Consider the following 280,249-nt stretch of genomic DNA (forward strand, 5'->3'; position numbering starts at 1 on the left):
GGCGCACAACAGAGCGAAAAAATGGATTCAAATGTGTCGGGGGGGGGGGGGGGGGGGGGGAGTAAAAGTGATGGAGGGAAAGATGACGGAGGGAGGAGAGGAGGTGAAAAGTGGACGTGACGACGTGGGAAAGGAAAATAAAGAAGTGGGGAAACAAAAAAATGACTAACTGGTGAAAGAGGGAAGGGAGACTTATCTGTGAAACAGTAAAACAGTGCCTTCAGGCAGCTGTCAGCAGAGCTTCATCGAAGCATCTTTCTCGCCTCTCCGTCTCTTACTCACTCGCTCTGCCTTTCCCCATCAAAATGCAGCAAATCAATCACCCTCCTGCAGCTACGACTCCTCCTGTTTAATACCCATCTATGACGTGACATCTGCAGATACCTTTTGATTAACGGGACGCTGATAAATACAACAAGCTATAGTTGACAAATTGTTGCCCGGGGGTGAATTCCAGCACTCGCAGCCGCTCAGTCTGGATGCTTCCCGGTGGTGGATAGGTGTAGGGATGCATCGGTATGGGCTCCTAATACGTGAGGGTGTTCATTTGCATGTGTGTTTCTACGTGTGAGAGTCGGGTCTATAAATACAAGGTGTTGATGATGGCAGTTAAGCAATTAAAGGAAGGCAGGGGAAGACGAGCAGAGAGTGTGAGAGGAAGAAGGGATGGAGCCATTTTGCAACAAAGTGGAGAAAAAAGGTAGAGATTAAGAATCCGTCTGCCGTCATCAATCTCCTCTTTACAATCTCACTACACAGCTCGCTGCTCTCCATCTCCATTCATCAGTGAGATACATGCTAAATCATAGCAAGGAAAAACCTGCTGCTCTTCAACTACGCAGGGATGATTGATTGAGGCGCAGATCGCCCGTAGCCACTTGTCTCCCCTCGAAAAAAAAGTTTCCCTTCCCATAACTCTTCCCAGCCAGGGATTAGAGGAGCTGATGAGGGTCGATGGCTGCAGTCAACACTTATAATTCACCCATCTGTATTGCTCATATCCAAATATTTGCATGCAGAGAGTTGCTTGCCAAAGTAGGTTTCACCGCTCTGACCTACTTAAGTTGTTTTAAGCTGAATGACGCCGGTGTGGAAGAGTTCTGACTAAGACAGGAGGCTGTGAGGAGCGGCTGCTGCTGCTGCTGCTGCTGCTGCTGCTGCTGCTGCTGCTGCTGCTGCTGACAGGGTTTACATTACAGGTCGGCGTTCATCGTATTACTACAACCTTTTCTTCTCGCTTAGATAATTGTTCATTATACTGTTTTTGACAAATGTTATATCAACACCTCTGGGACTCTTTTTTGTGTGTGTGTCATCTCTGCAGCAGATTATTCCAGCCCTGGTTCAGGCTCCAGGTTTGGTTGAAGGCCCGTGCTGACACGGTCGGTTCATTATTTTGACAGTACCTTGTACGGGATGACAACTGCAGAGCCGCCACTGATGCCCACGATGGGCAGAGAGGTCTGAGTGGAGAGGAAGTCCAGGATCTGTGCCACTTCTGCCACCTGAAGACGAAGCAGAGAGAGTCAGGGGAAAGTTGTCATGGGTCGGACCAACTTCATGCTTCACAAAATAATCCCACCACAAGATCCACTCGAATGTTTTCTGGAGATCTGATCATTTACAAAATGACTGTACTTTTTGTAATTTTTGACATTTCCAAAACAGGCTCGTTACTTTAATTTTAAACGCATTTTAAAAGGACTTCATCATCGTGGGAAAAAGAAATGATGTTCATTGTGAGATATGATCCAAAAGCTCCAGAACAACAAAGATTCACCAAAAGAAAAAACTGATACGTTTTTCAGTCCTGGCAATTTTTGCATTAAAGGGGCACTATGTAGTTTTGGAGAAGAAATTCAAACTTAGAATTTTAATATTTAAAATATTAATGAGGTAATAATACAAACTCTGAAATATTTATTATCTCCATCAATGAATAAACGAGCTGTTCTCAGAGGAAAATAAGGTCCCAGAACACTGTTTGAAGCTAGAAAGGTGGCAGGGTCCGCCACATATAAACAAAGTAAAATTGTGTTGTCCTTTTAAACTCAGTTTGTTTATTCAGTTTATTCAGTCATGAAAACAATGAAAATCTCATTTAAATTTCTTCCCCAAAACTACAAAGTGCACCTTTTTAAAAAAGAAAAAATAGAAAAAAAAAAGTTTTTATTAGGAGCCAAGGGCGGAAATAATAAACTTAATATGTTAAACTTGTTCCTGCAAAAACATTTCAAATAAATAAGTGAATTTGTTTCAAGCATCATACTTAGAAGAGTAAATTAAAGGTCAAGTGTGTTGGATTTAGTGGCATCTAGCAGTGTTATCGCACCTGTTCCTCTGGTGGCTGCTGAAAATCAAATCCTAACACTGGACCTTTCACTTTTTCCAATGAGTAATGTTACAATAAAGCAACGCTGCTGTTTATGGGACTGGGAATCACCCTTTATGATCTGAAACCAAACCAACACCATAATTTAATTTGAGCAAAGATAGTACATGCTTGGCATCTCAATTACTTCTCTTTCTTTTTTTTTTTTTTCTAGCCCCACTTTGTGATTTAAGCCGACAGGACCGCTGCTTTTTCTTTTTTTTTTTTTACATTAAAATGTTTTTCTCGCGCAGCTTTAGGAGACACGACGGTGGGTGACTGAGCACCGTGACTCTGGAGAGGATGTTTTATCAGAAAACATGAAACTGCATGAATCATTTTTACCTGAGCCCCGGAACCCGAGCCCACATCGTCCTCGAAGACAACGCCGTGCAGTTTCTCTGTTGCCATGGTATCACAGAGGTGTGTCAGAAGGTCGCGGGGGTTGGTGTCGTTGACCAGCACGGTCACCGGGCTGACCACCACGGGCAGGTCGACAAAGTTCTCCCCGCTGAGGCGACCTCTGACCTCGGTTTGGTAGCTGGAGCCGCTGAACACCACCGCCACGTTGATGGACGGGTGGAGGAGGAGCGGCCGGGCCTGCAGGGGGAGCGGGGAGGAGATGAGGAGGAGGAGGAAGAGGAGGAGGAGGAAGAGAGGAGGCCAAGGGGAGGGAGGAGGATGTCCCCTGGGAATGGCCATGTTGGCAGCCTACTGCCTGGAAAGGAGGGGTGGAAAACGAGTGGAAGGGAGGAGGAGGAGGAGGAGGAGGAGGAAACGAAAGGAAAGAGAGCAACAGTCAAACATACAAGCTGCTTTACTTTTATGATATTTTTGACATAATTCACGATAATCCGTCAGTACACATCCATCCCCCTATTCCCCTCTCCTGGCCTGTCTCTCTCGTCGACCCTTTTGTATGACAGTATTAGCCCTGCATTTAGACTCTTGTGTCATGAGGAAAACTGTGTGTGTGTGTGTGTGTGTGTGCGTGTCAGTTTGTGCAAGTATGCGTGCATGTAATCCTCCGTAATCCAGCCCCCAGTGTCATGACTGTAATCACCTCTCCATCTCTACACATCTCTGATTCAGCACACACATACACACAGTGAACACAGGATGCCAAAACTGTCTCACAGGTCCTCAACCCTCACGACCGGGATTACATTACATTACTTCAGCCCGCCTCACTCCACATGGCGTGACGTCATCGACCCAGTCACGGATACACAACGAGCGGAAAAGCTGCATCACTAATGAAGCTCAAATCTGTAAACACGCAGTAACGTCTTCATAAATCTACATACAGCCGGTGCATACTGTACGAAAAAAAGTTTGGGTGACTTTTATTTGAACCTGATCACGTGTGCACATATTGTTAAAAACCAATTTGAAAACTATTTCGTAGTTACTTAACTGAAAATCAGTTTTTACAGTCGTGATACCTTCCTCACATGAGTAGGCTGCTAGTAAATGTTACTTTCTGTCACGACAACACTGCAACATAAAAGACCCAGATATTTACATGAATTTACATTTGAGTCTGTCGTCCTCTTTTATGGAAATGGTAAATGGACTTGCATTTTAAAAAGCACTTTTCTAGTCTACTCAAGCACTCTGCGACACTTATCACATTCACCCATTCACACACACATTCATACACTAATGTCAGAGGCTGCTGAGCGATACAACGCTTCCAATCAGAAGCGCACAATATTTCTATGCTGAGCCTTTCACACACTCTCACACACAACTGGAACAGCCATCCAGAGCAATAAGGGGTTCAGTATCTTGCCCGAGGATACTCTGACGTGCAGCCAGGGGATCGAACCACGGCTGTCTTTATTAACTCGTAGTTCGTAGTTGGTAGAAGTGCAATATCAAATTTAAAGTTCAAGTTAAATGAACGAATATGTTTTGCCATTTAGAACGGCACATGAAGCCATTTTCTGATATGACTGATAGCGAGTGATATTATGGTTCAGAGCTACAGTATGTGTTTTTATATCAGTTGGCAAAAACTGACAAAAACAGAAATTGTATGGACTGTAAGACGCTATATAGCAGGATGAATTCCACTCCAAAACCGTTATAACACTGAAAGTGTGCCCTCTTTTTAATAATAAAGTCAACTCCCTGACCAAATCCCCCTAATTATTACACGCCACATGTGTTTTGTAGTCGTAAATTAGAAATGCATACTATAAAAGCTCTATTTATTTCAGTGGGACATTATTACCTTTTATACAACAAGAGACATAACATGAAATCCATACTGCTGTAAAATGTCACCCAACTTGAAGAAGGTAAGGATAAAAATCTTAGAAACATTGGTCATACAATAAAATGATTATAATTTATAATGGGTCACTATTATAATCAGCACCTATTTTTTAATGTGCATTCAACATATAACTCACATCCATGAGTTTACCTTCCACATTTGCATCTGCAGCAAAACACTTCAAATAAATGTTCGCTGTTTGAAGACCTTTCCTTATTGATCGATACCTTTTGAAGCTTTCATGAAGGCAGGTGGGCTTTCTTATAGAAGATAAAGATCTCCACATACACACATATTTGGTTTTTATTAAGCGTGTTGTTCACATCTGTGGCCATCAGAGACGCCCTGATAATTAACAACACCTCCCAGCTTTGATTCAAGCCTCCTTTCAAAGCAACACTGGGTTAAATGTGTCCCGCCTCTTCTCCCTGTTCGTGCTCATATCAATCACTCATCTTAATAAGGTTTTAAGCTCCGGGGCTTTAGGTGCCCATAGCAATAAATATACAGTCCCTGTTATTAGATGTTGCCGATAGATCAACCTTTAGTCGATGTAAGGTTAGAGCTGGATGACGGTTTACTTCATATTACTTCATAGATCTGTGTGTTTTTGTTTAGGTTGTGTGAGTGTTGTTTGGTTAAACAATTAAACTACATTTTGACGGTTTTCTTGATATTGATATTGCACAATCTCTTTTGAAAAACTAATTTATTCATTAGAAGGTGAATTGAACTGTGTCATCTGCATATAGTGACATTTTGAACACTCTCCAGGGAGTTCCTGCCGATTTTTACACACTGCAGAAGGCTGTCTTACATGTTTTCTCCTGTAAATCCTGGGATTGCTTGTTATGACTCACTCAGATCCCTTTATTTGTCTCCAATGAATGATTATATCTTGATGTAAGCACAGAGCAGCCATTAACCCACCACCCACTTGTGCTAGATAAAGATTCAGAACAAACCAAAACGCCCACGCAGCAAAACTCTGAAAGGAACATATTCTGTGGCAGATATAAGACAAACAGCATCCAATGGTACGTAACACATTAAAACTTAACAGAATTGTACTTATAGGTCAATTTTATAAAATGTTTGTGGCTGTGTTCTGTTGTTTTTATCGTTATCATTTTTGTGTGTATTTATAGAGTTTAAAGAGTACTCTTGACCTCACTGAAACTCAGGGGAATGCTCTCAATGATTCTTCAATCAAAACAAAGTAACCTAAGTAGTGTGGGATCATGGGAGTTGGTGTCTTCATTGTTAAACAACTACAATTACTGATAAAAATCCATTTCACAATTCAGGCAGCAATGTTCATAGATGAGGTAATGTTCAATCTACATAATCTACATTTCACCAATAAAACCCTTTGTTTCAGCTGATGTCCAGGTCAAAGTGAGAGAAAACCTTTTCAATTTGGTCTCACAGCATCAAATACTGTATAACAAACTCCACAACGAGTACCTCAACAGCCAAGTCAAGGACAATGTACTGTACGTTCTGATAATTTGCACCGAACCCGGGTTGCATAGTTCTCATGTGAGAAAACTGCATGCAGATTTTTCGTATTGCCGCACCACATTTTCGCATCACACTGGTGGGACATGGCTCTCAGAGTGTGTGTAGACGGAGACATCTTGATATCCTGCGGGTTGTGAGATGTTGCTGCATCATTATAATCTGAGGATCGGAATATGTTGATATTCTGAGACAGATGATAACCAAGCTGCAAATATACTATTTGTCTGCTATCTGGAGGATCTAAAAAATAATATCATGTGGCGATTCTTGGATATTCACTGGTTTGTGTAAAATCACACTTTTCACTGCTGCACCACCTCAAATCCTTCATGAACTGTAATTTGTTGACTTGAATCCATTAAAGTAGTATAGAAATGTACAAACGTTGAATCGATGCTTGTTACGTGTTTCTTGTTGTTAAGAATTCAAGCTCACAGTACAGTACCGCGGGAAAAGCGACAAGTTTCATGTATGGAGGGAAAAGTAATATTTTAAAGTAACTAAAAACATAAAACTTGAAGGATGAGTGGTGGAGGGAAAGGGTAAAAGGTGGAGGATGACTGCAAAAGACAGAAACAGTGACAGAGAGAGAAACGAAGAACTGACGAACGCTGACTGGGTGGATGATATGAGTGGAGAGCAGGTCAAGTGTTCGGTTAACAGTGTAATCTCTGGAAAAAGGCAGCATAATGGGACCTCAGATTAGCAGTGTGTGTGTGTCTGTGTGTGTGTGTGCGTGTGTGTGTGGTGAGGATGCTGACTGAGTGGGTGTGTCTGCTCCAGATTAGCAGCGATATCACAGAGTGTGATTACAACATGGAAAGGATGTGACTACGGGGGATGGAGCACAATGTGTTGTGTTCAATCACACACAAACAACGATCAGCTGACAATCCTCTTATCTATCAGAGATAAACAGGAAAACATCACACGTAAACAAATCCTTAAACACACAGCCCATTATGACATCGGTTAACTGATCGACCGACTTGATTGTCTTGCTTTTGCGATTGTTTGAAGCGGAGGGTTTGTGTGTATCTGTGTTTTGTGCATGCAGCGAGTGGAATGGGGTCCAGGAAAAAATATTTGCACTGGGGCCAATCACAATTATGTTACGCTGCAGGTGAGCGTGGTAGTGCATGAACCCCGGTTTTCTATTATTATGGAGATTTCCAGATGGAGAGCAGCTCTGCCATGTGGGATAAACTCTCTCAGTGGGACCCACGTCAGACCGTACCTGCGTCACACAGCCGAATGCATCCTACAGCCGACTGAAAACTAACCACAGCTGCAGAGATATATTTCATAAACGACATGACAGAACATGAGAGGAAAGAACAAAGACCTGTAACATCAGATACCGTTTACAGGGTGTTTCCTCCCAAAAGTCTGAACCTTCACGGTCATTTAACAGTTCCTAAAAGGTCTATAGATGATTTACTGAATGATAAAAATAAACATTTACACAATACAGGATGCTATACAAATACCTGAATAATAAAACTTCTCAGCACATTCATATGTCTCACTTACAGGCGTCTAAACACTGAAACACACTCAGCATGCAATTGTTTCCACTGAGTATCGATCTTTAGAAAACAAAATCCCCAAGCTCTCCATTCATCGTCGTAAATGACAAAGAAAAAGCAGCAAATCCACATTTGACGATTTTACCAACCAAATAAATCAATAAATCAACAAATCATTGCAGCTCTACCACAAAGAAAGAAACAAGCATTTACCAAGAACAATGTCAGAATACGTCACGTTCAGGAGAGGACGTCCTCTGGTTTAATTATGACTCTTGTCTGTGAGGAGCAAAGAAGGAAGTCAGGTGGAGTAAAGTGCACATAGAGAGGAGGTCAGCAGGGACAGATGATTCACTGAAACATCAGTCTTCAACACAGGAGACCATCCAACCATCAGTCAACATTGTTTATTATAAAGCGTGATCATGGGGTCGATTCATAACCTCAACCAAACGTTATCATCATAAGCTCCCTTGACCGAAGTGTAAAAGTATTTTAAACCCAAACCATGATCTTTCTCTAAACACAACCAGACCTGAACTACGACCTGAACTACGACCTGAACTACAGACCTGAACTACAGACCTGAACCACAGCGTTCTCATGTCATAAAACAGATTTATTTAACAATGAAGTGTAACCAACCCAGTGGCCATTACTTACAACCTCACTCGGGACCTCGGGACAATTTCCAGCTGTGTTTGTCGCTACAAAAAACACATTTTGTTTTAGACAAGAAGTCGGGACATCTACAGTCATGAGTGTGGTGACCAAAACAGACATTTTAAGCCAAAATATGTGGTTGAACCTCACCAGATCGTAACCACAGTGCTGTTACAACATAAAATTGAAAGCAATCTTGCAACTGTACATTGCCAACATGTATTCATTCATTCTGCTGTCATATCAGTAAAACACATCCTGTGTACAGTACATGTCAGTACAGTTTTACCATTTCAATTTCGAATCTAACGTCGTTTTTTTACTTTTCTCGAGCAATACTAAATATCCCGAGCACCTCAGCCTCCTAGAAATGTGTTTAAAACCTCAAAAAGAGTTTATTTTAGCTTATTTGATCATCAGCCAATTCATATGTGGGACTTTCAGGTGTCTCAAAAGAGAGAGAAGAAAGAATCAAAGTATGATTTTGTTCTTATAATTTCATCACAACACTGAGAAAAATTAAAATTTGTGTTATGCAGCACAAAGTGGGACAGGTTTTTTTATATTTTGAGCAAACCTGTTTGACCACATGTTCAGCTGATGCTTAAGTCTGTCCTTCTCCCCCGGGACGTACAGTTTATATACAGAAGGGAAGATTCAGTCATTTAACTACTTAGCCGGGATATGATGGAGTCCTGTGCTGAGTCCCCAGGGGGTGGAGAGGAAATGAGCAGAGAGGATCTAGTTGATGGGATGAGCATCACCACCAGAGACTTATCAACATGTCTGCCTTGAACCTTATTTTTTTTTTCCACTGCACCTTTGAAACTGATTTGATTGCATTAATTAGGGCGCTTGAATTAGTGGCCTAGCATTAATGTAGAAGACGGCCTTCCTCTCATCAACATACTGCAGGCGCGGCGCGCTGACAGCTGCATGAAACATCAGGATTCTCCAGAGCCTCATTTATGCAGACTTGAGATCAGTCCAAGAAAATCCCAGAGTGAAAACTTATTCTGCAGCAGTGATTTCGTTTCCAGATTATTGCCGTTGTAACTGATGCCGGAAAATTCCTACTTAGTGTTTTGATTTCAAGAATATTTCATGTGCAGGGATGACTTTGTATTATTAATCTGAATCTGCAAAGTGGAATATCATTTATTTCATAACTTAATCATCAAATGTAAAATAAATATGACTGAGAAAAATGTACAGTATTTACAGTATGAAGTAGCTTAAAATGGGAATACTCAAGTTAAGTACAATTATCAAATGACTACATGTTTCAGTTCACTCTCAGCTCTCGTATTAGCATCATGAAAGCACTTTACACTTCCTGGTCAGCGCCAAACAGCAGTAATACTGCTTTTCCACCAACATTAGCAGGTCTACACAGGTTTTTTAAACTCAGGTACACCCACTAAAAATCACTCACTGACCCCATTCCGACTTCCCATTCGGTCCAATAACATTTGGAAAGTCTAGAAGAGCCGCACGATTCAATTATTTTATCCCCCTTCAAGTAAGCCGGGCGCTAAACTGGAAGTTAAATTTCAATTTCAATTTATTTGATTTTGCCTGATATTCTGTGAAGTTACTCCTGCGTATATTACAATGTTGATACTGAAACGATATATTGTGCAGCCCTGCCAGAGGGAGTGAACAAAGACTTCACCGCTGCTAACATCATCCATCCCTCTCTGCTGTGTTTTAAAGGATCATAATATGTTAGTGCTTGTTTCCGCTGCCCCCCGGTGGTCAGAAAATCAAGTACAGAGAGAGACGGAGTGAAGCATTGCTGTTTTCGCTGCTTAGAAAATAAGCACCATGTTTTTTTTTCCTTCTGATAGGTAGCTGAGGAGTTCACTTCCAGTTCTCTGAAACACACCTTAAGTCTGATCATCAGGCCTCACCGTCTTTATCAAGGAGTTTCAACATCCTGTCAATAACAAACTTGTAATGGATATGAGAAATGGGTATGAAATGGGTAATAAACACAATTATTGGCATGTGACGGGGCTACAGCGTCTCGTGCTTGTGGACACGTGGTTCGACTGAACTTACACAGCCGTCATGTGAGTACACTGGGAGGAAAAGTCATGACTTCAATCATACTTTGGATTAATGAGACTCCCAATCAATGAAGCACCTCCATCAGCCTTTCCTGAAGTCATCATTAAAACAGTCACATTGACGGTAACGTATGGACACGACAGTAAACACACCACAGAGCCTGAACCAGCAGCAGCCGCTCCATCAACGCTCCACCCTCCTTATCCCCCCATCAATCCATCTATTCTCCTCACAGATTAAATGTGGAGGACGAGCTGATGTGTGTCCATACTCATGTTATCACACACACACACACACACAGCTAATAAACATACAAATTAAACCCTCAATATGAATAAATGAGTGTGTCATGCTTAACCCCAGAGCTTATTATGAAACATATCACACCACATCTGCAACATAAATTTATCATAATTAGGGTTTTAAACAGCTAACACCGCAGCTCCGTCTCTCCGCGGGTTCCTGCTCTCGCACGTAAAGACTTGACAGCTTTACAGGAAATCGTTGCAGGCCGGACGTATCAGCCGACATGAGCGACGTTGACGGGGGGCATTTGGAGATCGGCTCGGCCCCCCTGCCAATCCTAACGTAAAGCAATCAGAGTCTCTGACACTGAAGCTGCTGCCACACCTGCTTAAAGCACACGTGGATGAACGTGCTGCTACATGAAGCGGTGCATGCATTCACATGATCACACACATATTATTCATATTTCAGTGGTTCTCACCCCTGTGAACACAAATCAATGTCTACTTTCAACCCGTTATCGCAGGTGTGGGATGTAGTTTCTGTCCGATATTCACAAAAAAGACAAAAATAATATACAAAAAAAGAAAAATAGATACATTTTGTGGGAGAAATATGTTTGTTTTTTTCTTTTAAAATCCCATCGCCCTGCCATCTTGATTAATTTATTTAGAGACCCAACATTTTCCCAATGAGCGAGCACAAAAAGCTGCCTTTTAACAGGCAGAAACCTCGAGCAGAACCGGACTCAATGGTCCATCTGCCTCGACCGGGTGGGTTGAGCGAGATAACTAAATAACTACTTGGTCTAAATAACTACGATATTGTAACACATTACTGTGTATTAAAACCGGAGCAGTTTGTAGCCTCAGGCAGCGTTTCAGAGGTGGTGACAGTAAAAGCAAAGAAAGATTAGAGCTCCGTGTTGAGCACCTCAGCTCTGAAACAACCTGATACATGTAAACTGGAGGGGTTTGGAAAGCATCCAATACTTCCCCCAAAAACAATCACAAAAATACTAAAACTAAAATAAATCCATGTTGCAGTCTCAGAGGTTGTTATGTAGACGCCTTTAAAGGTGTAAGTAGCTGGTATTTCACAAAAAATGCAAGAATTTGACAAAAATCTGAAAAAATAAATATAGTTTTGTGCACGATCAGTGTTTTTTTTCTTCTTTTGTCCCTTCAATCAGCCCTGCGGAGTAACAGAATACATGTACGGGGTTTATCAGTTATCTAGTAAAGTTACAGTAAAAGGATGTAATTAGATTACAGTACACGTGTTTTTTTCCTTCTGTTATCCCTTCAAACATCTGTAGTGCCCTTCTATAAATCCCAGGACCTCTTCTAACTCTGAACTTTGCAGCTGAGAGAAACTATAGTGATAGTAAATTGCATCCTGAGAGAGGACGTTCACAGCCTGAACAGGTCAAAGTAAACCCACTCGTCAGAATAAATGTTGGCGACGTTCGTTTCTGAAAAACCAGGGATGTGTTGAAACTTTACATTTCTTTATGTTGCAGCTTTACGTTTCTTCAGCTTCAGAAAGAAGCTCGTTACATCACAAGATAACTGACATTTACATTTACAGCGTTACCTGCTGAAAACTCAAAAAAGTGAAAACCGCTTTTGCAATTCCTTGCGAGCGTTGCTGCGACTGACGGTTAAATAGGTCAACGCTCACAAAATATAAATGTGGACGACATAAAGGCTGCGTCCCGTCCGCTCTGCCATGTCGTTAGCTGAGTTACACAGTGAAATTCATACAGTAATGGATTACTTAATTGAAAATGGAACTAGATAACGTGTTACTTGAATTTCAAAACTAACGTGTTATGTTTCACAATCCAACAAGAAAGTAATCTGATTATTATAACGCTGTGTCTAAGTGGGCTAATGGGCGCACGTAAAACCCCCAACACTGCTGACACATGTGTTTATGCTTTAGTTAGGTACAGGCACAAAAAACAACTCAGTCAGGGTTCAGAAAACATCGTGTTTTGTCTTAAAATTCCTGCTTCGGTTGCCACACACATGGCTGAAGATGTCCAAAGGTCTGTCACTCTTACAAATGTTGAACTCAGTCTCAAACTGAACGGCTGCTGGCTGGGCTGTAACTCCACCACCGTCCCCTCCTCCTCCCAACGTGAAAATCAGGTCATACACGTGTGCCAAAGTGAACGTATCACTGGTTTGCAGAAACGTGTTAACTGCCAACAAATCCCGCTGGCGACCAGGCCGGTAAAAGTGTGTTTCTCTACTATTATTGTCCCTTTAATCTTCTTGGGCCCCTTCAGATTTAGTTTGTGGGCCCTTGAAGGCCCCCTGAACCCCAGGTTGGGAACCAGCGGTCTACATCACTGTGAACTACACCCCTCTAAAGGTAAACTGTGGTGCACGATGCTGCGACGTGATACATGTAGACCGGAGCAGAAAGCTGGTGCCACTAATGGAGAAACAAACGAGCCGCTTCGCTCGGCTTCTGGGACAGATCAATGAGCACCAGCCAGGTAACTGACAGGACAGTAAAACACTGCAGCTGCAGCATCCATAACCTGTGAGTGAGAGTACATGAGTCATATTGAGTGCAGGTGTGGAGGGACTGTGCACACACACACACACACACACACACACACACACACACACACACACACACACACACACACATCCAAACCTCACACTGACAAATGCTCTGACAGTTACTTCCTGTGATAGTAACGACAGGCTGCTCTGTTTTCTGGGAGCTTTCTCTCGAGGAAACTCGTCACTTATGAAAGTATGACGGGTCTCATACTGTGCGTCTTCACTCACACACACACACACACACACACACACACACACACACACACACACACACACACTGAGCTTCTCATACCAGTCTCTATCTATTGCTCCATATCTGTCTGCACCCCCTCACTTATATATATATATAAAGAAATGACAGATTAGTGTCACAATCAGGAGTGTGTGTGTGTGTGTGTGTGTGTGTGTGTGTGTGTGTGTGACAGACTTACCTGCGCGTCCTGCCGTCATCCAACTTGAACTCCCGCTGCTCCATCGTCCCTCTCCGGCTGCTTCCCTCCAAAAAAAAAAAAAAAAAAAAAAATTGTCTCTCTTTCCCCTTTTTCTCTCACAGTTCTCACCTGCCTCCCTCTCCCCTCTCGGCACCTGTAGGAGTCCGCATTTAGACCGAGTGATCCGTGTGGTGAGAGCTCGCGAGTTATCAGTGACTCTGTTTTGGCAGCTTTTCGGGGATGTGCGCGCGCTCCCCTGGAGGACTTCACAACGTGACAGCGGGCGTATGTGATCTCCCCTCCAAAAAAACTCCTCGCTGTCTTCACCCTCTCTCTCTCTCGTGTGTCTGTCTCTCACAGTGAGATTTTACAGGTGGTCATGGAGGTGAAGACAGGACATGGAGATGAGGGGAGGAGAGGGGAGGAGAGGGAGAAGTGAGGGAGAAGGAGGGTGACAGAAGAGGAGAGGTGCGGGAGCCCCCGAGACGCGCAGCCAGCCTTGTGTTGTGTGTCTGTTTGTGTGCATGTAGTGTGCATGGACCCACTGTGTTTAGCTCTCTGTCTGTATCCCTCAGGCTCCCCGCTGGTCGGATGAGGAGAGGAGGAGGAGGAGGAGGAGGAGGAGGGGAAGGAAGAGTGATAAAAATGCCTCTTCAGCGGAGGGGAGCCGGTAACACTTCAGCAGCAGCGGCGGCGGCGGCGGCAGTGACGCTTCCCCGCCGTCTCCTCTTTTCTCCCCCTCTCCACCTCCTCTGTCTCCTTTTCCCTCCTCTCCCTAGTCGGGGCCAAGAGACACAACAGATCCATTTGGGGGGGGGGGAGTTTTTTTTTTTTTTCAGAAAAATCTCACAGGCAGATGAGGACAGGCTCCCCGTGCGCGCCTCTGCATCTTTTTTTTTTTTTGGAGTATAAAAAAGTTTTTCCAGTTAATCAGATCGTGATGGTACTCCTGGAGGAGGGATCCCCCCCCTCTCTCTGGTGATGTGATGCCTCCTCAGCTCCTGTGTGTGATCACAAAAATAAAAAAGGATGAGAGGAGGACAAGAGTCTTTCCCATATGGATGTCGAGGTGATCCAGATGTTGTGGCAGCGCCAGGACGCGGAGAGAACAGCGGGACAGATGGCAGGTCTGCGGGGTCGGGCCGGCTGTGCACTAGCAGGTCCTCATCCTGTTGCACTGATTTGCTTTCTCTCTCTCTCTCTCTTCTCCCCCACCGGAGTTTCTCTCCCTCCCTTCCTCCCTCTCTCTCCCTCACCGTTCATCTGCCGGTGCTGTCACACCAGTTAATCCTGCTTTCCATTTCCTCTTTAACTCCATCTTTTCTTTATCTCTTTCTATCTCCTCTCACTCCATCACAGGAGGGGCTGCATGTGAGTCCTGATAATAATGGTGTGAGGATTTAGCCTGCCTCCCTTCCTCTCCTCCCTCTCGCTCACTTCCAGCACCTCCTCCTCCTCCTCCTCCTCCTCCTCCTCCTCTTCTTCTCCCAGCCCACTTTTGCTCCCGTTTTCTCGGTATTATTCACCTTCATCCTGTCACGTATCCTGCCTTCTTTTCCCTTAAATCACCTCACTGTAGTGCTCTGCTGGTTCATTTTCTTTCCCTTTTAAACATGAACTGTTCCAGTCTGAATCCTGCTAATAGGATTGTTTTCACACTCAGGGCTCTGTGCTTTGTTTATCAGTGTGAAGAAGGGTCAATAACAAGCAGGCAAACATTAAATTCACCCTGTGAGTGTTGACAGGAAACAGTTATTCCACATCGTTAGAATAAATGTTGTTCCTGCGTACGACGATGATGTTGAACTTTACTTCTCTTTAGCTTCAGGCCAAAAAAAAAACATAATTAAGAGTTTGGAAAATATCTCATTTTTTGGTTTTGTCGCCACAAACACGTCTTGAAATGTCCACGCGGTCGCTATAATTAACAGTCGAAACAGGAAGCAAAAACGGTGGTCTCTCGCTCGGCAGCCATCTTGCCTATAGGTGTCACCTCACCGCCCCCTCACCTCCTGATTGGAAAAAAAGTCAGATTAGTATTGTAGAAAATGTTGCATACGACGCACGACATTTGCAGAGATTAGAAACATTTTTTATTCTGGCGACGGCGGCCGGTGCTGCTCAGCCTGTCGAATCAAACTGTCAGGAAATAAGATTTATCTCAGCTTTGCCTCCCAGAGTTCGAGCCTGCGTCACAAACCTGAGTCATGATATTTCAAAGACGCGAGTTTAGCAGGAGGAGGACACAACACGGGACAAAGTTCTGCCACGGGACCGTTTGTATCGTCGGTGTTTGGTCAACCATTGTACGAATCACACAGATATTAGCGATGGCTAGCGAGCAGCGTACGTGTGTGTGTGTTGACCTTGAGATGAGTCGGCGCCATCTAATGATGCATTAATGAATGATGCTGTCAGTTTGCATTGTGGGAAATGTAGGAATGTTTTCCAACTTTGTGAAGCTGAAAAAACTCTGATTTATATCAATTAATAGAAAATCAACAGCAAGAATTTTGATAATTAATTATTGTTTAAGTTGTTTTTCTTCATTGAATATCATCATTGTAATATTTTTGGGTTTGATGATGCAAACTGTATGTAACACATAAAATTAATAATTATCAATATTACAACACGTCAGGGCCGCTGCAAATACAGAAACTATGCAAGTCAGACACAAATGCAGAATCTTTGACTCTGTTTGACTGATATTAAAGGATAAGTTCACCCAAAAATGAAAATTCATGCGGAAAAATCGGCTCCACTCTGTTTAAAAGACTGAAAATAAATGAAATATATGCAGATGTGGGCATTTTCCAGGAGAGACTTAATATTTATGAACATGCTAATAATTAGGCTACCTTGAAGCTAATGCTAAACCTGTAAATATCTGCAGGTCTACACCAAACTCCTGGATTCATTTATTCACAGACACCAAACAAAAAGCCCCGAGACAGAAAAATGTGCTTTTAACAGGAAGAAACATCAGCAGGACCAGAGTCAGTGGTGGGCGAGAGAGAGGGAGAGAGAGGAGAGAGAGAGAGGGGGGTGAGGGAGGGAGAGAGAGAGGGAGAGGAAGAGAGAGAGAGAGGAGGGAGGGAGAGAGAGGGAGGGAGTGAGGGAGAGAGAGAGGGGGGTGAGGGAGGGAGAGAGAGAGAAGGATGGAGGGAGAGAGAGGAAGGGAGAGAGGAGAAAGGGAGGGAGGGGGTGATGGAGGGAGAGAGGGAGAGAGAGGGAGGGAGGGGGTGAGGGAGAGAGAGAGAGGGAGGGGTGAGGGAGGGAGAGAGAAGGAGGGAGAGAGAAAGGGAGAGAGGGGTGAGGGAGGGAAAGGGAGAGAGGAAGAGGGAGGGAGGGAGTGAGGGAGAGAGAGAGGAGAGAGGGAGGGGTGAGGGAGGGAGGGAGAGGGAGGGAGAGGGAGGGAGAGAGAGGAGAGAGGGAGGGAGAGAGAGGGAGGGGTGAGGGAGGGAGGGAGAGGGAGGGAGAGAGAGGAGAGAGAGGGAGGGGGTGAGGGAGGGAGGGAGAGGAGAGAGGGAGGAGAGAGAGGGAGGGAGAGGAGGGAGGGGGTGAGGGAGGAGGGGGAGAAAGCAGTAATAACAGTTTTACTAGTTGCAGCAGGTCGTTAATAACTTTCGAGCTGAATGGAGCCAGTTTGTTTTAAATCAAGTACGAGAAACTACGAGACTTCACCCGACTGTCACCAGCACGGAGGAGGAGATGGTGACTGAAATATCATTTTTGGTGAACTGTTCCTTTAATGGAGATATTTGGGGATATTTACTATAAGATTGGCATTAGCTTCAAACTAGCCTAATTATTAGCATGTTCATAAATATTTAGCACCCCTTGAAACAGCCTCCATTTGCATTTATTTCATTTATCTGCAGCCTTTTTTTATTTTCATGAATCAATAAAGAAAATAGTCCTTTGCCGCAGACGCAAAGTCAAGCGGCCCGCGAGCTCCACATTTACCTTGATTATCGACAGGGCAAACACACGAGCCGGTCAAACCCGAAGGCACAAAGCAAACATGACGATGAACTCGGCGGCGCTGCGCCCATACAAATGTGTCTGCGGGTGTTGTACGCTGCCCGACTCATTCACGGATCAAAGTGTTTCATTTTGAAGACAATCATCCGCTCGAAAAGCAGCAGAGAGAGAGAAAAAGAACAAAACCCAGTCCGTCGTCAGGCTCACCCCCCGTTCGCTCTGCGGAGAGGACACACGGGTTTTAAGTAATGTTGACTGGAATCGTGTTGACATGCATGGGCCTAAGTGTGTGTCTGTGCAGAGAGAGAGAAAATGTCTGATTGCCTCTCACTTCACCCCTCCTCCTCCTCCTCCTCCTCTCTCTTCATGGCTTACTTGTGACAGTAATTTCGCGGCGGACAGACAAACAATTTCGCTTTGCTCTCCTCCCCGTTCCCTCACTCACATTGTCGGACAGGCGTTTCATAGTTTTTTAAAGAGCGCTGTCGCTTCGCAGGTTAGCATCGCTCCTAATAAAAGCTGTTTTTCTTCTTTTTTTCCCTCACTATGCAGCTCGGTCAGGCGACAGGCCTTTTAACACAGCGCTATAAATACAGACGGGTGTTAAAATAGAGTGTTTGAGATGCGAGACGCGTGACTGAGGCGTCTATATCTGTAAGGGGATGTGTGTAGTAGATACAGTGATACCTGTGATGAATGGAGACAGACAATAGGGGACAGATGTTACAAAAGGATCTCAGCAGCTGTAAAGCAGCCAGCAGAGGACATATGTTCTCCGGCCAGCAGCCCCGATCCGATCCACAGATTAACTCAGTGGAAACAAAATTATGTTTACTGACGAGAAGCTCGGCAAATAATTAATTCTACAATTTTTGAGCGTTGTCGAGGAGGATTTACGTTACATATGTCAGCGAGGTTTGGATTTGTTGAGAAATAATAGTGTGTGTGCTGATTGTCACAGGTCTGCCGTATGTGCTGCCGGGAACATCTGTGCAAACTATTAATATCTGAGGCTGACGTGTGTGTAGAAATGAAACAGTTAGTTTGTCGACAAAACGTGGATTATTAATCATTGAAGTCGCTTTTTTAAGAAAACACTTTACAGGTTCCAGCTCAACCCGATCCCCAGAATAACTGTTAGTTTCTTTATGTTGCAACTTAACGTTTGTTAAATTGCTGTCTTTATGCTTTGGTTAGGTTTAGGCACAAAAACCACTCGGTTAGGGTTCGGAGAGCATCACCGTTTGGCTTAAAATACCTGTTTTGGTCGCCACGATCACGGATGGAGATGGTACGACTTTCCCGTGGAAGACAGGTGGACTCCAGGTGTCCTTAAAAAACACTGCCTTGCCTGCGGGAAGTGGGAATGGGGTCAATACGCAATTTTTAGCGGGTGTTGTGTTTAAAAAACCTGTGTCGGTTTTATTTATAAAGGGTCTAGAAGACACTGAAAAATGTTGTTGTCCTGCCATTAAATCAGAGAATGTGTATATTCATTCTGAATGGCAACTACAAACAATGTATGTAAAGGTCCAGTGTGTTGGATTTAGTGGCATCTAGTGGTGAGGTTGCAGATTGCAACCAACTGAACACCCCTCACCTCAGCCTCCCCTACAGTGACTGCTAAAAAGAAACACAAAAAAAACCCCGAGGCCCGTCTTGAGCTCTAGTGTTTGGTTTGTCCAGTCATTCACACTGTTGCCGCTCAACAGATCGTTCCTCGAGGTCTTGGCATGTTCGGTGAGTCATCCTCCGAGTTGACAACTCTGTCACTGCAGCGGAGGTCAAGCTATTTTTGAGGGTTAGTTGTGCAAGTTGTTTTTTCGACAGCTCTTTTTGGTTAACAGAGCCAAGCCTGCGAGCCCGTTCAGGCAGTCGTCTCAAGTTGTGCGGTGACGCTCAGAAGTGACATCCTTCACTCTCTACAGAAACATACCTCCAGGCACACTTGAGCATATGTGGCTCTATTTAAAGAAGTGCCTTTTAGGAAATTAATAACACTCTTATATCTGTGCATCCAGCAGCTGGTTAGCTTAGTTTAGCATAAAGAGTGGAAGCAGCTCTGGCTCTTGACATACTAGCACCTCTAAAGTCCTATATGCTGGACTATTTTCTGTTTGTGACCAACACAGATGATCATTTTTACATGTTGGGTTTTGTTCTAAACAAAGAAAGTGTTATTTAACGAAACTGGACAGAGCCAAACCAGCTGTTAATGCTAACCTAAGCTACCCAGCAACCCAACCCAGATGCAGAGCTGAGCATGCTCAATCGACCCCGACTGACACGTGTCACTCTTGCTCAGTTTGCAGCTGAAAATGGATGAAACAGGTCCGAAGAAGAAGAAATACGCTTCCGAATTTCACTCAACTTAGTGCAAGACTTCGCTCTTTATTGACATCTGCCCCGTCTCACTCGCTCGTCCTCTGCAGACTTTAGTCCTGCATGATTTTATCCTTCCTCTTGTTCTTTTTGCAGGTCTACCTAAAAAAAAAATAAGAAAAAAGGATTTTGATTTAGGTAGAAATTCAATTTTCATGCTACCGCCAGTTACAGCTGTTCCCAGGATGTTGGCAAGAATAGGCTGATATTATTACTAATTGAAGGTAGCTTGCTAACATTAGCTTTAAGTTAACCACTGTGTAGGATCATCAAAATATGTATGTGTAAGCTGATGCCTTGTTAGGTAAATTCAGTGTCGTAGAGAGAGGATGAACTGTAACCATCTCTCTACATGACTCTGGGTGCAACACCATCACGGCCTGTTGTGTGACTTGTGCATGCAGGGCGATGTTTCTCTTTTTGTCTCTAGAGAAGAGCTCATTCAAACTACTTCACACTCAACTCTGCACTTCCTTCCTTCCTTCCTACAACACCTGCCAAGTGGGAAGTCAAGTGTCGGAAAAATCGAAGGAGATCCCCTCCATTTTAGACAGATTTGAACAATCAGCTGATGCCGTTGTTTTTTCTTGAAAGGAAAGTCTCCAACATGCTGTTCTCATTCTGCTCTGCAGCTGCTTCATTGCTCTCTGCAAGTATCTGCTGCCTCTTAGCTTTTTAATCAGCCCCACCTCCACCCGGCATCCACCTGTACACTCTGACTCTGGCCTTCTGGGGGAATCTGTCTGCTATCATCACTCCCCAATCTCTCTCTGTGTAGGTTTACGTCCACGCTGCAGGGAGTGATGAGGTCAGAGCCGAGACGCCCAACATGAACTATACTGCTGTGCTGTACTCTCATATCAATAATCTTTCCTGACTGAACAGTGTATTCACAGACAGAAATAACCCTACAAATTGAGTTGGAGCGTGGGAGCTGCAGACCACAATTTTTACGATTAAAAAGTTGCAACTATAAACTGAGTGAAGTGGGGCAAAGTGATTCAGTGATCACACCACGTCACTGAAATAAAGGACTCTGGCGAAAATAAAGAAGAAACAAGTAAAAAGATCAAAATAAGAGAACTAAGAGATGAAGAATAAATTGTCTTTTAAGTTAAATTTTTTTAAAAAGACACTGACCTTATTATAATACTTTAAAACCCCTGACTGCTAAAACTTGGTCTCTATTGGACCTTGAAGTACAAATGAAACAGTTAGTGCAGTGCTATTTTCTTCGGCGTAGTTACGTGGCATTGATTTGCACTAAATGTGCATCACATCGCTCGTGATGGCGCTCGCCTCCGAGAAGACAGACGGCAGATTGACGACACGGAAAACAGAACCGAGATGGTTTTCTTGCCGGGTTTGGCTGCTGGTACTTCGGGGCTGAGTCGGCAAATAGTAGCGCTCACTAGCTAACGTCAGCCACATTTAGCAGCGGTTAGTGATTAGCAACAGAGCTAGAGGTTCAAGTCCATCAAGAAACTCCATAAATCAACTTGGTACTATTACTGGCCTCCATCATTCTCGGGGGCTGCTGAGCACTAGCCTAACATTAGTTCACGGTTACTTTAGCAACAAATAAAGCTAACGTTATATACAGTATGTAATAAAAACACTTAAAACATTTTGACTTCATGTGAACTTGAAATGCAGAAGCTCTAAAACTGGCTGCCAGTGAAGACAGATAATGATGCAGATCCATCTATGACTCAGATAAAAGCCTTGTGACGATGAAATGGTCTCGATTATATGGCGTGCAGGGAGCGAGACCAGGCTCCTTTTGTAAAATAAAATCATAGATAACCTTCTGAAGTGGAGCCGAAGAGTGAAACCTTTCAATTTAATGACGTTCTACAGCTGAAAGAAGACTGAACAATCATGAGCTGACTTTTGAAATAGAGCTCCAAGCTAAAATATGACAAGTCTCTTAACCATTGTGGCAGTTGTAAGTAACAATAGCGATAAAGCTGACAAACGAAACAATCTTTGATTCATCGTCACTGAGCTGGATGAAGTTCTGAGACATCCAACCTTTAATATCAGACAAACAACAAGTCACAGTGCAGGAGAGCTTATCAGCATCACTGGGTTTCTGTGAGACACAAAGTTGTGTCATCTGCATAACAATTAGAAACAATTTCACGCTCACAAACGATCATGTTTACAAATGATGTGCCCTGAAGGAAGGATTCAAATTTAAAACAGTGTGTTGATAAATGCAGCCCCCGGGATCAGAAACAGATAAAGAGAGCTTGAGATGTTGCCAGCATTCCCAAAACTAACTCTGTTTATTATAGGAGCTCAAGAAGTCACAGTCTGTGGTGCCACCCCATTTTTTCAGACGGTTGATTGGGACTGTAAGGTCATCTGTGTCGAAAAGCAGAATATTCAACAGCGTCAGCAGCCACCAGGAGATCACTTGAAGCCTTAATGAGTGTAGTTTCAGCAGTGTGGAGAGCTTGTCTGAGTGGAAATCACCAGTCATTTTTATTCATAAAGAGAAATTGGGGTAGACTTTTGAGTCCAGCAGTTGTAAAATCCTGTCTGCTGTCATCAGTCTGGTTCACCACTTCATCTGTCACTCCCAAACCCACAAAGGAAATTACTTATGTGTCTTTTAGCTAACTTATTGGCGTTTTAGCTTACTTGTTGGCTGACATATCGCCAAATGTTGGCTATATAGCTAGAGGCTTGATATTGATTGCGGCAACAACAGTTTCTGTTTATCTTTCATGACCACTGTCCTTCAACTGATTCTAATGTGTTGAATTATCAGAAACTAATGAGACTTGATTAGTGACTTCTTTGACCGGAGTGATAACTTGACTTGCTTGATTCCCACGACAGTTACTTTGGACTCGAGTTAAGGTTAAGATTTTGGATCCGGCTCACGTACATACATGTAATCTGAATGTGATATAAAACACGTTGCACAAATGTTGATATGATACGTGTTAAATGTGCGAAACGTACAATCCCAACATTTTATTCTGGCGACCAGGCTGCCCTCTCTGTTTTTATTAGTTTGTATGATAGTCAGGTCATTTTTGAGACAATACGTCGTTTGTAGAAGTTTAAGCCTTCCGCTGGATATTTTTAAGGAGACCTTGGGACAATTTCTAACGGTGTTTGTGGCAACAAAAACAAGTCTTTTAAGCCACAATATGCTCTTTTCTAACCTTAACCAAGTGGAACCAGAGCATAAGAACAGCTTTGTCACAACATAACAGAAAAATGGACTCAAAGAAAAGTAAAGTTTCAAAATATCTGGTTTGCAGAAATGTACTTTGCCAACATTTATTCTGGGGTTTGCTTTGGGACTCAATGCTGTAAAAAAAATCAGCAAAACGTCCACACTACATCAGCCTATGATGTGCTTATGGCTGCTGTGTAACCAAACAATGGCCTGCTAACTCATCCAGCAATAAACAACTACACACTCATCAAATTACAGATTAGACTTGGGTGGAATCCAATATTTACTCTGGTTTTGGCTCTGATTTGGTCGACCAGCTCCTGAGAAAATTGTCAGGGTCTCTCTGGGTTGCTAAATGTATAGGCTGTGAATTATTTTGGCTCTGTGTTATTTCACACAGAGGAGCTGCAAATCAGGTGTTGATTATCAGTGGGACTGGCAGCACGAACAACTCTTCACATTAGTGGGAGTCTTAACCTCAGGACTGAATGAAATGGTAAATGGACTGCATTTACAAAGCGCTCATTTACCCATTCACAAACACACTCACACAACAGTCCCACGGTGGCTCTTTTGCACGGCAGAGTGAATTTATTGATTATATTTTCTAAGCCTGGTCGTCAGGAAACAATTGATTTGTTCACCCAAAAAGAATATTTGGACCTTTGGGAAATGTTCATAATGATCCTTTCAGACTGAGTGTTTACAAGAAGACTGTGGCTGGACAACATGATGATGTGGCATTTACAGCCCAGTCGCCAGGATATAGTGTTAGTTAACGTTTCTAACCACAGATACGTCCAAGGTTACAGGTTTGAGTCACACCACTGGATATTTTTAAGGATACCTGAGGATATTTCTCACCATTTTTGTGGCGATAAAACCAGGTGTGTTATCAGGAGACCTGGAGACATTTTTCAGCCGTTTTATTTTATTTTATTTTATTTTTTGGACAACCAAAACGAGCAAAATCAGTTATTTTTCATGGGAAGTCGAACCATCTCCATCCATGATCGTGGCGACTAAAACAGGTTATGCAGAAACATACTTGTTCTGGCGATTGGTTTCAGGGTCCATGGCTTTAAAAAGTTACAGGATTATGATTTACACTGAACATTTGAAAAATGTTTTGCCCATAAAAATATCTTGTTTTCTCTTGCTTCAGGTGCTTCACTATGTTCACTAGCTCATCGCTAACGTTGACTGCTGTTTGACGTATAGTGGATTTATCTTGGCTTTTTCACTGAAAACAGCTGACTGTGGCAGCTTGAGATTACAATGAACCCAAAACAATGAAGTCGCAGGCCGGAAACAATAAACAGAAAAGCACTAAAAGGCTCCAGCTGTGGGGAACTTCAGAGTCGGGTCATAATTTAATATGGGATTGTCACTACAAGCGACCCCTTTTACATTACAGACAGTCATTTAACCAATTGTGGATATAAAAATATGGATTAGTGCGGCTTTGAATTCTGTTTGTTGTTGTCGTCTGGTTTTTAGTCAGGGCTTTTCTTTCTGTTGTGGTTATATGTAATTCCAAAAATGACTCTGAATATAATTGTGGAAGTGGCAACAATTTTCCTTTGGCTTTGTCCCTGCGCTTCCAAACGCATAATGAAGTTATGACAAACAACATTACAAGTTCAATTTGAAGGCAGCATAAAACCAGAACCAGCTCATTTGGTTCAGAATAAATTAAGACATGCAGTTTATGTTTGTAGGACACAAACCTACAATACAATTCCAGTATTATAGTACTTTATTATCAGGCTAACTGTAAATGTGTCTGGTGTTTCTAGATGCCAAAGCCAGACGCTGATGTTACCGCCTGTCTGGGACACAATCAGACATGGCACGTGTGTGTGTGTGTGTGTGTGTGATTGTGTGCGATGCTGTGTACACCGGTGTGGACAGATGTTTAAACAGGCAATCATCACTCAATGAGTAAACAGCTCTGGAGATTGGACTAATGTGTGTGTGACTGTGGAGGTGAATACTAAGAAGGGGAGAAGGAAAAAGACAAAGGAAGAAGATGGAACGGAGAGTAAATAAACTCCATCAGCTCATATTAGAAAGCAGCCATCAGGGCTGAATGCAGATTTGTGATTAGCCCACATTTGTGTTATTTTTATCGCCGAATGCAACTCTTTGATCGCAGCCACGCGTCAGGAACGGAAAGAATCACTCCGAGGGACATTTTACCCCAAGTGTGGGTTAAAATACCAGCTCCCCCGGGGCGTCGCTGGCCGATCTTGTTTAGCCGCTGGCCCACACACCTTTCCCAGCAGTCGGTCAGTCTGTCTGTCCACATCTTCATCTCCGTCCCCTCCTCCTCCTCCTCCTCGTCCTCCTCCTCGCTCTAAAGACACACTTTGAAAAGCGAAAATAGCTCAAGAGCAGAAAGACATGAGAAGTGTCAGATCCGTAAATAAATTGGGTCTTTGTGCACCTTGTTTGAGACCGGCTGACATTTTAAAGCCTGCCAGGTATTAATACCATTTCTCAGGAGACAAAGATTGTATGCGTGGGCGTGCATAAATGTGTGTGTGTCTGTCTGTGTGTGTGTGCATGCGTGCGTGCGTATATGTACAACGCATGTGCATGTCCGTGCATATCTTGGTGTGTGTGTGTGTGACAGGAGACACAGTGGTTGGTTGGTTTGTTATTGTTGGGAAACTTTGCCCCGAGGCTCAGCTGACGGAGACTTTACAGTTTTATTCTGTCTGAAATCCACCTGACATCCTGACTGCTCATGGCCACGCTGTCTCGCCTCTCTCTCGCCGACATTTCAAATTCAAACAAGCTTTATTAGCACGATTGTTCAGGTTACATTATTGACAAAACTGAAAACGTATTGTTAAATGATCACAGTTTACACAAGAAAACATAATACATTATCACGAGATGAAAAAAAGCACTTTGAATAGACACGCTGTCTCTCTTCGTGTGCATTTACTGGTTCGTAACTAAGCTAGAATGGGACTCAGTAGAGTGCATACCTCCGCCAGGCCGTAACAGTCCCCTTTAATTCAGTCGAGCCTAATCCAATATCAATTAAGCAGTTATGGGTGGTGATACATGGCTACCTATTGTTTTCAAATCACGTATTTATAAGATAATATAGCCGCTGCCCGTGTTAGCATAAAAACAAAACACGTTGAATTTTGATGATTTTCATTGAATATCTTAGAAACAGTGGTATAGGCTTATATAAGCAGGCTCCTGTGGTGCTCAGTGACACAGAGAAACCTCTCTGGGTTTCTGGCTCAGTAACCCGGGCGGCGTCTAGCAGGAATTGTAGGATGCCCTTGAGTAAAACCTCCACCGGACAGACGTCTCCGTGTCTTTGATGCTAGAATGATGGAAGTCCTCTGGGATACGGAGGAAGGGAGGAAGGATATAAAGGGGGTCAAGAGCATATCAGCAGGTTAAAGGCTAAAGCGGGAGGAAATGGAAAAAGTGTGGAGAGCATGTCAAATTCACTCATCTTATGCATAAATGCTTACATTACCACGCTCCGGAGGTGCTGCGTGACAAGAGACCTCTCCAGGTTTCCTGCTCAATAACTTGAGGAGCATTTATGAAGAACTGTGAAGCATCTTTTTGTAGTTCTTGATGGAAAACTGTTGACTTAAACGGCTAAAAGACTATTTATTAAACACCGTTCAGTCGGCTAGCTGCTAATGATTCTGCTTTTTTGGATTCGTAGAGTTGATGTGTTGAAGTATCCTGGACAAACATTTCATACATTATATGTATATGTATACGGGTGTCTATTTTGTATGTTGTAAGCATGAAAACCTTTTGTGCCGTCTCATCTCATTGTTTCATTACCTTGAATTTGTTTCACCTGGTATGTCATTATCTGGGTCACATGAATGCCTCCTGTTGGCTGTGGCTACTATATACTAGAGGTGGGGCCACATGGTGTCGTTTGTTCAGAGCCCATTTTTTCATCAGGGCTGTCCTTGCAAAATAATCACTCTCCTTCTTCACGTTATACATGTGAGCAGATGACACATCCGCTCACGTTTTCACAACATCCGGTGTCTTTTACATTTGTACACAGAAAGACACACACAAAAGAACGAAGGAAACCGGATCAACGGTGTTCATGCGCCAAATAAAACTGAATATTTGGCAAAGAGCTAGGTGTTTATCAGATTTCTTACAATCCGATAACGAGCACTGAGCACGTTTACATGCACACTAATAAACCGATCTTAATCTGATTTAAGGAGTCACCCGTTTTGCTTTCTACTGTTCCGTGTTTTCCGGCACATTTCCCAGAACCAAAACTGTATTTTTTTTAAAAAACAGCATTTACGCTATTATTTTGATGTAAAAACAGCATTAATAACTTTGTGGGGTTGCATCAACCTTGTGCTTTCTCTGCCTTTGCTTTTAAGAAACAGCACTTCATACTTGCATGACTACGAGAGGACACGTGTGTGTAACGTCTACAACGTAAACACAGGTCATTTTAGCCACGCCTGTCCTTCTCTGCTGTATCTGTGTGTGTGGGTCGGGCCTTACACACTTGCTGAGGCTGTAAATGTTGAGGTGTGTGCCACTGGTCGATTAGAAGACATAAAACTTTATATTTGTATGTCCTCAAGATTCAATAAACCTCACTGATCGAGAGTAATACTGTCGTGTGTGCCAGTATTCACAGTCTCGGGCCGATGACAGGTTTACTGATCATGATAATAATGTCCGAAGTCCCCGAGGTACCGGAGAAGGGAAGAGGAATTAAAGGAGGTCAAGAAGGTGTGTTGAGGTTAAAGGCTAACACAGAGGAGGAGAAGTAAGGAGGTGTGAAGAGACGGTAACTTAAATTTAGCTGAAGCTTCAAGGTCTCTCTCGTCTAATCTCACTTCCACTCCTTGGTTGATTTTACGAGGTGGGGGGGTCACTGGTAATTATCTGCTCTTGTCAAACCTAGGAGGCCCAGCGAGACACCGGGTCGCCTGTGATTCTGATTGAGGTCCTGGGCACACACACATACACACACACATACACACACACACACACACACACATACACACACACATACACATGCATACATGGAGAAGCAGCAGCAGGCGAATGTGCGGCGTTTCATTACGCGTCTGATTTGGTCATTCATCATGTCACAGCGAGGTCACACACAGCGGCCGACACATGTTTACGTCTGTGGGACACTGTGTCTGTGTGTGTGTCTGTGTGTGTGTGTGTGTGTGTGTGTGTGTGTGTGTGTGTGTGTGTGTGTGTGTTGGCATGAAAGTGTGCATTGCTTTGTTTTCCTGTTTGTCCTGATCCGTTCTACTCGGGCAAACAGGAAGTAGATCAACATTTGTTCCAGTTTAGCAAATACGTTGTACGCCTGCAATCTGAAGAGTCAGATATATTTCTGAGGAGCAAACCAAGAGCTAAAAGATGAGTAAATATTGAGCTTTAATCAGGTCGCCTGAAACAAAACTCCAACAGGATGATAATGTTGCTCTCCCCGGCTAAGCTAACACATTAGGCGCAGCAAGTAGCCTCGTGATATGTCGGTGTTATTGCAGCATTAAACACCGAGCATGTTGTGCTCTTGGCTTACAAAGTTGTGTTACGACTGGATGACTGGATCGATACCATTCTCATGCAAGCGAGACACGGCAAGACTTCAAGCCTCTGCGATTGCTTAATCTGACACGGTGACCGTCGTAAACGACATAAATATCTAGTCTGATCCATAAAAGTGTGTTGCATTCACTTCAATGTCTGTGTCGTTAATTAGGAAGCTTTGGGGATGCCGGTAGACGAGGCTAGCAGTTTCCCCCTGCTTCCAGTGTTTATGCTAAGCTAATTGCCTCAAAGCTTTAACTCGTTATCACATTATTACCACTAAGACACATGAGTGGTGTCGATCTTCTCATCTAATACTCAACAAGAAGATCAATAAGTGTATTTTCCAAAGTCTTGAACTATCCCTTTAAAAGACTATCAGGGGGACTTTAAACATATTTGACACTTTTTGTGTCTAAGCAGCAATTTAGGTCAAATACTGTATATAGAATCAGATATTTTTAAGTTGTGGCTGCAGTTTCCTGCTTTAAAAAAATGCTGATTTGTTCTCTTTTTCTGTCGTGCACTCGCAGTCTAATAAGTCCAGCCACAGATAACTGGGAAATCAAAGAGTGGAAGGAAGAAGACAGATAACGGGTGAAAAATGTTCTCGTACTGAGGCGTTGTGACAGGAAGGAAACCACACAACATTAAAGCCACGATACTCAATCAGGTGTTACAGCAAACACCAAGGGTTTCATTAAAAGATGCTTCCACACAAATGTATTTTAATATATGCACACCTCAGATGAATGTTAAATGTGTTGCATAAATTTTCCCGCCTCCTTGGTAAGCTAATGTATGACTGTTCTGTGTGTGGACGTCCCTGTGTGGGTATTGTGAGATAGAGATCGGACCGTTCTGTTCAGAGACACCAACAACACACAGATCAAAGCTGCGCTCCGGCCCGAGTTCACTAACCTCAGCGATCGGCGTGTTTTCTCCATGTTGACTACAAACACACACGCTTGTTGTTGTGTGCACGCTGTAACTCTGCAGTCTGTGTGGACACGATGCTGTTTATACCAAATAACTTGACCTTATTTAGGGTTTATGTGGGAAAATGAGATATCAGGGGAGAGCTGAGGGAAATGAACTCAAAGCTGCTTTAATAGCATCTGTTAGATAATATTTCACAAAATCAAAATAATAATGAGGGAAAATATATAAAACATTTTAATAAAAGGTAAACTCAGGTTGTTTCTGTCAATATTCCTGATTTTGGAGATAAACTACATCCAGCAGCTGTGTCACATCCTGTCAATCATGTCTTGATCTGATTGCCTTTGCTGCATCGCCACCCAGTGGTTAATCACGGTCAGCACCACTTACTGAGGAACATTGGGTCGGTCCTACAAGTTGGTTATCAGCTGATTGAGCAGCTTGTGATCAGTTCAACAAGCTGATTAAATGTGAGCTGGCTTCAAGATACAGAGGACAAACGTCTACTCATAAACATCAGTGCACAGGTGGTTTCTGTAGTTTAACTGTCAACAGAGGCGGCAACACTGAGAAGTACAGATACTTGTGTATAGAGAGAGAACTTATTCAACTTATTTACTCAAGTAAAAGTAGGAAAGTACAGGCTCCCAAATGTACTTATAGTGTTAAAGTAAGGAGTACCAGCCAGTACTCCTCTGGACCTCGAGTACCTCCTTCCCTCTGAGGGATCCTGCGGTCTCTCTGTCACTCGCCTCCAAAACAAATATCTGTCTACCACAAGTGATACGTTCAGACTTTGGAGACTTCTGCCTCCACTCTTCACAAATGACTTTAACAGCAACATGTCTTTCCAAAATAAGTGTCCTTGATGCTGAGGATCATTTACAGACTTCACTGTGAGCAAGAGGAGAACCAGAACTACCTGAATGTGCACATGTGTGATAAAATACATTTATGGACATGATCTGTTCCTGACAGCTGGAAGATCGAAGTCACTGGAGGGCTTTGTCGATCCAGTCTGGATCAGTTGCTGCACAGAAAATCACCCTGAAGGTCCAGAACAAAAAGATATCCCTGTTTTTGGGGAGGGGGGTCGGACGAGAGGGCTAACATTTCTGTTTAATAATTGTCTGCATGTCTTTTTCTATACCTGAAAAATCAACAAATAAAATATTGATACATCGATCGAAGACTCGTGTCGTTAAGACGGTCATTTATTGAGGCACTTGACACAAGCCATGGAATGTACAAATCAAATACAACAAAGTTTAAGGTATAATTTTTCACATTCTTGCATCTGTAAACATGGTAGAGATTATACATTCAGACAGTTAGTTCACATTGGACTGCTCCCAACTCTCGGGGTTGGTGTTCAGCACACGACCGCTACACAAGAGTGTACAAAACAGCAGTGGAGCCAAATACAAAACTATTTCCTGACTCCTGGTTTACAGCAACACGTAGGCAAACTGTTCATGTGCCCTCATCTCACCTGCACTGCATCCATTCTGTCGTTTCACATGGATAAAGAGGTCAGTAAATCGGGATGAGGCATCTAAGTCTATTTAGCAGCACAAGAACACTTCTCTACTCCAGAAAACTCAATCAATAAATATATAAATACATCATCTATATTTATAGCAGGCGTGTGCACAGGCAGAGTCTGTTAGCTTTGGTTTATCTCTCTACAGGATGTAAACGTTTATTTTTTTGAATGATCTCGAGTTTTGTTTTTGCTCCTCAACAATAAAAATACGTCTATCTTTATATTTATGTTCCTTTAATAGTTTTCTTTCATTTGTGGCTCCAGTTGTTGGACGATGTCTGTGCACACGCCTGCTGAGGCCAGAACAAACACAAAGTATTCAGCGTGTCAGTGTAAGGCTGCTGCTCGTTAATAGATACAGAATGAGGTTTTAAATGTGAAAAGCTACAGCTCAGGTCTGGATGTCCGTACACCCTGTACAGCCGGCTCAGCTGGTGCTCACATCAGTAAGGGTTGGTGTCCATAAGGCTGAAGTTAAAGGAATGCTCCACCAAAAAAACATGTGTCATGAGTATCAAATACTTATATTTATACAAAATATCGCTGAATACAGCGTCTGTGTGTCTCAGCTGCAGAGCCACAAACATCGAGTCCTCTGTCATTTGTACGTTATAGAAATTTCATAGAAATCTTCTCAGACATTCCCAGGTTGTCAAATATGGATGTTTTTTTTAGACGCAACTGACTCAGATGAAAATGTTTCTGTGACAATATCAGACATTCAAAACGAGCAGTGGCGGATACGTAAGAATTCTGCATTAAATCTCTAAAACCGACAAGTACTTTGTATATATTTTGTTGAGTTGTGTACTTATATTATCCCAAATGTTTCCAAAGATGTTCAAACCCAAGTTTACTTTTTTTTAACCCAAACTCTGCTGTTTTCCAAAATCTCATCAAGCAGTTTTGTTGCCTAAACTGAACCAAACTGCAGCTGTTTTACAAAGTTACCCACGTTTTATACAGACTTTCATTTAGACGCTCAGGGGCGCAACAAAACATCTGATATTTGACAACCTGGGAGTGAAAACAGGTTGTTTTTTCTTTACCAGAATTATATCCCAAAAGAACTGAAATAATCAGAAGCTTTTACAGGCTGTTTTGAGCATTTCTTAGAGAGGAAATGTTGAATGAGGACTCATGACCTCAGTAGCTCTGAAATCCTGTCTGGTAACGAAGGTAAACAGCTGTGAACAACACCGTGTATTCAGCCATATTTTGGAGAAACTGCGATAGCGTAAAGCACTGAGTGTGGACGGTGGAGAAGAGGATTATGCTGCAGCAGACATGAAACTGGGTCGGTGTTTGTTTCCTATAAGAAGTTAAAACTTTGAGACATTGATGCTCAGTCTACTGTGGACCAGCAGGCATCTCCAGAGTGTCCCAGCTGGACTGTTTGGTGTCAGTCCTGATATTGTTTGGTATCGTAGTTGGTGAGAGATTCGACCTCTTCATGAGATCTTTAATCTCTGCAGAAGATGCAACAATCTGCCTGCTCAGATGAGGAAACCTGTGTGACTGCAGCCTGTTAGCCTGTCCCATTCTGTGGACTGAGGCTCTCCCAGGGACAGATGATCTCTTTGGTTCCCACTCCTCCCCGAGAGGCGGCCCTGGTCTCCTCGTCCTCATCCTCGGACTCTATGGGGTAGATACGGCACTCTGGAGGAATATCAACTTTAATCTGGAAAAAACTGGGCAGAGAGAACTTGGTAAGATACACGACTGATAGCCTGTTAAAACAGGACGCTGAGACGTTTCTTCTCTTGGTTTTTACTCACTTGGCGATCCGTCTCGGTGGAGCCTGACTGGGCTGATCCGGACTGATCGGCTGGATGCGGCTACTCGTCCCAGCAGCTGAGTGGCACTTGGGCGACAAGCTGGCGAACATGGTGGAGGGAGTGCAGCCACGCCTCAGCAGGCGACGCAGGGACAGAGCCATGCGAGACTTGGATGCGTTCCCACCAACGGAGGCCGGAGCCGCGGGGTTCCCCTCTCCTTCTCCTTCACTGGCCTCCACTCGCCGCTCAGAGGCCGATGTGCTGTCCAAGGCCACGCTGATGGGGGACGGACAGGCTGGGGTTTGGGCCAGGAAGGGGAGAGAGGGGGAGGCGTTGGCAGAGGGGAAGTCGGAGATGCCAGAGTAGACGGCGAGGTGGGGGACAGGAGTGGTGAAGCGGCACAGCTGTGAGGTCAAAGGTCACAAAGAGAAGGTTTTCACTCCAAAAGCACGTTGGAAGATTATCAGCAGATGATTTCCTCCATAAATAACAATCAACAAGACAACACGTGCATAATGAAGCCTAATGTAGCTAATCGTAGAGCTAAACCGAAAAAGTTCCCTGAAAAGTAACCAGTAACTAATCCTGACAGACAAACATAAAGAGGAGGAGTAAAAAGTGGAATATTTGCCTCTAAGATGTGAAGGAGTAAAAGTATAAAGGTGCATAAAATGGGAGGAGTAAGAAACTGTCTCTTAATAGATTTTCACAGTGTTTTTGACAGATTCATGACTGATAATCATCGACAGTCCAGCAGGGTTCCCGCTCTTTGCTAGAGATCATTTTCCAGGACATTTTCAGAGACAGTCTAGCCGGTACGACAGACAGGAAGCGCGCCCAAACGCTAATATGTTCCTTAACTAATCAATTTATAACCCCAATGCCTTTTTCTCTTGTGAGTTACAGGACATTATCCATGGGTGCATGAACACAGCCGAGGGTTGCTGGAAGTCTGTCACAGAAGCTGAGAGCAGGTCAGTCGTCAACTTCTGATTATTTTAGCAATTATTCCATCGATTAATCGAGTAATCGGATAAATAATACTTTTGCTTTAATCAGGAGTGATAGTAAATATACAAAAGAAAAATAAGACTCTTAAAACGAACAACTAACTGATTTCCTTCTATGTTTTTATAACACTATACAGTGAACTACTAATACTGTACTGTATCGTGTAGTTTTGGGGAGTTTAAGTAATGTTCCAGGACATTCTGCTTTTTCCATGTGTTTTCCATGACAGCAACACGACAACATGAAACAGTGAATGAACGACAACTCAGGACAAACACATAAACATGAGGTGGTTTGTGGGTGTTTTTATTAGTTCATGACTGATGACAGAGAAAACATACAGTGGTTTAATGATACTAATATTAATAAAACATACAGTTAATGAGTGAAGATGGACAAGAAACATGACAGAAACAACAGCTTGTATGGACAGACGATAACAGATGTGCAGAGTTTGTGTTTAAAGGCTCAGTTCATCCACTTTCCTTCAATATAGGGAAGTATATTACTCTTTAGCCGCTACGTGATCCACTTGTACAATAATGTACAGTTGGTTTTCGCTTCAACACTATAGGAGCAGCGAGAGTGCACCGACATAGCGAAGGTGTCGGCTGTAAAACCAAAACAATGAGCTTAAAGTTGCTATAAAGCTAAAAAACAAAAACTGCAGTGGAGGTAAAGTTTTCTTTCTTTTCACATTAAACATCAATTGATCCTTCGTTATTATAAAAATATTAATTATAGCACCTTTAAACTTCATTTTCTATTTAAATGTTTCCACTAAATAATCCGATAAAATAAAAAGAGAAGATCCTGATCCTGACAAACGAGGAGATAAAACTCCTCCTGTCTGTTCAGGTCTTAGCAGCCTCCCTGCCCTGCTTGCTGAGTTTGCTCATGACCTGTGTGATGTCAACATTGGCGGCCATCTTGGCCTTCTGCTCCTGCTCCTGCTGCCGGAGGATGATGGGGCTGAGACTGGGCCGCCGGTTCTTTGCGTTCTGCTCCAACTGGGAATCACTGGGGGAAAAAAAACAAGAATAATGAAGAAAGATGAGGAGAAAATTTAGTTTTGGAGAGTGATGGACGCTACAGCGACGCTAATATCAGCCGGTTAGGTGAGGAACGTCCACTTTGCTGCCACGTACCTGAACTTGTGTTCATCAGGAGAGATTGCCTTCTGCAGCGTGTCCTTGAACACTGGAGACTTCATGTAGCGGCCGTACGAGTCCTGAAAAACAAACACGCGTCCCATCGTGAATGAGTTCAAGCACGTGGGAAATATATAACACCACCTCTGTTACGGTGTGTTTACTGACCTTCTTCATGAGCATGTAGATGTGAGTTTGAGCTGCGTCCAGGACGTATCTGTGAGGGTGCTTCAGGCCTTTCACTGTGATTTCCATCGTCTTTCCATCGATGTTGATCCACCGCGGCGCTCCACGAGCCAGGAACGTCCTGAGAGAGGAGGACAGACAAAAATACATTAACTCAGCTGCAAATTTGAGGGTTAGGGTTACGGATGAGAATACTTCTTCCTCCGCTGACTATCATGCACATATTAAATTAAAACAGCATCATCCCAACTCACAACTTCCTAAGAAATGTAAAATGACTTAATCATCAATACATTTCCAAAAACAGTTCACTATGGACAAAATCTTGATTTAAACTGTGATCGATAGGCTAAATGATTTCTGCCTCCGGCTGCAACTAACGATCGCCTCATAATGAATTCATTTGCAGCAATTTAATGTATTAATAATTAATTGTTTAGTCAATTAATTGTTAAAAAAACGTTAAAAAAATGCAGATCACAACTTTCCGGATGTCTTATTTTATCTGAGCGACAGTCAACGGAGAAAAACACACCGAAGAAACCGAGAGAATTAATTGATTACAAAAAGACGTCGCTAATCATTTCTCGGCCAGTAAATCGTTTCACTAATTAACTTATTATTTCTGCTCCGTCTCCAGTTTCTACTGCTGTCAACGTTCATCAGAGGAGACTGATACGGTGTTTTGTACAAAGAGAAAAGAAATCGAGACGTTACTTGTAGATCTGCTCGGCTTTCTCTCTCATCGTCGCTGCAGTGCCCCACTTCAGATCCTCACAGCTCTCCCAGAACGCCAAGTTCTCACCTGAGACGGTTCAGAATAGAAAAGAAAACAACAGAAAAAAGAAAACTTCACTATTCTGATGGCTGAACATTGTTTTTGTACGTGACTTCGTTAAAATAAACCTCCATCGTACCGCTGAATTCTTTCTTCAGGAAGAGTCTGAAATCATTTCGTCCTCGGGGGTCCGACAGCAGCTCCCCGAAGCTGAACGTCCACCTCTCCACTCGCATTTTAGTTGGGATTTCCACACTGTAACACACACAGAGGATAAAATGTACACTTCAAAAGTTAAATCTCAATGGAAACGATATAAATTATGTGTCGTCCTCTGCTGACCCACTTGGGCATGTTTAACGTCCAGTATGTGACGTCATCGGTGAGCCAGGGGTTGCTGGGAAGACACTTGGAGAGGAAAGGATCATGGCTACTGTAGGTGGCGCAGTACTTCACCAAACTGCAAGAACGAGGGGAGAAAGAGTTTAACTGAAGATGAGCAGCATGACTTTCACTCGTTCAGCTCTGGAGATACACTGAGACGAGCGATTGCCATTTTCAGACATTCACTACATGATTCAACCGGTCTCAGGTGACTGGGTTTGTCGTATTTAGGCAGACTGGGAATATGATGGACTAGCTTACGCGCCAATGGACACAGACGACTTCACTCTGGGCCTCATGATGGACTGCTGGGTGAAGATCATCTACAGGAAGCGGAGGAGAGACGACAGCTATAAAAACGTCAGGAAAAACAGATCTGTGTCTGTGGATCACCGCCGAGGCTCAGAAAGAAAGAAATGTCACTCACGATTCTCTCGTAGTCGTCGGGTGTTTTTACCTGCAGAAGAAAATATATTAAATGTTGCATTACAGGCGTCATCACAGAATCTGTGAAGCTGTGTGTGTTTGTGTGTTTGGTCTTTTGTGTGTGTGTGGGTTGTTTGTAACCGGTTTAAAAGTCTGAATACAAAAAGAGAGCCGTGGGAAAGGCCTGCAGAAGAGAAGAGAAAAAGAGAAGAAGAGAAAAGAAGATTAATTGTAGTAAAAGATAAAAGTTAAATGAAACAGCAGACAGAGAAAGGAAAGAGAAGATAAGTTGCCTTTACTGCACCTGGATTCATGCATGAAAGCCTCTTATTGAATATAATCTGATTGACAGGAATTATGTTCCCTCGGGTCACGCGCCGACTCACCTGTTACCTCGTCTGCGTTAGGATCTATCCGTCGATCCAGCCCGTAGTCCATGGCACTCACTGTCCCCGGCTACACACACACACACACACACACACACACACACACACACACACACACACACACACACACACATACACACACCAACGACAGAAATGATGTGTGTGTTCACCAAATGACTAATTAATGAGACGACTGTTTTCTGATGCTAATCATAAGCCGATAATGTGTCACACTTTTCTCGGCCATCTGAGGTGACAGCAGGCCGGGCTCCGGTCACGTTGTTCACTGCTGAACTTTACAAAAAATACGAATCAAAGTGATTCGTGTGTTTTCCTGCAGAGGCTTTAAAAAGCAAATAAACTTGAAAGCACATTTTACAAGAGCGCAGGATAAGCGTGTCTCTGATTTATGATATTATCTGGGATATTAAGCTGACTTTGACTTCTGGGAATCAAAGGACGAGTCTGTGTGGGAAACGTAAATCTGATTTTATTGCGTTTAAATGCAAACGGCATCTGTGCTTTACCTTCTCCTACCCTCAGCAACAAAAGTTATAAATAGTGTCTTTCTCTAATGAAACATATCATGAACATTATCTGTGGAAGAGGAAGAGAAACAATAAAAAGCTGTTTCTGTATTTTTTCTTACAGATAGGCAGAAGTGATGCATTTTGGAAAATATGCTTATTCACTGTCTTGCTATGAGTTAGCTGAGCAGATCGATACCCCCTCATGTTTGTATGCTTAGTGTAGAGAAAGAGCCACAGGGTGTTAGCTTAGCTTAGCATCAAAAACTTGAAGCAAGTTCAAGCTCAGGAGAGGAAGAATGACACACAGCTGTTGCTGGATTAACCTGCTACGGAGCAAAAACTAGCTTTGGGTACCCGTTGACCCGTGTTCCTCTGACTCTCTAAGCACTATGTGACTCCTAAAAGAAGAAATAGCACAATCTTCCTCTTACAAATGAAAAGTTAAACTCCTTACCAATAAGAAACTGTCTTTTTTAGTTTAGTAAGCTCAGCGGTTTTGCTGCATTAATTGGCCTGGTACGACCAGTTAGCTTAGGGTGGCTAATGTTTTCTAGCTGCTTAAAGAGGTCATATTAAGATAAATTTCAGGTTCATGCTTTTATTTGGGGGTCCTGGTAGAATAACTTTACATACTTTCATTTTCAAAAAACACATTTTTTGTCCTCATATATAATCGTTCTCGTATATAATATATATATTTATATAACGCTTTGCCTACAGGAAGTGGGAATATGGTCAATACGCGATTTTTAGCGGGTACCCGTGTCTAAAAAACCCGCTAATTTTGGTAGAAAAGTGGTGTTATTACTGAGCGAGGACTCCGACCTGGTGGCAGTCATTAAGAAAAACTATATAACTATATATATATATATCTCGTTGTTGGTTTTGTTTGCTTAAGTAGGTCATCAGTATTAAATGGTTTCGTTTTAAGTTTACTCAAATTACCAAAAAAACAAATGACACATGGTGAACCGGAGGCGTTCAGGGACCCTGGAGGGTCTCACAAACACAAGCTGAAACACAAGGTGCAAACCACCGCAGTACATTCTCCTACGCAGTGTGAAATATTAATCAGTTGTGCCCTTTTTCCTCTGACTGGACATGTAATGGTAATGAGGCATCATGGGTGGAGATAATTAGATACCCTGGGAAGTAAAGAGGTGGAGTGCAATTTATTTTCAGACCTCTCTGTGAGCTGGAAAACCCACTCTTATCTACAAGAGGCTGGAGCCTGATAACCATCTGTGTGTGTGTGTGTGTGTGTGTGTGTGTGTGTGTGTGTGTATTCTCACCGGAGGTCTGTGAACCACCCAGTAGGCTCTCTCCTGGCACTCAAACACCACACGGTCTGGCTTCTTCCTCTCCTTCGCCGCCCTACAAAACACACACACAAAAATCGTAACACCTCCTCGATCTTAAAATGGAGCCGCGTCTCTTTGCGTTTCCTCACACACCTACCTGTACTGCTCTTTAGCCTGCATCACAATGAAATCCCATTTATGATTCATCCACTTGTGCAGGCGGTTATACTGCTCCTGAGGACATGAAATAACACCTCAGCAAATGCCAGCGAGCGAAAAACATGAATCACTCGCAGGTCTCGGTCTCGTTCTCACCTGCTCGTGCAGCTCCAGGATTCCTTTCTTGCGTATGTTTCTTTTTGCCAGATAGATTGCTGCAATAACGACACAGAGAGGAGTGTTGACGGAGGGAGACATGTAATAAAAATGTGTAAAAAAATAAAGTCACACTAACCAAAATCTGTATCCTCGACGGGCCACTGCTGCGTGGGCCAGAAATACGGCGTCTGGAGAGGACGAAAACAGAATTGACATGAAGACAGAAACATTATTGTGAGCCGGATTTGTTTGCTGCAGACAGGAACCGAGATTAAGTGAAATTATTTTTGCTCAGGAAACCAAAACCAGGGCAGTTTGAGGTTTTTACACCACAAAATTGTCTCCTTCCTGCTGCTGTTTTTGTCCTCTAATGGGAAACTATTTAACAGGAAGTTGCACATTAAGTCTATGAGGCTGCATCCATTCGTCTTTTATTTTGCAAACCACGGGACTCTTTGGACAAATCATCATGAATGGCTCTCTTCATTATTTATTGACATCTTATGGACTCCAGGGTTAATCCACTAATCAAAAAACGATCAGCACAACAATGAATAATACAAATAATCATCAGTTGCAGCCTTAATTATCCCCTTAGAAGCTGCTGTGTCCTTGAGCCAAGAAGGCAGCAATGAAAAATGCATTGGTTGTTATCACAGTACCATTGTTAAAGCTTCTTAATGGGATAGTTGGGCTTGTATGAGGTACTTATCTATAGTCGGTGTAATACCAGCAGCAGAAGGCGTCTGCACTCCCCCAGATCGGAGATGAAGCAGGAGCACCTGTGTGGGAAGCTGAGCAATGCACTGCTGTAGACGGGGTCAGCAGCCAACTAAAAACAATTTCAGTTTGAGTGTACGCTATGTTTTTTACTGTTTATCTCGCCGTCAGACAGCCCGTTTAATGTTATATCACTCTCTGCAAAGCCACCAGACTCCTTTGACAAAAACAAGTCTTTTACCTCTGAAAACATCAGAGTCGTCGGTCTGCTGCCGCCTCGATCGGTACGTTAGTTTGTGTTATTGTGTGACTTCTGTGAATCTGAACTAACACTTAAGTTTTGTATCAACATCCAGCTGTGATTCGACTCTCGTGAAAAAATCTTTTAGGAGGGAGGGAGGGGATTGGACAGGAAGTGACCTAAATCGACGATTAAGCTTACAGCAGCTTTCCTCCATGTTTTTCGCCACCAAACAACATTTCTCTGTTGTCCTAATTGTGGTTAAAAACTGAAACTGAGACCTGAGACTGTTAAACTGTGGTGTGTTTACCTGGAAACGATAGAGGGATGCATCCGGTTTGATCACTAAGCGTTTGTGGTCTCGTAGAGGGTAGATGTATCCTAACGCCACCAGCATCGAGCCGAAGCTCCTCGCCTCTGAAGACAACAAACAGAGAGAGCGGCCGGAGGTTTAAACTGTGGCATTTCTGCTCATATATTCAGATGGAGGTGATTTTATTTTTACAAACCTTGTGCGTCTACTTGGAATCTGTCTGCTAACCAGGTGATTATGTCTTCACCTGAGGAGAAAAGGTGGACGTCAGAGGCAACAAAATGTCAGCAGTTACAAAAGCAGCTCTGACAGGAAACCACAAGGAATAAGTGAACGTGGGTGTGAGCCTCTAAATGCCAGACCCCTCTGTGATCCACCACCACCGGCTGTCCACGGCCTGGAAGACCTCTACAGCTGATGGGGGGAGACAAGAGGAGAGACAAGAGGAGAGGAGAGGAGGAGAGGAGAGGAGAGGAGAGGAGAGGAGAGGAGAGGAGAGGAGAGGAGAAAGGAAAGGAAAAGCAAACGATAGGAAAGAGGAGGAGAAAGGAAAGGATGGATAGGAGGAAGAGAGGGTAGGAAAGGAAAGGAGCTTAGAGGAAAGGTTTGGAGAGGAGAGGAAAGGAAAGAAAAATAAAGCTGAGGAAAGGAAAGGAAAGGATGGAAAGGAGGAAGACAGGGGAGGAAAGGAGCTTAGAAGAGAGGAGAGAATAAAAGGAGGGAAAGGAAAGTAGACAAGAAGGGGAAAGGAAAGGAAAGGAAAGGAAAGGAAAGGAGATGAGGAAAGAGTTAAAAGGAAAGGAAAGTAAAGGTAAGGATAGGAAGGAGGAAGACAGAAGGAAAGCAGAGGAGACAAGGAATGAGGAGCAAAGGAAAGGAAAGGAAAGGATGTTAAGGAGGAGAGAAGGGGACAGAAGCCGTCTCAGCTGTTTGAATCTGCCTGAATTCAAAGCTACAGCTGACGTAGCGGTCTGGGTTCCCTCTCCTCCTCCTCTCTCCTCCTGCTCGCTGTCTCGCTCTGGTTTTTCCCTTCTTTCTGTCTCTGTTACTTGCTCTTTTCCTCTCCCCCGCTCAGTCTTCCTCCTCCTCCTCCTCCTCCTCCTCCTTCACCTCCTACTTTCTCCCTCTCTGACTCCGAGACCGCAGGGGTTGTCATGGAGATTAAATCTGTAGCTCTGGTATCCTCCAGTGAGACTATGCAGGCACAATCACTCAGCCAGCTGCTGAATAACATCAAGTGTGTACCGCTGGCTCTGTGTGTGTGTGTGTGTGTGTGTGTGTGTGCAGCCATCAGTGTTTGTTCATGTGTGTGTGTGTGTGTTTGTGTGTGTGTGTTACCTGTAATAGCGTGCGGTATTGTTGTGATAACCAGTCTCTGAGGCTGTGACTTCACTCCTGTTTTGGGGTCCTGCATCTCCAGCATCAGCTTCTCCGCCTGCAGAGAAACATCATGAGGAGTGAGACGAGGTTTCCACGACAACTGATTGTGAAGAGTGGGGGGTGGGGGCAGAGGTCACCATGCCGACAGATTGATCCGACAACAAGTTGTTGGGGTGGAAATACGGCAGAAAACGCTGTAATTTATGGATTAAATAGCAGCTTTGATGGATGCGTGAAGTAAATCTCCTCTAAATTAATTCTCTGTTAACCTTTTTCAGATAAAATTGTCTATAATTAGAGCTGCAACAATTAATTTTGATGATCGATTAATTGTTTCAAGCATTTTCGAGGAAAAACGTCACATTAAATGTAAGAATTTGCTGCTTCTCTTGATCATTTATGACAGTTAATGAAGAGTCTTCGGATTTTGACCTGCCTGAAGACGTCACTTTGGGCTCTGGGAAATTGTGACGAACATTTTTCACAGATTTTTTCAACAGGAGGTCGGTGACCCTTAGGGGGTGCACCAAGTTATAATTTCATAATATTTTCAAACATTAGCTGGTTCCAGCTTCTTAAAGGATACGTTCACCCAAAAATGTAAATTCAGTCATCTCCTCCCTCCATGCTGATGGAAAGTCAGGTGAAGTCTCGTAGTCCACAAAACATTTCTGGAGCTTCACAGCAAAACAGAGTTGCAGCGTTCTGCTAAACAACTGAAGTAGCTGGAGACTTGATTAAAATGTTAAAATAATAAACATAAAATGTCCATACAGCTCGTACGGCACAATCCAAGTCAGCTATTTACATACTTTTGAAGCAGAAATCTAAACTGTAGCTGCAAACTCAAAGTGTTTGCTTGCACCCCGTCTAAAGTGGGTTCACAAGCTTGACTGCCTCAAGGGTGTAAATAATGTCTTTTCACATCAACTTGTGGGATCTGCAGACTTGGATCATCCCGGACGAGCTGCATGGAGAGTTATTCTTTATGTTTTTAAGTCTCCAGCTACTTCAGTTGATAAGGAGAAAACGCTGTTTTGCTGTGACTTTCCGTTGATATGAGGGAGAGTAATGATTCAATTTTAATTTTTGGGTGAACTCATCCTTTAAATGTAAGGCTTCACTTCTGTGTTTTTGGTCATTTCTGACAGTAAATGAAGAGTCTTTGGATTTTTAGATTGATGGTTGGACTAAAGAAGCGACGTCACTTTGGACTTTAGGAATATTACGATGAGCATTTTTCACAATATTTTGACATTTTATAAACTAAACAATAATCGAGTTACCATGAAAATAACCGTTAGCTGCAGCCTCAGCTCTCATAGGTTTGAAAACTCTGATGCAAATTGTCCCTGTAGGATATTAAGGCTCCCTAGCAAAGCTCATAATTAATACTTCCTATTAGACAAATGCTGATTTATTTAGTGCCTGTGATTAGACGCCTCTCTCAACATTACCGAGTCCAAATCCTACATCACAATGAACCTTAACGCTGCATTTTAACGTGGCGAGAGGTGAGATGAGAGGTTGCTTTCCTGCCCTGATGTCATGGCTTCTGTTTGGCTCGTGTGGGAGGGCTGCGGTGAGTCACTGCCCCTCTAAACAGTTTTTTAGTTATCGTATCATCTGATCCCACAGCTCAGGTGTGCGCCGGAAAACAGGAATTCGTTCAATGCATTGATTTAGTTTGTGTGTGTGAAAGTGTGTGTGTGTGTGTGTGTGTGTGTGTGTGAGAGAGAGAGAGAGTGGATGACTCCAGGGCCTGTTTGAAGTGGCTTTGTGCTTTGAAGTCATCCTGGAGAGGCTGTGAGCTCCAGGCTGAGCCCGACCAAAGTGGGCTTTCATGGACCAAAACACAAAGTTCTCCTGAATGGCGAGCATTCCCCTGGAGAGCGGGACCTCGTCAGCGCTCTGGAAATGAGCTTCTGTCTTAATTATTTCCCGCACAATTTTTTCTGATGCCAAAAGTCATTTCGCTGTGATAAATGTCCACCTCCTGACACTCCAGGAGCGAATGAATTTTAAATGTGAGGGGATGAATTGAGCCTCAGTCAATGCACAGTGCCTGGATTAACTTCCCTCCGGCTGCTGGTTGGTGTAGATGGAGGCACTGATACTGATCCAGGCTTAATGCTTATTAAACTGAATGACCTTATCACTGTGGAAAGGTTGCAACAAAACACAGTCTAACATTTAGGGTGACAGACAGACACTGAAACCAACATGACATTTGTTTTGTTATTTTGACATCTTGTCATTCTGTTGCGTGTATTTCTGAATGATTGGCACTTATGAGTTATGTTTTTCCCTCCAAATTCTAATCAATTGGGTGCCTAAAAATTCAGATTTGCATGCATAATTAAAAACATGGCACAATTTCTGTCTGCTTGTTGCATTTCCTGGAGTCTAAATGGCACCTGTGAGCTTTGCTGCTGTCCAAAAATATAATTAAAAGCATCAGGAAATCTTCTGAGGAAGTGTTCATAAGAGCAAATGCAAACAGAGCCGGGGTTTGTGAGGTTACAGCAGACCACAACAGCTGGAGCATTGCATTAGAGGATCCATGTAAGTGATCTATCTATAGGTGCGTCTGCAGGTATATAGTCTGGAAGCCTGTGGTCATCAAGTCTGATGTAAAAGGATAGCCTACCTTCTTGAGACAAGCCATCCGTGGTCGATACCTCTGCCCATGATCCCGGAGAGTGTTTCTGATGGTCATGATGCTTTTCACCCTCTCTCACACACACGCACAGTTGCGGTGCTCCTGTCGCCTGTGAGCCGCTGTGTGTCGTGTGGGGATGCGGGAAGGGAAGTGCAATGATAAATGCCGGTGCTGCCTTCACGTGTTTGCCCGTAAGCTCTTACCTAGTTAGTTGGAATTCGGGAAAATGCAGTTACATTCTCATTTTTTTTTTTTTTTGCATTCAAGTGAACGTTAAAATTTAATTCGTTTTATGATAATGCGGATATGTAATAAAAACCCAAATACACACATGCACAACATGAACGGCATAAAATAATAAAGAAAAGTAAGACATTATAGAAATAAAACACTTTATTGATAAAAAAATAAAAAGCTTTTCTGTGATGGTCGCCTGATAAGCACATTAAAGAGTCAGAGAAAGGTCTGCTCACAGAATATCGATGCTTTCTCCTGTAAATGCACATTTTTATCGATCTTTTTAAGTGCGTTCAAGTGTGAATGCTCATATTTCCGATTGCCCCTGAAGGCAGCATATCGAGGCGAGAGGGGAATCAACCAATCAGAGCGCGGCTTTCTCTATCAGGGAAACGCTGCTATGCAACGACCGGAGTGAACCAGCAGAGGGCGCCAACAACCCGGCTAACAGTCAAAAGTTCCGATTTATTTGAATTAATTCAGATATAATTCATAGTTTGCTTAGTTTGTGACACAACTGAGCGTTTAAACGTGATTATAAGCGTCCTTAAACTCGGCGTTTTTAGTTGTAAATTGTGTAATCGCGTCGTTAATTTTCTTGCTAGCTAACTTGTCCATGTACGAGCCTCGTGCGGGTAAAATGCGTGCGTGTCGAGACGCATAAAGCTAAAGATGAAATGTTCTGCTCGTGTGACCCAACGGGACTCAAATAGCTCAACACAAAGTCAACTTAAGATTGATGGTAAACAGTCGGCGACGCTACTTCCTGAGTTTAGGGAAGGGGCTTGGTCGCGTGCCCGCGCCCCCGCGAACGCGCATCAAATTAGCATCGATGAAGTTTGTGCGAACATGGCGGATTTCCTGCCGACCAGGTCCGTGTTAAAAGTTTGTCTGCCCGTCTGCCTGCTCAACAACGGCGAGGTCGAACAAATTAGGAAGTCCAAGGAGATCGACCGATGTCTCTCCCGGGAGAAAACCTACGTGAAGCGGCTGGTGAAGATCCTGCTGCTCGGCGCGGGCGAGAGCGGCAAGTCGACTTTCCTCAAACAAATGCGGATCATCCACGGCGAGGACTTCGACCAGCAAGCCCGAGAGGACTTCAGGGGCACGATCTACAGCAACGTCATCAAAGGTGAGAAGAAAAAAAGCCTCTCAGGTACATTAGAAGAGAAGTGGGTTTTATTAAAAAAACTGGGGATGGGGAAAGTTTCCACATCTGTTCAGGGTGAGAGGACATAAACAGTCTGCATCTGCTGTCGGCAACACCCATACGACCCGTGCGTGTCTCTCTGTCTCTGCGCCTCTTTATGCGTGAATCCACCGCGTATTTAACGCGGTGTGTTCCCACCACAGCCATTAACTTACACGCCAGCGGTATCAGATAGCCACAGGCGAGTTTTGTTGCTCAACAACTGAGCAGGGATGCAGCTAATGGAGGGTGAACCCACCAGGCGCTGTGATGTGAGGTGTTCCTGTTTGTCCACTCTTTGTATGTGGAGGAGATCTTCACATGCAGTGTGGTGTTGACAGAGACCCAGCAAAGACCTGGTGACACTTCTAACCTCTCTCTGACAGTTTAAACACTCATAATTGTGATATAAAATATCATATGCTTCATAAATGTACTTATTTGCCTGCACACAGGGTGTAAATCAAGGATAAAATGGCATAATTGCAATATATTGTGTGGCTTCCTCTTGCGATAAGAGCCTGACTGATATATCGATCGGCCGATGATATTATCAGCCGATATCGATACATCAGTATCGGCATATGTAAGATAAAATAAGAAAAGATATTAGTCCAACAGCGGGGGAGTTTTGCAATATATGTGCCTCGTTATGCACCGATATGAAAACCCTTTTATTTTAGAAATTATAATGTGAAAAAAGATGCTTATGCTAACAATTAGTTAGGGGTATTGGGATGTGGGCGCATATATGTGTGTCCATGGATATGCAAGTAAAGTCAAATGAAATGTGTCACATTATGTTTAGGGACCAAAAATATTCACAAAACAAGAATAAAAGTTCAGATATGAAACACTAAAATATCCCTAACTAATTTTGAGTTGTGAAATTATAAACCCCAGGTGAAGTTTAATGTCTCAAATTGGCCGATACACTTTTTACTTATAAATATTAATATCGACGTAGGCCCTGAATACCAAGTATCGGTCAGGCTCTACTTGCGATACAGTTTTTGATAGTCTGGCACCAAATATTGATATTTTTTATTAAAAACGTGGCGTCAATCTCAACAGATGTCCGTGACATTTTGACTTCACTTTTCTTTGTGGTTTAAACTTATGTACATTTAATTAACACAGATTGAGAAGACTATAATGAGCCATATTGGTATCCTGCCTTTTAAAGATTTTAACTCCAGGCCCGTTCTGCTTTTTGTCACTTTATGGCTACGTCACATTAAAATGATGGTACATGTGGGTTTGGACAAGTTGCAGTCAGTGTGTGAGTCACAAACTGACACCACAATGTGGTGGATTAATACATGAGGCCTGCACTTTGCCTTTTTAAAAATAGTTTCTTTGATGGACCAAAACTGAAACCTAATACTGGACCACATGCCAAAAACAAGCACCTCTTGCCTTGTATTGTATTGTTGTGTACGGAAGCCCGGAGAGGCCAACATTCGGTTTCTACATGGTTTTCTCTCCTGTTTATGACTTAAAGGTGCAATATGTCACAATTTACCACCTGTCAAATTCAAATCAAAGTGTTGCAGCGTACAGCTAGAGTAAACGCCAACTGTTGCTAACTGTTTGCTGCTAGATAGTTAGCTCAGTTAGCTGTGCAGCTAGCAGTCCAGACTGGGAGTTCGGAGAATCAGGGACAGGAGCTTTAGACTGCGACGGCTCAGGGCTAGCTGGTTAGCATGCTACATTCAGTAGATATGTTTGCAACACCGTTGTTAAAATTCTTTATCTAATAATCTTTTAAAATTCCTTATTTTTTAATTTATTTTCATGTTATGTGCTCAGATTATGAAAAATAATTACTAATCAGGAAACATTTATATATAAAGAGCAGTTATAACAGTGATTCATATTACACATCAACACATTTTAATCATTCCTTTTACAGAAATACTTGAAAAACAGGATTGTGTTTGTCTTGTAAAGTCATCTCAACCTGCTCCATCACTCAGACAAACTAGAATGGTAGAGTGCATACCTCCACCAAGGCCCAACAGTCAGCTTTACCTGCATCATAGATACCAGCTACCTAAATACTCCTGATGTTGATCCATTATTCTCTGAGAAATTAGTGGAAATGTTGGAAATCACCGTATCGTGCGATGTTAAAGGAAGTGAGAATAAAATTCCTGGACCTGCACCAAAAGTTAACGGGTCTTTTCTGGGAAGAGACCCATCGTTCGTCCACGTTTCGTGGAAATCTGTTGAGTAGTTTTTGTGTAATCCAGCTGACAAACCAACAAACCACTCATCTAGTCTCTCTTCCACTTTGAGTTTCATTCATGTCTGACCTTATACATTTCAACACACTACTAGCGGGCCTCTCTCTCACACTCCGACCTTTTTTCACTTCCTCTCCAGGTGTGCGTGTGTTGGTGGATGCCCGGGAGAAGCTGCACATCCCGTGGGGTGACCAGGACAACCAGCGGCACGGCGACAGCCTGATGGCGTTCGACACCCGGTCGGCTAAGATGGCCACGGGGCAGCTGGAGGCGTCCGTCTTCCAGCAGTACCTGCCGGCCATCACCGCTCTGTGGGCCGACTCGGGCATACAGAACGCCTACGACCGTCGCAGGGAGTTTCAGCTGGTAGGTGGATTGAAATGGCCCAGTTTTTGTTTTTGTCCCATCGATCACCAAACCCAGTAAGAGTGTTCTGGTGTTTCCAGTTGGTCTTTCTCGAGAATTGAAAACGACAGTGAAAACAGAAAGTGAAACAGTTTATTTCATCTCGATTCATCCTCCCTTCCCTCGCTCCCTGTTTGTCTCTTTCTCTGTTGAATGGTCAGACATGTGATTGAGTCAGCTTCCTGTTTACACCTCTCCCCGCTCCTTATGTCTTGACTGTCAGCACATGCGTTTCAGCACGCTGACGTTTCCCCCAGAATAACAGCTGTGGACGAGAGCACGTTCACATGTCCTCACTGGGGCTTTTTTTTTTACTGCGCTCCCGTTCTGTCCTGGTATCACTTTCACAACCTGCTGCCGTCGTAAAATACATTAATGATTGAGGAGAGGGGGGACGCACGTCTCCAAGTTTCTTTCAGCAATCAGACAAAAGCAGTAAATTCAAATGTGTTTGTCAGTTGCATAAGGCTGAACTGTTCTCAATACCCTCTTGTTAGCCTCACACACACACACACACACACACACACACACACAATCGGCGAGCTGGTTGTGCAGACAAAAAGGGGAATAAGAGCTGGAATGTTGATCTGTAGTTAAACAGCTTTATGCTTACAAACAGAGCTCCCTCACTCAGCGTTATTGGCACACAAACACTCACACCTCAAGTTACACAAGTACAAGGACACACACACACAAACACACAAATACACCATTATTTACATGTGTATGAAAAATGCTCCATACAGTTTCCCACAGGGTGAGTTTTGTTGGACAAACGATACAAAACCTAAAGATATTCAAATTATTATCAGAGGAAACAAAAGAAGCAGATTTTAGCATTTCAGAAGCTTGAACAGGTGATTTTTTTTGTTGTTGTTGTTATTTTTGCTTGAAAATTGACAATCAATCAATAATCAATAATCAATAAGTTGAGGACAAATTGATTTGACATTTTAAAGATATTTAGTAATTTTGTGGACTAAACTTCAGGTCAGAAACATGTTTCAGACTTTACTCTGACATTTACAAGTCTGTGTATTTTATGTATAAATCTTATTTCTTATTCACAGTTAAAGTTGCAACGATTAGTTAACTGAAAGAAAACTATTTGGACGATTGATTAATCCATTTCAGTCATTTTCAAGCAACAGTTGCTCGTTCCAGCTTCTGAAACGTAAGGATTCGTTGCCTCTCTTTGTCATGTTATTATTTATTTATTATTGTGGCTTTTTAATGCCTTTATCTGAGAGGATAGCTTGAAAAGTTGCCCACAAAAAGAGGGCCACAGGTCGGATTCGAACCCTGCGAGGACACGGCCTCTGTTCACGCTGCGACTGTAGCTGATGTCCACAGACGAGTTGTAAAGTAAAGCTAACGCCCAGTAAAAAGGGTTTAATGTTAACTCTGTCAAGACTCAAGGCTCCGTGTCAAATTAGAGTTTTTATGATTTGATAAACGTGCGCTGCTACGTGAAATTTAAGTATATGGGTGTGGGTGTGTATTAATTGGTGTGTGATCAGTATATATGCCCTGTAAGATCAGTAAGACTGACAGAGAACCAAACATACGTATTGAATACTGCTGCTTACAACTGAAATGATTAAACAACTAATTAGTTATTCTTTGTTGGTAATTGTTTGTCATTTATCAGGCGAAAATACCAAATATTTCATGGTTCCTTCTTCTAAAATGTGACGATTGGCTGCTTCTCCTGAACATTCAGGGGTTTTTGACATTTGCAACTATTTTCTGATTTTATGCAAACTAAACAATAAAACGCATAACTAAAAAAATGATCAGATAGTGAAAACAATCCTTAGTTGCAGCCCGTCGTTATGTATAAAACTTTGATATTCAGTCTGAATGAGACTCGGATAGAAACACATAAAAACCAGCCGCGGCAGCTGAAGAGTTGCTGCTCTGGGAGCTGTTTCTCTGTTCCCAGCTCTTGTTAGCGAGGTCTAATTTGTTTTTCTGCCAGCAGATACAACCCATTGTGTTTTGAACATGCCCTTTACGTATTTGCATCACAAATCACAAGTGCCTTCAGGCTGGCTTGTAATTATCATTAAAAACACATGTACAGAATGAAAGCACACAAGGATCCTCTCTGTCTCGCTCTGCGTGGTACAAAGTTCACGCTTGGCCTTGAAAATCGGTCGTAAACATTTTCCCTCTCCTCTCTTCTCACTTGAGTTTGTGTATTTTAATCAGTGTAGATCCAGATACTGATAATGAGCCCAAAAATAGTAGTAGTGGTAATAAATCGTCCTGAATTTGAAGTGTCGTGGCGACAGTTCAGACGACACGCTGACGTTATGTAATGTTATGTTTCAGTTTTGCTTCTTCAGCAGATGAGCTGCAGGCGTCGTCATGCTTGATAATGAACAGAAAGAGCTCAGAGTGATCGCTCTTCTCGTTTCTCTTCTCCTTTTTTGTTTTTTTTCTTCATCTGCCTGATTTTTTTGACTATTACAAAACCACCACCGCCCTCAGATTTGAGCTCCTTCACTCGAGCAAAGCCAGAATTGAAAATCAGAGGTATCTCCTCTTTTCTCTGGCTTCAGCGCAGTGCCACGCCACTCTACCCCTCCCATGTGTAATCTTAGCCTTGCACACACTTTGCACACACACACGCACACACGCACGCACAGGTTTTTCAGGTCAGGTTAGTTTTTTAAAAGATCAAAAGGTGAGCACAGAAGCACACTGTGAGGGGGAAATGGCGCTAACAGTCAGAAACACGATCCGAACTATCACTACGACTGTTAAAATTTGAATTTTACGGCACGGGTGGAGTCATTAATGCAAAATAGATGCAGAATATTCTCCTGATAAAGGCGTGGTGTGTCACAGGAAAGACACGGTCGGCCGCAGGAAAATCTGCTTTGCTTTTTTTTCAGTCAGTTTTCGCTTTATGTCGAGAACAGACACACACACACACACACAGATACAGGAATGCATCTCGGTCTTGGCAGCCTCATGTCTGGGCTTGCACTAATTGTGCATGAACAGTGTCAGAACGGTCTAGAAAACTCCCCTACACACACACACACACACACACACACACACACACACACACACACGCACACACACACACACACAGATGTAGCCACACTTCTGTGTACATCAAAGACACACTTACAAACACGTGTCTCCTGTCGTACCAAATACTTTGCATCCTGCTTCAGATACTCAGAAGAAGAGAAAACAGAGTGTGTGTGTGTGTGTGTGTGTGTGTGTGTGTGTGTGTGTGTGTGTGGCAGCTAACGAGAGATTTTGTCCTGCGCCTAAACAACAGCGACGACTGTATCTTCAGTAAAAAGTGTTTTGCGTTATAAACTGTGCTGTTGAAAATCTAATAAATTGTGCAGAATTAACAGAAATTCCTCCTCTGTCCTGTCGCAGGGTGAGTCAGTGAAGTATTTCTTGGATAATCTGGATAAGCTTGGCGAGCCGGTAAGTTGTTTCTGCCTGCTCTGATTGTAATAATCAGATGTGTGCATGTTATAGTTCATATTGCAACATGTCTGGACAGTTTAAGGTTGGCTGACAAGCGACCGAGACGGTTGTTTGTCAGAGATAATGCTGAGGTTTTGGTAAAAAAAGGCTGCTATGAGCCGGCAGCTATGAGGAAACTGGCATCACCTCAGTCTGGAAGCTCTGGGAGGGTGTCTGCAGATCTAAATATTTTCCTTTGCCTGTCCAAGGCAGTAATATTCATTATCAACAATATTTATATCTGCTTGCTGGCTGTAGGGACACAAAATATTCAAAAAGTATGATTTTTTTTGTGACTGTTTGTTCTTAGTAAAGCAGAGTTTGAGTCAGCAACATCAGACCAGCAGCAAACTGTGTCACTACTGCAAGCTGACACAGCCAGGAAAGTCATGGTGACATATTGAGAAAGTGCTCATATAAGCAGAACAGAAATGAATTACATAAGTAGGAATTATTGTTATATACTGCTGAGAAGTACTGAAAGAATTTGGTTTAATAAGTAATGCATTGCATGCATCATATGTGGCAATAAAAAGTTCTTAAATTTAACGTGGTGAACCTGCAGAAACACTGTTAACATGTCAGCAGAATTAATTTTACAAGAGCAGATCATGTTTTGAAAATGTAATAAATTACCTCCAGATGATCCGCCTTCTTCTGAGGAATCAAAAGTCCCAGAATCATTTTTTTCCAACAAAGCTACCTGCCTCCTCCCATCATGTGTGTTTAACTGAATGTTAAGCAGAAGAAAAAGATAGAAAACAACATTGACATGTACAAAATAATATCATTATCATTTATACTGAAATATGAGCCAATTCATTCCACTCATGAGAAGTAAATCACCAGACACACAAGATTAAATGGTTTCTGTGATTTCATAAAACAGTTTATCTCTCAAGTGAATGTATATTTTACAATCTTATAAATTTGCCACACACAGTGTGTCTCAGGAGTCTTGTCATTATATTTATTTAGTTTAACAGGAGTTAATCTTGTTGTAATGAGGCAGTCCTAACTTCGTGTTAACTGTTTGTGTCTGAGCCTTAACACAAGCTTCCCTGACACATTCAGTATCTGTATATGTATTTTTTAATCAATATCCACCAAAATAGCATAAAAAAAGTTTGCACTAAAGAACACTGTTCTGGAGAAAACAGATCACCAGATTATACAAAACAAACTCTTCCTTTAGCTGTGATGTTTTCGTCGGTGTGTTGTTCAATGTCTCTCTTCACCTTGTGATCGCTCAGGCAGGCAGGCAGGCAGGCAGACAGACAGACAGACAGACAGACAGACAGCTTTATTTAACCCCGAGGGGGAAATTAGGTCATCATAGCGGCGGTACAAGTGCAAATACAATCAGAATGTAAGGGCAAATATAGATAAAAAATTAACAAATTGTATCTTGTCTTATAATAATCTCCTGTTCGTGTAGACGCTCATTCGTTGTGTCTTTCCGTCTCTCCTCCAGAGTTACCTCCCCACTCAGCAGGACATCCTGCTGGCCCGTAAACCCACCAAGGGCATCCACGAGTATGACTTCGAGATCAAGAACGTTCCCTTCAAGATGGTGGACGTGGGAGGGCAGCGGTCGGAGCGGAGGCGCTGGTTCGAGTGTTTCGACTCGGTCACCTCCATCCTCTTCCTCGTCTCCTCCTCTGAATACGACCAGGTAAGAACATGGCATCTCATTTCCTCTCTCTCTCACACACACAAGCGAGCAGCACACACTCATGTGATAGCCTGATAAGTGGCACATTAATCTGTTGGTTGAAGCAGATAGTGTTTGGTGACTTGTTGATAAGTTGTCGTTGCTGTGTCTATATGCTCACTCTTGATGTGTGGGAGTTGTTGTGTTTTGTCTCACAGCATGTGTAGATTTCCTCAAATAAAACTCAGTTTGTGCACATGTGCAGGTTGTACTGTGTGGTTCAATTAAAAAGGCTTACTTCCTGAAAAGACATGAGCAAAAATCTTGGCCGTAAGTCTGATTCAGTATATTATATATCTTTAGGTAGAGAAATGCACACAGATTAACAGATTCACCGTTTATTTTATTTATTTTTTTATTTTTTTATACATTAAAGATAAAGGATTGACTCAGACTAGGTATTTAAGGGTGATACCTGTAACAATATTTCACAGTTAAAAGAAATAGAGAGATGTACTGAACAGGACATTTTTCACGTTTGAAAACTAAACCTGTCAGTGCTCTCTGGTTGGAGAACTATGTAATGGTGACAACTTCCTAAATCATATCTTTGGCATTTCTGTGCCGCAACATCTCGTTATTTATCAGCCAACATAAACACCGACGCAGAATACAGCACAGTACTGAGCAATCCCCTATTCTCTACAGTAGAGCGTGCATGGTCCTCCCTAGGTTTGGGGAAGACTCAGGGTCCACTGGGGATCAACTACCATCATTAAATCTGGGAACAGTCAAGCAGTTTGTTTTGATGCTCTCCACATTGATTTTAACCTCATTTGGTTTATGTGGTGCCCAAAACGGCCTGGGAGCTGCGCCTGAGCCGTGTAACGATAGGAAAACCCCTGATCTGGTTGCATGTCTGTAGTGTCTCCTGGAGAAAAACTCTGCTTTGAGCCGGTTTTCCTCGTTCCTCACTAAAGCTTTGTGTATTTGCATAATTGGTGTGTTTAAAGAGACACACAGGACTTCTGCTGATCAATGTTGGCTCATAGTTTTCCACCAATGCACCACGCTTATTCCCCTGTTGCTGTAACCCGACTGGGAAATACTTTCGAGCAGCAAATGTTAATGACATGGGAGAGTACTGAGCTCTCCCAGCTCTCAATCAAAAAGGGACACGTACCAATCTGAATATCCTACTAAATGATTTTGAATAGAAAAAGAGGTTTGAGTAGGTGTCACTTGTTGCTACGGCTCAGTTAATTTCTGTCTCAACATTAGTGATTGTACTTCATCCCTCCCAATGTCTTCCACAGGTGCTGATGGAAGACAGGCTGACCAACCGGCTGCGCGAATCACTCAACATCTTCGAGACCATCGTCAACAACCGCGTCTTCATCAACGTTTCGATCATCCTCTTCCTGAACAAGACGGACCTGCTGGAGGAGAAGGTGAAGAGCGTTCCGCTCAAGGACTACTTTCCTGAATACACCGGGACGGAGCACAGCCTACCGGAAATCCAGGCGTTCATGGTGGAGTGCTTCCGGGCCAAGAGACGCGACGGCACCCAGAAGCCCCTGTACCACCACTTCACCACGGCCATCAACACGGAGAACATCAGGCTGGTGTTCCGGGACGTCAAGGACACCATCCTCCACGACAACCTCAAACAGCTCATGCTCCAATGACCCCTGTCGACCTGTGAAAGTAGAGGACCTGAATGGGGACGAACCACCCCCTCGCTCCTGACGAGGACTTGGGAGAGACCAGCCTCAGAAGAATCTGATAGATGTTCTTCTTCGCCCGTTTTTATATTAGTTTTTACTCTCCTCTTTGAAGAGTTGGCCTTCTTGTTAGTTCAGGGTTTGGTAGGTGAACGAGTCAGTAGGAAAGACTGTGTGTGGGTTTAAAGAAAGAGGAGCAGGCAGTTCGGATGTTAGCATCTGAACTTAGCTGCTTCGTCTTCAGACATGTCCTCTGGCCTGACTCTCGGGAGGCTTTTCAACTCACAAGGTGTCGGTGCTGGCGTTCATGCCAGCGCCTGTCTGTGGAGTTTTACACATTTTGCAAACCAGGCTGATACACTTGGCGAGCAACAAACACAGGCAAGGTGAAAAAAGTTTAAACAACACGTTAGGTGGTCAGAATCATCTGTGCCAGAGTTGATTTGCCAGCACTGAATTAATTTACTCCAAAATCACTCCATTATTTCTGTCACACTCTCCAGTGCTGCTTTGTGAACGTGGTTTCGAAGCCCCTGTAGTTTATAGAGGGTTTGTTAAATTGCTGATTATCTGGAGACTGAACAATCCTCGTTTTCCTTCTCTTATTGCAGCACCATTCCTCCGCTCTTCACTTCTTGTTTCAACTCGATGAGCGGGTTGAAAGTGCCAGCACAGAGTCGATTTACCGAGACGAGTACCAGTTCATTGATGATGAAAGAGCTCCGAACGGTTTAAGATTTGTTGTGGAAAAAGGCTCCAGCACTGGCACCTTGTCTCTGGAAAACATGCTAGAAAAGAAAAGGGCACAACGGCGAGATATAAGATGTCTTAAGGAGACCTAATCACTGTTTAAATCCTGCATTTGTGCCTGTTTGTCTCTATAGAATTTAAGTCAATCTAACAGATAATTAAGATGCCAGTTCTCCCTTTATTGTTTGGTTGTTTAGAGGGTAAAATGACCTTCGGTGGCACATGAGGCAGGCGTGCCAGCAAGTGAACATGCAGTCCACTGTATTCTCAGGGTTGAATCAAAAGCAGCGTTAATGCTGATGTCATTGTTGGTGAACTAACTGAATAATCTAATCTTAATCTGGGCGGCAGAGCAGCGAGACTCAGCCAGGCCACAGTACAGTTAGCTGGGTGGTGTTTGGTACTGGATGCTCCTGGCTTTGAACCCTGACCTTTGACCCAGACTCCCCCTCTCTTCCTCTCTCTCTCATTATGTTCTCATCTCTGATTAGATGCCTTGTAAAGGGACAGACCTCCCCTGTTTGCCTGAATGATGAATGTCTGTTAATATGTACAGAGATTTGCTGTAGATTGTCTGAATATACTGTATCCAACATTGTTACGGTTTAAGATGTGACCTGTCGTGAGAATATCTGTGTTGGCACTGAACCTACCGCAATCTTGTGCCGTTTAGGAGTTCCCTTTAATACACATTTTGAATTTGTAGACAAAAAAAAAAAATCTACTCGAGTTGAATACTTTTGTCAGCGACTGTATTCTGTAGGACGCCAATCTTTGTTCGAGGACGACTTCCAGGCACTGCTAAAAATCTGTGTTTCTGCCAAATCACCCCGATGCTTCCTTGGGACTGTTCACATGGACAGTGTGTAGTTTTTCTCCTGTGAGCTTCAGTTTGCTTCCAGTTTTTTTTTTTTTTGCTTTGTACATACTGTAATCTGTTGCCATGTAAATAATATTCAGGTTTATCTCCGTATATGTAAATGGTTGTAGAAATGGCGTTATTTTTCCCCCCCCCCAAATCTGAATGTGTTACAAATCACTGCTTTTTTCCAATGAAGATGATCTTTTGATGTAGATGTTTATGTGTAATTTTTTTTCATCACCCTCTTGAAATTCATTCCTGTGCCAAGTCTCATGCCACTCTAACCCTATCAATAAAATACACTTTTCTAATGAAAGCAGGCTCTTCTCTCTTTATTATACATATTATTTAGTGTATACAGCCCTCATCCAAAAGGGAAATACATTTTTTGGGTAAGCTAAGGGACATGTTTTTTCTACATTAAATGGATGGATGCATTTTCAAATAAAAGTTAAATAAACAGGGTCAGCTGTTTTAAATTAAGTTATTAAAATACAAATGTAAATACTGTGACTGTTCAACCATGTCCTCTCTTAAACCTGTGTATTAAATCCATCATTTCTTTGCATGTTATTGTTCATACAGATATATTTCTTCTTTATTTAACTTGTTTATTATTTTTCAAACATGGTAAGACACGAGATAAGTCAAACATGACAGCTGAGCAGCTACATCCTCCAGAGAAGGCCCTGACATGTGGCTGTGAGCCTGAGAAACCTCATGTAGGTTGATCTGTTAGCTAGCTCTAGCTAGTTAGCTTGTGTGAGAGAAAGTCAAACGAAGAGCTTGTATTGTCTGTAGACAACGTCTGGAAACCGCTTTAAATCATTTAAATAGCTTGTTCTGACAGTATTAACATCGTAAATACAGACGTAGACAACTGAATTCCCCCCTCCGACGGAAGTATCTGAGGTTTTAGTGGGAACTTTGCCAGAATACATCCAGAAAACGTAGCGGTTTGTTCGGGGATCCACGCGAAGGCGGAAGAGGGCAGGAGTGAATCATCTCAATTTACAACGAACAGGAAGTGGACGCACCACGCCCACTGAACAGATCACTACATGATCACACAGGTTAATAACCGCTATTATTATTAACTGTACCGGACAGTTACATTATAACCCGCTAATTAGCCATCAAGTTTAAATTAAACGGCGATAATTCAGCTAGCTAAAGCTAAAGCTAACTCATTTACACTCAGGCTCCCGAGGCGCCACCCAAAGGGTCCTTCCCCCGCACAGCAACAGTTACAGCAACACTTCTGACCCTGAATGCAACAACGTGTCTGACAAAGTGTTTTAAAGTTTAATGTTTGAACTGAAGTCACGTCGCGTTGCTGTCGCTGCTTCTGTGACGCTCCTCTTCCACCTTTGGGATCATGCTTCACCCTGATTGGCTGTTTTTACACGCGCGTGCAAAATGAGCTCAGGTAAGTGAAGTGTCACAATGTTGTTCATCACGTAAACATCACGTGACCTAAATACAGTCAGTGTTATATGTCTGTAGTATTATTATTATTTATTATAATACATCTGTCTGTGTTATTATTTAATTGTGACTGTTTTGATCATTTGGGTTATTAGAGCAAACATTTCAGATATTGTCTGGTTTGATGCTTTTTATTTGTCATTGCATCATAATAATAAACTGATTATAGTTTTTTTTAGGGCTGCAGCTAATCATTATTTTCATTGCCCAGTGACCTGTTGATTATTTGGGCTGTGGGTCATCCAGTGGTTGGCACCGCCTCCTAAAACTTAAATAAACAGAAGTGATCAACACAATGTAAAGAAATAAGTGTTTTGACGTAACGTGAAAGATGTGTTGTGTAGGAGAGACGTCTACTGAAGTTAGCATGCTAACCAGCTAGCCCCGGCACGTCCTTTCTCGCAATACCACTCTGAGCTCCCAGTCCGGATCACTAGCTGCACGGCTAACTGAGCTAACTAGCTAACGATATGCGCTATATTTGTTTCGGGTATTTTTCTCTTTTTTCTTAAAAAAAAAATACTCCGATTAATTGAATATCAAAATAGTTGGCGATTCATTTAATTGTTGTGAATGAATCAACTTATCGCTGCAGCTCTACAGTTTTAAATGTCGCTCAGACAATACAGGCAATTTGAAATTAGGCTCTTGGAAATTGCAACAGGCATTTTTCACTATTTTATAACATGTCATGGAAGGAAATGATCTGCAGATTAACCGATAGTGTAAATAAATGGAAACTACATCCCTGTAGATTGTTTTAACCACATGAGAGCTGCTCTGTCACTGTCTTCCCACAGAGGTGTGCCCATTCTGCGGGAAAACCTACAAAAGGTTGAAGACCCACCTGCCACATTGCAAGGCAGCAGCGAGCTCCAAAACACCTCCAACCAAACATGACGTCACGGTAAATCAGACGTCATCATCACGGCTGGTCACACCCTCGACCGAGCCTACAGCAGAGGAGACGCTGTCCACACAGAGGCTGTCAGTGGCTGCAAAGAAGAGTAAAAAGATGTCATCGTCACCAGAAACACCCTCACAGAGTGCAGATACATCATCTTCATTGTCCCTGAGTTCTGAATCACTTCCACCATCAACTAAGAAGAAGAAACAGAAGCTGTCCAAACAAATCAAGACAGCCACCATTCCCCCCGTCCCCACCCAGTCACATTCACCGTCTCTACCTCCCACCATCTCTAAGCCCAAAAAGCAGAGTCTACGTGCTTTGATAGAAGCTGCAAAGTCCAAACAGGTTTCTGCCACAGAGGACCTGCCCTCAGGTTCAGCTCCCTTTGTAACAGATCCTCAAACAGAGACCAAAACTAATCCCGACACAGACTTGGTAAAAGACGACGCCCATCCTGCCTTTTTGTCCTCAGACACCAAACCCAAAAGTGCCTCTAAAATTAAAGCGACAAAGATGAAGAAAGTGGCACAAACCCATTCCACAACCAAAGACACCTCGAGCTCTCTGGACTCTAAAGAAAATCAAAGTAGCGCAAAACCTCGTGGAAGAAACGACTTCTTGGACGACAACAAGGAAGAATTTGATGATTTATCTGTGAATAAGTTGTTCTTGAAATCAGGAAGTGCTCACCAGGCCAGGATTACCCTCCAGGATGTTAAAGCCACGTTAGGCCGAGCTCACAGCAGCCGTCAGTCCAGCATCTTGAACCAGATTAGAACTACTGATGATCCCAGACCTGGTACTGGTCTCAGGTCTCAGTCTCAAGATGCTGATAGTTGCTTGGTTACGACTAAATCTCCGTCCAGCAGCAGCTCACAACATACTGAGCTGCAATCAGTTAAGCCCAAACAAACATCTTTAATCTCTCTGCGACACGATGGTTCCCCTCAGTCTGAGCCAGCCTCCCCTACAAGTCCCCACCTGTTGTCTCAGGTGAGCCAAGCAAAGTTTCCTCCACAAACAGTCAGCACGACCGAGGGGCTGAAGGTGGCAGGACTCCCCACAATATCACCACCACTCAGCCAGCTTTCCAGCCCCCATCTTTTCCCTCTGGCACCACAAACTTCACTGCCGAGGGTGGAGACTCTGAGAGCTGATGATGGGCTGATGAGGGAGAAGTCACAGCTCGGGATCAGGAACCACAACACTGCCGATCACGGATCTAAAGGTCAGTATTTGCCAGTAAAAAGACGGGCAGGGTGTCGAACTTCTGAACTTTGAGTGATACAGATGAGGGTTGCAGCGATAAGCAAGTTTCGAGGTGAACTGTGGTGTGAAAACTGATGTATGTTCCTGATAACTCGCCCATAAGTCTGAGCTACATGAGTCAGGAGCTAAATCAGAGACAGTATGAGAACACTGACTAAAGCATGTAAACCTATTCTAGCAGTAACACAAGATACAATGATGAACCTGAAAATGAGCAGAATGTCTCCATTAAAAATTAAAAAGGGTTTCAAAGAAAAACATGTTTTTAATCTTCAGACTGAGTTACTGAGAGCTGGTTTCTGTACCGAAACTCAGGTGTCACATCAGCTCTAGTACAGAAAATTACAGTGAAATTAGAGAGGAAAGTGTTTTTGATTTGCACTGATTCTCGTCATTAATTAACTTACAGGTGTTCTGACACAGCGGAGTCTCGGACAGGTGAGGCTGAGGGAGTTACCTGAGTGGCTGGCCTGCAAAACTCCCAGCCATCCGAGAGACGTGGTGGAGATGGTGCAAAGAGGTGAATATCACACACAAATACAGATGTACAGTATGTATCACTCATAAAACACTCCACTGTGGTACCTGTCTGTTAAATATGAAGTTACAACCAGCAACCGACTAGCTTAGCTTAGCGTAAAGACCAGAAACAGGGGAAACACCTGTCAGCACCTGTAAAGCTCACACACACATACACGTCATATATTGTTTCTTTAACAAGTGCAACAACTACATGTACAAATTACAAGTTGTCAAGTTGGTTGATAGCAAAATCCGGCTAACCCTCGAGGAAATCACCGGTCCCAACCGAGAGACAGTCTGACATGTAACAGCCGTGTAAAACTACAACATGTCTGTTTTACAGGTATCTTTGAATAAACTACTTACAACACGTTAATAACTGAGCTTTAAACGTCTCAGTAGGTGGGTTTTGTTACCTCAGGGCAGAGCTATGCTAGCTGTTTTACCTATTTCGAGGCTTTGTGCTATGCTACGCTAAACTAACCAGCAGTAATATCAATCTTCTCTTTGCAAGAAAGTGAATAACTTTACGGCTGAAAAGTCAAACTATGATTTTAATAATGTCGCTGCTCTCCTGTGCCCCCCTCAGGCTGGCAGTGGTATTACAGGAGGTACATCAACGTGAAGAAAGGTGGTGTAGGCGGTCTGGGCATGTTGTTAGCAGGATACTGTGTGCTCAGCTACACCTGGAGTTACCCTCACATCAGTAAGTGTGTGGATTACTCACAGTGTTGATTCATGTCGAGCCGAGTAGATCTGGAGATAACGAGCACGTCGATGGTTTTTGTTTCTGCAGAGCATGACCGCTGGAGGAAGCACCACTGAGGCACAGAGAAGATGACTGAGCTGCTGCTTCTGCAGAGCAAGGAGTCACAACTTGTTGGCATCTTTTCTATTAATAATATAAAATGAGCACAAAGACTAGAAACAGGGGGGAGATCGGTAGCCTGGCTCTGTTAAATGGTAACAAACTCCACCACAACCTTTTATTTAGAGTATTAACGTACTTATAACTTGTTTGTTCAGTCCAAACAGAAACTGAGGTGAAGAAGTGTCGATATGATTTTTCACTTCACTTCCTGGAGTCTGCTTGTTGCCTGGCAACTGCTTAGAGCCAAGAAATACAGGAGAAGCTCACATATAACGTCACGTTAATTCAAAGTTTATGCATCTTATTCATCTAAAAATGCATATTTGATGCTTTCATATAGTAACAACTCTTCCACTAACGACCTTATTTAGATGCTTGACTAACCACCTGACCAAAAACTATGAGTCAAGTGGTGAAATGTCTCTTGGATAGAGACTTCAGATGTTAAATTTTACCATTTGTCAGAGCCAGGCTAGCTGTTTCCCCCTGGTTCCAGTCATTATGCTAAGCTAAAGCTAACCAGATGCTGGCCGTCGCTTCATATTTACATTTACATGAAACTGACAAAGCAAATTTTCCAGAACTATTCCTGCACAGCTGCACAGAGCATCTCACATGAACTCCTCTGGACACTGTGACTCGTATCAAATACGTTATTTTATTTCAGATTATTTATATACGTATCTATGTTTATCTTATTTAGTTTGCTGTGTGTCTGATTTTAGTTTGAGAAGAGGAACTGCTTGTAATTCCTCTTGTTGTGATTTTTTTGTGTTCATCATGTGCGTCCCACAGGCTCCACTAGGTGTCATTGTTGTGCCGCGTTACTGAACCCACGGAGGCTCAAATGTTTGCTATGCAGAGTTTTCTTTGCTCCTTTGTGCAGAGGCATTGGTGCTGAGGTCCGTGAGAGGATTAAAGGGAACCAACAGATTTTTTTAACTCGATAAAATCTTACTCTGGCGGCCCAGATGTAGAGGAACATGAAATTCAAAATGTCCTGACACCAGTATCCGTGAAGAGATCTTATCTGTGTAGCAGAGGGTTACAAATCTGTTTTTCTTTCTCGAATGCTTCCCCCCGTCACATGATGTTATTATGCATGCTGAGCTCGTCAGTGCCAGCGTGTGAACACTCACAGAATAGTAATGGAGGGACACTGAAGGAGGCTCTGAGCTGGACCGGACCAGTTTGTTGTTGTATTCAAAATGAATTTATTGTTGACTCTCCTCGCCGCTGTAGTGAACACACATTAGCTACAAATGAAGAAATGACAGTATTTTTGTAACGTTTGTTTTTTTTTTTCCTGACGTCGCTTCTCAGCCAACACAATAAAAAATAATTTCCATTTTCTCACTTTTTTTGTGTGTGTTTTACATTCTTCTTTTTTTTTTCTCCATACAAAAATTATAAATATTTTGTGTTTCACTTTTCATTTTTATACAAAACGACAAACTATACAAATCAAGTGAGACAAAATAACAGTGAAAATGGAGGCAGAAAAAAAAAAACACATCTCTGCACTTAAACAGGGGAGAAAAAAGCACAGTATGTTCCTACCAGGCCCTCAGACACTGATATGCATCAAGATAACACAATGTTTCACCAAAACACCGGACACGTCCCTACTTTGTGCGGGTCTAAAACTTGGATTAAGTGCTATAGAGGCACAAAGTCTTGCAGCAACCGCTAGCAAATCTCACGTGGACCGTACATGTCGCTAGAGATTTGTGTTCAAAGCAGAAAGTTTTCTCAGTGTGCATTGGTAGATATAAGAGGTCTATAGGCAGAGATACAGGCGGGCTGCGATGGCCACTGGCACTCAAACACAAAACCCACATAGAAGGCCTTCAGTCTGCTCCAGTAGCCTATTGGCAAGCATATTTCACAGACACGTTTACAGGAGGGAGGGCGACGCTATCCAGAATCAACCCCAAGAGCGTTTAACACGATGAGCTTTGGTCCTGTTGTTGGGTTTGGCAGAAGTCAGTCTTTCATGCTTAGTGCAGATTTTTTTTAAAGAAGGTAAAAACAAAAGTACAAAGCCAAAATTCAGGATTTTACAGAAGAAGATAAGGACCACTGAGCATTTCATTCAGGAATTCAGACTCAGACTCAGAATCCTGAGAAAAAAAGTCTGAATTTAGAAAAGAAAAGTCAGAGTGGCCCTCATCCTCTTCGGTAGGATTGAACTAGTTCTTAACTCTAAAAACGAAGTGAAAACAAAACTAAAACACAGTGGGAGCTGGGGTCAGCTTCAGAGGAAAACACTACAGCTTTGAGATCTGACAGTGATTCTGGATAAGACCGCTCTCTCTCCTGTTATGAATTTTGGTTGCGCTGCTGAAAGAGGAAATGTTTGAAAGGAAACACTGGAGAGGGAAACATCGTGGGGGGGGACAATGAGCGAACAATGGGAATAAAGTCAAGAGTGTGGCAATCAAACAACCAAACTACATGAAACATAGTCATACACCAGTGTGTGTGTGTGTGTGTGTGTGTGCGCAGACTAACACACACACACACACACTAGACAGACGTGAAGGTAGTAAAGCATAGATAGATATGATCAATATATCATTATACTGTATGCAGAAGGCAGACAAATATACATACAATCAATGCTCGGGGGAACACGTCACAACAAACAAAAAAAACAGTCGTCTTTTTTTTTAAAATGTCATTTCTAAAAATGAGGAAATAAAAATTGAAATAAAAAAACATATTGTAACATATCCTCCTCAATCTGAGGACTCAGCTCCCCGGACACAAACACACCGCGAAATGATAAAAAGTGGTTGAGAATTGTCCTTGTGTCTGTGTCTGTGTCGGGGCTCGCATACCTTTAAGGTACAAACAAAACAAATGCCAAAGAAAATGTGATTCAAGCACAGTAAGAGTACAGTAACACTACTATATGTGAATAATGTGACTAGCTTGACTGGTTTTCTAGTGTGATTACGAGGTTATCCTTGTTGCAGGCAGCTGAAAGCAGGCGGGTAGATTTTGGTTCAGTTCCAAATGTTCACATTCTGTTTAGCCTAGCGTACGCTGTAAATCAACAAGAGCCTCATACTCATATCGTTCCTGAAATAAGCAACAGTACGTTTAGTGCAATTTGTGTCTCTAAAGGAAAATCTACCCCTCTGAACCATAAACCTACCGAACACATTGTACCTAAGCATGTGGTGAACTGGGTGCATGGATGTTTTCTTCATGTAAACACTTCAAAATAAAAACCTAGAATTAGGCACAAAGTCCCTCCTCTTCATCCCTGTTTTCAGCATAGGTAGTGGGGGAAATAAACTGGCACAAAATATTAAATGACGTGTGTGTGTATGTGTGTGTGAAGAGAGGGACACTCTTATCTTCAAGCTACTTTAAGATAAGGTTCAAATAAACAAAACGCTTCCGTCTGCGAGTCCGTTGCATTGCACACATTCCCGGATCTTTATAGGTGATTTTTAAGTGCCTGCGTCCACCGGGCACCTCGGCGGAGTCGCTGACTCCTACGTCATGCCTCAAAAAACAAAAACATAAAGAACAAATTATATGCTACATGGCCGGAGATGGTATCACAAAAGATAACAGACCTGGAAGAAGAGTTGACCTTTCTTCACACAGGGTTACAACAAGGAGACGGACAGAACAAAACATACCCACACACATAAACAAATTCGAAACTGAACATCAGGGATGATTTGGAGCATCAGTCTTAACATTCCAAGATGCTGTTGACTGCAGCCTCGAGAGCAGAGTCTGTGTCGGGGTGAGGGGGTGATGTGAGCTGCGGGGGGAACTGGGGCTGGGTCAGGTGGGGAGACACCTGGTAGTGCGTCTGTCCGCCCGGCGTTGCTGCAAAAGGTGAGCGGTTACCTTGGGGGTGACTGCTGCTGTTGTTGTTGCTGGTGCTGCTGGGCCCCAAGTGTTGCTGCGATCTCTTCAGTTCCAGGACGCTCTTGTTGTCTAAGTGTGGAGGGTGGAGTTTATCTACCGCACCTGTACCTGTACCTGCACCTGCAGCCCCGCCCCCTCCCGGGTCTCCATACCCGGGTTGGGAGTCTGTCCTGTACGGCGGCTCCGTAGAGCCTCTGTCTGACTGAGTCAAACTACAGCTGGACAACGACTGGGAGGGGACGGGTTCCTGGAAACGTTTGGATTTCATCCCACAACAGAAGTCTTCCAGGAAGGCGTCTGTAAGACAAAGAACAGAGGAATAATTAACAGATATCAACATCAAACTTCCACAGTTGCTTGCTAGAATAAATGCCTAAATGTGCATTTTGAACATTTTCCTTCTCCTGGTCTGAAAGAAGACAAGAAAAATAGATGAAATCTCCTTGACCAGTGCATGAAAAAAAACGTTCACCTCTTGTGTCTCAAAAATGGCAATGATTTGCTCCAAATGTCTTTACTCTTCTCTTTGTTTTTACCTGGATCCACGAGTACCATGCGTTTGTCTTGTGTCAGGTTGCTGCGCTCCTCTTGGTTGAAGGTCCTGTCGATCATCACCATCTCTGATGACGGACTGGAACGCTGCAGGAAAGGGAGAGGCAACCTGTTCAGCCTGTGCTTGTCACAACATGAAAAACATACAACCAGTTGCTCATGCGTGTTTTCTTACCTCGGCCTCCACCATCAGTAGCCGTCTGTATTTGTTGACCATGGACTGGGTCCTCATTAGCACCTGAGTTGCAACTGCCTCAAATTCTTCATCCACTGCAGAAAAACCCACAGATAAAGATGCTTAAATTTCACAAATACAGGCATAAACATGCTGAAAAATGAGGATGCAGTTTCTCAGATTTAGGGTAAAGGTAATGAATTCAAGGCCGTACCCTGTGAGAACTCATCCTGGCTGGGTGGAGCTCCCTGAAACACGTGGTAAGGGAGGAGTCTTTGCAGCGAATCCTCGATTGAAGCAAATCGACGCCGATCTGGGGTCTGAACTCCAGCATGATCCTTCCTCAACTGTTGTAAAATCCTACAGAGACGACAGGGGGAAAAAAAACACAAGCTCCTTTAATGGCTGAATGCAAACATAAGACAACATCAAACCTGACAAATGAAAAAAGAGAGAAGATCTAAATAATATCAGATGGGTCAAAAAACTCACATTCCTCCTCTTGTAAGTGGTGGAAGGGCAGGTCTCTTCTGAGCACTGACCTATAGAAAGACAGTTTAAATATCAAAGTTGTCATAATACCACCCATATTGTCTCTATCAGTATAATTCACCTTAAAATAAAGACCGACATGAGGGCAAAACAAATGAGAATGAGAGATATACCTGAGAGTTTAGCGTTGAATCTTGATTCATGGTCGTCATGGCTGAGAGAGATCGTACAGACAACAAAGCAACCTCATTAGGTCAAAGTGCAGAAGATTACATTTCAATATGTACGTGACAAAAATCAATCAGCCTTCGTTACCATGAATGCTGCCGAGCTGCGCCTGTTTGAGAGCAGGTGATGAAGAGTTCTGAAAAATAAGTGATCTCAGTCAGACACCAGTTTTCAGGAAATAATAAAATTAAAGCGAATGTAATACAACTTTCTACCTGTCTGAAGTCTTGTTCCTGTGTCACAGTACCAGGTATAGGCGACAGAGAAGTGCAATTCTGAGACTGAGTCACTAGAAGGCGCTGAACAGGGCTCGCCGTCACCTGCCCTTGACCGCTGATCCCCGCCGTCGCCGGGCCAACCAGAGTCAGCCGCCCAGGAGCGCACGATGTCTGCACAGCGGCGGAGCTCGCACAGGAAACTCCTGTCCATGTTTGAGTCACTCCAACCTGACCCCCACCGACTACTCCCTGATTCAAAATTAGCTGGCCTCCTGTCGGTGCAGCGAAGTTCTGCCCCGCAACAATCTGCACCGCATTCTGACCGGTAAGTAGGGCGTTTGCGTTGGGGTCGGCGGGGCCGTTGTGGATGGTGTTGGCCGGAGTGAGCGCCAAAGAGCCGGGCAGCAAGAACTGTCCAGGTGGTATGTTTGATTGGGCCTGCTGCTGCTCCAGGGGCGGCTGCACGACTATGGAGCCGTTGGCTGTGTACTGTCCAGGAGCAGCAGTGTTAGCGTTAACTACGTTAGCCATGGTGGCGGGAGTGGGCTGGAGACCCAGGCTGTAGACAGTCTGAGCCCCAGCTTGAAGGGGTTTAGGCTGGATAGGTCTTACAAGAGTCTGGGTCCCTCCCGGGCCTCTCTGGATGATGATATTTTGAACGGGGATGTTTTTGAAAGGTAAACCCACTTGGCCTACCTGCCCTTGTGTCGGGGCAAACACCTGCCCCCCTGCCGGGGGCCCTGCTGCAGACACAGGCGCCCCCTGCCTCAGCACAATCTGAGGAGATCTCTCCAAGCTGCTCAGAGTCATCACACCACCACCCGTCCCAAACGAGCCCAACACCTGGATGTGCTGGGCGGAGCCATTTGGCAGCTGGGACACCCCTTGAAGGAACTGGCCAGCAGGGAACGCAGCTGTCGCCGTGGTTACCATGCCCACTCCCCCTCCATAACCCCCAGAGACCAGCTGGGACTGGAAGGGAACAGGAGCCTGCACCAGAGTGGGAGCAGGCTGGGAGTCCAGTAAGGCCTCCTGAGCCAACGTCTGCTCCGTGATATCGGCCTCCATGAGGGACTTCTGGAGGATGTCGAAGGGCTGGTCCTCTCCCCCGAGATCCACCCCTCCGGGGGACGTCTCCGGCCCCAATTCATCCTCGATAAATGAAAGGCTGCTGGAGAGCTGGAGGCCTGCCCCTGCCGAATCCTCGCCGAATTCACCCATTGAAGAAGAGCCATCCTTGAGGCCGGTGTTGGAGCCAGTCTGAATGAAGCATTTAGAAGAAATGAGCAGAAAGCGCAAAACTATTTGCATGTGAACTGCATGTTAGACAGCATTCCTCTAGCTCTGTGTCATACGTCTGTAAAACTTTAGAAAACCAGAAACTTTTTATAATTTTTAACATTTTCGTCTCATAAAAAACAACATCCACGGTGTAATACAAGTCTCAAGAAGCCTCAAGATCAAAAATTGATTTGAAAATACATTATTTACACCCTTTTCAGAGCTAAAATATTCACTGTAGCTTCTAAGCTGAAGGTGTAAGCGAGCTTTTGTTAATATAAACAGTTACACTCACCGTGTCACTCGCGAAGAAGGAGCCATCCGACCCGTAAGCTGCATTTGTTACATCGTCCTCCTCAATCTGCAGAAACAAAACACATGAGAGTTAAACGGAGACTGAGCGGTTTGTTTGTGCATCAAAGTGAAGTAGTGACTGAGACAGACTTTGTGAGGAATGACTGTGAACGCATCACTCACAGACTTGCTGTTGCTGCCGTGGAGATAATCATTCAGTGCATCCACATCTCTGAAAACGGGGCACAGAAAAGATCGTTAGGCACCTCGAACGAACCTAATACACATTGTGTGACTTTCACTTGTGTGTGGTGTGAAAATTGAGAAATAGAGTGTTAACACATGCTTAAAAATAGATCCCCATTAGATTATTAACTTCCTTTATTCAACAAAAGAGGAAAAAACTGAGTTTGCAGATACTTTAATGTCAAAGAGGAGCCTTAGTCAGATGTAAACATGTGTGGCTCCAGACTAACTTTCATACTTGTTGCACTGGTGCGCCTAACTTTATCATTTAGGTTCACCAGCACATCATTTTTAATACATCTTGTAAATGATTGTAAACAGAAATAAAAGTAAAAATACATGTTTTTCCTCCTTTAAATCTGGGTACACACAACAAGAAATCAAAATAACCTCATAATACTGCTCAATTTCAGGCGCACTAGTGCTGCCAATGAAAATACTTGATAGTTTTTGGCTCATGTGCGACGCCACGCCCCGGTGCCCTGTGTGGCCACACTGTGAACTGCCAAACGTCAGTGCATCTACTTATAAAGCGATTGTATGTGTATAATGTAAATGTCATGTTTCATAGAGCGTTTTTTTACCCTAAAATATCCAGAAGATGGCGATCGTCCTCATCATCCATGACACCTGAAATCACGGAGGAGAGGGGGGGGGTAGAAATGTAATATTTGCACGGACCAATGGCTGATATGGCAATGAAACCTCAACTGGTGACTTGTGTTTGTGTTTTTTATTCTGAGGTAGCAGTGTTTAAACTGTAAGAGCTCAGCGTCTGTATCAGTATGTCAGTAGTAAGGACTGCTCACTCACAGATTTCCTGCAGGAAGCATGGATTCAGTCATTTAACACCCTTTGTTTCCTGGGCTGCAGGGTGAGAAACTGCATTTAGTAAGATTACACAGTTACAAGTGTGAGAAACAGGCTGTGGGAGTGTTGGAGACACACAAAAAAAGAGATAGGTGTGTGAAATTAAAGGGGGGGGGGACAGATATGTTACTCAGTGCTGTGGGAGGTTTGTATGTAGGCAAAACAGGATGGCCTTCCTCCCCACCTACAGATGTTTACTCCCACCCATCACCCTCCTCTGCTGTCCCACATTGGTTGTCTTTCCAGTCTGCACAAAGTGTAAAGGGGCATCTGAGTGTAAATAACTCCACCCTTCTCCATTTATACCAGGAATAGTTGTTTGACTTTCAACATATAAAGACGTGTTGGCTTTATGTTGTGTCAGCCAGCACTAATATGCAGCTATCCTGGCGCAAATAAATAAGCAAAAAGGGGGGGACCAAAAACAAGCCCATGAGCGGAGTAATGGGGTTGTTAAGTGTTTGGATGTGAAGATATTTTACCCATTTTTTTGATGTTGATAGTTGTACTGAAGCAAATGTGGAGCACATGGTAAGATAATGAGAAAATGCATTCAGTCACTCATTCAGCATTTTTTTTTTTGAAGAAGAAGTGGTCTGTAAGTGATCAGAGGTTGTTTTTTGGTGCGGCTGTGAGGAAGTGGAGACGTGTTGTGAGTCCCTGAGGCTGCACGACGTTTTCAGCTGCAATGCAACAAAATGGCTGCTGCCATGACACAAGCTGTTCTTCACGGCCGCGCTCAGCCTCCATCTTTGGTCGAGGGGGGGAAACAAAGAGCGGCGGTTTGTGGGCACATTACGGTGTTTCAGCTGACTGCACGCTGACTATTCAAACACTAAAAAACCTGCCAAAGCGAGTTATAATCACAGAATATCGATTTGTTTGTTTAGTATCCACACCGACGACGTTTTCCTCAACAACGCGTGAAAGGCTGCTGCAGCCCCGTGAGGCTCCTTTGTCCTTCATGGGGACGCAGCTTAGCGAGGGAGAAAAGACGGAAACCGAAAGATTAACACTGATATTTTAATTTAACAAGAAGCTCCAACTGTGGACGGGTTGTTTGGGAATAACTGACTAAATGTGCTGAACTCCATTATCATTAAAAAACCACCTAAAAAAAAACAACCCGTCTCTAGTTTAGCATTCAACAAAAACAACCAGCGTTAGCTTCGTTTAAAAAAGGGGGTAAAACAGCGCTTATGTTGACAAAACGAGCTTTTTTAATGGCCCAAAAGCGCCGAATTTGCAGCCGAATTGTCAGTTTGGATCAGGGCTTTCATAATAAAGCCGCCTAATCCAAGAAGTTTGAACATTTTCTGTCATTTAGAGCCCAAATTCAGCCTCCGAAATCCGCCCGGGCGTGCGTGTTTTCCGACGCAGCCCTCAAGCTAGTCTGCCGGCGCTGCGGCGGCGGGTTTGGCGGACCCGCGAACGCACACAGCTCGCAAGTTTTATTTCCAAAAATAGACTGAATCGACAGAAAGATAATCGCATTCAAGCAGCACAAAAACCGCCCGTCGTCGTCGTCGTCCAGCCCGCAGCCGGTCGTCGCTGACGTGATGTTTTCTGCCTCTGCTGGGGAGGCTTTCATTTGTCCTCCATGCGGCTCATCACGTCACATTTGTTCTGGATATGTCGACCCGACGCGTTTCAACCGTGTGTGGGGCGGGTCGGGGAGAACCGCGAAGAAGCAGCCCCGTCTCCCGGTTCGGGCGGCTCTCCGGACCGGACGCTCCGCGGCATCTTTGTTTAACGATTAAAACAACAACACCGGCCTGTTGTCGGTTAGCTAGCCGCGGCGGCGACGGCGGCTCGGGGGGGGGGAGAGAAACGTCGGCGGGAATCCGGCGGAGAGAAAAAAAAAACTGCGGGACGGAACCGCGTCGCGCCGCACATATTAATCCCGATTAGCAAAACATAAAGACGAGTCGAAGAGGCGAACCCTTCACTCCCGTCTCACTCCTCTTGAAACCCAATATCTCCATTTGGCAACTTTTAATTTGCTCCCCCCTCCTTCTCCTCCTCCTCCTTCTCCCTCTCCCACTCATGTATTTTCTCTCGCCGTCTCCTCGTTCTGCCTCGGATGGATTTTTCTCTCCGCTCAAACTCTCTTCCCTCCCTGAAGGAAAGGGAGGAAGGAGGCTGTGTGTGTTTTTTCCTTGAAATTTTTATCACAAAATTATAATACACTCAAAGGGAAACTCACCGTCATGAAAAAGCAGTGCCTTGTCAACGGGGTTTCCTCGCCATCGCCGCACGGGTTGGTTGGGGCAGCGCACGGAACGAGCGACCCAGATCATCAGTGCCCGGCGGCGGCACGCGACCGTCTCAACACAACACAACACACAAACAATTAATAAACACGCGTTTTTTATAGGTTTGTCACAGTGAGTTAAACTAATAACGGGGTCTTTGCACTTGCCCGCGTGAATTGTACGTAAATGTTATTGGAGTTAATCATCGCCGTCGGTAGAGGGCGGGCCTCTGTGGTGTGTGTGTGTGTGTCTGACACACCTTGACGTAGCTCAGGTACGACCGTGGTTACTGCTGCTCAAAGTCAACTCTCAGCCGGTGTTTACTTTGTAATCTTCACATTTTAATGCTTAGAGGATCATCAGAAACGTGGAAAACATTAAAGAAACCAAAAGTTTAAATAGCACATGACACAAAATGGCAGCTTTGCACAAAATGTGTTATAAATAAGATTAAATCACGATTTGTGATCGAATAAAACTCAGCCCATAGTTACCTTGTAATCTTCACATTTTAATGCTTAGAGGATCATCAGAAACGTGGAAAACATCAAAGAAACCAAAAGTTTAAATAGCACATGACACAAAATGGCAGCTTTGCACAAAATGTGTTATAAATAAGATTAAATCACGATTTGTGATCGAATAAAACTCAGCCCATAGTTACCTTGTAATCCTCAAATTTTAATGCTTAGATGATAATCAAAAACATGGAAAACATTAAAGAAACCAAAAGTTTAAATAGCACATGACACAAAATGGCAGCTTTGCACGAAATGTGTTATAAATAAGATTAAATCACGATTTGTGATCGAATAAAACTCAGCCCATAGTTACCTTGTAATCCTCAAATTTTAATGCTTAGATGATCATCAAAAACATGGAAAACATTAAAGAAACCAAAAGTTTAAATAGCACATGACACAAAATGGCAGCTTTGCATGAAATGTGTTATAAATAAGATTAAAACTCAGCCCATAGTTACCTTGTAATCCTCAAATTTTAATGCTTAGATGATAATCAAAAGTTTAATTTTATACTGTAGGTACTCATTTTGTTGTTGTGTGTCAAAGATTTAAATATTAGCCTTATTATCCCATCTCACTTTGTCTTTCTTCCTGTGATATGCCTCTGCAGACTGTATAAAAGTATTATAAATATATATATAGCCTACTGTAATGTATAGAAAGGGAGAATTTAACTTTTTTTTTAAAATTAAAAAAAAATAGAGCTTGACAAGGTTATTTGGATGATGGTAAATGTTAATTAGCTGTTTTATAGACAGGTTGAGATTTTTTTATTATTTGATTTGATTTTTTTTATATGGTGTTTGCTATAAACCAAGATACACATAACAAATGTGTCCACATATATACAATATAAGGAAAACATAAAAGTAAATAGCACATGAGTATGGAAGTTGTGTCATGTCCACTTATTGTAGCTCATGTATGACACAAAATACAAGTAGTACATACTCAAAATATATAGGTACTGGTCTTTTGTATATACGTTTTTAAAAACAGGTAGAAAAGAGATGAGTGTGTGTATTTAATATTTTAAACTGTAACACCTGTAGATATGTCAACATGCCTGGCCATATTGACATTTATACACATGTCCTGGCTGGCTTACTTAACCCTTACTGGCAACACCAATTTTAATAATTCAAAATATTCTTTTTTTGGCATTATTTTCGTACCAAAATATATTTTGTCAAAGCTCCAGGCCTTATTGTTACTTATAAAGAGAATGATTATATATAGTCAACTCTTGGTTATATATTTTTTGCCACTAACAGTTAAAAATAATAATTTTAGACAGGCACCTCAGCAATTACCTAATATATTTGATGAAGTATTTAATCTGGGGGTTTAAAGGTGTGTTATTATTAATAAATATTAGGTTTTTATATGATTTTTACTTGTAATTTACAGTCATTATCCAGATGATGTCCTGCAGTGACGCCCTCCAGAACACTAGGTGGCGGTGTGCGCCTCTAAGTCTGGCTTACAAGAACCGCGAAGAAGAAAGTGTGACGCCATCACTTCCGCATACACTGACGCTGCAACAACAACAACATGGAGGCTGAGATGATCCGGGAGACCGGGCTCGCCGGCGAAAGCGGTGCCGCTAAAATACATGAGCGGCTTCAGAAACGGCACCAGACGAGGGTGGAGGACGCCGAGCGGAGGAAGGAAGCTAAAGAGAGCCAGTCTGTCGCGGAGGAGAAGGGCGAGTACTTCTTCAGCGCCTTCAACACGGAGCGGGCGTCTGTCGAGGAGCTGCTGTCCAGCTGCTCCGGAGCGGACCGGGCCGTGGTGACCCAAAGGCTGGAGGAGGCGACGGCCAAAACACTCCAGCTACAGAAGTTTCTGAACGACAGCATGATGTTTCTAACGCAGTACGACCTGAGACAAGCCCAGGCTGCTCTCCAGAAGCTCCAGACCTCCATCACTGAGACCAGAGAGGAGGCCATGCCCAAGAAGAAGTTTGCCTTCCGGTCTCGCACTAAAGCAGCAGATAAAGTCTCTACACCAGACACACCATCACCTGATGCCGAGTCTGAGTCTGGTAACACCAAGGTGGATGGAGCTGCAGCTTCTGAGCAGACCTGCTTCTCCAACATGGAGAACGAGCGCCTGACAAAGACAGCAGAGGAGATCCAGAAACGAGATGTCCTGTTGACTCACCTGACAAACTGCAAGGTTCGCCTGTTCGGATCCCCCAGCACGCTGCACCTGAAGCACATCGACAGCTGTGAGATCCTGTGCGGGCCCGTGTCCAGCTCGGTGTTCATCGATCAGTGTAGGAACAGCACCCTGGCCTTCCCCTGTCAGCAGCTGCGGACCCACAACACCACGGACACACAGGTGTATCTGCACGTCACCAGCCGAGCCATCATAGAGGACTGTCGCGGGGTGAGCTTCGCCCCATTCTCCTGGTCTTACCCCACCCTGGACGAGGACTTCACCGTGTCTGGCTTGGACCAGGACCGGAACAACTGGAGCCAGGTGGACGACTTCAACTGGCTCGCTGCAGGGACGCCGTCCCCTAACTGGACTGTCATCCCAGAGGAAGACAGGAAAACCAGCTGGGACCCCTAAAAATGAGACATTTAAAACCTGTGTTTGCCAAAATACACATCAATGAAACGATCAAATCAAATGTTTTTCTTTTGAAGCACTGACTGTAAAGTTTGGTTGTACTTGACGCTGCTGTTGTCAACAGATACCATCCACTGAATGTGTTGCACTGTTACATCTCTACAGAGCTGAGAAATGGGCTGTTTGTATGTTAAAGCACTAAGATATTTAAATACAAATCCAGATATACACACAAGCAGTATCACAGCAGTTAACGAAGTATAATCTATAGGATTTGTATACGTGGGCACAATATTGTCCATGGCACAGAAAATTCCATGTCCATGTACGCATTTTGTAAGATTTCATTAATATTTCACCAACTGGTTTTAATTAACATTCAATATAGAGTACAGCTTTTGCACACCTTAGGATTGTCAGGCGCGTAGGAGAAGACGGAGGGCCGACAAAATCAAGAAGAAAAAACTCCTGCACACTGTCCACTCCACTTTCAATGAAGTTTAATTACATTACTTGTCCTTCATCAGGTTATCTTCACATAGATATCCTGATGATGGTCTAAGTACCGAAACATTGTTTTCATTAAACTTGATTTGCATGTGAAGTGGACAGTGCGAGGGAGTTTTTTTCCTACTTAACATTTAAGAGAAATTATGATCTTTCATCGACTTCAACCAAAGTGAATCTTACAGATTAGCATTCCCAAACTTAGAATATCTTTTCCTAACCGTAACCAAAGTATTTGTGTCGCCTAAATCTCATCACAGACTGGATGCAGTCCTGGTGGACTGGACTTCAACACCTGCCATCCACCAACTCAGCTCCATGGGGAGGACATGTTTATGTGTCTCACATCATAATAGATCAACAGTGACATGTTTCAGCACAGTGCCTTCTCCAGAGCGTTTACATGTGACTATTTTGGCCTTAACTTGAGATGTGTTGCTCTGTTATGTTTTTTGGAATATGCTCAGTAGATGTTTGAAATTCCATTGTTGGAGCACAAAATCAATTCAGTTCAGCTTAAAATCGACGGCCACGCACATGAATCCTGTCAATTATATTTCCAGACGATTCACAAACTGCTGTGACACTATGTTGGTGTAAATCACAGGCCTGAATTCCTCTGCTAACGTGTGGCGAACAGTTGAAACTAAAATACAAAATAAAAATGTGATTCATGTGAAAAAAACATGTTGAAGTTACTTGTTTACACCCCCAGTTTCTATTATTTTGTCCATACAGTTTGAGGGCCGGCTACATAACAGAAACACCTCACACACAATCCATCCTCCAAAAGGTCAATAAAGTTAACATCAAGACTTCTCTGAGACAGCGTAAACAAAACTGAACGTTATAGCATTATTGCAGGAATGTATAATACGGTATTATCTAAGGTAAGGTGTACTTAATAAACTGGCAACTGAGTGTAGTTAACTAGGGCTGCAACTAACATTGATTTTCAATTTTGAGCAATTTGGTGAATATTTTCTTTATCAAACAAAAATAGTTAAAAATGCCAATCATAATTTTCTTAAGCCCTTGCTGACATCTCCAGAACACTTGCTTCATCTAACGGTCGGTCCAAAACCTTTAGACATTTACTTTACCGTCACATTAAAAAGGAAAATAAAAAATTCTCAGTTGCGAAGCTGAAATAAGGGGCTGATTGGTACTTTTACTTTAACATTGACAGACATGCCTGGTATAAACTGGTCTGTACTTTCTGCGCACTCAAACTTTTTAAAACAGTTTACCCCCTGCTGATTTACTTTTACAGAGAATTTACATGTCACAAAACTTTATTTTAAGTTGTGGTATGAATAAGGTGGAAATTGCTGCCAGCAGTCTTCCTGTACCAACAAAACGTGTTCTCAAAATGTGTGAATTGTTAGTCGAGGGTCATTTATTAGCGTTCCAGGAGTCGTGGTGGATATTTAGGCATAATGAGTCTATCACCCGAACACCTGAATGGACTTAATGATGTCAGCAATGCAAATCATTTTTAACTTTTCACAAAGTACTTATTGTAATTTTCGGCTTCCTGTTCCCCAGATGTGTTATTAATGACTAAACCCCTGAACCTCTTACAGTGGGACTTGAATAAGGCCTGATAGAAAGCCTTTTCCTTCAGTGCTGTGCCTTTATGCTGCTGGACACCACCGGCTGTGAATAACTCCTCTGTGCTGCCTCGACCTCACAGAATGTAACTAAATCCAGTCCCTACTTTGTATTTTAAAATGATAACCTATTGAAATGAGATGCAATTACGGAGTTCCTGCTCAACAACACTAGAAAAACATGAAAGGAGTTACAAAAAGTGGATGAAAGATGTAATGAAAGAGGCATCGGGAAGCTGTGCAGTGACTACTCTGAATAGCATTTTGCGGGAACAACAACCGTTCAGCTGTGACGTGTCGTTAAGCGTCGCTGCAACCCTCATGTGAGGTCAAAGTGATGTTTTGAAGGAGTCGGAACAGAAGTCGTTCAGGGAAAGGCTCCACTTTGATCTGCATAAGCATCTGGCTCATGTTTGTGCCAGACATAGTGTTGATTCTTACTGCCAAGATAGAAAGTGACAATAAGACATTAAGATCATTTGGAGCGCTTAAACCCCATGTATTAGCTCGCAAGATTAACGTCCATATTTATTGTTGTGTGACCGTCCAGCCAAGTAGCCTCAGGTTTGTGCTTTTTGTGCAGTTATAATCACATATTCAGTTTTAATAGAGGGGTCGAGATGTGATCCTGAACGCTCTTTTCTTTTAATGAATGGGCTACTGAGGCTTGAGCAGCACGGCCTAAATGCCCCAAGGTGAAGACATCCTGTTTGTGTTGAACTTGTGGACCCTATACCTGTGAATGGGTACGCTCCGTTATTAGCTCCATTTCCATGTCCATGGTCTTTGGCAGCCTTCAGCTCGGTGCCATTGGTGTGTTCGATCAAGGCGACCATGACCACGTGAACGCTCAAACCAATTATGGCCCCTGGCAGTGGCTTACGACCAGGCTCATCTTGTGTAGAGGGATTTTGGCAAATTGGATCAGGCTACTTACAGGGGCTTAGCATGACGTACTGCAACTTTGAGTTTAATCATGAGGATCCTCGGCAATCCTCCACCTCTCCAGGAGAAACGAACACAACTATTAGCTTCACCTGTGTGTTAAAGAAGGAAAAAAAGGTAAAAGTTGGGGGAAATAACGCTTCAAGAAAGTTCAAGTGTCTGTCACAATGGGAGAGGAGTTAGCTTCGGAGAAATAACACTTCTTGGCTGTTCCCGGGTCATCCTGGGTTCTTCATCTCTGCTCCCTTGCTGTGGGATGGATTACAGGCTGAGCTGACTCTCCTGCCCCGTTGGAACATCCAGATAGCGAAGAGACTGGAAAACAGGAGCTGCAGGTTGGCGCATTCAAGAACATTTCCCTGAACTAAGGGGCTAACTGGAAATTTTATAGCTCCTGCTGTTCTAGATTATCATCGACTCTCTTCTTCACAGGCGAGGACGCGTCACAGCTTGAAAAATGGCTTTGATGTTGGTCAAGTTCGACCTGAAGAAGCGAGTGAAGCTCGCTCAGACGGTCTGGTTCATGTACTGGTTCGCCGTAATGGCCGGCGTGCTGGTCTTCAGCATGGGCCTGTTCTTTAAGATCGAGCTGCGAAAGCGCTCAGAACTCATGGACAACAACGAGAGCCACTTCTTGCCCAACCTGCTCATAATCATGGGTCTAATAGCCTGCGGCATCAACGCCTTGGGAGGCAAAATCTGCTACGACTCGCTGGATCCTACCAAGTTCGTGAAGTGGAAGCCCATTTTGAAGAACTTCCTGGTGCTCTGCGTTGTGTTCAACTGCCTGCTGATCGTGACGGCCGTGCTGTGCTTCTTGATGAGGATCCCCCTGCAGTTCACCCTGGCCGAGGGGCTGAGGAACGGCATGAAGTTCTACAAGGACACGGACACGCCGGGTCGCTGCTACATGAAGAGGACCCTGGACCTGATGCAGATGGAGTTTCGCTGCTGCGGAAATGACAACTTCAGAGATTGGTTCGAGATTCAGTGGGTTAGCAACCGCTACCTTGATTTCAGCGCAAAGGAAGTGAAAGAGTAAGTGAGAAGGATTCATGATTATCTTTTTAAATGTTAGAGATCATTAATGTTTGATGTGACAGAGATCATCAGTGAGTGTTTCAAGGTGGATCGGTACTTTAGGTACAGAGGCAGAGTTCAGTCTAAGTGGATTTGAAGGTAGGTCAGAGAAGGTGTATTACTCACTTTCGTCCATGAAGGATTACCGTCAAAGAAATGGTGACAGAAATAGGTTGCAAAAGGGGTCGTGGCATTGGGGGCTGCAAGGACGGAAGAGGTTACTAGGCAGTTTTATGGATAAAGGTGGGAGGAGGGACTTTGGTGATTAGGTCCAGAAAAAGATACACAAGTTCAAAAAGGCATGAGAGGGATTAAAGGTTCATGAATCCAATCTATTGTCAGTGATATGAGGTCTCTGTGTGAGAACTTGTTAATATCGACACTGATTTTGGGCAACAAGCGGCAGTTTCAACTTTGTAAAGACAGTTGTGACCAGGACATTTCTGAGCGTTAATTAGAGTTTAATCTGAAGGATTACAGTGTGGATGTCCTTCAGGAATCAGTGTCCTGTCCAATCAGCAGAGGACCTGGCAACACTCCAGGGACAGCACTGTCCAACAAAACAAAGTGTAGCTATGATTTTAAAATCATTATAAAGATTGGCTGCCTGATTACAATAAAAGTAAACAGTAACACATTGAAAACTTGACAAGTGTAGAGCGATAAGGTATCTATGAACGACCCATTTAAAAATTCTGTCATTTTCAACCAAGTCCTTCAAATCCTCACTTAATGATCCTAAATGTCAGCACATCTAGAACTCTCCTGTATAGTGTGGTACTTCCTGTTTGTTCTGTGACGTTATTTTGATGGTTCTAGAAATCGCTGATCCATATCCAACCTCCTTAGTTCTTAATGATCTAATTGTACGTTTCCACTGACCAACCACAATCAATCACATGTGAGCACTGACACAGTTATGCTCCTGTGCGCCAGAAAACGTTTTTTTTTATCTATTTATATGAAGACGTTTAGACATTTTGAAAAAGAAGATTTGGGGTCGAACCCTTTAGGTAAAATCTGATTGTACGAAACGATTGTAATTGAACATAATATAAGAGATGATGAAGTGGTTCTGATTATTTTTGCCAATGACAATACTGGTCAACTTCTACAGGTGATAAACTGAGCAGAATTTGATTAAATTAGTTTGATCCAGTAACTGAAAAGATAAAAATAATCTGTATCAACAATCATCACACCTTATAGTTATTTTGGTAGAAGTCTGACATTGCTACTTTTAGCCCCCACACACACTACAGGTGTAGTATGGCCAGTTCCTGACCTTTAATCTCACTCACCTTTCCCTTCATCCTCTCATAACATGACACCAACATGACACTTTGCCTCATCCTCTTAGCCGCATTGGGAGCAACGTGGACGGCCAGTATCTGATGGATGGAGTCCCGTTCAGCTGCTGTAACCCCAGCTCCCCCAGACCCTGCATCCAGGGCCAGATGACCAACAACACCGCCCACTACAGCTACGACCACTACACGGAGGAGCTCAACGTGTGGAAGCGCGGCTGCAGCGAGGCCATGCTGTCCTACTACGGAGGCATGATGAACACCATCGGAGCCCTGGTGGTGCTGGTCACGATGCTGGAGGTCAGGGCCAGCGATGCATCGGACACAAACACACAAACATTCACACAAATGTGGTATCTTCCACGTCACTTCAGATAGTTTCAATTAAAAATGATGATTGCTCCACCGTGGGTAGTTCACATGAAATATGGTGCGTTACATCAACCTTGGAAGTTGGAGATTACACATACAAACACATACAAACACTGAAGCAACACGTCCACAAATAGAAGTTGGACAGTGCTGTGCGTGACACCGACTTAATGAGACATTAATAAGACAGAAGTGCTGATAAACAGTATAATCTACAGCTTACACAGCTGTTGGTGCACAGAGCGGCCATCTTTGAGGTTTGGTAAGTGGATCTGACTTTACAAGTTGGTTATCCAACTTCAGGGAGTGTTTCAGTTGAAATAACCAGCTGGAAACACAGTAATTGTGACTTCCAGTTCAAATGCAGCGCAACATTAGCCTTCTTTAGTACTGCAGTCCTTTAATGGAGGTGGGGAAGTCAACCAGACCGACATTTTCCAAAACAACCAGTTAGTCTTAATCGTTCAAGTCTTTTCTCCTGTAAAACCAGAACATACGGTTTGAAAATAAAACATTAAGCTCCCATTAATGTCACTTGGCCGAAGTTACTGCCCCCTGAGGCCGGATTGTGGAAAACACCCTCTGGTACATGAAGGTCAGCTGTAGAGGGTGTTTTTTCAAGGGGCAACGATGAGCCCATTCTTCACTGGATATCATATCTGAAAAGGGACACAAAGGTGACATTTATGTTTTCTTCGAGGGGTTTCAAAACATTATCTTTTGGTTTTACAAGAGAGAAGCTTTTAAGGATGAAGAATAACTGGTGGAAAAATGTTAAATGCTTCCATAAGGTTGTTGAAACTGCAGTGGAGGAGACAATCCTCACTTTGCATTGATAAACTTTGTTTATAAAGGGCATGTTTTAAGACATATAAGACACAAGGAAAAACTCTCAGATCAATAATTATGTTAATATTTTTTCATTTCAAAAGTTATCTGCTGTGCAGTTTCTTTCTTTCTTTCTTTCTTTCCTTCTTTCTTTCTTTCTTTCACCAGGATGTCCCTTAAGATTTAAATCTCCAAGATAGCACACCATTATAAAATTAAAGAAACCATAGTCCATTAAAGAGAGAGTCAAAAAGGAGCACGATATACACAAGGGACAACAAAAACATAATACCAAGTCCGACCAGAAATAACAAAATCATTAAGCTGTCGTCTGTTCTGAAGATTTTTCTACTATTAGCTCCCAAACAAGGTCACAAAAACATCTCGCTCGTATACTTTTGAAAACAGTCATCGGAGGTAAAGTAACTATAAAAAATACACATTTTTTCGTGGAGGATTTCTTTGGTGATTCAATAAAACATTCAGATGCCTTACTTTAAACTCACAGAGGGCTCAGTACGATTGTTTAAGGCCTCCTAACGAGAAGTGAGGTGAGCATGCGAAGCTGTGACCCAGTTGGCGCTTCCTCTCCTCACTCCTCCCCCATCTTAAATTCACTTATTGCATCTCCTTCCAAAACAACTCTATCCTCTTTACCTAAATATCACTCCTCCTCCTGCCCCCACTGTGAGGTTACCCTGCACCACCTCTGGCAAATGCACGCACCTGCAGCTTACCTTCAGCATCTCACCTGCTACTTTCTACCAAAATCCTATCGCTGCCACATGGCACCTCACCTCTCCTCAACTTTCTCCTCCCTGAGCCTCCAATGCCGACATCTGCTGTTGTTTCCGTTAAGGTCCGAGAATCTGAACAGCAACGGACAGATGCACTCTCAGTCCAACAGAGAGACCCGTGCTCTAAAAAAAACTTGGATCTGGATTGTCCCAGAAGCTGATCAGACGCACAGTCGGAGGAATCCCAGATTTAGGAGCAGTTATGTAAGCGTCTCTGTGCTGACACAGATATCGGGTTCAGAGATGGAGTAATGGGTTAATCTCGGGGAGGTGACGGGGACGGACCCACTTCCTGGAGCTTGAGCTCTCTGAAGATCTGATCTGATGTCACTGTTTACAGTCCTTAAATTAAATTACACCTTAACACGTCTAATGATAGAGTACACCTCCAGGCTGTTGACTAGTTCAATATGTGTTTATTTTTATACTTTTTTATTTTTGTTTCCACACATACCCACACACTTCCCTTTTTAAAAAGTCACACGTACACACCAAACACCTGACGTTACACAGTTTCACACATGCACCGACGCATGAAAAAATAACTCATGACCTCATTTTGTTGATATTAGTACGACTTGTTGTCGTCTAATTTATCTCGTCTCTTTGTGTTATGTCGCATTAAACTAATCAAAAAGAAGAGGAAGAGTTTAAAGATATTTAAAGGACATTTAAAGTAGGACTGCAACTCAGTTATTTACATTATCGATGAATTTGCTGATTGTTGTCTTGATTTACTTGATTAAATAGAATAGTGAAAACGGCCGTCACAATTTAATTAAGTGCCTTGTTTTGTCAAATTCATTAACTTTACCATAATGTAAGACAATTTAAAGCACATTTGAGAAGCTGGATCAATAACATGTTTGGCATTTTTGCATGTAAAGTGACTAAAGAGATGACTAATCGATTAATAAACTGATTGTTGCAGCTCTAATTCTTAAAAGTTATTAAATTTTGATGAAAAGTTATCAAGTTATGATGATAATACACATTTTTAACTACTTTTCCTTTATAAACAATCTCAATCTTGATGATAGTGAGTTTCTTAGGTCAAATATTTTTGACTTATTTGAAATATTTCTCCATATAAAGTTATTTTTCCATGTGTCTTTTGCAATTTGGAGACGAGCCACTTCATTCTGTACAATGACAATGAGCTTTATCAGCAATTATGGTTACATACAAGAAGATATTGTGATATCTGAGTGGCTCAGGTTCAGGTCGATCTGATATGTGTCCCTCTCAACTTCAGTTCGCGGTGACCATCGGCCTGCAGTACGTGAACAGCTCCCTGTCCACCCTGGTCAACCCAGAGGACCCGGAGAGCGAGAGCGAGGGCTGGATCCTGGAGAAGACGGTGAAGGAGACGTTCACTGACATCATGGACAAAATGAAGGCCATGGGCAAAGGCAGCAAAGTGGAGGAGGGGGACGAGGCAGCGGTGGCCACGGTGAGCTGAGCGAACCCCCTCCTGCAAAAACTGACACCACTCCCACCTGAAGAGGAGCTGAGGGGGACGTGTGAGATTACAACGTTTTTCTACCAACATTTATTACGTAGACGCTACCTACACACACAGATTTGGCTATGAACTCCTTTCCAAATGGACTCCTTGCATGAATAAATTATAAACTGTATGTCCAGACATAGAGAGAGATGAACAGTAAGAGTTATGGTAGGGGTTTCTTTTTTCATTTTCACCGAATGAATCCATCTCAGGCTCCAACTTTTGCTTCACAACTTACTTTTAAAAGAAATTTCCCGTTTTCATTCCAAGTCAGGTAAATGTGATGTGTGTTGATAATTGTCAGACTCAAGATTGTATAACAAAAATGATAGTTTTGAAGTCCCTTTATGTCGCTTTTAAAAAGCAAATTTCTAGAAAAAAGGATGACGAAATAATGAATCATAAAAATGTCACAGAAGCTGCTCTGTAGTCCGGTGGTACGGCAGCAGATACTCCTGTATCGCCTGTCAGACAGCAGCAGGGTAAACAGGCTGATAGAGATAAAAAGCTTGGTAAGTGTGAAAAGTTTTGGGGGATTGTCAGACGCAAGATTCAGCATCATTCAACAACCAGCTGCTCTGTAGTCTGGTGGCACGGCAGGTGATGCTCCTGTATCACCTGTCAGACAGCAGCAGGGTTTTTTTGTGACCTGTTTAGCACTTTGGCTTGTAGCTCATACTGTATATAGACAAATCAAACTAAGTAAGACCTTTTTTTATACTCCAGTCCACCTTTGGATCCTCTGGATGAGCTCCTGAGATGGAGTAAAATGATGATTTGAATGAATCGGTATGAGTTATGTATGAATGTTGCAGCACGTGGTCGAAGAGTGAGGCACGAGAACTGGGACGTGAGCCCCGGGAGAGAAGCAAGGGCCAACTCCTCGAACCTGCGGAGGACGACTGAAATTGGCAGCTAAATCTTGGCTCCCGACCGCTGTACTGTAATCTCAGATCCTCGTTGGTGTTTTCCCTTTTGTGCATTCAGTATCTGTATATTGACACGTATGTATGTATATTCTAACAACCGGGTTTCTTTGTACATAGTGTAGAAAAAACGATGAAAGAATTTAACTTTTTTAAAAAAGATTGTATTTAAGCTAAATCTTTTATTTAAATCCATGTAAAGTTTGTTTTTTCCATATGATTATTTTTTTTTCTTTCTGGCTTCGTGTGTCTGTGTAGAAGAAGAATTACTGATGATTGTATACACGAATAAAGGATTTTAGAGATGTGATCTGACACTGGAACGAGCGCGTCGTGTTGTCTCGACCTTGAGTCACACAAACCTGAGATCAAGAGGCGAGGCACGCTGTGAGCGGCGCAGGGTTCCCGATTAAGTCAATAGGATGAGGGCAATTATGGCATTACTGCTTTCACATGGACATGGGATGACTCTTCACATGTCCAATACAAGCACGAGTGTGTGTGTGTGTGTGTGTGTGTGTGTGAGGGGGTTACGCACTGGATGCATTCACAAACAGATGTGTATTTGAAAGTGACTTTTCCAGGTGGAACTTCTCTGTTTTTCTGTTGATCTTGTCCACAATGTGATATTTTTGTGCCTTAAATCAGCTCCAGGATGAGCTTTGACTCCATAGGAAGCCAGCAACAAATCCTCCAGTCAGGCCCTTTGTTGATAAAAAGAAAACCAGAAAGGTGCAGTCACAACCCGCTGCATCTGAACTGAGATCCACATATATTCTGCAAACCCAATAAATGAGGAATCGGGAGCCGTGATATCAAAGCCAGTGCAGTTGGGCAGATTGTGGAGGGAGTGGGTGGGAGCTGTGAAGAGTCAGCAGGAACGGTAAAGAGGCCAACTCTTCCCGGTATTTTTGTTGGACCAAAGCACATAACAGAAGCTGAGTAGATAAGAAGCCCTAATCGGCTTTAGATTAGCATGAGCCCCTCAGCCAGGTGAGCAGGTGACGTCCTACCGCCGGACTCACGTCACACAGTCAGAGACGCCGAGGGCAGAAAACAAACAGGAGAAAGTAAAGATCTGAGCAGGAGGAAAGTATGGCTCCTGACTTTTGTAATCTTCAAAGTAAATACTAACTGGTAGCTATTGTAATCCAATAGTATAAATGTTAATAATGAGTTAAAAGGAAGTAGTGGCATAAAATGGAAATACTCAAGTACAGAGAAGAGTTTCTATCCACAGTTTTTGAGTAAATGTACTTACCTGCATCCCTCAGTGTTTCTGAATCCAATTACTGGTGTCATGAGTACTTAAGTATTATCCACCAGTACTGATGCACTAGTGAGGAAAACATGTCAAAGATATCCACAGATATTAATTATCAGCTCAAAATGTCGTCTACCGGCAGTTTCAATCAGTGATGGAAGAAGTATTTAAATCATTTCCATAAGTAAAAGTACAGGAGTATTACCATTAAAATATACTTAAAGAATAAGTACTGATTTTGCAGAATGGCGCATTTCAGACATGTAATTATTCATTATAATCACTGATAGTTAACGTGTTCGTCACTTTGATGTTGAAGCTGGTAAAAGTGGAGCTCATTTTAATGACTTTAAATATTCTATCAGCTGGGTGGCTTTATCAATTAAGTTTTAAATTAAGTTAAGTTTGATCTTAACCTCCAATAGAATGTATTTATTGATTACAATATGTATTATTAATCTGCAAAATAACGAGTAGCTGGTGGTGGAAAGAATACTGAGAAAGTATTCTTCTCAAACACTAGAGTATTAGTTACTTTTTAAGCATTGCTGTATAATTCATGATCAATCAAAGGAGTTTCTGTTTCACCTGCTGCTCAGTTTTGGGTTTTTGTCCCTCTATCAGGGTTTTGCGATCGACTGGCTATGAAACTGAAAAGTTTGGATATTAATTCAAATTGTACTCGGTACTCAATTCTGATTTTTATAAGTAACTAAGTAGATTAAACGGTGTAAAGCATACTTAAGAACGGGTAAAATTACACACTTGAAAAAGTACAACTCACCCCAAAAAATGACTTAACTACAGTAATTTGAGTAGATGTAATTAGTTACTTCTAAAGTTATCAACTAAATGTAGTGGAATACAAAGTACAATATTTGGAGTGGAAGTATGAAGTAGCAGAGTACAAGAGTAAAGTACAAGTACCTCAAAATAGTAGTACAGCGGTGGAAGAAGTTTTTTAATCATCCATTACAAGTACAAGCCTTGCATTCACTATTTCACTTAAGTAGAAGTACACAAATACTGTATATTTAAAGTACCACAAATAAAAGTACTCATATTATTGATGTATTGATATGTAAAGTCGTCTCATCCATAACAACGTTTTATAAACTTATAGTATGTTTTGCATGTTAATTAAGTTTAAAAAGTAACTGTAGCTGTCAAAAAAATGTGGTGGAGTGGAAATATGAAGTAGCAGAACGTGGAAATACTCAAGTACAGGTACCTCAAAATAGTAGTACAGTACTCTACTCGAGTAAATGTACTTACTTTCCACCATTGGCTGCTTTTAATGGGTGGAAGAAGTATTTAAATCATCCATTACGAGTACAAGCCTTGCATTCACTATTTCACTTAATTAAAATTATCACAAATAAGTAATAGTAGTGGAGTAAAAGTATAAAGTAGTTTAAGATGGAAGTACTTGTGTAAATATACTTAGTTTCTTTCCACCCGTGGCTTCAGTGTTGGTTTTGCTTCTATTCTTCATGCCACTTCTATTAAATGACAAAACAGCCTCTCAGCTACTGGACGAGCTCCTTTGCTTCATACATTTGTAGAAGAAACCCGATGAAACTTTCCTCTGGTGTCTCTTTGTCAGCAACACTTCCTCGAGCAGAAACCAGCAGACTGCAGCAGCTCGCACAGAGACATCATCCATCAGGGATCCTGTGTGGCGTCTGTATTCTGCTGCTCTCTGTTGGTGACTGAAGGTAAAAAAATAAAATCAGCCTGACTGTGAATCTAATCTCCAACAGTAATCTGAAATACAGTCAAGTTTCCAGCTGATTCACCGACACGCACACTGTTTCTGCTCAGAGCCAACTTTCATGTTGTCTCTTTAATTCAATCTGATGCCAAATGTCTCCAAACTTCCTCCCCGTCAGCGATAAATCTGCTGGCCTGCATCAACACGTCACGTACAGTTAAAATCCACAAGAGGGCGTCTTCCCATCAGTGATCATGTCACAGGGGCGACCTCCCCACTGCTGGGAAAACCTTTAAAGTGAAGAAAATGTGTTATTTCAGCTTGATGTTTGTTGCAAAGAAAAACACAGGAAGCACCTGCAGTAAAGTCCCTTCATATATGATGATGTAGTGCTGACAGTGATGGTGGGTCGCCTGAGACAGAACCAGTATCCTGCTCCCTCCAAACAAGATGGATTAAGATGGCAAAAAAATCATTTCGATCTGATTTGTTGACTTTTCTGATTAATCCATTAGCAGTTTGGTGCATGAAAAATCAGAAATGAGAGATTCCTCAAGTCGAGCTCTTGAGTTTGGTGGTTTTGTGCGACCGACAGACCAAAGTTCAAAGGTTTTTAACGAAGATAACGCATTTATTAATATTTTTCTGACTGTGTGAAGTCATAGGTTTTAATCCATCATGAACATTACAGCAGATTGAGATGTTAGCGACTAGAGTTTTGGATGAATTAAACATATTAACATCAGGACCAACACTGACAATTGTTTTCATTATTAATGTATCTGCTGATTGTTTTCTGACAATCATTTTTATTCTACAGGAAGTCAGAAAGTAGTGAAAATGATGTAGTGAAAGAAAAGCAGCACATCCTCGAATTCAAGAAGCTGAAATCAGGAATGTATTTGCCTTTTTTTGCTTGATAAGTGACTCTAAATTAATCATTGATTATCAAAATTGTTGCTGATTACAAGTTTAAATGATTTTCTTTGGCCTGTCGACACTTCAAAAACCCAAAATATTAAATAAAAAATCATGTAAAGCAGGAATAAAGCATCAAGCTCTCACGTTTAAGAAGCTAAAACCAGACGCTGTTTGACTTTTCTGCTTAATAAATGACACAATTACAATTAATCAGCTATCAAAATACTTGCAGATCATTCTCTGTTGATCGTAATCATCTAATCACACTCAACAAAAGAGTAAATTAACAATTATTCTTGCATTTGAGAAGCTGATTGAAATGATTCATCGTTTATCATAATTGTTGCTGATCACTTTTCTGTCCATGGACTCATCATCAATCATTGCAGCTCTTAAAATGACTATCACAGGCTTCAAATGTCAGCTTATTTGATTGTTATCTCGTCCAACTAACACTCTGAAACCCCAAAACATTAAATATACAATGATTTTAACAGGAAAAAGCATCAAATCCTCACGTTATAGAAGTGAAAAGCAGAGAACTTTTGACATTTCTGCTTAATAAATGATGATAAACACATATTATTATAACTATTACAATAGCTGTTGATCATTTTCTGCTGATCGACTAATAGATTAATGAACTAATGATTGCGGCTCTAACAATGACTATCATTAAAACGTTCAGCAAATTAAAAACTATTTAATGTTGCTGATTACTTTTCAGTCAATTGACTAATCAATGCAGCAAAATTATATTTCAAATTACTTGTTTTTTGTCCAAACAACACCTGAAACCCCAAAATATTATATATCCAATGATTTAAGACAAGGAAAAGAATAAAATCCTTGCATTTGAAAAGCTAAAACAAAGAATGTTAATAAATGACACTTTACAGCTCATCGAAAATAGTTGTTGATCATTTTCAACAAAGATTCACATCTGACAAGCTGAAGTCAGAGATTTTTTTGCCATTGTTGCTTCATAAGTGACTCAAAATCATTCAAAACTGTTGCTGATTACTTTTCTCTCAAAGGACCAATTGTTGCATCCAAGGTGACGTCTTCAAATGACTCGTTTCATCCAGCCGACGCAAATATGAAACGTACAAAGCACCAAATCCTCAAATTTGAGAAGCTAAAATCAGAGAATGTTTGACATTTCTATTGAACGGATTCATGTGAGACGACTAATCAAATAAAAAACTCAGAGCTAGATGATTTACAGGATATAGGAGTGAACAGACTCATGAACATGTACAGTAGATCATGCAGGAGATTAAAATAAACCCAGCTATGCATCCAGAATGTGAGTAATTAATTGATGTGAGTGATTATTAATGCATAAAAGGAGCTGCAGTGATTAATTCATGATTTAAACATGTGAGATGTGATGTCTTTATAGGGCGACGGCGACTGACACGTGCTGTAATATTAACCGAGGTTACGGGTTGACCTTGATGTTTGAGGCAAAGGTCAGGGCCGGTGCTACGTATCACGTCTCACTCTGCACTTCACTACGGGCTGAATAAATATGGCAGACAGAAAGAAAAGCAGAGACAGGGGCAGAGAGAGGCCCGTGACTGGTAGATGTGTGGCCTGCTCAGAGGGGCATTGTTGGAGCTATGAGAGGACAATGCACTGCCCCCGCCCTGAATACTCGCCATACCAGCTGACCAGCCATTACCAACACTGCTGCTGCCGCTGCTGCTGCCCCATTACAATTCCTGCTGCTCGGACACACACACATGCACACACACACGGACACACACACACACACACAGCTTCCCACCCAACCTCAATCATAAGTTTAGTCTCACAAGGCGAAAAAACTCTAACAGTAGACAGAGGAGAGAAACCAGGTGGGAGGCCAGCAGCGCCTGACAAAAGGCTTAAGTCAAGGCATGCATGGGCACACATATTGTGTCGCCTCCTGCATGTGTGTGTGTGTGTGTGATTTACAGCGAGTTAAGTTTAGACCCTCACACCTATCTGTTCCTTCAGCAATAACATTTGAGCAGTAGCAGCCACCCAGAGAGAAACCAGCGCACACATCACACCTTCTTATTATTTCAGGATCCTCGACAGAAGACGAGTCCTGAGTGTAGCCGAGGGTGTGACAAAGTGTTCAGGTCAGTTACTTGAGCAAAAGTACCAATAAAGACCATCACAAGTAAAAGTCCTGCACTAGAAATCTTATGTAAAAGTATAGAAGTAGACATTATAACAAATGAGAAATATTTAAATCTGCTAGATCTTTTATTTTTTCATCAAGACCCCTGAGAAATGACCAGAAAGTGAGAAAAAAGTCCCAGATCTGAACCAAAAGTTAATGGGCTCTATTCTGGGCCGAGACCCGTCCCCCATCCAAGTTTCATGGAAATCTGTTGAGCAGTTTTTGTGTAATCCTGCTGACAAACCAACACACCAACAGACTCACACTGTGTAATTAGAATGTAAAGATTAAAGGGGCACTCTGTAATTCTGGATAAGAAAATCAAACTACAACATTAATGAGGTAATAATACAAACTCAGAAAATATGTATTATCTCCTTAAGCGAATAAACGAGGAAAATAACAGTGTCCCCCAGACAGTGTTTGAAGCTAGAAAGGTGGCAGGGTCCACCACAGATAAACAAAGTGAAACAGTATGTAACAGTGTTGTGCTTTAAGGTCAGTTTGTTTATTCAGTTTACTCGGTCATGAAGACAAAGAGAGTTTGTTTATTGAGACTGTTCAGCAGATTTCCTCCACGTCTCAGACGTCTTTGAGACGTCAGCAGTTTCACAAAAGAGTCGATTCCCCTTTAAACTTCTCACAAAGTTGAACTCAAACTGTTTTTGAGGCCCAAAGAGGCGCGATCGTCCAACGTTTCAGAATAAATGCATATCACAGAGAAGTCTACATAGATGAATACACGTGTGCAGCAGAGCTTCATGTTTCCTTCTTTCCTGTTCTATGAATCGAATCACGACCTCTTCGGAGGGACCACAGGAACAAACTACCTGACTGTGGACCAACATGCTGTAACATCTGCTATAAAGTTTCTGCTTATACTTGAGTAAATGTACTTTGAGCAGGACTTTTACTTGTAACTGGATACTTCTACAGTGTTGTGACAATGATACTTCCTCCATCAGTGATAATATGCAGCCGAGTTGTTGTCAAACAAATGTAGTGGAGTAAAAAGTACATTATTTACTTGTCAGCAGAAGAAGCATTAATACGCTTAAGTTGCATTAATATTCAAGTAAAGTGAAATGTAAAGATATCGTGTTATCTTTACATTTTTACACACTTTTACACACTTGTTCTAATTACAAGTAATTATAATAATAAATTATACATGTATTTAAATGTATGTAATCTGGAAGGTAACTAGTAACTGAAGTTATCAAATAAATGCAGCGGAGTAAAAGTACAATATTTACCACAAAATGTAGTGAAGTGGAAGTATATAGTAGCAATAAAAGGGAAATACTCAAGTACTTAGTCACATGCCATCACTGATTAAAAACATACGAATATGAGTAAAAGTATCTGATTGTACTTAGGTATCAAAAGTACAAGTAAAAGTAAACTATATGTATGTAATCTGAAAAGTAACAGGTAGCTGATGTTATTAAATAAGTGTAATGGCGTAAAAGTACAATATGTGCCTCCAAACTGTAGTGAAGTGGAAGTATTAGGTGGCAAAAATACTCAAGTAAAGTAACTCAAAATTGTACTTAAGCAGCACTTGAGCAAATGTACTTAGTTACAAGACATCCCTGATTATAAACAGATGAATATGAGTAAAAGTTCCTGATTATATATATACTTAAATGTAATCTAATTTGGAAAGTAACTAGTAACTGCAGTAATCATATAACTGTAGTGGAGTAAAAGTACAACATTTGCCTCCAAATTGTAGTGCAGTGGAAGTACTTTGGTATCAAAAGTACAAATAAAGTAAACTATATGTTTGTAATCTGAAAAGTAACAGGTAACTAGTAGTGGAGTGGAAGTATCAGGTGGCGTTCCATCAGTGAGTAAAGTACCTGAATATTGTCTTCAGGCAGTACTTGAGTAAAAGTACTCAGTTACATTCCATCAGTGAGTAAAGTACCTGAATATTGTCTCCAGGCAGTACTTGAGTAAAAGTACTCAGTTACATTCCATCAGTGAGTAAAGTACCTGAATATTGTCTTCAGGCAGTACTTGAGTAAAAGTACTCAGTTACATTCCATCAGTGAGTAAAGTACCTGAATATTGTCTTCAGGCAGTAATTCAGTAAAAGTACTCAGTTACATTCCATCAGTGAGTAAAGTACTTGAATATTGTCTCCAGGCAGTACTTGAGTAAAAGTACTCAGTTACATTCCATCAGTGAGTAAAGTACTTGAATATTGTCTTCAGGCAGTACTTGAGTAAAAGTACTCAGTTACATTCCATCAGTGAGTAAAGTACCTGAATATTGTCTTCAGGCAGTACTTGAGTAAAAGTACTCAGTTACATTCCATCAGTGAGTAAAGTACTTGAATATTGTCTCCAGGCAGTACTTGAGTAAAAGTACTCGGTTACATTCCATCAGTGAGTAAAGTGCTTGAATATTGTCTTCAAGCAGTGCTTGAGTAAAAGTACTCGGTTACATTCCATCAGTGAGTAAAGTACCTGAATATTGTCTCCAGGCAGTACTTGAGTAAAAGTACTCGGTTACATTCCATCAGTGAGTAAAGTACCTGAATATTGTCTTCAGGCAGTACTTGAGTGAAAGTACTCAGTTACATTCCATCAGTGAGTAAAGTACCTGAATATTGTCTTCAGGCAGTACTTGAGTAAAAGTACTCGGTTACATTCCATCAGTGAGTAAAGTACTTGAATATTGTCTTCAGGCAGTACTTGAGTAAAAGTACTCAGTTACATTCCATCAGTGAGTGAAGTACCTGCGCTCTTGGCGGCACCTGGCCACACACCGCGGTGGACCGCAGCTGGTCGGAACAGGTGTCAGAACAGGTGTACGAACCTCCACGAGCTCTTTTATTGTCGCACCGTGGGCGTGGGGCGTGTGCGCGTGACGGACAAGGCAAGAGGGGACGAGCACGAGCCTCCTCCTCCTCCCCTGTGAGAGCGGGCACGCGCGGCGCTCTCCCGACAGCCCTCTCGTGCCGCCGCGGTACTGTAATCATATGATAGGGAGGCGATCCGCCGCAGACAGCGACACACCGGGCGGACACAGCGCAGCAGCCGGGCCGCAGGACGCCAGTAGCCGCTGAACAAGTGCGAGGAGTCGGTCAGAGTGTCGCACGGAGCCGCGGTGCCTCTTTAGAGGAACTTTTCTGAAACTCCGGAGAGAGTCGGACCAGAGGAGGGGGGAGAAGAAGAAGAAGAAGCAGAAGAAGAAGAAGAAGAAGAAGAAGAAGAAGCAGAAGAAGAAGCAGAAGAAGAAGAAGAAGAAGAAGAAGCAGAAGAAGAAGAAGAGAGGGGCGCACACACGAAACCTTTGGCCGAAGAGGAGTCGCGCTAACCGGGGTCCACTTTGAGTAGCGAGCCGAGAGGCGGTCAGCGGGTCGCGGCCGGTGCTGTCCCCTGCGGTCCTCGCATCGCTTGCCGGGGCGTGTCTTTTTTTTTTTTTAAAATCCCCCCCCCTCTCTCCTCTCTCTCTCTCTCCCGTAAGTTAAGTTTTTTCGACTAAGCCAGGTCACTTTATCGCCGGAGCATAGTGCGCCATGGTCGGCGAGACAGAGGTGAAGGAGCGACCCAAGTCCAACCCGGACTACCTGATGCAGCTGATGAACGACAGGAAGGTGATGAGCTCGCTGCCCAACTTCAGCGGCATCTTCACGCATCTGGAGCGGCTGCTGGATGAAGGTAAACTCAGCTTGTCACATCCACATTTGAGTTTTTTTTTTTTTAAAATGGTGAGTTTTAATTAAAAATAAGCAGCTTTATTGAGTGGGTCGGTAACTGCGGGAGTTCCTCTCCGGCTCCTTGGAAACGTGACAGTCGTGTCATCCATCCAGAGAGAGATGCTAATTAAACACACAACTCACTCACACACAACTCTGCTTTTAAACTCACAATGGCATGAATCAAAAGTTTCTGTTGATTGGCTGTTAAATCACATTTTTAATTTGTTGAGGGCAGCAGATGAGCTCTCTCTCTCTCTCTCTCTCTCTCTCTCTCTCTCTCACACACACACTCTCACACACACACACACACACACACACACTGGGCAGTTGGTGATGGGAACAAACAGACAGTTGTTAGTCTTTCCCAGTGACCTAATGCGCAGGCTTATGTGAACGCTGCAGCCCATCCCTGAGCAGGAGAGCATGTCACTGTGCAAAATGTGTGATTTGAGGCCGCGTCTGCACAACCGGCCACTTGCACTTAAACTTGTTGCCATCTCACATTTGCAACAAAAGTCCACAATCTTAAATTCGCGTCACTTGTTTTCAGCGTGATCCTCGCCACTGTTGTTGCACATCAGGATCACCGAGGTCCCGACTTGCTGCTCTGTGACAAGTCTCATGACGCAGCAAGGTTGCACTCATACCAGACGACCTCCAGAGCCTGACAAATAGGTCAACTTAACACGTCTAGTGGCGTGCGTTCACGTTGAAGACTGACGGCCGAGCACATTCATCCCTCGCACACGATAATGTGACACCCGTGGTCAGAATGAAAGGCATTGTACCGTGCTCATTTCCAGCCTGGCTGTGTCTCCTGCCTGAGTAATGTGGACAAGGACACAGCACCAAAAAGTTTGTGCGGGGGTAATAAGAAAGCCTGCCAGTCACACATATTGTCAGGGTGCATGTTTGTTGCACATTTGGAAACACTGCGGTCGCGTCCGCTCTATATATAAACCCATGACAGGTTGAAGTGTTCAGATAAGGCCTGCTACAGCTCCCCCCCCACTTCATCTTGCACTCTTTTAACTCTGTTGTCTTCTACTTCTCGTTTTTCTTTCAGCAAGTTGCAACTGAAGTGTGACACAAGAGCTGCTTGTCTGTGCAGATTTGTTTGTGTATGCGTGTGTGTTTTAATAGTCACTTTTGGTCTTTAACAGGTCAGAATGGGTTATTAGAGGATCATCATTGTCACTGTAGCTGTGGCTGTAATTATGGCGTCCTACTGTAGTTATTACGGTCAGACTTATCGCTCGGAGAGCAGGCAGACGTGCCTGTCAGGCTGCTTAGGTCAGATGATATTTGTGACTCAAGGCAGTTATTCTGTACGTGTGTGTGTGTGTGTGCGTGTGTGTGAGTTCAAGCCAGGGGTCTGTGTGTATCTGCTGCGTATGTGTTTGTGTGATGCAGTAGTCAGTTATTATTGTGCTAGCGTGTCATTACAAAGGCATCAGAGGTTAGCGTCGGTCATTGAGACGACACCAAACAAGCAGACAGGCAGACAAACACAGTCTCACTCATGATGGTGTCTCGGCACCAAACCTAAGACAAAAAACTGACCGTTTAACAGTCGGTTTTTAAGCAGAAATAATGAAAAGTCTCAGATATAATGGACATTTTGCCACTTTTCGGTGTTTTGTAAACTACGTTTCTTTGGGTATGGACTTAGGGGCAATACTGATATTCATTATTGATAATCAAGGAGACTGATCAGCGATATTTGGAACTGATATAGATTCGCAGTTCAAATGAAAATCTTAGTGTCAAAATTTAGAAATTTAGAAAAAACAGAAATGGAAAGTAACTAAAGTTCAATTTACTCAAGTCCTCGACTTAGGTACAAATTTGAGGTACTTGTACTTTACTCGAGTATTTACATTACACTTATACTTGTACTTTTTACTCCACTTTATTTATATAACTTTAGCTACTAGTTACTTTGACAATTCAGATTGTTCAGTGTTGATAGGATGTTTCTCGTGACGTGTAACCAGTCAGATAGTGTTGTGGGCGTGACGTTGACTGAAACCACAGACTCAAAACTACAGACAGGAAGGCGGCTACGTGGGAGCCAAAGTAGCACATTTTGAAATCAATTTATTTGATTGGCAGTCTGATGTAAAAAAAACCCAGACTTCAAAAATCAGAATATGCTGAATGTCAGATCTGATTAGTGACCAGGCCTGTTGCCCTGATTAAAAAAAAAAAAATGGAAGAAGCCAAAAAGGCATTTATTAAAATTGTTTGCATTTTATAGACTGGAAGATTTATTGAATAATCACAAAATGAATCAAAATGAAAAAATAATAATCCTGCAGCCGTGTTACCTTTTTAATAATTGTCCTTGTCTGTGTGGTTGTTGAATAACTAGTGACATGAACACAGGTGGGTAGAGGAGGTCACTGTGACCCCACTAACATGCATGTTTTTTCATTACATTATTTACACAGTGAACGGGGGGAACAGTGTGTGTGTGTGTGTGTGTGTGTGTGTGTGTGTGTGTGTGTGTGTGTGTGTTGGAGAAACAGAAAGAGAGAAATTGCCTGTAATAATTGCAAAGCAGTCGGTGGTTAGATTCTACATTGTGGTGCAGAATACTTGTGACTGTCTCGCTGCCTCGCTGTCTGTCTGCCCGTCTCACTGTCACGCTCAGACCGTGCTGTAATTCTGGTGACAGTGAGTCATCGTCCTAAGAAACGGACGTGTGAAGAAACGTGACACTCGTCGTCCCCTCATTGACGCTCTCCCGTATGTCCACGGTTAATTTTACTCAACTTTACTCCCGTCTCTCTCTTCCTCTGTCTCGCAGAAATCGGCAGGGTACGCAAGGACATGTACAACGACACGGTGAACGGCGGCATGTTCAACGGACGGGACATGGAGGAGCTTCCTGAAGCCATCGGCCCGGTGGCTCAGCTGCAGGAGAAGCTCTACGTTCCTGTCAAAGAGTACCCCGACGTGAGTGGACAAACACACGACCTTTGACCTTTCAGAGGAGTTTGTTTACTTTTTGCTGTTGTCACTTTATCTCCTCTTAGTGACAGAGAGGCTGCCAGAAAGTCAGCGAGGCTTTTAATCAAGGCTCAATCAATAATGACCCAGAAAATTGTTCTCCAACAAGATTAAATGAATATTTCCGAATGATTAGTGTTAAATACTCAAAAAAAGCGAGTAACTGATGCGCATTCCTTCTCTGCGACACAGTTTTTAGCCATAAGTTTACACTATAAATATTTACAAGAGCTTAAAAGGCTGGATTAAGTCTTTCCCCCCAAATATAAAGACAAGTGCAGTGCAGTTGAAGACACTTCACCATCCAGTACATCCCCGCTCTCGCCAAGTACAGTTAAGCACTTCAATATGAGTTGCGTTGATCCAGATTGAATGGCTCACATGACTTTCTCCGTGCATCAGCTCGCCAATCACCGAATACAATGACAGGCTGTCCTCACTCACATGACAGAAGACTAACAGGACACACACACACACACACACACACACACACACACACACACACACACACAGGAGGGCACTAGAAACGGTTGAAGTCAAGGTTAAATTTAGAGAGCAGTTCCTCTATCTGAATCTGTGTGTGTCTGTGTGTGTGTGTGTGTGTGTGTGTGTGTGTGTGTGTGTGAGAGAGAGAGAGAGTCGACGGTCATCTTAGAGCGAATGTGTTGCAACCAAAGTGAACTTTAGGTTAAACTCGGTTAGAAAGAATAGGAAGAGGCTGCACAAATGTCATGAGCAAAGCAGAGACAGTGGCAAAGAAACAAACACACAGACACACACACACACACACACACACACACTCACAGAGGCAGCTGTCTAGTTAATCACTCAGTCATAGTGACAGATAAGGTTAAGAGAACGCCGCTGTCCTGTCATGCCACCAGCACCAGCCAGCACCCATATAATGAGCTATTTTTGTCCCTCTTAGTAACACAAACACATCACAGATGCACAAACTTCAAAGGCACACTGTGGGGTTAGGGTGACACACACATGTATGCAAATACACACACATTGTAAAAGGGCAGCTCGAGTGTGTGCAGTCAAATGTGCCTTGTTTCATTTCCACATCATTGTTTCTTGCTCTTTTTGTGTAGTTCAACTTCGTGGGGAGGATCCTCGGCCCGCGTGGACTTACAGCCAAACAACTGGAGGCCGAGACCGGCTGCAAGATTATGGTGCGAGGAAAGGGCTCCATGAGGGACAAGAAGAAGGTACACACACTCATACACAAAACAGGAGACAGTTAGCTTAGCTTAGCATAAAGACTGAAGACGGGGGGAAACAGCTAGCCTGACTCTGTCCAAAGGTAACAAAATTCCTCTCGTCTAATCTGGTTATAACCGAAGACTCTAAGAGGTCACGACGTCCGGCCAACAAATAGTGAAGTGAATGCAGAAGTGCCTTTTAAGATGCAAGATGTAGGAGAACAAGAAAGAAAGAAATGACAGTTTTGACATCTATGCATTGTGTTGCAGAGATATCTACTGAAGTTAGCATGCTAACCAGCTAACCCTGTCCTGGTCCGAAGCTCTTGTGCTAGCGGAATAAACATCAGCACCTCTCCAGTGCAGCACTTACTCTCGTGGTATGCTGCCCCCTATTTGCTTAACTACTCGTTTCACATTTGGCCAATTTTCACATATTGCACCTTTAAAACCTGAACTCTTACGAATGGCCAGCAGGGGGCGACTCCACTGGTTTCAAAAAGGAAGTATCGTTGTATGTAAGCTTATGAGAAAATGACCGTACTTCTCACTTGATTGATTACTTCAGTGAACAGTTTCCTCATGAGTTCATGATCTCGATCGCTGAGTTGACGTCTTCTTCAACTCAGCGTGATGTTCATTTAGTAAATTAAGGTCCCATTTGGAGTAAAATAGACGATAAAAGCAGGATGCTCTTTATGGCGTGGCTATCTTGTGATTTCAGTCGCTACCATGACTTGTGCTCAGGTTCTCAGTCAGATCCAATCAGGATATCCTCTCCAGCTCCACCCTCTCGTCCAAATATGGTTATAATGCCAAACTCTAGTCTACAAACCAATGGGTGACATCACAGTTTGTTTACACCCCAACTTATCTGCAGAGCAGTATTTGTAAAGATTTAACAAAGGAGATATAACTTACAATTAGTGAGTAATTAGTGAGCTTTAGAGGTGCTGGAAGGCAGATTTTGTTACCTTCAAACGAAGCCAAGCTAGCTTTTTCCCCTGTTTTTAGTCTTATGCTAAGCTAAGCTAAATGGCTGCTTTATCCTTATATAAACAGTAAAGACATAGGAATGGTCACAAACTTCTCATCTAAATCAATTCAAGAAAGAAAATGTGTATTTCACAAACTTCTTTCTTTTTTTCCAAGACTTGGTCTCAAAGTTGATTATGGTTGAGACAAGTATCCCGTCAAAGTGATCATTATTTGTACTTAAGTTATTGTGAAAGTTACATGCTGTGCTTCAATCTGACCTCATTTGGGGGGTGGACGAACACTCGGCAATAACAAAACGGACAAAAACAAACAAGAACACGATGTTCGAATGCGTCTGAGCAGCTTAAACGTGAACTGAATCCAAATGGGTGGAAATAGATTTCTGCTCAGATGTAAGAATAAGTTTAAACAGACAAACAACAAGCATGTAACACAAAGATAGTAATGGATTTTGATCCAAATGTTTCCCACTGATTGAGTTTCACTTAAGAGTTGGCTGCAAACACTCCCACAACACTCTTCTATCTATCTATCTATCTATCTATCTATCTATCTATCTATCTATCTATCTATCTATCTATCTATCTATCTGTCCATCCTTCTCTCACAATGAGAGTTTGGAGCTCAGTTTCCCTCTCCTGTCCTGGTGTTCGGTCCATCTGTTCTCCCTTCCTCTCCCCTGGTGTGTGCTGTTGGACGGAGTCGGCTCAAGCTTTCCAAACGGCAGGTGGAGCAAGTCCAGCATTCCAACCCACCCTCTCTCTCCAGAACATTCCCTACCCCGCACGCCCCTCAGAGAGAAAGAGAGAGAGACACACACAAACACACAGACACACACAGAGAGACAGAGAGGAAGGAAAACAGAGACACAGTGGGAGGCAACAGGGGGAGAGGAGAGAAAGATGTTGACTTTTGGTGTTTTTCAGAGTGATACATCTCACTTGACAAAACATCCACAGAGGATTGAATGTCCGAGCACACAATGCTGAGAGAGAAGACTTCATGATTTCAGTTTTTAACAAGGCTGCAACTCGCACTTATTTTCATTGTAGAGTAATCAGAGGTTTTTGTGATTAACTGATAGTTCAGGCTGTCAAAAGCTGTGAATGGTTTGGAATTATGGGTTAAGATAAGAAGATCGATACCACTCTCAGACCCGTCCGTTAAATATGAGTAGCAGGAGGAAAAACAGGCGGCCTGGCGAGGAAAGTCTGCGTTCCCGGCTAAGAAATAAAGAAATATAGTTTCAGGACATAAAGGTCGAAAAAGATCTAGTTCGCACGACTTCTTGTCCGACCACGACATAAATTAAAAGTACGTTTTAGAGGGCGAAATTAAACCGGCAGTAGACCTTAAAGTTTCGAAGTAAATGTTGATTGCACAGTGCAGTGGCTATAAAATAATGTAACCATCGGCATTTAGATCGGTTCTCTATTAACTTCACTTTTGCTATAATTTGTCTGCCGTCGGGCACAAAAATGAAGCCTGACTGAAAATCAAATTCATGTCTCCATTAAAAACTAAATCAATGAATAAGCTCACGTCTTGTCCTGTGTTGTTGGTTCTTGTTACACGATCCAGTTGTCCTTGAGACAGTGGCGCTAACAATACCATTTGGGAACACTAGGGGGGGTAAAGTTGTCTGTTTCGTCTGAAGGCTGGCCGTCATAGAGAGGAGAGAGAAGCGATAGCCTTCACATGCAGGGACGGCGCACATATTCGGACAATCTCTCCTGGAGGACGTTGGTTTAGTTTTGCTCTCAGTTGTTCACATGAAAACTGACATCAAGAATAACAAAAGAAAGCAAGAGAGTTCAAGGTCAAACACGGCTTACTTTATTACCTCCCCCGCAGCTAGTGGGCAGGTGTAGGTGTAAATCATGTACCGTATACAACATGGACGTAGTCTCCATGAATGTTTTTGAAGAGCCATTGTGAAACTCAGTGTGGTGGCTCCTGCGTTCGCCACTTGGCAGCGTCTGACTTCATCTAACTCCCAACTAATCTAAAAATAGGCTAAGAAGTGGAGCGTGGTGGAGCTCAGGTTGAGTGAAGCGTTAAGCCTGAATATAATTTTGAACAAGTGAGTTGATTAGCTATAGAGACCAAAACTGTTTTTTGGAAAAGGGCTGTTAACATTTGCACACATGCAGTTTTTGGCACTTTCGAGTTGACTTAATTTTTCAGCCCTGCTTGACGTGATTGTCAGATTGTTGGATTCAGAAAAGCTATTTGAGCAAACAACTTGTCGTTTTGACTCTAAAAAATGATTTAGTGAGCTTTACAGATGTGAGTAGGTGGGTTTTGTGACCACTGGACAGAGCTTGGCTAGCTGTTTCCAGTTGTTATGCAAAGCTAAGCTAACTGTCTGCCTGTAGCTTCGCATGTAACGAATATAATGATGGAGAAGAGGGACATGAACCAAATTTTATGGCGATCCATCCAAGAGAAAGTTTGTTGAGAAAGTTAAGTCAGGAACAAATCGATCTTAGGGTGGCACTAAAGGAAAATTCCTTGCATCACCAAATTCACGGTTCATCCATGACTGTTTAAACACAATTTCATGACAATAAAGATGTATTAAGATATTTCAGTCTGGATGTAATGACCGATTGAACCACCACCAACTCATTAGTGTCCCGAGAGTTCGTGTCACTAAAAATAAAACCTAACGTCTAATGATCTGAAACAGAGAAAAGCAGCGAGTCCAGCTTGTGTTCGGCACACAAGGTTATCCAAAATAGACACTTGCATGAGTAAACATGTGCACCTGTTCTGTTTATGAATAACACTAACAAATACAACCAGCATCAGTGTGACTCATTAAATGAGTCATTAATGCTGTTATTGTCGTTGAATCAACATCTAAATAACAATTAAAGTTGAAATTTCTATGAATTTTGGTTTAAAACATCCAAAAATGAACCAAAAAAGTGTGAAAAAAACAACAGATTTGACGTTATATCGTATTATAACGTCTTTGTGCTGTGTTGCAAAGTTGTCTACTGATGTTAACACGTTAACCAGCCAGTCCAACCTCGTAATACTACTGGATCGCTAGCTGCACGGCTAACTGAGCCACCTACAGTTAGCAGCAATTAGTGGTTACTCACTTACTTACCTATTTGTTTGGAGTGACCTTTGACAGGAGGCCAATTCTTACATACTGCACCTTTAATCGATGAGTCATTTTATATAGAGATAAACCTGTGACAAAGAACGATGTGATTTGGGGAAATGTTCCAGAAAGAATCAATAAACTGTAACACCAAACTTCTGTAGCGACCGAAGTGCAACAGGAGTTTGATAACGTTTCCAAAGCTGCATCACAAGGACCTTGAGCCTTGTGTGCGTTTGTGCGTAGTTGAGGCCAAGCTACAAAACCGAGCCAAACAAGAAGAAAAGTGAAATCCTGTTCCTTCTCTGCAGCAGCGGACCGAGCCTGTGCTGTGCATTCAAACGGGGCTTTTAAAACCTTTTTTGTGTTTCAGGAGGAGATGAACCGAGGGAAGCCCAACTGGGAGCACCTCAGCGAGGACCTCCACGTCCTGATCACGGTGGAGGACACACACAACCGGGCCAAGATCAAACTCCAGCGAGCCATCAACGAGGTCAAGAAACTCCTGGTGCCCGCTGTGAGTACGAGTCCGAACCCCTCAGCGTCAAATATTACGGACTGGACTGATGGAAAAGCTGTGTGTGACTGGATGAGGGTTCACTGTGTTGGTATGCATGGAAGGGGGAAGGGGATTGTCAGTCCAAAAAGTGTGTGTGTTTGTGTCTTTTTTGTGTTTTTGTGTGCGTCTCTGTGTGTATGAGAGAGTATGTGTAAGGGGTTAGGGTAATTAGGGAACACGCATAAAGGGGTTTCCATGGTAACCCCGGGTTGTTTGAAAGGCTGAGGGAATGAATGGAGAGTCTGTTCACTTGTTCTCCCCACTCCATCACTCCTTTCACTCGTTCACAACTCACTTCATTCCCAAACTACTGGCTACAGTATTCCTCTTTTCTCCCCCCTTTTTTTTTTGTTGTTGTCCACACAAGAGGACATTTTGATTGCACTCCTCAACATTTCTCACATTCTCCAGCCCACCTATTTGCCCCCCACCCCCCACTCGCATACATGCATACATGCATACATGCATACATGTGTGCAAACATGATGAAAATGAGAGAAACACATGGGAACAGCGACACACACTCACTTAATTATCTCCTCTTTGACACACAATCACAAAGGCACATATTTTGAAATCACAAGGCTCCTTCCTTTCCCCCCTCTGTAATACTTGCAACAATGGAAACAGACTGAAAAGACCAGCAGGGGGATTTCTATTGCAGCAATCAGCCGTCACTTCCGCTCCAATCACAGCCGAGCATCAGCCAGTGCTAAAAGTAAGAAGTGTCTATAGGCAATCAGGAGCTGAACACCTGTTAATCTACGCTTGTGGCTGTGCGAGTGTGGCGGGTGAAGTTAATGATATGTTAGTTTAACCCAGCCAACCTTGCCATCTGACTGTAAATCAGCCGAGCTTTTCACCGAGCTGTAACTGGAGCTAAGAAGGTATGACGTCTGACACTGAATATATTCTGGGGGATGCAGTGGCTGCGTTCAAGGTCCGGTCAACTTCGTTTGAGACTTTAAAGTTTTTCTCTTCAGAAAAACATTCAAACTGAATCATAATTACTTTCAGCGTACTGCAATGTTTGCTGACTTGTTGACCGGACTCCCACAACAGTGAATTCATTCACTTGTCAAGCGGCTGAATGACAATCCTCTTCACTATGTGCGCTGATTGTGCTGCTCTGCTTGTGTGTGTGTGTGGTGGTGCAGGCTGAGGGGGAAGACAACCTGAAGAAAATGCAGTTGATGGAGCTGGCCATTCTCAACGGGACCTACAGAGACGCCAATGTCAAGACGCGTAAGGATGACATCATAATTAACATGTGGAGGAGGGTTGGTGGGAGACAAAGGAGGGGTCTCGGTACAGGAGTCCACTGTATATATGAACAATGCCTCTGTTTCTCCCGTTAAATAGTCTGTTTGTCCTCTCCTCTTCTTCCCTGTCTATTGTATGTGTGTGCACTTTGTGTGCTTGCGTGTGGGTGTGCGCATACTTGCATTATTGTATGTTTGTGTGCTGCGCAGCCACCGCCGCCTTCCCTCTAGGGACCCCTCAGGCGCCTCGGATCATCACAGGCCCGACGCCCGTCCTGCCTCCGAACATGCGCAACCCTGCCCCCGTCACCACGCCGACCATCATGCCTCTGATTCGTCAGATCCAGAGCTCAGCCCTCGTACAGGGAGGGAATCCACACCCGGCGCTGGTGCAGCAAGGGCCCGAATCTGGAATCATCTACACGCCGTACGAGTATCCCTACACACTCACGCCCTCCATATTGGAATACCCGATCGACTCAACTGGAGTATTAGGTATTGTAATCAAAAGTTCATCACTTTCATACATGGTCAATGGATGTATTATGAGAACTGGATACTGGACTCCAATCACACGCGGAAATAACCCTTTTCCATTCGGGTCTCCGTCCCCGGCCCCGCCCACTTGAGATGACAGCACGCACAGAAAATAAATTGCATTTCTAGTCTTTGAACATTAAAACCCACTTGGTTAAAAATTCACCCAGTGTGAGGTCGATGTAGCACTGATGCAATACTGGGTTATGTTGACCCAGTAGCAATAGGGTGCTGTGACCCGGTGTTGATTTTCTGATTACTGGATCAAAACACTTGTAGCTACATCTATAAAGATGTGATCAGATAGAAATCAAATTACATTTTTGTCCTGCGTCGTTTCACCGCTCGTCCCCAACAGTTCTGTACCAGCTGGACAGACGATAGCACGATGCACAACGACCGTTTGTATGATACGGTGCAACTTTATCGTCAGTTTACACCGAAATTCATTTTGCATCCTCAGCCAGCGCCGCTCAAGAAGTCTACACACACATTAGACATACAGTTACACGTATGGCACATATTCATAAAGGCACATTCTCAGCTCTCACCTCTGACTGAACTCAGAACTCAGCAGAAGCTTCAGGTCTTTCTTCGTTTCCCTCTCGTCTCTGTATTTTTATGAAGCAGATTCGTAAAGCACTTCTGCCGCTCAAGTTTAAACATCTTTACATGACTTTGATCATATTCTGTAGACTGCGAACTGCAAACTTGAGAGCCAAATCTCATCCATTTCCACAACTGCATATCCAAAACACAAATTCAAAAAAGCACAAATGAAAATGTCACAATGACACAGTGTTGACATTTGCATTAATGCTTTATTGTTATTCAGATTTGTAAAGCGTTTGGATATCCTGTTCGTTCAGCACTTCTCAGCCACTGTACATTACTGTTAGTTAGAAATGGGACAAGACCAAGTCACCAGCTGTCGACGATGGTGTTTAGCCACCTGTGGTCCTACCCTTTCAGTCCAAACTCATATTAGAGGAGCGGTACAAAGTGAAGCAACTTTGCTGCTCGAGTTTAGTTAAATTTCAGGCATCATAAGCCGTCAAAGGAAGGTAATGCAACACTGAAATACGTCAAAATGCCGGACTGTCATCGACAAATCAGCAATGTAAAATTAGCTAGCAAGGTAGTTAGCCACCGAGAAATCAGCAAAGTAGTAGCGATCGTTTTATGGTTGTTATACAGAAAAGGACCAAAATACGATGAAACAACAAAGTTCTCTGAACACCTCAGAACAACACTCCACCTGACCGCTCTATTCCAACAAGAGTCAGGACATCGTACCTCCAGGTGTGAACGCGCAAAACGGAGGGTGGAAGGCCTGTTTCCCCCCAATGTAACGAAAAACCTGATTATTTTTGTGTTAATGTCGCGTTGGGTAGCAGGTGTTTTTGTGTAGCAGTACTACGGTTTGACACTGGGAACTATTGGCAGCAGTATCCAGCTCTTGTAATACATCTACGGCACATACACGTGAATTCTGAAGCTCATTGCTGGGCTAACAGTCCCTTCTCCCTGTGTTTTTGCAGGTATGGCTTTCCCAACCAAAGGCTAAGCAATAGCAACCCTTGCTAGCACACACATGGACTGGCTTGCAGAGACCCCCCTCCTCCCCCTTTCTCCCCCTCCTCCCCTACATACTTGTCCCGCAGAGCAAACACTCAAAGTTTGCTCATACTTTAGGATGACAGATTCCTCGACAGTCATTCTGTAGTCAAGTGTCCATTCCTGTTAATTTCCTCCTTGTATTAGCAGACTAGTGTTGTGGTGTGACAGCTATTTAACATTTTTTTAATAGTTCAGCTTCCGCTTGTAATTTTAACACGTTTTAGTGAACCCATAGATATTTTAGCGCCGCTGTTTGTGATTTAATATATGTTAAAGCTTATTTTAATCACAGAGCTCTAGAGTGACTTTGCTTACAGCTGATGTTGAATCTACTAGTGAAGCTTAGTGAGAAATTAGTGGTTTGGATTAATATTTTCTTTAGAGAGCAGAAGACCACAAAACAACAAAACATTCTGTCTCTTAGAAGCGTTTTGACTGATTTTCACCCTCAGCCTTGAACACTTTTTTTTTTTTTTTGTAAAAATTCCTGGTTTCACTGATGTTGGTGCCATGGGTGGACTGTTTGATGTCTTTCTGATGAGTAACCTTCTGTGTTCTGTTTTGGCGATGTCAATGGCTGTTAGCAGGTGCCATGACCGCTAAGGTACGACGCCACGACAAGAGAATCCATCCTTACCAAAGGGTAGTGACCCCAGACAGAGGTTAGTTAGCTCACCAGCCACTTTATGTGTATGTGTATATGTGTGTGTGTGTGCGTGCATGCAGACCAATGGACCAATTTCAGTTTACATGTGTCTGTAATACGGCATGCCTAAAAAGAGAAATTACTGTATCAGGCGAAGAGGTCACACGCTGAAGCAGTGTAAAATGTGAAACAGTGTTTGTTGCAGTGAAAGTGAAATAAGTGAGCAGATTGGGAGGAACCATGTGAGGGGTGACAGCTGCAGCGGTTATCTTTGCTCGCCTGTTAGATAAACTGGACGGCTCGCAGTGCCGGGACCCTCTCAATTAGAATGGATCGCTCCGTTCATGTGACTCGGTCCTTGTGACTCTGGATTTGGAGTCCTCTCTCAGAAACTTTTCTCTTTTTTTGTCGTCGTTTTTATCTCTTCACTACTACTCTTGACCCTAAACTGTGGGAATTTTTATTTATACCCAACTTCATTCCAGTAGATTTCCACAAATGTTTTTTTTTTTATGATTAATTAAATCCTGTGTTGTGCCCAATGACTATATGACATTTAAAGTAACAGTGATTGTCTTTTTTCCTGAAGGTCATTTCAATTCAATATGATCTTTGGTCTTTACTACTAAAACACAGCGTGTGATGACTACTGAGGTCTGTGTTACAAGCTCTTTTGTATGAAATACTGTTGTTTGTGGTCTTATCAGTCGCCCACTGGACTTTATCATTGGGGCTGTTTACATCTTTCATATATTTCCTAGCCAGAGTGGTGCTGTTACCATGTATTTAGCTGCAAAATAAATTTGTATATAGGGATTTTAAGGATTTAAGTGCTTATATGAAGCTTATGGAACAAGATCGCTTGGAAATACTTGTAGTATTTTTCTTTTTTTTTTCTTTTTTTTTTTTAGTTTTTTTAGTTTGTAAATTTTTATTTTTGTTTTTACGACATGCTTTTTATAGATGAAGTGTCTCCATGTAAACTTCAAACTTTATTCAAGGTGTGTAGCTACTACTGTTTTAGTCACCGCGAAAGGTGGCAATGAAGGCAGTGTTTTGCTCTGTCTATTTAAGATGAGGTGACCTTCTCGATTCACAGGCCTCGTGACTGTTTTATGCAATAGAAAAATGGACTAGCTAGCTACAATATATGTGTGTATGTGAGCGGTGGTGCTCTTGTTGTACACGATGGACAAAAAAACACTAAAAGGCAATAAAGATGACTATTGAAAAAAATCTCTAAAGAAAACCAAAGCCTCTAAATTCTTGTAGTTAGTCTGTCTATTGTTAAATTGTTTCCTCTAAAATCACCATCTCTTAACCTCTCATCACTGTCTCTTATGGTGCCTCTTTGCTTACTGTAGTCATTAGGTGCTCTTCTAATACTCCATAGCACAAAGATAATCAATAATCAGTTAATCACAACTGTTAATCATCAAGATCCTACGCCTGCTGCTAAACAATAGCTCTTCTTGTCAGTGAGTGAAAGTATTTCTGAGGCCCAGGCACTTTTCTTTGGACATAAAGGTCACTCTCTCACCCACATGAAACCATGCTGTCTCCCTCTCTGTCTCATGGTTTCACTGTCTGTCTGTGCTAGACGTAGCCCAGCTAGCATGAGTAGTATCACTATAGCAGCGGTCGCACGACAGGAGGGGCATCTTCTCCTTAACCTAACCCTGCAAACACCTCCATGAGTCCACACGAGCATCGCTAACCAGCCATTCCTTATGTCACCACCCGGTGGTTGATGTAAGTCTTTCTGAATGGTTATGCCGGGCTCATGAAGGTGTTGCGCAGCTCTTCTGTAGCGCCCCTCATGCTGTGTGACTGCAGTAGATCTGCCTTGTTGTCATCCTGACGCCACTAGCTGACACTAATCTCTCTTCTATCTTTTTTTCTTTTTATGTCCCCTTTTATGTGCCCTTTTTGTTTCCTTTCCACGTCTGTCCGTCTCTGTCTGTCTAACTCTAGCTGCCACGGCAACTAACCCATGACCCCTTGACCTTCTGACCTTTCCGCCCACTGATGACCCGCCCATCTCTGCCCCGCTGGCGTGCTCATTGGCCCACGGCCCCGCCACTCCCTCAGCTCAGCCAACCAGACCAGCACATTGGGAACAACCCGGCTGCTTCTGTCTAACCAGCCAACCAGACGACAGCGATCATGGGAATAAACCTCAGGACCCCGCCCATCACCAAGTCCTAACCTAAAACTTTACCGAACGTGCCTTCCTTCCCAAAAGTCCAAAGCCAGAATGTTTTATAAGCATTCGACGGTTGAAATCCCAATCTGTTACACCAGTAGACTTTACTGGGGACGGGCCCCTGAACTGGTGAAGGGCTCTTAAGCCAATCCCTGGCTGTGCCAAACTGTCTCCCTGAGCTGCCCTGCCCTCAGTCCACGTGATGCAATAATATTAATGACTCATTTAATAACACGGTAACTATACTGATGATGATGGTACTTATCCAGCACAGGAACCCTCCGCAAACACTAAACTAAAAGAGACACGTTGATATTTTGTCACATTTTTCCTCATCGGGCACCTCCTGATTAACCTGGAAACTTTTACACACTTTGTTGCTTCTTTTTTAAGGCCAACATACTTTTAATAACTCATTATAACAAAATTATAATCAGTGTTAATGTATTCGTATATTAACACACTCTCCCTTGAAATGTAACATGTGAATCCAACGATGTGTTTAAAATGTTGCCGCGAAGTCAAACAGGTGCTCAGTGAGGAAAAATAACAAACTGGAATCCAAAATTCAAAGTGTCCCCAAAGTTTTTCTTAAAGGAACAGTTCATCCAAAAATGCAACTACAGTCTTTATCTACTCACCCTGGTACAGATGGAAAGTCAGGTGAAGCTTCGTAGTCCAACAAAACATTTCTGGAGCTTCACAGCAAAACAGCATCGCAGCGTTCTCCTAAACAGCTGAAGTAGCTGGGGACTTGTTTTAAAACGTTACAAAACAACTGGTAACGAATGTGAAGTGGCTCCATACAGCTCGTCTGACCTAATCCAAGTTACATTTACTTTTTTAAACCGAAATGTAGCTGCCTTGCTAAAAGCATTAGCGTGTCTGAAGGGGGTGAACGGGATCGACCACACCCATTTTTAAAAAAATAATGACATTTTAATCTCTTCTAGTCTCCAACATACACACACACATTTGTAATAATATAACTTTTGCTTTTTTTGTCGCAGGCCTGACCTCGGTAGATTAAAAAACATACAATGTAAATTAGCAAAAGGACAAATTAAAACACACATTTGTCATAGAAATGTACACGCTGTTCTTCACAGACGACTTTTCCCCTGCTGGCGATTCCAAGTGGTATTATTGTTGTTGCTGTTTTTCTCAGAGCCGACAGGACAAAACGTGACTTCATTCATTCATTTAGTCTCAAATGGAGACAAGAAAGCAGATGGAAATGATGCCAGGCTGCAACATTTCTATCTGCTTGGATCACCAGTCAGGCTTCATTTTCCGCAGATGATTCCTCGGCTGGTGGCGACAGAAAGGCACAACAAAAGCCAAGTTTATGGGGAACTAATCTAAACACTGATGGTGTCATTATTATAATGACACGTTAGAGCACAAAACTTTTCTACTGCCAGTTTAAGAGAAAAATCTTCACTGTTGTTCGTGCTCGGTGTCGAACTTCAATACTTATCAAGCATCAAAAAACATCTTGACATCTGAAACCAAATTCAATACCTTAATCTAATCTCATCAGCATCAGCAACACGCTTCTTGGTGCTTGTGATCGGATGTCTCAAGGCGTGATGGAATAACACGAGGTTACACCCAGAGACTGGGCTCAACACGTTTATGTGTGATGTGTCATCTTTCGCTAAAGTGGATTTTATAAAACTGGTACCGAAAAAAGTATCTTTCAGGAACTGGTAATCAAAGTTAAGGTATCATTACTGGTATTGAACATTTTGCTAACGATACCCAGCCCTCGTAGCTGCAATGCTAATAGTCTCACGAGCTCAGCCGCGCCTAAAGGTTGTAAATAACGTCTTTTCAAATGCGTGTGTAATCTCTGGGCTTCTGTAGACTTGGATTAAGTTGTACAAGCAACATTTTCTCCAGCTGCTTCAGTTGTTTAGCAGAACGCTGCAACGCTATTTTTCTGTGACGCTCCAGAAACGTTTTGTCGACTACGAAACTTCTCCTGACTTTTCCATCAGCGTGTGGATGAGGAGACGCTGACTGACGTTTCATTTCTGGGTGAACTGTTCCTTTAAGCATCCCACTGAATCAACATATACAGTCTAAATACCAAGCACAGAGAGGGAAGCGTGCACTTCCTTTGTCTAAATCTGGAGGACTTACACAACGATGCCTTTGCCTTCTTCACACTACAGTATTGTTATGAGCTTGAACGGCAGTGCCTTTATTTATTGAGAGCGATGGAACAACGTTTCACCTAAATCTACTTCTATCATGTCATTTGGGTTTTATGCAGATTAATCAAATGTCTCCCCGTACACATGTTTATGGCTTTTTACATCCGTAACTCTTCTCAGTTCAGATCTCAGTGCCAAAAACTTAACAAAAAAAAAGTGGCTCATTTGAATTGGAGGTGCGATGCAGTATTAAAGCAGCAGCTACAGTGTGTGAGATGTTTATGTGAGGTTGGGTTACCTCCAGAGAACAGTGTTATATTTGATTTTTCTTTGTTTGTTTGTTTGTTTGTTTTGTTGGAGATGAAGTCGTCCATATATAAATATATTTTTGCATGTGTATCCGCTCTTTCAGAAGTTTTGCAAACACACACCTGATGCCTTGACATACAAAAAAAAAAAAAGAAAGAAATCATGGAGTCGTAACATCTGTAACAAGTTTATAATGTATTTTTATATTCTATTTTGTACGTGAAAATAACATTAAATGACCTTTTCAGATAAGAAACATTATGCCTTATTACGGAGAATAATTTGGTGAACATAACATCCTTCACGTGTGATTATTAGTAACCATTGTCCTGATTTACTGGAGTCTCTCTGATGTCCTCTGTATTAACTTGAGCCTTTGAGATCAGCATTGCTTGCCTTCTGTGCCTTTTGTAAACTATGAGTGTGACAATTAACAGTGTAGTACAAACATTAATCTACTCTTCAGTGCCAAGTGTAGGTTACTAACTTTGTTACCACTTCTGTGATTATTAACCACTTGTCTCTGAATTCCTTTTAAAAAGAATTTACATGTGTGTCTAAAAAAACAGTGAAAAACAACAAATATGTGTTGAACGATGAACTTTTAACTTTTTTTGAGCAGGAATAACTCTTTGTACACTATTAAACTCGTAGCTATAAAACTAACAAAACTTTGTCGCTTTTTCTCTGTAGCTCTTAATTATGCAAATCAGCTTCCTTTCTGCATACTAATCACCAAACACGCCTTAGATACCGAGAGAGAGAGAGGGGAGGAAAGAAGGGGGAGAAAAAAAACAGCGGATACTTGAGACAAAATGAAGGGAAAAGGCCACAACATGGCGTTTTTCCCACTTCTCCTTTTTCTGTGTTCTCTCTCTGCTGTCTAAGTGGACATCACGCACGTCGATGTGTGTAATAAGAGAGGAGAAAACACACCCAGCTCACCATGGTTTCTACGAGGCATGCACATGTATAACAGAAAAGAAAAAGGAGGAGAGGGAGGAGGAGGATGAAGAGGAGGAGGAGGAGGAGGAGGAGGGAGGGTTCAGGTCTGGAGATGTCTGGGGAATTAAAGGGAAATTGATTGTGCAAGCTCGCCCTCAAACATCTGCAGAGTAAATATTACACAGCCTGTCCCTGAAGTCACACCTCTCATGACCTATGTTTGTTTTTATTATTTCTGCTTTTCACACACAAAAAATATTTTTTTAAAGAAGTAAGTTAAAAGTTTCCTTGTAAAACCACACATGTGCACGAACAGAAAAGTCGAGAGTCACATGGGGCTTTTTTTCTGCGGTGAATGCAGCAGTGGGTGGCTCGTTCGTCCTCTCCCTGCCCTTCCTGCCTTCATTGTGGAGTTTTTTGGGGGGTGATATTGAACTTCAGGCTTGGAGTCGAGCCCGCAACCTCAGCCCCCTCATGATCACTGAGAGGAGAGAGAGAGAGAGAGGACATAATGTGACCGCTGCAGACAATCCTCTGGACGGGATCAGGAAGATAGTGAGAAAGAGAGACGGCTGTGTGGATATGGGATGGGTGGGGGTGCATGGGTGTGTACTTCTGAGTCTGTTTTTCCTGTTTTCAGTCAAGTTTTTTAGTGCTTTCTTGTTTCTTCTAGCCTGCTAAGAAACACTCTTCAAGCATCTGGTAATGTATTCTGCAGTCAGCTCTCTCACCACTGCCAACACTGGGGCCCAGAGCTCCCAACAATCAAAAGCATGGCTGTGTGTGTGTGTGAGTGTGTGTGAGACAGAAAGTGAGAGGAAAAAGACAGGTTGATTTACATTACTATGTATGCACGGGCATTCTCCACATAATGAACAGCTCCAGATTTCCTCTTGCTTGGTAAATATTTGATGACCGAGCGGCGGGAATGATTTTTAGCGAGGAACCTATAAGCTGCTCAAAAGTTGTATTTCAAACCCCTCTCTCTCTCTCTCTCTCTCTCTCTCTCTCTCTCCCTCTCTCTCTCTCATTCCCCTTGTCCTCTTCCCATGTAAATAAGGCCAACTCCCCCTAACTCCACACACCCCTCTGAGGCAGTTTAAAGACCCAACACTGTCTCCTTGTCTCCTTGACAACCAGCATACACTGGGGTCCTGTCGTGGCCTCTCTGTCTTTTGTGTTTGGGAGCTCAGAGAGACAGAAAGAAAGAGAGAGAGAGAGAGAGAGAGGGAGAGAGGGAGAGAGAGAGAGAGAGGGAGGAAATGAAGGGAGAAGATGAAAACAAGAGTGGCTGAAAAAAAAAAGATAGGGAGGATGACATCACGGCTATTTGGTCCCAAAACTGAAAATTTGGTTCGTAGCCCAACCATGATGAGGATGATGAGGATGATGAGGATGATGATGATTAGCCAGAGGCACAAAATGGGTGGCAGCTCAGTCTGAGAGAGAGAGAGAGAGAGAGAGAGAGAGAGAGAGAGAGAGAGAGAGAGGCCCAGGGCTGAATGGGGCATTGTGGGAAAGACAGTGGGCACACTGGGCAGCAGCACAGAGAACACTAACTCACAGATCATGCCAGAGAGTCTGAAAACACCCACACTGGGCGACAATGGCAAACTTCATCGCTCCACTTGGCCCCTTCTGAATACACACATACAATGGCAGAATCCAAATAAGATGCTCTGTTATTCGGGAAATTCAACACACTAAATTCCTTCAGTGCCTCTGTCCCTTTGACCGGCAGCAGATGGCCGGGGCCTGCACAAATGTGCGTGTACGTGTGCATGTGTGTGTGGTCTCTCTCTCTCTCTCTCTCTCTCAAACTCTCCTCTGTTGCATCATGGGTAAGCATCCCAGCAGGTTTTTAGAAAAAGTTGGGGAAAAACATTTGAAGCATTTAAAGGCGTGACAGGTGTCATGTGGGAGTTGTTTAATCCCAGCAGATGCAGAGAGAGTCGTGGAAATTCAACTAGTATCCGTCCCGACCGGGAACAAATTAAACTAAATCAGCCAATTAAATCAGACCTAATTAGAAAGAGGACTGAGGAGCTGCAGACCCAAGAGGCTTGACCTTTTCTGCAGCTGGTCAGGGTTCACTGTCAGCTCTCTGCTGCCTCCCTGTGCTGCATGTGGGGAGCTGCAGGGGTTTTACTGACTGGTGTCAACAGACAAGTCAAGTAAAAGTGCTGCACTGAAAACCTGACCCCAGTAAAAGAACAAATGTGGGCTATCAACATTAAGATGTACCTGAAGTACTCAAAGTAAAAGTTATCATTCAACAGAAACGCTCATTTCAGAGTGTGAGACTTAACTTAATCCATAATAATGCATTAAAATGTACAAGTTCATTTATATTTAGTTGGTTATTATTCATCTGAATCTGCACAGTAACTTATAATTAATGCTCACAAGTAGAAAGTAAATTAAAATATAAAGGAGTAAAAGTAAAAACTAGCATAAAATGGAAATATGTACTTGGCACTGATGAGTAGAAATGAAGAGTCAGACTGATCTTTGCATGTAAGCTGAAGATTTATTCAGGGTATTTTATTATTCTTTGTCACTTTTTTACGTTTACATTCCTCGGCTCAGACGGACCAACGATTTGTTCATGTCCTGGTTGTTTGAATGAATTTATCAGCACTACAAATGTTTACAACTACACTTTCAGAGCACTGCCCCAATGTTTAACTCCAACAGCACAGAGAATGTATATTTATTCATATTTTATTACATTTATTTATTCCTGGCACTATTGTACATATAGTGTACTCTGACCCTACTTCTTCACTTTTATACAAGTCTTTAACTGTTGTCACTTTAGTGTGTTGTGTGACTGCAGCGTCAGGACGACTGCTCACTCAGTTACTTGTGTGCAATGACAATAAAGGAACTCTGATTCTGGTAATTGATCAATAAAGCATTATTAATTAAAGGAACATTTATATGTTTAATGAAAAGTGAAAATAAAATTCTATGGACATTCAGTTATAAGAGGCAAAATATATCAAAGTATATCTGTCACCAGGGCCGTAGGCAGGATTTTAGAAATACTGAGGTCATGCAATTGTTTATTTTAATGATATGACAGATATGATAAAGTATTATAATATATATATATGAAGATATCACAGACCCAGAAAAAAATTGGAGGATAAATGTGATTCTTCAAACCTAAATGTTGCTCTTTAGCTGCTGTACTTTCACTTTACCAAAGTATAACTTGTAATAGAGTATATTTACTTGGTGGTAGCCTGTTGCTTCTTTTACTTCCACCATTATTTATGAGTTTATTTGTGAAATGTTTCACCAATATGATCAAATTATGGCCTAAAAACACAATATTCGCAGTTTTGACCTCGTGAATCTGTCCTGCTGTCCTGCGGTCAGTCCTGTGACGTCCTGCCTGCTTCACCGTGAGTCCTCGGGTGACGTAAACTGATCCCAGATCTGTGGAGGTGTCGTAAAATCGTGGGACTCGCTAACGTCACGAAGACGGTTTTGTTGCTTAACTTATCGCTTTTAAAGTGTTTGTGGTCTTTTAATCATGTGATGAAAATGATTTTTATAGCAACATTGTCAGTTTTTAACCACATTTCGCGGTTGGGTAACTGTTGTTGACGTAACGACACGTTTGCGTCATTCGTCGCTTTACGGCAGAGCGTGTTGCTGGAGGTCAGGGGCACGACGAGAACCCGAGCTCGGTGATCTGAAACGAAAAACCCCGGTGTGTTTTCACTTGGATAAATCACGAAGGATTTAACAAACAGCCTCAACAGGACGGCGACTGTTGCTGCCGGTGAATCCCGCAGCTCGTCGTCGATATATTCGTCTCTGATTTTGAGTTTCGCGACATAGCATCGCTTGCTAGCGTTAGCCAGGTTAGCTCGGCTAGCACCTCCAGCAGCTCCCCACCCCCTGGCTCCAGTCTTCGCCAGGTGACCCCCTCGGATCGCTCACAGCCATGGACAACAACTCGCAAGGATCGGGAGGAGGCAAGGCCGGTCTCGGGGGTCTGTTTGGAGGCGGTGCCCCTGAATACTCGAACACGGAGCTCGCCGGTGTCCCCTGTGAGTCTGATGTAATGTTTTACTGTTACGCTAGCTGAGTTAGCTCTTGCTGTGGTTAGCTTAAAAGCTACTTCTAACAGCTAAATGTACTGTCATCTAGCTTCATAGCTGTTATATTTATGTAATCTGTGCTTACATGTTGGTTTATATAAAGAGTCAGCTAACATTTATGTTGTAATGTCATTTCAGTGACTGGAATGAGTCCTCTGTCCCCTTACCTCAATGTCGACCCTCGTTACCTGGTTCAGGTGAGCTACAGCTAAAGCTAAACGTGGAGTTGCAGCTGTTTTCTGTCGGTGGATTAATGTGTGTTAAGGTGTATTTTCTGACGGTAACAGCTGCTGATGTTGTGTTTTAGGACACAGATGAGTTCATCCTACCGACAGGTGCCAATAAAACCAGAGGGAGGTTTGAGCTGGCTTTCTTTACCATAGGAGGATCCTGCATGACAGGTGAGAGATCATTAACACCTGTAACATATAAGTGCCACTCAGTTTACTTCTGTTCAAGAGGAGAGGTTTTGTATTTTACATATCAGAAGCATAGAGTGGCCAGAAGTATGTAGACACCCCAGACAGTTCACTCAGTTTCCTTTACTTTTGGTCTGTGGTTGTTTTTAAAGAGACATTTTATTTAAAAAAATTTAAAGAAATCTAAATATTACAGCATGCAAAGATATTAAAACAATAGTGACCTCCAACTTTGTGGCAACCATTTTGGAAATGGCTCTTTCCATTCCCTGCATGCACAGAGCCAGATTTGTAACATCCTGGTACTTCAGTGTGGATTAACATGAACAGTCTGCAAAGATTTGGCCTGGACTCTCTGGTAGATTTTTAATCTCAGTGGGATTATTCCTGGTAAAATGAAGGTCAAATAAATTAAATGAACCTCGATCGCCATGTCCTTTGGGATTTACTAAAGGCGCACTCACACTAGGCAGTCCTTGCCTTGCCCAAGCACATTTGACCCCCAAAGTCCAGTTTTTTTGAGTAGTGTGAGGAGGGACAATCGTGCTTCGGTATGGTACAGCGCAACTGGGCCAAGTGTGAGTCTGCCCTCAGACAAGGAGTCAGACTTTGGGGCCCAACATCAGTGTTGGACCTGATCTTGATGATCTTGTGGCTTTTTTCCCAGCAAGTTCTTGCAGTCAGGTTCCACAAATCTTGTAGAAAGTCTTAAGCCAAGTTTACACAACAGGATCTTGGCTCCTATTTTCCAGTTGCTGGTGGTTTTTGCAAATGAGCACACAGTCCCAATCACCATGTGTGAACTGTTTGAAGACGCAGTCTAGGAGCTGACCAACAGCTCGCTGAAGCCTCTGGATATCTAGCAGGCTGTATATGCGGTTGAATCGCTGACGTATCGGACATCAGGATGAGCTCCAGCTAATGAGAGCAGACACTCCTCTCTTTTCTACCTCTCCTCTGCTGTCACCTGGAGCAGCAATCCTTGCTACCCCTGCATCCATATTCGTCCTCTCACCCATATAATTTTCTTCTTCTTCCTTCTTTTTCAATGCAAATCAGCTCTCAAACAACTTGGACTGCTTGGACTGCATCACTTCTGTTATAATCACAGATTTAGGCTCATTGTTTTAGAGTGACGTGTTCAACAATCACGTTTGGGTGGCCACAGACTTTTTGGCATAGTAAATCTAGTGTAAATGAAATTTAAATATCAGAAAGTTTTTAGTGTCCATTGTTTTTGTATCTGCTGATTGTGTCACTCAGTCTTTCTGATTCTTTGTTCTGATGACAGGAGCAGCACTCGGAGCAGTAAACGGTCTCAGGATGGGTCTGAAGGAGACCAGAGACATGGGGTGGTCCAAACCTCGTAATGTACAGTGAGTATGAGGCCAGAGTTCAGTTTACCAGCATTAGTAGCTCTAATATCACGCATGGATTAGTTGACCTGTCCTCTAAATGTTTGCTTTCTCTGTCTGCAGGCTCATCAACATGGTGACCCGACAGGGTGCTTCATGGGCCAACTCTCTGGGCTCTGTTGGTAAGACCGCTATAATGTAAATGTAAATAATAATGCATTGAGCATATAAGATAGAAATGTAAGAAATGAACATAGAACATGTACATTTCTGTTTGAGGTGATTCGTATGTCAGTTTTCAAGTTTCCCTCTTCTGAATGACTGTGACTGTGAAAGACAGATGTGTTATAAGATATAATTTTGGTGCCTCTTATAAAATAAAACTAAGTGCATTTCCCTCTTCCTTTGCAGCCTTGTTATACAGTGTCTTCGGCGTGGTGATAGAGAAGGCCAGAGGAGCAGAAGACGACATCAACACAGTGGCTGCTGGGACGCTAACCGGGATGCTCTTTAAGTCAGGAAGTAGGTGTCTTTTCTGCTTTATACCTGTCATTACTGCACAGTGTACCCACAGGTGTTATCGATTGTAATAGAGTACTTCAAGATGTGTTTTGATGAGATGAGAGGATGTTGCATCAGAGCCAAAGTTGCACATTTTTAAATTAGTTTATTTTATGGGCAATCTGACAGAAAAAGGACTGATACCAACAAACAGAAAAATGCTGAATATCAGCCCTGATAATCGGTCTAATACAGAGGATAGAACAATGAATGATATTGATATGAAATGTTACTGTGAAGGACGAAAAGGTAACACAAATTGCATTATTTCTGAGAATTGACAAATGACTTCACACTGTGTGAAGTAGTGTGTTGATCCCTAATCATCTGGCTGAACTAAAGTAACACGCTGTTTGACGGATGGTTGGGCTGTATGTTTATTTGATGCTCATACTCGACTCCATCACTCATTCTGCTACAACTGTGTGTTTGCAGGTGGATTAAAGGGTGTAGCTCGAGGAGGTCTGGCTGGTCTAGCCTTATCTGGTGCCTACGCTCTCTACAACAACTGGGACCACATCACCGGCTCCTCCTCATCGTCCTCCAGGCTGTACTAACCTCCCCCACACACATCTGCTTCCACATTAGGGCCAAATATCCCTCCGAGGACACAGCCTTTAACCACAGCGCTAAGAGGACTCTGGTCAAATGCAGTGTGCTTTTCAGGGACGTGTGAGCTGCTCCCAGCTCGCTGGTTCGTTCCCATCATCACCACTTTTACTTGCCAGGAGCATACTGGGAATCAAAAGATGTTTTTGAATCAGAAGATGTGAAAATGCGGACTCAATTCCACTGGAGATCCAGATGTAGACCGTCCTATGACAACCCTCTCTTCATTCATCCTGTCACGGATCTGAACAGACCCTGAGAGGATGTTAAACAGAGGAGTGTTGTTTGTTATATCTTTGTTTATGGGAGACTTATGAGTCTTCTCTGATGCTAGTTTTAAAATCAGTGAACCCATGAAATGTGGGTTGAACGAGCCAATTTGTAAGATGGCGTGTGTGGTTCACTGGATGAATGGCAGTGGATTCATGTTCTGGTTTTGGACTGAAAGACTCTTCAGTTGGAGAAGAGCAAAGAGATTTACGATCTACAAACACAGAGCTAAGCCTTGCGGTCAGTTCTACTCTTGTATTTATTGAAGCAGTGCTCTGAAGTCACTGTAAAGCTGTACTGGAAGTGCGTACTGTTTATGTGTCTCCATAAACCCGCTGTATTAAAAACTATAATTAAAAAAAAAAAATGGGAAATGTTGACAAAGATTTTGCTTTTAGCTGATTTTATTGCACAAATGTTGACTGGATGTAAAAAGTCATGAGTAGTGTATACTATGCAGCGCTCCAAACCAGAGTAGTGCGTAGTGAAGACTGTTAGAAGACAATTGTTGCACATTCAGAACGTGTATTTACATCTTGAAGTGGTTTCAGTTCCCGGTGGCTTTTAGAAAAAAACAGTCTGTGGACATCGGACATAAAACAGAGCAGAGCTTATGTTTGCTGTCAGTCTGGTGGTAACGCTCAGTGCAGGAAGAAGTCCCTGATGCGTGTAGCCTCGATCCAGGGGATGTAGGCGGCTGTGCGGGTGAAAACGCTTGGTTTGTTCTCCACGGTGCAGCCGATCGGGCCGAAGCTCACCACGCCGTGCACCTCCCAGCGGTCGCGTCCCAGCTGGCACAGCAGAGGACCACCGGAGTCACCCTGAAGAAGAGACGGCAGTGATTTTTATAAACTAGGTGTGAAAAAACATTTTATTTAAAGCTGCTGTGAGGGACCTTTATTTGTGTTGATTCTGGCGGCCCCTGTGGACGACAGCGGTAACGTCACCAGCTTCTTTCCTCAGACTGTGACCCAAATAATTCATCCGCAGCTCACCGGCAAAAAACTTTTTTTCCCATGATAAGTCATAATTTTAAGATAAAAAAGCCAACATTGAGATAAAAGTCGTATTTTTTCTTTAACTGGTGGAAATGAATTTTCATATGTTGACTTTTGACCCTCAGGCCATCGCTAGGTTTCATTCTTCCCCTGCTTCAGAGGAAATAAAGCTAACTGAAACAATATTGTTGCATACCTACTACAAAAGAGTTTGTTTAAACTGACCTGGCACGCAGCAGGCGGGTCCTCTTTGTCCCTGAACCCGGCGCAGATCATGGAGTCTCGGACACGATCGCCCCAGAATTTCTTCTGCCGGCAGGTCTTGAAGTCGATGATGGGCAGGCGCGCTTGATTCAGGGCTTCTGCCAGAGACACGTTCTCCTTCCCGCCTGAAATGTGTTCAAACAATCAAATCATTAAAACTGCATTTTTACTTCTACTCCCTACTGGACTTCTGTAGCCAGGCCAGAAGTGTGGTCATTTTGGTCCAAACTGAAACATCTCCACAGGGATGAATCCTACCGACTTTAATTATCCTCTCACTTTTCAAATCTCAAAATAAAGCATTGAGTCTAGGTTGCATTTTACAGCAAACTCTTCTGTTTCTTATAAGATCAATAGACCTGTTGGCCTCCTCCTGACCTTTTACGTCCCCTCTCTTCCCTCCACTCACCCCGGGTGTCTCCCCAGCCTGTGACCCAGCAGTAGTGTCCCGGGTTGAGGCTGGTCTGCTTGCGCGGCAGGCAGGCGTAGCGGATGAAGTTTGACGGGTTGATGTCTGTGGCAGCCTTCACCAGGGCGATGTCATAGTCCAGCTCGCTGTGAGCGGGGTATCGGAAGTTCTCGTGTCTGTAGATCCTCTTCACCGGGAAGATCCTCTCCGCGGTCTCTGAGCGCTTCAGCTGGTGCTTCCCCAGGACGATCCTCCAGCTCCCAGCATCCTCAGCTTTACCCCTGAGAGAAGAGTTAGAGTCAGGCCTCTGCGCTTCTCACTGTGTTTCTCTTGATATTTCTGTGATAGTTTCTTACTTTTGGAAACAGTGAGCAGCAGTTAGGACCCAGTTCTTGTGGATGAGCGTTCCTCCACAGACATGAATGTAATGTTTACTTCCTCTGGGACGAACCTACGAGAGAGAGCAGACCTCCTCAGTGATGTGACGTTACGTTAGAGGCCGACTCAAAGATGAACATTTTAATGGTCCCTGTAGCTCTCACAGAAAGATTACGTACGTGAGAAGGAGCAGTTCACCAAGCACAGTGCTCTCAAGTGTTTTAGGTGCTACCCTGGTTTCTATGGAGGGTTTCAAGGGCCAAAACTTAAAATATAAATACATCAATAAATATATAATTAAACGCAATTTGAAGACGTCACATTTGGCTCGTGGGTAATTTTGCACTTATATTCTGACATTTAATCCATTTAATTGAAAACACATCAACTAGTGTTGTTAAAGTAACCAAAAGTACAGATATCGTGTTAAAATATTACTTAAAATAAAAGTGGAAGTCTCCCACATGAACAGTACTTAAAGTGTCTGATGTTAAATGTACTTAAGTATCAAAAGTACATGTAAAAGTAACGTGTACATACATTTTCATATATAAACACACGAGTCAACTGATTATCAGCCTGTTCAATTAACTGATCCGTTATTCAGCATATTTCTGATAATTGCAACCACCTTATTGCCGATAGAAAGGAATAATAATCATTTTAAAACTCTGACGTCTCTGATGCAGCAGTTTAATTAAGTAGTAACTAGAGTTATCAGTAAATACAGAGGAGTTAAAAGTGTAATATTTGCCTCTGAAATGTAGAAAATGGAAATACTCAAGTACAAGTACCTCAACTTGTCCTTAAGTTCAGTACTTGAGTAAATCTACTTAGTTACATTCCATCATTCTGGTCAAAACATGCAGCCTTTAGAAGGGAGACGAGTTCAGTCGAGCCTCTTGTGCAGCTGCTAACAGTGTCCCCAGCTCACGAGCTCCCACTCCCCAAAACACTGACCCACAAAGAGATTTACCTGCAGAGAGACCTGCCAGGGCCAGGAGTGAGGCCTGGCCTCGTTCCCAGACACAATCCTCTCAGCCATGTTGGGCTTGAAGTGAGCCATGCCACAGTCCTTGGGCCAGTCTGAGGAGAGGAAACACAAAAAAACTTTCAAAAAAAGTCACAACAAACTGAGAAAATCAAAAAAATTGTGTTGAAGTTCGTTCGTAGCTATCTCCAGGTGTGTTTCTGCCCTCACCCAGGTGGAGCAGCTTGTGCTGCGGCTGTCGTCCTGGGGTCAGTGTGTATGCAGCTGCGGGCAGAGACGCCTTGCTCAACAGCAGCGGCAGCAGCAGAGAAAGAAGCAGAAGCAGAGGAGGTCCAGGCACGGCCATCGTCTTCACACAGAATCACCGGCCAGCACACATCCCACGCTATTTATACCAGGCAGCGAGCACACACAGATGTACATGCACAGGTACACATGCAGCACACACACACACACACGAGCAAACACCTCCGGGGACAATGAGCCGTGTCACAACAAAGCCCTGGATTGTTCTCCTGTAGCTGTGATGTTCTACTGCCGCTGAGAAAAAAGAGGATTTCAGGGGCTCCCATCAGCACTTTCACATACATACAGTGTAGTATGGTCACAGTACACCAACATGCACACAGGACAAAGGAAACACAACACTGTACACAAACAAACATCATGTCACGTGACTCAGAGGAGTGACATAGTGACCTCAGAATGACCTCAATCTCTGATATCCCAAATCTCAACTGTAGTTCATCCTGTGTCAACATGACTCAGTAGCGATGTGGTTGTATCACCTGCCTGAGTGAAACGTTTGACAACTGTCGGACGGATCGCCACAAAATTATTTACACACATTCGTTTCCCGCTGAGGAGGAGCTGTAATCATTTTGTGTTGCTCTGACTTAAATATCACAGGTAAAAACTACAGTTTTATTTTATTTTTTTACAGTGCATACCTCCTTAATTCAATCAGGCCTAATCCAATATGAAAGAAAACATTTAAATCGCTACCTCTGGATTTATATTTGGATTCAGATCAAATTGTACTCACTTATAAACATCAGCAACCCAAACAAGGCTGATTTCTGTAGCTCACAATGTTAAAGAAAGTAAGAACTTCCCTTTATCTGGATCCACACTAAATGTTAATGGGGTCTATTTGGGGCCGTGACCCATCCTTTGTTTAAGTTTCATGCACATCCGTTCAGTAGTTTTTGTGTAATCCTGCTCACAAACCAACAACCAAACAAACGGAAACTGCAAAACTGAAGGGTTTAAGAGCATTATTGTGGCCACGTTTCAGGGCCACAACACGTGAAGTCATCAGTATGCAAAAGATCGCAATGTGATTGGTTCCACACACATTTGTATTTCTGTTACAATAGCAGGATATGAAAAGAGCGTGGCTCCACACGGGGATCAAACCCCAGAGCCTTGTGTATGACCTGCTCATCGATCAGCCTCGACCCAAACGCCACGGTGCTTGGATACTTATGCAGCCTATGTCACTTATTACACTTAAGACAAACCAAATCCTTTTTTATGTGATCATGTCACGTTAGCTGCTCACGTATTTACCGTCACATTGCAACAGACATACCTCGCCTCAGCTGTACTCAGTGCTAGTTAGCAAATGTTAGCATGCTAACATGCTAGACCAAGATGGTTAACATTTTTAACATTATACCTGCTAAACATCAACATGTTCACACTGGTACTGTGATCTGTGCGTATGCTAATTAGCTTTTAGCTAAAACCACTGCTGTGACTGAGGCCGCTTTTCCACCAAAATTAGTGGGTCTACGCAGGTTTTTTAAACGCGGTGACACCCTGTCTGTGATTTTTATCTGAAGCGTCACGTTGTACGTCACTGATACAGTTGTACAGTTGTAACAGAAGAGAAAACAACAACAGACTCATTGTTAAAGAAGCGTCTGTGAAATGATTGATGCGATTTGAGCGAAATGACTCTTTTCATTGTCATAATTTGAATTTAGCGTGTTCACCGGGGTCTAACGTTTGGATTAAAGCCGAGCCGAGGTGATAAAAACCCGTGTCTACTGCAGAGTCAGTTGACCCGGGTGTAAATGCAGAGTTTAAACATTACCACTGCACACAAAAGCTGATCTTAGTTGGTTTAAGTGGGATTTTTGACCAGTGGAAAAGGGCTATAAGTAGGCTGCTGCCTCACAGAGCTACCACCTTACATACCTTGATCACAATTTAAAAAACAAAACTCATTTAAGGGATCTCTTTCAGAAGTATTATCATGCAATGTTAAGCCAATATATATTTTAAATCAGTATTAGCCTCAAAAATCAAGAATCCGTCCGGCTGTTGTTGGTTCATCGGAAAAAACAACACATTTATATAATTCTTTCTAATATTTTCCATAACATATTCACAGCTGTCAGTGGAAATATACTCTACACAATAAACAGTCCCGATCTAAACTGTTGCTGTCGAGGCAGAAAGCTCACAGACAGACACCTCAAAGCCAAGCGAGCCAGAACAAATGGACTAAAACTATCTGCGAGACGCCACAAGAAGTCAGTGGAAACGCACATCTTTATATGATTTGGGTGTATAGACCCTTTAAGACCAGAAAATAAGACTAATTAAATGCAAAGAGACTCTCGCCTGCTCTACACACATCTGTGAAAATATGACAACAATACCTGCAGTGGAAGCCACTAGTGAGTGGAGCTTTTTTCTGTGGTGAATGAGAGAGAATGTGCCCGCTCATCTGAATGGCAGCGCCTGAATGGTCAAACCTCCCGACTGCGGTTCACCAAGTTTACACACAACTCCACTTTCTGCTTTGTTTTCCACAGCTGACGAGTGGAGCGAGTGTGGGAAGAGAGGGAGGCAGAGTTTCATGGCTCGGTGTTTATTCTTATACAACATGTTTGAGCTGACTCTCCTCTGGTGTGATCATCTGAGTAAATATTTGAGTAAATCCTGACATGTGCAACCATAACAATCGACTCATTTGTCAGCTGTAATGAGAGGGGAGATGCTGCCTGGAGAAGATTATGTTGTCTCGCGTTCAAATAGGCTCAAAGATTTATAACAAACAAAACTCCAGAAACTTCTTTGAAAAAAAAGTGTAGAAAACCAAAAAGTGTACAAACACAAAGCCTGTTACTTAAAACAGAGCTAAATAAAGCAAAGTAGAACCTTGTGTGAAGTGTAATTAAACAAAAGGCGAAGATCCCTTTGTGCAGTTACGTTCAGGAGCTTCACCGTAGCTTTGGAGACACTCAGGCTTAGAGGACAGACTTGTGTGAGCGAGGTGAAATTTGATGATGTGGTGTACGTTTTACTAAAATGTCCTCCATTTATGCTGATTTCTTTTGGTTGGATGACTAAAAAACTTGAAGTATGTTTCAGCTGCTGTTGTTGCAGACTTTCTCTGTCAAGCGTGGGAGAGAAGGCAGAATATTTTATTCAAGACCGAGCTGCAAATTAATTTGTAATTTTGTCACAACGTGAAATGAAATAAATTATTTGACCGCGGCAACTGAACTTTTGGTGTCTTGTAAACCAATGAGGGTTGAGCACTCTACAGTATCTGCAGGACAATTCTGCAGGACTGTTATTATAAATATCATGTTTTTAATAATACTCATGCACTAATGTTTTACAGCTGTAGCTTGCTGAGGTGGAGCTACTTTTAAGTGCTTTAATGGAGCAATAAGCAAGAATCTTGGTTTAATTTTTTTTGCAAAAATCATCGTCTGAATCCGAAGAAATAACAGTTTGATGTTATTTCACAAAAATCTTTTTTGTTTCAAATATATTCACAGGAGTTAGCATGCTAACCAACTAGCCGGGCCTGTCCTGTCTCCTAATACCACCTCCTTCTGAAATGTAGTGACGTAGATGTAAAGAGTGTTATAGTTTGTTAACTTATCACAGATTTATCAGTAGTACAGAAAGTGCTCAATATATTTGTATATATTGTCATTTAGAAACAGTGTCACAATTATTATTTGTAAAGAATATCTGCTAAATGACTTTTAAAAGTCTCAAATATCAATATTAGTATCAGTATCAGTGGGCGCTCAAATACAAAATAGTATAAAATAAAAATACTTCCAAACTGGACCCATAAAAATACTTTTCATTCATTTAATTCCTTTTAATTTAAAAACAAACATTTTTAGAGCAGCAGAGACACAAAGACAACATTTGGTTTTATTGCACATCTACATGAACGAACGTGTTACATTCAGGTAGTTTTCTTACTAATTCACCGGTAACTTTCATGAAGACGTCACTAGAAATGCTTCTACCCATCACTACACAGCAAGTGTATATGTATGTTTTTCAGAGGTGGTGGGGAGGGGGGCACAATGAAGTTACAGAAAAAAAGTCCTAACAACCACAACCAACAAGTTAGGACAGCTAAATGTAGCCTGAGAGGCAAAACCCAGGGAAATATAGCCTCAGAGCACTCGCTGCTCCACGTTAACGGCTAATTTTACACATTAAAGTGTGTACACAGGAGGACACACATGCAAAGACCTGAGTTAAGCTTGTTGCTGCGGGTGCACGGTAACAATAAAAATGATTATAACTGAAAATAACTGAACTGAAAACGTATTTTTATCGACTCCTGTCTTTTGTCATCTCCAAATATTTTGAATAGTGAGTGCCCCCCGTCCATCTGTAGTAGATATGATGCCCTTACAGCTAAACAGTGGATCCGTGTGAGTTTCATCTCCACCTCCAACAGCAGGATACAAACTACGTGAAAGTGAGAACTGCTCCCAATCTCTCTCTGAGCTTCATTCAGAGTGTATTAGTCGTGCCTTTGTGCAAACTGTGGCCTTAAAGCCATTAGATTAGTCTCCAGTATCAGTCATCTGCCTTCCTGGAGGCTCCACACCAGCCCGGCCTCCTAAACGACCGGATCACGCTCTTCTTGCGGCCGTGTGCAATCTCTCGTGAGGGTGACTTAGGACTGCTGGTGGCTTCCTCTCCGTACACCTCGTCCTCTTCTTTTGCGTTGCCTGCCTCTGCTCGGCTTATTCTGCGAGCAACTTCCACTGTTTCCTCCTTTTTGCCTTCCTCCTCCTTCTCCTTCCCCTCGTCTGGTGTCTCCTTACTCTCGGCCTCCGCTACAGTCGACGTAATGATCGTGACGGGCGGATTAAGCTCTGGGGTCATGACCTTCACCACGTTTGATATGACAGGAGGCTTTGGTGCCTTCTTCTTCTTCGAGGTACGTCTAACCGGTCGGGGGCTGTTCTGGACCTCCAGATGCTTCAGTATGGCGGTGCTCAGAACCTCCGGGTCCACAGATGCTCCGTGAACGTCCCACGTCATCCCGTCCTCGTCCCACTGCACCTGCTTCATGCTGCTCCTCCTCCCCAGCTCGTCCCTATCCACCCCCTGGATCTTCAGACATGACCTCCTCCCGTCCAGATCTTGTGGGGAGTTCCACGTCTCTCCATGTCTCTCCTCCTCTTCTCCGCTGCTCACTGGGAACATGCTTGAGGATGGCGACACCAAATTGGAGTTGGAGCCCACCGAGGACTTCAGGTTCAGTCTTGATCCAGGCGGCGAGCCCAAGATGGAGTGGGAGCCCATGTTGGAGTTGGACGTGTTCATCCTGAGGCCCCACAAGGAGCCGACCGGAGTGATCGTCTGCACCGCTGCGTCTACGAGCTCCAGCCGTGAAGTCATTGTGCCCTCCTCCCTTAACGTCTCAACCTTTTTGATGGCCCCTCTGGTGTTTAAGTTGCACTTGCAGCAGTCACCCAATTGAGAGTCGCTCACAGAAGAAACAAGGGGTGACTTCCAACTCCGGCCTGTCGGACAGCTTTGCCCCGTCTGCCATGGCAGCTCAAGATAGCAGACTGACGCTCCTGATTCTTGCTGCTTCGCTGGAGAATTCAGCGTCAGGCAGCTCGACATTTGCGCTGGACTTCTAACTCCTCCACTCTCTGATAACTGCATGCTTCCAGGACTGTGCGGTTTTTCAATCACGTCATCGACGAGGCTTCCAGGATCCGATGACGCACCTCCCTCTGCTAGGCTGACGGACGACGGGATCGGGGAAGGGAATGTGAAAGAAAGCAAGTTATTCTCCAGGAAGCCTTCGTCGTCTGTGCTGGTGTGCTGGTGGAGATTGGGGGAGTTAGCCGGCAAGGGTGAGGAGGTGTGAGGCTGCAGGGGAGGCAGCAGTGGAGAGGGCAGGGGCGAGGAGGACACGAGTAAGTCTTTCCGCTGATGTGTGTTCAGGATTATAAACGAAGAAGAAGTTGTTAAAAGATCCTCCGGTGGTAAAGTCGGTGTCTGTAGGGGGGAGATGAGGGGAGAAGTTGTGGTTGGTTTGGGCACTGGAGACTCCGGCGCAGGAGAGTGCGGGGTTTCCTGGATTAGACTCGAGGGGCGTGAGGTCCCACCTTTCCACACGATGGTGTCTGGAGTGCTGCTGCGGCTTTGTGTGCTGCCGCTACACTCGCTCCAGCGCTGCATGTTGATAATCCGCTCGCTGACGGCAGCAGGAGGATTGTGCGCCTCCATGTTTTGGGCCGTAAGAGGAAACTGGTGGCTGTTGGCGGGCTTGAGGTGCTGCCACATGTGAGGGTGCAGCGGCTTGTGTGTCACTGAGTTCTGCTCGGAGGTTGTGTTGGTGCTGGAGCTGCGTCTCAGGTCCGTTATGGTCCAGGCCGGGTCCCGCTTGTGCGGCGGCCCTGTCGCCATGACCACATCCATGGAGCTCTTAGAGAGGGAGAAAATGGGTGCGCGATCATCCTCATCCTCCGTTCCTGCAGTCCCAGCTTCACTGGAGAAAGAGAGCGACTGACTGCCTGAATAACAGACTGGCATGTAGCTCTCAGACGCAGGGCGCTCAGCCCTCGCCATGGCAACAGCACCAACCTGGGAAGAAAGACACGTCATTGAGTGTTTAATTGCTCTTTATCATTAAACTTTCATTGACTGATTATTTTGACCACCGCAGCAGAAACAAACGTAAGTCGAGGTACGGTCATAGCTCGATTGTCCCAGTACACAAGCACCAGGGGAGAATCGATTTATTGATGAAAGTGTGTCCGACTCCACCACGGTAGGTGGCGAGACGCACTGTTTCAGCTAGTTGCTACTGGACCTTCACCCGGTTGACCTATGACGTCACATACCAAACAAGTTAAGAACCGGCAAACGGGCTGCACAGTGAACGGTGAAAACATAGATGACTTTTCGGTACATTTTGTACGTACCTTACACGTAACTTTTAGTACAATTGAGATACACGCTATCCCTCGACCCCATTCTCATGTCGCCAGGTTCAATGTGAAGCTACAGACAGAAGCCAGTTAGCTTAGCTTAGCATTGACATTTAGGGCATTTAGCAGTTGTAGTTGTGGTTGAGAGTGGGAACAGGGGGGAACAGCTTGCCTGGTGTCTTTGCCATCGCTAATGACCAAGAAATAGTCCTCGCACACAAAGAACCTACAAATTATAGTTTTAACACTTAATTGGTTAATTGATGAGGTTTAAAGGTGGATTTTGTTCCCTTAGGACAAAGCCAGGCAAGCTGTTACCCCCGTTTCCAGCCTTCATGCCAGGCTAAATTAAACGGCTGCTGTCTCAAGCTTCATATTTACTGTACAGATCGTCTCGTCTGACCCTCCCGATTGTATTTTCCCAAAATGTTGAACTATTTCTTTTCATTTTTTAAAATTTCTCTCTGACTCTGAAACACACCCTCATCCCAGTTTGCGCACACACGCCCACACATTCACAGGCACTCCCAGATTAGCCTAATGGGATTACACGATCCAGATTATTAAAATGCAGATTGATTGAGACAGTTTAAGAGAGCATTTGGCCTTTAATTGTCTGGAGACAAAGGAGCAAAAGAGACAAAGAAAAAGAGAGAATAGAGGAGGTTGTAAGAAGTTACGATTAACTTAATCACCCAGGAGAGTCAGTGGCATGTTTTTATATCCTTTATATTATATATATATATCTATTGATGCGTTTAAAAGCAGATTATGCTCGTTCTTCCTTGCCTCACTTATTGAGAGTCAATGCTGCTCTAACTGATTTAGCAGCACAAACACATGAATTTATTGTAAAATCTCAAATGAAACTGTCAATTTATCTTTGTCCCAAACTGACCTGGCAGTGTTTCTGACCTGCTGACACCCAGACTACCTTGTAATTTGTCTGCACTGGGGGAACAAACACCCAGTTAAGTCACAGAAGTGAATGAAAATACAGTGTGAAGTCAGATGAAAGAGAAATCAATAAAATCTTACCTTTAAAAATGCACCTTGTGTCGTTTTTTTGGCCTCTGTGATGCCACACAGCCGGTGGTGCTTAATGGCGTCTCTCCCTCCTCCTCTTCCTCGCTCACCTCTTAAGAAAACCACCCCTTCTTGTTTCCAGCTGCCCTCAAACACACACTCGTCTGTTTTTAGGGCGTCTTTAGCTCGATGTCATGTGAACTTGGCATCGGTGTGAATTTGAGGATTCTTCCTTGTGCATGTGCATGTGTGTAAAAGAAAGGGCCATCACAGTACTCTTCCTTTAGCTCTGAGGATTAGCGGTCATCTCATTAGCTCCCGTCCAATCTCTGACCAGTGTCAGTGTGTGTGTGTGTGCGTGTGCATGAAACAACGGTGGGCGGATGAGTGGCTAATGAGCATCGTGATTCTGAGTCAGGATCAGGTCAGCTGTCAGGGCAGTCATTTTACATGTATGTAACATAGATATTTACATGTTTATTGATGTTTGTGAACGTCAGTAGTTTTGCAGATATTTCCACATGAACAAAAAACTGGGTAAAGCCTGCACACTCCAGGACACAGAAGTTTAAAGGTGCTACGCTTTGGGATTGTAGGACGGGTCGGCTGCCACCAGAACCTTTTCAACTGTGGCTGTCAAAACAGACTCTGTGTGAAAGTAGCTGAACAACAGAAATATCTCAGTGTGGCCTCAATCTGAATACTTTCATAGAGACTGTAATCATTTATAAATCTCCAGCAGTGAATCAGTACTTTGGACTGAAACACTCATGTGACTCAAGGGGAGTGTTTTTGTGAACCAATCAGCATTCTGTGTGTGTGTGTGTGTGTGTGTGTGTGTGTGTGTGTGTCTCTCTCTCTCTCTCTCTCTTTAGTACAGATCCACAACCAGACGATCAGATTCACCTTCAGACTGAACTAACAACGTCCTCTGAGTGAGTTCATCTACAGGAGAGAGGAGGAGGAAACTACAACACTGCAGACGCTCCACACAATGAAGGTGAGTCCGACTAGAACCAGAACTCAAAGTAAACTTCAGTGAAGTGAAGGAGGAAGTGGAGCTGTGACTGACTGTACTGTCTGCTGTGTTCACAGCGTCACTTCATGGCTTCCAGGTTAGAGGAGGATCTCTGCTGTCCGGTGTGTCATGATGTCTTCAGAGAGCCTGTCCTTCTGTCCTGTAGCCACAGCTTCTGTAAAGACTGTCTGCAGAGCTGGTGGACAGAGAGACAAACACGGGAGTGTCCAGTTTGTAAGAGAAGATCTTCAAAGGAACGACCACCTGTAAACCTGGCGTTAAAGAACCTGTGTGAGACCTTCTTACAGGAGAGAGGTCAGAGAGCTTCAGAGGATCTCTGCAGTCGGCACTCTGAGAAACTCAAACTCTTCTGTCTGGACCATCAGCAGCCGGTGTGTCACATCTGCAGAGACTCAGAACAACACACCAACCACAGATTCAGACCCATCGATGAAGCTGCACGACAACACAAGAAGAAACTTCAGGAAACTCTGGAGCCTTTAAAGAAGAAGTTAAAGGTTTATGAAGAAGTTAAAGTGAAGTTTGATCAGACAGCAGAACACATGAAGGTCCAGGCCCGACACACAGAGAGGCAGATTAAGCAGCAGTTTAAGAAGCTTCACCAGTTTCTAGAAGAGGAAGAGGAGGCCAGGATGGCTGCACTGAGGGAGGAAGAGGAGCAGAAGAGTCAGATGATGAAGGAGAAGATGGAGGCTCTGAGCAGAGAGATAGCAGCTCTTTCACACACAGTCAGAGCCACAGAGGAGGAGCTGAGAGCTGAAGACGTCTCATTCCTGCACAACTACAAGGCTGCAGAGGAAAGAGTCCAGCAGCGCCCCCTGCTGGAGGATCCACAGCTGCCCTCAGGAGCTCTGATAGACCAGGCCAAACACCTGGGCAACCTGAGCTTCAACATCTGGAACAAGATGAAGGACATGGTCTCCTACACTCCTGTGGTTCTGGACCCAAACACTGCTCATCCAAAACTCATCCTGTCTGAAGATCTGAGCAGTGTAAGAGGAGGAGAGACACAGAAGCTTCCTGATAATCCAGAGAGGTTTGATTATTACGGGTCTGTCCTGGGCTCTGAGGGCTTTAACTCAGGGACTCACAGCTGGGACGTCGAGGTTGGAGACAGTACAGTCTGGTCACTGGGTGTGTTAGCAGAGTCTGCCAAGAGGAAGGGAAACACACTGACTGGATTATGGAGAATAATGTTATTCAATGGTAAATACTTGTTGCTGTCACCATCAGCTCAACCCACTGATCTCGTAGTGCAGAAGAAGCTCCAGAGGATCAGAGTGAATCTGGACTGGAACAGAGGAAAGCTGTCGTTCTCTGATCCTGATACTAACACACACCTACACACCTTCACACACACTTTCACTGAGAGGATGTTTCCATACATTTACACTTGGAATAAACTGAAGATATCCCCCCTGAAGGTGTGTGACAGTGGAACAGAGCAGTTAAAGAAGTGTTTCATCTCTGGAAAGACGCCCTGAAATAAAACTGTCTCTCTCTGCAGGAGAAAGACAAATATTTTTGAACTTGATGCTACATGAGCAGAGAAAACAGAGTCAAAGGGCTGTGGTGTTCACTTCTACTCAAAAGGTAGAAAGCCTACAACACCCAGAGTGCACAGCGCTGCACCGGATTGGACGGGGCTCGGTTTTGGCTCAGAGAAAGTTCTGAAAGAGGAGACAGTGAGGCGGCTGGATGGTGACGAACAATATTGTGTTGCAGCTGTTGCAGTTTCACCGCTGTTGATCCGATCATCTGCCCCTCAGGTGGTTGCCAGGTTGTGCACTAGTTAACGTTAATCTTTTCCCCCACAAACTGGCAACTACGACACAAAGTCACCACGTGATACAAACTGTGTGATACTATTGGCTGACAAACCTCGTTAGAAGCTGAACCGACTGTCAGAATTCTGACACAGAGATAAACAGAACAATTCATTTGGACCCGACAAACATTTTAAAATCATTTATTCACAATCATAATAATGTTTTTAAGGAAAAGAGGGACTTTTATTCTGCACCGTTCTACGAGCTCTGTAGATGTTTTATTTCTAAAATGATTTGTCAACATAAAAATGTCGTCAACATGTTGTTTAAATTAAAAATCACAGAATTCAGCCTGTTCAGCTGCAGCTGCTCCTCCTGCTGTCTCATCATTCACAAAACACGTATGTTCATTTTTTATGTTTTGATTTTGGTTTGTTTGACAGTTTGCTTTGTGTTTCTGTTGTCGACCTTTGTTTCAATGTGTGTGTGTGTGTGTGTGTGTGTGAGGATGGGCACAAATAAACAAATCAATTAATAACTGCATGTTTCGTTGTTCAGATCCAAAAACTTTATTTCAAATTCAAGTCCAGATTATAAAGTTTCCAAACAATAAAATCAAAGTTTTATGACACATATGAAATGTTTGTAATAAAATAAAATATATTAAATGATGGAAAATACTGTAAATGTATCTTTATTCCCCTTTTGATGTAATAAAGTCACAATGATTGTGATTCTGTGTGTTTTCAGTCTCCATCAGTTGAACTCTGCTGTCAGTCGTCTGTTCAGTGAGAGGACGAGTCGTTCTGTATTTAAGGTGGACGTCTCAGTTTGGCTTCATGTGATGTTGCTGACTGAAGAACTGAATCTCTCTCTGCTGTTTCTCCCTTCAGAAAAGGTCAAAAATGCAAATATAAATATGAGAGAATAAGAAAAATAAGCAAACAATGAATAAAGACAACAGAAGAAATGACAACAGAAACATAAATGAAGTGACAGTGAGCTCCAGACATGTTTGAAAGCTGCCTGGATGTGATGAGTTGTGCAGGTTTTCTTTCTGCAGCTCTGGGTTGTGCAGCCTGCAGGAGGCAGCAAACAGCAGCTCTGGTCACATTTACAGCTCAGAATTATCTGTTAGACAACTTGTTGATGTTTCTGAGGTTGAGAGATGCAACAAGGATCCAAGTCAGAGTCAAACCGAGGACGACGAGATGGTTTCTGATTCAGCCCGATGACAAACGACCTTTTCTAACACGTGGAGCTGCTCCGGAGACGAACATGGTTTTAAATTTGACTGTTTTTTTTTTCTTTTTCTGGCAATTACAACTTTGATGTGACTGAGCGAAGGCCTGATGTTCTCCTCCACACTCTGCATCTGAACATGTAAAATGAGTGACGGCCACTTTTATTGAATTTTAATTGTTTTTATTCAAACTGTGTTCCCGCTCAAAAACGACCAAACTTCCCTGCACATCCTGTTAAATGATGAATCAATGATGAAGTCATGAAAATGAGATTAGTTATTGAGACGTGATTTAAAAAAATGTGAGATAACAAGGTAATTAAATTGTTGTTAGAATAAAAATAATTTAAGTGTCAAACATTCAGGACGTAACGTTGGTGAGTAAATGAGATAATAGAGAACACTACAGTTCAGGCAGTGCTGGCGCTGGTTCTGATGGACTACAGCCCCTCCAACAACAACAACAAGTGTATCAGACTACATTTCCTGCAGTGAATCAGTACTTTGGACTGAAACACTCCCCTGAGTCACATGTGACCCAATCAGCATTCAGCAGAGGTCTGACAAAGCTCCGCCCTCATCTGACTCACATGAGACAAACCAGGAAACAGTTTGTCGGTGTGTGTGTGTGTGTGTGTGTGTCTCTTTAGTACAGATCCACAAACAGACGATCAGATTCACCTTCAGACTGAACTAACAACATCCTCTGAGTGAGTTGATCTACAGGAGAGAGGAGGAGGAAACTACAACACTGCAGACGCTCCACACACTGAAGGTGAGTCCGACTAGAACCAGAACTGAAAGTAAACTTCAGTGAAGTGAAGGAGGAAGTGGAGCTGTGACTGACTGTACTGTCTGCTGTGTTCACAGCGTCACTTCATGGCTTCCAGGTTAGAGGAGGATCTCTGCTGTCCGGTGTGTCATGATGTCTTCAGAGAGCCTGTCCTTCTGTCATGTAGCCACAGCTTCTGTAAAGACTGTCTGCAGAGCTGGTGGACAGAGAGACAAACACGTGAGTGTCCAGTTTGTAAGAGAAGATCTTCAAAGGATCTACCACCTCGTAATCTGGCGTTAAAGAACCTGTGTGAGACCTTCTTACAGGAGAGAGGTCAGAGAGCTTCAGAGGATCTCTGCAGTCGGCACTCTGAGAAACTCAAACTCTTCTGTCTGGACCATCAGCAGCCGGTGTGTCACATCTGCAGAGACTCAGAACAACACACCAACCACACAGTCAGACCCATCGATGAAGCTGCACAACAACACAAGAAGAAACTTCAGGAGACTCTGGAGCCTTTAAAGAAGAAGTTAAAGGTGTTTAAAGAAGTTAAAGTGAAGTTTGATCAGACAGCAGAACACATGAAGGTCCAGGCCCGACACACAGAGAGGCAGATTAAGCAGCAGTTTAAGAAGCTTCACCAGTTTCTAGAAGAGGAAGAGGAGGCCAGGATGGCTGCACTGAGGGAGGAAGAGGAGCAGAAGAGTCAGATGATGAAGGAGAAGATGGAGGCTCTGAGCAGAGAGATAGCAGCTCTTTCACACACAGTCAGAGCCACAGAGGAGGAGCTGAGAGCTGAAGACGTCTCATTCCTGCACAACTACAAGGCTGCAGTGGAAAGAGTCCAGCAGCGCCCCCTGCTGGAGGATCCACAGCTGCCCTCAGGAGCTCTGATAGACCAGGCCAAACACCTGGGCAACCTGAGCTTCAACATCTGGAACAAGATGAAGGACATGGTCTCCTACACTCCTGTGGTTCTGGACCCAAACACTGCTTATCCAAAACTCATCCTGTCTGAAGATCTGAGCAGTGTGATACGAGGAGAGACACAGCAGCTTCCTGATAATCCAGAGAGGTTTGATTTTTTCTTCTCTGTCCTGGGCTCTGAGGGCTTTAACTCAGGGACTCACAGCTGGGACGTCGAGGTTGGAGACAGTACATACTGGAGAGTGGGTGTGTTAGCAGAGTCTGTCCAGAGGAAGGGAGACACACAGTCTGGATTATGGAGAATAATGTTATACAAAGGTAAATACTCGGTGCGGTCACTACCAGCTCCACTCACTGATCTCGTAGTGCAGAAGAAGCTCCAGAGGGTTAGGGTGAATCTGGACTGGAACAGAGGAAAGCTGTCGTTCTCTGATCCTGATACTAACACACACCTACACACCTTCAGACACACTTTCACTGAGAGGATGTTTCCATACATGAGCACTTTGGATAAACTGAAGATATCCCCCCTGAAGGTGTGTGTGACAGTGGAACAGAGCAGTTAAAGAAGTATCTCATCTCTGGAAAGACGCCCTGAAATAAAACTGTCTCTCTCTGCAGGAGAAAGACAAATATTTTTGAACTTGATGCTACATGAGCAGAGAAACCAGAGTCAAAGGGCTGTGGTGTTCACTTCTACTCAAAAGGTAGAAAGACTACAACACCCAGAGTGCACAGCGCTGCACCGGATTGGACGGGGCTTGGTTTTGGCTCAGAGAAAGTTCTGAAAGAGGAGACAGTGAGGCGGCTGGATGGTGACGAACAATATTGTGTTGCAGCTGTTGCAGTTTCACCGCTGTTGATCCGATCATCTGGCCCCTCAGGTGGTTGCCAGGTTGTGCACTAGCTGCCTGAACGTTAATATTTTCCCCAACAAACTGGCAACTACGACACAAAGTCACCACGTGATACAAACTGTGTGATACTATTGGCTGACAAACCTCGTTAGAAGCTGAACCGACTGTCAGAATTCTGACGCAGAGATAAACAGAACAATTCATTTGGACCTGACAAACATTTTAAAATCATTTATTCACAATCATAATAATGTTTTTAAGGAAAAGAGGGACTTTTATTCTGCACCGTTCTACGAGCTCTGTAGATGTTTTATTTCTAAAATGATTTGTCGACATAAAAATGTTGTCAACATGTTGTTTAAATTAAAAATCACAGAATTCAGCCTGTTCAGCTGCAGCTGCTCCTCCTGCTGTCTCATCATTCACAAAACACGTATGTTCATTTTTTATGTTTTGATTTTGGTTTGTTTGACAGTTTGCTTTGTGTTTCTGTTGTCGACCTTTGTTTCAATGTGTGTGTGTGTGTGTGTGTGTGTGTGTGTGTGTGTGTGTGTGTGTGTGTGTGAGGATGGGCACAAATAAACAAATCAATTAATAACTGCATGTTTCGTTGTTCAGATCCAAAAACTTCATTTCAAATTCAAGTCCAGATTATAAAGTTTCCAAACAATAAAATCAAAGTTTTATGACACATATGAAATGTTTGTAATAAAATAAAATATATTAAATGATGGAAAATACTGTAAATGTGTCTTTATTCCCCTTTTGATGTAATAAAGTCACAATGATTGTGATTCTGTGTGTTTTCAGTCTCCATCAGTTGAACTCTACTGTCAGTCGTCTGTTCAGTGAGAGGACGAGTCGTTCTGTATTTAAGGTGGACGTCTCAGTTTGGCTTCATGTGATGTTGCTGACTGAAGAACTGAATCTCTCTCTGCTGTTTCTCCCTTCAGAAAAGGTCAAAAATGCAAATTTAAATATGAGAGATAAGAAAAATAAGCAAACAATGAATAAAGACTACAGAAGAAATGACAACAGAAACATAAATGAAGTGACAGTGAGCTCCAGACATGTTTGAAAGCTGCCTGGATGTGATGAGTTGTGCAGGTTTTCTTTCTGCAGCTCTGGGTTGTGCAGCCTGCAGGAGGCAGCAAACATCAGCTCTGGTCACATTTACAGCTCAGAATTATCTGTTAGACAACTTGTTGATGTTTCTGAGGTTGAGAGATGCAACAAGGATCCAAGTCAGAGTCAAACCGAGGACGACGAGATGGTTTCTGATTCAGCCCGACGACAAACGACCTTTTCTAACACGTGGAGCTGCTCCGGAGACGAACATGGTTTTAAATTGAACTGTTTTTTTTGTGTTTTTTTCTGGCAATTACAACTTTGATGTGACTGAGCGAAGGCCTGATGTTCTCCTCCACACTCTGCATCTGAACATGTAAAATGAGTGACGGCCACTTTTATTGAATTTTAGTTGTTTTTATTCAAACTGTGTTCCCGCTCAAAAACGACCAAACTTCCCTGCACATCCTGTTAAATGATGAATCAATGATGAAGTCATGAAAATGAGATTAGTTTTTGAGACGTGATTAAAAAAAATCTGAGATAACAAGGTAATTAAATAGTTGTTAGAGTAAAAATAATTTAGGCGTCAAACATTCAGGACGTAACGTTGGTGAGTAAATGAGATAATAGAGAACACTACAGTTCAGGCAGTGCTGGCGCTGGTTCTGATGGACTACAGCCCCTCCAACAACAACAACAAGTGTATCAGACTACATTTCCTGCAGTGAATCAGTACTTTGGACTGAAACACTCCCCTGAGTCACATGTGAACCAATCAGCATTCAGCAGAGGTCTGACAAAGCTCCGCCCTCACCTGACTCACCTGAGACAAACCAGGAAACAGTTTGTCAGTGTGTGTGTGTGTGTGTGTGTGTGTGTGTGTGTGTGTCTCTTTAGTAAAGATCCACAAACAGACAATCAGATTCACCTTCAGACTGAACTAACAACGTCCTCTGAGTGAGTTCATCTACAGGAGAGAGGAGGAGGAAACTACAACACTGCAGACGCTCCACACACTGAAGGTGAGTCCGACCAGAACCAGAACTGAAAGTAAACTTCAGTGAAGTGAAGGAGGAAGTGGAGCTGTGACTGACTGTACTGTCTGCTGTGTTCACAGCGTCACTTCATGGCTTCCAGGTTAGAGGAGGATCTCTGCTGTCCGGTGTGTCATGATGTCTTCAGAGAGCCTGTCCTTCTGTCATGTAGCCACAGCTTCTGTAAAGACTGTCTGCAGAGCTGGTGGACAGAGAAACAAACACGTGAGTGTCCAGTTTGTAAGAGAAGATCTTCAAAGGCACGTCCACCTGTAAACCTGGTGTTAAAGAACCTGTGTGAGACCTTCTTACAGGAGAGAGGTCAGAGAACTTCAGAGGATCTCTGCAGTCGGCACTCTGAGAAACTCAAACTCTTCTGTCTGGACCATCAGCAGCCGGTGTGTCACATCTGCAGAGACTCAGAACAACACACCAACCACAGATTCAGACCCATCGATGAAGCTGCACAACAACACAAGAAGAAACTCCAGGAAACTCTGGAGCCTTTAAAGAAGAAGTTAAAGGTTTTTGAAAGAGTTAAAGTGAAGTTTGATCAGACAGCAGAACACATGAAGGTCCAGGCCCGACACACAGAGAGGCAGATTAAGCAGCAGTTTAAGAAGCTGCACCAGTTTCTAGAAGAGGAAGAGGAGGCCAGGATGGCTGCACTGAGGGAGGAAGAGGAGCAGAAGAGTCAGATGATGAAGGAGAAGATGGAGGCTCTGAGCAGAGAGATAGCAGCTCTTTCACACACAGTCAGAGCCACAGAGGAGGAGCTGAGAGCTGAAGACGTCTCATTCCTGCACAACTACAAGGCTGCAGTGGAAAGAGTCCAGCAGCGCCCCCTGCTGGAGGATCCACAGCTGCCCTCAGGAGCTCTGATAGACCAGGCCAAACACCTGGGCAACCTGAGCTTCAACATCTGGAACAAGATGAAGGACATGGTCTCCTACACTCCTGTGGTTCTGGACCCAAACACTGCTTATCCAAAACTCATCCTGTCTGAAGATCTGAGCAGTGTTACAGGAGTAAAGATGCAGCAGCTTCCTGATAATCCAGAGAGGTTTGATTATAACTGGTCTGTCCTGGGCTCTGAGGGCTTTAACTCAGGGACTCACAGCTGGGACATCGAGGTTGGAGACAGTACAGTCTGGAGACTGGGTGTGTTAGCAGAGTCTGCTCAGAGGAAGGGACGCATACAGTCTGTATTCTGGATAATAATGTTATACGATGGTAAATACTCAGTGCGGTCACCATCAGCTCTACCCACTGTTCTCGTAGTGCAGAAGAAGCTCCAGAGGATCAGAGTGAATCTGGACTGGAACAGAGGAAAGCTGTCGTTCTCTGATCCTGATACTAACACACACCTACACACCTTCACACACACTTTCACTGAGAGGATGTTTCCATACATTCGCACTGCACATAAACTGAAGATATCCCCCCTGAAGGTGTGTGTGACGGTGTAACAGAGCAGTTAAAGAAGTATCTCATCTCTGGAAAGACGCCCTGAAATAAAACTGTCTCTCTCTGCAGGAGAAAGACAAATATTTTTGAATTTGATGCTACATGAGCAGAGAAAACAGTCAAAGGGCTGTGGTGTTCACTTCTACTCAAAAGGTAGAAAGACTACAACACCCAGAGTGCACAGCGCTGCACCGGATTGGACGGGGCTTGGTTTTGGCTCAGAGAAAGTTCTGAAAGAGGAGACAGTGAGGCGGCTGGATGGTGACGAACAATATTGTGTTGCAACTGTTGCAGTTTCACCGCTGTTGATCCGATCATCTGCCCCTCAGGTGGTTGCCAGGTTGTGCACTAGCTGCCTGAACGTTAATCTTTTCCCCACAAACTGGCAACTACGACACACAGACACCACGTGATACAAACTGTGTGATACTATTGGCTGACAAACCTCGTTAGAAGCTGAACCGACTGTCAGAATTCTGACACAGAGATAAACAGAACAATTCATTTGGACCTGACAAACATTTTAAAATCATTTATTCACAATCATAATAATGTTTTTAAGGAAAAGAGGGACTTTTATTCTGCACCGTTCTACGAGCTCTGTAGATGTTTTATTTCTAAAATGATTTGTCAACATAAAAATGTTGTCAACATGTTGTTTAAATTAAAAATCACAGAATTCAGCCTGTTCAGCTGCAGCTGCTCCTCCTGCTGTCTCATCATTCACAAAACACGTATGTTCATTTTTTATGTTTTGTTTTTGGTTTGTTTGACAGTTTGCTTTGTGTTTCTGTTGTCGACCTTTGTTTCAATCTGTGTGTGTGTGTGTGTGTGTGTGTGTGTGTGTGTGTGTGTGTGAGGATGTGCACAAATAAACAAATCAATTAATAACTGCATGTTTCGTTGTTCAGATCCAAAAACTTTATTTCAATTTCTAGTCCAGATTATAAAGTTTCCAAACAATAAAATCAAAGTTTTATGACTCATATGAAATGTTTGTAATAAAATAAAATATATTAAATGATGGAAAATACTGTAAATGTATCTTTATTCCCCTTTTGATGTAATAAAGTCACAATGATTGTGATTCTGTGTGTTTTCAGTCTCCATCAGTTGAACTCTGCTGTCAGTCGTCTGTTCAGTGAGAGGACGAGTCGTTCTGTATTTAAGGTGGACGTCTCAGTTTGGCTTCATGTGATGTTGCTGACTGAAGAACTAAAGTTACAGTTGTAACTACGGTTCTATGCGTCCCTACTGACCGCCAGAGGCGGTGCTTTAAGCACTGGATAACTCCGCCCGCGCTAGCCCATGTCGAGTACGAATAACAACAACGTCACCTGTGACCCCTGCATGACCCCCGGGAGGCTATATCTTCCGGTGTCAGCAGGCAATCGGCTCCCAAAATCTGCTCGCGAATGCGCAAGGATTCTGAGTGACAGAGCACTCTGGCGGTCATCAGGGACTCATAGAACCGCAGTTACAACTGTGACTTTCGTTTTATTTCGTCCCTACTGACCGCCAGAGGCGGTGCTTTAAGCTCTGGATGACATATACCAACAGTGTCATGAAGAATCCCACAACCCACCTTACTGATGAGAGGTTGAAGACCCAGGGCAAAGGACCACGCCCAACGGGTGGGGAGCAGCAACATTAAGCCAGTAAAACCGATGGAAAGTACCCGGCGACGACCAAGAGGCTGCAGCGCAGATGTCATCCAGGGGTACGCCTCTCAGGGCAGCCCAGGACGTGGAGACACCCCGTGTTGAGTGGCATCTGACCCCCGTCGGCAATGCTTGACCACTGACCCTGTAAGCACAAGAGATGGTGTCCACAATCCAATGAGAAAGGCGCTCTTTGGAGAGGGCAGAACCCTTGTTATGACCCCCATAGCAAACAAACAACTGTTCCGTCTGCCGCACATGTGCAGTGGCACTGATATAGGCAACCAGGGCCCGTACAGGGCACAAAGCACGCAACTCATCATCAGCCGCTGGGGGATCAAACCGCGCCAGGTGAAAACGGCGGTTGACATGGCCACGGGGCAGGGTCTTTGGCAGAAACGCAACATTAGGCCACAGGGTCACCCCTGAACCATCAGGCCCCCAATGCAGGCAGGACTCACTGACAGACAGAGCATGCAACTCCCCAACCCGTTTCGCTGAGGTGATGGCCAGGAGAAAGGCTGTCTTCAACGACAGCCACTTGAGGTCAGCCTGGGCGATAGGTTCAAAGGGTGAAGAAGACAGGGCCTTCAGCACCAGGGAGAGATCCCACGCTGGAACCCTAGGGGACACCGAGGGCCGCAGCCTCAATGCCCCCCTTAGAAATACAGACACCAGCCGCTGCCACCCTACGGTAGCATTGTCTATCAGGTCATGCGAGCCGCAGCAGAGCTTTCGCAGCAGTGGAAACCAGGGCCTCCCTGGCCAGAACGGGGTTACCAGGAGGAGGCGGTGGCCGCAATGAAGGACCCGCTGCAGCGTCAGGAGGATGAGAGGCAGCAATGGGAAGGTGTACAGGAACACGTTGGGCCACTCGTGCACCAAGGCATCCTGTCCCAGGGGACTGTCCTCCTCCATCCAGGAAAACCACAGGGGACAGTGAGTTGAATCCCTCAAGGCAAAAAGATCCACCTCTGCCCTGCCGAAAACGCCCCAGATAAGCTCGACAACCTCTGGGTGTAGCCTCCACTCCCCCGGCGGAGGCTTGTGCCGGGAAAGGAAATCTGCCACCTGATTCCGGTCCCCCGGGAGCCACACCGCTCGCAAGCCCGACAGACGGGGAGCAGCCCATGTCAGCAGGCACTGGGACACCTGCCACAGTTGCGCCGACTTGGTGCCCCCCTGATGATTGATCTGGGAGACCACTGCCTTGTTGTCCGACCGGACCAGCACATGTTTCCCCTACAGGTGCGGTAGAAAATGTTGCAGAGCCAGGTGGACAGGGGCGCGGACACATACCTGAGACACCCTGATCAGCTTGTGCTTGTGAAACTTGGGGTCAAGATGGAAGCTGTTCAGCCACATCTGGAGCGGGTGCAGGAGCAACAGGCTGGAAGGTATGGCAGTTGATGCAGCCGTCAGTTTGCCCAGGAGCTGCAGGAACTGAATGTAAGGTAGCTGCCTGCCTCTCTCGAAGAAAGGAAGGAGTCGGAGGATGTCGTCCACACGTTTCTCTGACAGATAGGCCGTCATGGCTACCGAGTCCAGAACCAGACCCAAATAGGCAGTCCGCTGAGTGAGGACCAGGCAACTTTTTGCAATGTTGACAGTGAGGCCCAGTCGGGCCACATGCAACAGAAGACGGTTGGTTTCCCGGATCACCTGGGCTCGGGAATGCGCGCACACCAACCAGTTGTCGAGACAGGGCAGGACCTTCATGCCCCCCGCCTGCAGAGGCGCCAAGGCTACCGCAACACCCTTGGGGACAGGGAGAGTCCAAAGGGGAGCACCCTGAACTGGTAATGGTGGCCCTGGAAGGCAAACCTCAGAAAGGTCTGATGATGAGCAGCGATTGGGACATGAAAGTACGCGTCCTTCAAATCTATGGACGTGAACCATTCGTTGGGACTGACCCCACGCTGAACATCTGCTGTAGTCAGCATGTGGAATGGCAGAACTTTTAAGTACCTGTTTAGGCCTCGCAGGTCCAGGATGGGCCGTAGTCCACCATCCTTCTTGCCGACGAGAAAATAGGTCGAATAGAACCCCCCGGGATGAAGGAGGGGGTCCACCGGTACGATGGCACCTTTGTCCAGGAGGGTGGACAGTTCCTGGGCTAAGGTTTGGGCCTTGGCCGGGTGGGCGATGGATGTCATTTTCACCCGGCCGAAGGCTGGGGGCCGGTGTCGGAACTGCAGTTCGTAGCCCTGGGTCAAGGTGGAAACTACCGAGGGGTCTGGACAGCAGCAGCCCAGTGACTGAGCTGCTGCTGGGAAAAGCAGCCAACGACCGGCCCCGTGGCCCTAGCGCTGCTGACCCCGGCCCCTGAAGGAACCAGAAGGACGGCGGTCGGGCTTGGAAGCCTGGGGTCGACGTGGTGAGTGGCGCACGGTGAAGCGAAAGTCGCCTGCCGGCTTCTTAGCATCCCGTCGCGACTACCGCTTACCACTCTGGGGAGGCAGCTGTGGAGGACGTGGAGGGGCAGATGGAAAAGCTCTCAGCCTGCTGGAAGTAGGCGCTCTCTTGTGAAGGCCCGCAAGCCGCCGCCTGGTCTCATCAGCTTCGGCTGTGCGATCCAATGCATCCAAAGCTGCAGAGCCAAACAGCTCACCAGGTTCTGCTGACTGGCGGCGAAGGACCCTACGAGTCGCCTCCGTCAGGGGTGACTGGGCCAGCCAAACGTGGCGACGATTGTGGACAAGCGTTGACATAAGTCGACCCAATTCTCTCGTCTGACAGGTAAAAGTCTGCAGTGAGGCATCGCAGACGTCACGGATGGAGTCATCCACCTGAGCATCCTGCAGGGAAGCCGAGAGGGCCAAAAGGAAGTGGGAGAGGGTGTTTTCAAGGCGGCCGATGTGCGCTGCCGTGTTGTAAGCTCTGCAGACATAGTCATCAGTGACCTTACACTGGGCAGAAGGGCACCTGGGGTCCGACTTCATTGCCTCATCCGCAGATACAATCAAGGCAGCAATTGCAGGTTCCACCGCTGGCATGTGGAGAAGACCAACAGCCTCAGCACCCTCCATGCCAGCTAAGGCTCGCTCATCCGGCCCCGGCCTGGTGAGAGCTGACGTGTCCCCCCAGCAGGAATGCAGCTCCTTCAAAAAATCAGGAGAGTGCGGCACCATAGTCTTTGCCGGTGGGGGGTTGCGCCTGTAGAAAGTGCTAGGAGCCTTTCCCTGACTCGGAGCGTCAAGCTGCAGGCATGCCAGGGCAGTCCGGATGATTGCCCCCATGGAGGAGTCATCAGACCTTCGCCGGGAATCCGAGGCTGAAGAATGTGAGGAGCCCGCTGCAGTTGGAGTCGTCAACCCAACCTGGGAATCATTAAACTGGCTCGATGAAGCCGCAATGGAGATAGCATCGTCCACCGGCAGTGGTGACCCCTGAGTAGCCGCAACCACAGTATGTGTTATGTGTAGGCTAAGGAGAAGTGTCTTCATTTTCTCCATATCAGCAGCCAGATGGTCGACCTTAGAGGAGAGCTGGTTGTCAGCCTTCCTCCTCCGTTTTCCTGTGGGCACACCATCCCCATCCCGTGTGGCAGACCGCTTCTGTGCGGCATCCCGACAGGAATCCACCCCCTCAGACTGGAATGAAGGCAGGCAGGATAGTGGATCCATTTGGGCCAGCCTGGCCAGCCTTACTGACCTTGGCATGATGCCACAATTTATGCAGGCTTCATCGGTGATGGCCTCCCGCAGGTGATCCACGCCAAGACAGGACACACACCGGTCATGGCCATCCTCAGGCTCCAGGGACGCCATACAAATGCCACAGGCATGCTCCATCCGGAACCAGGTGGAGAGGTAGCCAAAAGAAAAACAAAGTGTGATGCCGCCAGGACGAGAATGCCAACTCTTTGAAACACAAAGCCAAGTTGGGAGGGACGAGACTGCACAGAGCCAGCAGCACGCCAGTAACAATTGTACCGGGCCATTCAAATGGCCATGCTTTACTTACGTACACCTCGACGTGCGGTTGCGAGAAGAATGAAGGAGCCGATTGCCTGCTGACACCGGAAGATATAGCCGTCGTTTTATTATTATTATTATTCGTACTCGACATGCGATAGCGCGGGCGGAGTTATCCAGTGCTTAAAGCACCGCCTCTGGCGGTCAGTAGGGATGAAATAGAACTGAATCTCTCTCTGCTGTTTCTCCCTTCAGAAAAGGTCAAAAATGCAAATATAAATATAAGAGAATATGTAAAATAAGCAAACAATGAATAAAGACAACAGAAGAAATGACAACAGAAACATAAATGAAGTGACAGTGAGCTCCAGACATGTTTGAAAGCTGCCTGGATGTGATGAGTTGTGCAGGTTTTCTTTCTGCAGCTCTGGGTTGTGCAGCCTGCAGGAGGCAGCAAACATCAGCTCTGGTTACATTTACAGCTCAGAATGATCTGTTAGACAACTTGTTGATGTTTCTGAGGTTGAGAGATGCAACAAGGATCCAAGTCAGAGTCAAACCAAGGACGACGAGATGGTTTTCTGATTCAGCCCATGACAAACGACCTTTTCTAACACATGGAGCTGCTCCGGAGACGAAGATGGTTTTAAATTTAACTGTTTGTTTTTGTGTTTTTTTCTGGCAATTACAACTTTGATGTGACTGAGCGAAGGCCTGATGTTCTCCTCCACACTCTGCATCTGAACATATAAAATGAGTGAAGGCCACTTTTATTGAATTTTAATTGTTTTTATTCAAACTGTGTTCCCGCTCAAAAACGACCAAACTTCCCTGCACATCCTGTTAAATGATGAATCAATGATGAAGTCATGAAAATGAGATTAGTTATTGAGACGTGATTAAAAAATCTGAGATAACAAGGTTATTAAATTGTTGTTAGAATAAAAATGATTTAAGCGTCAAACATTCAGGACGTAACGTTGGTGAGTAAATGAGATAATAGAGAACACTACAGTTCAGGCAGTGCTGGCGCTGGTTCTGATGGACTACAGCCCCTCCAACAACAACAACAAGTGTATCAGACTACATTTCCTGCAGTGAATCAGTGCTTTGGCCTGAAACACTCCCCTGAGTCACATGTGAACCAATCAGCATTCAGCAGAGGTCTGACAAAGCTTCGCCCTCACCTGACTCACCTGAGACAAACCAGGAAACAGTGTGTGTGTGTGTGTGTGTGTGTGTGTGTGTGTGTCTCTCTCTTTAGTACAGAACCACAAACAGATGATCAGATTCACCTTCAGACTGAACTAACAATGTCCTCCGAGTGAGTTCATCTACAGGAGAGAGGAGGAGGAAACTACAACACTGCAGACGCTCCACACACTGAAGGTGAGTCCGACTAGAACCAGAACTCAAAGTAAACTTCAGTGAAGTGAAGGAGGAAGTGGAGCTGTGACTGACTGTACTGTCTGCTGTGTTCACAGCATCACTCAGAGACAAAATGGCTTCCAGGTTAGAGGAGGATCTCTGCTGTCCGGTGTGTCATGATGTCTTCAGAGAGCCTGTCGTTCTGTCCTGTAGCCACAGCTTCTGTAAAGACTGTCTGCAGAGCTGGTGGACAGAGAAACAAACACGTGAGTGTCCAGTTTGTAACAAAAGATCTTCAAAGGCACGTCCACCTCGTAACCTGGTGTTAAAGAACCTGTGTGAGACCTTCTTACAGGAGAGAGATCAGAGAGCTTCAGAGGATCTCTGCAGTCTGCACTCTAAGAAACTCAAACTCTTCTGTCTGGACCATCAGCAGCCGGTGTGTCACATCTGCAGAGACTCAGAACAACACACTAACCACAGATTCAAACCCATCGATGAAGCTGCACGACAACACAAGAAGAAACTTCAGGAAACTCTGGAGCCTTTAAAGGAGAAGTTAAAGGTTTATGAAGAAGTTAAAGTGAAGTTTGATCAGACAGCAGAACACATGAAGGTCCAGGCCCGACACACAGAGAGGCAGATTAAGCAGCAGTTTAAGAAGCTTCACCAGTTTCTAGAAGAGGAAGAGGAGGCCAGGATGGCTGCACTGAGGGAGGAAGAGGAGCAGAAGAGTCAGATGATGAAGGAGAAGATGGAGGCTCTGAGCAGAGAGATAGCAGCTCTTTCACACACAGTCAGAGCCACAGAGGAGGAGCTGAGAGCTGAAGACGTCTCATTCCTGCACAACTACAAGGCTGCAGTGGACAGAGTCCAGCAGCGCCCCCTGCTGGAGGATCCACAGCTGCCCTCAGGAGCTCTGATAGACCAGGCCAAACACCTGGGCAACCTGAGCTTCAACATCTGGAGCAAGATGAAGGACATGGTCTCCTACACTCCTGTGGTTCTGGACCCAAACACTGCTCGTCCAGAACTCATCCTGTCTGAAGATCTGATCAGTGTGAGACGAGGAGATGAACAGAAGCTTCCTGATAATCCAGAGAGGTTTGATCAGTCCTGTTCTGTCCTGGGCTCTGAGGGCTTTAACTCAGGGACTCACAGCTGGGACGTCGAGGTTGGAGACAGTACAGTCTGGTCACTGGGTGTGTTAGCAGAGACTGTCCAGAGGAAGGGATTCATACTGACTGGATTATGGAGAATAATGTTATGGGAAGGTGAATACTCGGTGCGGTCACCATCAGCTCCAGACACTATTCTTGTAGTGCAGAAGAAGCTCCAGAGGATCAGAGTGAATCTGGGCTGGAACAGAGGAAAGCTGTCGTTCTCTGATCCTGATACTAACACACACCTACACACCTTCAGACACACTTTCACTGAGAGGATGTTTCCATACATGAGCACTTTGGATAAACTGAAGATATCCCCCCTGAAGGTGTGTGTGACAGTGGAACAGAGCAGTTGAAGAAGTATCTCATCTCTGGAAAGACACCCTGAAATAAAACTGTCTCTCTCTGCAGGAGAAAGACAAATATTTTTGAACTTGATGCTACATGAGCAGAGAAAACAGAGTCAAAGGGCTGTGGTGTTCACTTCTACTCAAAAGGTAGAAAGACTACAACACCCAGAGTGCACAGCGCTGCACCGGATTGGACGGGGCTTGGTTTTGGCTCAGAGAAAGTTCTGAAAGAGGAGACAGTGAGGCGGCTGGATGGTGACGAACAATATTGTGTTGCAACTGTTGCAGTTTCACCGCTGTTGATCCGATCATCTGCCCCTCAGGTGGTTGCCAGGTTGTGCACTAGCTGCCTGAACGTTAATATTTTCCCCAACAAACTGGCAACTATGACAGAAAGTCACCACGTGATACAAACTGTGTGATACTATTGGCTGACAAACCTCGTTAGAAGCTGAACCGACTGCCAGAATTCTGACACAGAGATAAACAGAACAATTCATTTGGACCTGACAAACATTTTAAAATCATTTATTCACAATCATAATAATGTTTTTAAGGAAAAGAGGGACTTTTATTCTGCACCGTTCTACGAGCTCTGTAGATGTTTTATTTCTAAAATGATTTGTCAACATAAAAATGTCGTCAACATGTTGTTTAAATTAAAAATCACAGAATTCAGCCTGTTCAGCTGCAGCTGCTCCTCCTGCTGTCTCATCATTCACAAAACACGTGTGTTCATTTTTTATGTTTTGTTTTTGGGTTGTTTGACAGTTTGCTTTGTGTTTCTGTTGTCGACCTTTGTTTCAATGTGTGTGTGTGTGTGTGTGTGTGTGTGTGAGGATGAGCACAAATAAACAAATCAATTAATAACTGCATGTTTCGTTGTTCAGATCCAAAAACTTTATTTGAAATTCAAGTCCAGATTATAAAGTTTCCAAACAATAAAATCAAAGTTTTATGACACATATGAAATGTTTGTAATAAAATAAAATATATTAAATGATAGAAAATACTGTAAATGTGTCTTTATTCCCATTTTGATGTAATAAAGTCACAATGATTGTGATTCTGTGTGTTTTCAGTCTCCATCAGTTGAACTCTGCTGTCAGTCGTCTGTTCAGTGAGAGGACGAGTCGTTCTGTATTTAAGGTGGACGTCTCAGTTTGGCTTCATGTGATGTTGCTGACTGAAGAACTGAATCTCTCTCTGCTGTTTCTCCCTTCAGAAAAGGTCAAAAATGCAAATATAAATATGAGAGAATAAGAAAAATAAGCAAACAATGAATAAAGACAACAGAAGAAATGACAACAGAAACATAAATGAAGTGGCAGTGAGCTCCAGACATGTTTGAAAGCTGCCTGGATGTGATGAGTTGTGCAGGTTTTCTTTCTGCAGCTCTGGGTTGTGCAGCCTGCAGGAGGCAGCAAACATCAGCTCTGGTCACATTTACAGCTCAGAATGATCTGTTAGACAACTTGTTGATGTTTCTGAGGTTGAGAGACGCAACAAGGATCCAAGTCAGAGTCAAACCGAGGACGACGAGATGGTTTCTGATTCAGCCCGATGACAAATGACCTTTTCTCACACATGGAGCTGCTCCGGAGACGAACATGGTTTTAAATTGAACTGGTTTTTTTCTTCTTTTTTCTGGCAATTACAACTTTGATGTGACTGAGCGAAGGCCTGATGTTCTCCTCCACACTCTGCATCTGAACAGGTAAAATGAGTGACGGCCACTTTTATTGAATTTTAGTTGTTTTTATTCAAACTGTGTTCCCGCTCAAAAACGACCAAACTTCCCTGCACATCCTGTTAAATGATGAATCAATGATGAAGTCATGAAAATGAGATTAGTTTTTGAGACGTGATTAAAAAATCTGAGATAACAAGGTAATTAAATTGTTGTTAGAATAAAAATAATTTAAGCGTCAAACATTCAGGACGTAACGTTGGTGAGTAAATGAGATAATAGAGAACACTACAGTTCAGGCAGTGCTGGCGCTGGTTCTGATGGACTACAGCCCCTCCAACAACAACAACAAGTGTATCAGACTACATTTCCTGCAGTGAATCAGTACTTTGGACTGAAACACTCCCCTGAGTCACATGTGACCCAGTCAGCATTCAGCAGAGGTCTGACAAAGCTCCGCCCTCATCTGACTCACCTGAGACAAACCAGGAAACAGTTTGTCAGTGTGTGTGTGTGTGTGTGTGTGTGTGTGTGTGTCTCTTTAGTACAGATCCACAAACAGACGATCAGATTCACCTTCAGACTGAACTAACAACGTCCTCTGAGTGAGTTCATCTACAGGAGAGAGGAGGAGGAAACTACAACACTGCAGACGCTCCACACACTGAAGGTGAGTCCGACTAGAACCAGAACTCAAAGTAAACTTTGGTGAAGTGAAGGAGGAAGTGGAGCTGTGACTGACTGTACTGTCTGCTGTGTTCACAGTGTCACTCAGAGACAAAATGGCTTCCAGGTCAGAGGAGGATCTCTGCTGTCCGGTGTGTCATGATGTCTTCAGAGAGCCTGTCCTTCTGTCATGTAGCCACAGCTTCTGTAAAGACTGTCTGCAGAGCTGGTGGACAGAGAGACAAACACGTGAGTGTCCAGTTTGTAAGAGAAGATCTTCAAGGGATCTACCACCTTGTAACCTGGCGTTAAAGAACCTGTGTGAGACCTTCTTACAGGAGAGAGGTCAGAGAGCTTCAGAGGATCTCTGCAGTCGGCACTCTGAGAAACTCAAACTCTTCTGTCTGGACCATCAGCAGCCGGTGTGTCTCGTCTGCAGAGACTCAGAACAACACACCAACCACAGATTCAGACCCATCGATGAAGCTGCACAACAACACAAGAAGAAACTTCAGGAAACTCTGGAGCCTTTAAAGAAGAAGTTAAAGGTTTTTGAAGGAGTTAAAGTGAAGTTTGATCAAGCAGCAGAACACATGAAGGTCCAGGCCCGACACACAGAGAGGCAGATTAAGCAGCAGTTTAAGAAGCTTCACCAGTTTCTAGAAGAGGAAGAGGAGGCCAGGATGGCTGCACTGAGGGAGGAAGAGGAGCAGAAGAGTCAGATGATGAAGGAGAAGATGGAGGCTCTGAGCAGAGAGATAGCAGCTCTTTCACACACAGTCAGAGCCACAGAGGAGGAGCTGAGAGCTGAAGACGTCTCATTCCTGCACAACTACAAGGCTGCAGTGGAAAGAGTCCAGCAGCGCCTCCTGCTGGAGGATCCACAGCTGCCCTCAGGAGCTCTGATAGACCAGGCCAAACACCTGGGCAACCTGAGCTTCAACATCTGGAACAAGACGAAGGACATGGTCTCCTACACTCCTGTGGTTCTGGACCCAAATACTGCTCATCCAAAACTCATCCTGTCTGAAGATCTGAGCAGTGTGACAGGAGGAGAGAGACAGAAGCTTCCTGATAATCCAGAGAGGTTTGATGATTACTTCTCTGTCCTGGGCTCTGAGGGCTTTAACTCAGGGACTCACAGCTGGGACGTCGAGGTTGGAGACAGTACATTCTGGATACTGGGTGTGTTACCAGAGTCTGCTCAGAAGAAGGGAAGCATACAGTCTGGATTATGGAGAATAAAGTTATACAAAGGTAAATACTCAGTGCTGTCACCATCAGCTTCACCCACCGATCTCGTAGTGCAGAAGAAGCTCCAGAGGATCAGAGTGAATCTGGGCTGGAACAGAGGAAAGCTGTCGTTCTCTGATCCTGATACTAACACACACCTACACACCTTCACACACACTTTCACTGAGAAGATGTTTCCATACATTAACACTTGGAGTAAACTGAAGATATCCCCCCTGAAGGTGTGTGTGACAGTGGAACAGAGCAGTTAAAGAAGTATCTCATCTCTGGAAAGACGCCCTGAAATAAAACTGTCTCTCTCTGCAGGAGAAAGACAAATATTTTTGAACTTGATGCTACATGAGCAGAGAAAACAGAGTCAAAGGGCTGTGGTGTTCACTTCTACTCAAAAGGTAGAAAGACTACAACACCCAGAGTGCACAGCGCTGCACCGGATTGGACGGGGCTTGGTTTTGGCTCAGAGAAAGTTCTGAAAGAGGAGACAGTGAGGCGGCTGGATGGTGACGAACAATATTGTGTTGCAGCTGTTGCAGTTTCACCGCTGTTGATCCGATCATCTGGCCCCTCAGGTGGTTGCCAGGTTGTGCACTAGCTGCCTGAACGTTAATCTTTTCCCCACAAACTGGCAACTACGACACAAAGTCACCACGTGATACAAACTGTGTGATACTATTGGCTGACAAACCTCGTTAGAAGCTGAACCGACTGTCAGAATTCTGACGCAGAGATAAACAGAACAATTCATTTGGACCTGACAAACATTTTAAAATCATTTATTCACAATCATAATAATGTTTTTAAGGAAAAGAGGGACTTTTATTCTGCACCGTTCTACGAGCTCTGTAGATGTTTTATTTCTAAAATGATTTGTCAACATAAAAATGTTGTCAACATGTTGTTTAAATTAAAAATCACAGAATTCAGCCTGTTCAGCTGCAGCTGCTCCTCCTGCTGTCTCATCATTCACAAAACACGTATGTTCATTTTTTATGTTTTGTTTTTGGTTTGTTTGACAGTTTGTTTTGTGTTTCTGTTGTCGACCTTTGTTTCAATGTGTGTGTGTGTGTGTGTGTGTGTGTGTGTGTGTGTGTGTGTGTGTGTGAGGATGGGCACAAATAAACAAATCAATTAATAACTGCATGTTTCTTTGTTCAGATCCAAAAACTTTATTTCAAATTCTAGTCCAGATTATAAAGTTTCCAAACAATAAAATCAAAGTTTTATGACACATATGAAATGTTTGTAATAAAATAAAATATATTAAATGATGGAAAATACTGTAAATGTATCTTTATTCCCCTTTTGATGTAATAAAGTCACAGTGATTGTGATTCTGTGTGTTTTCAGTCTCCATCAGTTGAACTCTGCTGTCAGTCGTCTGTTCAGTGAGAGGACGAGTCGTTCTGTATTTAAGGTGGACGTCTCAGTTTGGCTTCATGTGATGTTGCTGACTGAAGAACTGAATCTCTCTCTGCTGTTTCTCCCTTCAGAAAAGGTCAAACATGCAAATATAAATATGAGAGAATAATAAAAATAAGCAAACAATGAATAAAGACAACAGAAGAAATGACAACAGAAACATAAATGAAGTGGCAGTGAGCTCCAGACATGTTTGAAAGCTGCCTGGATGTGATGAGTTGTGCAGGTTTTCTTTCTGCAGCTCTGGGTTGTGCAGCCTGCAGGAGGCAGCAAACATCAGCTCTGGTTACATTTACAGCTCAGAATGATCTGTTAGACAACTTGTTGATGTTTCTGAGGTTGAGAGATGCAACAAGGATCCAAGTCAGAGTCAAACCGAGGACGACGAGATGGTTTCTGATTCAGCCCGATGACAAACAACCTTTTCTAACACATGGAGCTGCTCCGGAGACGAACATGGTTTTAAATTTGACTGTTGTTTTTCTTTTTTCTGGCAATTACAACTTTGATGTGACTGAGCGAAGGCCTGATGTTCTCCTCCACACTCTGCATCTGAACATGTAAAATGAGTGACGGCCACTTTTATTGAATTTTAATTGTTTTTATTCAAACTGTGTTCCCGCTCAAAAACGACCAAACTTCCCTGCACATCCTGTTAAATGATGAATCAATGATGAAGTCATGAAAATGAGATTAGTTACTGAGACGTGATTAAAAAAAAATCTGAGATAACAAGGTAATTAAATTGTTGTTAGAATAAAAATAATTTAAGGGTCAAACATTCAGGACGTAACGTTGGTGAGTAAATGAGATAATAGAGAACACTACAGTTCAGGCAGTGCTGGCGCTGGTTCTGATGGACTACAGCCCCTCCAACAACAACAACAAGTGTATCAGACTACATTTCCTGCAGTGAATCAGTACTTTGGACTGAAACACTCCCCTGAGTCACATGTGACCCAATCAGCATTCAGCAGAGGTCTGACAAAGCTCCGCCCTCACCTGATTCACCTGAGACAAACCATGAAACAGTTTGTCAGTGTGTGTGTGTGTGTGTGTGTGTGTGTGTCTCTTTAGTACAGATCCACAAACAGACGATCAGATTCACCTTCAGACTGAACTAACAATGTCCTCCGAGTGAGTTGATCTACAGGAGAGAGGAGGAGGAAACTACAACACTGCAGACGCTCCACACACTGAAGGTGAGTCCGACTAGAACCAGAACTCAAAGTAAACTTCAGTGAAGTGAAGGAGGAAGTGGAGCTGTGACTGACTGTACTGTCTGCTGTGTTCACAGCATCACTCAGAGACAAAATGGCTTCCAGGTTAGAGGAGGATCTCTGCTGTCCGGTGTGTCATGATGTCTTCAGAGAGCCTGTCGTTCTGTCCTGTAGCCACAGCTTCTGTAAAGACTGTCTGCAGAGCTGGTGGACAGAGAGACAAACACGTGAGTGTCCAGTTTGTAAGAGAAGATCTTCAAAGGAACATCCACTTTCAAACCTGGTGTTAAAGAACCTGTGTGAGACCTTCTTACAGGAGAGAGGTCAGAGAGCTTCAGAGGATCTCTGCAGTCGGCACTCTGAGAAACTCAAACTCTTCTGTCTGGACCATCAGCAGCCGGTGTGTCACATCTGCAGAGACTCAGAACAACACACCAACCACACAGTCAGACCCATCGATGAAGCTGCACGACAACACAAGAAGAAACTTCAGGAAACTCTGGAGCCTTTAAAGGAGAAGTTAAAGGTTTTTGAAGAGGTTAAAGTGAAGTTTGATCAGACAGCAGAACACATGAAGGTCCAGGCCCGACACACAGAGAGGCAGATTAAGGAGCAGTTTAAGAAGCTTCACCAGTTTCTAGAAGAGGAAGAGGAGGCCAGGATGGCTGCACTGAGGGAGGAAGAGGAGCAGAAGAGTCAGATGATGAAGGAGAAGATGGAGGCTCTGAGCAGAGAGATAGCAGCTCTTTCACACACAGTCAGAGCCACAGAGGAGGAGCTGAGAGCTGAAGACGTCTCATTCCTGCACAACTACAAGGCTGCAGTGGAAAGAGTCCAGCAGCGCCCCCTGCTGGAGGATCCACAGCTGCCCTCAGGAGCTCTGATAGACCAGGCCAAACACCTGGGCAACCTGAGCTTCAACATCTGGAACAAGATGAAGGACATGGTCTCCTACACTCCTGTGGTTCTGGACCCAAACACTGCTCATCCAGACCTCATCCTGTCTGAAGATCTGAGCAGTGTGATACTAGGAGATGAACAGGAGCTTCCTGATAATCCAGAGAGGTTTGATGTTTTCTTCTCTGTCCTGGGCTCTGAGGGCTTTAACTCAGGGACTCACAGCTGGGACGTCGAGGTTGGAGACAGTACAGGCTGGTGTCTGGGTGTGTTAGCAGAGTCTGTCCAGAGGAAGGGAAACACACTGTCTGGATTATGGAAAATAATGTTATACGATGGTAAATACTCGGTGCGGTCACCATCAGCTCCATCCACTGGTCTCGTAGTGCAGAAGAAGCTCCAGAGGATCAGAGTGAATCTGGACTGGAACAGAGGAAAGCTGTCGTTCTCTGATCCTGATACTAACACACACCTACACACCTTCACACACACTTTCACTGAGAGGATGTTTCCATACATGAGCACTTTGGATGAACTTCCACTGAAGATATCCCCCCTGAAGGTGTGTGTGACAGTGGAACAGAGCAGTTAAAGAAGTATCTCATCTCTGGAAAGACGCCCTGAAATAAAACTGTCTCTCTCTGCAGGAGAAAGACAAATATTTTTGAACTTGATGCTACATGAGCAGAGAAAACAGAGTCAAAGGGCTGTGGTGTTCACTTCTACTCAAAAGTAGAAAGACTACAACACCCAGAGTGCACAGCGCTGCACCGGATTGGACGGGGCTTGGTTTTGGCTCAGAGAAAGTTCTGAAAGAGGAGACAGTGAGGCGGCTGGATGGTGACGAACAATATTGTGTTGCAACTGTTGCAGTTTCACCGCTGTTGATCCGATCATCTGGCCCCTCAGGTGGTTGCCAGGTTGTGCACTAGCTGCCTGAACGTTAATCTTTTCCCCCACAAACTGGCAACTACGACACAAAGTCACCACGTGATACAAACTGTGATACTATTGGCTGACAAACGTTGTTAGAAGCTGAACCGACTGTCAGAATTCTGCCGCAGAGATAAACAGAACAATTCATTTGGACCTGACAAACATTTTAAAATCATTTATTCACAATCATAATAATGTTTTTCAGGAGAAGAGGGACTTTTATTCTGCACCGTTCTACGAGCTCTGTAGATGTTTTATTTCTAAAATGATTTGTCGACATAAAAATGTCGTCAACATGTTGTTTAAATTAAAAATCACAGAATTCAGCCTGTTCAGCTGCAGCTGCTCCTCCTGCTGTCTCATCATTCACAAAACACGTATGTTCATTTTTTATGTTTTGATTTTGGTTTGTTTGACAGTTTGTTTTGTGTTTCTGTTGTCGACCTTTGTTTCAATGTGTGTGTGTGTGTGTGTGAGTGTGTGAGGATGGGCACAAATAAACAAATCAATTAATAACTGCATGTTTCGTTGTTCAGATCCAAAAACTTTATTTCAAATTCTAGTCCAGATTATAAAGTTCCCAAACAATAAAATCAAAGTTTTATGACACATATGAAATGTTTGTAATAAAATAAAATATATTAAATGATGGAAAATACTGTAAATGTATCTTTATTCCCCTTTTGATGTAATAAAGTCACAATGATTGTGATTCTGTGTGTTTTCAGTCTCCATCAGTTGAACTCTGCTGTCAGTCGTCTGTTCAGTGAGAGGACGAGTCGTTCTGTATTTAAGGTGGACGTCTCAGTTTGGCTTCATGTGATGTTGCTGACTAAAGAACTGAATCTCTCTCTGCTGTTTCTCCCTTCAGAAAAGGTCAAACATGCAAATATAAATATTTGCATTGCTGCTCCGGAGACAAACATGGTTTTAAATGTAACTCTTTTTTTTTGTTTTTTTTCTGGCAATTACAACTTTGATGTGACTGAGCGAAGGCCTGATGTTCTCCTCCACACTCTGCATCTGAACATATAAAATGAGTGACGGCCACTTTTATTGAACTTTAATTGTTTTTATTCAAACTGTGTTCCCGCTCAAAAACGACCAAACTTCCCTGCACATCCTGTTAAATGATGAATCAATGATGAAGTCATGAAAATGAGATTAGTTATTGAGACGTGATTAAAAAAAAATCTGAGATAACAAGGTAATTAAATTGTTGTTAGAATAAAAATAATTTAAGCGTCAAACATTCAGGACGTAACGTTGGTGAGTAAATGAGATAATAGAGAACACTACAGTTCAGGCAGTGCTGGCGCTGGTTCTGATGGACTACAGCCCCTCCAACAACAACAACAAGTGTATCAGACTACATTTCCTGCAGTGAATCAGTACTTTGGACTGAAACACTCCCCTGAGTCACATGTGAACCAGTCAGCATTCAGCAGAGGTCTGACAAAGCTTCGCCCTCACCTGACTCACCTGAGACAAACCAGGAAACAGTGTGTCAGCGTGTGTGTGTGTGTGTGTGTGTGTGTGTGTGTGTGTGTGTGTCTTTAGTACAGATCCACAAACAGACGATCAGATTCACCTTCAGACTGAACTAACAACGTCCTCTGAGTGAGTTCATCTACAGGAGAGAGGAGGAGGAAACTACAACACTGCAGACGCTCCACACACTGAAGGTGAGTCCGACTAGAACCAGAACTGAAAGTAAACTTCAGTGAAGTGAAGGAGGAAGTGGAGCTGTGACTGACTGTACTGTCTGCTGTGTTCCCAGCGTCACTCAGAGACAAAATGGCTTCCAGGTTAGAGGAGGATCTCTGCTGTCCGGTGTGTCATGATGTCTTCAGAGAGCCTGTCCTTCTGTCATGTAGCCACAGCTTCTGTAAAGACTGTCTGCAGAGCTGGTGGACAGAGAGACAAACACGTGAGTGTCCAGTTTGTAAGAGAAGATCTTCAATGGATCCACCTTTAAACCTGGTGTTAAAGAACCTGTGTGAGACCTTCTTACAGGAGAGAGGTCAGAGAGCTTCAGAGGATCTCTGCAGTCGGCACTCTGAGAAACTCAAACTCTTCTGTCTGGACCATCAGCAGCCGGTGTGTCTCGTCTGCAGAGACTCAGAACAACACACCAACCACAGATTCAGACCCATCGATGAAGCTGCACAACAACACAAGAAGAAACTTCAGGAGACTCTGGAGCCTTTAAAGAAGAAGTTAAAGGTTTTTGAAGAAGTTAAAGTGAAGTTTGATCAGACAGCAGAACACATGAAGGTCCAGGCCCGACACACAGAGAGGCAGATTAAGCAGCAGTTTAAGAAGCTTCACCAGTTTCTAGAAGAGGAAGAGGAGGCCAGGATGGCTGCACTGAGGGAGGAAGAGGAGCAGAAGAGTCAGATGATGAAGGAGAAGATGGAGGCTCTGAGCAGAGAGATAGCAGCTCTTTCACACACAGTCAGAGCCACAGAGGAGGAGCTGAGAGCTGAAGACGTCTCATTCCTGCACAACTACAAGGCTGCAGAGGAAAGAGTCCAGCAGCGCCCCCTGCTGGAGGATCCACAGCTGCCCTCAGGAGCTCTGATAGACCAGGCCAAACACCTGGGCAACCTGAGCTTCAACATCTGGAACAAGATGAAGGACATGGTCTCCTACACTCCTGTGGTTCTGGACCCAAACACTGCTCATCCAGAACTCATCCTGTCTGAAGATCTGAGCAGTGTGAGAGGAGGAGGGAGACAGCAGCTTCCTGATAATCCAGAGAGGTTTGATGATTACGAGTCTGTCCTGGGCTCTGAGGGCTTTAACTCAGGGACTCACAGCTGGGACGTCGAGGTTGGAGACAGTACAGTCTGGTTACTGGGTGTGTTAGCAGAGTCTGTCCAGAGGAAGGGACTCATACTGTCTGGATTATGGAGAATAATGTTATTGGAAGGTAAATACTCAGTGGAGTCACCATCAGCTCCATCCACTGTTCTCAAAGTGCAGAAGAAGCGCCAGAGGATCAGAGTGAATCTGGACTGGAACAGAGGAAAGCTGTCGTTCTCTGATCCTGATACTAACACACACCTACACACCTTCACACACACTTTCACTGAGAGGATGTTTCCATTCATTGACACTTGGAGTAAACTGAAGATATCCCCCCTGAAGGTGTGTGTGACAGTGGAACAGAGCAGTTAAAGAAGTATCTCATCTCTGGAAAGACGCCCTGAAATAAAACTGTCTCTCTCTGCAGGAGAAAGACAAATATTTTTGAACTTGATGCTACATGAGCAGAGAAAACAGAGTCAAAGGGCTGTGGTGTTCACTTCTACTCAAAAGGTAGAAAGACTACAACACCCAGAGTGCACAGCGCTGCACCGGATTGGACGGGGCTTGGTTTTGGCTCAGAGAAAGTTCTGAAAGAGGAGACAGTGAGGCGGCACCACTGTTGATCCGATCATCTGGCCCCTCAGGTGGTTGCCAGGTTGTGCACTAGCTGCCTGAACGTTAATCTTTTCCCCACAAACTGGCAACTACGACACAAAGTCACCACGTGATACAAACTGTGTGATACTATTGGCTGACAAACCTCGTTAGAAGCTGAACCGACTGCCAGAATTCTGACTCAGAGATAAACAGAACAATTCATTTGGACCTGACAAACATTTTAAAATCATTTATTCACAATCATAATAATGTTTTTAAGGAAAAGAGGGACTTTTATTCTGCACCGTTCTACGAGCTCTGTAGATGTTTTATTTCTAAAATGATTTGTCGACATAAAAATGTTGTCAACATGTTGTTTAAATTAAAAATCACAGAATTCAGCCTGTTCAGCTGCAGCTGCTCCTCCTGCTGTCTCATCATTCACAAAACACGTATGTTCATTTTTTATGTTTTGTTTTTGGTTTGTTTGACAGTTTGCTTTGTGTTTCTGTTGTCGACCTTTGTTTCAATGTGTGTGTGTGTGTGTGTGTGTGTGTGTGTGTGTGTGTGTGTGTGTGTGTGAGTGTGAGTGTGTGTGTGTGTGTGTGTGTGTGTGTGTGTGTGTGTGAGGATGGGCACAAATAAACAAATCAATTAATAACTGCATGTTTCGTTGTTCAGATCCAAAAACTTTATTTCAAATTCAAGTCCAGATTATAAAGTTTTCAAACAATAAAATCAAAGTTTTATGACACATATGAAATGTTTGTAATAAAATAAAATATATTAAATGATGGAAAATACTGTAAATGTATCTTTATTCCCCTTTTGATGTAATAAAGTCACAATGATTGTGATTCTGTGTGTTTTCAGTCTCCATCAGTTGAACTCTGCTGTCAGTCGTCTGTTCAGTGAGAGGACGAGTCGTTCTGTATTTAAGGTGGACGTCTCAGTTTGGCTTCATGTGATGTTGCTGACTGAAGAACTGAATCTCTCTCTGCTGTTTCTCCCTTCAGAAAAAGTCAAAAATGCAAATATGAATATGAGAGAATAAGAAAAATAAGCCAACAATGAATAAAGACAACAGAAGAAATGACAACAGAAACATAAATGAAGTGGCAGTGAGCTCCAGACATGTTTGAAAGCTGCCTGGATGTGATGAGTTGTGCAGGTTTTCTTTCTGCAGCTCTGGGTTGTGCAGCCTGCAGGAGGCAGCAAACATCAGCTCTGGTTACATTTACAGCTCAGAATGATCTGTTAGACAACTTGTTGATGTTTCTGAGGTTGAGAGATGCAACAAGGATCCAAGTCAGAGTCAAACCGAGGACGACGAGATGGTTTCTGATTCAGCCCGACGACAAAAGACCTTTTCTAACACATGGAGCTGCTCCGGAGACGAACATGGTTTTAAATTTGACTGTTGTTTTTCTTTTTTCTGGCAATTACAACTTTGATGTGACTGAGCGAAGGCCTGACGTTCTCCTCCACACTCTGCATCTGAACATGTAAAATGAGTGACGGCCACTTTTATTGAATTTTAATTGTTTTTATTCAAACTGTGTTCCCGCTCAAAAACGACCAAACTTCCCTGCACATCCTGTTAAATGATGAATCAATGATGAAGTCATGAAAATGAGATTAGTTATTGAGACGTGATTAAAAAAAAATCTGAGATAACAAGGTAATTAAATTGTTGTTAGAATAAAAATAATTTAAGCGTCAAACATTCAGGACGTAACGTTGGTGAGTAAATGAGATAATAGAGAACACTACAGTTCAGGCAGTGCTGGCGCTGGTTCTGATGGACTACAGCCCCTCCAACAACAACAACAAGTGTATCAGACTACATTTCCTGCAGTGAATCAGTACTTTGGACTGAAACACTCCCCTGAGTCACATGTGAACCAATCAGCATTCAGCAGAGGTCTGACAAAGCTCCGCCCTCATCTGACTCACCTGAGACAAACCAGGAAACAGTGTGTCAGCGTGTGTGTGTGTGTGTGTGTCTCTCTCTCTCTTTAGTACAGATCCACAAACAGACGATCAGATTCACCTTCAGACTGAACTAACAACGTCCTCTGAGTGAGTTGATCTACAGGAGAGAGGAGGAGGAAACTACAACACTGCAGACGCTCCACACACTGAAGGTGAGTCCGACTAGAACCAGAACTCAAAGTAAACTTCAGTGAAGTGAAGGAGGAAGTGGAGCTGTGACTGACTGTATTGTCTGCTGTGTTCCCAGCTTCACTCAGAGACAAAATGGCTTCCAGGTTAGAGGAGGATCTCTGCTGTCTGGTGTGTCATGATGTCTTCAGAGAGCCTGTCGTTCTGTCCTGTAGCCACAGCTTCTGTAAAGACTGTCTGCAGAGCTGGTGGACAGAGAGACAAACACGTGAGTGTCCAGTTTGTAAGAGAAGATCTTCAAAGGACCAACCACCTCGTAACCTGGTGTTAAAGAACCTGTGTGAGACCTTCTTACAGGAGAGAGATCAGAGAGCTTCAGAGGATCTCTGCAGTCTGCACTCTGAGAAACTCAAACTCTTCTGTCTGGACCATCAGCAGCCGGTGTGTCTCGTCTGCAGAGACTCAGAACAACACACCAACCACAGATTCAGACCCATCGTTGAAGCTGCACAACAACACAAGAAGAAACTTCAGGAGACTCTGGAGCCTTTAAAGGAGAAGTTAAAGGTTTATGAAGAAGTTAAAGTGAAGTTTGATCAGACAGCAGAACACATGAAGGTCCAGGCCCGACACACAGAGAGGCAGATTAAGCAGCAGTTTAAGAAGCTTCACCAGTTTCTAGAAGAGGAAGAGGAGGCCAGGATGGCTGCACTGAGGGAGGAAGAGGAGCAGAAGAGTCAGATGATGAAGGAGAAGATGGAGGCTCTGAGCAGAGAGATAGCAGCTCTTTCACACACAGTCAGAGCCACAGAGGAGGAGCTGAGAGCTGAAGACGTCTCATTCCTGCACAACTACAAGGCTGCAGTGGAAAGAGTCCAGCAGCGCCCCCTGCTGGAGGATCCACAGCTGCCCTCAGGAGCTCTGATAGACCAGGCCAAACACCTGGGCAACCTGAGTTTCAACATCTGGAACAAGATGAAGGACATGGTCTCCTACAGTCCTGTGGTTCTGGACCCAAACACTGCTGGTCGAAAACTGATCCTGTCTGAAGAACTTAGCAGTGTGATACCAGGAGAGACACAGAAGCTTCCTGATAATCCAGAGAGGTTTCATTATTACGGGTCTGTCCTGGGCTCTGAGGGCTTTAACTCAGGGACTCACAGCTGGGACGTCGAGGTTGGAGACAGTACAGTCTGGATACTGGGTGTGTGTGCAGAGTCTGTCCAGAGGAAGGGAGACATATGGTCTGGATTATGGAGAATAAGGTTATATGATGGTAAATACTCGGTGCGGTCACTACCAGCTCCATCCACTGATCTCGTAGTGCAGAAGAAGCTCCAGAGGATCAGAGTGAATCTGGACTGGAACAGAGGAAAGCTGTCGTTCTCTGATCCTGATACTAACACACACCTACACACCTTCACACACACTTTCACTGAGAGGATGTTTCCATACATTCACACTTGGAATAAACTGAAGATATCCCCCCTGAAGGTGTGTGTGACAGTGGAACAGAGCAGTTAAAGAAGTATCTCATCTCTGGAAAGACGCCCTGAAATAAAACTGTCTCTCTCTGCAGGAGAAAGACAAATATTTTTGAACTTGATGCTACATGAGCAGAGAAAACAGAGTCAAAGGGCTGTGGTGTTCACTTCTACTCAAAAGGTAGAAAGACTACAACACCCAGAGTGCACAGCGCTGCACCGGATTGGACGGGGCTTGGTTTTGGCTCAGACAAAGTTCTGAAAGAGGAGACAGTGAGGCGGCTGGATGGTGACGAACAATATTGTGTTGCAGCTGAACGGTGAAAAACTCTAATATCCACCATGTTGTTTCTTTAAAGGTGTTATTGAGAACATTCAGGCTCTAAATGTGGAGCTCCATCTCCTCCTTCCATCACATCCACGTCACAACACCGCTGTTGATCCGATCATCTGGCCCCTCAGGTGGTTGCCAGGTTGTGCACTAGCTGCCTAAACGTTAATCTTTTCCCCCACAAACTGGCAACTACGACACAAAGTCACCACGTGATACAAACTGTGTGATACTATTGGCTGACAAACCTCGTTAGAAGCTGAACCGACTGTCAGAATTCTGACACAGAGATAAACAGAACAATTCATTCGGACTTGACAAACATTTTAAAATCATTTATTCACAATCCTAATAATGTTTTTAACGAAAAGAGGGACTTTTATTCTGCACCGTTCTACGAGCTCTGTAGATGTTTTATTTCTAAAATGATTTGTCGACATAAAAATGTTGTCAACATGTTGTTTAATTAAAAATCACAGAATTCAGCCTGTTCAGCTGCAGCTGCTCCTCCTGCTGTCTCATCATTCACAAAACACGTATGTTCATTTTTCATGTTTTGTTTTTGGTTTGTTTGACAGTTTGCTTTGTGTTTCTGTTGTCGACCTTTGTTTCAATCTGTGTCTGTGTGTGTGTGTGTGTGTGTGTGTGTGTGTGAGGATGGGCACAAATAAACAAATCAATTAATAACTGCATGTTTCGTTGTTCAGATCCAAAAACTTTATTTCAAATTCTAGTCCAGATTATAAAGTTTCCAAACAATAAAATCAAAGTTTTATGACACATATGAAATGTTTGTAATAAAATAAAATATATTAAATGATGGAAAATACTGTAAATGTATCTTTATTCCCCTTTTGATGTAATAAAGTCACAATGATTGTGATTCTGTGTGTTTTCAGTCTCCATCAGTTGAACTCTGCTGTCAGTCGTCTGTTCAGTGAGAGGACGAGTCGTTCTGTATTTAAGGTGGACGTCTCAGTTTGGCTTCATGTGATGTTGCTGACTGAAGAACTGAATCTCTCTCTGCTGTTTCTCCCTTCAGAAAAGGCCAAAAATGCAAATATAAGTATGAGAGAATAAGATAAATAAGCAAACAATGAATAAAGACAACAGAAGAAATGACAACAGAAACATAAATGAAGTGGCAGTGAGCTCCAGACATGTTTGAAAGCTGCCTGGATGTGATGAGTTGTGCAGGTTTTCTTTCTGCAGCTCTGGGTTGTGCAGCCTGCAGGAGGCAGCAAACATCAGCTCTGGTCACATTTACAGCTCAGAATGATCTGTTAGACAACTTGTTGATGTTTCTGAGGTTGAGAGATGCAACAAGGATCCAAGTCAGAGTCAAACCGAGGACGACGAGATGGTTTCTGATTCAGCCCGACGACAAACGACCTTTTCTAACACATGGAGCTGCTCCGGAGACGAACATGGTTTTAAATTGAACTGTTTTTTTTCCTTTTTTCTGGCAATTACAACTTTGATGTGACTGAGCGAAGGCCTGACGTTCTCCTCCACACTCTGCATCTGAACATGTAAAATGAGTGACGGCCACTTTTATTGAATTTTAATTGTTTTTATTCAAACTGTGTTCCCGCTCAAAAACGACCAAACTTCCCTGCACATCCTGTTAAATGATGAATCAATGATGAAGTCATGAAAATGAGATTAGTTATTGAGACGTGATTAAAAAAAAATCTGAGATAACAAGGTAATTAAATTGTTGTTAGAGTAAAAATAATTTAAGGGTCAAACATTCAGGACGTAACGTTGGTGAGTAAATGAGATAATAGAGAACACTACAGTTCAGGCAGTGCTGGCGCTGGTTCTGATGGACTACAGCCCCTCCAACAACAACAACAAGTGTATCAGACTACATTTCCTGCAGTGAATCAGTGCTTTGGGCTGAAACACTCCCCTGAGTCACATGTGAACCAATCAGCATTCAGCAGAGGTCTGACAAAGCTCCGCCCTCACCTGAGACTCACATTGTCGGTGTGTGTGTGTGTGTCTCTCTCTGTTTAGTACAGAACCACAAACAGACGATCAGATTCACCTTCAGACTGAACTAACAACGTCCTCTGAGTGAGTTGATCTACAGGAGAGAGGAGGAGGAAACTACAACACTGCAGACGCTCCACACAATGAAGGTGAGTCCGACTAGAACCAGAACTGAAAGTAAACTTCAGTGAAGTGAAGGAGGAAGTGGAGCTGTGACTGACTGTACTGTCTGCTGTGTTCACAGCGTCACTTCATGGCTTCCAGGTTAGAGGAGGATCTCTGCTGTCCGGTGTGTCATGATGTCTTCAGAGAGCCTGTCCTTCTGTCATGTAGCCACAGCTTCTGTAAAGACTGTCTGCAGAGCTGGTGGACAGAGAGACAAAGACGTGAGTGTCCAGTTTGTAGGAAAAGATCTTCAAAGTCAGAACCACCTCGTAACCTGGTGTTAAAGAACCTGTGTGAGACCTTCTTACAGGAGAGAGATCAGAGAGCTTCAGAGGATCTCTGCAGTCGGCACTCTGAGAAACTCAAACTCTTCTGTCTGGACCATCAGCAGCCGGTGTGTCACATCTGCAGAGACTCAGAACAACACACCAACCACAGATTCAGACCCATCGATGAAGCTGCACAACAACACAAGAAGAAACTTCAGGAGACTCTGGAGCCTTTAAAGGAGAAGTTAAAGGTTTTTGAAGAAGTTAAAGTGAAGTTTGATCAGACAGCAGAACACATGAAGGTCCAGGCCCGACACACAGAGAGGCAGATTAAGCAGCAGTTTAAGAAGCTTCACCAGTTTCTAGAAGAGGAAGAGGAGGCCAGGATGGCTGCACTGAGGGAGGAAGAGGAGCAGAAGAGTCAGGTGATGAAGGAGAAGATGGACGATCTGAGCAGAGAGATAGCAGCTCTTTCACACACAGTCAGAGCCACAGAGGAGGAGCTGAGAGCTGAAGACGTCTCATTCCTGCACAACTACAAGGCTGCAGTGGAAAGAGTCCAGCAGCGCCCCCTGCTGGAGGATCCACAGCTGCCCTCAGGAGCTCTGATAGACCAGGCCAAACACCTGGGCAACCTGAGCTTCAGCATCTGGAACAAGATGAAGGACATGGTCTCATACACTCCTGTGGTTCTGGACCCAAACACTGCTCGTCCAAACCTGATCCTGTCTGAAGATCTGAGCAGTGTGATACTAGGAGATGAACAGCAGCTTCCTGATAATCCACAGAGGTTTGATGTTTTCTTCTCTGTCCTGGGCTCTGAGGGCTTTAACTCAGGGACTCACAGCTGGGACGTCGAGGTTGGAGACAGTACATTCTGGAGAGTGGGTGTGTTAGCAGAGTCTGCTCAGAGGAAGGGAAACATACTGACTGGATTATGGAGAATAAAGTTATACGAAGGTAAATACTCGGTGCTGTCACCATCAGCTCCATCCACTGATCTCGTAGTGCAGAGGAAGTTCCAGAGGATCAGAGTGAATCTGGACTGGAACAGAGGAAAGCTGTCGTTCTCTGATCCTGATACTAACACACACCTACACACCATCACACACACTTTCACTGAGAGGATGTTTCCATACATTAACACTTGGAGTAAACTGAAGATATCCCCCCTGAAGGTGTGTGTGACAGTGGAACAGAGCAGTTAAAGAAGTATCTCATCTCTGGAAAGACGCCCTGAAATAAAACTCTCTCTCTCTGCAGGAGAAAGACAAATATTTTTGAACTTGATGCTACATGAGCAGAGAAAACAGAGTCAAAGGGCTGTGGTGTTCACTTCTACTCAAAAGGTGGAAAGACTACAACACCCAGAGTGCACAGCGCTGCACCGGATTGGACGGGGCTTGGTTTTGGCTCAGAGAAAGTTCTGAAAGAGGAGACAGTGAGGCGGCTGGATGGTGACGAACAATATTGTGTTGCAGCTGTTGCAGTTTCACTGCTGTTGATCCGATCATCTGGCCCCTCAGGTGGTTGCCAGGTTGTGCACTAGTTAACGTTAATCTTTTCCCCACAAACTGGCAACTACGACACAAAGTCACCACGTGATACAAACTGTGTGATACTATTGGCTGACAAACCTCGTTAGAAGCTGAACCGACTGTCAGAATTCTGACACAGAGATAAACAGAACAATTAATTTGGACCTGACAAACATTTTAAAATCATTTATTCACAATCATAATAATGTTTTTTAAGAAAAAGAGGGACTTTTATTCTGCACCGTTCTACGAGCTCTGTAGATGTTTTATTTCTAAAATGATTTGTCAACATAAAAATGTTGTCAACATGTTGTTTAAATTAAAAATCACAGAATTCAGCCTGTTCAGCTGCAGCTGCTCCTCCTGCTGTCTCATCATTCACAAAACACGTATGTTCATTTTTTATGTTTTGTTTTTGGTTTGTTCGACAGTTTGTTTTGTGTTTCTGTTGTCGACCTTTGTTTCAATGTGTGTGTGTGTGTGTGTGTGTGTGTGTGTGTGAGGATGGGCACAAATAAACAAATCAATTAATAACTGCATGTTTCGTTGTTCAGATCCAAAAACTTTATTTCAAATTCTAGTCCAGATTATAAAGTTTCCAAACAATAAAATCATAGTTTTATGACACATATGACATGTTTGTAATAAAATAAAATATATTAAATGATGGAAAATACTGTAAATGTATATTTATTCCCCTTTTGATGTAATAAAGTCACAATGATTGTGATTCTGTGTGTTTTCAGTGTCCATCAGTTGAACTCTGCTGTCAGTCGTCTGTTCAGTGAGAGGACGAGTCGTTCTGTATTTAAGGTGGACGTCTCAGTTTGGCTTCATGTGATGTTGCTGACTGAAGAACTGAATCTCTCTCTGCTGTTTCTCCCTTCAGAAAAGGCCAAAAATGCGAATATAAATATGAGAGATAAGAAAAATAAGCAAACAATGAATAAAGACAACAGAAGAAATGACAACAGAAACATGAATGAAGTGGCAGTGAGCTCCAGACATTTTTGAAAGCTGCCTGGATGTGATGAGTTGTGCAGGTTTTCTTTCTGCAGAGTCAAACCGAGGATGACGAGATGGTTTCTGATTCAGCCCGACGACAAACGACCTTTTCTAACACATGGAGCTGCTCCGGAGACGAACATGGTTTTAAATTTAACTGTTTGTTTTTGTGTTTTTTTCTGGCAATTACAACTTTGATGTGACTGAGCGAAGGCCTGATGTTCTCCTCCACACTCTGCATCTGAACATGTAAAATGAGTGACGGCCACTTTTATTGAATTTTAATTGTTTTTATTCAAACTGTGTTCCCGCTCGAAAACGACCAAACTTCCCTGCACATCCTGTTAAATGATGAGTCAATGATGAAGTCATGAAAATGAGATTAGTTATTGAGACGTGATTAAAAAAAATCTGAGATAACAAGGTAATTAAATTGTTGTTAGAATAAAAATAATTTAAGTGTCAAACATTCAGGACGTAACGTTGGTGAGTAAATGAGATAATAGAGAACACTACAGTTCAGGCAGTGCTGGCGCTGGTTCTGATGGACTACAGCCCCTCCAACAACAACAACAAGTGTATCAGACTACATTTCCTGCAGTGAATCAGTACTTTGGACTAAAACACTCCCCTGAGTCACATGTGAACCAATCAGCATTCAGCAGAGGTCTGACAAAGCTCCGCCCTCACCTGACTCACCTGAGACAAACCAGGAAACAGTTTGTCGGTGTGTGTGTGTGCGTGTGTGTGTGTCTCTTTAGTACAGATCCACAAACAGACGATCAGATTCACCTTCAGACTGAACTAACAACGTCCTCTGAGTGAGTTCATCTACAGGAGAGAGGAGGAGGAAACTACAACACTGCAGACGCTCCACACAATGAAGGTGAGTCCGACTAGAACCAGAACTCAAAGTAAACTTCAGTGAAGTGAAGGAGGAAGTGGAGCTGTGACTGACTGTACTGTCTGCTGTGTTCCCAGCGTCACTTCATGTCTTCCAGGTTAGAGGAGGATCTCTGCTGTTCGGTGTGTCATGATGTCTTCAGAGAGCCTGTCCTTCTGTCCTGTAGCCACAGCTTCTGTAAAGACTGTCTGCAGAGCTGGTGGACAGAGAGACAAACACGGGAGTGTCCAGTTTGTAAGAGAAGATCTTCAAAGCAACATCCACCTGTAAACCTGGTGTTAAAGAAGCTGTGTGAGACCTTCTTACAGGAGAGAGGTCAGAGAGCTTCAGAGGATCTCTGCAGTCGGCACTCTGAGAAACTCAAACTCTTCTGTCTGGACCATCAGCAGCCGGTGTGTCTCGTCTGCAGAGACTCAGAACAACACACCAACCACACAGTCAGACCCATCGATGAAGCTGCACAACAACACAAGAAGAAACTTCAGGAGACTCTGGAGCCTTTAAAGAAGAAGTTAAAGGTTTTTGAAGAAGTTAAAGTGAAGTTTGATCAGACAGCAGAACACATGAAGGTCCAGGCCAGACACACAGAGAGGCAGATTAAGGAGCAGTTTAAGAAGCTTCACCAGTTTCTAGAAGAGGAAGAGGAGGCCAGGATGGCTGCACTGAGGGAGGAAGAGGAGCAGAAGAGTCAGATGATGAAGGAGAAGATGGAGGCTCTGAGCAGAGAGATAGCAGCTCTTTCACACACAGTCAGAGCCACAGAGGAGGAGCTGAGAGCTGAAGACGTCTCATTCCTGCACAACTACAAGGCTGCAGTGGAAAGAGTCCAGCAGCGCCCCCTGCTGGAGGATCCACAGCTGACCTCAGGAGCTCTGATAGACCAGGCCAAACACCTGGGCAACCTGAGCTTCAACATCTGGACCAAGATGAAGGACATGGTCTCCTACACTCCTGTGGTTCTGGACCCAAACACTGCTCATCCAGACCTCATCCTGTCTGAAGATCTGAGTAGTGTGATACTAGGAGGGAGACAGCAGCTTCCTGATAATCCAGAGAGGTTTGATGAGTTCAAGTCTGTCCTGGGCTCTGAGGGCTTTAACTCAGGGACTCACAGCTGGGACGTCGAGGTTGGAGACAGTACATTCTGGAGAGTGGGTGTGTTACCAGAGTCTGCTCAGAGGAAGGGAGTCACACTGTCTGGATTATGGAGAATAAAGTTATACGAAGGTAAATACTCGGTGCTGTCACCATCAGCTCCATCCACTGATCTCGTAGTGCAGAAGAAGCTCCAGAGGATCAGAGTGAATCTGGACTGGAACAGAGGAAAGCTGTCGTTCTCTGATCCTGATACTAACACACACCTACACACCATCACACACACTTTCACTGAGAGGATGTTTCCATACATTAACACTTGGAGTAAACTGAAGATATCCCCCCTGAAGGTGTGTGTGACAGTGGAACAGAGCAGTTAAAGAAGTGTTTCATCTCTGGAAAGACGCCCTGAAATAAAACTGTCTCTCTCTGCAGGAGAAAGACAAATATTTTTGAACTTGATGCTACATGAGCAGAGAAAACAGAGTCAAAGGGCTGTGGTGTTCACTTCTACTCAAAAGGTAGAAGAACTACAACACCCAGAGTGCACAGCGCTGCACCGGATTGGACGGGGCTTGGTTTTGGCTCAGAGAAAGTTCTGAAAGAGGAGACAGTGAGGCGGCTGGATGGTGACGAACAATATTGTGTTGCAGCTGTTGCAGTTTCACCGCTGTTGATCCGATCATCTGGCCCCTCAGGTGGTTGCCAGGTTGTGCACTAGCTGCCTGAACGTTAATCTTTTCCCCACAAACTGGCAACTACGACACAAAGTCACCACGTGATACAAACTGTGTGATACTATTGGCTGACAAACCTCGTTAGAAGCTGAACCGACTGTCAGAATTCTGACACAGAGATAAACAGAACAATTCATTTGGACCTGACAAACATTTTAAAATCATTTATTCACAATCATAATAATGTTTTTAAGGAAAAGAGGGACTTTTATTCTGCACCGTTCTACGAGCTCTGTAGATGTTTTATTTCTAAAATGATTTGTCAACATAAAAATGTTGTCAACATGTTGTTTAAATTAAAAATCACAGAATTCAGCCTGTTCAGCTGCAGCTGCTCCTCCTGCTGTCTCATCATTCACAAAACACGTATGTTCATTTTTTATGTTTTGTTTTTGGTTTGTTTGACAGTTTGCTTTGTGTTTCTGTTGTCGACCTTTGTTTCAATGTGTGTGTGTGTGTGTGTGTGTGTGTGTGTGTGTGTGTGAGGATGGGCACAAATAAACAAATCAATTAATAACTGCATGTTTCGTTGTTCAGATCCAAAAACTTTATTTGAAATTCAAGTCCAGATTATAAAGTTTCCAAACAATAAAATCAAAGTTTTATGACACATATGAAATGTTTGTAATAAAATAAAATATATTAAATGATGGAAAATACTGTAAATGTGTCTTTAATCCCCTTTTGATGTAATAAAGTCACAATGATTGTGATTCTGTGTGTTTTCAGTCTCCATCAGTTGAACTCTGCTGTCAGTCGTCTGTTCAGTGAGAGGACGAGTCGTTCTGTATTTAAGGTGGACGTCTCAGTTTGGCTTCATGTGATGTTGCTGACTGAAGAACGAAAGTTACAGTTGTAACTACGGTTCTATGCGTCCCTACTGACCGCCAGAGGCGGTGCTTTAAGCACTGGATAACTCCGCCCGCGCTAGCCCATGTCGAGTACGAATAACAACAACGTCACTTGTGACCCCTGCATGACCCCCGGGAGGCTATATCTTCCGGTGTCAGCAGGCAATCGGCTCCCAAAATCTGCTCGCGAATGCGCAAGGATTCTGAGTGACAGAGCACTCTGGCGGTCATCCGGGACTCATAGAACCGCAGTTACAACTGTGACTTTCGTTCTATTTCGTCCCTACTGACCGCCAGAGGCGGTGCTTTAAGCTCTGGATGACATATACCAACAGTGTCATGAAGAATCCCACAACCCACCTTACTGATGAGAGGTTGAAGACCCAGGGCAAAGGACCACGCCCAACGGGTGGGGAGCAGCAACATTAAGCCAGTAAAACCGATGGAAAGTACCCGGCGACGACCAAGAGGCTGCAGCGCAGATGTCATCCAGGGGTACGCCTCTCAGGGCAGCCCAGGACGTGGAGACACCCCGTGTTGAGTGGCATCTGACCCCCGTCGGCAATGCTTGACCACTGACCCTGTAAGCACAAGAGATGGTGTCCACAATCCAATGAGAAAGGCGCTGTTTGGAGAGGGCAGAACCCTTGTTATGACCCCCATAGCAAACAAACAACTGTTCCGTCTGCCGCACATGTGCAGTGGCACTGATATAGGCAACCAGGGCCCGTACAGGGCACAAAGCACGCAACTCATCATCAGCCGCTGGGGGATCAAACCGCGCCAGGTGAAAACGGTGGTTGACATGGCCACGGGGCAGGGTCTTTGGCAGAAACGCAACATTAGGCCACAGGGTCACCCCTGAACCATCAGGCCCCCAATGCAGGCAGGACTCACTGACAGACAGAGCATGCAACTCCCCAACCCGTTTCGCTGAGGTGATGGCCAGGAGAAAGGCTGTCTTCAACGACAGCCACTTGAGGTCAGCCTGGGCGATAGGTTCAAAGGGTGAAGAAGACAGGGCCTTCAGCACCAGGGAGAGATCCCACGCTGGAACCCTAGGGGACACCGAGGGCCGCAGCCTCAATGCCCCCCTTAGAAATACAGACACCAGCCGCTGCCACCCTACGGTAGCATTGTCTATCAGGTCATGCGAGCCGCAGCAGAGCTTTCGCAGCAGTGGAAACCAGGGCCTCCCTGGCCAGAACGGGGTTACCAGGAGGAGGCGGTGGCCGCAATGAAGGACCCGCTGCAGCGTCAGGAGGATGAGAGGCAGCAATGGGAAGGTGTACAGGAACACGTTGGGCCACTCGTGCACCAAGGCATCCTGTCCCAGGGGACTGTCCTCCTCCATCCAGGAAAACCACAGGGGACAGTGAGTTGAATCCCTCAAGGCAAAAAGATCCACCTCTGCCCTGCCGAAAACGCCCCAGATAAGCTCGACAACCTCTGGGTGTAGCCTCCACTCCCCCGGCGGAGGCTTGTGCCGGGAAAGGAAATCTGCCACCTGATTCCGGTCCCCCGGGAGCCACACCGCTCGCAAGCCCGACAGACGGGGAGCAGCCCATGTCAGCAGGCACTGGGACACCTGCAACAGTTGCGCCGACTTGGTGCCCCCCTGATGATTGATCTGGGAGACCACTGCCTTGTTGTCCGACCGGACCAGCACATGTTTCCCCTACAGGTGCGGTAGAAAATGTTGCAGAGCCAGGTGGACAGGGGCGCGGACACATACCTGAGACACCCTGATCAGCTTGTGCTTGTGAAACTTGGGGTCAAGATGGAAGCTGTTCAGCCACATCTGGAGCGGGTGCAGGAGCAACAGGCTGGAAGGTATGGCAGTTGATGCAGCCGTCAGTTTGCCCAGGAGCTGCAGGAACTGAATGTAAGGTAGCTGCCTGCCTCTCTCGAAGAAAGGAAGGAGTCGGAGGATGTCGTCCACACGTTTCTCTGACAGATAGGCCGTCATGGCTACCGAGTCCAGAACCAGACCCAAATAGGCAGTCCGCTGAGTGAGGACCAGGCAACTTTTTGCAATGTTGACAGTGAGGCCCAGTCGGGCCACATGCAACAGAAGACGGTTGGTTTCCCGGATCACCTGGGCTCGGGAATGCGCGCACACCAACCAGTTGTCGAGACAGGGCAGGACCTTCATGCCCCCCGCCTGCAGAGGCGCCAAGGCTACCGCAACACCCTTGGGGACAGGGAGAGTCCAAAGGGGAGCACCCTGAACTGGTAATGGTGGCCCTGGAAGGCAAACCTCAGAAAGGTCTGATGATGAGCAGCGATTGGGACATGAAAGTACGCGTCCTTCAAATCTATGGACGTGAACCATTCGTTGGGACTGACCCCACGCTGAACATCTGCTGTAGTCAGCATGTGGAATGGCAGAACTTTTAAGTACCTGTTTAGGCCTCGCAGGTCCAGGATGGGCCGTAGTCCACCATCCTTCTTGCCGACGAGAAAATAGGTCGAATAGAACCCCCCGGGATGAAGGAGGGGGTCCACCGGTACGATGGCACCTTTGTCCAGGAGGGTGGACAGTTCCTGGGCTAAGGTTTGGGCCTTGGCCGGGTGGGCGATGGATGTCATTTTCACCCGGCCGAAGGCTGGGGTCCGGTGTCGGAACTGCAGTTCGTAGCCCTGGGTCAAGGTGGAAACTACCGAGGGGTCTGGACAGCAGCAGCCCAGTGACTGAGCTGCTGCTGGGAAAAGCAGCCAACGACCGGCCCCGTGGCCCTAGCGCTGCTGACCCCGGCCCCTGAAGGAACCAGAAGGACGGCGGTCGGGCTTGGAAGCCTGGGGTCGACGTGGTGAGTGGCGCACGGTGAAGCGAAAGTCGCCTGCCGGCTTCTTAGCATCCCGTCGCGACTACCGCTTACCACTCTGGGGAGGCAGCTGTGGAGGACGTGGAGGGGCAGATGGAAAAGCTCTCAGCCTGCTGGAAGTAGGCGCTCTCTTGTGAAGGCCCGCAAGCCGCCGCCTGGTCTCATCAGCTTCGGCTGTGCGATCCAATGCATCCAAAGCTGCAGAGCCAAACAGCTCACCAGGTTCTGCTGACTGGCGGCGAAGGACCCTACGAGTCGCCTCCGTCAGGGGTGACTGGGCCAGCCAAACGTGGCGACGATTGTGGACAAGCGTTGACATAAGTCGACCCAATTCTCTCGTCTGACAGGTAAAAGTCTGCAGTGAGGCATCGCAGACGTCACGGATGGAGTCATCCACCTGAGCATCCTGCAGGGAAGCCGAGAGGGCCAAAAGGAAGTGGGAGAGGGTGTTTTCAAGGCGGCCGATGTGCGCTGCCGTGTTGTAAGCTCTGCAGACATAGTCATCAGTGACCTTACACTGGGCAGAAGGGCACCTGGGGTCCGACTTCATTGCCTCATCCGCAGATACAATCAAGGCAGCAATTGCAGGTTCCACCGCTGGCATGTGGAGAAGACCAACAGCCTCAGCACCCTCCATGCCAGCTAAGGCTCGCTCATCCGGCCCCGGCCTGGTGAGAGCTGACGTGTCCCCCCAGCAGGAATGCAGCTCCTTCAAAAAATCAGGAGAGTGCGGCACCATAGTCTTTGCCGGTGGGGGGTTGCGCCTGTAGAAAGTGCTAGGAGCCTTTCCCTGACTCGGAGCGTCAAGCTGCAGGCATGCCAGGGCAGTCCGGATGATTGCCCCCATGGAGGAGTCATCAGACCCTCGCCGGGAATCCGAGGCTGAAGAATGTGAGGAGCCCGCTGCAGTTGGAGTCGTCAACCCAACCTGGGAATCATTAAACTGGCTCGATGAAGCCGCAATGGAGATAGCATCGTCCACCGGCAGTGGTGACCCCTGAGTAGCCGCAACCACAGTATGTGTTATGTGTAGGCTAAGGAGAAGTGTCTTCATTTTCTCCATATCAGCAGCCAGATGGTCGACCTTAGAGGAGAGCTGGTTGTCAGCCTTCCTCCTCCGTTTTCCTGTGGGCACACCATCCCCATCCCGTGTGGCAGACCGCTTCTGTGCGGCATCCCGACAGGAATCCACCCCCTCAGACTGGAATGAAGGCAGGCAGGATAGTGGATCCATTTGGGCCAGCCTGGCCAGCCTTACTGACCTTGGCATGATGCCACAATTTATGCAGGCTTCATCGGTGATGGCCTCCCGCAGGTGATCCACGCCAAGACAGGACACACACCGGTCATGGCCATCCTCAGGCTCCAGGGACGCCATACAAATGCCACAGGCATGCTCCATCCGGAACCAGGTGGAGAGGTAGCCAAAAGAAAAACAAAGTGTGATGCCGCCAGGACGGGAATGCCAACTCTTTGAAACACAAAGCCAAGTTGGGAGGGACGAGACTGCACAGAGCCAGCAGCACGCCAGTAACAATTGTACCGGGCCATTCAAATGGCCATGCTTTACTTACGTACACCTCGACGTGCGGTTGCGAGAAGAATGAAGGAGCCGATTGCCTGCTGACACCGGAAGATATAGCCGTCGTTTTATTATTATTATTATTCGTACTCGACATGCGATAGCGCGGGCGGAGTTATCCAGTGCTTAAAGCACCGCCTCTGGCGGTCAGTAGGGACGAAATAGAACTGAATCTCTCTCTGCTGTTTCTCCCTTCAGAAAAGGTCAAAAATGCAAATATAAATATAAGAGAATATGTAAAATAAGCAAACAATGAATAAAGACAACAGAAGAAATGACAACAGAAACATAAATGAAGTGACAGTGAGCTCCAGACATGTTTGAAAGCTGCCTGGATGTGATGAGTTGTGCAGGTTTTCTTTCTGCAGCTCTGGGTTGTGCAGCCTGCAGGAGGCAGCAAACATCAGCTCTGGTTACATTTACAGCTCAGAATGATCTGTTAGACAACTTGTTGATGTTTCTGAGGTTGAGAGATGCAACAAGGATCCAAGTCAGAGTCAAACCAAGGACGACGAGATGGTTTTCTGATTCAGCCCATGACAAACGACCTTTTCTAACACATGGAGCTGCTCCGGAGACGAAGATGGTTTTAAATTTAACTGTTTGTTTTTGTGTTTTTTTCTGGCAATTACAACTTTGATGTGACTGAGCGAAGGCCTGATGTTCTCCTCCACACTCTGCATCTGAACATGTAAAATGAGTGACGGCCACTTTTATTGAATTTTAATTGTTTTTATTCAAACTGTGTTCCCGCTCAAAAACGACCAAACTTCCCTGCACATCCTGTTAAATGATGAATCAATGATGAAGTCATGAAAATGAGATTAGTTATTGAGACGTGATTAAAAAATCTGAGATAACAAGGTTATTAAATTGTTGTTAGAATAAAAATGATTTAAGGGTCAAACATTCAGGACGTAACGTTGGTGAGTAAATGAGATAATAGAGAACACTACAGTTCAGGCAGTGCTGGCGCTGGTTCTGATGGACTACAGCCCCTCCAACAACAACAACAAGTGTATCAGACTACATTTCCTGCAGTGAATCAGTGCTTTGGGCTGAAACACTCCCCTGAGTCACATGTGAACCAATCAGCATTCAGCAGAGGTCTGACAAAGCTTCGCCCTCACCTGACTCACCTGAGACAAACCAGGAAACAGTGTGTGTGTGTGTGTGTGTGTGTGTGTGTGTGTGTGTGTCTCTCTCTTTAGTACAGAACCACAAACAGATGATCAGATTCACCTTCAGACTGAACTAACAATGTCCTCCGAGTGAGTTCATCTACAGGAGAGAGGAGGAGGAAACTACAACACTGCAGACGCTCCACACACTGAAGGTGAGTCCGACTAGAACCAGAACTCAAAGTAAACTTCAGTGAAGTGAAGGAGGAAGTGGAGCTGTGACTGATTGTACTGTCTGCTGTGTTCACAGCATCACTCAGAGACAAAATGGCTTCCAGGTTAGAGGAGGATCTCTGCTGTCCGGTGTGTCATGATGTCTTCAGAGAGCCTGTCGTTCTGTCATGTAGCCACAGCTTCTGTAAAGACTGTCTGCAGAGCTGGTGGACAGAGAGACGAACACGTGAGTGTCCAGTTTGTAACAAAAGATCTTCAAAGGCACGTCCACCTCGTAACCTGGTGTTAAAGAACCTGTGTGAGACCTTCTTACAGGAGAGAGATCAGAGAGCTTCAGAGGATCTCTGCAGTCTGCACTCTAAGAAACTCAAACTCTTCTGTCTGGACCATCAGCAGCCGGTGTGTCACATCTGCAGAGACTCAGAACAACACACCAACCACAGATTCAGACCCATCGATGAAGCTGCACAACAACACAAGAAGAAACTTCAGGAAACTCTGGAGCCTTTCAAGGAGAAGTTAAAGGTTTTTGAAGAAGTTAAAGTGAAGTTTGATCAAGCAGCAAAACACATGAAGGTCCAGGCCCGACACACAGAGAGGCAGATTAAGGAGCAGTTTAAGAAGCTTCACCAGTTTCTAGAAGAGGAAGAGGAGGCCAGGATGGCTGCACTGAGGGAGGAAGAGGAGCAGAAGAGTCAGATGATGAAGGAGAAGATGGAGGCTCTGAGCAGAGAGATAGCAGCTCTTTCACACACAGTCAGAGCCACAGAGGAGGAGCTGAGAGCTGAAGACGTCTCATTCCTGCACAACTACAAGGCTGCAGTGGAAAGAGTCCAGCAGCGCCCCCTGCTGGAGGATCCACAGCTGCCCTCAGGAGCTCTGATAGACCAGGCCAAACACCTGGGCAACCTGAGCTTCAACATCTGGAACAAGATGAAGGACATGGTCTCCTACACACCTGTGGTTCTGGACCCAAACACTGCTCGTCCAGAACTCATCCTGTCTGAAGATCTGATCAGTGTGAGACGAGGAGATGAACAGAAGCTTCCTGATAATCCAGAGAGGTTTGATCAGTCCTGTTCTGTCCTGGGCTCTGAGGGCTTTAACTCAGGGACTCACAGCTGGGACGTCGAGGTTGGAGACAGTACAGTCTGGTCACTGGGTGTGTTAGCAGAGTCTGTCCAGAGGAAGGGATTCATACTGACTGGATTATGGAGAATAATGTTATGGGAAGGTGAATACTCGGTGCGGTCACCATCAGCTCCAGACACTATTCTTGTAGTGCAGAAGAAGCTCCAGAGGATCAGAGTGAATCTGGGCTGGAACAGAGGAAAGCTGTCGTTCTCTGATCCTGATACTAACACACACCTACACACCTTCAGACACACTTTCACTGAGAGGATGTTTCCATACATGAGCACTTTGGATAAACTGAAGATATCCCCCCTGAAGGTGTGTGTGACAGTGGAACAGAGCAGTTAAAGAAGTATCTCATCTCTGGAAAGACGCCCTGAAATAAAACTGTCTCTCTCTGCAGGAGAAAGTCAAATATTTTTGAGCTTGATGCTACATGAGCAGAGAAAACAGAGTCAAAGGGCTGTGGTGTTCACTTCTACTGAAAAGGTAGAAAGACTACAACACCCAGAGTGCACAGCGCTGCACCGGATTGGACGGGGCTTGGTTTTGGCTCAGAGAAAGTTCTGAAAGAGGAGACAGTGAGGCGGCTGGATGGTGACGAACAATATTGTGTTGCAACTGTTGCAGTTTCACCGCTGTTGATCCGATCATCTGCCCCTCAGGTGGTTGCCAGGTTGTGCACTAGCTGCCTGAACGTTAATCTTTTCCCCCACAAACTGGCAACTACGACACAAAGTCACCACGTGATACAAACTGTGTGATACTATTGGCTGACAAACCTCGTTAGAAGCTGAACCGACTGTCAGAATTCTGACACAGAGATAAACAGAACAATTCATTTGGACCTGACAAACATTTTAAAATCATTTATTCGCAATCATAATAATGTTTTTAAGGAAAAGAGGGACTTTTATTCTGCACCGTTCTACGAGCTCTGTAGATGTTTTATTTCTAAAATGATTTGTCGACATAAAAATGTTGTCAACATGTTGTTTAAATTAAAAATCACAGAATTCAGCCTGTTCAGCTGCAGCTGCTCCTCCTGCTGTCTCATCATTCACAAAACACGTATGTTCATTTTTTATGTTTTGTTTTTGGTTTGTTTGACAGTTTGCTTTGTGTTTCTGTTGTTGACCTTTGTTTCAATGTGTGTGTGTGTGTGTGTGTGTGTGTGTCATTCATGTCTATTGTGTGAAAGAGTATGTGTTGTTATAATGTATCAACTATTTAGCCTATTTTATAGAAAGCTAACAATAGCTACTGTTAATGATCTCACACTATGATCTAACACTACTGTATGTATTGTATCTGTGTGTGTGTGTGTGTGTGTGTTTGTGTGTGTGTGTGTGTGTGTGTGTGTGTGTTATTATCATGTATATCTTTATGTTTCAATCATAAAAACTTTCAAAATGTTACAAAGTGAAAAATAAAAATAACTCAATCAACTCAAATGATTCTTGTGTGGACAGAAATACAAAACAGAATCTACTATATATGATTATTCTTAACATAAGTGACAAAAATGGAATAAAAACACATTGATTCTGACACATTGTCATGTTCGACCCACTTCTGGAAGAGTGTCGGGTCCAATCACTCGTGCATCGAAGGGTTAAAGGAGTTTGACTGTAGCTGCTCACCTGGAAGCAGATAACAGCATGAAACGGTGAGAACCAGCCGGCTGTGTCGTCCTCTCTTTGCTCCTCAGCCTCACAAACACTTCACACAAGAAGAGACGAACACAGTCACCTGCTGCTGTTCACTGAAACATGGCAGGTGAGCAGTTAACTGTGTCTGACTCGATGCTTGCTGTAGACTTTACCTGTTGACGAGTGTGCTTGTTCAGACCAGGTGTTACTGTTGGCTGTTGGTCTGTCCGTGGCTCTCCTGTCGCTGCTGCTTCTCGGTCTCATGCTGTGCCACCTGTGGAGGAGGAAGAAGAAGAAGGGTCGCAGTCAGTACGAGGAGCTGCTCTCGACGGTGCCTTCAGTCCCAGCGTTCTCTGCTCCGGTGATCCTGGTGTCGCAGGGCTCCCTGGCCAAGTTAGGACCACGAAATCCTACATAGTGCTCTTCTCTCTGTGTTTTTTCCTTTAATACAAATGTTTATTTACTGACTATTCACATGGACTAGTGGGACTGTTTACATAAAAAGCAAAAGAGTGAACCGCTCACTGAAGAAAAAGCATTCATTACCAGGAAGCATCAGGTTTTAAAGGAGCTGTAGCTGATATTTAAATACTGCAGGTGTCACAGTAACAACATTTCTCTGTGTGTGTGTGTGTGACAGGCCCAGTGAGGTCCCTTTCACCTTGCCTCCTCGCTTCATGGCACAAGACCACAACGACCTCAAAAATGAGGAAGAGAAGGAGGAGGAGGAGATAAAGATGGAGGCTCGGAGGGACATACTCGCTCATCGCGGGTCGCTCTCAGTAAGCAGTAGGTCGTTACTACCTTTATTTGGCAACATGTAAAAATGGTTATAGTCCCTAAAAAAACCAATAATGTGGAATACTTATGAAGGTCTTTTACTTTAAGATTTTAAGTTAAGATCAGTCCTACAAACAACCCGTCTCCGTCAGGATGGTACCCGGTGGGGACGGTGCTGGCTGGTCTCTACTCTGTCCCTCCTCTGAACGAGGTGGTGGCCCCTCCACCCGGCATGGCCACTCGCCTCTGCTTCTCGGTGGAGTATCGACACAGCAGCGAGCAGCTCATGGTGTCCCTGCTCCGCCTTGGCAACCTCCCTCCCCGCTTCCACGGCAACGTCACGCTGGTGGAGCTCCGGCTGCTCCCTGACGACCGGCGGCCCCGACAGGCCAAGGCCCGAGGCACAGGGCCCGACCCGGAGTTCAACGACTGCTTAGTTTTCCAGGCGAGGACACAAAAGTCTAGAGCTTGTAAACCTGACGCAAGAGAAAATAACAAAAAAAGAGGAGCTGTACTTTTCCAAAAGATGTACTCAAACTGATCAATTATCAAAATGATGCTGGTGATTAATCTAATAGTTGACAACTCTCATTGATTGTTTCCTCCACAGGTGTCAGGAGCGTGTGTGCCTCAGAGCACCCTGAGTGTGTGTGTGCTGAGTGTGGAGCAGGATGGGAAGCGTCACGCGGTGGGCCGGGTGCTGTTTCCTCTGGAGGGGGAGCTCGGTCAGGCCGGCAGGGTGCTGTGGAGGGACCTGGAGACGGAGGACGAGACTCAGGTAAACACAGGAACACAGGGGACGTTTACATGTGGACAGAAACTCTGATCATCTGTTGCCTCTTATCTCTTTTTGTTTTTTCTTGTTTGTTTTTATTTATTTTTCATCCTTTGCTTTGTTTGTTTTCGTCCCGTCCTCTGTCAGTGTTCAGAGCTGGGTGACGTGCAGATCTCTCTCAGCTACAGTCCGTCCCTGCAGCGCCTCTCTGTGGTCGTCCTGAGAGCTCGAGGCCTGCAGCTGCTCACTGACGCAGGTATGCACATGAACCTGATCTGCATCAGTAGTGGAGTAACCTTTCCATGCATGAGTATTGTGCCATCTGTGTGTTTCCCAGGTGTGTGTGTCCAGGTGAGCTTACAGATACACACTCAGGCGGTGAAGATCAAGCGCAGCTGTGTGGTGAAAGGTGAGAGCGACCCGTATTTCAGCCACAGGATGACCTTTAAACTCCGGCCGCAGCACCTGGACGAGGCCTGTCTGAGGTTTGAGCTGCAGCAGCCACACGTCGTCCGCTCAGGTGAAAGATTCAACCCAATTATGGATTATATTATTTGTTTGTTTGACATCGGTTAAGTGTCACAAGCTCCTTCAAAGACCCACATCGCAGGTCATAATTTTTTCTTCCAGAGCCTCCGGTCCTACTGGGAGTGCTGGTGCTGGGTCCCTTCATGTACGCCAGGGGCCCGCAGCTGCAGCACTGGATGGACATGGTCAACACACCACAGGAGCCGGTCAAACTGTGGCACGGACTCTGCAGAGCCACCTAACACCCGAATCATGATGTATATACACACAAAGTTTGAAATAATAACAATTACAATCACTTTCATGGTTTCCTGCTGCTCCCTTAAGAAATCCTTCTTAAGGAAACTTAACACCATAGTTTTTTTTTCATGTTTTCTGAAATACAGCCGTTTTGATTTCACTTTTGAGTCATTATTCCTAATTACCCTCAGTTCATCTGGTCAAAGGTGAAACTTTCTGTTTTTATTCCCTGATCACAGCAATAAATAATACTGTGGCTGCACTTGATGCCCTGCATTGATGTGTTTTTCCTTGTTATTGCTGGTTGAGTGTCAAAATCTACCTTTATAACAAATCCTTTGAGTTCATAGCTCTTAAACTGAGCAACTAAGCATGAAAGAAATATACAATAAAATACAGGATGCATCTAATAAGATAGTAGATTGTCATGAAACTGGAAACGCTGGAAAATACATTTTGGTAACAGGACGACACAGTAAAAGTGTGTTTTTTAAGAATCAGACAGACGAAGTTAACCGAGGTGACGATAGTTTTAAAAGCGTATTCTTTATTTTAAAGGTGCTATTTGTAAGAAAAGTTGATTTTCGAGTCTCATTCCCAACGCTTTGGGACGGAGACTCAAAATCAACTTTTCTTACAAATAGCACCTTTAATAAAGACAACCTGTTGATCCCAGATGAATCTTCATCAGATGAAAACAAACCTCATATTTATACATCCTGCACACCAATAGGTTGAGAAGCTCTATGATGGGAGGTGTGGTTAGTCATCTGAACCGTCCAAAACAATATGAGAATCAGTAAAGTACTGTACAGAGGGACGACTGTGATGCAAAGCCAAAATGTCAAAAAAATCAAATATGCATTCAATAAATAAATGTCATAAATAAAATAAAATAAAATAATACTACTAATACTACTAATTTTGATGCATCATTGACAATCTGTACATCTAAATCTGAGTTTTAATGAAGAATTTCAGAAGTTAACTTCTCCAGCTCGTCTGTACTTCCTGGTTTTGTCCAGCAGGGGGCGACTTCCGCCTTTACGTCAGTGAGCGCAGCCGCAGTTTGAGCCAGCGAGTGTTGACCCGGAAGTTGTGCTGGCATCATGGACGCAGAGGCGAAGCTGTGTTAAAAGTTACTTTCAGTCATTTCTGTGGTTTTTATGTGTTTTGGCGTCATGAAGATAAATGAGAACACGTTACTGGAGGGACAGAGAGTCGTGTTGGTGCCTTACAACGCAGAACACGTTCCCAGGTGAGCAAAACATTAATTATCATCATTAATTCAGTCAGTTTGTCTCTTTTATTTTCATCTGTTCGCCTCCTGATGTCCTCTCATCATCAGGCCGTTGACACGTTTTGTAAATGTGCTGTTATTTCTCCAATGTATGGTTAAAATATGACGAACTGTAGCTTTTAATAAACAATAAATTAAACCAATTTAATATGATTTTTCATTCATATGGCTGAGTCAGGGTAAAGATACTGAAAACACATGTGGATGCTCTGTCACTTAAACTATTCAAATGATGAATTCATTAAAAAGTCAACCATGTGGTTCTTATATTAATGTTAAAGTCAGTGGAAGAAGTACTCAGACTCTGTACTTAGACGAAGTAAAAGTATACACAGCTTCAGGTCTTTTCTCTGTCTTTTCTGCAACTGTTTCAGGTATCATGAGTGGATGAAGTCTCCTGAGCTGCAGCAGCTGACGGCTTCAGAGCCGCTGACCCTGGACCAGGAGTACGACATGCAGAGGAGCTGGAGGGAAGACGACGACAGTAAGGAGTCATCTGCCCACAATGTGCACACAAAGAATGACACTTTGTTCAGGCCTGACAAACTCTCTGAAGAGCTCGTTTCAGGTTTCCAGGTTTAAAGCGACAGTTTTTGTCTCAGATAGACATTCAGACCTTCACCCTTCAGATTTGTTTGCTCGTAGTCTTTTTGCCATTAACTGGTGAGCATTGGATATGAAATGAAAATAAGAAATCTATCTGTCTAGAGTGCACGTTCATCGTCTTAGACAAGCAGCGGTGGGCGGACACCAGTGTTGAAGAGGAGCAGTGCATGGTGGGAGATGTCAACATCTTCCTGACTGACCCCACAGACCCCTCGTTGGCTGAGCTGGAGATCATGATAGCAGGTGACGGCCAACGTTTTTGTCCTGAGAAATAATTTAAATGCTCAAACGGTTCAAACATCTACAGTCAAGCTGTGATTCGGTTTCAACAGGGTTGCCCATTTACCTGGGATATCTCTGTTTTCACAATATTTTCCTGCAGTTGTTGGTGGTTTTTTAGTTCCTATACGTTTGTTGTTTTTAACAGAGCCCAGCTACAGAGGCAAAGGCATCGGGAAAGAGGTGACACGCCTGATGATGTGTTACGGTGAGCAGATTTCTGAAGGCTTGTTTTATTTCTTATATTGTCAGAAAATGACCTGCTCCTGTGGCTGCACCAATGCCCTCCCTTTCATAAAGCTTTACAAAAAAAGACTTAAAAAATCTGTAAAATCTGGTGACATTTTGCGAATAGTAGTTTGTGAAAAGTGTGTTTTCTTCCACCAGGAGTCACCAAACTTGGAGTCAAAAAGTTTCAAGCAAAAATTGGACTGGACAACCAGGTCAGCATCGCCATGTTCAAGAAACTCGACTTCCAGGAGGTAAGAAGATCACACGATGTCACACTGCTCTCCAGACTGCAGCCATCTAGTTGCATTTTGCGGAAATTTTTGGAGACAATGCGACAAAGTTTTATATAAAGAAGCACCTCCACTTTTTACAGCAATCTCTAGTTGACAGATCTTTTTCATTATAAAGAAATTGAACCAATCGCACATCCGTTTATCGAAAATAAACAGATAAACAAAAAAGAGAGCAAATCCTCTTCTTAGCAAATTCACACTAAGAAAGGGGAAAGCATAATTGTTTTAACGCTTCCAGTTAATGTTTTTTTCATAGTATCCGCTGCAGCCTACCTTAAAAAGTCCTGGAAAACTGTAAATTGTCTATTTATTACATCAGGATTTATAATACAGCTAAGATGAAAAAATAAAAATGTATTTTGTTGCAGGATGATTTAAGTGGTGCTCCTAAAATGTTCAGTAAGAAGCAGCAATACTGCTAGTTGAAAAAGTTAGTGTGGAGCCCTGCTGAGAATCATCCTCATGTCTGCTGCAGGTGTCGGTGTGTAAGGTGTTCAAAGAGGTGACCCTCGAGATGACCGTGGACGAGTCCGTTCGGACGAGACTGCTGGACGACATGGCCGACGTGAATGAGAGAGACTACAGACAGACCTGCAGCAACAGACGAGAACCGGTTTCATAAGATGTTTTACCGTATGAACTCTGGAGGATCAGGTCGGGGTTTAACACACGAAGCACACAACAGGAGGTGATGTTTTCCCCGAGTGGAAATACTTCGTTTGGTCCAGGGAGGAGGTGGCGCCTGGTTACAGCCTGAAATTACGTCTGTTTTTAAAAAAAAATCAATACTACATGTATTTGGACATCCACAATATGAGAGTGGAAAACTTGACAAGGTAAAGGCTATTTTAACATCCGAGCCAACTGACTGGGACATCTGCGTTCACATCTACAGCTCCTTCGGATAATGTTCAGACAATCTCATATCAATGATATGGCTTGATTGTGAAGATTGTTACCTGTACTTTTTATCTGCTTTTATACAAAGATGAACTGACATCTGTAAACAAATAATTAGGAAATCTCTTTTGCTTCTAACGGCTGAAAATAGCAGCAATAACACAACATGACACCTGATATGACAGCGAGGGCAGTCGACCACAGTCACCAGAAACCTTCCTCTAATACGTGCTGTGTAACGTGTCCACAGGGAGGATGAAGCTCACAGCAGAGGGAAGTTTCAGTGATGATGAACAATTACAGAGAAATATTTAAGCCTCCTCAGTGACGGGGAACCGCAACAAAGAAAGTCATGAACAACACATTTGCAGAAAAAAATGCTGTTGGAGCAGAATCGTGTTTGCTGAAGTGATAAAAAGCGAAAATGTTCAGGATTCTGCATCACTGGATCATAAAGCTGATTCTTCTAAATGTTTGAAGAACATAAAATAAATCTCATTGTTCAAATATTTCTTGCAGTGCATAGCCATTTATTGACGCTGACAATGTTTGAGCATGGACAGAGCTGTACAACAACCGCAGCAGCAAAGGCAGCTTTCTTTTTTTGCATCAAGACGTCCCAACAAATAAAAATCAGATCAAAAGTCACCAGCTTAACTGAAAGAACAGTGAAATAATCTGACGTGTGTCTTTAATTCTATAGTTCAGATTGCTGATGACTGATTAGAGGAAATTAAGACTTTGGACTTCTTGTTCAATATCAACACATAGTCCTCATTCACCAGATGATTTAAGCACTTTACCGGTCTGGTCCTTTAAATACAGTCTTTACAATGGGAACCGTGAGCACCAGAGCCAGACTGATGCTGGATTTTTGAGGTCAATACAGATATGAGTATGTGATAATGTATCGGATGATTTTTAAAGATAAACCAAAGCTGAAATAATTATTCAATTAATTGGTCAGAAAAAATAATCAGCAACTATATTTGTAAATTGATTAATCATTGCAGAACTGTACTGAGTACCAAGCAGCCATTTTGCTCTCTGGTGGACAAACGATGTGATGACAACACTGTCCTAAAGGCCTCGTCCACACTTGTCGGATATTTTGCAGAACTATCATCTTCTTCTGTGTTTTGGCCTCTTGTTTGCCTTTGGTTAGCACTAATGTAAATGATTAATTTGCACTGTGAGGTCTAATTACAAGTTCAGAACCGTTTTGAATCATTTTGTTTAAATAGAAACTTTGCTATGAACGCTCAGAATTGTTCTTCTCTTGGGTCGACGTATTGTTGACGTAGGCCTGATTTCAACCCGCCTGCTTTTTTGTAATATGTGAATCCTTTGTTTTGGTGTTCTTGTATAAAAAAAGGTCATATGGACAGAATTGTTTTTTTTTTTTTATGATAGGGGATACATGTATACATGTGGACAAGGCCTAAATGACCTCTAATATAACTTTCTGTACTGCAATTTCTCGTTAGTTGTTAGCCTGATAGCGTTATTTATATCTGGGAAAAGATAAAAATCCACTCATGTATCAGGTGGGCTCATTTCAGACGATGTGTTTTTAGCTGTGAGATTTAGCTGCTTTGACTGATGTAAGACTATAAAGACAGAAGAGGACACAGACGAGTGAGTTCTACATTCACACAGCCTTCACTGCACATGCTCAGACTGCCAAACACCGGCTGATGCTCAGCTCTGACTGGCAGCTGACATGTGACTCGACACTCCAGTGCAGCACAGACAGGGCCACCTGACATTTCACTGAACACCTCTTAAATACAACCCACGCTCCGTGTAATGCACCGAAACACAAACCAGCTCTGTGTTCAGGTCACAGTGCAGAACACGGGCGACGGGCAGGCATTAAAGATGATGTGTTTTCTTTTTTTAAAAACAGGCTGTAGTACAAAGAGGGTACAAGAGTGACAACAATTCCATAGGAATTTAAGATGATTTGAACACATCTGTCCATCCCCCTTCGTCTATCTGCACAGACTCTTCATCTCCCAGCATCCTCAAACAGAGGGTGAGGGCGATGCAGCGTTGCCCATCTTAACGAGATTCATGATTTCAGCAGATTAAAAAAAAAAATCCCAGGATTCACAGGGAGGAAAACCTGCAGCTCCTGAAGCAGATGGAGGCAGATGAGAGTTTAGTTCTTGGTCGCTTGCGTTGACTCAAGAAACTCCTTCGCTGCAGAAGACAGATTTTGCACCAGCTGTCTGACCACTCCCTCCTGCTCTTTGGCCCAGGAGAGGCCGTCGTCCACGGCGACGTTGACCGGCACGCACACGGCTTCCTTCTGCAGGTCGGTCAGTCGACAGGCGGCCGCAACTCCAGCCAATCCCAGAAGCAGCAGGAGGAGGAGCTTGAACACCAGGCCGATGAGAGACCGTCGAGGTTTGGCTGTCGATTCCACAACGACCTTTTTATCTGCTGAGTGAAGCGAAAGTAAGCGACATGAGAGCAACTCAGAAAACAGTAAAAACAAACTCTACTATAGTCGTTTAGTTTTGGTGCTCTACCAAAGATTCAACGACCCAGAAAACAGAACCCAGGATGCAAAAAACAACCAGTAACACTCCAACAATACTGAATCTCAGTGTTTGACTTCATCGTTGAAAAAAACCCATAAACTATCCCTTAAAGAGGTGCATTATCCAGACCTTCAGTCTCACCTGCTGCCTGTCCGTTCTTCTTCTTCTTCTCCTCGCTCTTCTTCTTCTGTTGCTCCCGAGCTGCCGCGGCCGCCATCTGAGCATTGTACTCTTTCCTCCTCTTCTCCTTCTCCTCCGCCTTCTCCCGTTTACGAGCCTCCCTCTCTCTGGCCTCCCGCTCCCTCTGCTTCGCCTCCTTCTTCTTCTCCAGCTCTGATAGAGGGTAAGGAAAAAAGACAAAAAAGATAAATTAAATTAGATAAAATGTTTGCGGCAATTAATACCTCACAAACGCAAACCTACACACCCTTTTCCCTCAGAAGGCGCTTCTCTCGTGTACGATCGACCTCTTCCTGGATGTCCCTCATGTGCTGCAGAACCTGGAAGAAAAACCTTCAGTTTTACAAACTGTCGCCTGCTTTATTCATATTTCTTCTCTGTCAGTCGGTCTTCTTTCTCTCTCACCTTGGTGGCACACTGTTTGCACTGCTTCTCATCCAGACAGTCCCCTGCTGCCTTGGCCAGGCCGGCCTCCAGCGGGTTATCCTTCAGATCCAACCACTTCAGACTCTGAGAGCAAAGACACACACACACACAGAACGAGATCAGAACAAAGCCTCATCATGCAAGAAAGGATATGATGTTTAACTCAGTTGACTCTGCATGGATATCAATTTCTGACAACTGATACACTGAAGTGCAGAGTACTAAAATATATCAGCAGAGGTCAGCACTATATGTAAATATGAAGCTACAGCCAGTTAGCTTAGTTTAGCACGAAGACAGTAAACAGCTATCCAAGCTCTGTTCAAAGCTCTCGTGAGCTGTAGAGGTGCTGGTAGGCTGATATTTTACTTTTTGGCCTGTTTCCTACACTTCCAGTCTTTGTGCCAAGCATATTTAACTACAGAGAGAGTGAGAGTGGCATCAATCTGCCCTAAGATGCTGTGACAGCTGTTTGATATTCGATATATATGACGTCAAATATCGTGATATTTAAAAGTATCTAATATCAGCCCAAGCCTATTTCCTATCTGAAGTATGAGCAGTTAATAGATTAAAGGCAGCAGAAGCTGGTATTTTGGCCTTATGTTGCCTGGATAAGTATATATAGTAATGTAACATGAGCAATCAGTGCTTGTGTCTGGCACCAACCCTGAGCTGAGAGAAGCTGACAGGCAGGACATTCAGCTTGTTGTTGTACAGGTCCAGATGTTGAAGGCTGCTCAGGTTCCCGAGGTCGTCTGGCAGACAGGTCAGCTGGTTTTTACTCAGGTCCACCTTCACCAGGTGGGTCAGGTTGCAGAACTCTGGCTACATGAAAGAAAAAGAGCCAAAGAAAAATAACGTAGGTCAGGCTCAATGACGGACGGCTCTACAAAAGGGTTAAAATCCATGTAAAGAGAATATTATCATTACCCTGTGAGATGATGGTTACCATCCTAAAAGTACTGCACTTTTACTAATATGCATCCCGTAATCCCACGTCACAAGGATTTTAAACATACAACACATTCAGATACAAGAAATCCCTCAAAAGAAAAAGTAAGATAAACCTCAGGAGGAGCAGCAGAGGAGGGGGCTCTCTTCAAGAATGTGAATAATTTAGATTCACATTTTAGAGGCACATTGAGGTTTATGGGCCATAAAGCAAGAAGAAATAATCTTTAAATTGAAAACTGATTCACTAATTTAAGCAGTTTAAAAAACTCCCTCACTTGCTTAGTAGTGCCATCAAGATTTAGCACATTGATCCATCAATTAAACATTTTACAATCCATACTAAAGAAGTTTTAACTGATTATGAAACAGTCTCAATGTAATACTGACGCCTCTATATGAACTACATTAGCAAGTAGACTGGTAATAAATCATAAAATTAAAACTATTTTTTTATGGCAGAGTGTTGCAGATAAACTGAGCAGTGTCACAGCGTGAGGAAAGACGCTGCTCTGTCGTCTGCTGGAACGGCACTAAAACAGAGTTTGCTTTGTTTCGTTCTGTTATCGGAGCCGTCAGAATCAACACGAAATGAAAAGTCCTCAGAAGCTTTTAGTCAGAGTTGGCAACAGTACTCACATTCTTTACTCAAGTAAAAGTTCAGATACTTGTTACAAAAAGATCCTGGTAAAAGAAGAAGTACTGATTCAACTTCTTAAAAAAGAAAGAAAGTACAGGCTCTGAATGTACTCAGAGTATCAAAGTATCCCTCTGAAGGACATTTTTACTGGTCAAAGTTGACTGAAGCTCACGTCATATTAATATAATTCAAGGATTATTAAACTTAAAGGTAGAATCAGGATGTGTCCCTGTTTTGGCTGCACGATATAGTCAAAAAGTGATAGTGATTTTTATGACAGATAGCCATATAATTCATGATTATTATGGATGATCACAATTCACGACGTCACAATTTTCATTGTCATTGAAAAACTAGTAAAATCATGATGATGTGGCATTTCTCCTGGTCTCTGCCAAACAAACATGTTTTATTACATCTGGAGAAGAAGCTTTGTAGACCAGAGCGTCTCTGCAGCACCACAAAATGTCATTAAAACACTGTTTTGTGACACATTTCACCTTTATAAAACATGCAGTTCTTGCGATTTGGATATTGCACTTTGTGATTTTGATTAATTTCTGATTAATTGTGCAGCCGAGTCCCAGCTGTTGCCACAGTTTTGGGTTTGTAAAGCCAGAAAATCCAGGCAGAGGGCTGCAGGGTCTCTGCAGATGCGAGACACTAACACGCCTTTTCTCCCCTTTCTAGTCTCCCTATCTGTCTGTTTCCATCTTTAACATCGTCCTGCTATGTCTGCCGTGCGTGACGTGCACTGAGAGGTCGAAATCAGTCCTGTGATGTCGGGAAAATAATGGATAATTCCCCTCAAATGCATTAAAACTAAAGTAACAAGCCTGTTTGAAAAGTGTAATGAGGAGAAAGGTCAGATATTTGTGTTAAAACGTAGGGAGGAGAGATAAAAAGTTACCTTCCACCTCTGCTTTTAGTTATGAAACTTTAATGACAAATATTTTACCTTATATTATGAACATTTAAGTGGTTTCAAACAGCTTTTTATCTCTTCAGACCTAAAAAAAGATCCTTCAAATTAGACAATCAGAGGAAAGACCATCACTTTATGGCCTCACCGAGGGATCATCAGCACATTGCTTCAATTTAAAAAGGCCCAAAAGCCATAAATGTGAGGAAACATGTGTCAGGAGTAACATGTGTGTTAGTTTAGTGTATGTGTGTGTGTGTGTGTGTGTGTGTGTACTTACAGGAAGGGATGTGATGTTGTTACACGAAAGGTCCAAAACAGTTGCTTTGGTGAATAAAGCCTGTTGGATAAATGACAGCATGAGTCAGGTTTAACACATTTTTATAAGCATTTAAACACAGAAACGTGCAGCCACAGCAGGACAGTCCTTGTGTTTGTAGTTCACATGATGAGATGTGTTTGATTTTCTAACATCTTCACACACAGACGACGAGCAGCTCACCAGCTCTCGGACCGGCACCTCGGTGAGGTTACACAGGCTCAGGTCCATCTCGTTCCCGCTGATTTTATCCTTCAGGTTCAACACTTTGCTGTTTTTACTCATCCTGGAGTCTGTGAGGAAACACAGCGTGGAGGTAAAGTGAGAAACAAAACGCTCACACGAGTGGATCTTCTGAATTTTAACAGTTTGTACTGCGGATACTTTCAGCCAGCAGACACCAGGAAAACCTGCCGACATCCGCGTCCGACACGATCCGCTCACCTGTGATGAAAGCTGGGACCGATCTGTGCTGGAGGGCGATGGACGAGGGGAGCAAAGTCACCGTCCCGACGTGTAAACGTGAGGAAAGTTAGTGGAAAAGCTGCGAGACGCTGGTGAGTCTGTGTTTTTGGCAGCACTGACTGCCTCAATGAAAATCCACGTCACTGATTGAGCGACAGCGCCGTGACGTGGAAGCGAACAGCGCCGCCTGCAGGACCGGAGGCCACACGACACCCTGCAGGTACAATATGGACAGTGCAATACTTTACATGCCGGTGTAGTGCCGAAAAGTGACTGCACCCTGTAACTCTGGATTGCAAGGAGTGATATTGACCAAATTCACTGTACATGCACCTGGTTTCCTCTACTATTAATGCTGAAAAGACAGAGAATGTAACCCCTCCCAATCCAGAGTTACAGGGTGCAGTCACTTTTCGGCAGGGCCTGCCGAAAGGTGACTGCACCCTGTAAGTCCTTGTTGCAAGGAGTGATATTGACCAAATTCACTGTACATGCACCTGGTTTCCTCTACTATTAATGCTGAAAAGACAGAGAATGTAACCCCTCCCAATCCAGAGTTACAGGGTGCAGTCACTTTTCGGCAGGGCCTGCCGAAAGGTGACTGCACCCTGTAACTCTGGATTGCAAGGAGTGATATTGACCAAATTCACTGTACATGCACCTGGTTTCCTCTACTATTAATGCTGAAAAGACAGAGAATGTAACCCCTCCCAATCCAGAGTTACAGGGTGCAGTCACTTTTCGGCAGGGCCTGCCGAAAGGTGACTGCACCCTGTAACTCTGGATTGCAAGGAGTGATATTGACCAAATTCACTGTACATGCACCTGGTTTCCTCTACTATTAATGCTGAAAAGACAGAGAATGTAACCCCTCCCAATCCAGAGTTACAGGGTGCAGTCACTTTTCGGCAGGGCCTGCCGAAAAGTGACTGCACCCTGTAAGTCCTTATTGCAAGGAGTGATATTGACCAAATTCACTGTACATGCACCTGGTTTCCTCTACTATTAATGCTGAAAAGACAGAGAATGTAACCCCTCCCAATCCAGAGTTACAGGGTGCAGTCACTTTTCGGCAGGGCCTGCCGAAAGGTGACTGCACCCTGTAAGTCCTTGTTGCAAGGAGTGATATTGACCAAATTCACTGTACATGCACCTGGTTTCCTCTACTATTAATGCTGAAAAGACAGAGAATGTAACCCCTCCCAATCCAGAGTTACAGGGTGCAGTCACTTTTCGGCAGGGCCTGCCGAAAAGTGACTGCACCCTGTAAGTCCTTATTGCAAAGAGTGATATTGACCAAATTCACTGTACATGCACCTGGTTTCCTCTGCTATTAATGCTGAAAAGACAGAGAATGTAACCCCTCCCAATCCAGAGTTACAGGGTGCAGTCACTTTTCGGCAGGGCCTGCCGAAAAGTGACTGCACCCTGTAATTCTGGATTGCAAGGAGTGATATTGACCAAATTCACTGTACATGCACCTGGTTTCCTCTACTATTAATGCTGAAAAGACAGAGAATGTAACCCCTCCCAATCCAGAGTTACAGGGTGCAGTCACTTTTCGGCAGGGCCTGCCGAAAAGTGACTGCACCCTGTAAGTCCTTATTGCAAGGAGTGATATTGACCAAATTCACTGTACAGCCACCTGGTTTCCTCTACTATTAATGCTGAAAAGACAGAGAATGTAACCCCTCCCAATCCAGAGTTACAGGGTGCAGTCACTTTTCGGCAGGGCCTGCCGAAAAGTGACTGCACCCTGTAAGTCCTTATTGCAAGGAGTGATATTGACCAAATTCACTGTACAGCCACCTGGTTTCCTCTACTATTAATGCTGAAAAGACAGAGAATGTAACCCCTCCCAATCCAGAGTTACAGGGTGCAGTCACTTTTCGGCAGGGCCTGCCGAAAAGTGACTGCACCCTGTAAGTCCTTATTGCAAGGAGTGATATTGACCAAATTCACTGTACAGCCACCTGGTTTCCTCTACTATTAATGCTGAAAAGACAGAGAATGTAACCCCTCCCAATCCAGAGTTACAGGGTGCAGTCACTTTTCGGCAGGGCCTGCCGAAAAGTGACTGCACCCTGTAACTCTGGATTGCAAGGAGTGATATTGACCAAATTCACTGTACATGCACCTGGTTTCCTCTACTATTAATGCTGAAAAGACAGAGAATGTAACCCCTCCCAATCCAGACTTACAGGGTGCAGTCACTTTTCGGCAGGCCCTGCCGAAAAGTGACTGCACCCTGTAAGTCCTTATTGCAAGGAGTGATATTGACCAAATTCACTGTACATGCACCTGGTTTCCTCTACTATTAATGCTGAAAAGACAGAGAATGTAACCCCTCCCAATCCAGAGTTACAGCGTGCAGTCACTTTTCGGCAGGGCCTGCCGAAAAGTGACTGCACCCTGTAACTCTGGATTGCAAGGAGTGATATTGACCAAATTCACTGTACATGCACCTGGTTTCCTCTACTATTAATGCTGAAAAGACAGAGAATGTAACCCCTCCCAATCCAGAGTTACAGGGTGCAGTCACTTTTCGGCAGGGCAGAGTGACTGCACAGTGACACAGTGATGTTGACCAAATTCACTGTACATGCACCTGGCAAACACAGAGAATGTTATGCAGAATGTAAAGGCAATCTGTTACAGTTCGCCTACAGTTCTATATATACTGCATTATTGTATTCATAATTATGCTCTTAAAAGTACAAGTTATCCAAAAAGTTACTTAAGTAAATGTAATGAAGTAAATGTAAATCGTTATTACCCACCTCTGATAGCACTTACTAATTTCTCAGTATGTGTTATATGATTGCTATCTAATGTGACGTGGAAACACTCCTGCATTCTTTTCTGCATTGATTTCCTAATCCTCGTTATAAAATCACTGAAATAGGGATATTGAAATATGACTTTATTTATCGATCAAAGCGGTGTAAAATCACATTGCAACAACGATAACAACAACAACAACAATAAAAGTGGCAAGGTAAAGCATCTACCCTCATCAATTGTTGACAACTAGCCTACATTATGGAAACATCAGGTTACTTTTTTTATCTGCGCCGTTCTGTTTCCGTAGCCTCTTCACTTGGGCTACAGGACTGCACAGTAAAAAAAACATTTCTCTCGGTGCTGCGTCTGCCAGCTGACCCGTAGTAGACCTACGCCCACTTCCTCTGAACTGATGCGCGTTCCCGTCGGGGGCAGTCGTTTTTCGGCAAGCAGTCTCTTCTCGGCACTACACCTGTATTACTAGTTACCTTTAAAGTAATAGATTACGTTACAAAATTACTGTCTGCGTAGAGTAATATATTACTTATTTATGGTGGCCCTGAAGTGCAAATCACAACAGCAAATCAGAAAACACAACAACAAAACTGTTTTGTTGTTGTGTTTTCTGATTTGTTGTTGTGTTTTCTGTTTTGCCTTTGTGATTTGCACTTCAGGGCCACCGTACCTATTACACTACTTAGTAGTTACTTTCAACAAAATGCACAAACAACCTCTATAGAACAATGAAATAGCGTAAATCTTTTTTTAAATAAAGGAATGGTCTTGGACACAGGGATGAGCAGTCTGATATATTATGATTATATCAGACATTGATATATTATCAGCCACTGTCACCACAAAAAGCCTCAAACAAAGAGAGTAAACTAGGTAGGAAGAAGAAAAACATGACAGGAAGAGGAAATTAAAATGGCAAATGAGACTGAAACAGAGGCAGAGACAGAAAAGGAGGAAATGAAGAGGTAAAGAAGAAACAAGTGAAGTAAACATTAAGGGATAGGGGATATAAAGGCAGGGAGGAGCTCTAGCAGTAAGCTTTTATGTTTTATTATTATCTTTAAATCCTGTAACTGTTACTGCAGTGCAACTATTACATTAGATGATAACAACAATGTTTAAAAACACCCTATCTCACAATGTTCAAGAAAGTGAGAAAACAATTCATGGATCTGCCTGTTTATCTGGATCCACACTAAAGTTAATGGGGTTTATTCTGGACCTCCATCCAAGTTTCATGGAAATCTGTTCAGTAGTTTTTGCTGTCAAACCGACCAACAAATGGACATGGGTGAAAACATAACCCTCTTGGTGGAGGTAGTTACACAACCAGTGCAAATGCATTACCTAGTTGTTGTTTTTATTATTGATTTTCAGGTTAGAAAGAGTCTGATACATCTCCTCTGAGCCAGAAGGAATTTTATTTGATCATGAATATATAAAGCACAGTAATGCTGATAGAGATGTGAAAGAACAGCACAGAAAGACATCATGATATTGTTAAATACATAAAGCAAAACAGCTTCCATATCTTCAGAATATAATAGATGGATTTCAGGATTGTTGACGGGACACTGGAACAATTTTTTACACATCAAAGTCATTTTTTCTTCTCAGATTATAAATGACTTGAGTGCATCACCTGGTATCTAAGCTTGAGCTTGTAGACTACAGCTTTGTAACCTGTTTTACAAACAGGCTTGATGTATATTAGGGAATAAGATCGAATAGATAAGATAACATTTTGAATATTTTAACATGTTATTTGGTTGATTATAAAGATTTTGTTTACACCTGCATGCTTGTTTTTTTTAAATTTAATATGTGTTTCGGTGGATTTCTTGAATTAAAGGATTCTGATTATTACGTAGCAAAGACATACGTCTACAACTTCATCGCATATTAGTGTATACGACGAAAACTACAACACAACATTTGCGTTTGATCTGAGACACTGTGTGAAACATGCAAGTGTAACATGCGTGGTTAGTGACATAAGTTTAGGCACCACAGTTTGGAGCAGAGACTTTATAAACACCTCAGCTTCACTTGAGCTGCAGCGTGACGTCAGTCATCCAAAAGACATTTTGTTTTGATATTCCCCTGTGGGTTCAGAGTACATCCTACAACTTCTGATGTTTACCTTGCATAACCATTTTTCCCCTGCACTATTCTGCATTCCAACAGATGACCATATACGTTAAAAACATAATGGCAGCGTTGATATAGAAAATGAAGAAAACTTTGCCGATTGTGTTGGACACTTTGGTCCAGTAGCCAGGCTTCACTTCTTCCTGCCTGCTGTTGAGGAGCAGAGACAGCGTTTTCACCACCTCTCTCAGCTCGTCTGACAGCTTTTCAAAGTCGTGGGACTCCTCCGTCAGTTGGCTGCAGCTTCCCTGAAAAAAGTGATTTAGTACACTGTGGTCAATCGTTATTTTTATGTCAAACCTATTAGCCTTGTATATAATTCAGCTGTTATTCTGCCTTTTTAGGTAGTGTGTTCAGTGAGTCATGGAGATGGATTGTATGTTTTCTTTCTACATTTGAGAGGAGCAATAAGGTCAAGGACAGAGAGTCCAATCTCCCTGTTAGTTCAGAGTGCAGTATTAGGTAATGGCTCCAGTGAACTGGTCAGAGCCCTGGATTTTATGAAGGCAGAGGATGGTTTTGCTTTGAAACTGCAGGAAGATATTATCCTAACCTCTTTGCCCGCTGGCAGCAGTTCAGCTGGTGTTTCACTGGCAGAGACATCACAGTTACAGGCAGAGTGAATACATTTATTAATGCCTGAAATGATGAATTAGATACAAAACATGGTTAGTGCATAATTAAAATAACACAATTAAGTCATTTGTACCAGACATTTTACATTTAGCTGTTTGGGAACTCAGCACAGGGGACTGTTGGTGTTAACAATGCAAGCACAGGAGCTTTGGACCGTTGGGTGAAGGAGGTATTCAGACCCGGGACAGCGGAGGATAATACTGAGGAGGAATGACGTTATTTCTTCACATTCTGTTGATAGTTTTAGTTCATTTTTGAATGTTTTTAACTAGATCTGAGATCATAAATGCTATTCAAACCTCCCTATTAGTTGCTGTGAATCTCACCTCTAAAGCAGTTGTTTAGGCTGACTTTGCCTTGTTTGTCCTCACAGTCCTCACTCAGGCTTTGGCCTCTGTTCGGCTCATTTTCTTTCGAGTCTTTCTCCAACAGATACATCACCAAAATCGTCTCCAGGAGGCTGAGCATCATCAAACCAAAAATCCCAATAATGTAGATCGCTAAAGGGGGAGGACATCATCATTAATGTGGACAAATAACTACACATTGATTCAGCATCCTGCTCATGTGAAGTGCAGTGACTCTCAGCTTCTTTACCTATAAGTGGAATCTTGTCTGAAGAAGAAGGAAGTATTTCATTCAGAATAAGCTGCATCACAGTGACAGCAAGCAGCACAGTGACCTTGAAGCTGAGCTTCTCGCCCCCACGGTCTGAGATCAGGAAGGAGGTCAAGTCCAGAACCAAGAAGAACAGGATGGGCAAAATGAAGTTGACAATGTAGAGTAGAGCGCGCCTCTTCACGTGGATCTGTGAAACGATAGGGGTCAGGTGGTACTAAAGCAACTGTGACTTCAGTACAGCTGTGCACAACAACATGGTAATCCCCACGTCTACACTGGTGCAAGAAAAACTGTAACTAACTAAATGTAGCTATGAAAGAGGAAGGCTGAAAAACAACCAGCACCAGTAAAATATGGGAAAGACACAAATATTTCTTGAGGTTTTAAAGATGTCATGCTTTATTTTCTAGGCGGCTCTCCAACAGTTTCTAATTTCCTGATCTTGAAATTTGCTTTGATCATCCGTGTGGTCATTTCCTGCACAGTCCGCATGGTGCACTGTGCAGGAAATGCTGCACCAACATGATATACTTGGGCACAAGATATCAAACAAACTCCAAACAAAGAGTTGGGCAGATGTGGAGATACTCATGATCCTCCTATGCGACTGAAGGCCATTGAGTGGAGTACTCTGACTGTCATGCAGTCTGATCAAAATAAAACCCTTCCTGCTGAATCAGTAAAATTTTGACCTGCAAATTATGGATGTCAGGTATTTTTTGTGTAGTGATAAACAATAATTTCCCCCTGAAATTTAATGAAAAACAATATTAAGACTCACAAAATGGAAATACTTCAGGAAAGGCACAGAGGTGGAATGGAAAAACTTCACTTTCCACCTCCGTGTGTATCCAGAAATACTTACAGTGTAAACCACCATGGTCTGTTGGATCTCAAAATTGTCAACAGTTGTGTTGGAGACATTCATGTGCAAGAACACCCACTCAGACTGGGTCCGCATCTTCGCGATAGACCACTCAGTGCTGTATGAAGAGCTACTATTCTTAATAAGCTGAATTTCTTTGTCTGAAGTGGGAGATAAAAAAAACAAACTGTGAGGTTTCTTCGCAGGGTAATAAAAAATGAATGTATGTATGTGTTCAGCTAGACTCTAAGTCATTTAAGACACAATTACTAGGACTAATAGGAATTCATAAAACTTTAAAACAAAACAGCTCAAAGACTCACCGGAGTGTATATCAGACTTGAAGGAGAGGGTGCAGCGCTGAACGTCAAAGGGGAATTTGTAAACGCGCATCGTGCAGGTGCTGACCACCATCATGTCGTTCCTGACAAAGACTTGACCTCGGTAGCTAACGCTGAGATAAGGACTCTTATTGATCTTGTCCTTTTCTGTCCTGCATGAGAACAAACACACGTGTCCTTTAAACTGAATTTTACATAGAGTATAAGCCATTATATTTAACAACACAAGTTTAGGGTTAGAGTGTCTCACCAGACCACCCGCCTCGCTAATGTGAAACGAGAAAGAGGTGCTTGTGATGGGAGTGCAAGCGCTCTCCCCACTGGGTTTATGTGGCAGACCGTATTGGTTGTAAACAATGTTCTTTTTCTTTTTAAAATGAACTGCGCACTCAGCATTTTGCCTGGTTGAGAGAGTAGGGACAACTTCATTGCAGTGTGAATGCTGACGTGATGTGTACACCTACAGGAACCACGAACAAAACTTTGTCTCTTCTTCTCACTGGGGACACAGTTTGGGGACACACCCCTGCTGTGCATGCTGCTGCGAGCTGGTCCCACTGGAGAGCTTTGGGATCCTGAAGCCGGGCGTCATAGCCTGTGCAAATATCTGCAGCGGGGGGGTCCCGCAGCACTCGGCCGAGCCTTCCTGGGCAGGCAGAGCTTTCAGGCTTCATCTTTCCTTTTTCTTGTCCTCACATCTCTTCTGCTCTGAGGCTACGGCTGAGCCAAAGAGACCCTGTGGGACAACAGGTGTATCCAGGAGATCCTCTTTCTCTCTCGTGGTGAGGTTGGTGAGGTTTAACCATCTGGCTCTCTCTTGTAGGACCATCAAGCCCATTGCTCTGCCCTTGGCCTGGACTGCAACTTTATCGAGATGAAGGCATTGGTCAGTGACTATGCAGATCTCTTCCCACAGCTTCGTGTACAGCTTTGCTGACACCTCTTCCTCCAATTGTGCCTGATAGGCCATCAGGAGTGAGGACACATTCAGGGTTTTGCACAGTGAGGGGGGGGGCCGCTTTGTAGATCTTGTCCGTCGGACTGGACTGAAAGCGGTCATTGTCTTGTGCTTCTGTTTTATGTTGATACTCGCCTCTTGTCTTGTTTCATGTGCTGCAGTTCCTGCCCTCCAGTGTTTCCCTGCTGTATGATTACCTGCCCCGCCCGAGTGTGTTGCACCTGTGTCTATTGTGTCCGTGTCTAGCTCAGTCATTGCGCAATAAAAAAAACAATACGTATAGGCAATGAATAGAAATAAATGAAATAAATCACGTCTGAACCCTGTTGCTAAACTGTTTGGCATATAAATACTTCAATTTTACGTTGTTTCTTAACAGTAACATAAAAACCGATAACCAGTTAGGCTGTAACCAGTATGGACACACTTACATCTCTTCAATAGTTATATCTGGCTTCCACAGTTGGTCTTTAGAAAGAGTAATGGCCTTAAGACCACAGAAATCATCAGGATTCCAGGAAATGTACTCATCAAACCAAATCTACAAAGAAAAACAGGGAGAATATTTCATGTTAACAAAGAAATTTGATTTTCCCAGGTGGGGATTTATTCAGTCAAAAATGTTTTCTTCCTCAGAGAAAACTCACCAAATCAATCCAAACGTAAGAAACAAATTTCTGTTCCTTCTCGTTCTACGAGCAAAGAAATATGTGTTGAAGTCCAAATTCAGTGTTAATACAGCTTACTACATCAGAGTTGCAAACATCAGGGTTCATGTGACACAGTTTTGAACAGGCAGCAGGCTAAACAACATATGTCATTTATATCTTAACTAAAGGCAGAATTCACAAACAACCACAAAGACTGTACAAAATATACTGTTGTTTAATTAACCGACAACGTTTAGACATTCTTTAAGGTGTAATTCATTTCAGAATAATAAGAAACAACTTACCACATCTAGAATGGCATAGATTAGTATGTACAGTTCTACCTCAGTGGGTGATGTGTGGTTTTTAACTGGCCGGATCATGTTGTTCTTCCCAACACCTTCTGACTTTAAAAGCTGATAAAGATCCCGATAACTGCAGTTACTGTTGGACGATTCTCCATCTACAGAGAAAACATCAGAGAGGTTGAGTCAACTTCTTGTAGTATCTAGTGATTCAGGATGGACTTGGAGGATGGACTCTCTTCCGAGGTGCTCGCAGCATTGAAGCATCACGTTTTAAAAATGAAACAACGCCTCTTGTGAAACTACGTCCACGTTACTCTTGATTAGCCTCAGACTTTACTCATTGAGACAGTTTCCTTGGTCAAAATTAATTCCACTGAAAGCTGTTCGCAGTGAGGTTTGTGGATATCTAGAGCAGCAGAGACACTGTGAGGATGAGAGACACCTTACCTGTGAGGAGGAGCAGAAAGAGGAAGCCAGCAAGCATCATGACTGCAGGACCAGTGAGAAGGCAAAGTCTGTCAGGAGTGCAGCTGTTGTGCGTCTCAGTCAACTCAGTATTGTTCATAAATATTAGCTCACACTGGAAGAAGGCTGGGTGAACAAATGACCAACTCCCTTTTTGTTAATTTGTCTTTGATCTGAGTAGTCTAAGGCGATGGTTCTCAACCCGACATAATTGAACCACAGGATGTGTTTTAATGTTTTAATGGAGTTTGTGTACGATCTGGGCGTAATGTGTGGTTGAGGCACAAACTGTTAAGTGATTCCATTTATCATTGTTTTCACTCAAGCGATTCACAGGAAATGAGATGCATGCTTTTAAAGCAGCTGTGGTTAAAATTCCCAAACATTATATTATAGCATGAGAGGAAAACAGACTTTATTAAAAGATTTTATTACTTAAACTACCTTTCTTTACTTTAAGTTAGGCGGGATGTGAACAGAAAGTATGACTACTCCTTCTCCGGCTCCAGAGGACCAGCCACTGTCAGTGAACACAGCGGATGTGGGAAAGGCTGCTGCTCCAGATAATAATCCTTGTCCATGTAGGGCTGTTAAAAATATTTGATAAGGATATTGATATCAATACCTTGATTTCGATACTTTTTTTGATACTAAATTCATGAAATCAGTTGTAACAAAAGCTGACATTACACATAAAGGTGAAAAATTTATTTTACATTTTCAGCTCCTTCCATTTTTACAGACTCGTGTTATATTTCCTCATTTTTTGTTGGCAAGTTGGATTTGTTTGAATTCTTTTAAAAAGTTCAAAAGAGAGATGTAAAATCACAAAATAAATAAATCAATATACTGTACATAGAGTATGTGAGTAGTAAGGTCGCTTGATTTGGGCTTTCCATAGACCTGGTTGCTTGTTTCTCTCGCGAGATTTGGCAGAACTGCGCAACTGTGAACGCAACTCTCGCGAGACAGTGCGAGACCCAAGATGGCGGCCCCCTGCTGTCAGACTACCACAACAACTAAACAACTAAACTTCTCGGACATAAAACCTTTTTGTCCGGAAACCTAAAAGAAGAAAACCTTTTTGTTTCTTTTCTGTATTTCTTCATCTGCTGTTTCCCCCCTTTTCCCTCCAAAACTGGACCACAAACCAAAAGATCTGGAGTAAAACATCGACCAGTGTTTTCACAGAATCCGCATCATGAACACGGACGATGCAGCGGACACGGAAACGGATAAAACCATCTCCAATCCGAGCAACAACAGACTCGGACCGGGTTCACCCTCCAGCTCAGGTACAGCACCGTCCACACCTCCTACACCACCGTGTTGTACAGAGGGGAGCGACATAGGATGCGTTAAATGTCCGGACTGCCCGGTTCTTGCGGGAGGTCTGTGAGTGCTGAGGGTCCAAACCAACACTTCATCACCACTTGCTGTGTTGCTAAATACTTCAATAAGTATATCAGTGCAGTGTTAATATATAATAGACAGCACCTTTATCTTTTGCAGTGTCAGTGACGTCACTCAGTCAAAGTCAACAGTGACTACAAGGTGAAACTGAGGCTAATAATGAACATAATTACAATAACTGGGCCACAGATCTGATCCAGACTGCTGTCACAACGCGCACATTCATGGCATCGTTTTTACAATTGGTTCCTTTGCAGAATGAAAGAGAGACGATATTGAGTCGTTTGTCGTGTCTCTCCAATTAGCTGTTAGATCAGAGGACAGTCAGGTGTTTCCCATCATGCACTGGGCTGAGATGTTGCATGAAGCAGATAAGAAGTGCACATGAGAGATACACTGGCTCAGTATGCATCAAGCATTAACAACACTTTGGTTTAGTTTAGTGCAAAAACAGTCCGTGCATTTGCATTTGCGCTTGTTCATGTTGTATAATGGAAAATGATTGTTCAGAGAGTATTTTCTCATTTCTTTGTCCTACTTTTGCAATTATAATTGTATTTTGACACATATGAGCTCGTTCTTCAATAGCCAATGTTTTTAGTCACATGACATGGAAGCTATTGAAAAAGAAATTTAGATTTTTCACAAAAAAAATGAATAAAAAAAATGGAGAGCAATAATATTCAATAAAAAGAGGTGTATCTCATTAAACGCATGCAGTAAGACATTTTGATATTGATTTTATCCGCTGGGTCACATGACCTGGAAACTATTGAAAGTAAAATGCTGATCTTTTTCATTAAAAAGAAAGAGAATGACTAAAGAAGACTCGTAACTGCACTCATCCCTCAACCCTGACTGGGAAAATTAGAGAAAGCCAGTCTTCACTGGAGCTCGACTTCACCGAGTTCAGAGAGCTGATACTGAGGCTCACTGAACTCCAACGGCTAAAAAAAAAAAGATCCAACAGCAGAAAGAATACTGTCAAAAGAGCACTGATGACCTCAGACGAACCACCTATGCCCTCCAGGAGGAGAACACCAGTCTGTGGGCCTAGATGAGCAAGATGAAGGAGGACAAAGAGATGAAGAGCCATTGCACTCCTCACTGCTATTCCACAGCCCATGTCCCTATCACTGATTAATAATTAAATTAAACTAATTAAATGCATGCTCTGTTTACCTCACCTGCATTTTGTTAACTTGAATAATACGTAAGTAAACTGATTTGATGTAATCACTTAAAATGCTACGTTTTCTTTTTTGATTATTTTTTCTTTTGCTTTTGGGGCAGTGTTACCAGTGGAAACACTAACTTCTGGAAGCCATTATAGGGGAACTCCATCTTTCACATTATTGGTTGGTTCTTTTTCATTTACAATTTTTAATTATTAATTTCCTAGAAAATTGCTGCCAACATTTCTGTGTGTGTTTCAGTGTTCCCTCGAGGAGTCCGGCAGCTGTTGGTGATGAAAGAAGAGGTTTCTTCTGAGTGGAGCCCCAGCCTGCACCAGGAGCTGCACATAAAAGAGGAACAGGAGGAACTCTGGACCAGTCAGGAGGGAGAGCAGCTTAATGAGTTGGAGGAGGCTGATATCACCAGGTTTCCATTCACTGCTGTCACTGTGAAGAGTGAAGATGATGAAGAGAAACTTCAAACTTCACTACTTCATCAGAGCCAAACTGAGGACAACAGACAGGCAGAGCCCCCAGCCAGCAGCTCAGCGACACAAATGAAGACAGAAATCGATGGAGAGGACTGTGGAGGATCTGAGCCTGCCAGGAACCAAGATGCAGGTAGTCATCCACAACAAAATACTGATGACGAGGCTTCAGACTGTTCAGAGACTGAAGTCAGTTATGGTTGGCAAGAACCTTTGTCCGATTCTGGACCTGAAACTGAAGACAGTGACAGTGATTGGAAAAGGGATAGGGCACCTGATTCAAGTGTAAATGCTCTGAAATATAAGGACGCCCCTGTAAGTGATGTGGGATGTAATGCTGAAATAAAGTCTGTCAGCTGCTTTAAGTTTGGTAAAGGATTTCACTGCAAGAGTTCTCTTCAGAGACACGTGATGTGTGATTTGGGGAAAAGGTCCTCCAGCTGTTTGGATAAAAAGAAATGTGTTAGAGTGAAAGAAAAGGCAGATTCACAGGTCAGAGTCCACACAGGAGAGAAACTATTTGGTTGTGTTGATTGTGGAACAAGATTTAGCCTAAAGAAGAATCTTGAGAGACACATGAGAGTCCACACAGGAGAGAAACCATTTGGTTGTGATATTTGTGGGAAAAGATGTACACAACAGGGAGATCTTAAAACTCACATGAGAGTCCACACAGGAGAGAAACCATTTGGTTGTGATGTTTGTGGAAAAAGATTTACACAACAGGGGGATCTTAGGGCGCACGTAAGAGTCCACACAGGAGAGAAACTAGTTGGTTGTGATGTTTGTGGGAAAAGATTTACAGAACAGGGAAGTCTGAGGAGACACGTTAGAATCCACACAGGAGATAAACCATTTGGCTGCTCTGTTTGTGGTAAAAGATTTAATCAGCAGACACATTTTAAGACACACATGAGAATTCACACAGGAGAGAAGCCATTTAGTTGTGATGTTTGTGGTACAAGATTTGTAGAACAGAGTAGTCTGAAGAAACACATGCGAGTCCACACTGGAGAGAAACCGTTTGGCTGTGATGTTTGTGGTAAAAGGTTTACGCAACAGGGAAATGTGAAGAAACACATGAAGGTTCACCTAGTTTGAGATAAACAAAGCTTCCCCAAAAAAGAGACAAAATGGCTCCATAAAGGCTGTTAATGTTCCTGAATGAGCCGTGCTCGACACCACCCAGACCCCCTCTCACAGCAGGGGACAGATACTCAGGTGTAACCAGTTGTAAACCCACATGGATGTTCATGCAAAAGAATGAAAGATTCCTCAAAACGGATACAAAGGAAAATATTAAACCTTACTGCTGAACTTATGGAACTGGAAAACTGAAATGTTGCAGTCTAAGTGTGTCTAAAAACAGGCCTTCACAGGCATTTTGAGATTTTTCCCCATTTCCCCCTTTTCTGAGGAATTCACAAACTTTCCCTCGTCCCAAACAAAGAACTCTTTTCGAGAGCTTTAACTGCTACAATGCTTCTGCTGTGTTACTTTTCCTATTGTAAGAATATGTACATGTGATATTCTCTACTACGTTGCCACCGCCACAATTAAAGTCTGATTCTGTGGGAAACACTGCATGTGTATGCCTCCGCCGGCGATAGTGAGGGCTGGAGGCATTATGTTTTCGGGTTGTCCGTCTGTCCGTACGTACGGGCCATTCTTGTAAACGCAGTATCTCTAGAATGCTTTAAGGGGTTTTCTTCAAACTTTGCACAAATGTCCACTCTGACTCAAGGATGACCTGATTAGTTTTTGGAGGTCAAAGGTCACTGAAACCTCACAACTTGTGAACGCGATATCTCAAGAATGCCGTGAGGGAATTTTGTTATATTTGGCACAAATATCTGCATACGTTCAAGGATGAACGTATTAGATTTTGGTGGTCCAAGGTCATAGGTCACGCAACTTCAGGTTTCGTGAATGTGACATCTCAAGAATCATTTAAGGGAATTCCTTTGGTACATAGGTCCACTTGGATTGAGGCTGAACTGATTATATTTTGGAGGTCAAAGGTCAGTGCAACCTCACATATTGTGAGGTCACAGTGTCCTTGTACCAAATTGTAGCTTCTTAGGAGCTTTACCTTCTTTAAAGCGAAGGCATATAACCGCCACGCGGTAGTTCTAGTTATCTATTGCATTCTTCTATGAGAATCCTGAGGTTTATAATCAATCATTTGTTTGCTGTCTTGTCATTGTATTTGTTTGTGCTGAAGAGTTGTCCTTTGTCAGTAGTTTAGTAGGTCTAATAAATGCGTAAGACATACACACAGGTCTGTGTCTGGGTTTCTGTGAAACTTTGCCTGTACCAATTTTATTGTTTACGTTCTCTTCTGAATTCTAAGATGATTATTTTCTCCAAGGTAAATTTGTGCATGAATGGGACTATTCCTGATTAATCACTACACCAAGAACTTTTTTGGTTTGCTTGATTTATTATTATTTTTTAAATGCCACATTTACCAAATATCAAGGTGTTTTTTTCTAATGACATTTTTAAGCAAATTGTGGTCAAAACATTTTTAAAGACTACCTTACTACTTGTTGTCGATGGTGTGCATCATTACTATAATTACACATGTTTTTGTCCTGTTTCCAAACATTTTCTTAAGGGAACTCCATCTTTCATATTATTGATGTGATAGTTTTTGTTTATTTCTCTTTATTTTTCATTATTTTCTGACAAAATGGCTGCCAACATTTCTTTTTGTTTTCAATGTTCCCTGCAGGTGTCCACTGCTGTTTGTGATTAAAGAAGAGGTACCCCCTGAGTGGAGCCCCAGCCAGGACCAGGAGGATGTAGAGCCCCTACACATAAAAGAGGAACAGGAGGAACTCTGGACCGGTCAGAGGGAGAGCAGTTTAACAGGCTGAAGGAGGCTGTTATCACCATGTTGCCATTTACTGCTGTCACTGTGAAGAGTGAAGATGATGAAGAGAAACCTCAGACCTCACAGCTTCATCAAAGCCAAACTGAGGACAACAGAGAGGCAGAGCCTCCAGCCAGCAGCTCAGCAACACAGATAAAAACAGAAACTGATGGAGAGGACTGTGGAGGATCTGAACCTGCCAGGAACCGAGAACCAGGTAGTCATCCACAGCAAAATACTGATGACACCAGCGCAAAACCATTTGACTGTGGTAATTGTGGAAAAAGATTTACACGACAGGGAACCCTGGAAACACACATGCGGGTTCACACAGGAGAGAAACCATTTGGTTGTGATGTCTGTGGGAAATGTTTTACACAGAAGTCAAGCCTCAAGACACACACGAGAGTCCACACAGGAGAGAAACCATTTGCTTGTGATGTTTGTGGGAAAAAGATTTTCCTTACAGGCCAATCTCAGGTTACACAGGAGAGTGCACACAGGAGAAAAAATATTTGCCTGTGATGTTTGTGGGAAAAGTTTTGGAGATCCAACAAATCTAAAAACACACCTGAGAGTTCACACGGGAGAGAAACCATTTGGATGTGGTCATTGTGGGAAACAATTTACACAAAAGGGAAGTCTTCATACACACATGAGAGTCCCACACAGGAGATAAACCGTTTGGTTGTGATGTTTGTTGTAAAAGATTTACACAAAAGGCAAGTCTGAAGTCACACATGAGATTCCACACAACGGAAAAAAGATTAAGCTGTGATGATTGTGGGAAAACTTTTAAAGAACAGGGAAATCTTAAGGCCCACATGAGGGTCCACACGGGAGAGAAACCATTTGGTTGTCATCTTTGTGGGAAAAGATTTACACAACAGGGAAATCTGACGACACACATGGGACTCCACACGGGAGTGAAACCATTTGGTTGTGATGTTTGTGGGAAAACATTTACACAACAGGGAAATCTGAAGACACACATGGGACTCCACACCGGAGAGAAACCATTTGTTTGTGATGTTTGCGGTAAAAAATTTGCAGTACTGGCAAGTCTGAGGACACACATGAGATTCCACACAGGAGAGAAACCATTTGGTTGTGATGTTTGTGGTAGAAGATTTACAGTACACGGGGAGCTCAAGGAACACATCAGAGTCCACTCAGGAGACAAACCATTTTGTTGCGATGTCTGTGGGAAAAGTTTCAACCGGCCAACGCATCTCAAGACACACAAGAGAATTCACACAGGTGAAAAGCCATTTGATTGTTGTGTTTGTGATAGAAAATTCACACAGAAGTCAAGTCTCAAGGCACATATGAAAACCCACTCGAGGTAGAAACTGTACAGTTAATGTTTCATTGCAGTTCGTTTTTGTATTTCTATTGTGTTCATCTTAGAATATGTTAAAAATAACCTTCCTTGATTGCGTACTTTGTCATTGGCACAAAAAATATTGATAGTGGTTCTTTCTCATCCAAGTTTTAAGATTTCTAAATGCTAAAGTTGGAGGCAGCTGGGCATTATTGTTTTGTTCTTCCAGACTCCACTCACTAAAGATGTATTCAGAGTCACAGGAATCATGAATGGACCATGAGAACATAAAGACTCATGATGGCAGCCGTTCATTGGAAATACAAGTAGTTTATGGGTGCAGATTTTCTTTGTCATTCCTCATTGAGTGGTCTTCCCAAAAGTATGAATTGAAGATATAATGTGTAGCTTTTCTGCATTAAAATGTCTAAAAACAACTTGGTCTTTTGTGATTTGTTTCATTGAGTTGTGTAATTGCATAATCCCAAATTATTCCAACAATGTTCAAACAGAGAAATCTACAAGTTTACTCAAAGTAACGGCAGAGGTGGTAAGTAATGTAGTTGAGTTGATACTTCAGGCATCTATACTTCACTTATGTATTTACTTTTTGGACAGCTTTTGACTTTTCCTCCCTACATTTGAATACAAATATTTGAACTTTCTCCTTCTTACATTTTCAAAACTGAGGGAGACTGGAAAGGGGAGAAAAGGCGTGTTGGTGTCTTGTATCTGCAGAGACACTGCAGCCCTCTGCTTGGATTTTCTTATTTTCTTAGTTTGTTGCTGTGCTCGGGAAATGAATTATGCTCTGCCCAGCTACCTCACACCCAGGAATGAACAAAACAAACAAAATAATAAATCAGGTGAGCAGTGTCCCTGGCTCCAGAAGGAACAGCCACTGCAGCTGTGCTCCTATATTTGGTTTGTTGATTATAATGCAAAGAGAAACTGAACTGAACTGCCACTGGAGTCGTAGTTACTCATTCCTCCAGTGTGTGTCCACAATGTACACACCGTTTATAAATGAGGCCCCTGTTTGCTTGTTTCTCTCGTGAGATCTGGCAACTCTCGCGAGACAGTACGAGATCCAAGATGGCGGCGCCCGGCTGCGAGACTTTTAGCTGTTCAAGCTTCACTCCTCCGACATAAAAACCTTTGTTTCTTTTCCATTTTTCTTCATCTGCTGTTCCTCCTTCACTACAAACCGGACTACAACCCCACGACACCCGGAACAAAACATCGACGGGTGTTTTTACAGAATCTGGATCATGAACAAGGACGATACAGTCGGTGCGGGGAAAGTCAACTCCACTCCGGGCAACAAAAGACAAAGTTCGCCCTCCAGCTCAGGTACACCACCACACACCTCTCCCACACCTGCACCTGCTGCACACAGGTAAGCGACAAAGGCTGTGTGTGAGAGCTGAAGGCTGTCCAAACCCAAAATCTGTGACACCACAGCCTGTTAAATCTCCACATCTGTGATCTCTGTTCACGGATCCAGTTTGCATTTTCACATAAATCAGCATCGTATCAGTTTGCTGCTGTTTATAACTCACCTGAGCAGACCTGTCCCCCTCAGACTACTTTAATACATCAAATACATTAAAGTCAAACACAAAGGAAAGAAAGACAAGACAGTAGTTTCCATTATTGATGTGTCACATATTAATTATTCACATCTGAATCCTCACATCCCTCTGACCACAAGTTTTTGTGTATTTAAATATTTTACAGGCCGAGTTAAATTAGTCCAGTGTTAATGTAGACAACAGTTATTTATTGTGTGCTGTTAATAATATGAATGTGGGCTGTTTAGTCTCCACACAGCATGTACTCGGTTAACAGAATAGCCTAAACCTTTAAAATCAGGTCGGCCTATTGGTGATCTCAGGGGGATTTTGCTAACAGGGGGTCACCTACTGAGCGAACACCTCCATTGATCAAACTATAACAAGTATAAAAATGACTTTTTATGCCAAAACCAAACTTAACTTTATAATATGTAGCAGTTCTGCATTAAAATATATGGAAATGATCAGACATTTCTTCTACATTTTGTTGAATTGTTTACTGAAATGATCCAAAATGTTTCAAATGATGTTCAAAGCCAACGAAATCCAAAATTGTATTCAAGGTTAGTGTAAAGAAGATTTCATATCCTCTCATGTATTTATTTTAGATCTGTCAAAATTACACGGTTATTTTGCGGAATTAATTATAGATAAAATAATGCGTTAAAACAACACAGATTAATCTTTTGCTTTATGATGCCCTTTGACCGTCACGTTCCACAGTAGCTTTGTAAACAAGATGGAAGCAGAAGACAAAAAGTAGCATGGTTTTTCTTTATTTTTTATTATTTTCTACATTGTAGATCAATACTGAAGACATCCAAACTATGAAGGAACACATGGAATTATGTAGTAGACAAAAAAGTGTTAAACAAACCAGAATATGATTTATATTTTATATTCTTCAAAGTAGCCACCTTTTGCTTTGATGACAGCTTTGCACACTTCTGGCATTCTCTCAATCAGATTCATGAGGTAGACACCTGGAGTGGTTTTCAATTAACAGGTGTGCCTTGTCAAGAGTTAATCCATCATAACTTTAAGACATGAAGGTCAGTCAATCCGGAAAATATTAAGAACTTTGAATGTATCCTCAAGTGCAGTCGTGAAAACCATCAAACACATGATGAAAACTGGCTCTCATGAGAACTGCCCCGGGAAAGGAAGACCAAGAGTTACTTCTGCTGCAGAGGATAAGACTCAGAAACCCCAAATTAACAGCACCTCGGATTAGAGCCCACCTATATTCTTCACAGAGTTCAAGTAGCAGACACATCTCAACATCAACTGTTCAGAGGAGACTGCGTGAATCAGGCCTTCATGGTCGAATTGCTGCAAAGAAGCCACTACTGAGGAAGAACAAGAAGAAGAAGAGAAGTGTTTGGGCCAAGAAACACAAGGAATGGACATTAGACCAGTGGAGATCTGTACTTTGGTCTGATGTGTCCAAATCTGAGATTTTTGGTTCCATCCGCCATGTCTTTGTGGGACGCAGAAAAGGTGAGCGGACCATCATTTGTTTTTCAACAGGACAATGACCCCAAACACACCTCCAGGCTTTGTAATGGCTATCTACCAAGAAGGAGAGTGATGCATCAGATAACCTGGCCTCCACAATCACCCAACCTGAACCCAATTGAGATGGTTTGGGATGAGTTGGACCGCAGAGTGAAGGCAAAGCAGCCAACAAGTGCTCAGCACCTCTGGGAACTCATAGTTTGGATGTCTTCAGTATTGATTGTAAATTCTGTGAAAAGAAGGTGTAAAGACTACCTTGCTGCTCAGTACCATCACTATAATTGAGCATGTTCTTGTCCTGGATCCTCTGTGGGAATTACTAATTTTCATTGGAATTGATTCTTTGAGGAATTGATTCCTTGTACCAAAAAAAAGTAAGTGGACTCATCTTGTCCTGGATCCTTCTGAGAACTCCATCTTTCATGCAACTGATTAGTTCTTTTTGATTTTTAATTTGTTATTCATTTTCTAGGAAATGTCTCCCAACATTTCTGTGTGTGTTTCAGTGTTCCCCTCAGGTGTCCAGCAGCTGTTGGTGATTAAAGAAGAGGTTTCTTCTGAGTGGAGCCCCAGCCTGGACCAGGAGGACGTAGAGCCCCTACATATAATAGAGGAACAGGAGGAACTCTGTACCGAAGAGCTGAATGGGCTGGAGGAGGCTGACATCAACAGGTCATCATTTACTGCTGTCACTGTGAAGAGTGAAGATGATGAGGAATATCAGTCTTCACAGCTTCTTCGAAGCCAAACCAAAGACAACAGAGAGGCAGAGCCTCCAGCCAGCAGCTCAGCAACACAGATAAAAACAGAAACTGATGGAGAGGACTGTGGAGGACCTGAACCTTCCACAAACCGAGATCCAGATAGTCATCCGCAACCAAATACTGATGACACCAGCGCAAAACCATTTGACTGTGGTAATTGTGGAAAAAGATTTACACGACAGGGAACCCTGGAAACACACATGCAAATTCACACAGGAGAGAAACCATTTGGTTGTGATGTCTGTGGGAAATATTTTAAACATAAGTCAAGCCTCAAGACACACACGAGAGTCCACACAGGACAGAAACCATTTGCTTGTGATGTTTGTGGGAAAAGTTTTGGAGATCCGGCAGATCTAAAAACACACCTGAGAGTTCACACGGGAGAGAAACCATTTGGATGTGGTCATTGTGGGAAACAATTTACACATAAGGGAAGTCTTCATACACACATGAGAGTCCACACAGGAGATAAGCTGTTTGGTTGTGATGTTTGTGGTAAAAGATTTACACAACAGGGAAATCTGACGACACACATGGGAGTCCACACGGGAGTGAAACCATTTGGTTGTCATCTTTGTGAGATAAGATTTACACAACTGGGAAATTTGAAGAAACACATGAAAGTCCACACAGCAGATAAACCGTTTGGTTGTGATATTTGTGGTAAAAGATTTACACAAAAGGCAAGTCTGAAGTCACACATGAGATTCCACACAACGGAGAAAATATTTAGCTGTGATGATTGTGGGAAAACTTTTAAAGAACAGGGAAATCTTACGGCACACATGAGGGTCCACACGGGAGAGAAACCATTTGGTTGTCATCTTTGTGGGAAACGATTTACACAGCAGGGAAATCTGACGACACACATGGGACTCCACACGGGAGTGAAACCATTTGGTTGTGATGTTTGTGAGATAAGATTTACACAACTGGGAAATCTGAAGAAACACATGAGAGTACACACGGGAGATAAACCATTTGGCTGTGGCGATTGTGAAAAAAGATTTGCACACCGGGAAAGTCTGAGGATACACATGAGAGCACACACAGGAGAGAAACCATTTGCTTGTGATGTTTGTGGGAACAAATTCATCCAGCGGGGACATCTTCAGTCACACATGAGAATCCACACAGGAGAGAAACCATTTGGTTGTGGTAATTGTGGGGAAAGTTTTAAAAGTCAGGGAAATCTGAAGAGACACATGAGAGTACACACAGGAGATAAACCGTTTGGCTGAGGCGATTGTGGAAAAAGATGTACACATCAGGGAGGTCTGACGAGACATATGAGTATCCACATGAGAGAGAAATGTTTGTGATGTTTGTGGGAAACGAGTTGCACAGTATGGAAATCTGAAACACATGAGGGTTCACAATGTAGAGAAATTTGACTGTGAGGTTAGTGGTGAAAGATCTAGTTAACATGAAGACTCAAGACACATTAAAGTCCACTCAGGTTAGAAATGTGTCAGGTGGAAGGCGTGTATAGTCTGTACTTGTTTGTATTTCTCTTATGTTTATGTTCATTGTCTAAAGAAATCCCTCCTGGGTTTCTTTTTTGTCTTTGTCATGTTCGCCATAAAAAATAAAGAACAGTGACAAGAATCTGTCTGACTGTAAGTTTTTATAGCATGTGCAAATGGGTTCAAGTATACAGATTCAAGTGAGCATGAAAGGATGTGAGCTGTCACACAACTGTCACAAATAACTGACAGAGTCGATGCTCAAATCAGGAATCTGCATCTGCCTCATCTTAACCACAGGTTCCTGTTTAGCTGGGGCCATGACGGCAATCACTGCACAGTGTAGAGGAACTGAGTCAGACACAGTGGTTTCCACTGTCTGGTGCCCATTTGACATATTGCAACAGTGTGTAAGACAGATCAAACAGTTTAAAACACTTTGCCATTAATTTCTCCCCCTTTGAGTCTCTCTGTACAGCGCTCACTCAATTAAACATTTTTAACCGAACATAAAATGTAACAAAATCATGAACAAAAAAACATTGTAAAACTCTTAGATTCATATGAGAGTAATGCTGAAATCTCAGGTGTGCCTCTGTGCTATCTGTATATCCTGTATTTATTAGTAGTGTTGTTTATATGTGGAAATTGTGTGAATGATACTATTATAGTCTGTGGAGTCATCTGCCATGTTTGTGTAATCCTTCACATATAATTGATTGACATTTGTGACCTTATTCAGTCGCTTGTCGCAATGACTCCCTGGAGAAACTTGAATAAATCGTAAAAAAATTTCCTCATCCATGAACATTTCTGCCTGTGTCACGTCAGATAGATTTTTATTGGCAATGGTGGTCGTTTAGATCCCTAGTGACAGAGCCGACATATTCTGTGTTCAACCATAGCTGTATAAAATTAGAAATATCTGTTTTTGAGATTTGTAACACAGATTTGGGTCACAGAAAAATGATGTTATCCTGCTGTTGTCATGTGATCAGACTGCACTTCAGCAAATCAGTCCAGAGTGCAATTAAAATGATGCAGTTAACTGAATTTTGAAGGTTTGTTGAGAATAAAGACTGGAGATTTAGAGGGTAATTAGGAAAAAAACAAAAAAAAATGCAAAGACTACCTTGCTGCTTACTACCATCACTATAATTGCACATGTTCTTGTCCTGGATCCTGTATTGAAATTATTATTTTTCAATGCATTGGAATTGATTTACTGGGGATTTGATTCCTTGCACCATAAAAAAGCAAGTGGACTCATCTTGTCCTGGATCCTAACATTTCTGAAGAGAACTCCATCCTTCACATAATCGATTAGTTGTTATTGATTTAAAATTCATTATCATGAATTTTCTAAAAAATAGCTGCCAACATTTCTGTGTGTGTGTCAGTGTTCCCTTCAGGTGTCCAGCAGCCATTGGTGATTAAAGAAGAGGTTCCCCCTGTGTGTTGCCCCAGCCAGGACCAGCAGGTCCCAGAGCCTCTGCACATAAAGGAGGAACAGGAAGAACTCTGGACGAGTCAGGAGGGAGAGCAGCTTAATGGACTGAAGGAGACTGATATGTCCAGGTTCCCATCCACTGCTGTCACTGTGAAGAGTGAAAATGATGAAGAGAAACCTCAGACCTCACAGCTTCATCAAAGCCAAACTGAGGACAACAGAGAGACAGAGCCTCCAGCCAGCAGCTCAGCAACACACATAAAAACAGAAACTGATGAAGAGGACTGTGGAGGATCTGAACCTGCCAGGAACCGAGATCCAGATAGTCATCCACAGCTAAATACTGATGAAAAGGCTTCAGACTGTTCTGAGACTGATGTCAGTTCTGGTGAGTGGCAAGAACCTCTGTCAGATTCTGGACCCGAAACTAAAGAGAGTGACAGTGGTTGGGAGGAGACCAGGGCACCTCAGTCAGGTTTAAATGCTCCGAAATATGTGGAAACTCCTGGAAGTGATGTGGGATGTAACGCTGGGAAAAGAGTCCACAAAGGAGAGAAACCATTTGGTTGTGATGTTTGTGGAAAAAGATTTACAGAACGGGGAAGTCTGAGGAGACACATGAGAGTCCACACAGGAGTGAAACCTTTCAGTTGTGATGTTTGTGGGAAGAGATTCATCCAGCAGGGACATCTTGAGACACACATGAGAGTCCACACAGGAGAGAAACCATTTGGTTGTGATGTTTGTGGAAAAAGATTTGCAGACCGAGAAAGTCTGAGGAGACACATGAGAGTCCACACAGGCGCGAAACCATTCGCATGTGATGTTTGTGGGAACAGATTCATCCAGCAGGGACATCTTAAGTCACACATGAGAGTCCACACAGGAGAGAAACCATTTGGTTGTGGTTACTGTGGGAAAAGCTTTACAATTCAGGGAAATCTGAAGAGACACATGAGAGTACACACAGGAGATAAACCATTTGGCTGTAGCGATTGTGGAAAAAGATTTACACATCAGGGAGGTCTGAAGAGACATATGAGTATCCACACGAGAGAGAAACCATTTGGATGTGATGTTTGTGGGAAACGAGTTGCACAGCATGGAAATCTAAAAAAACACATGAGGGTTCACACTGTAGAGAAACCACTTGACTGTGAGGTTAGTGGGAAAAGATCTAGTCAACGGGCAAGACTCAAGACACATTAAAGTCCTCTCAGGTTAGAAATGTGTCAGGTGGAAGGCGTGTATACTCTGTACTTGTTTGTATTTCTCTCATGTTTATGTTCATTGTCTAAAGAAATCCCTCCTGGGTTTCTTTTTTGTCTTTGTATGTCGTGTTCGCCATAAGAAAATAAAGAACAGTAACAAGAATCTGTCTGACTGTAAGTTTTTTATAGCATGTGCAAATGGGTTCAAGTATACAGAGACAAGTGAGCATGAAAGGATGAGAGCTGTTACACAACTGTCACAAATGACCTTTATGGTACAGAACCGAACAAACTGCGAAGTGTGAGAAGCTTGCAATAAAGTTCACTGAAGATAAGTCCATCTGAAGAGCATTTTTAATGTTTTCCCACCGTAAGTTGTTATTGATTTACAATCTGTTATCATGAATTTCCTAGAAAATGGCTGCCAACATTTGTGTGTGTGTGTTTCAGTGTTCCCTTCAGGTGTCAAGCAGCCGTTGGTGATTAAAGAAGAGGTTTCCCCTGAGTGGAGCCCCAGCCTGGACCAGGAGGACCCAGAGCCTCTGCACATAAAAGAGGAACCGGAAGAACTCTGTACCGAGGAGCTGAATGGGCTGGAGGAGGCTGACATCACCAGGTCATCATTTACTGCTGTCACTGTGAAGAGTGAAGATGATGAGAAATCTCAGTCTTCACAGCTTCATCGAAGCCAAGCGAAAGACAACAGAGAGGCAGAGCCTCCAGCCAGCAGCTCAGCAGCACAAATAAAAACAGAAACTGATGGAGAGGACAGTGGAGGATCTGAACCTTCCACAAACCGAGATCCAGATAGTCATCCACAGCCAAATATTGATGAAAAGGCTTCAGACTATTCGGAGACTGATTTGCAGAAGAGTGCAAACGCTGGCGAGAAACCATTTGGTTGTGATGTTTGTGGGACAAGATTTAGCCATAAGAAAACTCACAATAGACACATGCGAGTCCACAAAGGAGAGATACCATACACTTGTGATGTTTGTGGGATGAGATTCACACAGCAGGGGAATCTGAAGAGACACATGAGAGTCCACACAGGAGAGAAACCATTTGGTTGTGATGTGTGTGGGAAAAAATTTACCTTTCAGGCAAGTCTTAGTTCACACAGGAGAGTCCACACAGGAGATAAACCATTTGGTTGCGATGTCTGTGGGAAAAAATTTACATTTAAGGCAAATCTTAGTTCACACATGAGAGTCCACACAGGAGAAAAACCATTCGGTTGTCATGTTTGTGGGACAAGATTTAGCCATAAGAAAACTCAGGATAGACACATGAGAGTCCACACGGGAGAGAAACCATTTGCTTGTGATGTTTGTGGAAAAAGATTTATACAACAAGGAAATATGAAGAGACACATGAGAGTCCACACAAGAAAAAAAGCATTTGGTTGTGATGTGTGCGGGAAAAAATTTACCTTCCAGGCTAAACTTAGTTCACACATGAAAGTCCACACAGGAGAAAAAACATATGTTTGTGGGTAAAGGTTTTCAGATAAGGGCTTTCTGACAGTTCACAGAGGTTCACAATCATTTGATTGTGATTCATTTATCGACACGAGTGATGAGTTTCGACACTGGATAGAAACCATATAGTTCTGATGTTTGTGGGAAAGAAGTTGCAGAGCAGGGAAAGCTGAAAAAACACAAGAGCTCACATTGCAGAGAAACCGTTTGGCTGTGGGGTTCATGGGAAAGATACACACAACAGGCAAGTCTCAAAACACATCAAAGTCTACTTGGGTTAGAAACTTCTCAGGTGGAAGGCATGTGTTTTCTGTTCTTGTTTGTCTTTCCCTTGTGATTATGTTCATTTTTAAAATAAGTTATATTTTTGTCTTTGTATATCGTGGTTGTCATCTGAGAAATAAAGAACAGTAACAAAAATCCGTCAGTCTGAGTGTTGATCTGCTACGTAGACTTTCAAAGGGACTAAGGCCCAATCTCATTCCCAAGTTTTAGTCCTACCTCACATTTTCAAGTGAACTCCGTGCCCCTCAAAACAGTTACAAAGGGTAGTTATTGAAATCCCTGCTTATGAAAAGGGTCAATCCTTCAAGACCCCCACACATCATCAGTTCATGTTGGGCAAAGGGTGCATTGGGCCTAAGTCCACTTCTGCTTCTTACTGTTGCTCTCTCATTAACACTAATGGCTGAGCTTTTATTTACATCGATCCAGTTTCCTCACAACATTTTACAAATTGTTTTTTTAATGTTAATTTTCTCTCTCAACTGCACCTCCACTGGCTCGTCGATAAGCAGTGTAATTTCATATTAATGCACAAATACTCACCTGCACTCCTCAGGGCTGCGTTAATAAAAGCTGTGATGTTATCACCACACATTTTTGCAGGAATTCCAAATCCTGAGATTCTTTAATCAGTACTTTAGGGACAGCACCTGCATCAGCACCTCCATCTCTGCTATTTTTAAAACATAAACAATGACAAGGCAATATCTCTTTCCCTCACGAAAATCCATTTGCAACTGATCGAGAGATTTTTCTGGAGGTGGATGTGCACTCTGAGGCACTGAAGCACCCTCACCTGAGTTGTTAGAAGGACAGCTCGCACACTGTTGGCAACATTTTGTGGGGAAATTAGTAAAGCCTCTTGTGAACCAAATCAGATCAGATCAATTGTATTTATATAGCCCACAATCACAATCACATCGCCTCAATGGGCTTTAACCAGTATCTGTTCATTTCCTTACACATGCCCCTTTTGGGCACATGATCTCTCCCATGCTCCAAATTAGTGCAGAATGGAAATAGATACTTTGACACACATGGTTGTTGTCTAACCCATACCAGTCTCTATCTCTGACTATACAACCTGCTTTCTTTGCCTTCATCTGGAGTAGGGAGGAAAGTGTCGGGGTTAAGAACAGTATAACTGTTCACTGTAATGTTTGTTGTAGTTGTAGGAGAACTGTATTCTGTCTCGACCATCTACCTGCTGACAAATGAGCCATTTTCTGTTCAATCAAAATCACTGTGACTGCATGTTGTACCAGAAGAGTCAAGTCTGAGTAGCTTGTGATGCCATTATAGCCTTCTCAGCAGCAGTTATTGTTTGGGGCAGACTCACGTTGATCACAAATTCTCTTTTTATTTCTCATACCATCCTGTCTTTTATCTGTTATCTGGGGCTGTCAATTGAGATATCAGTTGATCACATCAGCTGGTAACATCCATCAAATAGCACAGTGGTAACCTAAATTCCAAAAGTATTCTATAAAAATATTAAAACATATAAATTAATACAGCCTCTTCTGATTAACCCATATCAATTTCAGGCTTACATCAACAACTTCTGGGTTAAGTACCACCCACTTCTGTCAATTTAAAGACAAAGGAAAAAAGAGCAGTCAAGGAAGTTTTTTTATTACACATTTCAAAATAAACAGAAGAGAAAGCAAAAATAAGATGCAATGAAACATTGGAAGACAGCATAAAACACAGTTTCCACATTTTTCACAGCAAAGCATTACAATTAAAAAGTTTCTTTCCTGAGTGGACTTTCAATTTCCCTGTTCTGTAACTCTTGTACCACAAATGTAAGAACGAAATGGTATGTCTCCTGTGTGGGCTCGCATGTGTTTTTTCACACTTCCCTGTTGTGTAAATCTTTTACCACAAACATCACAGATATATGGTTTCTCTCCTGTCTGGACTGGAATGTGTGTCCCAAGATTTTTCTTTTGGATAAATCTTTTCCCGCATGAAACAAATTACTGGCTGGCAACAAGTCAAAATATTTTATAAATAACCAGGAAGAGTCACAGCTCCAGTGTCCATGGCTTAAAACTAACAGCGTTCATTGCCTCTGTTACTTTCTGTCATTCTACCCGTTTCATTTTGTTGCTTTTGCCAGAACTTAGGCCTCCAAATAATGTTTTCTCCTTTAAATTTGCTCGACCATTATTTCTAGTTCACAATCTGTAAAAATTGCAAGTCTATTTAAGTCTATCTAAGTTATATATATATATATATATATATATATACATATATATATGTATATGTATATATATATATATATATATATATATATATATATATGTATATGTATATATATATATATATATATATATATATATATATATACATATATACACATATATATATACATATACATATGTATGTATATATATATATATATACATATATATACATATACATATATATATATATATACATATATATACATATACATATATATATATATATATATAGTAAAGTATAGTAAAGGCATTTTGACACACTGTAAGACATAGTCAGCAACGAAGCAAGTTTTTTCACACACATGAAAAAGACTTATCAAAATACAATGGGAATACAAAGCATAATGAATCTATTTTACAATAAACCCTGCAACCGAACACTTCTGTCCTGAATGGACACTCATGTGTGTCTTCAGAGTTCCCTGTTGTGTAAATCTTTTACCACAAACAACACAACCAAATGGTTTTTCTCCTGTGTGGACCCTCACGTGTCTCCTCAGACTTCCCCTTTCAGTAAATCTATTTCCACAGACATCACAGCCAAATGGTTTCTCCCCTGTGTGGACTCTCATGTGTTTTTTAAGATTTGTGTTGAGGCTAAATCTTGTCCCACAAACATCACAACCAAATGGTCTAACTCCTGTGTGGACTCTCATGTGTGTAACAAGATTTGTCTTAAAGCTATATCTTGTCCCACAATCATCACAGACAAATGGTTTCTCTCCTGTGTGGACTCTCATATGTCTCTTCAGACCTCCCTGATGTGTAAATCTTTTTCCACAATCACCACAGCCGTATGGTTTCTCTCCTGTGTGGACTCTCATGTGTTTATTCAGATTTCCCTGTTCTGTAAATCCTTTTCCACAATGACAACAACAAAATGGTTTCTCTCCTGTGTGGACTCTCATGTGTGTCTCAAGATGTCCCTGCTGGATGAATCTCTTCCCACAAACATCACAACTGAATGGTTTCACTCCTGCATGGACTCTCATGTGTCTCCTCAGACTTCCTCGATCTGTAAATCTTTTTCCACAAACATCACAACAAAATGGTTCATCTCCTTTGGGGACTCTTGTGTGTGTCTCAAGATTTTCATCACTTCCAGGAGTTTCCATATATTTTGGAGCATTTAAACCTAACTCAGGTGCCCTGGTCTCCTCCGACCCACTGTCACTCTCTTTAGTTTCAGGTCCAGAATCTGACAGAGGTTCTTGCCAATTATCAGAACTGACATCAGTCTCAGAACAGTCTGAAGCCTTTTCATCAGTATTTAGCTGTGGATGACTATCTGGATCTCCGTTCCTGGCAGGTTCAGATCCTCCACAGTCCTCTTCATCAGTTTCTGTTTTTATGTGTGTTGCTGAGCTGCTGGCTGGAGGCTCTGTCTCTCTGTTGTCCTCAGTTTGACTTTGATGAAGCTGTGAACACTGAGGTTTCTCTTCATCATCCTCACTCTTCACAGTGACAGCAATGAATGGGAACCTGGTCATATCAGCCTCCTTCAGCCTGTTAAGCTGATCTCCCTCCTGCCCGGTCCAGAGTTCTTCCTGTTCCTCTTTTATGTGTAGGGGCTCTGGGTCCTCCTCATCCAGGCTGGAGCTCCACTCAGGGGAAACCTCTTCTTTAACCACCAACAGCTGCTGGACATCTGCATGGAAACATTGAAACACACACAGAAATGTTGGGAGGGTTTTTCTAGGACATATAAAAAACACATAGGAAATGACTTAAAAAATGTAAAAGATGGAGCTCCCTTAAGACATGTTTGGATGCAGGACAAGGACATGTGAAGGTAGAAGTAGTGAGCAATGAGGTACACTTTAAATATGTTTTTCCACAGACTGAAAAATGTCCTTATCGGTCAAGATAAATTTCTTTCAGTTAAAATAAAATAAAATAAATCAGGAATACAGTCTAAACATTCTTAATTTAACTATTTTAAGCTGGAAATGGCAGATTTGTAATGGAATATTTACAAAGGTGCACAAAGGAACATTTTCAGCAACCATCACTCCATGATCCAGTTAATTGTGTTAAAAGGCATTTGATCACTAGAAAAGTGTTGTAGAATTGTGTCAGCACACCTGAAAACTGCTTTGCTTTTCATTAATGAAGCAATAAACTTGGCCTTCCTCAGGCTAGTTGAGTATCTGGAGCATGAGCATTCATGAATTCGATTATAGTCTTGGCAGAAAAAAAAGCACTTTTTTGAAACTCGACAGTCTGTGTTTTTTTCTTCCTGAGAAATGAAGGCCATTCCATGCGAGAAATTGTCAAGAAACTAAAGATGTCATACAATGGTGGGTACAACTCCCTTTTCCAAAAGGAAAATGAAAGAACACACTTTTTTTTTAATCAGCACGTTGTTCGTCCCTCGATTTTGTTTGAGAAAGGCTCATCAGTGATATTTGGTCAGACTGATCCTGTTTTATCACCATATTATCAGCCCTGTCAATCATTTGGGGAAAAATCAGTGGTTAACCTACTCTCTGAAATGTGCCCTTTCATTTTCTGGAGGCATTCCTTCATCATAGGTCACACAACGTAGAAATGTTTGGTTTTAGTTTGTTTCTCCATCATCTCCCATTGACTTCAATGTAGCTGTCACCACTGTCTGGCCTCAAAGGAGGATTTGTTGGCTCTTTTTTCAACTCGAGAACTTGAGAACTATCCCTGCATTTCCATACTACCACCACATTAGTACGTCCCAATATGAAGTATGTAAAATGCAGTATGCCACAAAGACCAGGATGTCCCACTACATCCGGTCGCATTTTGCAGTATGCGAGCCATCATGCTTTTCTGGCTCTTCTGATTCTGACCCACAATCCTCTGCGCAGCATAAGATACGTCACATACGTCACGGTGTGTCACGTAAATATAAACAAAGCAGAGAGCACAAACACTTGTGAGCTCACTGACAGATGACAGACACCGGGATGACAGCTGAAAGCACGTTTCAGTGTAAGTACCACGGTCTTTGTACTCCAGAGTTTCAAGCTAAGGCTGCGATGGATATCAGAGCAAGAGAGTCAAAGTTCAAGTCTGTCATCACGAAGTAGTACGTCCCCATTGTATGAATACGGCATGCAACAGTGTGTAGTGTGGTGCAGGAGCTGCGGATGGTGTTGTACCGGAGCTGGAGACTGAACCCGGTCGGAGTCTTTTGTCCTCGTTCATGATGCAGAATCTGTTAAAACAGTCGTAGATGTTTTGTTCCGGATGACCCGGGGTCGTTTGCTGTTGTAGTCCGGTTTACTTGACTCTGAGAAACAGTAGCTGACGAAAAATGTAAAACAAAAATGCTTAAATGTTCGAGGAGAGAAGTTTGTTTACTCGGTAATGTAGTAGGTGGGGGGCGCCATCTTTGATCTCGCGCTGTCTCGCGAGAGTTACGTTCACACGGGACGATGCGAGATCCAAGATGGCGCCCCCCTGCCAGTAGATTAATAACTATCCAAACTTCTCTTCTCGGACACAAAAACCTTTCGTGTCTCTTCTTTTTGTCTTCATTTGCCGTTTCCCTTCTTACTCCAGAACCGGACTACAATATCGAAGCACCTGGACCATCCGGAACCACACAGCGACGAGTGTTTTAACAGAGTCTGCATCATGAACAAGGACAGTACAGTCGTCGCCAAAACGGGTAAAGCCAGTTCTTCACTTGCTGCCACATCTGGCTTTTACAATTAAGCCAAATTGAGCAATATTCTTACCTATGATGGTTATGTGTGCACATATATCTAACATATGAATAAAGTGTATTATGTAAAACGTTATAATTTCCAGAATACGTTAATTCTACATTATGTTTGGTATGAAAACCTTAACTAAGGTAAAAACATCAATCACTGTCATGTGTGTTAAACGTTTTATTTATACTGAACTATGTTTTGTATGTTGGCAACCAGCACAACATACTAAAGTCTCACCATGCTTGGGACATGGAGTATCAGGTGAGAGACGTAACATTAGAGTAAAACATTGTATGTTGAGGAAGTTTGTCAGTTTCACTGATGGTGTTACTATTTTAATGTCTACACAGCATTAAATGTCAGTCAGAAGCACATTTCTACACTGAATCTTAAATGATTTATGAGCGATGCACATTATCACTTTGGTCTACATCGGAGCCATTACTTCCCTGCGTATAATCTTTTAATTTGATTCTGGTTTGTGAAGCACTTTGTAGTGCGGTTGGCTGATGAATAATGCCGTCCTCTATCGCCGAAGGCTGACAGTCATTGATTACTGAGCCCTGACCATCATGACTTAAAAGGCCCCACTAAGGCAGGAGTTGTTGTTTGTGATGTGTGGTAGAGGAAATAAGAAGTGTGTTGCTGCTCGGTGCATTAAAGCTGTAAATGGCCAAATCATGCATAGCACTGTTCTGTTTCTTTTGAATCACTGATGAAACACAGCTGGTTAAACTGCATTGTGCTTGTTATTTTCAGTTCTTGAGGTCCAATGAGTGGTGGAGCGGGCACAAGTATCAATATGCAATCAGGTGTTTAGGGGCATTTCTAACCATTTATGGATAAATGTGAGCTTGTTCACGTGAGCCAGTTTCCATGATGATTAAGATTTATAAATCAGAATCAGGCGTAAAACAGCAGCGGTGGATGAGAGGCTGTAGACAGGGCAGATTAAATATTACTGTCTACATGTTTAAATGTTTGTGCTTGTTGTCCCAAACTTTTGAGTGGTGAAGACTACATCCCTGCTCACTAATTGTCATTGATGGTTGCACCATCCAGATAGTAACATGTTCTTGTCCTGATTTCAAACATTACTTAAGGGGACTCCATCTATCACATTTTTAATGTTATTATTTTTTTAATGAATTTCCTAGAAAATCCCTGCAAACATTTTTTTGTATGTGTTTTAGTGTTCCCTGCAGATATCCAGCAGCTGTTGGTGATTAAAGAAGAGGTTCTCCCTGAGTGGAGCCCCAGGCTGGACCAGGAGGACGTAGAGCCCCTACACATAAAAGAGGAAGAGGAGGAACTCTGGACCAGTCAGGAGCAAGAGCAGCTTCATGGACTGGAGGAGGCTGATATCACCAGGCCATTTATTACTGCCTTCACTGTGAAGAGTGAGGATGATGAAGAGAAACCTCAGACTTCACAGCTTCATCGAAGCCAAACTGAGGAAAACAGAGAGGCAGAGCCTCCAACCAGCAGCTCAGTAACACAGATAAAAACAGAAACTGATGAAGAGGACAGTGGAGGATCTGAACCTGCCAGGAACCGAGATCCCGATAATCATCTGCAACCAAATACTGATGAAAAGGCTTCAGACTGTTCTGAGACGGAAGTCAGTTCTGATGATTGGCAAGAACCTCTGTCAGATTCTGGACCTGACACTGAAGAGAGTGATGATAAATACTGTGGAGTGAAGAAAAAGGTAAATACACAGACGAGAGTCAACACAGAAGAAAAAACATTTGGTTGTGATATTTGTGGGAAAAGATTTACACAACAGCGTAATCTCAAGCCACACATGAGAATTCACACTGGAGAGAAACCTTTTGACTGTGGTGAGTGTGGAAAAACATTCAACCAGCAGTCTCACCTTGAGAGACACATGAGAGTCCACAGGGGAGAGAAACCATTTGGCTGTGATGTTTGTGGAACAACATTCCGCCTTAAGAAAACTCTTGAGAAACACATGCGAGTCCACACAGGAGAGAAACCGTTTGGCTGTGGTGATTGTGGGAGAAGATTTAGAGAGCAGAAACGTCTAAAGACACACATGAGAGTCCACACAGGAGAGAAACCATTTGGTTGTGATGTCTGTGGGAAAAGATTTACACTACAGGGACCTCTGAAGACACACATGAGAATCCACACAGAAGAGAAACCATTTAGTTGTGATGTTTGTGGGGCAAAATTTCATCGTAAGACATATCTTGATACTCACATTAGAGTCCACACAGGGGAGAAACCATTTGGCTGTGATGTTTGTGGAAAAGGATTTAGCGTTCAATCAAATCTTAAGAGACATATGGGAGTCCACACAGGGGAGAAACCATTTTGCTGTGGTGATTGTGGGAAAAGATTTAGAGGGCAAAGGCGTCTGACGTTACATATGAGAGTCCACACAGGAGAGAAACCATTTAGTTGTGACGTGTGTCAAAAAAAGTTTACAGAGCAGGGAAGTCTGAAGACGCACATGAGACTACACTCAGGAGAGAAACCATTTGGCTGTGATGTTTGTGGGACAAGATTTAGCTTTAAGTCAAGCTTTGAGACACACATGAGATTCCACAGAGGAGAGAGACCATTTGGCTGCAGCGAGTGTGGAAAAAGATTTACAGGAAAGGGAAATCTTAAGAAACACATGATTGTCCACTCAAGAGACGAACCATTTGGTTGTGATGTTTGTGGTAAAAGATTTAAAGAACAGAGAAACCTGATGAAACATGAGAGAGTACATTCAGGATAGAACTGTTCAGTTGCAAGGTTTTTGTGAAATGGTTTCATAGTCCTTTATTGTGTCATTGTGTTTGGATTAACCTTCGCATGTGGTTTTTTAAATAATGTAAAAAAAAGAAAAGAAAAACACGGTTGATGACTTTTTCTTACATTGTGTCTTTGCCACAAAATTTGTCATTAACATCATAGTTTTCTGATGGCCCATCCACAGGCTGTCCGGCTCATTCGCATGACAATACAACCACTAGTAGGCGTTGTACGTCTCAGTTTAAATTAGTACTAATGCCATACATCATGGCAGCAGCATGGTGGCACAGTGGCTAGCATTGTTGCCTCACAGCAAGAAGCTCTTAAGTTTCCAGATCAGAGTTTCTGATTTTATATCAAACATGTCAGTGGTTAAATCAGTTTGCTAAAAGGATCGAACATAATTTAGCTTACAACAGCCAATGAGTGATCACGTAGACAAGAGACCCACTCTCTGTTCCCTCCTCTCTCTCCGGAGCCATTCGGATGATTGATGTGTCATGTTACCAATGATATTTTAAATCTGGTATTATACAGTTTAAAAGGGTTTTCTAACTTGGAAATTATGCAAGTTTTTGTATTTCTTTGCATTTTACTCTTTGTATAGGCTGTTTATCCACCCAATCACTTGTCTTTGACTATTTTATATACACAAAGTTAGTGTAAATAAGGAAATAAAGAACTATAATGAGTTTATGTCTCTGTTATTCTCATGCAGGGGTATTTTGAAGTCACTAAATGGGTAGATTTTTTTGCAAGGTGCCTTAGAAAAACATTAAGCTTAAGTGTTAAGTGTTCATGTCTTGTGATGTCAAAAAGTGATGTAAAATTCGGACTTGGACCGTAGAAGGCAACACAAGGCTTTGGAGCCATAATGTTTTCCAGCTAATGGGGGCAGGTACAGGTCATTTACAGACTTATTTTTGTATTTTAATGCAGGCGAGAAAAAATTATAAATATTTCAGTGTCTTCAAATTCAGAGCCAGAAACTGTGCCTATACTCCAAATGGTTCAACAACTAACTAGAATTTATGTAGAACTTTTCCAGAATAGGCATTTTAGGATAATTTTACATACATTTTCACAAATGTTAAAGGTTTTTCCTCATCCAAGTTGTATGGTTTCTAAAAGTTATGAGTCAAAGGCAGCTGGACATTATGTTTTTATTTTTAGACCAGAAAAAAAACAAAAACAGGAAGAAATAGAAAATACAGGTGAACGTATTGATTATGATCCGCTGACAGCAAGGATTATTTTTGCACTGAAAACGTAAGGCTGCCTGCTCATATTGTGGTTCAGCATGATTCACGGTTACACAGAGCTACTGAAACACTTCTGGATATGTATTCTGATAATAACTATCAGGGAAAAGAGAGTGTCTGCTGTTATTGGCTGTGCCTCGTACCTCGCTACGACCCAGCCAGATATTTTAGCCTGCTAGATATCAAGCAGACGTCGGCGACAAGCTGGCATGCTGTCCCTGAGCTCCTGGATCGGGTCTTTGAACATTTTATTAATGCTGACGGTGAGTTCCAAAACCTGTCAGGGACAGCAAGATCAGGGCCAAATTATTGTGTCAAATTGGCGTTAACTGAACTTTCAACTCACAGATAAAACAAGTGTGTATTGGTTTGTATACATAATGCCAACAAGAATCCATGTGATTATCTACACAGTGAACAATTCTCTGTAATTAGTATCAGCTTAAATCATTCTTACAATATACAGCAGGCTGGCACGTTCTCTTTTGGCCAACAAACTATTCTTAGTTTTGAACACGAAGCTGTTAGCCGATAAGGTAACCATGTTTTTTTTTAATGAATTTAAGCATGTTTGATTTCCCCAATTGTTTTTGTATTTTGTTTCATTTAACAAACTGCTGATAATAAAAATCACACCCCCTCAATTCATGATCCACAGGAGGAGAGAGCATCCTTAAGGGAGGGTACATCTGGTATGCAGGGCCTCTCTGTCTTCCTCTCCTCCTGTCTTTCACACTCTCTTTGCAGTAACACCCTGGAGCACAGATGGACCACATGACCTCTACTTCTTCGGTTTCTTCTCCATCGTCACCATGTCGGAGAATTCTGCAAGGCAGGGAGGGAAACATGAAGAGACGGATGCAAATGGTTCAGTGTGGTGAGGTTGGGAGCTGCATTAGGGTTGTTAGATTTTAGTTTTTGCTTCATGTGAGTATGCACCATCTTAAGAACTAGAAGCAACTGCAGTATATTGACATTATGATGACAGAACCTCTACATTATGCTGAGTTGTTTAGTTGTTATCAAAGCCTTTTAAAAGTCACTGACATGCTTTCTATTAACTTTCTATTGTCTGACAAACACAAGATTCAGCTTTGTAAAGCCTGACGTTAGAGACCCATTTTACCCTCAGATATGAAGAGTTACTAACTGCTGACCCTTAGTGGTGACTACAGGCCAATGCACCAGAGAGTGTAAAATGTAAAAAACCTTGCCTCTATAGTTGATGCGTCCGTCTCCATCAGTGTCAACAGCCTGGATCATGGCCTCCACCTCCTCGTCAGAGAGGGGAGCTGATGGGGTCGCAGTTGGCACAGTTGACAGAATGTATCTTTGGAAAAAGAAATGAGCCGGAAATCTCAAGTTAATGACCAAAGCTATGTAGGAAATCTTTTTATATTCCCAGTTCTACTAGAAGTACTCCTGATAAAGTAATAATAAGAACAAGAATTGTATAATAAGGAGTTTCACATGCAGGTCTATCCAGAGACGAGCAGCACTGGCATTAAAGTATTCGTTTGGTAGAAACAAACGTTTAAGGGATAAGTTGGACATTTTCATTAAAATGTGGATGATAAGTATTATATAAAACATCGGCCTTATCCTTTAAGTAGTAGGGCTCATACTTGATCTCATTCCACTCTATGTAGCCGCTGCCGTCTTTGTCGAGCATCATGAAGGCCTTCTTGATGGCATCTTCTCGTTGCTCCGAGGTCTTGAACTGCCTCATGTGCTCCAGAAACCTGCTGTAGTGGAAGTTTCCTGCAGAGAATCACAAAAGATGACGTCAGTAAGTGAGTTCATCATCATGACTCACACGTGAGCACATCCTCATTCATCATACCTGTCACTTTTGATTAATGACTGCCATCTCTCTCTCTCACACACACACACACACACACACACACACACACACACACACACACACACACACACACACACACACACACACACACACACACACACACACAGAGCGTATCACCCTGTGATGTCATCCCCAGAGGCATGCGGTCGATGTCCTGCTCTGTGAGAGAAGCGCCCATGGCCACAGCCATCTTCTTCATCTGTGGTCGAAAGTCGTCCTCCATGTTCTCCAGGTGCGTCCTGAGCTGGATAACAGGAATATGATAGTTCAGCTGTTAGTGACTAATTATAAAAGTGTAAGGAAGACTGACACCGGCAAAATTGAAATAAATAAAGAAATAAAAAATGACTCAATAAATAAATTAAGATTCCATTAAATAAACCTAAAATAAAAAATAAAAACCCATGGCATATAAAATGAGACATCAAACGTCAATTCTATTTTATTTTGTATCTCATTATATTTTGCTTTTTGCTATTTTCCTTATTTGTTTACTTTCACTTTTACTTTTCCATTTTATTTATTCATTTATTTTTTATTTATGTATTTTTTTCTGGATTATTTTTCTTTTTGCATTTCCCCCTATTTATTTATTATTATTATTATTTATTATTATTTTGACATTTCTTATATGCATTTCTGCTTCATTATGCAAATGAGGGGGCTGTCATTCAAAGTGTGTCATGGGATCAACTTTTCACATATTTATTTTTCTCATTTTTCGATCCTCCATATTACTTAAACTGATTCCTACATGTCTTATTGACATTTTACTGCACCAGCTATCAGTGGGAAATATTGTAATTTTTAATCCATTATGTTTATCTACAAGCTGCCAGTTACTGGTTACTTTTCATAATTTAATTGTACATTCCAAATATAAGTATTTGAGAAATAATTTTGGGAAATACATGTAATCAGTTTCCAGCAGACTTTGTTGACAAAATGAATACCACTCTCATGCCTGTACATTAAATATGAAGCTACAGCCAGCAGCCTTTTAGCTTAGCTTAGCATAAAATGTACTCTAAACAACACTTAATGTTTTATGGAGCAGTTATAAGACCAGTGGTTGCCAGGCAACTGCTCCTGGCTTCAGCAACCTTCATCTCTGCCAGAAAGCAAAATAATAATTTCTCTGAATGTTGAACTATACTTTCCTTTTTTTCTTTCTTTTCCTTAATTACTTTGTTTATGTCGTTCCATTCTTTTATTTCCGTCCTTTCTTCTTTTTTCTATACTCCTTATTTTTCTCCCTTTTTCCTATGTGAATCAAGGGGTCATGTTGTTTTCTGTTTGATTAAACTATTCCAGTGTAAATACTATCAAAATGTTAAATAACACACACAAAATAAAGTGGAATCTAAATAGGCAGAATTTCTCTTGGTGCACAATGTCTACTGGAGTGGACCGATGTATGTTCAGTCACAAACAAAAACACATGAGAAAAATGTTATAAAAACCTCTATAAAAGTATTTCTGATACTAAAGGTAAATCACTTCATGCATTTCCTGTTCCCTCCACCATTTTGTATTTATTATGCCATATCTCAAAATGATGAAGATATACAAAGATAGTAATCAACTGGAGAAAAGGACCTGCGGTGGCTGGAACATGACACTCCAGCTTGAATAGTCAAAAAATGTAATACCTGCTGATCACCCGACAATGACTCCTGGTGACAAACCAACAAGCTCTTCTTTCTTTAATTTCTTGGCAGATTTAGAAGCTTGTTAATCATCGCTGGCACCAAACGTTGCCCACTCCAAATTAATACAACCTCGATCACTTTGTTAAGTGATTAGTCATAGCTGGGTTACTCATTCTGGGGCAGGTCACAGATATTTTGGGTCTCTGTCTTACTAATATCTGTCAACACTGATCTCAGAGGACATGTCACGTCAGTATGTGAGTATCAATGATGATGGACTGCAGGTTAGCATTAGCATGTATGCATGCAGAATGCTGCAGAGGGTGAAAGCAAACAGAGTACTACTCTGAGTGTTGCTGCGTTTCCACTGGTTGTTTCATCATTCCTCTTCTCTATTCCCCTGCCCTCAGTTTCACACCAATATTTGCACTTCAAGAACTCTCTTATCAAGATGAATGTGAGCATTTCCTCACTGGCTAGAGGTTATAAAGACGCACCATGAATCAGACAAGACCATTCTGCTCTGAATTTACAAGTTTCTAAAGAGAAAAAGACAGAAATTGAACCACAGCTCATTTACAACTTTTACAAATTAGCTCCATGACAGCAAAAGAGCAAATGAGTCTACTACATCATGCAAAGCAACTCTGAAAATATTGGAAATCATTACAGACCAGTCACCAGGTTCATCCAATCTACCAATTTCCCCTTCAACATATCCTGTCCAGGGCTACTCACCAGATTCAAGGTTTCCTGGTACAGCTGACCCTCCCCCTCTCTCTGTCTCTTATATACTGGAAGGGTGTAGCCACCAGTGGCCTTGCACCTGTCTTACTCGGCCCGCCGGAGCCATTCCCCATGAAAGCCTTGGCTCCTTCTGCTGCAGACAGCACACATCTCTCCAGATGTACTGGAACAAGACCCCACATTTGGCCTGTTGATGGGGTTGAACTGGAGGACAGCCACCCTTTAGAGGGGTTCAACCGCAGGCCAGCCTTGGCACAGAGCTTGAAAGTTTTGAGCGATATTTCTGCAGTGGAAACTGCAAATCATAAAAGTGATTCTTGAATAACTGGTGGTCGCTGTAGAACAGCAACTTAACAGCCACCAATAACTGTTTTTTTCCCCCGAATATATTTGAGTTGAGGGGACACGTACTGTGCAGTGTTTTCACTTATCCCTCCTCAAGCCAGCAATCATCATTTCAATAAAAAGATATTTGGCTTCTTCTCTCAAGGTTAGATGTGAAATAAACGGCTCAAAGCTTTGTAGGAGACTAAAATCCCAGCCTGAGCCAGACACACTGCACTTCTGCCAGGGCCCCAGAGTGTCTGAGAGTCTGGCACCAAGTCAGAGACAGATTTACACCAAATAGCCCAATCAGAGCCTCAGGCTTTCTCTTGCCCACCCATCTAATTTATATTTCTATCTTTATCTATCTGTCTCTATCAAATTTTAAAGGAATGAATCCCTGTCTGTCTGTCTATCTGGACATGAGCCAATTTGGAAATCTGGTTGTGTCACATGCATAAGATACTATCTCCAAAGATTTTCTTCTCTCTAATCTTAAACATGAACCCACCGCAAGATTTTAGAATAATGGCACATCACACACTACGGATAAAGTTACTGTACCACCTCACCTGATCCGTCTCACGTGATTTCAGGGAGAAGCAGAAGTAAACAAAATGGAGTTAAGTGTGGTGCAACAACATGCTGTAGTGTGTAGTGTAGTGTTGCAGCGAGAAGGTTAAACAAGTCTGGATGAGTGGGGAGACGCGGTCGACACATGTTTTCTGTTCTTGACTGAGAACTGGAAGTGAGATTTTAAGTTTCTGTCAACAGCGGTATGCTAGTTAACGTTAGCCTCAAGGGACCGAATGTTTATTGCCCGTCAGCTGATCTGGAATGACTCTCTCATTAGTTGTTGTGGTCTGGTTTGGAAAGTGATGTAATCAATTTTAATATGAAACATGTTTGATATTATGGAAGCAGCTCCAATGAGTCTGTGAGCAGTTCAAGAGGCTTAAGACTGGATCTGTAAACCTCCCATACTACCAGATAATCTGTGCTGAACAGCATGTTTTGGAAGGTCACTGCATGAGTATATAAGAAATGATAATTGTTTTGTTTTCTAGCAGAATGGCTCAAGGGATGGCGACCTTCTGCGTCCTGGTTGGTCGGTTCACCACTTCGGGTCCTGGCTGCAATATCTCAACGACTTTTACACATTCATGTCCCACCCAGGACGAAAATTGCAATGATTTTTTGTTTTTGTATTTTGTGTTTAGTGCTGATTAGCAAATAATCATTAAACATGCAACGCTTAGCAAAGGTAGGGAAACATCTTGACAGTACATTTTTGGAAACAATTTGTCTCAAATGTCATCAATTTTCTTCTGTTCTCTTCTTAATTTAAAGTGTTCAGACAAGAGGAAGATAAGGACTTCATCATTTATTTTTCTGTTCTCTTCTTTCCCATTTAAACTCTTGAGCACGAAGCTGTCTTTCACTCCTGTTTCCTTCTCGGATCATTACAGAGTCTTCATGGATATATTGTTTTTTCAGAGCACTTCACGGCTACTCAGAAATATAATCTATGCCGTTCAAGAGGCAGAGCACTTTGTAGTGGACTGTTCCTAAAGTCTGACGTCAGAGACATTTATTATATCTGACCCTTCACATCTGTAACTACCCTTCAAAGGTGAGGAAGTGGTTGAGTACCTCAGCTTTTCCACACAAAGCTCACCACTTTGTGCAGAAATCACCGTCACAGTGTTAAATCTTTTCAGAACGACAGGTCTGGCTCCCTGCCAGCATCCTGACAGGCAGGTAATCAGGTTTGTTCCCCGTTTGCCACACACTCACATCAAGTGCTCCGGGGTGGAGCAGACTCTGCAGGGGAAGTCTTGCACTACACAGTTATATAACTCAGTTGTGTGTGCTACATGTGCGTTAAATAACATATGAGCAGCGAAACACTTCTGGGCGATTGTGTATAGATCAGTGATCACACCAGAGCCTCGGCTGCAGTACAGTACGACTGATAAAACTGGGTTTGATATTTGTGAGAAATTTTTCTTCCAATTTTTTGTGTGCAAATGTCTTCCTCAGATACATTATTTATAGAGGAACAAATGTCTGGAGGCCTGTTGAAGCCTCAGTTTGATTCCTGCTGTTTATTGATCCAGAGTCTCTGAAATTAGAAGTCTTACTCAGAAAGGCTGAGCACATCTCGACTGCACCCGCCTCACAAGCTGCTTCAGTCTGCAGTCACGACGTCTATCAGAGACTCTAATTCAAAAACTGTGAATATACAACAGTTTACAATCAAATGAACATGTCTCCCATGTTCTAGACTAGAGAAGGGTGTTGGATCTTAGACACAATGTTGCCTTTTAGTTATTAACATCTGTATGACCACAACGAACACAACACAGTGTTGCACTTGAGCAGTAAGTTGGCATCAGTTTATGAGGGTTTCATAATCCACTTCCACTTGAGGCTAATTTGTTTGTGATCTTGCCTGCATTTTATTGAAGAAAGTTGGCATCCTGAACCATTACAGAGATCTGAAAACAGAAACTATCATCACAGCCCTGAAGTAAGTCTTTGAAAAGCTCTCGCTGTGTGTTTGTTGACAGCATGCTTGTGTACGACCCGAACCGTTAACATCAAGTTGACTGTGCTGGTGTCAGGACACCTCTATCGAGTGATGTTTTTGTCGGCACACACTTTGCCGAAAAACCTTCAAGTAAAGTGGCTCTGATGCTATTGATCTGAAGGCTCGGTACGCTCTTTTGGAGTGCTGACCAGTAATACAATGTGACTGCTTCACTTGACTGCAGGAGAGAGAATTAAAAAACCCAAATCCTTCCTTTCCTTTCACCCTCATTGCCTTTTTTCTTTTCTTTTTTTTTTTTTTTTATCTTTGGCATGAAGAGAAGTGTAATTAATCCAATTAAGATCCCTGACTTGGGTGATGAAGGACTCATCCAACAAGCCTTGGAGTCTAATTGAAATTGACTCTATAAAGACCCATTCAGCTGAGATGCCACATTTAACAGACATACATTAGCGTGGTGGATTAGCACATCAGAGTCATGCTGACAAGCGATGTGGCAACATGCAGAGCTGCATGACTGTACTGTGTGTGGAAACATCCCACCACCAGGGGGCCCTCAAACAGTGCGCTGTAGTCATGATCTGGCCTATTTTAGATTATGAATTGATTTTTGGAGGGGAGAGACATATTTTTTATATACTCAGCAGGATATTTTTTTTCAAGAGTTCCTTCATGAAGGAGAGCCCAAATGTTTTCCATTTACTATCATTTTCTGGGGGTTTAAATTGCCTGGGCCAACTTGAGATGTCGGGCTTGAATTTGAGATAAAAAAAAATAAAGATCCTAAAGGAGCAATTCACCCAAAAAGGAAAATTCAGTCATTATCTACTCACCCCAAGGTGTCTGGAGCTTCACAGCAAAACAGTGTTGCAGCATTCTCCTAAACAACTGAAGTAGATGGGGACTTGTTTTAACACATAAAGAAAAACTGAAAAATAAGAGATAATGACTGGGTTTTCATTTATTGGGCGAGCTGTTAAGAGGTTTTAGGGATCTAGCCTCTTTTCCCTTTTAAAGTGCTCTAAATACTGCTGGACCGCTGCGGTCTTTATGTGGCTTCAGTCAATTCTCTCTGTGTTCCTGGGCCATTGAGTGTCTACATCCTACACATACAGGTGCTCATACTCACCTGTGGACAGTTATTGGCTCTGTTTATGCAATATTATATTAAAATCATTTTAAAAAATTGCTTTAGCATAACTTTTAGTCTCTTTGAGTATGTTTATGCAGCTGCAAGTGCATTGAAATGTCTGTTTCTTTTATAATAAAGATACAACACAATCACATCTTTATTTATTATTTATAAGTGAAACAGGATGTAGGGACAGCACAGTGAGATGCACAAAATGCAGTGAGAGGCATCAAAAGTGAAAACCTGCCACAGTGTCAGTTTCAGAGAGAAGCTGTTTGATTTGACAGGAGTGTCAGAGGGGCGGGACCACTTCAAACCAATGAGATCCACTTTGTCAAACTTCCAGGAAGTGACAGTTTTCCAGGAGTTTTCATTTCACATCCCACATCGCAGGATCCTTTGCTGTTTGACTTACAGACTGTACAGAGATGCATGGAAGCCGCTAGCTGCCTGGAAGGTGAGGAACAATGCAAACAAAAACACAAACAAGATATATTGTAGCATGGTGTGTGAAATGGTTTATAGTTTGTGTTATTTGTATTAGATGGGCTAAAACAAGCAGATTCACCAGTATTGAAGTTATTACTTGCAAAGTTTCCAGTTATGATCCTTCATTTGGTTCCACTAATTTTCATAGAAACCGTCTTTGTTGGAGGGAGAAACACACTGTGGGGCAGCCAGCAGGGACCTTTGCTTGTAAACAAGCAAAATGAGTTTTTCAAATATAATTCAGCAAATTAACAATCTGCTGTTTCCAGAAGCGACATAATGAGGCCGTTGTTAGAATCACCGTGTCGGACTCATTTTAAAGGAGTGGGACGTTATCTGTCTCCCTGCAGTCGGAGCACAATCCACTGCTCCTCTGTGTCCCTGCAGAGTGTGTTACTGTACGTCTCTGACTTAATCACTTTGTTTCCCCCACGGACATTGTCTCTGCCTGCAGGATTCAGAGGTAACAACAGCCGTACACATGAACACACAAACACAAACAAACACTTTGTGAGTACCCTCCCTGTCTGTCGTGAATTATTTGCTCATGCAGACGGGGGAATTGTTTTCTCTACATGTGCAGAATTTCTTTTCTCCTCTGCTGTGTAACCCGTGCGCACAGATAATACAACGTGCTTCATCTTATTGTTTCAGTCTATCAGGTTCCTCAATAATTTCCAGGCTCTGCATATCACATATCACTGTAATATCAGCATTGGTATATTTTAGTTGATTTATCAGCTCAGAAGAGGACATAATAGGCGTTAGCAAAACATACTGAATGTGAACATTATGAGAGGTTATATTTAGTTTATTTATTTATTTGATGATTCAGAATCTTGTGTTGACAATGGCAACCCTGTCTCCTATAAGTTACATTGATATAACAGTTTGAGCTGGGGTGCAAATTGAGCCAAATAAATAAATAAAGCACTCTTGATTGATTGAATTGATTTCCCCCTTCGCACCTTATAGGACCCTGGTTCACCTCCAAGAAACCCCAAGATGAATTAAAGAAAAAAGAAAATGTCTCTTCTGTTCTGTTGTTTATCTCGACCTCTTCAGACATTTAAAACTCCCTCCAATACAAAAATCCTTAAAAGGAAAAGAAGTCATTGGTTAAACTGATCACAGCTGTACACGTGTGACGATTAGTAGTTCTTCTGATTATCCAAGTCAGTGTTTTGTTTTTGTATCTAATTACTGATAAAATAGATTACATAATGCAATACATTGTGTCTGATGCAGCATGCAATCTGCAGATTAACTAGTTGGGAAAGTTAAAGCACGATATTTGCCTCCAGCTTGTAGTGGAGTGTTTGTATAAAGTAGCAGAGTTAATGTACCGAACTTAGTGACAGTCCATCACTGACTGTTCTGGCAGAGTCTTGCAAAGCCGAGCAATTGTAAAATGCTCCGAGTCAACACAATAAAAATCCAGTTTCTTATCTGACATTAAAGCGTTGGAGTTACAAGCTCTGTGAAATGGATAAAGGCTGAGCTGCTGGCTGAAACAGAGGCTGACGCCCCGCAGTGAAACCAGAGTGGAGCAGCTCAGCATGTGCAGCTGCCCGAGTGCAGAGTGACCGAGGCTCCGCAGAGAGCTGTTAAAACTGGGCCTGAAGCCTGCTGTCGGGCCCGTGCTATCCTCTCTCATCTCTCCCCGGGGACGGCTCTGAATTGTGGGGTAGGGATGGGGATTGGACGGGGCGTCTGGGTGGACGCCTGTTTAAATTCCACCAGTGTGTTTCTGCTTTCCTCAACACAAAATGTACTGATATGCAGAAAACACTCAGCGTGGTCTACATGCTCGTCTGTGTGGGAGCAGGTGTAATTAGCTTCGTGCATGTTTTGAATTAGCTGCTAAAAATGATAAACTGCAGTGAAAAGCTAAAGCTCATCACATTTGATTTAAGATGTAAAGTGACTGGAAAGCACAATCCTCTAGCTGGCGTTTCACCCCAGAAACCCATCTTATCCTCTCCTTTCTGTTTCCAGGGAAACAGCAGAGATGCAACACAATGTATCAGAGAGTAGAAAATGACGTGACGAGACAGTGAAACAAGAGGAGGAGGGGGAGGAGGTGGAGGAGTGAAAAGATTCAGGAGAATTTATTCCTGTCAGAGAAGTCAAATGTCTAAAAATAGGAACTCGTATGTATGTAAAACATAAACTGTGTCCTTCCACCATCTTTCTCCTCGCTGAGCTCTTATTCATCAAAATGTGACTCCATCAGAAAGTAAATGGGACTGAACATGGACATCTATCATCCTCTCTTCTGATTCCTCCTCTAAACTGCTTCCACAGGTAGATGAGAGGAAAATCACATTTAGTAAAGCACAGAAGGGCGATCAGGTTACAGGTTACCCCTTCTGCTGCTGCGGATATGTTTCAATCAGCAAGTTGCAATACATCCATGCCGGCTTAAAGATGAAAAGACATAGTTCAGTTATGAGTGGCATACAGGTGGGAAATTAAGGGAAATATCTGAATATGATGTAGAAGAAATATGAATCTGGCCTTCACGATCGAACCCAACCCGACTGAACACCTACAGGAGACGTTACAGTGACGTGTCAGACTGTGTCCTTCACCACCATCATCAAAACAACAAATGAAGGAATATATTACGTAGGATCGAGCTCATCCCTTCAGTTGAGTTTTCAAAGTCTATAACAAGGAGCATTAAAGCTGCTCAGAGGACAATATCAAATGCCTTAATGGACACTTGATGTTCTTTAACTATATGGTCTGTAAGTAAGAGGATCTGACCATAGATGCAACATTTTGAATTATAATCAGCGTTAATCAAATGATTAATTAAATAAGGGTAAGTTGTGGCAAACCCATCAAACCTCCTCCTAGTTCAAAGTTGCTGGTGAGTGATAAACAATGAGGATGTCTCGCCACTGAAAATATTTTATTGTTTTCGCAGAGCTGAGCTCTTAGGAGAGCTGGATGGATTAGACCCGGACCAGGAGTCCTGAGGATCTCACTGGACTGGACTTGGAGCTGCTCTGATGAACTCTGGTGGACGAGGGGTAGAGGTAGGTTTTATCACGCCGACACTGAAACAGAAAGCTGTAACAGGAAACAGCAGTCTTAAATAAACTTAGTGTCAAATGTATGTGCAGAATATGTCTAAGAGGGGTTCAGTATCTGGACTATGAGCCTGGACCCCTTCTGAGTGTTTATGGATGATCAAAACAGGATCAAAATTCAAAAGCAGTGGTAGAAAGTAAGTACATTTACTAACTCGCAGGTATGTACTTTTCTGTGACTTCCACTTTACCTTGCAAGAAAGCTGGATTTGCGAGCTCATGTGGTCTCACAAATCCATCTTTCCAGGCTTTAAGCTATGTGCTTCTGACTGAGCGCAGAGTAGTTTGACCAGTCACATCCTTTAAGGAGCTGTGCTTCCTCCACCACTGAAAATCACGCACAACAGGCTCAGTATGAGACGTGTTGTTGAGACCACTGATGTTCAGAACAGCGTCAACATTTAGGAGACTGTTCAACATCCTTTCTGAATCAAGAGAGCGTTCTTGATTGAACCTCTGCAAAGATGAATTTCTTTCATTATCTGTCAGCTAAAATATTTCACTTGACTCACCATTTTTTAATCCGAACACGTTTCTTTAAGCCGCCTCTCTATATGTGATCTTGGCAGCCACTTTAGGAGACGCTGCCAGAGCGGCCTGTTCACATGTAGAAAATCTATATATGTCTATCAATTATAAATGATACATTACATAACTATTCAACCATGCAACGAAGAGCAGGCTGCACAATAAGATCGAAGGAGACTCTAACAAAGACAGGATTTGTGCTTAGACAGATCTTGTTCTCCCTTTTTTTTTTTTTTGGCAGCTCAGTCTGTGACATTTCTGTGGCTCTGCGTGGGTGAAGAATTACAAGCATAGTAAGCGTGAAAGAGGCACAAAGCAAAAGTTGACTCCCTCAGCTGCCACGAATTTCAATCTGATGGGAAGAAGGAGGGGGGGGATTGGGAGAGGATGAATGTTGCCGGGTGGGGGAGGGGGCTCAGCTAACATGTATGAACAGTAGGATTAGAGTGGGGATAGTCCAGAGAGCCAAGACCCACTGTGTGCCTTTCCCCGGTGTTACATCACTGTCTCTTCATGGAGGTTTATTTTTATTTTTTGCACCTCTTCTTATCTAACTGAGGGAGTCCGGGCAGAGGAAGAGTCATAACACACACATACAGTAAAGTCATGACAGAAATATTTGATTTACAGGTGAAGATGCGCCAGTTTTCAGCCCACAAGCCTGAAATGAGGAGCAGCAAATGTGCTTTATTTTAACAGCAAGAAATAGATCCTCCCTCCACATCTCCTCACACCATCTGAGTCTCTACTGTATAATTCAGTCATCTGAACATGTTCAAGCAGCAGCTCGGTACCAGCCTATCCCCAGCCTCTTCCAGCCCCCTCCCCCTGCAGACAGAGCGCAAAAAAAAAAAAAACCTGCTCCATAAATTGTATTTGTTAGCATTACCGAGCAAGATGGCGCTGTGGCTGTCAGCACCTCGGACAGCTCCCGGCAGCTCTGACACTGAGCTCAACATCTGAGCCGCCACTTATAGTATCTGTGGAGGTGTCGCGTGCCTGATCCGGTCCGGTCCGATCCGATCAGAGCTGTTCAGATGATGTGACTGCATCCAGGTGTCGCGTGAGGCTGTGCGCCGTTTCACCGCAGCCACAGAGAGAGGGGGGGTCATTCTGGATCAACTTGACTGCTATTAAACAGGACTTTGTCGCCCTCCTCCTCCTCCTCCTCCTCCTCATCCTCCGCTGCAGAGAAAGTGATTTTAAAGTTCAGGAGGTAAACTGAATCGTACAGTAAAAAAACAGCCTGGGCCCTGCGGTGTCTGTTCATCACACCGGTGCGACGAGAGATGAGGGATCACCAGGGGCCGCTTCGGAAAGGAGACATGAGGCTGTGTTCAAGAAATAGTGCTGCCTAGTTTGTCGCTGCAGTTTTTTTTTTGCCTTTGGTTCTGCAACGCCGGTTGTGAAGATGCTGGTGCTCCTGGTGACGATGTCTTCAGTCGTTTTCAGCCCCGGCTTTGCCCTCAGCTCCCATTTCAGCTCAGGTGAGCCGACATTCCTCCGCTAACACCCCCATTAACGCCGCTAATGTGCTGTTATTTGATTATACTCGTTTTTAGTCCGTGCAGAGACACTATTGGTTGCAGATGAACGCCTACACATTATCTAAATGTTCACCTAACTCTATAGGACGGCCGGTATACATGGCTACACTACATGATGTAATCTTCCTCCTCCGCAATTTTCCAGTGCTGTGTGTCCTTGTGTGTGTGTGTGTGTGGGTTGATATATTGGGGTTAAAAGCAGATAAAGCACAACAGACAAAAAAAATTTGTGCCTATTTTTAAAGTTCCTGCAGCTCTCACATCAGCTGCTCAGGTCAGCTGAGCAGTTTAAAGGTGCAGTACGTGTAAAGGTGAAGAGCAGAGGTGAAGGTGAAAGGTGAAGCAGGAATGTGTGGGAGCAGAGGCGTCCTCTAATTGGAGCAGGAGGATGTGGCTGCTGTTATCCAATTAGTGCTGCAAAAGAAGAGGATTATGGGAGATGATGAGCGGAGGCATGTCGCCTCATTGTTTCTTACATCACGGCGAAAATAATCGGAGCTCACCGCAAAGCAAATGCCTATTTTTACAATGCATCATACAGTAAGCAGCTCCTGGCCTGTCATTCAGGTGGTTTCTATGGCAACCAGAAGGTGCAGCAGGCTCATCTGTTTTTTTCCAACAGTCAATAAAAAATGGATTTGCTCCTGCGGTAAGCATTTTTCAAGAGTTGTATAGCCGTGTCAGGGAGGACGCTGGTGTTTTGCTCTGGACTGTTTTTGGGATCAGCAGGCAGTGCTCAGTGTGCTGAAAAAACAAGCCTAACGTGCATGATGGGCTGCCTTCCGCTTGGTATCCTGCAAATACGCTTAAGTGGGTCTCTACTGCCTGTCTTGCAATGGCTACCTTTATAACGCCCTCCTGCCCTTTTCAAAACACATTAATTGAATTGCACAAATCCCCCCCTCCACTCCAGCGTTTTAGCCTCTGCAGCAGCTGATTTGAACCAGACGTCCAAACGAGAGAACAAAGCTTTATATTCTCTCTCATGTCTCTCCTTCAGAGCCAGGGTTTGCTTTTCTTTTCTGTTCTGACTTCAAACCACTAATTTATTCATCGTACAACATTTGAATTCCAGTTGGATCTTTGACAGATATCAAAATCCCTCTTTACATTCTTTATTTTGAACCGACAGAGATCCAGTCGTGATTAATGTGTTGTCTTCTGGCATCAATTTGTCATTTGGACAGTGTGTAGGCGTTACTTTGTCTTTGGTGCTGGTGTTCCAATAGATGTGCACCTACATGTTATGCTTATAAATACACACTGTACACTTTCTTTAAAAAAAGCAATTGTCAGCTATTGTCATGAAGTTATACTGAAATCATGACTTTGGCTCTTTATTGAAGCTGTGTGACCTTTAAACTGATCAATATACAAGCACAAAACAACAGTTTGTTTGTGGCTTCATCAAATGGAAATATTTTAGATGTTTTTGTGCATCATTTTATATAAATTTCCCCCAAAATTCAAACTCACATATTGGATATCTTTGAATGTGATTTCCACTGGTAGGACAGAGAGTTTTAAAAGGTAAAAGAAATGATGATTAAACAGTTTTGTAAGGAGTGAATTGGCATGCAGCCATGACTGATGAAGGAGCTTTTCTTTGGATTGGCCATATTGTGATTTAGATTATATTTAAGTTAATTGTGCTGCCCTGGTTAATATCTGCTGATCGTCTGGGTTTTATCTTGATATCTGAATATCAGACAAAACCAGCAATTGGAAAAGTCAACTTACAGTTAAATCCTCAAGAACTGTGACAGACATTTCCACTCATACTGGTAGTAGACCAAATGATTAGTGGGTAATTGACGATTACTGTTGATCAAAAAATAATTTATATAAATAAATGAAACTTTATATAGTATTAGTCCAGTCAATGGGTATGTTATCTGTCCATATAAAAAACAAACAAACAAACATAAATGAAATAAAGTAGTTATCAGTCTGTCAGTATTTTTGGCTTGACAGAGTTGTATCTGCCAAGTCATATCTTCCATATTTTGTTTGTGTTCGTGTGTGTGGAAGGACTCAGTTGCACAGATATGTCGTCAGTTTGTTGATGATGGTCATGAAGGATGTAGGAGCAAGGAAATGAAAATGAAAGGGTAGAGGATGAAAACGTAGCTGATTGGAACGTAAAAGCAAAACTGATTTAAAAAGGACATAGTGAGAGAGAGAAGGCAGAAAAGAAAGGAAGGTTCTCGTCCTATAGCTTGGATCATGTTCTCGTGCCAGCAGTGATGACCGCTGTGTGAGCCGGTATAGGGATGACATCACAGCCCACAGGGCAGGGCCTGATATCAGTGGTGGTGGAGGGGGAGATTTTACTGGCAGCCCTGGCTGATTTCCCAAGTCCCAGGTTATCCATTTCACATTTCTCAGTGGGCTCCTGGCTACACATGCAGAGGCTCGCTCTAATTATATGGACACAAAAACAGACGGGGAAGCAGGACATGGTATCTTTGAAAGCCCAGAGGACTTCCCTCTCTCCGGTTTCTCGCTAAACTACCAGGACACAGGCAAGGAGCTGGAGGAGCAGGTAAAGTGGGGAGTGGCTGCTGGGTTGGAGGGACATAAGTCAAGAGTAGGTGTACAGAGCTGGAGGTGGGGTGTCTGTGGGTTTTTGCTCCTCATACAGAGAAAAATCTAGGTTACAGTCAAAGCACAGAGATGGGATCAGACAGAGGAGGAGAGAAACTTACTTGAGAGGTAGCATCGTTTTCAAAGTACGTGCAGTAGATGCTGATGTTTTGACTGAAAGAGAAGCTTGCAGAATAAATAATGAGCTGTTGGCAAGCTGGAGAAGTGCAGGGCACAAAGCTATATGGTTATACGTTGGATTAATGCCATTTACAGTGATTGGACAACCTCTACAAGCTTTGTCCTCTGATCTACACTTCCTGTTAGAAACAACTCCTCAACACTCTTTCAGATCACACACTGATCTGAAAAGATGAAAAGGCTGTGTCGGTCTTAAATTGTGATTATCCAGCAGCAGGATTTCTGATTTCTTTTCCCTCTGCAGTGTTTTCTGTTTCTGGAGAACAGCTTGTTCAAAACATAATCATTCGCGTATTGAAAGGCCCAGAGTGTCTTTAGTGAGACTGCTGCAGACGTGCTTCTGATTGCTAATAGCTTCTGCACTCTGAGAGATCTTGTGTGTGTTTGTGTGTGTGTCTGTAAGAGTTCAGAACAATAATAGCTTCCGATGGTATAAAAACTATTTTTGTTCGAGGAAATAAACAGACTCCTACTCATCACTCCCACCTCAGTTCAAATTATTTTCCAGCTGTTGTGATTTCGATGAGTTGCTGTCGGCCTGGGACGAAGGAAAAAGGAAATAAACATCCTCATTTTACAGCGGAAGATCATGTAGACACACGAGCACAATCGCACACTCCACTCTGATGCTTTAATGGCTTGATGGAACACAAAGATGCTATCAATGAATCGACGAGCTTGTACAACAGAGCAGTTCAGCACCATGCATCTGCCACTCAGCGTCTCTAAACTGCTGATCTTTATTGAATGTCTCCATTTAAACCTGATCGGGGATCAATATTTCTAGTGCTACTGAGTTCTATAGTGTGTTTGTGTAGACAGACAACATGGGTTATATACTGGGGATCAGAAATGGGTCTGGGATGTCTCAAATTAGCAGAAATTGCTCATCACAATTTCCCAGAAAAGTTGACTTTTACAGATGGCTTATTTTTCATTGTTTATTATAATTTATCAAACAGAAAAGCAGAAAATTCTATAATGTATTCAAAGAATAATCCGTTAATCAGCTAATTGCTGCAGCAGTAATCAGATTAAAATATCCACCGTGTATTATTTATCTTGAGGCTCCATGATCATCAGACCTTCAGCTTCTTTTACCTGAAGTATGAGCCCAAAGACAGAGTCGTGATGATTTTAAATCAGCATGGATTGCTATACAAAGGCACACTTAATGAAATAAATTAGATTCAGGTCTCTTTTTTTTATCCTTGATGGAATTTGTCTTCTTGTTTGCCCCGCCGGAGGGAGGACAGGGTTAGCGATAACACAGCAAGAGGGATTCAGTGTCGAGCTGCAGCCCAGCTGTGAAAATAATTGTCAGCAATGTACATTTCTGCAAACCATGGATATCTTCAAACTAAACGTTTTATGTTTTATGTTGTGACAATGCTGTGTGTATAATTTGGTTAGGTTTAGGCACAGATCATGTTTTGGTCACCACAAACTGGTCTGGAAATTGTCCCGAGGTCCTAATATAATATCCAGTGGTGTCACGCTTAAATATTAAAACGCTGTCTCAAACTGCGGTCACCGGCTTGGTAGCCTCTTTCTGTAACACTTACCGCTATCGTTCATCACAAATGCATCTAAAAAGCATTACACTGGTCATTCTCATTGTTTGTTGACAGTAGATCAGTTTGAAATCTTGCAGGGGGAAGTTTTATACAGTCGGTGGAAGTAATGAGACAGTCAGGAGCAGCCCCAGTGAGCTGGTAGATGAAGAGCTCCAGGCAACTTCCCAGCGAGATAACTAACTCCTGTCACTGTCACTGTGCATAGTTTGTTTTGCTGACCCAGACTTCTTTACATGTAGTTTTAAGCCACATTCACTGTTACTACCAGTTACTACATGTTGCTACAATTAACCAGGACTGATTTTTTGAGATTGCCACTTTAACATGCATCACAGTTCCAGCCCTTATGTAGAATACTTTTTTTTGTAAACTAGCCAGTAATTTTCAAACAGTATTTATTTGGCAAAATGTGGATGTGGTCTTCAAAAAATTCAAAATTCAAAAAATATTTTAGCTGAACATTTTCCAGCTTGCCTTTTATGCACCAGAAGCAGCAGTAAAACACTGTGAGATGAATCCCTGATAATGATGCAATGCTAAAGCCTGAGTTTTATCACTGTTTAATATTGTTTTATATCCTAATCCTCCCGTTGATTGTTTCTGATAGTCCGGCACAGGCAGAGAGTTTCAGGCGTTCTGCAGCTCTGATCACTGATACACGATCTCTGCAGCCCTTGAGCAAGGTTTACCAACCTGCCACCTCCATCTTGTCCTGTTGTAGGCCTGACTAATGGGATGGATGATGCAGTGTGACACCAGTCACCTGTTTAGATCTCCTCTGTGCTGCTGCCTGGTCCCCAGGCCTGCATCTCTGTCTCTGCATCTCCTGATGAGGGACACTGAATTTCACAGTGGAAGTTGTGTTTTATCGGAGAGATTGTTATGTTGTTGACAAAATACATGGCAAGCTTAATGGGTATTTCGTCCTCTGAGGCAGCTGAAATAGAGGAATAGGAAGGAATGAGAGTGAGCGCTTTCTCACAGTTAAGCGTCTGTGTTGGTGTTTCAGAACCATGGAGAGCTCTCACCGTGAAAACAGACTGGGCACTGAGCTGAAGAAGAAATGAGGCCATTTCAGCAGAAGTATTAACGTTTTTTAATCCGTATTTTGTCACAAAGATATATCCTGGAAGCACTTCATCTGAACCCCATTCACTTAGCATTTATAAGTAGTATATAAACAGTTAATAAATGGTTTAAAAAACACTATAATGTGTCTGTGCGCAGATACAGGTGCATTTTTTAGTGTTATTTTTAATGTATTTGGTTGTATACACCTTAAAGAAGTACCCATAACTGATCCATAACCACAGTGAATGCTTTGTAATGCCGTATAACATTGTTGAAATCATGTTTGGTGATGTCCTCAGAAGCAGCACCATTAATACTTTATTCACACCAAAAAAAAACCCCATGCATGTCTAACAAGCGGTTACTCATAAATATACTAATCTACTAAAGCCATATCAACAGATATGTTTACAATTATGTTTAAATGTGTCATCAATCAATCAATTATTGTTTATACAGTGTTAATATTAGCCTCAAGAGTCTTTGACATTTAACAGAGTTGTTTGCTTACATATGTTTTAAGGAACTAGCTGATAATACATCTCCCAGCTGGCCAGCAGCGGGAACCAGGAGGCGGTCTGTAGTCAGGCTGTGTGTGAGGAGTGACTGTGTGAAGAGGAGGTGGGATATTTTTGGTTGGATGCTTTTAAAATGTAGCTTGCTTTTACTGGTTTCTACAATCTTACCACCCCCCAACTTTAAAGTATTAACATGGGGAGGGGTGGTTGATATTATGATTTATAAAGTAGTAAATAAACTTTCTCCACCTGTACATTATTTACTATACAGTTTCTACCAAGATACTGGAGGTCACTGTGGACAATATTGGATATCAATAAGCAGGACTTATTTATGGCAATATAGGATCTGCAGGAATGATTTTACCTTGACTTTTCACATATTTAAATATAAAATACCTTGTTGAGATTCTTTTTGGAAAGCCAGATGCAATGTTTGATGCATTTACTTCTTACAAAACATTTGCAAAGCCATTAAACAAAGACATTTTAAAACCTACCTTGTTTACATCCATGTTTGCTAGCTGCAGTCTTCCTCTCCCTGACTTTTGCTGCTGCAGTGCTGCCTTTCTTGGCGCCTCACCAACTATCAATCAGCAGATGCATGAGAAAATGTTGGCAGGAGTGTTTGTTGTGTAACCTTGTGCTCGTGCATTATATATATGTCCTCACAAATGTGCGAGCGAGGAAGAGATAAAAGAGAAAAACAGGAACAAACGCTACGCAGTGGTTTCAATACTCTTGGGTCATCACCAAGAGGGAATTCAGATCCCTGCTCTTCATGAATCAGATCCATCCCTCTCTGTCCATACTCAATCCATCTTAGAAGTGGATGTGCATCTTCAGTTCCAGCGGCATCACACCAACGTCCTTTTTTATAGGATCAATTAGAAAGTATCCCTTCACAATAAAACAATTTGCTCTCCAGATGAAATCATGCGAGCTAATATTTCTTTCATTACGTTGCATGTCCATGTAATTATGAGTGTACTAAGGGAATCATTTCACTTCCTGCTTCCTTTTTAGCCTCTCAGTCGAGGCATTAATGACAAATTGATTTGCTCTGGAGCGATGCGCTGTTAGAGAGACGTCCAGTTATCATCTTTGCTCTGTTTAGTCTGTTTGCACAAGCGAGGATGATCACCGGACTCGAGGACAGGAGAGTCAACACATGAGTGGAGTCTTGCACTGACTGGCTGACTGGCTGCAGAGCATTTACTGATTCAATCGATACGCCACAATGTTGACTTATTTTGAACCTGCTCTCCTCCTCTTTGGGTTTTGACATTATAAACTTTTTCTTTTTTCTTCTCTGTGTCCTCACCTGTGTAACTCCCTTTATATTCCCTGTTTCTCTCTTTCTTAACCTCTCTCTATGTCTATCCATCTCCATGTCTCTATGAACTGTGCTATTGAGACCCTCCCAGTCCCTGCAGTATCACAGCACACTGTTAAGCTTGTGATTTAGACGGATTCATCGCTGGCTACGCAAGGCTGGCTGAGAAATGGGGCGATTGGCTCAGACTCCAAGTGTGGCCTGATGCAGAGAGAGAGAGAGACGAGGGTGGAGAAGAAGAGGGAATAGTGTCGGTGGAGGGATAAGAGTGAAAGGGGAAGGAAATCAGCTTGATAGTGACAGAACTGGATGGACTCCAAAAAAATGATCTGGAGCTCTTCGTTCAGGCAACAACATGGCGGCATTATCGCCACACAGATCAGCTGATCATCAACTGCAGCTCCAACCACACATCCGCTCACGTTAAACATCCATATGTCAAACTGCTGTTGGCACTTCTAAGTTGATTCATGGCCTATTTACTAACCTTCTATCTTTTCTGTAGATCTGTAGATATGTCACAACTAACCAGAAGGACATTTTTAATAATGTGGACCGATACCACTCACACTGCAAACATGTTCAGCCTGAGAGACAAAACCAGGAGCCAGGACCAGGACCAGGTCTGCAAAGCACTTTCGGCACCATTTAACTTAAATGCACACTAATAACTGAAGGTGACTTGAATGAGTGCCTCAACATTTTTATTAACTCAGTACTTTCTTCATCTTGATTTTGACAGTTAGAAGAAATTCTAGTGAGTCTGTGGCTGTAAGTGTTGTGTTGTGTCCCGCACCGCTGGCACTCGTCTGACATTGTCAGCAGCGTTCTGGGCGGCTGAGCGTGTTTAATCGGTGGCCTGGCCTGTTGATGGTGGCCTAACGGTTAGAGAAGCAAGCTTGTCACTGGTTCAAATCCCTGGACCGGCGGGATAAATCTGGGTGGGTAAAGTGAAAGGCATCGCTGCCCCTCCCTTACTGCTACGACTGAGGTGCCCCTGAGCAAGGACCTTAACGCCAACTGCTCCAGTGGAGCTGCTTAGTACCACCACAGTCTGATCTGTCGGTCATCGAGCAGCTTCCAGGTGTGAATGTGTTACTGTGTGAAAGTGGTCAGGGCGTTCCTGAAGTAGGGAGCACTGCTCTCAGTGAACCCTCCCTGAATAAAAAAGGGTTTAAAAAAAAATGACTGTGATACTGGCTGTTCAGCTGAGCGGAAAAAAATGCTGCGTGTTGAAGTGGAGCTTTTTGGCTGAGACAGTCAGGCTTCGTCGCTGCTACTTCTCTGATGTTTGTTGGGTGTGTCTGGGCCCTAAGTCAAATTGGGGCTGTAAAAAGTGGAGAAGACAAAGGTGGGATTTTTGTCTCCCATTCCATGTGGAAATTATGCATCTGCTCACTCTATAATTTTTCTGCCCTGTCGCTCATGAGATGGGATTTTGTCTGGAACGCTGATTTGAGCACCACAGTGACATAAAATTCAGCTGTGTCTGTCGTGTAATAAACTTTAGAAGGACGCTCCCACTGAATATTATATTTTATTCAGCAACATTCTTGGAGAATGAGATGCAATTTGTGATCATTATCCAACAGGCCAAAATGTTTAAAAATGGATTCTGCACCCATAAACCCATATATGGTCCTATGATGACAGGTGTGGTTAACCATCCACACTTGCCCATCCATTTGATGAAAATCTCAACAATCCAATAAATGCACAATTGCATTAATCCCCCCAAAATCAAGGTACGGATACATCAAATATATAAAGTATATTAACAAAGACCTTAAATAGGTCAAATCTAATGTAAACAAAATAGTTGTAAGTTATATGAAATCCCACGTTCCTCACGTCTAACTGGTCAAAACCACTGAGAGACGAGAGACGAGCTTTTAAACTCCACATTTAACAGATAACGGTGTGTGATGTATTTGTTACATCTGGCAACATGGAATATTTCTGTCCTTTTGTTGTGCCTGATGTTGCATCTGCTTGGTGGTTGACCTGTGAGGTCAGTGCCACTGACCGCCCACTCACGCAGCTGATAGGCCGCCGTATGCGTCAGTAGCTCCCTCAGACCGTCTCCGTGGCAACGCATCTCACCGCATCAGTGCTGTCATTCATCACGGGTTAATTCAGCATTACAGGACTCTTTGAACGATCAAGGTCTGAGTGAGTGAAAAAATCTCTCTCTCTCTCTCTCATCCTCTCTCTCTCTCTCGCTTGCTTGCACGCTCTCTCCATCATAATTTGCACGTGAGCGGGCAGACACCACACGTGAAGCCGCTGCAGCTGGAGGAGTTTGTTTTTTATGTTGTGATGGGAGACATACTCATAACTCAGAGTGTGTGTGTGTGTGTGTGTGTGTGTGTCATGCGCCCTCACTGGTGATCACATGAGTCTGTGAATGCATTTATGTGTGTACATACTGTATATATATTCTCTTGGTATGAGATAGAATGAGTAAGAAAAGACAGCATCCGTGTAGTTTGTGTGTGGGTGGACGTGTGAGTGTTTGCACGTTGTGTGACAGGATTTGCTCCAGTTTCTAGTTTTGGCCGTTTCCCCCGCCTCTTCTCGGTCACAGATGAGCTCATCCAATATTTAGAACATCAGTCACCCCGGCCTGGATCAGTGTTCCCTGATCACAGCCAGTCGAGTCCCACACGGCCAGAGCCGGACAGCTAACATCCTCCAGATACACACACACACACACACACACACACACTTTCAATTTCAATTTACAATTTCAATTTTTTAGTAGGACGAGTAAATACCAGCTGTCAGCATGTGACTTAACATTATCTGGGTGTGACTATTGTACTGTACATCCCATGTGACATCTGTGTGAAAGTACATGTTAATTCACAAGAGGTTCTAGTATAGTTATTTTTGAAATAATTGAAAAATACTGGACAGTCTCTTTAGTTTAATCTACAGTGTGTATATATATATATGTATACACACACTTTTTGTGTAGTTGTCGGTGTTCACAAATCTAAACTTTTGAAAAAATGTCATTGATTGCCCTCAAGACTTCATGTGTCCTTAACATTAATTTAAATGGGGAGAGATTGCTACTCAAAATAAGGACTTAACATTTTGTGGGGAAACGTTTTCCAGGCAAATTAAATGTCATCTTGATAGTGTGAAGGGGGGAGGGGGCTGTGTGTTATCATTGCTAGTACTACCTACAGGCTGTAACTGGCAACTGAAGTGTGCTGTTGGATTTTTCTGGGGGGAAGAAAAAGACATTTTAGGTGCTGTTTATGATTTGTTTATTGTATTTATAGCTGTCCTGTTGGTCACCTGGCCAAAAGTCCAATATTTACTCCCTTTAGATCTGTTTTTATTGAGAGAAAAAAACAATATATATGACCGTCTTGCTGCTAAATGTCCCACCGTGTTCACCAGCTAGTCTTTGTCTTTGTCTGCCTGGTGTTTGGTGCTGAGCAGGTAGCATACAGTGGATTTATCAAAGCTTTCTCAGTGAAGACAGCAGCCTGCCGAGGCTTGAATTGAAGTTGATGAGAGCACTGAGAGGGAAACAAAACAGTAAATTTGTCGGCTGTAAAAACACAAGAACACAGTGCTGAAAGAAGATAAATTGCACCACAGAGCAAACTCTGTGGGTTTGCCACTACCAATAACCTCGTCATCATTTGATCCAACGTACTACAAGGTACTTTTAACTGCTTATGAAAAAGTCTCAGTTTAATGCTGATGCTTCATTATGACCTACATTAGCAAACGAGACCATCCGGGTCGGATAAGTTATAAAATTAAAACTATCCTTTCATTGTGGAGCGCTGAGGCTGAATTGTGGAGTCTCGCAGCCTGAAGAAAGAAGCTGCTCTGTCCATACGGGCCGCCAGAATCAACCAAAAATGAGAGTTCCTTGTAGTAGCTTTAATTAAGAAAGATTGATTAGTGCAGCTTTGTAGTTTTTTAGCCAGAGATTTGTTCTAGCGTTCACTAGGATGTAGCAGTACTCAATAAGGAGAATGGGTACTCATGTGGGAGAAAATCTCACGTGCTAGGACTCTGAACTAGTGAGCACTGGCCCAGTTCAAACACTGGTTATAGAAACTGGTTATGTAAGAAACCAATTAGGCCCATGAACAGTGAACATAAAAATAAATCCTTCATCGTGTGTATCCTTTCTGCTGCTATGCTCATAGGATATACATTTAGTCTGTTTGTACTGAGACATTCATGCCAGAAGCTTCATATAAGATTTAACATTTCTGCTCTTCCTGAGCATGAATCCAGATCATCTCAGTTATATAAAGCAGCCTGCACCTTTATCACATGGTGGCTATACAGATTCTTATTCCAATTCTGAACAGGTAGTACAAAATTTGGGCTTCATTTCCTGCTAAAAGCACTTCAAATACATAATGTTCCCGGCCATAAAGCTATTTCACATCCAGCAGCACATTTAAACGAGGCAGCCTGATATACTAAAAGTGTCTCCATGGCAACCGTATTCGAAACTAGTGCATAACGGGGGGGCACTTTTGAGAGGGTCCGCTCGCTGTGATCATGCATAATCACGGCAGACACATAACACAAACCTGCCCGGCATCTCCCATTAATACTTGAAAAGACGCTACGGTCTGTGAAGAGACGCTCTGCAGTCTCTGTGTTCTTCACACAGTGCTGGCCTTTTAAAGTGAAGTCACTTGATTAGTTAAAAGCTGCTTTTATGCAAATGTCCAAGGTAAAATGGGAAAATGCCACCACATACGAGCAGATCCAGTGGGTCAGAATACGCAGAAGTCTGTCTTTTGCCATCTGCAGTAATGACTGTCGTTATAATCTTTGAAATTCAGATGAACTGACTACATCCAGAATTGCAGTTGACTTCTGTCAGCGTCTCATTTTCCAGACGGGAAAAGCCTCATTTCATTCATTTGTGTTTTCAACTCACGAGAGTCATCTGAGCTTCCTTCTTTATTTCTGCTACAGTGGTAATAACACTGCAGACACTAAAATCCACATGCCGTGGTGCTCCTTTACATCCTTTCACATGGTTTTTATTATCATACCTTAGCAAACAGTTGTTTTATTCCTTTTGTTTATCTTCCTCCATTTTGTGTTATCATATATATGGTAATGTTATTAAATAAATATTAAATAGTCATAGCTCGCTGTTTTCATTTTTTTATGGAGCGGATCAGTTTCCTGCTGCAAGGAGACAGTAATCACAGTAAACAAGGTTCTGCTGTGGTGAAGATAGCTCAATAGGAAAAAACAAGGAGAAGAACATGGAGCTGCTTATGTGTGAGTGTCACTCCAAATATGATATCAGATATGTTTTATGGTAATGTGGTTTTGCTGCTGCAGCAGTACTTGGTCGGGTCTGAGCAGGCGCTTGTAGTGGCTACTTTTAGCTACTGTTTAGTTCAGAGAGTGTTTCACTGACATGACTGAGACTTTATGACTCTTCCCTACATGTGCTATTGTTAGACAAAGTTTAACATGTCACAGCTAAACATTTCCCTGAGTTTATCACAAATGTACAGTTGCATATTCATGCATTCATCATATGTTTATGTTTATCCTTTTTTTTTTTGAGTGAAATATCTGGCTCTTCGGCGGCTAAATGCTCCACTATGTTCACCAGCTAGTCTCTAATGCATTCATAATTTAAATAAACACCAGTTAATACATACAGCTTAAGTAATGTATGGTTACATAGTCTTATAATTGCATAATGTTTCCTTATTCCAGCCATAACCTTTGAGCTTTATCATGTATACCATGTGAATTTGCTGCACGTTGACATATAATGCTAATGTGTGCCTCTGTGTGTGTTTTACCTCTGTATCTTGTGTGTGTCGTAACGAGCTGCACTTGGATGCTCCTGTGAGGTGTGTGTGTTATGTAATTGGCCCTGCATGGCGTCTGGGATGCGATGTCACATCTGAGTGTGTGCAGACAGCGCCAGTGGGGACTGAGGGCAGGAAGAAGAGATTCATTCTGCTCCAGTGGCCTCTCTCTTCCTTCTGTGTGAGATCCATCCACATGCAGACAAGCACAGGGATGGCAGGAGAAAGAGATAGAGAAGCAGAAAAAAAATCTGAGTGAGCAAAGAAAAAGAAACAGGTAACAGTTTTTGAGAAGCGCAGACAGCTCCCTGGGGGAAAAAAGTGAGGAGAAAGGAGGGAGGGTGAAGGGAGATTAAGGACATAGACGGAGGACTGGAGGAGCTAATAAACATGGTGGAATAACTGAAACCATGCTCCACAGTCTGTGTGTGTTTATATTTTCTCTGCTCCATTGATTCTCCCCGACTGAGATGATTCATCCACATAGGAACCACAAACAGTGGGACATGTTCATGCTCTGCTCTCATGCTCTCTGAGGTTCACCCAGGTGAAACATTTAATGTTCCTGCGTGCTTCCGATTTTCCTGCGTGTCCTTCTACAAGTTGTCAGACGTTTTTCTTCACTTTTAACAGAACCTGCGCATGCATACAAAATGGCTCTACATCTACATGGAGGCTTATTTTTGTTTTAATGCTTCACTGATCGCAGTGAAGCTGTGCCACACGTGAGCTGCACGCTCCAGAGACCCATAATCCCCTGCTTCTGTGCTGCTCTCTGCACTACAAGAACTTGATAAATGCCAGGCTTTCACTACGTGTCACTCTGAATAATAATATCAAGTTAACATCCTGACAAACACTCTATTCATTGAGTCAGTTCACTGAATATTTATTTAATGACAGGTTCAAGATCTAAATGATTCATGTGTGTGTATATGTCTTTTTTCTCCCACACTGACAAATATGATGATAATTATAGACCCAATACAAAAGGAAAAGAAAAGTGGGTTAGTACCAAGATTGTATTTTATAAATGTCACAGAAGCACTAAATTCTTAATGTGTTTTGTGAACAATTCTTATTATATAATGGTGACAGTAATAAAGATTATACCTGCTCAGCATCGCCATGTTAACATTGTCATTGAGAGCTGTTCTGCCTCAGCTGAGGTTAGATAGTTTACTTGTTGCTAAAGCGACTGCTAACTATTGCTAAGTAGCAGCGTCCCTGTGAACACCTCTGGACCAGGGTTGTAGCCAGCCTTCAAGAACGAAGGAGGCCAGTTACAGCACCGAGGTGATTTTCCTGATGGACAGGTGCTGGTAGCTTTGTTGCTACAGTAACCACTAACTGCTGCGAAATGTTGCTGCCTTGATGTAGTTAGCCATGCAGCTACGTTAGCGATCCTGTTTGCCTCAGCTAAGGGGAGCCAGGAGCCAAACTTGTTAAGAAAACCACCTCGGTACTGTATTTCCTGTCATTACCAATAATAGATCTTACAATTTTTTGTGATAATCCATATTTACCCAAAGTAACACAACATCCTAAACTGAGGAGGCTTAGTGCAACAGTTGTCCATGAATGTCACAGAGACAGCAGCATTCTCAAAAACATTTAAATCATCATATTTAGAGCACATTTACATCAATACTGACATCCAGCACAGCTACTTGATCTCCCCTCACCTCCACCTCCTCTCCTCACAGCGGGCCGGCTGTTTCTCCCCTCTGTGACAAAGCAAACCCACAGAGAAACAACACAACTGCTGTTAATCCCCATGCACAGTAAAAGCACCGAGCTGTAGCTGTTTTCAGTACAAGAAAAACCCACGCAAACACACGCAGCAAATCCCATCATCCCCCAGGGACACCGCCGGTGATGTCACATTAAGATGCAGAGAAAAGAGCAGCGAGGATGAAGCAAACAAAGGAGTGACATTCATATTTGTTGTGCTGGGAGGTCAGTGGGAGGGATGTAGCTGCACCGCTGGTTCTCTCAGTGTTGTGACCTTTAACAGATCACATACACATGTAGCTCGCTATGTGGCCACACACACACACATACTTTAAGCTGAGTGCCACAGCTGGTAGGTGAGTGGGTGAGTGAGAACTGTTTATCTGTCTCACTATGGATCCTCTTTGAGTGTTTTTAGATACTGAAATCTGGATGGTTCAGGTGCAGAAAAGTCAATGACAGGAAGTTACTAGACTAATGGATACAGCTTAAACTTAAGTCTTAAAAGTCCGGTGTGTAGGATTTAGGGGGATCTATTGGCAGACATGGAAATATAACACTATAATCACCTGACACTAGGAAGTGTTGCAGGTTTTTTAAATTTAGAATGAGCTTTTTATGTCCACAAACGGAGCGGGTCCTCTTTAACGGAGTCTGCCATGTTTTACCACCATGTTTCTACAGTAGCCCCAACCAACAAACAGGTTTTTTGTTTTGTTTTTAGCAGCCGCTGCAGGGAAGCACGATGAGGTGTGTTCGCCCCCTGATGGAAAAAAGGAAGGGAAGAAAGAAAGACAGACAGAATGAGGAAAGAAAATATAGAGAGAGGATAAAGGAAAAGACGAAAAATATCACATATTGAATGTTAAATCTGTATCAACAAGAAACTCCAACCATCAGATAACTGCAGTGGAGGAACTGTTGACCGACAGTACTCAAGTAAATATATTTAGCTGTGCTCCACAGCTGGACATCCTGCTGATATGCCCGTCAGGTCCTCCAGGGAGCTGTGTGCTGAATAAACCCGACGAGGTTGAGGCGTTTCTGGCCATTGTGTTGTCTGGGGAGGGAAGTGAGAGCCTCAGGTGGGAGCTGTCCGCTGCAGGGAAACAGACAGATGAGGCTCCGCTCAGCATACTGAAGTGTAGCGCTGCCACAGCAGGCCAGAAAATATCAGGTCCACAACGCATCCACGCACTCATACACACTGAAATAAACACACTCCTGACAGAAGTGCAGACGCAGGTGATCCGCAGAACTCTTCTCTTATTTGTACAAGGTTGCTGAACAGAGATAATATGGCCGCTCCGGGGGAGATGTGTTTCATGGTTAGTTGCTCCGAGTTACAGCTTCCTGCGTAATTAGGTTACAGTACGTGGGCTGCCTGCTTATATGGAAGGAAGGTAGACCCGACTCCCACATGATATGAATAGCTAATCCTCCAAATCCTTTGTGTGACAGGTCCAATCACTATAATGTCATAATGTTCTGTAACTCTGCTGGATGATCTCACATTGTGCTGCAGGATGAATGACACTGAAAGGCTTCAGGAGGGGAAGTGGAGGGTATCGAATTCCAACACAGGAAGCTGTAAAGTGTTCGGGATGCACAGAGGTGACTGTGGCAGCACGTCTCACTAAAAATACACGGGATCGGATAATTTACATTATTGGTGAATCTACTTTGGACGTGGAGGTGGACAATCTATCTCATCAATGGTGGTTTCCCGTGTTTCCCTGAATCTCAACAACTCCTAAACAATGGGTCTGAAATGGCTGTGGGTTGTACATGTAGGTGGAAAATGATGGTGTGGTGTTTTTAAGAGAGCTAATCCAGCATCACAAAACAGCGCTCGAGGTTGCATTATATTCAGTTCTGTTTCTGTTTTCTCCTCCTGCATATAAATACTGCAACCAAATCCTGCTGTGCTATTTAGAGGAGACACACCTCATAAACTCTGCATGTAGCTCATAACTAAGCTTACAAACCCAGTTTCATTAAAAACACTGCAGATTCTCTACATGGGAGAGTTATTCAGCCATTGCCACCTTGTTTCACAAAAAAAATGCACAAATACCTAAAGACGAGGGCGAGCAAGAGTGTAGGAGGTTAATATCCTTTCTGGTGTCAGGGGCAAGTTGTTCTTTGTCTTGGCACGGCGCCTGTGAGCATTAGGAGGGCATTTGAATTAGTCTGAACAGGATTTGGGGGGGAAGCAGTCGCCATGGAAACCGGGTGAGTTTTTGCAGCCTGTTCTTGAGTCAGAAGCGTCGGCAGCTGTTCGCTAACATTTGGTCGTGTTTACATTCAGATCCCCGATGACTAACCCAAAAAATGCATCATGTGTGTCTGCCTGTCTGTCTGTCTGCCTGTCTGTCTGTCTGCCTGTCTGTCTGTCTTGTATGAAGAAATGACCATGACATGATGATCTCTACATCATACATGTGTGGTGCAGCAGATGTACAGCAGATTGGCCCCTAACACAGATCGTCCATGACCAGATCATCAGCTTCATGCAGTTCACATGTGTTTGGTCCATATGGGCTTGTTTAACCATCTCTAACCCTCCCTCCACCCATCTGTTTCCCCCTGTCATCATCATCTTCTACCTCTCCTCTGTTGTTGTTGCTTTTTCTAACTGATGAGTCTTCCTGTCGTCATCCTCTCTCTCTCTCTCTCTCTCTCTCGGTCAGTGCCTGATGGAAGCATGGTGTCAGCAGTACTGTAGCAGAGGACAGAGGGGGGAACAATCATTTATTTTACCACCGCCAGCAATTTTGATACGGTGTCTCAGTTGGCTGTGAGCGAAGACGCTTTGTCTCTGTCACTGGTTTGGCACGCAGACACACTCCTGCATATCTTACAGTGAGAAGCATCTATCGATTGTAACTCCTGACCCTAATCCCAGCCCGCTCCAACGCAGTCTGAGGTCATGATTGTGATCTCCGGTGCCATTCACGAAGGTAAAACGGGTGTAATGTGCATTGAATTAATCATTTTATGGAGTAAGAGAAACCCCACATGTATGCTCCTCAATCTGCCCTTACATCTTTTATGACATAATTTATGTCTACTTAAATGTCCCGTCTCCTAATATAACGGACTGAATTTCTGATATTTATAGGAGTGTGAGCTTATATTAAAAAATAATTAAGGCATTTCATCCACGAGTGATTTGGTTGTGATTTGTATACCAACTTACGATTAAGACATGGCATCTGACTTTTCCGAGCATAGATCAAGCTTTAATTCTGCATTATTATTGTGGCTGGAACTCTGTATTGTTAAAATAAATCATAAAAGTGATTTTCATTTTCAAAAATAGCAGAAGTATCTTAGCCTCAGCTTGGTGTAAAATGTCAGAATCTGCACATGTGGCAAGTTTAGTCCATTTATTTCTATTCCTGTTATGTTTTGGATTAAAAGCCGTGTTTTATGGTTGTAATCATGACCCCAAAACCCCTTTGATGTTGTAAAAAAATGACCAAATAACCTCATTCAAAATGTCAAACCAGTTTTCACAAGAAGACACTTTAACATGCACAAATATCGGGTTGTGGAGCATCGCCCAGCGCTTTAGGCAGGCTGTTATTTTGCTGCCTGTCAGTGGCTGTCGGTCGCACACGTCACTCACCTGACTGTTCACGCTCTGACACCTGCCTGCCAGCATTATCCTGAGAGCGGAAAATGTTACTTGTGGTCCTGATGCAGCATGCAGGGGGGATCCTCAAATTCACGGTCACACAGTGAATATATTTGGCAGAGATCACATGCATATTTTCACAGGGATTAAGCATGATTCATAAAGATTTTCAATTTGGGAATGCCTGGTGTAAATCCATAAATACACGCAGTTTGAAGTAATCCTTAATAATGGGAACTGATAACATTATATTGATGCCAGTGCCAGTATACTTATGTGTCCAGTTCTCTATCGATGAATTTTAGATCAATTTTCTGCACCTACACAGGTTTTCAGCATCAGTGCAACTGGTTATTATCTCTGAAAACACTGAGTAGAACAGAGTAGAAAAATGGCATGCATGTGACTCAGGTGTGCAAAAACTCCTCTGTAGCTGTAGCAACCGTCCGTCCGTCATCATCTAAAAATAAAGGATATGCGAGAATATTTGTACGGCATTTGTTTTGAATTAGATTTTCTTACAGAAACAGAGATGCCGCTTGGTTGGGGAGCAGTTCCCAGTTCTCAGCTGGAACCGTTGATGTTCAGAAATTGTTAATGAACACATGAAATGAGGCTTTCATTTACAGCCCAACATGATAAGGCTAACAGTAAGAGTGAGGGCTGATATATGTGTAGGATGGTGACCTTTACAAGATGCTATCGGTCACATTTGCATCCAACATAGAACTGTCTTTGTATCCTGATCCTCTCTTTGTTTGTATCTTACACATCAGTGTGTGTGTGTGTGTGTGTGTGTGTGTGTGAGTAATGCCTGTAGTCCAGTCCATTGCCGGTAATATCCTTTAATTTCTTTGTTTCTAAGGCTCTGTGATTATTTACAGATATTTCTTTGAAAGAATTTGAGAGGAGACTGCTAATGAAACAAGAGCCCAATGAATTTCAAATAGGTGTCAAAATGGACGGCTTTTTGTAATTAATATCTTTATCTCTGACCTCTTCTCTCTCTGCTTCTTTCATCCTTAATTGGGATCACAGTGTAAACTCTTTGCCCTGGCCAGTTTCCAGCCCTTCAGGTGCTTTCACCTTTCCCTCCGCTGAGCTTTAATTTAGCAGTAGCACAAGGACAGTAACCAGGGCCGATGATGAGTGAAGGGTGTCAGCAATCCCCTGGATGCACTTCCTGCTGACTCCCCTGAGCTGGATATGAGCAGCGGGCACAGGAAGAGAGCCGAGGCAGCGCTGTAACTCTCCTGGCTTTGACTCTGCTCAGACAGGAAGGTGCGACTCTTCTGGATCACAGCTGCAGTATAAAACTGGGCATATCTCGGCTTATATGAATGAAGCTGGAATATCAATAGTGACACACTAATCACTGATAGCCGATACAGAAATGAAGCAGTTGTTTTTATGCAGTTAACAGCTGCTCAGTTAATGTCACAATGGTATGCCACATTGGGGCTGATAGTGAGGACATTCTGCTGACAGGGTTAAGAGTCTGGACTCTTCTCAGTCTGTCAGCTCTGATTTAAATGTCCCACGCTTTAGTCTCTCTGACAAGCCGAGGCATTGTGACTCCTACCTTAACTGTCCTGCTGGGGCTCAGTTCAGACAGCTTAGTTACTTACTGTTTGCTCTGACAAACGTGGAAGAAAATACAGACCCACAGCCTGTCAGGGACAGAAGCAGCTGAGCTAGCACTAGAGCTACAAGCTACTGCTTTTCTGTAGGTCTCAGGTCTGTTCGTCTGTAAGTCCGATACCCAACTGGATCCAAGTGGACTCGCATCTTATAATGTCCGAATCATGCAGGAGAAACTTGTGTTTTTTGGAATAGTTTCTTTGACCTTACATAGGCTCCTCTGTAGTTATGTGTTGCTACTCTTTATAATTGTGGCTGGCCATTAATTCCTGTTCGGCACAAAATCGATGGGAACTTATTCATGCTGTGTTTCTCACACTGCTTGCAATAGTCTGCCTTCGTAGACGACTTTTTGGCCAGCTGAGCCTCAATAGTTGGTGTTGAAAACGATCTGCTCGGCTGTTCTCAGTGCATGAAGAGAAAAACTGAAAAAGTAAGGGAAAGCCCTTTGAGCCTGTTGCTGTAATAGCCTTTATTTCACCCGTTAATTGTGGTTTGATACCACTCTAATGTCTGCAAGCTAAATATGATGGTAGAAACAGCAGGCAATTAGCTCAGCTTAGCATAGAGACTGAAAGTGAGGGGGCGCCTCAAAATTTCACTAGTTACATTATATCTCTTATGTTTGATCAGGGAACAAAAATAAATGTCAAAACAACCAGTTGTGGTTTTATGAAGAGTTGCATGCTGGGACTATTTCTTGGACTGGTGCAGTCAATTCCTGGAATCTTGTTGTCAGTGTGAGGTTGCCAGGCAACCAGTGGAGGCTAACTTAAGCTAAGCTAATTGCCTGCTGATTCTAGCTCCATATTCAGTGTACAGATGTGATATTGATCTTCTCATCTAACTTCTGGCAAGAAAGCAGCTTTTTCCTCCAAAATGTCAAACTATTCTGCAGGTCTGCCACTGGGTGCATCTACTGTAACTGTTGTAAGTATCGTAGTCCCTTTCAGAGTTCACAGGCTGTGGTTATGTAGGCTATTGTACTGCTGATGGTTTATGGATTTGAATCTGGAAATCAGGATGAATCTAGCAGTCTGTGTTCACAGATGCTGCAGCTAACTAATTTTCGAGCTCCATCTCTGTAGAGGCAGACCAAACACGTGAGCTTGTCAGATAGACTCAGCCTTTACTCAACACTCTGCAGTTTCTGCTTCTGTCTGCCCTCGGTTAGACTTCGAGCTGCTGCTCTTCAACTCGCTGACTTTCTGTGTTGAGTGCTGAGGAGATTCTCCTGGGGGAGACGCTGCAGAGTACACAGCTCTTCAACCTCCTCTTCTATCTCAGATCCTTTCTTCTCTGCTCTCGTCTCCTCATGCCCGCTCCCTTTTCATCATTTAGTCATCAGGATGTGCTTCAGCTCTCTGCCTCGGGAGGCTAAAAATGGCTACCACCTCTGAGCTGAGAGCTATACGGTACTCAAGCTGCTAGCATCGAGTAGTAAAAGAAGAGAGCAAAAATGCAGCAGCTCAGAAATTCCTTCCACCTTCCTGTTTTTTACTCTAAATTGGGGCCTTGTGTTTTGTGCTTTTGAGTGTACTTAATGAAGCTCTCAGGAGGGACATGTCCCTGTGAACTGAAAGACCTTTTAACAGGAAACATTTGTCTCTTTGGATCTGGGCTCATTACAGCTAACAAGAGGGAGAATCCTCTCTATTTCATTAAGATTAGCGGTCAATGGCATTGATTTTACACAGCGAGGGAAGAAAACACAACAACAAGGTTTTGTGTGTTTCTGCCGGAGTCCAACCCACCTCAGCTGGTCACAAAGAAGATATTATTACCTCCTAAATAATAATATAGTACAATTGCTGACTGGCCAATTCAGACTTGTATGGCAGCTTCACATTACTGCAGCAATATATTTAAATGATCTTTCTCTTTCCTTCCCTTCCCTCTTCTCCTTTAGTCAACTTACTACAACTGCTGCACTAAGCTTTTTCTGCACCTGTCGACACTATAACTCCCTGGCTACTCCCCTGGAAAAAGCTCCGGCATAAGATTCGATATTAATTCCTTCTTTCTTCAGATTTCTCTTGTTCTCCTACACTGACTCTCTCCTCACCGACTCACTGACTCTCTGTTTCAGGTGGAGAAAGAAGACAATCTGATATACGACACTACTTGTTAGTGGGATCAGTTCAGCGTTGGCTTGTGTCTTTTGATGAGATTTGCTGGCAAGAAAAAATAAAGAATATCACCATTATTATTGTATGATTTAGAAATGTCAATAGCTTGATGAGTTACACAAAGATTCCTACGCGTTGTCATTGACTGAGGATAACATTTACAGTCATGTTGATCATTTCTGATATGAGGTGACTGAAGGATCCGGGTGTGGCAGTCATAGAGTTTTGCATCTGCTCATAATAATAATGTACACGTGCCTCAGCTGGGCTTCTGTTTTCATCTCGACTGCATGTGGACCTGAGTGCGTTCGTCAAATATTAATCCCGAGCTGCATCTCCAGTCACACTCTCTCACTTGTGCTGCGGGCGGAGATGGGATTCGTTCGCGAGGGAGATTTAAATAAACCACAACAGAGTCAGAATATGTCTCACCTCTCTGTAATCGCCCCCCTGACAAATGAAGTAATTAAATCTGATTCTTCTTGTATAGCCTCTCAGAGCACTAAATAGTTATTAGCTGATTTAGCAAGCTGGCTCTTTCCACCTCTTCCTCCCACTCTGCTTCATGTGGCATCCTATTGCAGTTTTTTATGGACACTGTAACTGGACCGCTGGTTTTATTTAGCCCCATTTGAGTGTAACACTCGGTGAAATTCAGAAAGGACTCTATGTTCCACAAACCCTGGGCTGGCCAGCTAATCCTGTATTTAACTGTTAAATTTGCATGTTTTTTTTTTTTATATTCTCTTCTCTTCCTCCATTCTGCCAGAAGGCCTCCTGAACAACAGTGTTTGCACTCTGTCCAATTATACTAAGAGCCTAATACTCAGTCAGAGCCAGTCGCACAAGCTTTCAGAGGATCAGCACAAACTGGCAGCAGAAATGACTCTCGGTGCTCTGTTTATAATGTATATGTGTGCGTGTGTGTGTGTCTGCGGAGCTGGGTGGCACTGTTGTTGGCAGGAAAGAGGGTGAGAGATTTACAGCTGAAGGCAATCCTGCATGGCTGTCCGTCCAATCTGTTACCGTGGTAACCGTTGCATTTCGGAAAGCCGCCGCAAAAATGAGAAAAATAAATCATCTACTGCTCAAAAAATGCCCCCCTGAAATTGGGAACAAGATATTATTTACAAGATTGGGCAGCATGCACGCTCCGCACACAGAGGACGACTCAAACCATCAAAGTCTGAAAATTGGCTTCACTGATACAGAATGAGGCTCAGAACAGAAGAACGAGAGCGAAGCATCGCCTGAGGAAATTCAGTAACTCAGCGGAGAAATCTACACTGTTGAGCTCCAGAGGCAGAAGTAGAGTGTGTAAACACTGTAAGTAAACTACATTAATATTTTATCATTATTATAATTGCACAAAACTTTTAATTAAAACCCCCAAATTCTCGTTTTGCAGATAAAGCATACTGAATTTAAAAAAACAATGCATTTAGGACACATGGGACGTGTTTATCATATCCCTCGTGGTACAGTAGTGCCCTTCAGGGTGTCTTCACTACTGTATTTTATTATTCATCTGTATTACAGGGGGTTCAACCCAGGCGCCAAAATAAATGTTGCCATTGCACCTTACTGCAAAGCACACACATGTTTCAACTTTACTTTTAAGTTCAATTTGATGTCATGACGACACTGTGCTTCTGCTCTGGTTGGGTTTAGACACAATGGCCACTCGGTGAGGGGTTAGGAAAAGATCATATTCATAAATATAGCTACGGAAGCCCTGAGGGGCAAGTGAGACATTTTTTTTTCTCCATTTTCTAAGTTCTAAAAAAAATTTTTTCATGTGTGAATCAGAGTGAATATTTTTGTTTTACATGTGTCAAGCAGAGTGAAAATTATTTTGTTTCACAAGTGAAAATATGTTTTTTTCATTCTGTTTCACACATGAAAAAAACAAATTTTAAACTTAGAAAATGGAGCATCAGAAATAAAAGTCTCACTTGCCCCTCAGTGCTTCCGTAGATGCCGTCTTTGGTTGGATTAAACGAAGTCTACATAAAAAACATCCTGTCATGTCACATTGCAAATGTTAAAACAGTCTTGAACTGTGGTCACTGGCTTGGCAGTTCTCTTGCTTAGCTCCACCACCACCCGCTCTACCTCCCAATATGAAAGTCAGGTCATAAACATGTAACATGAACGTGCAGTGTATTGTAGAAATGTCAATATGCAACATATGACACATACAAATGTAAACGTGTCGGTGGTTTGCAGAGGCGTTAAAAGCCGTCATTGTCTTCTGGCGACTGGGCGGGTGGTTACATGTTGCAGAGTTGTGTAGCTGAAAATAGTAATTGCGACATTCAAAAATACGACTCCGGTTGAGGACATTGTGTTGTTGCATGTCAGCCTCATTGCTTTCTCTCTGTGTTTACTTTCTATCTTCTGTCTCTGTTGTTGAAATGGGTCAAAAATGCTTAGAGGAGAGGAAACAGACACTTACTTCTATAATTTATATTCTTTCCACTGGTTGTTTACTTGGTGTTTATTTGTCACTCACTGTGAGAGTCTGACGTCTGCTGAAGTTGACATTCCTCTAAAATAAACTATTGAACCTCTGAACCCATGTAGTGTTATACAACTGAGATGTCTGACCTGGTGGAAGACATGACCAACATGCTTGCTCTGTGGGTTTCACGTGAAAGATATCAGAACCTAAGAACTTCATGTCATTTCAGAAATAACAAAATCTGAGTGCTAATCACTTATATAAACATTTTTATTAAAAACAATATACGCCTGTGTTGCCTGGTGAAGGTGATAAATCAATGCCGTTTTTTCGCCGGCTTCTCTGAGCAGAGCAGAGCAGAGGTGTAATGGTGTTGTTGTTGTTGTGTGCTGGATGAATCCTACAGGGCTATAATGTTTCAGAGCATTTCATTTTGAGCAAAAACAACTTGGGAAGCTATAAATCAAGCTTGTGAACATCTCTAAATGGAAACAGAATCTCCTGAGAAAGCAGTGAGTTCACGAGTTTCTGTATAATACATTTAAAATGATCCAATGAAAAAGTCGACTTATGTATCGATGTAATTTACGTTCCTCTTTTTCATTGCTGTAATCTAATTTCTCTTGTCACACGTGCTTTGATATGCATTTGATCATTTTAATGTCTGACGCCTCAGCTAATATTCTGACTGTCTGTTACACTCGATGTGTCCTGCAGATGGCGCTCCGCTGAGTGAACTGTCCTGGTCGTCGTCCCTGGCTGTGGTGGCCATTTCCTTCTCGGGCCTCTTCACTTTCGCCTTCCTCATGCTGGCGTGCCTCTGCTGCAAGAAGGGCAAAACTGGCTTCAAGGTGGGCAGATTGCCATTTCTCATCAACTTCCACGTGAAACATAAAAAAAAACAATGAGGCATGAAGACAAACTGACACATCTCTGCACCCTCACACACACTCATTAAATCATATGAAGTTTTAATGAAGTCTGGCATAGAGATACGCATTCGGTCTGTCTTTGCCCATGAGCGTTGCTGCAAATGGATGTAACGAGAAACATTCATCGCAGCTTCTGTTTAGATGTCCATTATATTCAGTGCACAGGGTCACCAGCCATTTATACTTAGAAAATGGTGATGGGCAGCAGATGGATGAGCAGACAAAGGTGGGAGAGGCTGTGTTTGTGGAGTGGCGGGAGGCCTGCAGCTCTTCAGGACCATCTTGTGTCGTTGATTTAGACCCCATTTCTGAGCAGTGTGCTGAAATGGGTCACGGCACCGGAGAAAATAGGCCAAGGAAGATTGTGAGTGTGCGTGTGTGTGTGTACATTGAGGGAATGGTGGCACTGTGCATATGACTGTGAAAATGATTAAATATGTGTCTATATAACTTTCCTTCACTGTAAACAAACATTTCTCTTAACACTCAGTGTTTTTCACCACATCTCACTCTGTGTAATCTTGAGGCTTTACGTCTCGAGTGCTCCCTCCTCATTAATCAGCCAGCAGCCAATTTCTTCCCGCCTTTTAACAGCTCATTGCCTTGTTTTTTACCATCAGCAGCTGTTGAATAGTCTGAGGGATGTCGTTTAGTTTACGTTCACTGCACCTTTACATCACAGCCTTCCTCAGTCAGCAAGAGTGTTTATCACATCACACAAGTGCTTGTGCACAATTTGTCCGTGCCTACAGAATACAAAAAATGGGGATTCAAAAATTTCTTCAAAGCACGACTAGTAGTCAATATCTTGGATGGGTCTCTGCCATTAACACTTTTGGCCTTATTGAGCTGAGCTGTGCCACGCCCAAGCTGGACCAGTGTGGCCAAAGCATGCCCGTTTTGCCTCCAAGTGGGCACCAAGGAGCGCCCTTCTCCCCCTCAAACAAGCATGTGTTGTGATACTCAGCTACTGTCTGTGCAGGAGACCAGAGAGAAAGTCTTTTCTAGCTTCTAATTGAATCTCTTTAGTTTCTCTCCTGTGTCCCTGCTTCCATGCCTGCCAGTTTTCACCGTAGTCTACCTATTTTTAACCCCTTTCTCCTGCTGTGCTCCCAATTTGCTCAGTTTGCAGTTGAAAATAAATGACACACACACACACACACACACACACGCACACACACACACACACACACCCTTTTTCTTCTTTTTTTTTGCATTTAAAGATATTTTTTGGCATTTGTCACCAAATAAGCAGAGCTTTGTTAGCAGCAATTTTCGATACTACTTCAGGGTAGAAGAGTATTTTAAGCCACTCCATGACCACTACTCAAGATAAGCACATCATCAGTTAAAAACACACATTCAAGCAGGTAGCTCTGTTGTAATACAAATGCTAATCAGTGCCGCGCTGGGCTCATGAGTCAAGCAGAGCCAGCAGGTGTATTTAAAAGCCAAATCCAGTCCACATACAGTCAAACAACATACAGTATTAAATCATCACTTTGCTAAAACAGTTGGTTAAGTGATAAGTTCATTGATAGATAAGCATGTCAATATGCTTACATGACCATGTTTAGCAGTTGTAATGTGTAGCATGTTCACCATCTTTGTTTAGCATGTTAGCATGTTAACATTATTTGATTAGCTCCCATCTAATAGTTCTTGATTTTTTTCTAGGCCAAACTAGTGACCTGATATGCCTGATATGTGGCTTAAAATGCAAAATGTTCAAAGTTTTTTTTATGTGAGGATTTGCAGCTTTTTCTTTGCTTTACACCATGGCAGAACGGACGAAACAAAACTTTTGAAAAAGTGACCTTGGGCTCTGGAAACTGGAAAAAAAGGAGAGCAGATTGAATATTTGAAAAATTGTCTACACATCTACCATAATGCATCACACCCTTTGTCTCCCTTCTTCTAAAACAAGCTCCTTACTATGACTCATATTTGTGCACAACACTCGAAACTGTCTGAAGGACACAATTTTTCCTCAATTTATTCATTTAACTTGCAGCATTATGTAAGAGCTAAAATAATAAGTCTTCAGAGGAAATTGTGGAATCATTTATACCGCTGTGAAGAGAGCCACATGAATAAGCCTGTCGGATGACTTTTCTCTGCAGCTTCAGCCTTTCTTTTTTCTGTCTTAAGAAACGCAGGGTCACACGATTACAGAAGTGTTTGTAGCAAGATTACATAACATCCTGTTCTTTCTTCAACACTGTATGTGTTTATAAGTGTGCAGCTTGAGTTGTTGTTACTGCATGCAAGGAATAAGCATCTATCAAAGATACACAGTATGAGTGATGTGCATCATGTCTGGTTTGTGTCTTCGGCGGATTGGACCACCCAGATCGGACCTGTCAGGGTGTGTCCGAGGAAGGGGCCAGGACGGGAGGAGGGGGAAGAGAGAGGGCGCGAGGGCGTGAGGAAGGGCATACCCATGAGCCCACAGTGCATCCGGCCTCAGGGCCCCATCTGGAATTAGACACAGCCTCTCCCAGAGCAGGAAGAGGGAATTTCAGGGAAAAAAAAAACTTCAAGAGGAGACGAGAGAGAAAAGCTCTCTGTGTTTTACAGACAGCGATGGAAAGATGAGGAACTTCCTCTAACAGTGCTCACTGCTGTAGGGGCTAGCTGGGGGATTGGACTTGGTTTTAGAGCGAAACCTTTATAGTTTTCAGTCGGAGTCTTTTCTGAATAATAGAGAATTTGTCATTTCTCACATCATGTAGATAGCGAGAACTACGTGGACCTGCCACATATACAGATTCTGACCTTTGAATAATTATGTAATTCTTTATACTTCACTACTAATACTTCACACTTTTCTGTGAAAAAAGTTGCTTAAGAAAATTCACTTTATTGTTGACCCACATGGCAGAATTGGCCTGATGGGCCACACAGCCCACCTACCCTCGACCCAAATACAGCAATGAATTATGATCCAAAGATGGTCCAGATCTGGTTCCTAGAACACAGCCACATATGGCCCACGATATAGCCATATCACAGCCAACTTAATGACCCAGCTGACCCAGTTCTAGCCCTATGTTGGACCAAACTAATTTCAGCACCAGTTCCAGATGACAGCCTCAATACACACTAACTATATTTGACCCAGGTGAAAAATGCCTCAGTGACGACAGCACAAATATTTATTGACTTCTCACATTAATGAGAAGATTGATATTTCTTCTGCCTTGCAAGGGATTAATCCTGCATTTCATTGTCGCACTTCCATTACTGTACAGATGAAACAATCCAGATACACAGTATGTTAATGATCAGTGAGTTTTAGGTGCTGGGAGGCGAATTTTGCCATTAAAACAAGGACTGAGACACAAACGCAACATTTTGGCCACAGGATCACGTCGATCACATGCAGTTGTTACACATTTAAGGATGTAGTCGGTGGACTTTCTGTGTGTGTGTGTGTGTGTGTGTGTGTGTGTGTGCGTGTGTGTGTGCTCTCTGTTTACTGGGGAAGGGGACTGCCCTGCAGATGTTCTTTGGCTTTTGGGAGAGAGAGAGAAAAAGAGAGGAGGAGAGCAAGTGATGTCAGATGTATAGTATGTGAACCCCCCTCACCCGTCCCTCCTCCCCCCTCCTCCCCCCTCCTCCCCTCCCACTCGTATTTTTCTCCCTCACATTTTTGAGGGGGCTCGATTTCTCTCCCCTCCCTCATGAGACGACTGCAGGTTCGATCTCGCCTGTGAACTGGGAGATGATGCTCCTCCTTCTTCCTCCCCCCTTTTTTTTTCTCTCCCTCCATCCCTCCATCCCCAGCAGATCCTGGGGACAGTCAGTGGTCAGCTACTGAGCCTCTTCATCCTCTTCCTCCTCTCTGGACTCAACAATGAGACTCTCTCTGCAGAGTGATGATGCCTGTTTCTGCAGCCGCTCTTCCTGGCACCGCCAACCTCCTGCTGCCCTGCACCCTTCACACAAGTGGGACCCTGGGGGGGCACTGAGTGTGTGTGTGTTTGTGTGTTTGTTTTTATGGGTGTGTGCAAGTGAACCAGAAAGAGGTTGAGATGCTGTAACCAAAGCTGAGGGCGTTTGACATGTCATCCTCACCTGTGGAGTCTGAGGACAGGTAAGCTAACTGGAGAGGCTGTGGAGTCACAGAAACATTTAGTTTACCAGCAGGGAGTCAGCTGGGTTTTTTGATATTAGGAGGGAGACAAAGGACTTAAATGTTTATCTGTAAATAATTTGACATTTATATGAGTAAGAATGAAATCATTGCAATGGTTTTCAGTCACCACTTCATATTTAGTCATGTTCTTCTGCTTTGTTTTTCTGTTTATCAGGTTTTATGTAGTCCTTATTGAGTCTTTAGTTTGAAAATGTCGCCCTGAATTCTTTCTTTCTTTCTTTCTTTCTTTCTTTCTTTCTTTCTTTCTTTCTTTCTTTCTTTCTTTCTTTCTTTCTTTCCTTACTTCCTTCCAACTTGGTTCTAATTTAAAAAATAACCAAGTTGTTATATGAAGGCCTAGTTTTGACAGCTTTTTCTGCAGGATGTATGGGAAATGAGAGATGATATTGTTCTGTAAATGCTGGTGTGTGACAGTGTGAGTGTGTCGATGTGTAGAGTGAAACCACATGTTGAGCGGGAGGGCGAGCAGGGCCGTGTGAAGATTTGGATCTGAGGCCGAGGGAGTGTCATGTGTATGTGCTCGCATTCTTGGGGGACAGGATGAAGTGAGAGATGGAGGTGTTTATGTGTGTGCGTGTGTGTGTGTGTTTGTGTGGGTGTTGCAGAGGTCACATTTTTCCAGCGTTGGGACCCCGCTGCTCTCCAGCTTGCAACTAAGGGACTTTTATTCTGACATCCGGTCTGTGGATGCAGCCAACTCCCTCCCCTCTTGGTCCTCTGCTTCATCCTGCTATCCATCTCGACATTCAACTGACAGAAGGAATCTTTCAGGGGCTCCTGACTGTACATCCAGCCCAGGCCTCAATGTAACACTAACATAGAAAAAAACCCCAGGAAAAAACCCACTACAGCCTGCAGTGTGCTCCCTGAATGTTTCAAAAATGTTTTAAAATACAAAAGTGTATTTGACATCGATTGTTGTTCTTTCCTTTTTGCTTTATCACATCGAAATGCTAATTGTTTGTCTAAAACTAAAACAGCATATTGAATCTGTGTAAAAAGTCTCATTGCAAAAGCAATCACTTTTCACTCATTCCACCGTGGGCTGCTCATAAGCTTTTTTCTGCTAGCTAATGTTGGACTGAATTTCCTTGCTATGCCAGGACCTGCACATAGATTGGGGATGCCAGAAAGAAAGGAGAAGGAAAAAGGGTGCTCGTAAAAGCTTTGACTCTTTTTTTCACAGTTTCTTTCAAGTATGATTAATACTTCTTAGATGACCTATGTTGATGTTGCGTGATCAGGCTATCAAGATCTCTTGCGCACTAATCTCTCTCGGCCACTCAGAGTTGTGAAGACTCACCGATTAATCTCCGGTTTGGTGCCATTTGGGGCTGAGATAGGATGAACTTACAGAAGTGCAGTAAATTAAGTTAAAATTCCTTTTAACTTTCTCATTATTTTATGAACATGCTCCTTGTGATATGAAAACATTAAGAAATGTTTTTCCAGATATTAAAAATAACATTTTTGCGGATTGAGAGTGAGTCACAGCAGCTCTTCTCTCCAGAAAGCATCTCAGCATTAAAACCACCAGGCTTAATTGCAGAGTAGAGGACTGAGATACATGTAATCTTAGTACAAATAATCTTTGGATAAATCACACTGGCTTTGTTTACACTGTGATGTTCCAACGAGTCTCACAAACAGCTTAGAGAAACACTGAACCGGGCCAAGACAGCTTGCCTCAGTTTATCTAATTTCTGCCTCGATGGTCCAGCCAAAACATTATCCTTTTTCTGTCTACATATATGTACATTGATGCAGGCAAATATTACATTTTGCATATGCACCCATTATATGATCTACAATGCCCCTAAAGGCAGGTTAAGGCATGCTTTTGAAGTTTGCATCTTCATGTCCTCACATTTGTGACTTGGCAAGTTACCCAACCACTTGTGAGTGTATGTTAGTATCTGACCTTTGAATTTCTCATGTATTTGTGTATCTGTTTTCCAGGAATTCAAGAATGTGGACGGGGAAGAGTACCATGCCGATATGTCCACCTTGGCCTCGCCGGCCTCCCAAGGCAGCCCCGACGTCTACATCCTGCCGCTCACCGAGGTGTCCCTGCCGGTCGCAAAGCAACCTGCACGATCAGGTGAAACACTTAAGTTCAGCTTAATATCATGTCTTAAACTCTACTAAACACATAGTATGTTATTTCTGCCACTTGGGGTCTCTCAATTAAAACCTAACAAAAGAGTAAGTAGCATGGGATCATGGGAATTGTTGTCTTTGTTGTTAAACACCCACCATTGCTGCTGAAAATCTATTGACATGACTCAGGAAGAAATGTTCACAGACGAGGTAATGCATTTAAGTTTTACTCGCATTATTTTTTTTTATTACATTCGCTGACTTCCTCACTCTTTGACTCTCTCCTGAAGTTATAGTGACCAGGAAACGGACCAAACCTTGAATAAAATTACAGATTTCTCTTGTTTGAACACTGTTGGAAACATTTGGAATAATGTAAACACACAATTCAACAAAACATATAACAAAGGTCTCGTTGTTTTTGGACAGTTTAATACAGAAATGTTACATCTTAAGTGGTCCCATTTACTGTAGATAAACTTATGTTGTGCAGCCAAACAGGTTGATTTATTATCCCAAAGTTTCAGTCTTGGAGGAAGTGAAATGATTCACAAGTCAACAATATTTCTGCATTTGCATGAAACTGGACTGGACTGTCCTATTTACATAATCTGGCACATGGTCTAAAGTGCATTTCAGGGAGTGTCCAACTGTCTTTTGCTTGTTCAACGGTGTGTAATCTGGGCAAAAAAGTAAGGTGCTAAGGGGTTGTATTTACTCTCTTGATTGAGCATAGGTGTGTTTTGGGCATAATATGAATTAAACCAATTAGACTGTCATCTCCCATTTCTTTTAAAAGCCAGGTGTGCCTGTGCCCGGCCCATTGCTATTTTAACGGCCAACTCGTCAAGTTGGAGAAGCGAAGCAGGAGCACTGCTGTGTGTACGTGCGTTGTGAACCCAGGGTGCATCTTGAATCTCCGCCTTTGATTTTAGACCAATTTTTTGTT

The 280,249-nt window shown here is 43.2% G+C and overlaps 31 protein-coding genes across 40 annotated transcripts in view; 24 read left to right on the forward strand and 7 right to left on the reverse strand.

Annotated features, from left to right (window-relative positions):
• Positions 1-34,430: 34,430 nt before the first annotated feature.
• Positions 34,431-45,156, reverse strand: LOC141015497 (regulator of G-protein signaling 9-like). Its single transcript, XM_073489587.1, has 17 exons — positions 44,905-45,156; positions 42,213-42,309; positions 41,071-41,121; positions 40,872-40,978; positions 39,737-39,788; positions 39,598-39,656; positions 39,440-39,516; positions 39,274-39,355; positions 37,459-37,521; positions 37,067-37,096; positions 36,901-36,962; positions 36,602-36,715; positions 36,395-36,510; positions 36,195-36,282; positions 35,460-35,598; positions 35,289-35,371; positions 34,431-35,160 (listed from the first exon to the last, which is right to left on the reverse strand). The coding sequence occupies exons 1-17, from the start codon at positions 44,971-44,973 to the stop codon at positions 34,995-34,997; spliced, it is 1,455 nt and encodes a 484-aa protein (XP_073345688.1). The 5' UTR covers positions 44,974-45,156; the 3' UTR covers positions 34,431-34,994.
• Positions 45,157-45,927: 771 nt separating this feature from the next.
• Positions 45,928-57,803, forward strand: LOC141015415 (guanine nucleotide-binding protein subunit alpha-13-like). Its single transcript, XM_073489488.1, has 5 exons — positions 45,928-46,285; positions 48,731-48,957; positions 52,405-52,455; positions 53,972-54,172; positions 55,468-57,803. Exons 1-5 carry the CDS (start codon positions 46,003-46,005, stop codon positions 55,837-55,839), a joined length of 1,134 nt encoding a protein of 377 aa, XP_073345589.1. The 5' UTR covers positions 45,928-46,002; the 3' UTR covers positions 55,840-57,803.
• Positions 57,804-58,643: 840 nt separating this feature from the next.
• LOC141015160 (uncharacterized) lies at positions 58,644-63,903 on the forward strand. Its single transcript, XM_073489106.1, has 5 exons — positions 58,644-58,916; positions 59,776-61,113; positions 61,564-61,674; positions 62,266-62,382; positions 62,473-63,903. Exons 1-5 carry the CDS (start codon positions 58,907-58,909, stop codon positions 62,499-62,501), a joined length of 1,605 nt encoding a protein of 534 aa, XP_073345207.1. The 5' UTR covers positions 58,644-58,906; the 3' UTR covers positions 62,502-63,903.
• Positions 63,738-73,022, reverse strand: bicral (BICRA like chromatin remodeling complex associated protein). 2 transcript variants are annotated; one of them, XM_073489103.1, is made up of 13 exons: positions 73,007-73,022; positions 70,744-70,797; positions 70,515-70,560; positions 69,868-69,916; positions 69,686-69,751; positions 68,107-69,369; positions 67,979-68,027; positions 67,837-67,877; positions 67,664-67,713; positions 67,386-67,531; positions 67,172-67,266; positions 66,981-67,083; positions 63,738-66,741 (listed from the first exon to the last, which is right to left on the reverse strand). In XM_073489103.1, exons 3-13 carry the CDS (start codon positions 70,553-70,555, stop codon positions 66,263-66,265), a joined length of 2,382 nt encoding a protein of 793 aa, XP_073345204.1. In that variant the 5' UTR covers positions 70,556-70,560; positions 70,744-70,797; positions 73,007-73,022; the 3' UTR covers positions 63,738-66,262. The 2 variants fall into 2 exon arrangements, with proteins under 2 accessions (XP_073345204.1, XP_073345206.1); XM_073489105.1 differs by lacking the exon at positions 73,007-73,022 and adding an exon at positions 71,283-72,426.
• tbcc (tubulin folding cofactor C) lies at positions 70,947-77,351 on the forward strand. Its single transcript, XM_073489107.1, has 2 exons — positions 70,947-71,331; positions 74,990-77,351. The coding sequence occupies exon 2, from the start codon at positions 75,134-75,136 to the stop codon at positions 76,157-76,159; it is 1,026 nt and encodes a 341-aa protein (XP_073345208.1). The 5' UTR covers positions 70,947-71,331; positions 74,990-75,133; the 3' UTR covers positions 76,160-77,351.
• Positions 77,352-79,681: 2,330 nt separating this feature from the next.
• On the forward strand, positions 79,682-85,086 carry prph2a (peripherin 2a (retinal degeneration, slow)). The gene is made up of 3 exons (XM_073490224.1): positions 79,682-80,262; positions 81,665-81,911; positions 84,864-85,086. The coding sequence occupies exons 1-3, from the start codon at positions 79,682-79,684 to the stop codon at positions 85,068-85,070; spliced, it is 1,035 nt and encodes a 344-aa protein (XP_073346325.1). The 3' UTR covers positions 85,071-85,086.
• A 9,936-nt stretch (positions 85,087-95,022) lies between these two features.
• On the forward strand, positions 95,023-113,743 carry qki2 (QKI, KH domain containing, RNA binding 2). 5 transcript variants are annotated; one of them, XM_073489404.1, is made up of 9 exons: positions 95,023-95,793; positions 98,647-98,795; positions 99,947-100,063; positions 104,548-104,691; positions 105,891-105,978; positions 106,206-106,490; positions 108,050-108,073; positions 108,737-108,814; positions 110,773-113,743. In XM_073489404.1, exons 1-9 carry the CDS (start codon positions 95,652-95,654, stop codon positions 110,793-110,795), a joined length of 1,050 nt encoding a protein of 349 aa, XP_073345505.1. In that variant the 5' UTR covers positions 95,023-95,651; the 3' UTR covers positions 110,796-113,743. The 5 variants fall into 5 exon arrangements, with proteins under 5 accessions (XP_073345505.1, XP_073345507.1, XP_073345508.1 ...); XM_073489406.1 differs by having other exon boundaries at positions 108,740-108,814; XM_073489407.1 differs by lacking the exon at positions 108,050-108,073 and having other exon boundaries at positions 95,024-95,793.
• A 4,332-nt stretch (positions 113,744-118,075) lies between these two features.
• On the forward strand, positions 118,076-122,138 carry timm23a (translocase of inner mitochondrial membrane 23 homolog a (yeast)). The gene is made up of 7 exons (XM_073489526.1): positions 118,076-118,487; positions 118,677-118,735; positions 118,846-118,939; positions 120,249-120,333; positions 120,436-120,494; positions 120,724-120,834; positions 121,309-122,138. Exons 1-7 carry the CDS (start codon positions 118,382-118,384, stop codon positions 121,428-121,430), a joined length of 636 nt encoding a protein of 211 aa, XP_073345627.1. The 5' UTR covers positions 118,076-118,381; the 3' UTR covers positions 121,431-122,138.
• Positions 122,139-122,181: 43 nt separating this feature from the next.
• LOC141015446 (elastase-1) lies at positions 122,182-125,138 on the reverse strand. The gene is made up of 6 exons (XM_073489525.1): positions 125,003-125,138; positions 124,778-124,887; positions 123,780-123,874; positions 123,424-123,704; positions 122,976-123,139; positions 122,182-122,573 (listed from the first exon to the last, which is right to left on the reverse strand). Exons 1-6 carry the CDS (start codon positions 125,136-125,138, stop codon positions 122,394-122,396), a joined length of 966 nt encoding a protein of 321 aa, XP_073345626.1. The 3' UTR covers positions 122,182-122,393.
• Positions 125,139-133,948: 8,810 nt separating this feature from the next.
• On the forward strand, positions 133,949-136,595 carry LOC141015445 (nuclear factor 7, ovary-like). Its single transcript, XM_073489524.1, has 2 exons — positions 133,949-134,053; positions 134,149-136,595. Exons 1-2 carry the CDS (start codon positions 134,048-134,050, stop codon positions 135,574-135,576), a joined length of 1,434 nt encoding a protein of 477 aa, XP_073345625.1. The 5' UTR covers positions 133,949-134,047; the 3' UTR covers positions 135,577-136,595.
• Positions 136,596-137,748: 1,153 nt separating this feature from the next.
• LOC141016125 (E3 ubiquitin-protein ligase TRIM39-like) lies at positions 137,749-140,065 on the forward strand. Its single transcript, XM_073490390.1, has 2 exons — positions 137,749-137,879; positions 137,975-140,065. The coding sequence occupies exon 2, from the start codon at positions 137,984-137,986 to the stop codon at positions 139,370-139,372; it is 1,389 nt and encodes a 462-aa protein (XP_073346491.1). The 5' UTR covers positions 137,749-137,879; positions 137,975-137,983; the 3' UTR covers positions 139,373-140,065.
• A 1,582-nt stretch (positions 140,066-141,647) lies between these two features.
• On the forward strand, positions 141,648-144,322 carry LOC141015056 (E3 ubiquitin-protein ligase TRIM35-like). Its single transcript, XM_073488955.1, has 2 exons — positions 141,648-141,756; positions 141,852-144,322. Exon 2 carries the CDS (start codon positions 141,861-141,863, stop codon positions 143,235-143,237), a length of 1,377 nt encoding a protein of 458 aa, XP_073345056.1. The 5' UTR covers positions 141,648-141,756; positions 141,852-141,860; the 3' UTR covers positions 143,238-144,322.
• A 5,814-nt stretch (positions 144,323-150,136) lies between these two features.
• Positions 150,137-152,695, forward strand: LOC141015511 (nuclear factor 7, brain-like). The gene is made up of 2 exons (XM_073489609.1): positions 150,137-150,202; positions 150,298-152,695. The coding sequence occupies exon 2, from the start codon at positions 150,315-150,317 to the stop codon at positions 151,701-151,703; it is 1,389 nt and encodes a 462-aa protein (XP_073345710.1). The 5' UTR covers positions 150,137-150,202; positions 150,298-150,314; the 3' UTR covers positions 151,704-152,695.
• A 1,170-nt stretch (positions 152,696-153,865) lies between these two features.
• Positions 153,866-156,230, forward strand: LOC141016105 (nuclear factor 7, brain-like). The gene is made up of 2 exons (XM_073490366.1): positions 153,866-154,057; positions 154,153-156,230. The coding sequence occupies exon 2, from the start codon at positions 154,170-154,172 to the stop codon at positions 155,556-155,558; it is 1,389 nt and encodes a 462-aa protein (XP_073346467.1). The 5' UTR covers positions 153,866-154,057; positions 154,153-154,169; the 3' UTR covers positions 155,559-156,230.
• Positions 156,231-157,869: 1,639 nt separating this feature from the next.
• On the forward strand, positions 157,870-160,491 carry LOC141016124 (nuclear factor 7, brain-like). The gene is made up of 2 exons (XM_073490388.1): positions 157,870-157,928; positions 158,024-160,491. The coding sequence occupies exon 2, from the start codon at positions 158,041-158,043 to the stop codon at positions 159,433-159,435; it is 1,395 nt and encodes a 464-aa protein (XP_073346489.1). The 5' UTR covers positions 157,870-157,928; positions 158,024-158,040; the 3' UTR covers positions 159,436-160,491.
• Positions 160,492-161,339: 848 nt separating this feature from the next.
• On the forward strand, positions 161,340-164,048 carry LOC141016056 (nuclear factor 7, brain-like). Its single transcript, XM_073490309.1, has 2 exons — positions 161,340-161,464; positions 161,560-164,048. Exon 2 carries the CDS (start codon positions 161,577-161,579, stop codon positions 162,960-162,962), a length of 1,386 nt encoding a protein of 461 aa, XP_073346410.1. The 5' UTR covers positions 161,340-161,464; positions 161,560-161,576; the 3' UTR covers positions 162,963-164,048.
• Positions 164,049-165,185: 1,137 nt separating this feature from the next.
• On the forward strand, positions 165,186-168,013 carry LOC141016122 (E3 ubiquitin-protein ligase TRIM39-like). Its single transcript, XM_073490386.1, has 2 exons — positions 165,186-165,337; positions 165,433-168,013. Exon 2 carries the CDS (start codon positions 165,450-165,452, stop codon positions 166,836-166,838), a length of 1,389 nt encoding a protein of 462 aa, XP_073346487.1. The 5' UTR covers positions 165,186-165,337; positions 165,433-165,449; the 3' UTR covers positions 166,839-168,013.
• Positions 168,014-169,152: 1,139 nt separating this feature from the next.
• LOC141015539 (E3 ubiquitin-protein ligase TRIM39-like) lies at positions 169,153-171,829 on the forward strand. The gene is made up of 2 exons (XM_073489660.1): positions 169,153-169,276; positions 169,372-171,829. Exons 1-2 carry the CDS (start codon positions 169,271-169,273, stop codon positions 170,767-170,769), a joined length of 1,404 nt encoding a protein of 467 aa, XP_073345761.1. The 5' UTR covers positions 169,153-169,270; the 3' UTR covers positions 170,770-171,829.
• Positions 171,830-172,859: 1,030 nt separating this feature from the next.
• On the forward strand, positions 172,860-175,155 carry LOC141015055 (E3 ubiquitin-protein ligase TRIM39-like). The gene is made up of 2 exons (XM_073488954.1): positions 172,860-172,990; positions 173,086-175,155. Exons 1-2 carry the CDS (start codon positions 172,985-172,987, stop codon positions 174,481-174,483), a joined length of 1,404 nt encoding a protein of 467 aa, XP_073345055.1. The 5' UTR covers positions 172,860-172,984; the 3' UTR covers positions 174,484-175,155.
• A 6,177-nt stretch (positions 175,156-181,332) lies between these two features.
• On the forward strand, positions 181,333-183,630 carry LOC141015501 (zinc-binding protein A33-like). Its single transcript, XM_073489593.1, has 2 exons — positions 181,333-181,437; positions 181,533-183,630. Exon 2 carries the CDS (start codon positions 181,550-181,552, stop codon positions 182,936-182,938), a length of 1,389 nt encoding a protein of 462 aa, XP_073345694.1. The 5' UTR covers positions 181,333-181,437; positions 181,533-181,549; the 3' UTR covers positions 182,939-183,630.
• A 700-nt stretch (positions 183,631-184,330) lies between these two features.
• syt15 (synaptotagmin XV) lies at positions 184,331-186,832 on the forward strand. The gene is made up of 8 exons (XM_073489745.1): positions 184,331-184,369; positions 184,440-184,635; positions 184,883-185,031; positions 185,175-185,467; positions 185,633-185,800; positions 185,945-186,053; positions 186,135-186,317; positions 186,428-186,832. The coding sequence occupies exons 1-8, from the start codon at positions 184,363-184,365 to the stop codon at positions 186,565-186,567; spliced, it is 1,245 nt and encodes a 414-aa protein (XP_073345846.1). The 5' UTR covers positions 184,331-184,362; the 3' UTR covers positions 186,568-186,832.
• Positions 186,833-187,667: 835 nt separating this feature from the next.
• nat9 (N-acetyltransferase 9) lies at positions 187,668-190,683 on the forward strand. The gene is made up of 6 exons (XM_073489818.1): positions 187,668-187,823; positions 188,240-188,349; positions 188,574-188,714; positions 188,899-188,958; positions 189,138-189,232; positions 189,750-190,683. Exons 1-6 carry the CDS (start codon positions 187,732-187,734, stop codon positions 189,894-189,896), a joined length of 645 nt encoding a protein of 214 aa, XP_073345919.1. The 5' UTR covers positions 187,668-187,731; the 3' UTR covers positions 189,897-190,683.
• lrrc59 (leucine rich repeat containing 59) lies at positions 190,684-196,750 on the reverse strand. 2 transcript variants are annotated; one of them, XM_073489816.1, is made up of 8 exons: positions 196,609-196,750; positions 196,348-196,457; positions 196,126-196,185; positions 193,999-194,157; positions 193,309-193,413; positions 193,151-193,223; positions 192,865-193,056; positions 190,684-192,622 (listed from the first exon to the last, which is right to left on the reverse strand). In XM_073489816.1, exons 2-8 carry the CDS (start codon positions 196,447-196,449, stop codon positions 192,339-192,341), a joined length of 975 nt encoding a protein of 324 aa, XP_073345917.1. In that variant the 5' UTR covers positions 196,450-196,457; positions 196,609-196,750; the 3' UTR covers positions 190,684-192,338. The 2 variants fall into 2 exon arrangements, with proteins under 2 accessions (XP_073345917.1, XP_073345918.1); XM_073489817.1 differs by having other exon boundaries at positions 192,240-192,619; positions 196,609-196,692.
• A 19-nt stretch (positions 196,751-196,769) lies between these two features.
• LOC141015234 (5-hydroxytryptamine receptor 3A-like) lies at positions 196,770-206,442 on the reverse strand. The gene is made up of 9 exons (XM_073489188.1): positions 206,406-206,442; positions 205,956-206,113; positions 205,648-205,692; positions 205,432-205,541; positions 204,025-204,194; positions 203,702-203,862; positions 202,813-203,023; positions 202,542-202,715; positions 196,770-196,843 (listed from the first exon to the last, which is right to left on the reverse strand). The coding sequence occupies exons 1-9, from the start codon at positions 206,440-206,442 to the stop codon at positions 196,770-196,772; spliced, it is 1,140 nt and encodes a 379-aa protein (XP_073345289.1).
• Positions 206,443-207,418: 976 nt separating this feature from the next.
• LOC141015111 (uncharacterized) lies at positions 207,419-211,779 on the forward strand. Of its 2 annotated transcripts, XM_073489034.1 has the most exons (3): positions 207,656-207,718; positions 209,130-209,194; positions 209,273-211,779. In XM_073489034.1, exon 3 carries the CDS (start codon positions 209,305-209,307, stop codon positions 210,598-210,600), a length of 1,296 nt encoding a protein of 431 aa, XP_073345135.1. In that variant the 5' UTR covers positions 207,656-207,718; positions 209,130-209,194; positions 209,273-209,304; the 3' UTR covers positions 210,601-211,779. The 2 variants fall into 2 exon arrangements, with proteins under 2 accessions (XP_073345133.1, XP_073345135.1); XM_073489032.1 differs by lacking the exon at positions 209,130-209,194 and having other exon boundaries at positions 207,419-207,718.
• Positions 211,780-213,019: 1,240 nt separating this feature from the next.
• LOC141015112 (uncharacterized) lies at positions 213,020-214,108 on the forward strand. The gene has a single exon (XM_073489035.1). The coding sequence runs from the start codon at positions 213,118-213,120 to the stop codon at positions 213,724-213,726; it is 609 nt and encodes a 202-aa protein (XP_073345136.1). The 5' UTR covers positions 213,020-213,117; the 3' UTR covers positions 213,727-214,108.
• Positions 214,109-214,791: 683 nt separating this feature from the next.
• LOC141015110 (uncharacterized) lies at positions 214,792-223,551 on the forward strand. Of its 3 annotated transcripts, none has more exons than XM_073489031.1 (2): positions 214,792-215,054; positions 222,141-223,551. In XM_073489031.1, exons 1-2 carry the CDS (start codon positions 214,973-214,975, stop codon positions 223,187-223,189), a joined length of 1,131 nt encoding a protein of 376 aa, XP_073345132.1. In that variant the 5' UTR covers positions 214,792-214,972; the 3' UTR covers positions 223,190-223,551. The 3 variants fall into 3 exon arrangements, with proteins under 3 accessions (XP_073345132.1, XP_073345131.1, XP_073345130.1); XM_073489030.1 differs by lacking the exon at positions 222,141-223,551 and adding an exon at positions 220,430-221,977; XM_073489029.1 differs by lacking the exon at positions 222,141-223,551 and adding an exon at positions 217,303-219,016.
• Positions 223,552-226,058: 2,507 nt separating this feature from the next.
• On the reverse strand, positions 226,059-228,888 carry LOC141015235 (uncharacterized). Its single transcript, XM_073489189.1, has 2 exons — positions 228,843-228,888; positions 226,059-227,356 (listed from the first exon to the last, which is right to left on the reverse strand). Exons 1-2 carry the CDS (start codon positions 228,886-228,888, stop codon positions 226,059-226,061), a joined length of 1,344 nt encoding a protein of 447 aa, XP_073345290.1.
• Positions 228,889-229,193: 305 nt separating this feature from the next.
• LOC141015108 (uncharacterized) lies at positions 229,194-232,863 on the forward strand. Its single transcript, XM_073489028.1, has 2 exons — positions 229,194-229,354; positions 230,597-232,863. Exons 1-2 carry the CDS (start codon positions 229,321-229,323, stop codon positions 232,153-232,155), a joined length of 1,593 nt encoding a protein of 530 aa, XP_073345129.1. The 5' UTR covers positions 229,194-229,320; the 3' UTR covers positions 232,156-232,863.
• Positions 232,864-234,215: 1,352 nt separating this feature from the next.
• On the reverse strand, positions 234,216-235,521 carry LOC141015273 (parvalbumin-like EF-hand-containing protein). Its single transcript, XM_073489233.1, has 4 exons — positions 235,416-235,521; positions 235,060-235,195; positions 234,649-234,764; positions 234,216-234,259 (listed from the first exon to the last, which is right to left on the reverse strand). The coding sequence occupies exons 1-4, from the start codon at positions 235,519-235,521 to the stop codon at positions 234,216-234,218; spliced, it is 402 nt and encodes a 133-aa protein (XP_073345334.1).
• Positions 235,522-276,987: 41,466 nt separating this feature from the next.
• The window catches only part of aatkb (apoptosis-associated tyrosine kinase b), an 18,712-nt gene continuing 15,450 nt past the window's right edge, over positions 276,988-280,249 (forward strand). The window contains exons 1-2 of the mRNA XM_073490231.1: positions 276,988-277,137; positions 279,160-279,301. Of these exons, the coding sequence (XP_073346332.1) occupies positions 279,199-279,301 (103 nt within the window). The 5' untranslated portion in view covers positions 276,988-277,137; positions 279,160-279,198. The remainder of the gene's footprint in view (positions 277,138-279,159; positions 279,302-280,249) is intronic.

This window comes from Pagrus major, chromosome 20 (assembly GCF_040436345.1).
Source record: "Pagrus major chromosome 20, Pma_NU_1.0".
In the NCBI taxonomy this organism is placed as follows: domain Eukaryota; kingdom Metazoa; phylum Chordata; class Actinopteri; order Spariformes; family Sparidae; genus Pagrus; species Pagrus major.

What these genes read in the sequence shown, in the direction of transcription:
- LOC141015497 (XM_073489587.1), bottom strand. Translation starts at nt 44,973, where the DNA reads ATGACCATCAGAAACACTCTCCGGGATCATGGGCAGAGGTATCGACCA. An exon ending in ATTCCAAGTAGACGCACAAG is followed by an intron (nt 40,979 to 41,070) that starts GTTTGTAAAAAT and finishes TGTTGTCTTCAG; the next exon opens with AGGCGAGGAGCTTCGGCTCG. An exon ending in GGGTGGTTCACAGACCTCCG is followed by an intron (nt 37,522 to 39,273) that starts GTGAGAATACAC and finishes GTGTGTGTGTAG; the next exon opens with CCGGGGACAGTGAGTGCCAT.
- LOC141015415 (XM_073489488.1), top strand. Translation starts at nt 46,003, where the DNA reads ATGGCGGATTTCCTGCCGACCAGGTCCGTGTTAAAAGTTTGTCTGCCC. An exon ending in TGGATAAGCTTGGCGAGCCG is followed by an intron (nt 52,456 to 53,971) that starts GTAAGTTGTTTC and finishes TCTCTCCTCCAG; the next exon opens with AGTTACCTCCCCACTCAGCA. An exon ending in CCTCCTCTGAATACGACCAG is followed by an intron (nt 54,173 to 55,467) that starts GTAAGAACATGG and finishes TGTCTTCCACAG; the next exon opens with GTGCTGATGGAAGACAGGCT.
- LOC141015160 (XM_073489106.1), top strand. An exon ending in GGTGGAGATGGTGCAAAGAG is followed by an intron (nt 61,675 to 62,265) that starts GTGAATATCACA and finishes TGCCCCCCTCAG; the next exon opens with GCTGGCAGTGGTATTACAGG. An exon ending in CTGGAGTTACCCTCACATCA is followed by an intron (nt 62,383 to 62,472) that starts GTAAGTGTGTGG and finishes TTGTTTCTGCAG; the next exon opens with AGCATGACCGCTGGAGGAAG.
- bicral (XM_073489103.1), bottom strand. Translation starts at nt 70,555, where the DNA reads ATGGATGATGAGGACGATCGCCATCTTCTGGATATTTTAGG. An exon ending in TACTGATGGTGGAGGCCGAG is followed by an intron (nt 67,084 to 67,171) that starts GTAAGAAAACAC and finishes CCTTTCCTGCAG; the next exon opens with CGTTCCAGTCCGTCATCAGA. An exon ending in CATGGTACTCGTGGATCCAG is followed by an intron (nt 66,742 to 66,980) that starts GTAAAAACAAAG and finishes TTTGTCTTACAG; the next exon opens with ACGCCTTCCTGGAAGACTTC.
- tbcc (XM_073489107.1), top strand. Translation starts at nt 75,134, where the DNA reads ATGGAGGCTGAGATGATCCGGGAGACCGGGCTCGCCGGCGAAAGCGGT.
- prph2a (XM_073490224.1), top strand. Translation starts at nt 79,682, where the DNA reads ATGGCTTTGATGTTGGTCAAGTTCGACCTGAAGAAGCGAGTGAAGCTC. An exon ending in AGCGCAAAGGAAGTGAAAGA is followed by an intron (nt 80,263 to 81,664) that starts GTAAGTGAGAAG and finishes TCATCCTCTTAG; the next exon opens with CCGCATTGGGAGCAACGTGG. An exon ending in TGCTGGTCACGATGCTGGAG is followed by an intron (nt 81,912 to 84,863) that starts GTCAGGGCCAGC and finishes TCTCAACTTCAG; the next exon opens with TTCGCGGTGACCATCGGCCT.
- qki2 (XM_073489404.1), top strand. Translation starts at nt 95,652, where the DNA reads ATGGTCGGCGAGACAGAGGTGAAGGAGCGACCCAAGTCCAACCCGGAC. An exon ending in GGAGCGGCTGCTGGATGAAG is followed by an intron (nt 95,794 to 98,646) that starts GTAAACTCAGCT and finishes TCTGTCTCGCAG; the next exon opens with AAATCGGCAGGGTACGCAAG. An exon ending in AGAAACTCCTGGTGCCCGCT is followed by an intron (nt 104,692 to 105,890) that starts GTGAGTACGAGT and finishes GTGGTGGTGCAG; the next exon opens with GCTGAGGGGGAAGACAACCT.
- timm23a (XM_073489526.1), top strand. Translation starts at nt 118,382, where the DNA reads ATGGACAACAACTCGCAAGGATCGGGAGGAGGCAAGGCCGGTCTCGGG. An exon ending in ACCCTCGTTACCTGGTTCAG is followed by an intron (nt 118,736 to 118,845) that starts GTGAGCTACAGC and finishes GTTGTGTTTTAG; the next exon opens with GACACAGATGAGTTCATCCT. An exon ending in TCCAAACCTCGTAATGTACA is followed by an intron (nt 120,334 to 120,435) that starts GTGAGTATGAGG and finishes CTCTGTCTGCAG; the next exon opens with GCTCATCAACATGGTGACCC.
- LOC141015446 (XM_073489525.1), bottom strand. Translation starts at nt 125,138, where the DNA reads ATGGCCGTGCCTGGACCTCCTCTGCTTCTGCTTCTTTCTCTGCTGCTG. An exon ending in AGGCTGGGGAGACACCCGGG is followed by an intron (nt 123,140 to 123,423) that starts GTGAGTGGAGGG and finishes AACACATTTCAG; the next exon opens with GCGGGAAGGAGAACGTGTCT. An exon ending in ACCCGCCTGCTGCGTGCCAG is followed by an intron (nt 122,574 to 122,975) that starts GTCAGTTTAAAC and finishes TCTCTTCTTCAG; the next exon opens with GGTGACTCCGGTGGTCCTCT.
- LOC141016125 (XM_073490390.1), top strand. Translation starts at nt 137,984, where the DNA reads ATGGCTTCCAGGTTAGAGGAGGATCTCTGCTGTCCGGTGTGTCATGAT.
- LOC141015056 (XM_073488955.1), top strand. Translation starts at nt 141,861, where the DNA reads ATGGCTTCCAGGTTAGAGGAGGATCTCTGCTGTCCGGTGTGTCATGAT.
- LOC141015511 (XM_073489609.1), top strand. Translation starts at nt 150,315, where the DNA reads ATGGCTTCCAGGTTAGAGGAGGATCTCTGCTGTCCGGTGTGTCATGAT.
- LOC141016105 (XM_073490366.1), top strand. Translation starts at nt 154,170, where the DNA reads ATGGCTTCCAGGTCAGAGGAGGATCTCTGCTGTCCGGTGTGTCATGAT.
- LOC141016124 (XM_073490388.1), top strand. Translation starts at nt 158,041, where the DNA reads ATGGCTTCCAGGTTAGAGGAGGATCTCTGCTGTCCGGTGTGTCATGAT.
- LOC141016056 (XM_073490309.1), top strand. Translation starts at nt 161,577, where the DNA reads ATGGCTTCCAGGTTAGAGGAGGATCTCTGCTGTCCGGTGTGTCATGAT.
- LOC141016122 (XM_073490386.1), top strand. Translation starts at nt 165,450, where the DNA reads ATGGCTTCCAGGTTAGAGGAGGATCTCTGCTGTCTGGTGTGTCATGAT.
- LOC141015501 (XM_073489593.1), top strand. Translation starts at nt 181,550, where the DNA reads ATGGCTTCCAGGTTAGAGGAGGATCTCTGCTGTCCGGTGTGTCATGAT.
- syt15 (XM_073489745.1), top strand. An exon ending in ACGACTGCTTAGTTTTCCAG is followed by an intron (nt 185,468 to 185,632) that starts GCGAGGACACAA and finishes TTTCCTCCACAG; the next exon opens with GTGTCAGGAGCGTGTGTGCC. An exon ending in AGACGGAGGACGAGACTCAG is followed by an intron (nt 185,801 to 185,944) that starts GTAAACACAGGA and finishes GTCCTCTGTCAG; the next exon opens with TGTTCAGAGCTGGGTGACGT.
- nat9 (XM_073489818.1), top strand. Translation starts at nt 187,732, where the DNA reads ATGTGTTTTGGCGTCATGAAGATAAATGAGAACACGTTACTGGAGGGA. An exon ending in AACGCAGAACACGTTCCCAG is followed by an intron (nt 187,824 to 188,239) that starts GTGAGCAAAACA and finishes CAACTGTTTCAG; the next exon opens with GTATCATGAGTGGATGAAGT. An exon ending in GCTGGAGATCATGATAGCAG is followed by an intron (nt 188,715 to 188,898) that starts GTGACGGCCAAC and finishes TGTTTTTAACAG; the next exon opens with AGCCCAGCTACAGAGGCAAA.
- lrrc59 (XM_073489816.1), bottom strand. Translation starts at nt 196,449, where the DNA reads ATGAGTAAAAACAGCAAAGTGTTGAACCTGAAGGATAAAATCAGCGGG. An exon ending in AGGTGCCGGTCCGAGAGCTG is followed by an intron (nt 196,186 to 196,347) that starts GTGAGCTGCTCG and finishes TTTATCCAACAG; the next exon opens with GCTTTATTCACCAAAGCAAC. An exon ending in TCAGCTTCTCTCAGCTCAGG is followed by an intron (nt 193,414 to 193,998) that starts GTTGGTGCCAGA and finishes CTTTGCTCTCAG; the next exon opens with AGTCTGAAGTGGTTGGATCT.
- LOC141015234 (XM_073489188.1), bottom strand. Translation starts at nt 206,442, where the DNA reads ATGCTTGCTGGCTTCCTCTTTCTGCTCCTCCTCACAG. An exon ending in CTTACGTTTGGATTGATTTG is followed by an intron (nt 205,542 to 205,647) that starts GTGAGTTTTCTC and finishes TTTTCTTTGTAG; the next exon opens with ATTTGGTTTGATGAGTACAT. An exon ending in AGACAAGATTCCACTTATAG is followed by an intron (nt 202,716 to 202,812) that starts GTAAAGAAGCTG and finishes CTCCCCCTTTAG; the next exon opens with CGATCTACATTATTGGGATT.
- LOC141015111 (XM_073489032.1), top strand. Translation starts at nt 207,625, where the DNA reads ATGAACACGGACGATGCAGCGGACACGGAAACGGATAAAACCATCTCC. An exon ending in GGGTTCACCCTCCAGCTCAG is followed by an intron (nt 207,719 to 209,272) that starts GTACAGCACCGT and finishes TGTGTGTTTCAG; the next exon opens with TGTTCCCTCGAGGAGTCCGG.
- LOC141015112 (XM_073489035.1), top strand. Translation starts at nt 213,118, where the DNA reads ATGAGATTCCACACAACGGAAAAAAGATTAAGCTGTGATGATTGTGGG.
- LOC141015110 (XM_073489029.1), top strand. Translation starts at nt 214,973, where the DNA reads ATGAACAAGGACGATACAGTCGGTGCGGGGAAAGTCAACTCCACTCCG. An exon ending in AAGTTCGCCCTCCAGCTCAG is followed by an intron (nt 215,055 to 217,302) that starts GTACACCACCAC and finishes TGTGTGTTTCAG; the next exon opens with TGTTCCCCTCAGGTGTCCAG.
- LOC141015235 (XM_073489189.1), bottom strand. Translation starts at nt 228,888, where the DNA reads ATGAACGAGGACAAAAGACTCCGACCGGGTTCAGTCTCCAGCTCCG. An exon ending in GGGTTCAGTCTCCAGCTCCG is followed by an intron (nt 227,357 to 228,842) that starts GTACAACACCAT and finishes GTTTCCATGCAG; the next exon opens with ATGTCCAGCAGCTGTTGGTG.
- LOC141015108 (XM_073489028.1), top strand. Translation starts at nt 229,321, where the DNA reads ATGAACAAGGACAGTACAGTCGTCGCCAAAACGG. An exon ending in TACAGTCGTCGCCAAAACGG is followed by an intron (nt 229,355 to 230,596) that starts GTAAAGCCAGTT and finishes TATGTGTTTTAG; the next exon opens with TGTTCCCTGCAGATATCCAG.
- LOC141015273 (XM_073489233.1), bottom strand. Translation starts at nt 235,521, where the DNA reads ATGGAGGACGACTTTCGACCACAGATGAAGAAGATGGCTGTGGCCATG. An exon ending in ATAGAGTGGAATGAGATCAA is followed by an intron (nt 234,765 to 235,059) that starts GTATGAGCCCTA and finishes CTTTTTCCAAAG; the next exon opens with ATACATTCTGTCAACTGTGC. An exon ending in CGGACGCATCAACTATAGAG is followed by an intron (nt 234,260 to 234,648) that starts GCAAGGTTTTTT and finishes CCTGCCTTGCAG; the next exon opens with AATTCTCCGACATGGTGACG.